This window comes from Furipterus horrens, unplaced genomic scaffold (assembly GCF_987537825.1).
Source record: "Furipterus horrens unplaced genomic scaffold, mFurHor1.1.pri manual_scaffold_11, whole genome shotgun sequence".
Classification (NCBI taxonomy): Eukaryota; Metazoa; Chordata; class Mammalia; order Chiroptera; family Furipteridae; genus Furipterus; species Furipterus horrens.
In genome coordinates, this window is record NW_028327181.1 from 66,791,717 (window position 1) to 66,995,594 (window position 203,878).

General features: G+C 41.7%; 2 protein-coding genes and 1 long non-coding RNA gene across 4 annotated transcripts; 2 read left to right on the plus strand and 1 right to left on the minus strand.

The window, feature by feature from the left end:
- Nucleotides 1–204: 204 nt before the first annotated feature.
- Nucleotides 205–4,872, plus strand: LOC149998106 (sperm acrosome membrane-associated protein 3-like). The gene is made up of 4 exons (XM_090291414.1): nt 205–1,071; nt 1,889–2,047; nt 2,485–2,563; nt 4,706–4,872. Exons 1-4 carry the CDS (start codon nt 885–887, stop codon nt 4,770–4,772), a joined length of 492 nt encoding a protein of 163 aa, XP_090147540.1. The 5' UTR covers nt 205–884; the 3' UTR covers nt 4,773–4,872.
- A 14,888-nt stretch (nt 4,873–19,760) lies between these two features.
- LOC149998107 (uncharacterized) lies at nt 19,761–32,131 on the minus strand. 2 transcript variants are annotated; one of them, XR_016513941.1, is made up of 4 exons: nt 31,852–32,131; nt 30,340–30,550; nt 20,338–20,423; nt 19,761–19,883 (listed from the first exon to the last, which is right to left on the minus strand). It is a non-coding gene; the product is annotated as an uncharacterized LOC149998107 (long non-coding RNA). The 2 variants fall into 2 exon arrangements; XR_016513940.1 differs by lacking the exon at nt 20,338–20,423.
- LOC149998108 (unconventional myosin-Id-like) lies at nt 31,791–199,521 on the plus strand. Its single transcript, XM_090290753.1, has 17 exons — nt 31,791–31,967; nt 110,614–110,822; nt 112,568–112,661; nt 114,768–114,933; nt 117,168–117,221; nt 118,450–118,545; nt 122,112–122,228; nt 123,872–124,075; nt 126,708–126,853; nt 126,930–127,044; nt 131,781–131,951; nt 135,444–135,514; nt 138,713–138,787; nt 144,902–145,034; nt 158,460–158,626; nt 165,704–165,911; nt 199,294–199,521. Exons 1-17 carry the CDS (start codon nt 31,873–31,875, stop codon nt 199,519–199,521), a joined length of 2,349 nt encoding a protein of 782 aa, XP_090146879.1. The 5' UTR covers nt 31,791–31,872.
- The last annotated feature ends 4,357 nt before the right edge of the window (nt 199,522–203,878 follow it).

Consider the following 203,878-nt stretch of genomic DNA (forward strand, 5'->3'; position numbering starts at 1 on the left):
AGGGTCCATGGACCCAGCAGAACAGTTTCCAGAGAGTGGTAGAGAGAAGCTAAACTTCACTGAGTTGAAAAAACAAATGGGAGATGAGAAAATGGTAGAGGTCATACATTTGCAGGGACACCTGTTCTTAAGGCTGTGCCACTTTTTTTTTTTGACTCCATGAAGGTGGAGGGCGAGTGTGCTGGAGTGGAGGCCATGAGAGACGTGAAAACATTTGGCAGAGGTGGTGGTCAGGGAGAGAATGGAAGGTCACCACGTCGGATATATGTGGGATGATGATGAATGCAGGGGTGACAAGGCCACAGGAGTCGTGGCTGAGTCAGAGTGCAGGTGGACATCATAAGTAGATGCGATGTCCTTTGTGACATCAGGGACTGACCTCCAGAGCCAGTGAGCAGACATGTGGAGGGCAAGCCAAATGGGCTGAGCTTCAAAGGAGAAAGGACTCTTGCAAGATAATGGTATAGAAGGGGCGGTGGGCGTGACTTGGCCCCTTCTTAGTTATGAAGACTGGGTCTCAGGATGCAATACTGCCTGGCATGTAGTATGGCGCTGGCATGTAGCATGGTGCTGGCATGTAGTATGGAGCTCCAAGTGTGTTTGTCTTCTCCCCCATGTCCCCACCTCTTCCCTCAGCTTCTGGGACAAGGTGGAATGAAGCAGTGTGGTGGAAGGGAGAGGTGCTGGCCCCAGGACCCCTTGGATGTGGCTGAGGCTCCATCAGGGGGCAGGATGGCAGGGTTGGAGCCTCCCCCCATTTTTCAGGTACACTCAGGCCTGGTGTCTCTCCTTCTCCTAAGGGGTGGACTGCATGAGGTGACGGCTGTGGCTGTTGAGCTGCCTGCCATCCCAGAGCCCAGCTCTGAGCCAGTGTGGTTGCCAGCATGGGAGCTGGGGGCCAGGCTCCCAGAAGGCAGCTGTGCCCACCCGGGATCCTGTGGTTGGCCTTGACCTCTCTGCTAAGCTGTCTGCTCACCCCAGGCCAAGCCAAGGTCTACAGTCGCTGTGAGCTGTTTAGAGTGCTACAGGATTTTGGCCTGAATGGATACCGGGGCTACAGCCTGGCTGACTGTGAGTACCCCTCTTCCTGGCTGGCCCATTCCCACAGGCACCGTCCCCTTCCTCCTTTCCCTCCTCCCCGTCTCTCAAGGCGTGTGGCCTCAGAAGCTTTCTGATCCTGGGTTCTCAATAGTAAAACAAGGTTTATATGGGATCACAGGTAGAGAACACCCAGCACCAAGTGAAATATATAGCAGGCAGGCAACAGGCAGCCGGAAGAGAATCCCCTTTCATTTCCTAAACAGCTAAAGTTGGGATTCAAAGGAAAAGAACAGTTTATACCCCAGTCCTAATCTTCGCCTTATGATCAGGCCTTCCCATTGATGTTCGGGGCAAACTGTGTAAACCACACTACCAAACTTTTCCACGGTGGCAGTTTGGGGAAGCCATGAGGTACAGCCACTCAGGGACTCTGTTTCCTCTAGTTCTAGCCCCCTCGCAGGTCCCACCTGCATACTCCTAGTCTCGCCTCCGAAGACTGAGTTCTCACTCGCTCGCTCATTCATTCCACAGTCAGCTCTTGGGCCTCGAACTGTGCAGGGCAGTGAGACAAGGGGAAGATCACTGGCGTAGGGGCAGGAGGCCTGAGGTCCGGGCTTGAGGCTTGCCATTTGGTAGCTTCATGTAACCTTGAGAAGTCAGTTTGTCCCTCTGGGCCTCGGTGGATTAGTCTGTCAAGTAGGAGGGAGGGCACCTGCCCTGATCACCTGCCAGCAGGAGTTGGAGCCCAAAGGCACTAATGTGTGGGACCCGCACCATGAACACTCTGCTCTGGGTTGGCCTTGACCATCATGTGTGACCCACAGGTCTGTGTCTCCACCCTATGCAGGGATCTGTCTAGCTTACTTTGCAAGTGGCTTCAACGCAGATGCTGTGGACTATGAACCTGATGGAAGCACCAACAATGGCATCTTCCAGATCAATAGCCGGAAGTGGTGCAAAAGTCTCACTGAAAATGCCACCAACATGTGCCGGATGTACTGCATTGGTAGGCTGGCCTGAGCCTGGGGCTGGCCAGGCCAGGCCTCTGCACCGACCTTTGCTTCTTTCCCGTTTTGTTTGCTCCTCTTGCCTTTTTCTCTGGGTGGGGATTTCCTTACATCCTGCTGGTCCTACCAAGGAGAGAGGGAAAGGACAATGATCAGGGTGGGCCCTCCATCAATCAGTTTGGAGTCCCAGAGGGGAAGCTATTCTGAGAGCTAAAGGAATGGACTGGGAATTGCTTCTGATAAGAGATGAAAGTGGTAAGAGCAAGACCTGTGCTTCCAGAGAGGTCAAGAGACAGAGCTGGGCTTAGAATGGAAGTGTGTGTGTGTCTGTGTGTGTGTGGGGTGGGGGGGTGCGCATCACAGAGAGAAATACACACACACATATTCTTCATGTATGACCTGCTCCCTCACGGTGTTCCTCTGCCTCACACCCTAGACTTACTGGATCCTAACCTCAAGGATTCTGTTATCTGTGCCATGAAGATAAGTCAGGGGAACCAGGGCCTGAGCAGCTGGTGAGTAACTGGGCTGGAGCCCCGCAGGGGAGGTGGCCAGGACTGATGGGCAGCAGAGGGACTCACCTTTTCTGAGAGCCCGCTGTGTCCCTGCCACCCTCTCATGGCTTCAGTCTCATCCTCACACCTTCCGGGGGCAGAGGTGTCTACCACTGAAGAGCTTACTGACCACACACGAGTGTCAGGGAGGATAAGCCACTCACAAGGGGGCGTGGGGCCCGGCCGGGCTCTCCCAGGCTTTGATCTGTTGGGAAGCCTGCCTCCAGGTCCATGAGGTCTGGGTCCAGCAAACCTTTTGTTAGCGTTTGAACGGTGGCACCTTTGTCCACCTACCTTTTATATAATGCCCACGGTGTGCACAGACGAAACAGTAAATCCCCTGCTGGAGCAGGGTGGGCTTGCCAGAGCCTCCCCCGCCAGCCCTCGCCTTTCCCTCATCTTCCCACATGATGGGAAGCCCTGCTCCCAGGCAGGGCGTTGGGGTGAGCATCGATGGGCATCAGACTGGACCTGTGGTCCACAGAGGGTCCCCTAGGCAGAGGCCCAACAGCTCCCCAGCCTCTTCTGGTGGGAATTTCAGAGTCTCCAGCCTCCTTTACTCTCATTTCTGGATGCGAGACCAGCAGGGGGCAGCCTGTGGGGAAGGTAAGATGCTCCAGGTGGTTGGTGTGACAGGGACAGGCTGCTGGAGTGACTGGAAGGCAGGAAATGTCTAGGGAAGAAGAGAGGCAGGAGACCCGTGGAGGAGCCTTTACAGGAGCCCGGCTGAGAGCTGTGGGTCCGGACCAGGACAGTTCCCCAGGTGGCAGGCGGCAGAAGGGTTGGGAATGAGGGGCTGTGAGGAGGACCAGGGACGGGAGCTCTGTGGTCAGGGAGGGGGAGGGGGAGGTGACCAGGGCTGTGAATAGAGAGCAGGCCTGAGGTGGGCCTTGACAGTGGCTATGGCTTTGGAGACCTGCTGGTCTGAGAGCAGATGAAGCCCCGGGAACGGGATGTGGGGTGAGGCAGCTCAGCAGGACATAGTGCACGTGTGTCAGGAAGTGTGACCCTGGCTCAGGGGGAGTCCAAGGGCTCGAGGCCTCGGGGTACCACCCTGGGATGGACGACACTGGTCCCTTTGGGTTCAATCAATGAACAGCTCTCTTTTGTACACTGGTGTGGACTCGACTGTAGACCCCCTCAGAGGCGGCCAAGGCGATAGGAGCTGGTCCCAGAATGTGGAAAGCATGCAGCTTACTCCTTCCACATGCTCACATGGAGGACAGCCCTGTGCTGGGCGCTGGGCTCCTGAGATGGCTGAGACCCCTGTGCTTGCCCTCAGGGGCCCACAGTCTAACGGAACAGACAATGACCCCCGTGGACCACCCTCGTTGATAGGGCGGTAGAGGTCCCTTACAGACGCTCAGGTCATTGGGCCCTTTGACATTGCCAGCAGGGTGGATACTAGTTATCAAATTTGGGACCCCTGGGAACAGGGACCATGCGACCCCAGGACCCCAGGATCTTTCTTGTCTTCCTCACAATGCCAGTGGGACGCTAAACGAGGCAGTGGTCTTGGGTCTGTAAGCTCCGGTCACCGGCAGTTGGAAGACTCAGGAGAGCTGGGTGTGGGCGCAGTTCTGTGGTTCACCAGGTGTGGCCCTTGGGCAAGTCAGTGTGTGTCGGTCTCAGTTTTCCATCAGAATGCAGGGAACATAGTATCTGCCCCATCTACCTCACGGGGCTGCTGGGGGACAGGCTGTGACCGTGCTGTGTGGAGCGTAAAGGGCCATGCGCACGTAAAGTGGCATTGTTGTCTGCAGAAGCAGCAGGCTGTAGGAAAAGAGCTTTGGACTGGACCCCAGGACTCCAGGCCTTTGCCACTGACCTCTGAGTGAACTTGAGCAAATTACTCTGTAACCCCATTGGGAAAATGAGCAGGCTATGTAGAGCACTATTGTTAAGGACCATTCTGTTCCGTTTTAAGTTCTCCTAGGGGGTTCTTTGCTGGGGAACACAGTTCCTTTTTCTCTCTTTTCCTTGCTAACCCCTTTCCTCTGCTCGCTTGTGGTTTAGAGCGCCTGTCTCCTTCCTGTTCTCCTCTGAGCAGGGCCTGAAGGCTGCCGCTGATTGGGTCTCCTCTTCCCCTCTCTGCATCCTCAGGGAGGCCTGGAGGCATCACTGCCAGGGCCGGGACCTCAGCGACTGGGTGGATGGCTGTGACTTCTAGGATCCCATGTGGATGGGCCAGGCCGTGCCCTGCAGGCTGGGAGATGTGGTCTGGGTCCTGGCCCAGGAGGATGACAAGCCAATAAATAAAGAATAGTTTATGTAAGTGTGTTTCTCAGCTCTTACTGTGTTTAGCTTGTTGAGTCCAGAGCATCTCAGAGTTGCTTCCCTGTCCACCTGGGCTGGGTCTCATGGAGGCTCCTAAACGCCTACCATGGAAGGTGGGCCTCCCTTCCTGGGGGCGAGAGGTGGGGGTTCAGTGCCTCCCTTGAGCACACTGGCAGTTTCCTAGATTCTTTACCTGAATGCAAGTTTGCCAGATTTAGCAAAAGAAGCAAACAACAGAAAATAATGATAACAAAAACAGGATGCCCAAGTTATAGGTGAATTTTGGATACACTACACAGTTTACTATGCGTGCGTCCCATACTTCCATTAAATAATGATTGGCTGTGTACCTGAAATTCACACTTAGCTAAGTGTCCTACATTTTATCTGGCACTCCTTCCTGGGTCTGGAGTTTGCACCTCTGGCTTGTTTGAGAGGGCTCTTACTCTCTGTGGCTCTGGCCACCGTGCCTTGGGCCTCAGGCTGGTGATTCTCACACACTGGTGGCTGCCAAGGGGTGGTGCGCGGTGACTGGGGAGGCCACTGGGGACGTCAGCTAGGGAGCTCCCCTGGCTGCTCCATGTCATCCAGCAGCAGGACATTCATGTGCCACTGATAGTGACGGTGGCTGTCACATTCTGGGTAAGAGCCGCCATATGTATTGTGACCCACTGCTGGGAGGGCGGCGTGTGGGGGGGAGGGCACGGGTGGCTTTCAGGCAGCCACCCGAAGTTCTCCGCCTTCCTCAGTGCGGGGGACGCTCAGAAGCAGCAGCGCTGGCTCCCGTTAACCTGGGGCTCAGCGTCCTGGGCCCTAGGGATGGACTCAGTGTGAAGAAGAAAGGTGGCAGGAGACTCAGGATCATTGTAGATTCTTCTGGAAAGGCCTCAGAGAACCCTGCAAGTACTGAACTGCTGACCGAGGCATGGCTGGTGACCCCCAGGGAGAAGAGGGGCTCTGAGGTGGACCACCCCTCCCCGTTAACCTGCCATCTCCTCATACCCTGGTCCTACCTGAGGGGTGGCTGAGCATCCACAGCGTCCTTCCACTGCTGGTCCACTGTCAGGCCACTCCCGTCCCCACCTGTGTCCCACCCTGGCGTTTGGCTCTGCATTTAGCGGAGTTCTTGCCTCCCAGGCAGGGGGATGATAGCCCTTGAGGGCTGCTCACACAAGGGGACAGTGATGGGGGACCAGCTCCTCGCTGGAGTTGGGGATGGGTTGATCAATGACTCATTAGGTCATAGGTAGGGGGATACTCGTCTCTTTTCCATATTAAGGCAGACTTGTGTGCCTGCCGTGTGCTATGCCTTATCTAAGTTCGACCCTGAAACAATAACCTTGATGGAGGTGCGTCATTATCCCCACTTTACAGGTAATGAAACAGAGACTCAGAGGAGATAAGTGTGCGCTCAGGTCAAAATAACCCCATGTGTGCTCTTAGTCACTGGGACGTGGCTGTTTGGGCCACACACAGTCTTCTCTCTATCTCGCTTGGTGAGATCCTCAGGGCCCACCATCGCTGTATGATTTGTACCCTCTGTTTCAACTTCATGTTGGACTTCTGTTTTCTGCAACCTCCTGATCGCTCCACTGGGTCCCACTGGCCCAGGAACAGGTGAAATGAGGTCTTTGGAATCACAAGGAGAGTTGTCAGAAGGACTTGGAGGCTCTGGGCTGGCATGATTGCCTCAGGGTCCCTAAGTGGGGCTGGGCAGGGTTCAGGCCTGGACCTGGGCTGTGTGGGTGACCAGGAGCAGGTGTCAATGGAAGAGGTGTATGCAGGGGAGTGCGCCCAGGCCAAAGCCAGGGAGCCCTACCTTGTGCACGAGGGTTGAAGGGTCTGAAGCCCACCTGGAAGTCCAGCTCCTAAGTGACGTGCTCAGGCTGGGGAGAGTAACCAGGAGTGTCCTGAAGAACCTGCTCCCTTGTCATTCTCTCACCCCACCTTTCATCGGTCACTATGTCCTGTCTAGTTTACCTTTTTAATATCTCCGGGAACTGTCCCTTCTTTCCATCCCATATACCTTAACTCTAGAGCAAGCCCCCATCACCGTTTCCCCAGGACCATTGCTGTGGCCTCATAATGCACCCTTGCCATCGACCCCCCACCTCAGAGTGAGCTCCCCCCCCCCCCCCCGTTACTCCCTTGCATCCTGGCCCCAGTGGCTTTCCTCACTCTCGGATCAAAGGCCAAGCTTCGCAGCTTGGTACCCAAGTTCTTTCACGACCCAAGGTCCTGCACATTCCTTACTCAACTGTTCAGAAACGTTTGCTCGAGCTGGTTTTTGTCCCTGCATCTGGCTCAGAGTGCAGCATGCTGCTTCACACGTGCCTACCGCCTCCCATCCCCACTCCCTGCCCCTCAGGTAACAGACCCTCCCCTTGCAGGCCACCAGCTGGTCCTCAGCACAGGGCCTTCCCCTGCTGCTCTGTCTTCCTGGGGCACCATTCTCTGCTCTTTGAGTGGAGATTCCTTTCTTTCAGCCAGTCTTGTCTCGCTTTGACCTCCTCACGGTGACTTCTCCAACCCCTCCAAGTTCTCCTCTGCCTCCAAGCTTTTGCTCAGGAGTCTCTTCTGCAAACCTGGCTGCCAGTCACCTTCCACCTGCCTCTCAGGGCTTCAGCCCAAACCTGCGGGCCCGGCCTGGCAGACAGACGCTCTTCTCTAATGGGCGAGCTGTGCCTCATGCCCTTCACTGTAGCTTCTACTGCCCAGGGTCTGGTGTGTGTGCCTGTTGCCCACCTCTGCCTGACTAGACTCCGAGGCCCCCTGAGAGCGTGTCTTCTTGATATATGAACCCCCAGTGCCTAGCACAGTGCCTGCTACACAGTGAGCACATGGAAAATGCTGGTGGAGTGAGGGAGTCTTGCCAGATACTCCCGCCTGGTGCTGGGAAGCCTTCTTACAGCTACTTCTTGACCCTCCTCCCTCTAAGGTGGGTTGAGCTGGGTATTGTTTGGCCCACCAATCACTTTGTGTTGGGCCTCTTTTACTGGATGTAGTTCCTTTTGAGAGGACACCATAAAGTCTGAATGACACTAAAGACAAATCACTCATAATGGTGACATTAGCCTAGTGAGCCGCTTCCTTTTCAGTTAAGGAGTGCAGAGCAGGTTCAAGGAGGCTGGACGTCCAATTCCCCACCCCAAGGTGTCACTCAGAGCCATTATCAGGAGGGGGTTTTCTTTTTTAAACAAAAAGCATCATGCAGTTCTGTTCTGGTCAGAAATGAGTGAGATTCAGCAGTGGTGCTAGCTGGGGCCCAGAGGCAGCAAGAGGCCATTGTGCATGCATTTCCCAGTGCAGGGAACTCAGGGGTCTCTCATTCCTTCAGAGCCAGGCCACGGGGACGTTTGCAAAATGAGGCTACAGTTGCTTCTGTATCTGCAGGTCTCCTCAGCCCCCCGAATTGCCACAGGCATAGAATAATTTTGTGAAATCCAGCTCCAGGGGTCTCTGCTCACGTCCATTTTCTGCTCATTCCTTCTTTGTGCCAGCTGTGAAAGCCCACCTGTGCACAGCTGCAGCAGGTGCCAAAGTTCTGAAAAAGTTATGCTAGAAAAAATGTGGAATTGGTCAAATCCTGTCTGTCCTTTCCCTGACTCCTGTAAATGAGTTTGGTTGGAAAGGTTTGGCTTGTCCAAATGCTAAGTGAAGTGGCCAGTTTTGGAGAGACAGCCACACGTTCATGCTAGGTGAACATGCTGACTCACTTCTCCTTAGTTCAGTGACAGAGTCAGAGGTAGCTCAGGATTTTGGGGGGCTTAATGAACATTCTTAAACTCTTAAGGTCTTTGTTGAGAGGGAGACCAGCTGAAGCTTGAAAGACACAGGGCAGAGCAGGCCCGGTAAAGAGGTTGCAAGATGGAGTGGGGAGTGAGGTCTTATCTGCTGAGAGGTGGGGGTTGAGAGGGGAAGTTAGGTTGCCCCAAATCACGTGCAGAGACTTGAAGACCTAAACGGAATTAACATGCATTTATGTCCTGCCCCAAATTTGCTTTTCTTTTATTAAAAGAGTTTGCTCCCCAGTTGGACCAGGATGGACGTTTGTCCTGGAAGAAAAGGGAACATTTTCACCAGCACTGCCCTCTTCACATTTACAAGGGTACGAAAGAATACCCACCTCCTAGGGAGGAGGGCAGGATTGTATTTACTGAGGGTCTCCTCCGTGCCAGGCTCTTGCTTGTTAACCCTTGTAATGATCCTACGAGCCAGGTTTTAGAATCCCCATCTTGTAGTTGAAAAACCTGAGGCTCAGGGTGGTTGAGAAACTTGTCCAAGTTCATGTCGTCAGGAAGCAAAATGCAAGCCCTTAGCCTGAGGTGAACATTCACTGCCTTTTTCCTTTCTCTGAGGTACAGATGGTTCTAAATATTCTAGGAAAACTTCTGGTTGTCAGTTTCAGTGTTGGAAACTTACAAGTGGTGTTAAACTGCTACCTATTTGTTGTTTTCATTCAGGAGGCTCTTTCACGCCTGTTTTAATCTCATAGGCTGGAGGGACAAGGGCACGTCAGAGAAGTACGTAGTCACAGCGTTCTTTCGTTGCAGGCCTCCTGCTCATCTCCCTTTAAGTAAGTTTCCTCCCCTCTGGGTTTTAACTTCTCCACCTGCCAAAAGGATGCTTTGACAGAGGAGTCTCCCTGACCCCTCTATTTGGATTTCATTCTATATCCCGTGTCGTAGAGGGTCCAAGTACTCCTGGTTGTCCTTCAGTAAATATTTATTGACCATCTACTATGCACCAAGCACTGGGCTGGATTCTGGAGGCTGGAGATAAGTAAGACACAGACCTCAAACCTTGAGGATCCAGGGGAAGAGGCACACAGGCAGACAAACCATTTCCACTCCACGTGCCTCTGCCACATGCAGAACTACACAGCAAACAGAGTAACGGTGCTTGCATGGCATTTTCTGGGAAAGCCTTCTTCGCAGAGCAGGTGAGGCCTGAGCTGGGTTTTGAAGGATGAGTAGGAGTGCGCCGGGTGGGCCAGGAGGCAACTCGGCTGGCTCCTAGTGCCAAGGACACCTTTCTCCGAGTCCTCACGTTGCTGTTCTCCCACCTGGAATCACTTGCCCACAAGGGCAAGAAGGCTGGGCTCTCTTCCATCTCTGTATCTCCGATCGATGGTGTATGTCGGGAGCAGTGGGGCTAATTCTCAGGGTCTGCCTCAGTTTCTCTAGATGTGTGTTTATACTGTGCCTTTTAAAGCACTACCTCCTTTAGCCCTTTTCCTTTCCTCCTCTCGTTTCTCTCTCTCCATTTTCCAGTTTTCCTCTGTACTCCGGAGACACCCCCCCCCCCACACCCCGTGTCTTCCCCTTCTCAGAATATCCTTTTCCTCCCACTGCCCATGGCCCCCTAGAGCACCCCCTTTGTTTCCTCTCCCTGCCTGTGCGCTTGAGTGTTTCCCTGTGTGTACGAGCTTCCTGAGTTTTCCATCTTTCTCAGTGATTTGTGTGTATGCGTGTTTCCTTTTTATTTTTCGTGTGTTTCAGGATAAGTTTTTCTCGCTTCCCTCTGCCCTGCCACGCAGAACAAAGGGAGGGACCCCCACCACCTGGGCGTGCGCAGCGCGGGGGCTACCGGGCCACCGGCTCCAACTTTCTCCAATTTGTGAGAGCTTGCGCTTTCCTTGCGCGGGCACTGTGGCCGCAACAAAGGCGACCAGCGCCCCAAGCCCCCTGCCGGCCCGGCGCTCCGCCCAAGGGCCCGGGCTGCTAGCCGGAGCCCCTCTCCCGCAGCCCTGGGTCAGTGGGGCTCATCCACCTCCGGCTGCGACTGCAGGAAGACTGCAGGTCGGTGCGCTACCAAGGTCAGCCCCCTGCTGATTTCGAGGCACTCAGAGGCAGGCCCTCCTCCAGGCTGGGTCTAGCTGGTGGCTCCTGGGAACGGGGCATGCGGGGAAGGGGTTGGGCTGTTCCAAAGAATCAAGGTAAGTCCTCTGGAGCGTCCAAGTCCCATGCGGTGGAGCGGGAGGGGGAGCCTGAGCCAGGAAAACCACGTAAGGTCTGCCTCGTCCACAAATGGGCACGGCAGTAAAACCTATGGCCAGCCTACAGGTGTTCTGGAAGTTAAATTAGGTGATGCATTTAAAGTGCTCATCACACAGAAAGTACAATGAGGGTGGCCAGGGCCTAGAGGAAGAGAGGAACGGGGAGTTATTGTTTAATGGGTACGGAGTTTCAGTCTGCGGATAAAGTGCTGAAGATAGATGGTGGTCATGTTCGCACATATACTTAAAGCGGGTGAACTATGGAGTTTAAAATGGTTAAAATGGCAAAGTTTATGTTATATTATTTTATCACAATTAAAATTAAAAAGTACTCATTACAGTATGACACGGGAAAGAAATACGGGGCCTCCTCGACATTTCTCACACATGGCCAGCTCACCCTCCTCAGGGCAATGCCGCGCCCTCTGTCTGGGACGCTTACCACCATTATTCCCGGGGCTCACTCTCTCCCTTTGCTGAGGTGTCTGCTTAAGAGTCACTTTCACCGAGTCACTTCCCTGGTCACCGATCTAAAGTAGCATCTCCCATGATCCTTGCTCCCCTGGCCCTGGCGTGTTTTTTTTTTAATGGCACTTATCACTCCCTGAATATGCACTAAATGTTTGTTTATTCCTTCTCCCCTCCCTGAGGCCAGGGACTTCACTGTCTTCTTTTCTGCCAGCCCCCAGTATCCAGAACAGTGCCTGGTACTTCGTAGGTGCTCAGCAAACACTTGTGAAAGAAGTGACAATAAAGCTTAGTTTTGTCACTGTCATTCTACTCTAGACCCTTTCCCAGGACCCAGGAGCCTGCTGGGTGTGGCACCCATGGGAGGTTTAAGGCAGAAGGGTTAAGCTGCTGGAAAGACACAGAGGGCAAGGCACCTGCACTGGAAAGCAAGGAAGGCTGACCTGAATGAAGGAGCCACAATATTAAATCCCTGGCTTGACAGTGAGTCCATGCTTGTTTTAAGTGTTCGGGCCCTTTTACTTTATGAGCTAGTGAATGGCTTTCCAAGGAGAAGGGCCCACCAGGAGGGTTGTGTGAGGCAGGCCAGGCCTTCCCTGAGCTGTGGGTGTGGACAGAGACCCTGGTGAAGCCGATCCCCCTTGCAGGAGCGAAAGCCAGCACACTCAAAACTGCTGCGGCTGACCGGAGCAAGCGAGCGAGGGGCAGGACCAGGGAGCGGGGAGAAAGAAGGTTGGAGAAGGGCTGCAGCTAGCAGCTCAGGGTGGGCCAGGATCCCCACTGGGGATGAAGGTCAGTTTTGCATTTCCCCAAAGTGAAGGCAACTGGACCAGTGGACAGAGACCATAAACAGGGATTCCCCCAGGGGACAGAGGGTGTGTACGCCTGGGCAATCAGAGGCAGCAAGGGAATATACTTTTGGCAAAAGTCCTTAAAATCTTCAAAAGACTTCTGAAAGGGATCTCAAAACAGACTTCACAGCCTCCTGCTCTTGCCCCTTCTAGTATTTCACCCCCCTCTTCAGAGTCAATGGAACTCTCTTGCTTTAAGTTCTTTGGGAGTAACGGACAGGTATGTATAAAGGAAAGTATCATCCCTTACTTTATGTAATGCAGATAAGGCTGGTTTAAGAACAGCTTTAATGTTCTCCATAAGGAAAAGTCATGTGGGTCTCCAGCTTTAACTCTGACCCACCAGCAACGCTCCTTTTAGAAGTTTCCACAGGATTCTATCAATCACAAGTGCTGCCACTTTTTAGACTTTTTTTATGTGCCAGTACCATGCTAAGTACTTTACATGGAGTCCATGATTATTATGATGATCCCTTAATAAAGGCATTATTCTCCCTCACTTCACATATGAGGAAACTGGGACATAAAGCAGTTAAATACATTTCTACAGCGGGGAAGTGGTAAAGCTGGGATGTGAACTAGAATCGTCTGTCTGAAAGGTGTGCAATGTCACCCAGCACCTGGCACGGTGCCTAGGCCCTAATATATTGGATTTTGACCTGAATGAATGGGTTTTCAAGATTCATTCACTGAGTGCCTACTCTGTTCTAGGTGCTTTACAAGTGGCACCTCATCTAATTGCCTCACTAGCCTGGGGGGTACCAATTACCTGTGCTTCATGCAGGTACATGGAGAATTCTGGGAGGTTTAATGACCTGTCAGAGGAGCCACAGCTAGTAACTGGCAGAGCTGGATGTGATCCTAAGTCTCTCTAACTCCAAGCCCTGTCTGTGTGCTTCTTATACCTTCCTCCCTCTGGGCGTTCTCAGCCTTGGAAGGGACATCAGCCATCACCTTGTCTCTGATGGATCCACCAGTGACTGGGACTCCCTGCCTCTAATGGAATTTCATTGCCATTAAAGTTTTCTTTTTCTTTTAAAGTGTATTTTATTGATTATGTTGTTATAGTACTCCCAATTTTTTCCCCTTTGCTCCCCTCTGCCCAGTACTTCCCTTCCTTCCAGCAATCCCACCCCCCTTAGTTCATGTCCATGGGTTGTGCATGTAAGTTCTTTGGCTTCATCCTTTCCTATATTGTTCTTAACTTCCCTCTATCTATTTTGTACCAGCCAATTATGCTTCTTAATCCCTGCACCATTTCTCCATTGCTCCCCCTTCCCCCTCCCAGCTGATAACCCTCCAAATGATCCCCGTACCTATGATTCTGTTCCTATTCTAGTTTGCTTAGTTGAATTTTTTTTTATTTTTTAGATTCAGTTGTTGATAGTTGTGAGTTTGTTGTTATTTTAATGTTCATAGTTTTGATCTTCTTTTTCTTAAATAAGTCCCTTTGACATTTCATATAATAATGGCTTGGTGATGATGAACTCCTTTAGCTTTACCTTGTCTGGGAAGCACTTTATCTGCCCTCCCATTCTATACGATAGCTTTGCTGGATAGAGTAATCTTGGTTGTAGGTCCTTGCTTTTCATCACATTGAATACTTCTTGCCAATCCCTTCTTGCCTGCAAAGTTTCTTTTGAGAAATCAGCTGATAGTTTTATCGGCACTCCTTTGCAGATAACTCTGCTTTTCTCTTGCTGCTTTTAAGATTCTCTCTTTATCTTTAACCTTTAGCATTTTAATTATGATGTATCTTGGTGTGGTCCTCTGTGGGTTTAGCTTGTTTGGGATGCTCTGTGCTTCCTGGACTTGTATGTCTATTTCCTTCACCAAATTTAGGAAGTTTTCCTTATTTTTTCACATAAGCTTTCAATTTCTTGCTTTTCCTTTTCTCCTTCTGGCATTCTATGATTTGGATGTTGACACATTTAAAGTTGTCCCAGAGGTTCCTAAGCCTCTCCTCGTTTTTTCCAATTGTTGTTTCCTCATTCTGCACTGGTTGACTCTTTTTCTCTTCCTTATGTTCTAAATCATTGATTTGAACCCTGGTTTCCTTCCCTTCACCACTGATTTTGTGTGGATTTTTCTTAGTTTCATTTAGCATAGCCTCTACTTCTTCCCTTCTGCATTTGTCGTACTTAAGCATATCTGTCAAGCCTGTGAGCATCTTTATCACCAGTATTTTGAACTCTACATCTGTTTGATTGGCTATCTCCTCAACACTTAATTCTCCCACTGCAACCTTGATTCATTCCCTCTTTTGGGCCTTACTTCTTTGTCTCCTCATCTTGACAGGCTTCTGTGTTTGTTTGCCTCTGTGTCTTAGGTAGAGCTGTTGCACCTTTTATGTTGTAAGAGATGGAGCCTTAGGTTTTCATCAGTAAAGGGCGACCCGCTTCACCACGTTGTGGCACTGTATGTGAGGGAGCAGTCTGAGAGGGAACAATGCTGCTTGCTTAGCACTTGCCCCTTTTCCAAGCACTTCTCCCACTTCCATATGGGACTGGTGCCTCTATAGCTGTTGCGCTGGCCGTCATTCTCAGAGTGGGTGGGTCTGCAGATGTTCTAGGACCGTGGGGGCTCTTTAAACAAGAGGACTCTGCTGAGATTGGCAGTTTCTTCCTCCACCCCAACCCCCACTTGTTTGCACAGTCAGAAGCAATGAGGCTTGATTTTCCCCAGTGCTGGAACTGTGCAGTCTGGTTTGGTGCTGGGAGCACTCCCTAGGTGTCCCTCCTGACTTTTAAAAATGTGTGACTGCTCTTTCCGCCAGCCTGCCACTGCCACCACTGCTGCCGCCACCACACCGCATCTTCTCCGCCCCACCTCCGTCCCTCCTACCTGCCTGGATGAGTATTTCTTCTTTATATATTTGTTGGACTTCCATGCAGCTCGATTTTCTGGAACTTCTGGTTGTCTCTAGTTTTGAGGTAGTTGTATTGCTTCTTAGTTGTGGAGGGAGACACAACGTGTCTGTCTAGGCCTCCATCTTGGTTGGAAGTCACCATTAAAGTTTTTGTCTTTCTCCTTAAAACTAACAAAATCTACCTTGGTGTAAATATCTAATAATAATAATACCTGAAACCAAAGCCCCATGTCAGAGTAAGAAACACTCTTGTGTACATTATTAATTTTCATGTACATCAATTTGACTTTCACCTCAACCTTGTGCCCTGCATGTTACCAGCACCATTTTGCAAAGGAGGAAACAGATGTGGTCAAGTGATTACCTGACCACAATTTCAGTATGGCCACTATACCAGGCTCCGCCTAAGTTCAAAGTCAAATTCAAACTGGGGATTTTAAGATAAGAAAGGGAAAGAGGGTTAGAGGTGAGTCGAGGGTCTCCTTCCATTTCTTGACCACCTTAAAAACTATCTTCCTCACCTCTCCCACTCCAGGGCTCCTGCATCTGCGACACACCCTCATTTCTCCCTCTTCTGCTTAGACTTAAAATCTTATTTGCTAACCACTTAAAGTGAAAGATAAACAGCAGGTCGATAAAAGGTTATTAGTCAGAACAATAAACGTACCTTTGGTCATTGCTAAGGGATTAGGTATCCTATTTTGGTCCTCTTTGTAGTTCCCTGTGGAGGGGACAGGCCCTAACTAAGGGACACCCAAATCCTTGGCCCAGAAGTCAAGTTCAGTACCTAGGATGGGCGACAGGACTTGGGGAGAAGCCCAGGTTTTCCTCTAGCCAGATCCCAGTGCTTGAGTCAGGAGGCACCTAGACAGAGCCAGAGACATCAGGACCCTCTCAGATCCCAGAGGACCATGACTCTAGGGAGCAGGTGGAGAGAGAGGAGTCCTCACTCAGCTCTTGAGTCAACCTGGATGACAATTCCCAAGGATAATTGTGGGCTGGAAGAGGCTATTGTCTACACCTCAGCAGGGCCTTGGAATCCCAAAGCCATCCCAGGATGCTTGTCCTTGGTCCCCAGGATAGCAGGAACATAGCAGAGAAGCCCAATCTGGGCTAACAGCCCTGCAGATTGCCTTCAGTGCCCGACTGCCTGCTGCCAGTCACCCACCTGAGCAGCAGCCCCTCCATCCCCACAGGAGGTCCAGGGCCAGTGGGACAGAATCCTGCGAGAAACAACTATGGGGAGAATCGGGGAGGGCTGAGTGCCTCCTAAGTGGAGCAGAACACGCCCTGCTTATCATACAAGGCTGCTTCCAGGTCTCCTAACAGCTTACAACACCAAGAGGTTACACTTCAAGGAGCAGTCACTGGGTGTCACCACTGCTGCTTCAGCAAGCGCCCTCACAGCTCAGCTCACACCAAAGGGTGCTGGAGGGAGAAAACCCCTTCTTCCCCACATCTTCTGTGTCTCCTGTGGACATCAAGACATGCAGCGTCCCTCACGGAGCTGCTCCCTTGCGCCCCTCTCCTTCCTAGCTCACTCAGCACAGCTCCAGCCCTGCATTCTCCACAGCAGAGGCATGCGGCTGGAGAAGGTCACACGGCAAAGCTGGCTTTGCTCTCAATTCACGATCACAGACCTTAAACAAGCACTCATCACATGTCCCTAAGGATCCCCGTCTTACTCTCTCACTCCCTTAGACTTCATCTCTTATCTTTGCACCTTTCCCGCCCCTTTTCCACTTTCACAGGAAACTTGTTTCATTCAAAAAGAAATAGAAAACAATGGGTACTAACTTCTTCATCTTTTCATCTGCATATGTCTAGACTCATCCACATTTATACATATCTTTCACTTCTGCTCTGAATCCATTCCCCCTTCACACTCTCAAGGTCATGGATTCTTCGCCTTTGTCTGCCCTCTTCTGAATTCATGTCTCTACCTTGGAGAATTGCCATCAGCAAACAATTAAGCTCTAATATCTCTCATCTTAAAAAATCTCTCTACCAAATGAGTCTCTGGCTTCTAGCCTGTGTCTGTTCTCTTTCAGTGCTAAATTGCTCCTTCAATGCCATCAAAAATGCTGTCCACTAATTTCTATTCACTCTTCAACCTGTTTAAATCAAGCTGATACCCCCCTGCTCCAGTGCGTTGACTCCTCAAGGTCACGATGATCTCCACGCCATCTAATGCAATGGACACAACATCTCCTTGTAACACTCTCCCCAGGACTGTGCACAGCGGATCAGACCACTGTCTCCCTTCGTGGCTTCCCCAGAATCATACCCTCCTGTTTCTCAGATTTCTCCTTTTTAGATTTCTTTGTCAGTTCTCTACTATCAGATTCTAAATATTAGAATGTCTTTGGTGTTGGGTTTGGAACACCTCTTCCTAATTGTACCCATTCCTGCTGATTTGTGAATCACCTTCCTATGCTGATGACGCCCAGATTTGTATCATTGGTCCAGTCCCATCTATTCGACATCGCCATTTGCATGTTTCACAGGTATTTACAACTTTACGTGACCAGAATGGAATTCTCTTCCAAAACACCTGCCCTCCTCTTTTATCTTCTCCATCTCTGTAACTGACACCAGTGTTTATCACACTGCTCAAGCCCCACACCTGGGAATCATCACCTTTTCCTTCACTCCACATATCCATTCCATTAGCAAATCCCTTTTGATTCTATCCCAAATTCATTTCAGATCTCTTCACTTCTTTCCACCTCGGCTGCCGCCCACCACACTCAGGCCATGACCGTCTCTTACTAAACTCATGCAAACATTTCTAACTAATCTTCCCATTTCCACACTCTCTTCAATCTGTTCCTGACAGGGCAAATGTGATTAAAATACTCTGTATCCTCATCAGAGTATATACATCAAGCTTTGAGGTGCCCTTAAGAATTATGCACTTTATTATAGGTTATACCTCAACAAAAACCAACCAACCAGAACAAGATGTCAATTCCTTAGGTAAACTCCTTCAGGGGCTTCACGCTGACCCTAGAATTGACACCACAGCCTGCCTACCTTGGCCTCAGCCTTCTTTTCCAACCTCATCTTCTACTGTACCTCTCCCTTGCTTGGCAGAACCAAGCTGCCTGGACCTTTATCTAGTTTCTCCAACAAGCGAAAAACTTTCCACCTGCCTCAGGACCTTTCCTCAGGACCTTGGCCCCGAATCATTCCTCATGCTGAGCACCTTCTCTTCCTTCCTGTCACCTACCCAGGCTTTCCCAGATCCCCACACCTAACTCATATCATCCTGTTTATTCTTTCTGCTCCTATTGTATCTTTATCGTCGTCGGCAGCCGTCCGTCTCGAGAGACGATGGTGTAGCTTCTTAAGAGTCTATCTGCACCGCCGAGAATGGCTGTGCAGTCCGACTCGGGAGTGACACAGTATCTGTCTCCTCCCGTGTTGAATCGACATCTTGCGATGACACTGAAGTGTCCTCTCCAGTGAAGCTGAAGCTACAGAGCCTGGGCAGGGTGGTATGGAGGGTCTGCTGTTGCCCATGCAGCAGACCCACCCTCTCTTCGCAGCTGAAGGGTCCAAGGGAAAGACGGAGTCAATACAGCTTGGCTTCAGGTGTGCCGCAGGAGTTGCCGGTGTTGACTACAACGTCAAACCGCCTTAGGGACTCCGGCTCCGGATTTTCTGTCGGGGTTTACTCCCTTAGCCTTTCCCCTGAAGAGGTATGCCGCAAGGCAGCGGAGGTTTTTTGGAGTCAGAGTTTTCCTTCTCTGTGTATCTTTATACTATTATTATAATTGCTTTGTTTTTTCCACTGTTGGGGCGAGCAGATACATTTGACAGTACATGCTAATTTATTAAGTCCTACATAGCTAACCAACCCCACAAGTCTTATAGTCCAAGAGCAAGTAGATTCCTTTGCATTTTATTTTTTAGTTCCCATCAATCAGGGTAGGGGTGCTTACATTAAAAGATGAATAAATAAACAGTTTATTCCAGTTCAGCGGCCTCTACCCTTGAGCTGGAGCGGGGAGACAGTTGGCAGGTTTATAGTGTTACTCATTCCATTGTGCCCTCCAAGGATAGGTAAGCTCAAAACAGGGGAGAAGGATGCCTGAGAAAATTTTTAAAAACTATAGACAACAAGAATAACGCATATACAACAAGAGAAAATGTTTTTCCTTTATTTTTTCACAAATTAAATCAGAGGCTAAAAATACAGGCCCCAGGGTCCAGGTGTGTGGCGCCCACACTCGCGCCACAGCAGGGCCCTCTGGGGAGCGTGTCTCCCAACACGGCTCCCTGGCATCACTGATTTGTACTGACAGCTGCAATCATTTGGACAACAGGGCCATTCGGAACCACTTCTTGATTCAAAAGCTCTTCTGAGAAGGATCTCTGCTTGCCTGCACCAAGGATCTCTCTGCTCGTGGCTGTAGAAGGACAAGCTCACCACCTCCTGGCTAACCCACTCCTGTTGCCAATCCTCCAGAGAGCGCAGGAGCACCTATTGAAGTCTGGGTGCACCTGGGGGAGAAACAGCACAAGGGTGAGCCCAAGAAGCGAAGGCTTCCCATAGTGAACGATTTTTGGTCTAACCCAGCACCCATGCTTCCGTGGATTTGTTCATATGTGGAACCACATGAACAACCCAAAGGGACAATGGCTGGAATGTGGCAAAAGAAATCTGGCATCATACCTATCAACTAAGCAGGGCGAGGAATTTGTCGCTGGTGACAGTTTACCCTTGTATGGATAGTATAGGCTAATTCTGGTCACTTCAGCTTCTGTGCCTCGGCTTCTCCTACTGGAAGGAGAGTTCACATTTAACACCTTCTGAGGATGAAAAATATATATTTTAGTTAAGAGTGTACTTTCATACTCTCTATTTCATATTTGTAAGCACTTTACTGGAACACTTCTCAATTTCCAGCCTTCCTTCCCTGTGCCAACATGCTCTCCAGCCAAGCGGGGAATACTTGGCTCTGCCTCGGATGGATGTGTCCCTCCCTGTGCTTTCCGGTCTCCACACCCTGCTGTTTGCCTGTCACCCCTACCTACCATGCCCACACCCAACTCCAACTTTCAACCTATCTTGCCTTTAAGGCTCCTCCCCAAGTGCCACCTCCTGCTTATCTACATTCCACACGTTACTGTGTCCCTCCTCCCGCTGAGGGCCAGAGCACTTTGTGTTCTGACAGCCCTTGTCACAGGCTGCTGTCATTGGATTTCTCGTCTGAAGGGAGAGAGGTGGCAGTCATAGTCAAAAGAATGCTGCCCTGAGACTCACCCACCCAGGACCTTCATCTTAACCGAGGAGACATAAGATGTTATTGTAAGCAAGTCATCTTCTCACATTGGGCCTCAGTTTCCGTTCTGTGAAAGGAAAGGCCTGCAGCAGGATTCAGAAAGTTTCTTCTATTTCTAATGATGTGCTGTTCTTCAATGCCCCTCCCCCCCTTTCCCGCTGCAGGCTGGTGAGCCTGTTTAGAACAGAGACCGCGTCTCCTTTGCCCTGAGCCCCTGCAGCAGTCCCACCTGGCACTTGGACACTGCCCGTTTATCCAACAATGTCTTGTTTTATCCTCACAGCCCCCTGAGAGGCTGACCCAAGGCAGAGGCCTGACCCTTTGGAGGCTTGAAGAAGCAGAGCCACATGGTTCAAGGCAGGCCAAAGAAAGACTCAAGATTGGAAAACTGTGTAGTCCAAGCACTCCTATGTGTTAGGTTTGTGTCCGGAAGAACGGAGGAGTCACATGGACCAGTTCAAAGCATTTACTAAAGGATGTTCAAGCAGGTGGGCTGGGTCCGAACAGACTATAGCACCAAGGGAAGGGGTGGGGGGCTTTTTACGGGCACGGAGCAGACCCCCAGGGAGGTGAGTCACTCTGCTGGTCAGCTCCAGAGTCCAGGATGGAGGTGAAACAACAATGCCCTCTGGTTAGGGACGGTTGCTGTGGGAACAGGAAGCCCAGGAGATTTATGGCCCTTGCTCCTGGGAACTGCTCAAGGGGAGAGAAACCAGGTCTCAGCAGGACACTGGCAGCTGTGCCTCAGTCGCCTCTCACAGTGGGGAACCTCGTGATCAGGTACGCAGACCCTCTTTGTTTCAGCACAGGTGGCGGCTCAGGTCCTGCGAGACCGCAGGCCACGGTTCCCAGCAGCACAGTGACCACTGGCCATGGCCTGTTTTGCAAGCCCTGACACAGGTGGCAGGTTTCGGGGTGGGCAACGTGGGGTCTCTGGCCCTAAAGCTACGGAGGGCCCTTCTAGCCAAACGCAGGATCTCCTGCGGTAGTTCTCAACAGGGGGATATTTTGCCCTCCAGGGGATATTGGCAATGTCTGTGGATATTCATGGTTGTCACAAGTGGGAGGGAGGGTGCTACTGGCATTTAGTGGGTAGAGGCCAGGGAAGCTGAGCAATATTCTACAATACACAGGACAGCCCCCCCCCCCCCGCAAACAAAGAATTACCCAGCCCCACAATGTCAGTTGTGCCGTGGCTGAGAAACCCTGCTCTGTGTCATACGCCTTCTCCTCCTGTCTCTCCTTAGTCCTACTTTCCCTTTAAGCAACAGATTCCAAATGATGTTGCTGGAACTCAGGGGGCTTTGGTACAATGACACACATGAACATGCAGCCTTGCTTCATTATCATGAAGAAGTAAACTCTAACATCAAGCCTCAGCACATCTTTCATAGGACCCCCTTACTGTCTTCCCCACAGCTTCTTTTGAAGGGGAAGAATTTCCCAATTTTGTTTTCTACAATTTGTCTGCTATGGGGGGAGGTTGGTGGGCAGGAAAAAAGAATAAGGGTGTCTTCCTACTTTAGGTACATTCTACGCAGGGAGTACAATAGAATGAAAACTTTATTCGGTATACGCAACTCTCCAAAGTGTAGGACAGAGTAGGTGGTGAATCCCTCCCCCCCTACAAGAAAAGAGGGCATTTAAGAATCAATTTACAGATTGCCTGTCAACAGATACAAGAAAGGGAGGCACTAAGAGCTCAGGTGTTCAGCGTGGTTGCCAACAGAAAGCAAGCCAAGGGGAGAAGATAGCAGCCGTCAGCAGATCCAGTTCACAGAAGCTGTCTGCACACTACTCTTCAGGAACTCAGTGTGTGAAGAAGGACTCCTGTGTCAGAGTAAGCTGAAGTCAAGAACACACCCAGGGCCACGAACACGATACCCGTCTTGGCCATTCAAAAGTTCCACAAAGACAGTCCCAACTCATTTGCTTTAGGATTTTCCTCATGTAACCAAAAATAGACCTCCTTTTTCCTTCTCCTCCTCTTCCCAAAGGCTGAACTGGCCCACTCATACTTCCTGTTGGCTGGAATATATTTTAATCTTTTTAGGGAACCTTTGGCCACGTAAGCAAATGAAGTAAATGTGGGAGGCGTCATCCTTACACGTCTAGCCCACAGCACTGGCTACAGGCAAGTGTACGCTCCGAAGGGGTTTTACAGGGAGAGCTGCAAAGCACACTTTCATAATAAGTGATTAGTGATTGCACCTGCAAGGGATGAATGTCCTCAGGGGATATTGGGCGAAGCTTCGAAAGCAGGCTTGTGCTCCATTCCCAAAAGGAGGAGCACGAGGCAGGGAACCCAAAATCTTAAGCTTCCTTCTGCTCTCCCCCATGTGAAAGAGAAAGCAGCCACTTTGATGTAATGGCCCTCAGTTTTCCAGGCAACACTCATCTCAGAAGTTCTTCTTATGTCTAACTCCAGGTGGTCTTAATTACAGTAGTTCTTAGCCACAAAGAACTGAAAAGGACTGGGAGTGGAATCCTGGAAGCTGTATTTTTCTAAAGCATCCCAGGTGAATCCACTGACCAGGCAGATTTGGGACTCACTGGTCAAACCTTCCCAAAGCAACTACCCAAGATTTGGGGGTTGGGGTGGCAGGAGCAGCTCTTCATGGACATCATGCTTGTGTGCTGTGTGTCTGTATTTGCAGTGGGAAAGAAATGGATCCTGAAAGGCAAGCATACACCTGGTTGTGCAACAGCAATCAGGGACTTGGGTAACAAAACCTGAATAGGAAAGCCAGGAATTCACTGAACCTTCCAGAATGAATGTTGAGAAATTATAGGTACAGAGGACATGAACTCCCTGCAATCACTATATCAGCTCAGCCTGAAGGAAGTGACCAGTCTGACATGAACTAACAGGTAAGAGGACACCAGAGAACCAGGGTGTTGAAGGAAGAGAAGAACCAGACCAGAACAGACACCCTTTCCTGCTCCCTCTAACTATGAGCCCATCAAAGCCTGGGTGCGGGGACTGCTGGGTCACAGTAGTATCATCAGCTTACATGGGTTGAACTCTATGTCCCAGACCGCATGCTAAATGCTTAACATACTTCACCTCATTTAATTACCATAGCAACATTACGAGGGAGGATGTCAGTATTACTCTCACTTTATAGAAGAGGAAACTGAGTCTCAGAGGGCTTAAGCAACTTGCCCAGGCCACATACAGTGCAAGTGGGTCAGAACCGGCCCCCAAACCTTCACTTCCAACTCCACACTTTACCACCTTCTGGACCCGAATACCAGAGCCCCGCCAACCCTGTGGTCATGCACGTATGCTCTGCACAGTTGCTACATGCATTTACTCATGGATGGAGAACTTTGACTATAACTTATGCGTAGTGTAGGCGCAATTCTTCTGAATTAATCCTTTGAGAACAACAGTGGAAGCTAAACTAAATGCTTCTGTGAAAGAAAACCTGGTTGCCAAAGCCATGACCCCCACCCCACTCCTACTCTCACGTCACCAGCTCCATCTTTCGTTATTTCTGTATTTAAAAATGTAATATGTGCACAAGGCATATGATGATGTGAATTGGAAGTTTTCATGCAAAAGTAAATATCAACTGGCAGGCATCTTCAAGGCTCGGTGGGACGGCACACGTCACGGGGCTGGGGCAACAGGAAGGGTCAGGCCAAGGGGCAGCTGATGTTAAGAGGATGCTGGAGCGCATTTGGGGGAGGGGACGAAGAGCAGATGTGGTGTGGCAGTGGGAGTGTAGCACAAGAGGCCTGGCCAGGTGGCATTCACTCATTCAAAAATAATCAATGTTGATCCACTGCTAAGTGCAAAGCCCATGGTATGCAGAGAAATGGTAATAGATTCTGAACAGGAATCACAAGTCACACAGAGAGAAATCATAGGGTGATCAGAAGACCCACAGGAGATATTAGAAATCGTAGTCTGCTAAAAAGGACAGGCAATAAATTATCACCTGCTAATAATTTCCCAGTCCTGGAGAAAAGAAAGCAATTTCATCAATAGCAATGCTGGTGAGTGTTTACTAGGTGTTTGTTAACGGTCTTGAATTATATGAAGCACTTTGTAGTCATCATCTCATAGGTTTACTATGCGGAGATGGGTTTTATCTTCTCTTTAATAAAGATAAGGAAACTGAGGCTTATTATACAGATGAACAAATGTGTTCAAGGTCACACAGGTAGTAAGTTGCAGAGCTGGGAATTAAACTCTGATGTGTGTGACACCAAAATTCTCATCGATATCCCTTCAGGTTAGGCCCCCTGCCCACTTGCAGTAGAATCTCCTTGTCTGCTTATTAAAATGAAGATCCTCAAGCCCCTCCTAAGCCTCTGGTACAGGTGCCTAAGGTTTGGGCACCACTGTGCCGCCACTGCCTCCCAAGTATGGGAAAATGCTACTCTGAATGGAATCCTATTCAGAAGAGCTCATTAGAGACTTGGAAAGAATGTGAGCACCAGGAGAAAGCTACTGTCACATGGCTAAGAGATAAGCACAGTTAGACACAGAGCTTAGAAACGGAGAAGCAGGCTTCAAAGAGATCAGAGACAACAGAGGATTCTGTGGATAGCAACTCGAAAAGGCAGGTCAACACAAGAAAAGCAGGAGGCTCCTCCTTAACTATGACCTTGGCCCGGTCCTGGATTACAGTGAACTTGAATCTGGTCCTATCTTGGTGGAATATCAAACTCAAAGGCCACACTAAGCTCCTAAATAGGGATAATGAGTAACAAGAGCAGAAGATGGGAGAGTTTCGAGCTGTGGGCATACAGGGCGTGGAGTGAGTCTGGGCAGTGATTTGGGAGTCAAACTGAGTGAAAAGGTGTTGGAATCTGCTTTTATGTGGAGACATCTGCAAGGTACAGGGTGGCCTAAAGTGTCAAATGGCCCAGGCCGGTCCAGGCATCGTAGCACATTGCAGAAAGGATTCAGGCCTGGGGTGGAATGTTGCCTTACAGGGCCTCTGAGCTCTTCTAGATTCTGTGGACTCTACTTTTAAGTAATTGAAATGTTCCCCCTGTATCATTTCTTTAGGGTTAGGTTGTTAGGATTTGGAGAGAAATACTACTCATATTATTTCTACCTCTAGACAGAAGAATTAATCCAGTTGATTGGAAACAGTCAGAGGGTCACACTGTGCATTTCAATGTCATCTTATTTCATGATCTTAACTCCAGAAGATGGGTGCTGCTCATCAGCTGAGAAACTCTGGCTGAATGACACAGGGAGAGCGGGCGTGGGAGGCAGATAGATGACGCCACCTTGAGAATGATGTCACATCCTTCCTGGAATGTCAGTTCTGTAGACACTAACCCAATATTAATGTTGGACGGTATTAGTATTAAATACTTGCTGCTTTGTCAGGTGAAGGGAAGAAAGGAATTGAAATTTTTCTCAACCCCAGCAGTATCTTCTTTAACCTTTACTCCAAGCTTTGAAAAGTGGAGAAAAAGGGCAGGAGGGAAAGGAGGCCATGAGCGCCCTACTTAGGAATGAGACAGAGAAGTCCTGGGGTTACCCAGGGAAGATCTAGGGTGCTGTCCTCCCTACTTCTCTTTACTCTCCCGCTCCCCGTCCCCCCACATTGTCTCACAAATAGGTGTCCATGTTGGGTAGTGGACACTATCCGCTACCCAAATCAGAAGTTTTCAGTTTTGGTCTCAGCTCTACCAGCACCTCACTCTGACCTAGTCAAAGTCAGCTGCTCTTCGTGGGACTCAGTTTCCCCACCTGTAAACCAAGGACCCAAAGCTCCTTTTCACATAATCAAACTAAGTACAGAGAAAGTTTGGAGGGATCTACTGAAGGGGGGGAGGAGAGGAAGGAAGAAGAAGAGGAGGAAGCAGCTGCCACCGCCAGAACCTCCGGGCAGCAGGCAGCAGTAACGTAGCAGAAGATTCCTTAGGATCTTGCTACTCAAACTGTGGTATGCAAACCAGCAGCAGCCGCATCACGTAGGGATCTTGTCAAAATGCACGTTTTGATTCCCTAGGTCTGGGGCAGGGCCTGAGACCCCATATTTCTAACACATTTCCAAGTGATCCTCATACACTTTAAACTTGGAAACGTCCTGCTCTAAGACATCATCAATCCATGAATCAACTGTGGATGTGCCTTTTTGTTTCCCCTTTCAGGGGTTCCTATCACACTCCCAAATTTTCTAGCTCTAGGACTACTTCCAGTGGCTAGAAGAGCTTGAAATGTAGTGGTTTTCTGGCTTGGGGCTTAGAGAAATGCCCCATGTTCCTCAAAATATTACACTTATACACATACATTTACTAATAAATTAACCCACTAATGAATTCACTGATTCTATTTGAGAAATACCTAAGGGGCAGCAGGCACAGCCTGAGGGCTCAAAATAAATGGAGGAGTAGGGCCTGGCCCCTGTTCTAGAGAGTTTAGGGACACGCCTAGACAGCCAACTCCAACTCAGTGTGGTAAGTACTTACGTAATTAGCAAAGAGGATACATTCCAGTGACATGTTTATTGTCAGAAACTATGTTGTCCCAGGCAGAAAAAATTCTGGAAGCTGTCCCAGGTTGTGTCTGCCTCCAGCATCCGATTCTGTCTTTCCTGTGGCCTTAACTCTATGGCTCCTCTGCCCACAGAGGAGGATGTGTTCTTGGGACAGTCCCTGTCTGGTGACTCACAGGATACTGACAGTGATGACTTGCTTAAATTCTTCTCCATTCCCCAGTGATAAGGACTTGTGGTGTGACCCTTCCCTTGGCCCAGGGGTTCTTACGTTGAGATCCACAGACAGGTTATTTTGGGCCAGGGTATCGGGGAGGAGTCCATGTGCAAAACGTTGTGTGTGTGTGCTTAATCCATTTGTCTTAGGAAAGGCAAGGGGTGGGCGTGGGCAGCAGTCTACAGGTGGGCAACACATTGACCACAGGGAGACAACTGTTGGGTCTGTTTTTTTTCAAATTTAGGCTTCTGAAACCACAGAGAGCCTATCTTTGATGTATCATTCTTAGTTCAAATCCAGCCATAGACATGAAAGAGGAGAAAATGTGTTTTGAGTAACATCTAAGGCAGAGAGTTCCATGTCATTGCTATGTGGCTGACTGCATCATGAAGTTGTTTTGCAACATAAATTTACCTTTCTACTTCTGCTTTAGAATAATTGGGGCTTACTGGCTATGCTGTGTGACCACTCTTCTCAGCCTTCCTGTCTGTGTCTGGCAGGACTCATAATGCTGAAATGAGTTGTCTTCCCGGATGCAGAGCACCTGAAGAAGAGAGGGAGCATGGGGCGGCCCAGGAGCAAGTCCTTATTGTGGGAGAGTCAGAGCTGACTTTCATGGATAACCCAGAACAGATCCTCCACAGCAGCTGTCAACTGCAGAAGGGTTTTCCAGACAAGAGCTATTGTTCAGTGTGAACAGAGAACTGGCAGGCCTGGCTGGCCCCAGGGGAGAAGGGAACCCAGCCCTGAGATCTGCTTCCAGGGGCATGAGACGAGAATGAGATAAATGCTGCACGAGGACTGATTTTAATGCAGAAAGTTGACCAAGGGGGTGGATTTACAACTTCACATTACATAAGCCATAGATTCAGAGAACTAGTCCATATACATTTATCAAGTGGGCATTGGTTAAGAGCTTCACAGCCTAGCAGGCACTGCTACTAGGTGCTAGAGTGACATCCAAGAACAGAACAGACACAGCTTCCAGCTCTCACGGCCCTTACAGTCTAATGAGAGATGGCAACAGGCTCAAGTGTATTCAGTGTTATAATAGGGGTGACACCTCCAGGGTGCTATGGGGGCACAGAGGAGGGACAGCAAATCCTGTCTTAGGAGATCATGGAAGCCTTCTTGGAGGAAGTGATATTGAGGTTGAGAGCTAAGAAGTTAGGTAGGCCACAGGGTGAAGGGTGACCACAGGAAAGAATTTCAGGCAGAAAACAGGATGTACCCTCTCTGGGGTATATGGCCATATCTGACAACTAAGGCAAATGTTACATTATTTTTGTTTCTAGAGTTGTCTGTTCAGGGTTTATAATCTCCTAGCAGAGTACTGGCAACCAGAGCTAACAGATATTCTCTATCAGAGTTTGCAAAGTGTGTCTTGGTTTTTCAGTTCTGGAAGGTCCAGAAACTTCTAATGTGACTTTCATTTTTAAGTAGTATTTGATTTCTTAAAAATAAACTTTTGTATTTTTGAACAGTTTCAGATTCTTATTTGATTTTTAACTTTATATTTTGAAATAATTTCATATTTAAAGAAGTTAGAAAAATAGTGTAAAAAAGCTGCCTTACATTAACTATATTCACCTATTGTTTACATTTTGCTATATTTGCTTTATTTACTATGTCTATCTACCTATGCATACCAACACATTATCTTTGCCAAACAATTTGAGACATCACACCCTTTACACCTAAATACTTGAGAGGTTATCTCCTAAGACCAAAGACATTCTCCTACAGAACTGCAGTGCAGCATGATGATCACATTCAGGAAAACTAACAGTGATACTAACTAAGCTATTATCTAATACAGTCTGTATCAAATTTCACCCACTGTCCTAATAATGTCCTTTACATTCTTCTAGCTTGAGATCTAGTCAGGTCACACACTGTCTTTAGTTGTGGTGTCTCTTTGGGGCCCTCTAACCTAGAACAGTGCCTCAGCCTTTCTTTGTCATTCATACCATTGATGTTTTTGAAGAATCCAGATACGTTATTTTGTAGAACGGCCCTTAATGAGGGTTTATTTGATGTTCGTTCATCATCAGATTCAGCAGATGCACTTCTAGCAGGTGAGTGATGTTATGTCTGTTTCAGGAGAGCACATCACTCATGATATCAGTGTATCTCATTACTGATGATATTAACTTTTATTTTGGTTTTTGATAACTTTTTAAAAAAAGATATTGTTTATTTATTTTTAGAGAGGGTAAGGGAGGGAGAAAGAGAGGAAGAAAGAGAAGGAGAGAAACATCAATGTGTGGTTGCCTCTCACACACCCTCAAATAGGGACCTGGCCCACAACACAGGTATGTGCCCTGACTGGGAATTGAACCAGTGACCCTTTGGTCCGCAGGCCAGGGCTCTATCCACTGAGCCACACCAGCCAGGGCTGGTTTTTGGTAAATTTTAAGCTTTAACGCAAACATACATATCCATATGTGTTTATATTCAAATTGGATCACAGGGAGATGAATGAGCTGACCTGCTCTACATTACCTTGTTTGAATGCAGACTTCAGTGTTGAGTTTCTCCTGCCATCTCTGCAGGTATTGGAACTTCTTGTAAATGAGTCAATGATTAATAAGATTGTAGCCTTGTTTCGGCCTTTAGAAAGGCTGGATGTAAAATTGTAGGAGTAACAAATGACTGCTTACCCATGTAGATCAAAATTTTCTTGATATTGTACAATCAAAACAACATACAAAATAAAACTGGAATCCTAAGGCTGACATAAGGTGACAATGAGCCCCCATTGGACTGATTTGGGTTCATCAAAAGAGCCTCATTTGTCTCAATGCCTGATTTTATACTAATTTGGGCTTATAAGATATCCTTTGCCTATGCTCTATATATGTACTATTCATTGGGCTCCTGTATAGGATATTGAGTGAAACAAGAGTTCCCTTACTTTGGACATTTGAAAATCACAGCTGTATACCACTATAAGTCATACCCACTATACGACCTCTTTTGTTCTAACAATCCAGGGCTCAGTAAATACACGCATGTCCATTTACTAATGGGTCATTGAGTGTGGTCCCTAGTTGCTCCCAATTGAACAAAATTTGAGATTTCTTGCTTTTCTTTTTGAAATTCAGTTCTCCTGATGTTAAAGCATACCAACACAAACATTTTATGAATATACCATACTCTATGCAAATGACCCAAATAAGGACACTCCTACCATGGACAGTGTCTAGCCCAGGGGTCCTATTCCACGAACAAGGACAATGAGATCCAGAGAGGTGGTCAGACTGCAGCTCTGCCTGTGCAAGGGGTTGAGGTACCTTTTCGATAGTAGAGGTGCTCTCTCAGGAGCTTATCAAGCTGCCTTCCCCCTCTCTCTTGGCCAGGGTGGGTTGCTGGCAGCCGAACCAGGCCTTGAGTAGGGTTCTTCAGGCTGGTTTACTCTTCTCAAATTGAGCCATAGAGTTGGAGCCCATCCAGGTCTTTGGGGGCTTCTAGATTTTCTAGTAGATTTTGGAATAGAAGATGGTCCTAACAGAAGCACAAGACAGGAGAGGAGCTGCCTTAGAAAGCTATTCATAATATATTTTCATTGGGAAAAAGCAGTCTAAGTTCCAAAATGTTTTTCCAAACTCAACCAATGTATCTACAAATTGGAGACCACTGAAACGTATTCCATTCCATCTAACCATTGTGGATTTCATATCTACATATGCCAGGCAGTACAATAGCTACTTGGTGGGTGCCAAGGGGGTATCAGGAAGTTTAGGGCATGGCCCCATGCTCAGGAAGCCTACAATAATACCAGGGAGATTATCCATACATATATTAAAAACATAATAACAATATTAGAGGATGTTTGACGACATGTTCAGATGAGTGGAGAGAAAAATGGATCACGGAACACTGGGAGTGGAAAGTAGTCTGTCACGTGGTTAAACGCTGGGGCTCATAAGTCGAACGACCTGGACAAAAATGCAGCTTCTCCACTTCCTAGCCATGTGGCAAGTTACTTAAGCTCTCTAAGGCGCTTAGAAGTTTTGGTCATTTCTATTGTCACCAACGTGTTAGCTATTATTATTCTCTCGATCTGAGCGTGAAGCATCATTTCAAGGATGGAGAGGATGTGAGCAGAGGAGCAGGAGTGGGCTTTGAGACTGGGTGACGATCATAATGAGTCATCCTCAAATAAAAGCACCGCAAGCTATTTTCGTAACTTTGTTGGCATTTACAAGCAAGAGCGGGAGGCGGCAACGCTGGAAACCTGATCCCACCCACCCTCTACGTCCACTCTTCTCGGCACCGCCCTTCCGAGATCCCAGCACTGGACCCCAGAGGGCGCTGCCGCCCCGCCGCCAAGCCCGGCTGGCGCGCGTCCCCGCCGCCCCCCACGCGCGAGCGCGCCGCCCAGGTGAGGAGGCGGAGGCCTGCGCCGCCGCGGGGCGGTCTCCTCCGCCGGCGGGGCGGGGTGGGGCGGAGCCCGAGAGGCCGGGGCCTGACGGGGCGGGCGGCGGCGGGGCCGTGGCCAGACCAAGGCCAGAGGCGGGACCAGCCGCCGCCGTCTCCGTCTCGGTGTCCCGTCTCCCACAGCGCCAGGCAGCTGCCGCGGGAGAAGCGGAAACTGCCGGGTGCGTCGCGCCGACCGAGAGCGCGCCGAAGAGCAGCGGGGCGGCCTCTGTCTGGCCCAGACCCGCCAAACGGAGCCCAGCGCCCCCTCCCCCGCAGCCCCCCAGCCTCGCGGCCCCGCCCCAGCCCCGCCCGAGCTCCCCGCGCCCCCCCGCGGACCGGCCCCCGCGGCCCCAACGCGCCCACCTGAGCCAGTCGGCGCCCACCTGAGCCTGTAAGCCGGCGCCATGGCGGAGCAGGAGAGCCTGGAGTTCGGCAAGGCGGACTTCGTGCTGATGGACACCGTCTCCATGCCTGAGTTCATGGCCAACCTCCGACTCAGGTGAGGGCGGAGCGGCCGCACGCAGTGGCGCTAGCCTGCGCTTTCCCGAGAGGGGGCGCCCCTGCGGTGCGGCTGGATTGGGGGTGCGGGGGCGCGCCGAGCTCGAGGACTGGAGTGCAACCGGAGTGGAGTATCCCGGGCTCCTTCCCGAGAAAGGGCGCCCCGGGGCGCGGCCGCATTGGCGTGTAAGGGGCGTGCCGAGTTCGAGGGGTGCGCCTTCCTGAGAGGGGGTGTCCCTGGGTGCTGTCGGGACTCGGGGATGGTGCGGGGGAGGTGTAAGGGGTGTGCGGAGCTGGGGGCAGCGCTTGGGGCAGAGCGGGCTGGTGCGCTACCCCAGGTAAATGATGTGGGCGGGCCGGGTGACCTAATGGAAACAAAATTTAAGGAAAAGAACTTGAGGAAGAGTCGTGGCGGCCCCGAAGTTCTGGGAAGACTAGAGGGTTGTTTAGGGGAGAAACTAAGGGCTCATCCCTGTTTCGAACTTGCTTCTTCTTTTTTTCCTCTTCCTTCTTCCCCACCCCTCCCCCCACCCCGCCCCCACCTGGCGTGTCTCCATCACGTCATTCAGGATGCTTTGGAGCGATCCCTGAGCTGTCTGTTCCAGGACACTGGCTATTTTTTAGTTACTCTCTAAACGTAATTAGACACGTTTCCAGACATCGAAGAGACTGCTCGGCTTGCCAGTGCCAAGATAAACTGTCTGCTTTTGACAAGGCGTTCATGGTTTCAGTTTTTTCAAGGAGTTATGGATGGAGCCCTTGTGTTATTGACATCCTTGAACACACAGTCACCGCTCAGCGCCCCCAAATGGACTTCTAAAGACGTATTTCAGAACGTGTTGTACATGGGATTATTTCTCTTTTGATAGAGTACTATGTAAGCAAAGCTTTAAGGTAGTTAAAAACAACAACAACATTGTAGTAAATAGAGTTTCAAAATAACTGAGTTTTAAGGTGTTTCCTGAAAGTTCTAGCCCTATTTCTGGTAAGGTTTATAGCTAAATATCACACCATAAACTTATCAAATAAAAATCATAATCTAGGTTTGGGTGCTTAACTAACCCCACTTCTCAGTATTAATAACCCCTGCTAGCCTCAATTTAAATTTTTAAAAACTATCTGGCCTTTTTTTTTTTTTAAGATTCCATTTATTTACTTTTAGAGGGAGGGTAAGGGAGGAAGAGAAACATCAATGTGCAAGCGATCAGTTGCACGCCCCTAACTGGGGACCCCATCCACAACCCAGGCATGTACCCTGACTGAGAATTGAATCAGCGACCTTTTGGTGTGCCGCTCCATCTACTGAACCACACCAACCAGGGCTCACTTTAAATTTTAAAAACTTTTTTAATCTTTGCAATTGCATACCCCATTGAGTCTTCAGTTGCTCTTGGCCCGATTCCCTTGTACCCCAGAGGATGGAGCAGGGGCACAGACCTGATTTTCTACACCTGCCTATTATAAAGACACCTCAGTCAGCACTTGTGAGTTTCCTCATTTGTAAAATAACAAGGATCTTCAAGATTTTTCAGCGCTTATTTATAGTCCCTTTTGCTTTCATATGTCACTGGTTACAGAGTTTCTTAGTGTGAGGTTTGACTCTTAAGAAAGATTATTAACATGAGCCAAACTTAACTCCTGTGAACACAGAAGAGAGCTTTGCAATTTATAATAATTCTATGTTGTGTAAGGTACTCCGGTGGGAAGATTCAAAGAACTGTAAGATGGGCTTCTTACCTCTCAGAGAGGGGTCATGTTAGTGAAGATAGGGAGAAAGGTGAAGATTTCTGTTGACTTAAATAATAGTCCAAGAAAACAATAGAAGAGTGAATTAAGCCTTGTAGAGCTTAGGTGATTCTTTGCCAAGTAGTAGTACAAGCTCCTTGTTCTGGAGTTCAGAAGAGGGAGAAATGCTTTAAACACATTGTTGAGGAAAAGAGAAGATGTGTTACAAAGGGTGGGTAGGACCCTGGGACACTTGGTTTACTTCGCAGAGGGTGACCAGAAACCCACTGCAGTTACAGGTGCGCTTATGAGATGTAGTGTTTTCATCTCCTAGAACATGGGTGGTTGGGCCATCCCATGTGTATATGGTTGCATCTAAGCGAAATTGGAGTATATTTTGTCTCTCAGTTATAGGTGTGCCTGTAGCTGATCATTCCTGCCTTCCCCAAGCTGAGACGTCTCCTCTGTCTCCATCTGGAATGTCCTGTCCTTTGCTCTCTACCTGGCTCTTCTCCAAGGCCCACTTTTGCATTTATGGTCTGTAACATACAATTAGGCACTTAAGGCTACAATTGCTTCAGGGGTCTGCGTCATTCAATCTTAATTTTAATTTTTCTGACAGCAGCCCCCAGCCTAATGGGGGTCACATAGTACATTACTATGACATTTATTTATTTTTTTGCAGAGAAAAAAAGGAATGTTTCACTTCTTGTTTTGAAGCTTTTATGATTGTCCATTTAGACTTATCTTCTTATTTTGCTGCTATGCTGGCCTTCTTATTCCCTGTTGGAGCTAAAGCTTGATTTTTAGACATCTGCTACAATTGATGCAACTTTTCTGTTACTGTTATTATTTTTAAACATTGACTTAGCTGTGTGTCTGTGCTTGTGAGTCTGGATAAGGCAAGGTTAAAGGGGGGATGTGGATTAGTGTGAGTTAGTACCTATATCTGAGGAGTTTCAATTCTGATTTTTACCCTAATGTTCATAACTGCTAGTCTCTTGAGGGCTGCTGCCTTTCCCTTCTAGAAGTTCCTTACTAGAGGAGATTCGTTCTGTTTCTTTGTTTTTACTTTTGGTGGAGGTGGAGGTACTGGTGGTTTTGGCTGTGGCTGAAAGCTGCTCGCTCACTTTCAAGGGCCTGTGCCCAGGAGTAAGATTCCTGCACAGGCACCTCATGCCTTCACCATCAGGCCCGGGTCCTGCCAACAACCCGAAGGACCCTTGAAGCCCTGACCGTGGCCTCCCCAGCATGTTCTGTTTTCCCTGTAGCCATGCCCCTTTTGGACCTGGAACCCCTGTGTCTTTTTGTCCTTGCTCGGGCCATTCCTGTACTTGAGCTTTTCCAACATTCACGGCAGCTTTGCACCGTGTCTCTCGAAGTGAGCGTTCTGCCAGGACAAGCCACACGGAACATCTGGTTCTCCCTGTGCTCCTCACTCCTCATTTAGCCGACCACGTGGAAGGGGACATGCAGGCCGCTGCTCTGGAAGGGACTTGAGCTGAGGACAGTGGCCCTGGGAGCTTTGCTTTTCATTTTGTAGAACAAAGAAACACACCATGGGCTTCCAGGAGTCCAGTTTTCGAACTTGGTTGTTGGTGTGTCTGTTTTAAGAATAAGGGATCAGCTCAGCCTTATAGCTTGGCCCCTTGGAAATGTAATTTTTTCCTCCCCTCTTTTCTTACTGGCTTTTGTCTTCTACAGAAGCAGTTGTTAGAAGCACTTTGTTTGCCAAAGCTGCAGGCAACTTCTCACTTTTAGAGCGCAATTATGTCTTTTAGACCTTTGCTAAGACCAGGGTTTCTCAACCTTGGCACTATTTACCTTTTGGGCTGGATAATGCTTTTGTTGTGGGGGCTGTCCTGTGCATTGTAGGGTATTTGGCAGCATTTTGGGCCTCTACCCCCCAGGTGCCAGTAGCACCACCCCTCTCCCATTTATTCAACCAGAATGTCCCCAGGTATTGCTGAAGAGCCCTGGGGAAAGGGGGAAATGGTCCCATTTGAGAACCACAAGTCGAGGCTGTTCTCCCTCTCTTGGAATGTTCTTCCTTCCTCATCTCTACCCTCACTCCCTGCCTGTCATGCTCTTACTCATTTTTGAGACTGGTTCTGAGAAGTCTTCCCAATCCTACAAGTCTGGGTGATTATACTCCTAGGATACACAGACCCTTGCTCATACTACTACTGTTAGAGAGAATTTGTCACGTTGTACTGTTATTACCTGCATGTCTGCCTCCCCACCCAGTGTCTTCAAAGGCAGAGAGCCTGTCCAGAGGCGGATTCAGGTTTGGTGGTCCTTTGAAAATCATTACAGTTGAGGAGGTGGGGGACCATCTTTAAGAAAAATACATAAATTGTGAATGCAATTAGACACAGGGCTTTGCAAGAGGACGTGCAAGTGAGTGGCTGTGAGGCACACGCACCTCAGGTCCTTCTGTGTTTTCCTCGTGCTGCAGAATTTGGCACCTGTGGGGTTCCTGCCTAAGCAGTCATGTAGTGCCTGATTGTTCCTCCACCAGAGGTATCCTTCATTTTAAAAAACATACAGTCCTCTAAAATGTATTATACTTATTTTGACACAGCTAAACTTGGGGTGGAGGCAGGAACAGTGAGTGGTAGGATTAGCAGAAAGACGGTGAACAGGCACACACACGCTCACCAACACTTCTGTCCTCTTTCTCTGCAGCTCTTTGGTCATTTGGAAGAATTTGGTGGGATGAAGGTTCCTTTCTGCTTGCCAGGGGCAAAAACTTAGGTGCTCTGGGTGGTCTTCAAGCAAGTAGACAGCTGCGATTGGTTCAGAGTCCTGGTTAGAAGTAACTCTAGTTAGATTTATAGGAGAGGTGAATGGCACACTAAATCTTTTTGGCTTCCACATGAAATTCTTTGGCAACCACTTTTAGAGGCCTTCGGAAAAGGACAGTTTGCTCTTGTGCCTGTTTTGCACATTGGCTTCATATTGGGACAGAAATGAGAATTTGGGTTTTGGAGTGAATCACCCTGCCGTCTTGTCTCCTTTCCTACCCCGGGACGGATTTCCAAGGCTATTTTTATTCAGGGTCATTTGTTGACCCTGGAGACTTCTGCTGAATTTAGCTCTCAAAGAGAGCCAGATGTGGGTGGAATCAGGCGCTCAGAGGCTGCTACTGGTGTGTTTCGTGGCCTATTGCTGACAGGTTCTATTTCTACATGAAAGAGATGAGCTTTGGGGTTTTGCTTCACTTGAGACAAATGTGGTGACTCTGGTAGAGACAGCAGTGTGTTTACGTAACAACCCATGTGTACATTGTCTGCATTGTCAATTATCTGAATGTGGAGAACTGTTTGTTGACATTTTCACCTAAGTCTGAGCCATCTCAGCAACAAAGGACCCTCTCTCAAGGACTGGCCCCATTTTATGATAATTCTCTGGCATCCCTCGCTGTGTTGCTGTTGGGACCGGATCGGGTCATTGCGTCATTGGCCAACCGCTGCTGAGCAGTCTAGTGGGAAACTGCTGTCAGGGCAGCTGAGCTGCTGACGAGCCTCACTGACATGCCTATAAAAATGTCAGCTCCAGCCGTAAATGGGTTCACGGGGCAACAGTGTTTTAAAACATACATCATATACATCATAAGTCTCTCTCTCTTTTTGTCTATTACATTCCTTGGTTGAGATGACAGTTTTATTTCCTGTGGGAAGCAGGCTCATTTCAGTTCAACTGCTATATAATTACTGGTTAGATCTCTTAATAGAACAGTTTTCCCAAATGTTCGTTTTTGGCATATAGGGGAAGAAGAGAAGGGAGCAGTGGAAAGAGCTTGATCTTGGAGACTTGATGGATCAAGTTTAAATTGCAGCTTCACTTTTACTCTTTTTAGGATCAAGAGTTAGGGTAAATTAACTTGCCTAAGCCTCAGTGTCCTAACAATATATAAAATGATAGCTTTTCAGGGTTATTGGGATGAAGTCACATGATGTGTAAAAGGTGCCTGGTCAGTGTTCAGTACGTAATTCCCACCCAGCGAATGTAAGTATCTTCCTGAGTCCTTCCCAAATGGTCTCACCTCCCTGGCCTGAACCCGGAGCTGCTGAAGATCTATTTTCTCTTCCTTCTCCCTCATGAAGACAGAGTTGTTTGTTTTTGGTTTGTTTTGGAGGCAGGTATGGAAAATGTCCTGGAAGGGATTGGGCTTACCTTGTGGAAAGAGCAAGATCGGGAGGTAGACAGATCGGGACCTCATCCTATTTCTGTCCACTTACTGCCACCTACATGGTGCTGCACGAGTGAGTTGTCTCCTTGAGCCTCTGTTTCTCCATCTGTAAAGGCGACGTGTTACTGTGACGATTAAACTGTAGCACCCATAAACAACCCAGCACGGTACCCATAGCAGAGCAGATACTCCGTTGGTGGTTTTCTGCCTCTCTCCTAAATCCCCTGCCCCGCCCTATGGACCAAGTATCTTTGCTGTTCCAGATTGTCCCCATAATTGTCCCCTAAACATAGTGATAACCCTGCTGCCCCCCAGGGGGTCCCAGTTTAATTTCTGAAAATTCTTTCCAACTCTTTGGAAAAGTATATCTGCAATTCATATTAAAAATTTCCAAAATATTTTATTCTGCATGTCACTCTTCTCTGCTTTCATGAAGGTTAGCAACATTAGTGCCTGAAAACGCCAGGCACTATAGCTGGGTGATGAACTTAAAGTATAAAGTCTTTTTGTTTGTTTGTTTTAATATGTAACTTGTTTCCATTTTAAACTATAGACCTTATATGTTTTTAATATGATCTCCTGGCTTTAAAGCTAGCAACTATGTACTTTAATTCTTGCCGTGTGCTTATCATTGTGTTGGGTACTTTGGGGAGGGTTACTTTTTATGAAGCCCCTCTTTGGGGTATAGCTTAATTGGGAGTAACAGATGCCTTCCTAAATGAGTCAATGTAAAATAGAATATTACTGAGCCAAAATGAATAGTGGAGACAATCAGTTATCTTAAGGGGTTCCTAGAGAGAAGGAATCAACATATATTTTTAAAGAAGAGAACTGGTGACAGTATAATTAAGAGCTGTATGTATGTTATATACTCAAGTCGTGAAGGAATTCAGAAAAAGAGAAAATGGGATCGGGAGTAGGTAGAAGATGCTCTGTGAAGAGGGTAAACTGAGCAGACCCTTGTTGGAGGTGGTCTCTCATCTGGAAACAGCCCTTTCTCGTGGCCCCCACTGCTCAGGTGCCCCCAACCTCCTCATCTTCTCTTCTGCTCTTAGCATGAGTCGGCTGCCCGTGCTGCTGGCCAGCTCCCATTGCTCAAAAATGTGGCCCTCCACATAGTCTGCACTTTTTTCCATTCTTGTCTTATGCTGCCCCAAAGTCTCCCAACTAGAGTTTGACTTAGGTTGATAAGAATCCTCCTAAAAAGTCACATATTCTAATGCAGCACAGACACATTAATGTAAATTAGCTCGATCCATTTTTTCTTATGCCTAGGTGAGATGGATTAGAAATAATTTTGTAGCGTATACCTACCTATTCAGGGATAAGGTAGACCTGGGATGGAGAATTGAACACAGGTGGGCAGGGGGCGTGGGCACGGTATATGAACAGTGTGAGCTCAGTTCTTCCTTGGGGAGGCAGGCCCTGGTGACAGAGAGGGGAGTGCCAGAGAAAAAGTTGGGTCAATTAAAATAAAAAACTATTTTATCTTTGGGCCTAGGAAAGAAAATAGAAATTTTCATATGCCTAACTGGTGAAATAGGAATGGTCTACTTTTTGGAAATAGACCATTTTTAAGTAAAGGGTTCTGATAAGTGACTTCATTAGATAGAGAAGGGATTTGAGAGCACAAGCTTGTCCTTCTTGCTACTTTGCCCACCTTCCAGTCTCCTATTGTCCCAGGCTCACCCTCGAATATGCGCCACCTGCTCATGTGGGAGAAGTTACTCTTGTGGCTGAGTAAGGTCGCCTTCATTTCCCCCACATTTTGTCTCCTTGATACACAGTATAGAAATAAATTTCACCTTAATAAGATTAAAGCGTTAACTCTAGTAAAGTAATTGGGTTGGCCAAAAAGTGCATTTAGTTCTTTCCATAAAATAAAAGACACATTTTTTATTTTCACCAATAACTATTGATTTGGATATTTTGAGTATGTCTGCTATCTCCCTCTATTGGCTTCTAGTGGGTAGAGGCCAGGGGTGCTGCTAAACATCTTCCAATGCATAAGACAGCCCCACAGCAAGGAATTATTTGGCCAAAATGTCAGTAATACCAAGAAACTTCACAAACCACTTTTGACATGTTTGATCAGTCACAGCACCGTCTCCATACACTGCAGGAATCTTCTTTTTGTATGTTTCAGTTGCGTTTTTACCTTTCTTGAAATAATAAAGCATAATATGCTGAAAATGTTACATATTCTCTTCCATCTTCAATATTAAAATGGCTGCACAAAAGTTCACCAAGTTTGATAAGTTTCTTTTTAATGCATGCTGGTATGACAGCTGTCACAATACAATCTAACAAAATTGTTTTGAATGAAGTTAAAGATAACTAAGTACTACTAGAGCCACCGTATGGAAAAAAACTAAATGAACTTTTTGGCCAACCCAGTATTTTGCTTTAATAAGATTGTTTACTGCTGACCATAGCTTTTTTCCAAAAGAGTCACAAGCCAATTCAGTGTTCTAAAAAAAACTAATGGGATAAGTGGAAAAAGATACATCAAGGAGCAAGCACAACTTAATTTTTGTTCTGCCTCTCCTTATAGCTCCCACATTCATATAACTAAGACTTGAAGGGAAATTACCACTTTTATGTATATTCAAGGGTCACATAAGTGCTGGAAGCAAATGAATTAATCAAAAAATGGCTTCATTCTAAAACAATGAAGCAAACAATTTTTCCCCCTCTGACCACAAAGTCTGCTTTGAGTAATTTGTACAATAGAGGATCATCTGTAGCGGGGTTGGGGTGATCCTGAATGGCTCTATCTCAAACCACTGCTTTGTGTTCAATATAAAGTCGAGAAAAAATTTATAGTCAATTAAAAAAAATGGTTAAACTCCATTAAAAACTTTACATTTATTTTGGGTAACCCTAAATTGGTTGTTTTGGTTTTGGCTTTTATAGACGTGTTGGTGATTTTAAGTTTATTATAAGAATAGTCCTCAATAATGAGATTGCATTAGTGTGATCTGCTATTTTAGCCTGTGTTCCTGTATTAAAAAGAAGACTTTATAATAATAATAAAAAACCTCAAAACCAGCAGCTCTCTAGAGTAGATTAAATGTCAGTAAGTAAACTGTGAGGAGTTTCTCATTGTATTCAACCTGTCCTGTCAAGTTCATATTTGTGTCCTGCCTCTAGTCCCCAGGTCCCAAGGGCAGGACCAAGTCATCTTTATCTCTGAAGGCCTATTTCCAGGCATTAAGGAGAAAATGTTTTCACTTCTACCAATGAATGAATAAATAAATGTATGATGTTTCTGCCTCTCTGATTCCTGGCTGAACTCTGTACTTACTGTATTTTATGTATGTGTTTTATATCATTATATAATCTGATTTTTCTGTTGTAACTCCAGTCTTTGGGAAGATAGGAAAGTAAAACTACTATTACTCTTAAAAACAAAAACAAAAAACTAAAATATATTTGGGATCTTTGTGATATGGTGGATCTTTTTCTTTTTTCCTCTTAAAGACTTGTAGAACTCAGACACGTGGTGCCTAATACATATACAAGGGGGAGACCACACTTTAGTGGTACTGTAATTCTTTCTGTCTTCTATTGTTGTTTACCTTAACAAGTTCACTTCATTTTTACCAGCATCATGATGCTTTTGTATAGCTTTGTACACTTTGTTGAATATGTCTGCCTTCATACAGCAAATCCAGTGACTAAGCTTGTTTAGATGGGTGCTATCGTTTTTTAAATCTGCATTTATTCTGTGGTATCCCAGGCCACGGAGATACCCAACCAGCACTCTTGGATTCAGTCTAGGGGTGTAGCAGGGTTCAGGGCCCCTGCTGTTGATGGGACACTGAGCAGCTTTGCTTCTCCACGTTGGGGTTCCAAGGACTTTTTGTTTCAGAAAAAAATGCTATCACATTGAAAAAATGGTTTGAAAACCACTGGTTTAGGTGATTGTTTTCCAGATGGCTTTTACCCTTGTAAACACACACACAGAGATTCGTTCCCAACTAAAGTGATTTGAACTCTGGCAGTGCAGTCTGAAATAATGAGCGAAGGAATTATCTCAGTTATCCAAACTTCCACTTGGCTATATACCACATAGTGTGCGACTTAAACAATTTATTTCAGTTTTCTGAGCCTCTGTTGACCCATCTTAAAATGGGATTGGTCCCAACATTACAAGGTTATTTCATTAAATGAGATGATAGGTGGGTTGTTTATGGTTCTTAACACATCAAGGGCATTCAAATGTTAATGCACCCTCATTTTTGCTCCTTAAAGAGAATATGAAAAATATGATCTAATTTATTTTCTTAATGACTTAGATCATCATGACTATAGTTTTCAATGATTTTTTCATGCCCTTGGGATTTATGAGATATATGTAATGTTTTGTCTGAATCAAGTTTAATGATTTACTGTTTTAGAGCATATGGGTACCTTTCTGTGGTCTCGTGAGTGTACCTTCCTGTGAAGTCTCTCTCCCTTCTTAATTTACAAATCTGACCTGCTCCGGATGAGCCCACAGAAGGGAGCGTGAAGAAGTAGTTAATGTGTTCTGATGAAGACCGAGGGGTTGTCTGGTTGTCTTGGTTGTCTGCCAGTGATAGGACAGGAGTTTTGAGAGGTCTGGTTTTTATCTTTCCTGCTCAGAGGTATGTTTCAATGGCTTTGGCGTGTTTGACTGAAAAGGCATGTAGGCCAAGGCTGAGTTCTAAGCAGGTAAAGTGCTACTCTAAAACCTATTGCTCTCCTTGGTATTTGAATTATTTGTGTAGTTGGAACAGATCAAAGCATGCTAAGTGGGTTTTTCCACACTGTGTGCCCTTTATGATTATTTGTTGATTTGTAGTGGGCAGCTGCTGTTGGCAGAAGCTGTAACTGTTTGCATCCCTGCCTCTTAGGTTCCGCTTTTATCTGAAACCTTTACTGAAATGGAACCTCCTCTTTAACTTCTTGATTTATCCTAGGCAGAGGGTTCTCAGATTTGGCTCTGTATCAGCATTCCCCAGCTTTAAAATTCTACGGAGTCCCTGGACTCTACCACTGGGTGTCCTGATGGATTAAGGCTCATCATGCCCAAGTGATTCTTGTGCGCATCTGGGTGGGAGCCACCATCACTCGACAGCTGTGTTCTCTTAAAGCTAAGCGGGGTGTGGCTACCGTGTGAGCTGACTGATATATTAACGAATGTAGCATAACTTACCCAGATAATCAGTGTTCTTAGTTCTGTGATGATTATTGAATCTAATTACTTAATAGTCCCACTTTCTTCTTTCAACACATTTTCTGTTCTTTCACCCTTTGGTTCGAGTTGTGCACTTTTGGCATACTCTACATTATTTCTTTCACCAGATTTCTCCATGCAAAAAAGTACCATCATCTTTGTTAATGCTTTAATGTATTTCCTTATCTTTTGTACATACATAACTATATATTTTAAAATTTAGAATCATCCTGCGTATCAAGGTATAATTTTGTAAACAGTTTTCTTATATAATGTAGTGTGTCTGAAGCATTCTTCCATGTCACTAAGTCACCTTTGAAAGCATGATGGCAGCCATGCCTTCATTCTTCCCTGGGAATGCAGGGACAACCCAGACAGACCTGGTTTCTTCTCCCACGGAGCTGAGAAACGAGCTGGGGAGACACATAAAACTGGTCAGCAGCAGGAGAACGAGTGTGGGCAGTGACGTGTAGAGAGGGAAAGAGCAGGGCTCCTCGTCAGGGAAGCGGCAGCGGCGTGTGTGCGGCGTGTGGGCACGCCACAGAGCAGGCATCTTGTGAGGAAGTGGCTTCGAGATTAGAAGGGTAAGGCATCTGGGGGAGGGGGAGGAGACAGGTGTGTGGGGGAATCAGATAGGGAAGGGTGGTGCAGGCCAGGCAGAATCACGAGAGAGGGAGAGAGGAGGGACAGACAGTTGGATGGATGCCTGGTGTGTTTCAGAAACTAAGTCTCCAGGCAGAGTGGGGCAGGTGATGATGGAGCACTAGTCAGGGACAGCTTTGAAAGGGTCTTGGAGAAAGAAGGGTTCAGACTTCAAGTCCACAGGGAAGTGATTGAAGAACCTGACACAGCACCTGTCTTGCCACCACTTCAGAGCCGTAGCATGCTTTTACTTATCTGGGCTTCCTTTCACTTAGCCGCCAGAACTCCCCAGGTCTGCTGGCTGTTGGAAGTGTTTGTTTTTGTCAAATTGGTGAGTGGAGTGTGGACTTGGCAATTGGTTTCTACACTTTTCCTTTAGTGATAGTAAATGCAAATAGTCCTGTCTCGGTCTATAGCATAGCAAAGCAGTTTTTGGAGTAGGCAGCCCAAGAGCAGGGTTTTGTTGATTTGAAATAATCTCTATAATGACTAAGTAGACTACCACCGATTTTCAGTGGCTTTTCCTCCCCGATTTTATGCATCAAGCAGTAAAAGAAGTAAGTCTCTGAGTCATAGAATGTGTATGCCAGGAAGGAACATTGAAGTTCTCTCACTGGTGTACAGATGCATGAAGTTAGGAACACAGTAAGCATGTGGTTTGTCCAGGATTCTTCACTAGTTCAGTAGCACAGTTATTACTGGAGCAAAAATCTCCCGTATGTTAGCTCCGTATTTATACTACTTTTCCTCTCTTCTTAGTTGTATTCCTTTGCAATCAAGTAGCAATTCTCTAACTTCCTTTCTTATTCCCCACTGGAAACAAACTTACTTAAAACGATCTGAACAGGTTGAAACAATGGAAAAGCTAACAATGTAAACAATGAATAAATCTCGCGTTCCCTACTGAAGGGCAACAATGTAAGATCAAAGTAACATTGTAAGAGCGCCAAAGAGGAGGGCTTTCGTCGTCTCTATCGTATGTCCACCTGGCCTCTATCAGGAACTAAAGAGACTTGGGAGTTCCCCTCAGGCCCATCCCACCTCTGCCAGAGGGGTGAACAGCTGCCATATCACCCTGTGTCAGTTAAAATGCTGTTACAGGCTGCCACTGAACAAAAACCTGACCAGAAGGAAACATAACTCACACAACCAGAAATCTAGTGGTTATAGAGGCTCTGGCTCCACTAGTCTGTGATGATTATCTCAGCCCTGCCCTTCCTGCACTAATATCAACCTCGGGCTGGTGGAAGGTAGTTCTAGGCATGTCATCCAAACACAGTGACCTCCCTGGGAAGGAGAAGGAGCCAGCTGCTTGTCTTGTGCTTCTTGCTTAGGAAGCCCTTAGAAGACTTCCTTTCATTTCATTGGTCAGCATCTGGTCACATGCAAATTACTAAACCATGGCCCCCAGGAATGTGGTTAAATGTGGTTATCGTGATTGATTTAGAATAGTCACAGGCTGAAGATAGAGTTCACTTTTTCTGAAGCACATGATTATATGGAAGGGAGTAGCTAGCTACCTCAACAAAACCTGATTCTTTTGAATTTTAGGGGCAGAATATTAGAGTGATTTTTAAACAAGCTTTGTAGACAGAATGGGGTTCATTCAGAAAACAATGGTCAGTGTGATGAGGGCATTTGAAACTATGTCACTATAAATGACCAAAGGGACAAGACTTAGGATGCAGTGACTCTGGTGTGTTTTCCAGTGCCACCAAGCAACTCTCTAGTAAGAAACAGACACCAGCTGTTTTTTACACATTTAATGTGCACAGTTTGGTATTATCTACATGGAGATAGTAGGTCAAGGGCTCAGTCCTGCAATACTGCCCCTTCTTCAGGCACCAGTCGCAAATCCAGGTTGTCACCTGTGCTTCTGACCAACCAGCCATAAATTGGAGGTTCCCATGACCCCCTCCTCAGGTTTGATTCATTTACTAGAGTGGCACACAGATAGCAACATCGACTTATGTTTACCAGTTTGTTAGAAAGGATCCAGACAAACAGCCAGATGAAGAGAGACATAGGTCCAGGTCGGGACATCCTGAGCACAGGAGCTTCTGCCCATCCGCACTGTGGACTATTATAAATCAAACTGAAAGAAAAAGGTTCTGTATGTACGCCATGATAATATGAGATATTTAATGAAATAGGTTACAATAGGTATAATTCCATGTTAATAGAGAGGTGAATGACATTCCTTCTGCTTTAAAACAAAAAAAAGGGGGGGTGCAAGATGATCCAGGGGGATCTTGCTGTGCCAGAAAGCAAGCAAGTCCTCCAAGAAAGGAAGGAAATGTGAAGATACAGAAACCAGCTTGAAGGAGCTCCCACTAGCTACCTCTGGGTCAGTTTGAGCATCAGATTGAAATAGGGAACCACGAATCCAAACTTACATGAACTAATAAATGAATACCTTGAAATCTGGTGAGGAGTGAGAAAGTTACTTAGTATCTGCCCACAACATGCTCATTAATTAATATCAATGAAAAAAAGGAATATTGTCACAGTGGAGGAGACAGGCAGACGCTACCTTAGTAAGTGACAACAAGGAACAGAATCAGTAATGGGACAGATCAGCATGCATACCACATGAACAGATGCAGTGAGAACACAGCATCCCTGTGACAGTCATGCTAAAGATGCATAAGCTAGACCAAACCATAGGAAACATCTGGCAAATTCAATTGAAGCACATTCTACAAAATAATTTTCAAAAATGCTGAGTTTGTGAAAATCAAGGCAATATTCTAGAATGAAGGAGATTAAAGAGACATAACTAAAGGGTGAAACATGGTTCTGACCTGGATTCTTTTGCTGTAAAGGACATTATTGAGGGATTTGGTGGAATTTGAGGTTTGTAAATTCACTGTTAGTAAATGGATCAGCTGTTAATTTCTTGGTTTGGTCATTATGTTGTGGTTCTGTAGGAGAATGTCACTGTGTGCAGGGAATACTCACAAATGGGTGGTAGGTCAGCAAGTTACTACTCTCAAATAGTTCAGGAAGAAAGGGGGCACTTGCAACTTTTTTGTAAGTTTGAGGTTGCTTAAACGCAAAGCAACTGCTCCCTAGACATCAGATGGGTTCCCAAAGGATGTAGTAAGTCTCTGGTCATGAGATATATTGCAATAGAAGTGGAAAGTTCACTCACTGAACTTGGGTCTTTCTTAGGGAGACCCTGAAAGGCTTCTTGCGCTGTAAAGGGTTGCTGTGCATCTGGAAGATGCATCTACGTGGCCTCCAAGTCCCAGATTCTAAGATTCTGGGTACCTGTGCACATATTTTAAAGTAACAGTTGAATTTATTAAATTATGGTTATGCCGTTAGTTATTACAAATCAGAGGAGATTGATCTCTGATATCAATCAACAGGTGTTATTTAAAACTGTTTCCTAGATACTGTATATACTAAGGACTGTATGCAACTCCCTATAAGAAGTTAATGATGTAATTGGGTAAAGGGGGCATTGAAACAGTATATGACCCCCCATAAAGAAGTATATAATAAGTACCAAATTGTCGGTACCAGTGCTCTACAGTTCAGACCAGAAGGTTGTTTCCGTAGCTTTGGTGATGAAGGGAGGGCCTTTATAGAGGTGTAGTATTGGGCTGGGTGTTTGGAATGAGTAAGACTTAGGTATGCATGAAGTAAGAATGGCCGGGAGAACATTCCATGTACAAGTGCCTCTGTAAATGGCAGGATGTGTCAGGGACAATGGAAGACTAGTCTGACAGGTTTGGAGGTTTCATCTAGGAGAGCTCTGCTTCAAATGCCGTATTGCTAGAGAGATAGGACTAGTTTCCATAAAAGGAAAATGAGATGGAAACTGCAAATCATTAGTTAGATTTTTTTTTTTTTTTAATCCTCACTCGAGGACATGTTTTTATTGATCTTAGAGAGAGAGGAAAGGGGAAGGAGAGAGAGAAACATCTATGTGAGAGAGAACAATCAGTCGCCTCCAGAGCAATCAGTTGCCTCCTGTATGCACCCCAAGAGGGGATAGAACCTGCAAGCTAGGTATGTGCCCTAATCAGGGACCAAACCCACAGCCTCCTGGTGTATGGGATGATGCTCCGACCAACTGGCCCGCACTATGTGGTTTTTAATCAGATCCATTCATTCATCTCTTTGAATCTATTCACTCTTAGAAGATAGGTGTTGTACTCATATGGATGCGAAACATGTATTCAGAGAGAGAAAATAACTTTCTTGAAGTTACATAGCTAATTGAGACAGTTTGAATTTAAAACCAGATTGGTATGAGTTCAAAGCCCATTTCTACTACCCCAGCTGCCTTTTACACTTGGAAGGGGACAAAGGGCAGTGATACAGACTGGAGTACTGACTACATGTGTAGACTGTAGGAAAAAGGAGAACGTCTCTCAATACATTCTGTCACGTTGAGATTGAGGGGCACATGGGATGTGCCTGTGTGATGCAGATGATCAGAAAAGAGCATGAAGTCTGAGAAAAGGGCCAAGGACTGAGCCCTGAGGGCCGCCTCCATTTAAGCGACAGCCAGAAGAAGCATGTTAATGGGATCATGAAGAGGAGCATCCAGAGAGGTTGGGAAAAAACAGGAGAGCGATAAAACAGAAGTCAGGAGAAGGCGGGGTGGGCGACAATGTTGGACACTTCAGAGACATCAAGATGAGGATGGAGAAGTGTCCTTTAGGTGCAGCGTCGAGGGCACAGGTGACATCAGTGGGAGCGATTGCAGCGGACGGGTAGAGGTGGGAAACAGCTGTCATGGCTGGGCAGGGGTGGGGTGGGGTGAGGCACTGGAGACAGCGGGGGGCAAGGCTTCCCGAAGTTTGCTCTGAAGGAAAGGAGAGAAGGCTGTAGCTACGGGAGGTTGTAGGTGGGTATTTGTTCTGTTACTTCTAAGTCTGGGGCGCTGAGGTGAGTCAGGGGTGATGGGGAGGAGGCAGGACAGAGACATGTGAGGGGAGAGGGTCTGATGCAAAAGGTGAGACCCCTCGGGGAGAGGGGGTGCCCTGGCACCAGAGCCGCAGTGCAGAGCAGGCTGGGGAGGAATGGAGGTGCCCGTGCTGTTGTCTAAATTGCCCCCCCCCCAACTCCCTGAAAGTCCTGTGTGCCTGTGTGAGGCGGTCTCACTCACCACCGCTTCGCGGCATGGCCCACACCATTTCCGAAAACATCCCCCATGAATAGCATGGGTAAGCACTTCTGAATGATGGCAACTAAAACATTCTGTTTAAAGTTGTTCAGTTCAGTGCTGTGTCTATAATGCTGTTTGTTCTGAAGGACCCTCCGTAACCAGGGGTGTGAAAGGAGGAAGGGGGCTGAGAATGAACACGCTCGCAGGCGAGGAAGGCTGGCCCCGCAGACCGCCGTGGCGTGGAGCCAAGGTGTGCCAGCGCCTCGGTCGCACGCAGAGCGGTCCGCGCCGCACTTTCCTGCGCCGCCTGTGCTTGCAACACGTGTTGCTTACGCTGTCACGGCCTCTTTTTCAGTTATTTAGCTTGGGCTCTGCAGGACTGTTTTGATCTGTAAGAGTTGACAGAATGTCTTTGAATGAATGATAGGACGTATGCGGTGTAGAAATAAAGGCAGGGCACTGTATTAGCTGTTAAGGTGCGATGAGGAGGAAGAGCCGAAACTCAGGAAGAGCACACGCCGCCTCCAGTAGTGGGATGGAAAAGTAAATTGTGGTATTCATTCGATACAATAACCAGATAACAAAAATGAATGCATTCCAGCTACATGTGTCAGCATGAATTAATATCACAATCATAACATTGAGCCCAAGAAGGGAGACACAAAACAATACCTACCCTGTGCTTCCATCTATATAAAGGGAAGAACAAGCAGCACTAATCTGTGGTGTCAGAAGTCAGGACAAGGGTTATTTCTGGAGAGGAGGGAGGGGGCAGGGATAGGAGGGGGCTAAAGGAGGGGGCTTCCGGGGCTGCGGGTGTAACCTTCTTACACAGAGTGTCACAGGTGTGCTCACTCGGGTCACTCATCAAGTTGTGCGCTTCCGATGTGCGCACTTCCTTATGTGCGTCTGTCATACTAAAGTAAGAATGTGTTTTTAAAAAGACAACGAGGAGCCTTCAAAGAAATGGTTGAGGAAGCAAGTGTAAAAGTCAGCAAGCAAGGAAGAGTTGCTGGAAGCCCTTGGACCCTCTGAATGCCATCATAAACCTCATGGTGGCCAATGAGGATTAACCAACAGTTCTGTTAACATCAGCTGAAGGTATGTCATTACCTCAGTGGATCCACAGAGACTGGAAGAGCAGCTGCCAAATATGGGAGGTATGGATGTGTGTGAGGCAACATTCACGCACATGCACATGCATTGGTCCATCATGCTATTCAGTGGATTCAGCCAGTGCACTCATACCCAGCAAAGTGCTGCAACTCCCTGCCCCCGATTCACGTGTCCTGTAGCTGTGGTTAGAGGCTTTATTGTGCCTTTATTGTGCCTCTTCGACCTTTACCCTGTATTTATGACTTTTCTTCAGATTAGTTTCTGATTTCATTTTGAGTTTCAGATGCCTTCAAGACTTGTACATTTATGGGATTTTTTTTTTTTTTTTTTGAGGGGGATGGGCAGGGAGGGAGAAAGAGGGAGAGAAACATCAATGTGTGCTTGCCTCTCAAACGCCCCCGACCAGGGACCTGGCCCTCAACCCAGGCGTGTGCCCTGACCAGGCATCAAACCTGCGACCCTTTCATTCGCAGGCCGGCGCTCGGTCCACTGAGCCACACCAGCCAGAGCTTTGGGATGTTTTTAATCCCAGGGTCTGCTTAACTAGCTCAGCTGGTCTGCTTGCAGGAAGTGCAAACTAATTCTGATATTAGTTTGTCAAATAAAATTAAATCTTTCAACCACTGCATAAAGTATATAGTGTATTCCAAGGTGAAGTAAGAATTATTTTTGGATAATTCGTTGTTTGCAGTTGACTTCATCAAGGATTTCCTCCTTTAGTCCAGAAGAAACTGAAATCGATTTCCTTAGATGGTCAGGTTCTTCACATTCAGGTTTATTTCAGGTGGAACTTTGCTTTTTTTGGAGGAAGGTAACTCACTTGTGAGGAATTTTAAATAGTTAAGCAAGGAAGAAATCTGTTTTTCAAAGTTTTGTAAATTTTCAGTAGTCTTAACTCTGTCAGGATTCATTTTTTATCTCTTTGTAACCCCCTGTAGGTTAGATCTTTATGATAATTCTCATTAATAAACTAAAATTCCCATGCATTTGGAAGGGACAGAAAAGAAACTCTGCATTAGGTGAAAATGAGATTTATTTTTCTTTTGTTTGGACTGATTCCAGTAGTTGGCATTGCTAGTAAAAAGAGTATTTGACTTTTTTTCTTTTTAAAGAACTAAGCTAATTTTTGCTTGTATTTGAAATCAGTAGCTATGAAAGGTGATTTTCAAACATATGCCTCACAAAGAACAAAAAAAGAAAAAAAAAAGGCTGAGAGAAAACTTAATAATTAAGCTAAAAACTTGCATACTTTAAACATCACTGCAAGATAACTGTGTAAACTAAGGCAGATAGCACACTTCATAATGTTGAACTTCTTGTTCATTTCAATAATTTATTGAGTAAATTTACCATCTTGTATATATATTAATTCTTAGAGCATTTGTTCAGTTATGTGAAAAAAAATCAATAACTTGTTCATCTATTCTGTACATTTTGTTTGTGAATTAAACCATTTTAAGCATTTAGCGCATTTAATTATTCACCAACTACATGAGGGGGGACCCCAAAAACAAAATTTATGTATAAAAATTATGTATTCTTACATGTCTAAACTTCAGTCACCTTCAAAGTACTCTCCATTTGGGGTAATACACCTGTTGAGATGTTTTTTCCACTGCTTCAAACATTTTAGAACCCGTCGATTTTGGTACTTTTTAGTGCTTCTACCAGTTTCACCTCTTCCACATCAGCAAAACATTTCCCTTCGAGGACTTTTTTTATTCAGGGAACCAACAAAAAAAAGTCACTCGGGGTGAGATTGGGTGAATAGGGAGAGTGGGACACAGGGGTCATGCCATTTTTGGTCAAAAGTTGCTGAACACTCAGCTGTGGTGTGAGCAGATGCCCTCGTAAATCATCCATCGTGAAATGGGCAAACGCGTTAAGTCTTCAAAAAAAATTCACTAAAGCTGAACGCAGCCTCTCACAACACTACCCTCTGGTACACTGATACACATGGGTTCCTAGAACACTCACCTAGTGGGGGAAGCCGGTACTACAAGGGGCCCATCCCCCAGAAGATAATTCCATTTCTTTGGGTCCCCCTTGTATGCTATGTTTAAAAGATACAAAGAGGAAGAGAACCCAATCCATGCCCACATTTAACCTACCTCTGGAGGGAAAGACAGATATGGACATATTTACAGCAGTGGGATCCATGCCGTGACAGAGGTCTGGCTGGCATGCTACAGGCACTAGAAGAGGACACATCTCACTGTTGGGGCGTGGAAGCAAGGGAACCTTTCCAGGGGAAACGTTGGAATAAGGATGAATAGGAAGTTGACAAGTAGACATGGTGAAAATAAGTTCATGAAGTCCCATGCTCAGGATTTTTTCTTTTATTTTGTGGTGATAGGGACCCATTGAAGGATTTTAAGTGGGGAAATGATCAGATTTACATGTTAGAAAAATGACTGGTATTATGAAAGTGTTATACAGGATGTGACGAAAGTAGGTTTATAGTTGTGAATCTGTGAATCATGGAGTTTATTCTTGCGTTACTGTTTTTTAATTATTGGATTATTTTCCATAGGAACACTTCTAAACCTACTTTTGCCCCACCCAGTATCATCACGTGGCGGAGGCTAGAGGTCGGAGGAGCAGTTAGGAAGTTACTGAAAGCATACAAGTGGGAGTCTAGTGAGGAAGTGGAAAGAGAGAAGGAGGCATGGTTTTTATGCCTATTGAAGAGCTAGAGCTGACTGGCCTTAGTATTTGTCAAATAAAATTTGATTCGATATCAATGGAGCAAGAGTCTAGGCTGACTCACCTACTTACCCAAAGTAGGAATTTGGGTGGGGTCATTGGTGCTATTTACCAAGATTAAAGTACAGGAGACTTGGAGTGTAGGATGGAAAGTAAGACAACAGACCAACCATAGCCTTGAGGCTGTGCTTCTTAGGAGCCGTCACACAGAGCTATCTAGAGGCCACATGGAGGCACAGTCCGAAAGCTTAGAGGGGTGATGTGCACTGGGGACCCAGGGTCAGAGTCAGCTGTGTGTGATGGGATTTGATGCTTCTTGGGCATAGGAGATTCTTTACCTATTGGAAAATGTGTAAAGTGAGAAGGGAAGGCAAACACCCCCTTCCAAAAGAGTTTGGGACCCACATTGAATTTGTTTCTTATACTTATGTTTTCTTCCCTCTCCACATGTCCATGATCCTTGTGCAAAACTTGGAAAGTACAGAAATATATCAAGACAGTAAGGTTCACCCCTAATTCAATTCTCATTTCCTAAGAAAATCACTGTTAACATTTGGAATATTTCCTTTTAGATTTTTTCTTAGGCATATACTTTTTACACAATTTAGATACCACTGTATTGACAATTTTGCATCATATTTTTTCCATTTAACATTAGTTCAAGCATAATATCTTATTAAAAATATAAATAGCATTGCATTTAACATTTCTGTGCAAGGATTATTTCTCCTTTTATGATTACAGTGTTTTCTTAGCATGGATTCCTAGAGGTAGAATAACTTTGTTAAAAGATATGAACCAATGTAAAGCTTTACATTTTATTAAGTGTTTTTCAAAATGATTGTTTTGAAATACAGTATTCCCTCACTTATTGTGGGTATTATGTTGTAGACCCTATCGCGATAGGTGAAAATCCGTGAAGTAGGAACCTTACATTTATTTTAGTATTTATATATATTTTAAGGCTTTATAAACCCTTCCCACACACTTATAAACCATTCCCAGTCCCTTATTAACCATTCCCACCCCCTTATTAACCTTTTCCACACTTTTATAAACACTACTTATGTTCTTAAACATATTCTACACTCTTAAACCTACGTAACTTTAACAACATATGTATACAGTACCGCAAAATCCCGCGATATAGCAAAAAATCCGCGATAAGTAATTAAATATAACATTTTTAAAAATCCCGTGATACAGTGAGGCCGCGATAAGTGAACCGCAATAGAGAGAGGGACGACTGTATCTACTCCCATTGACAGACGGCTCTAACATCTAAGTGTTTTCTTGGAGGAAGAGTCAATAAAAGAAACAGATGAACCAGAAAGTAACGATATAAGAGAAAACAGAGGAGAGCGTTTCTAGAAGGATGCCTCAGGTCCCATCAGCAGAGGGTGGATGGATCCATTGGGTTGGTGACTGGAGGAATTGGGATAAGCTAGGGTGTTACCAGGTTACAGTGAGCGGAGAAATGGATGAAGTGGGTGTGACTTATTCCAGACTCATGGCTGCGAAGAGCAGGAAAGAGCGGGTTATTAGGTAGAGGAGCTGCAGATCTGATAGAAGGTGTTTGTGTGGTGATTGCAGGTGTTTGTGTGGTGATTGCAGGGGCGGAGGGAGGTATAAGGGGGTTAAATGGTAATAGGAAAAATACAATAAAAAAATTTTTAAAGGTGTTATATTGTTTATTTTTAAAGATGGGTGAGGTGTACATAGGTGTATTTGTGGGACTTGGAGATGCTGGAAGAAGTGAGAGAGGATGGGGTCCCGAGCTCCGGGGCCACCTCTTTTTCTGGGACAGAAGGAAGGGTGCTCAGGATGGGAGTGCATGTAGGTAAGCTGGTAGGAAATTGGAGTAGCTTCTGTCTAATAGATTTTATTTTTCTCTGTGAAATAGAAAGCAAGACATTGATTTAGAGAGAAGGGAGTGGTAAAACCAGCTTGAGGGGTAGGTGAACAGGTTTACCTTCTGATGCCATCATGGTCAAGGCAGCAGTTTAAGGACAACTGTGAAGATCACCAAGCAATGTGAAAAGGTCTTCTGAGGTTGAAAACCACCAATTTGTAGAGTTTTCCATCTGTCAATCTGGAAGAGTTCTCTGGCGATGCTTAGCAGCCCAGGTGCAGGGCAAAAGCAAAGTAATCAGTTGGTCATCTGAAAAACAAAAGTTCCTTACAAGTATATTTCAGTAACTTTAAAGTTAGCACAGGGAGATTTATTCTCTCGTGAATGAACAAAAAAAAACAGAGATTGACTCCCATGTAATCTGTGGATCTGACCTTGATGCTACTCTGTTCCCTTTGAATTCATTAATGCTTGTAGTTAAGATTTAGAAAAGTTGGTAATAAAAAAAATGAGAAAAAAGTTGGTAAAAGAAAAGTTGGAATAGATAGGATCTTAAATAAGAAACAGGGTACATAAGATTGAGTTGGGGGAAGCAAAATGAAAAAGACAGCTTTGCTATGTTATTGGAGGTGTGGTAATGATTTGGTCAGGGAAAGTTGAGAGAAACAGTGAAAGAGAAGACAATAGGGCATGTCCAAAAGCCATTTAGTTATTGTACTGCTATACAATAGCAGTGGATAATTAAAAGTATGGGAAGAATACTTCTTAAAAATTAACATTAATAAAATTGTTTTAAAGAAAATGCTTGCGTCCTTTGATAGTATTGCTATACAAATGGAAGAAGAGTAATAATTGTGTGTTGGGTTAGGGATGGACAATTGTCCATTTAAACATCAGTGGATAATTACTTTTATGAGAAAAGTTCATGTAGTTTGATTCTCTCTTAAAATATTATAAAGAATTTATACCCGACTTACTATTATTTTTTTCCTCTTTCGTGGTTTTGAGTGACATCAGTTTTTGGTGGATTTGTAAACAACCATTCTCAGGAACAGTAGCTATTAAATTGGTTTGAAAGCTGCTCGACAATGATGAAAAATAAATTTTTTCCCAAAAGACTGCAGTAAGACCAATGATTTTTAATGCCAGTAGAAGGCCAGTTTTTACCACAAAAATTTCCCGGTAACCTTTTATGATTGAAAACATATTACTTGCTATTCAAAAACACAGGCAAATTAGTGAGGAGAGGTTCTAAAATAAGCTCAAGGGTTAGACATGTAATTTGCGGATGACATGTCATGATAGTAAAGTATATTTCCTTCTGTGTTTTGTCTTAAACTGTAGAAAGTACATGAAACTCCGCAATTCAGGCTTTAAAGATGTTTTTACAGTGAGAAGATGAGCACACTTGATTTTTCAGGGACTGTTTATTCCAAGTACATACGTCTTACTACCTAATGTTTACTTCTAACAATGTATTTCTTCTCTTACCTTGTAATATATGTTTACATAACTTTGGTACAAAGGAATGTTAGGGAACTTGGCATTGTCTTTGAAATGGTCGTCTAAGAGCCTCTCTGTTACAGGGCTCTTCCCTTAAAGCATGCATTTTAAGGAATAAATATGACACTTGGGACTGCTGTGTTGAATGAGCCTGGCGGCACTTCTTTACAGGAAGGGTTAGGTAGCAACTGCATCAATAGTTCTGGCTGCAAGTAGTCAGTCACTGGTTGATACCACACTGAACAAGAGTGTGTCCTGTTGGGAGCGAGTGAGTCCTGGGGCCAGCACGACTGTCAGAGAGCTCGCGACGGAACATGGTGACTCTTCAAGCAAACCAAAGACCTCTGCCATGTCCAGTGTGTCCCGTTGCCTTGATCACTCTGAGATTGACTACCACAGAACTACATGTTTTCTTAAAGAAGCATAAAGAGAGACGAATTAACTTTTTTGGTAACTTCTTACTTTGACATAATTTAAAGTTTCTGAAAAGTTCCAGGAATTTCCATATACTTTTCACTCGGATTCACCAGTAGTCTGACATTTGCTTTATCACCCCTCCACCACTAACATTTGAGAGGACATTGTGGACATCAAGTCCCTGTCCCTGTTATATATCAATGTGTCTTCTGAGAACAAGCAGAGCCTCTTACATAGCCACAATAAAGATATCAGAAGCAGGAAATTTTATATTGGCTTAGACTATAGTCTTGTACCAAAGTCCTTACTTAGATATTGCCAATTGCCTCCAATAATGTCTTTTATAGCAGTGTTTTTCCTGGTCCAGGATTCATATTATATCTCTTTAATCTCATTTAATCTTAAACACATTAACTGTTTTAAGTGAAATGGAGACACCCTTTTTCTTGCATGCTTTTGTTGCACTCACATCAATTTCAGCATCTTCTCTGAAGCAGAATGACAGGTTTTATACAGCATGTATCATGTAGGAAATACTTGACCTCCATGGCTTATTGGTTGCTACCTGTTTCAGCAGATGAGCTGCTTTCTGTAGAGGCAACCGCTGGTCCTCATTAAGTCTTACTGTATAGGGACGGTTGGGTGCTGAGTACAGTATTAAGCTCAGTACAGTATTAGGCCTGTTTTAGCTGCTATTTCATTGCATTGAAACATTTTGTGTAAGTTCTGATGAGACATTTCCAAAATATGTCCTGCAGCTTATCTTTAGCTGAGGGAAGATGACAAGTTGGCCACCGTCTTTTGCTTAAGCCCAGCAATTCTCTTTCCTCCCACTGGGCTATAATTGTTCTCTGGAGTATGTGAACAAAGCAGCATATGATTGTGATTTCAAAAGCACTTATAACCTTCATCATGTTTGTTCTATTGAAAATTGCACGACAGTTTTCTGTACTGATATTTCATTATTCTGTAAAAGTGTAGCAGTGATGAAATTCTGCTTCCAATTCATACCCACAAGATAGGAAGAATTCCCAAATTGAGGTTTCTCTTTATAGAATCAAGGCCTAAACGGAATCAAATAACTAAGATATTCAGTACAGTTTTTAAAGGGTTATTTTGTTCAATGCTATGATTCTACAAAGATGAGTATTATACTGTCATCTAACCTCTGTATTCTCTCTTGATCATTGAAATTTGTATAAATATTTGGTTGCAAAAGGGTATACAATCTTCTTCCCAAAGTTACCTAGGAATGTACTTTCTTAATATTTATATTATCAGTCTGTTTCCCTTTTTATATAATGATTTGAAATTTTTGATAGTTTTTATAATATAGTTAGTAGTTTTCTTAACTATCACAATTTTAATTTACTTTTGCAAGAATATAGTTTGAGAGAATTTCAGCACATAAAGCAGAAAATTAGATTTTTTGCTTTGTCTGTATTTGCTGATCTGCTGTGCTAATGAGATATAACTGTAATAGTGGTGTGTGTAATCACATTATATACATGCTCTTCTGGGGCAGTGCCTGAGATGATGTTGAACTAGGTATCCTATTCAGCTTTTCAGAGGTGAAGACCAAAGTCCCATGAGGGTGTCACCCTGTCACTGAACTTCTCACCTAGTTTCATTGCAGGCCAGTTTCTGAACCATGAGGCAGGGGCAGAACTAAAATCTTAGTTCTGCTGCAGGAGAAGAGGGTGACTAGGTGCTAGGTGGGCAGTCCCCGGAGTTTGCCATACAACCTGTGTCCCTGTCTGCTGCTCAGTATCTTCTGCACAAACCACCTTTCAGTTACCCTAATTCAGCAGTTTTTTCCCCTATAATTTTTCAGAGATTCATGTCTTCTTAGAGTAAGATCATCAAATAATATTTTCCTTTCTTTCAAGAGGGCACAGCAATGATGCAGAAAGCCACCACATGAGTGGAAAATGTTATTAGAGTAGAAATCATATCATTTCTGTGGTGATGGAAATATTCTATATCTGCTACTGTTCAATACAGAGCCACTAACCACATGTGACTGTTGAGGTCTTAAAATGTGACAAGTGCAACTGAGGAACTGAATTTTAAATTTTATATCATTTTAATTTACTTAAATCGAGATAGCCAGATGTGGTTAGAATCTACCATGTAGAACTGTACAGGCTAGCGCTAACACTCACCAATCTGAGACCCCGGGCACATCACCCACCTCTCCTAACTCAGGCTACTTTTCTTAAAAGTGAGGATTACATTCTCCTGTCCTTTACATAGACTTGAGAACCAGTTAACAGTGTGGATATGAAAGCTCTTTGAAAACCATAAGTTGAAATATAAAATAGCATTATCAGTCTTATGGTACTCCTGTCTCTTTTCATAGCAAAGCTAGAAGCAGCCACATTTTGTTGGTGATCTCAGTCCTATTAATTCTCTTGTTCTACTGCTGATCACTTCTTTTAGAGGGGATAAATCTAGGGTCTGTTACATAAATGGGGAGAGAAAGCAAAATTAAAATAATAGGGTAAATAGAAAAAGGAAGTAAGGTTAAAACAAGTTATTATTGAACTATTGTTGAAGTTTATATTAGCTCCTAGAAAAGGTTTGAAAGTGAAAATTGAAGACAGGTTTTTTAAATGAGAACTTTATCTTTAAAAATAGTATACAGTCCTTATTTTTAAAATGGAATCAAAACAGAAAGTTACAAAAAAGAAAGTAAAAAAACCACAAAAATCTCACCCCCTAGAACAGCCATGTTCAGTGTTTTGCTGTATTCTTCCAGGTTTCCTTTTCTTGTACGTATGTATGTAACTTTAAAAAAACACAAATATGGGAACTTGCTGCTTTAGCCTGCATTTTTCACTTAAAAGTGTATTATTGAAATTTTTACATGTCAATAGATGTACAAGTACTTTAAAATATCTGTAGGTTGCTATTTATACACATAATACAAAATTATACAAAATTAAAAGTTCAAGCATTGCGTGAATATTAAATGCACAAAGAGAAATTCCAAGAATTCACATCCTCCATGACATTATTGTCTGGTGTATATTTCTTCTATCTTTGTACACACAAATATGTATATATGTGTATTAATGCTACTTTAAATTTTATTTTTATAAGAACTAGATCACGCTGTATATACTCATTTTAAACTGGCTTTTTTCACTTAGCATCATGTTTTATACATTTATTTTTATATACTGTTTACTAGGTTATTTAATCAATGTAATGTTGAGCTGATTTTAGTTTTCTGCTAATAAATGTATTATGCTAATGAATCTCTTTGTGTGTATATATATATAATATATATATTATAGGTATATAACTATAATGTGTGTGTGTGTGTTTCTTAGTGCAGATTCCTAGAAGTAAAAGAGGGGGTCAAAGTGTGTAGACATTTAACTTTTTTATAGTCACTGCTAGATTGCTCTGTGGCAAAGGAAGTGGCATTAATTCAACAGAGCATGAAAGTGTCTTCAAAATGGGTATTGCGATATTCATTTAAGGACAAGAAGTTTTATCATTGCTAATGGATTTTTTTCGTATTAATCCTAGTTTTAAATTTAAATAGATGAGTTTAAGTATACTTGTCCTTACGGAATTGTAGATCTCACATTTTGCCTGTAGTGCCTTGATGAAACCCACTGCCTTTTCTTCAGTCTTGATTCCTCTATCTGTAAACTATTGGGTTGGCCAAAAAGTCCTTATGGTTTTTTCCGTAAAATAAAAGACACATTTTTTTATTTTCACCAGTAACTTTATTGACTTGGATATTTTGAGTATGTTGACTATCTCATGCATGGTATAACACTAATTGTTCTCAAATAATAATAATGTCTTGATTTGATTGCTGTTAACTTCAACTGGTCTACCCAATTGTGGAGCATCATCCAGCGAGACATCTCCAGCACGAAACTTTGCAAACACTTTGACATGCTTGATCAGTCACAGCACCCTCTCCATATGCTGCACAAATCCTTTTTTGCATTTCAGTTGCATTTTTACCTTTCTTGAAATGATAAAGCATAATATGCCGAAAATATTGCGTATTTTCTTCCATCTTCAATATTAAAATAGCTACACAAAAATTCACCAATTTTGATGAAGTTTCTTTTTAAATGTATGCTGATATGACAGCAGTCAAACTACAATTTAACAAAATTGTTGTGAATGAAGTTAAAGACACTAAGCGCTACTAGAGCCATCTTATGGGAAAAAACCCAAACAAACTTTTGGACCAACCCAAAACTTCTTTCTCCCTTATTTTTATATTTTCTATTCCTCTAAAAGGTGGGGGAATAGAAAAGTTGGTGACTTGGGATTTCCTTGGCATACCAAAAACATGACTTAGTGACTAAGAAACAGAAGGCTAGTAGTCAGTGCTGAACATTCCATTTGATTCATTCAGCATTCCATTACTAATTTGGCAGGTTATCATGCCACTTTGAATACATTTTATATAAACATACTTCTCCATTTTCTGCTTAGTCATAGGAGTTTGTTCTGTGTAGATACTCAGTGTGGTGTGTGAACTTTAGAATAAGAAGATGATTATCTACTTTTTGGTTGCCTGCGTACTTTAAATCAAGAATATTTCTGCCCTGGCCAGGTAACTCAGTTGATTAGAGTGTTGTCTAGATAGCACCAGGGTTGCAGATTTGATTCCCGATCAGGGCATGTACAAGAATCAACCAATGAAGGCATAAATAAGTGGGCCAATAAACCAATGTTTCTCCCTCTCTTTCCCTTCCTCTCTTTCTAAAATCTATTTTTTTTTAAGTGTTTAACAAGGCAGAGACCTATTTGTTTTTTTAAGTATTTTTTAGGCTCTAACTATTCACATACACACATTTTTTTAATTGTATTTTTCACACATTTTGGGTTAAACATTGAATTTAGGAAGAATTTCTGTCCTTAAAGAGAATTAGAAATAAAACAAATGATAGTATAAGCATGTGGAATTTTTAAAAGCCGGGGTATTGAAAGAAACAGTGATTTGGGTTAGGTAGAACCTTGGAGAGCTTCCTAGTAGAAATTGGACACTTATCAAAATTTTGAAGGTGGTGAGATTTTGCAGTCTGGGCACAGGAAGTGCATTCTAAGTGAGAGTAGGAAGAGGGCATGTGATATACCATGGCTGGAAGGTCGAGTGCCAGCAACATCTTAGAAATGGCATGCAGCTTTCTCTGGTTGGAGTAGATCACCTAACCTGAGCAAGAATGCAGGTAGTTTAGACAGGAGGGAAAAAAGAGAGGTATATTCAGAGTATACAAATATAAAGACTTTGAGGAATAATGAATATTTCTGACCATAAATAGTTAAGAAACACAAGGAAGGAAAACTCTGACTCCAAAAAACCTCCGCTGCCTTGCAGCATACCTCTTCAGGGGAAAGGCTAAGGGAGTAAACCCCGACAGAAAATCCAGAGCCGGAGTCCCTAAGGCGGTTCGACGTTGTAGTCAACACCGGCAACTCCTGTGGCGCACCTGAAGCCAAGCTGTATTGACTCCGTCTTTCCCTTGGACCCTTCAGCTGCAAAGAGAGGGGGGGTCTGCTGCATGGGCAACAGCAGACCCTCCATATCACCCTGCCCAGGCTCTGTAGCTTCAGCTTCACTGGAGAGGACACTCCAGCGTCATCACAAGATGTCGATTCAACACGGGAGGAGACAGATACCGTGTCACTCCCGAGTCGGACTGCACAGCCATTCTCGGCGGTGCAGATAGACTCTTAAGAAGCTACACCATCGTCTCTCGAGACGGACGGCTGCCGACGACAATCAGTTTAGTGTCCTGTCCACTGAGACACTATTGGGGTTAACTGTCCCAGACACCTTTCAGCCAGCTAAACTGATTGTGATTCAGCCCCTGTACTTCTTTCTGATCGTCTCCCAAAACGTCACCTGTATTCTTGTTTTCATGCTGCTTCTTGCTTCTCCCTGTGACCCAGGATTATTAACCCAAGCTCCATTGCCTCTCTGTCTTTCTCAGCCTTTAGCTGCATTGTCCCACTGTCCTTCAGGGACCTCACCTGGCAAAAGCCCAGTCATGGACCTAGCAAACTGTTCTCCTTTATTTGCCTCTACCCATTCAATATTGGAGCTGCCGAGACTTGCTGGAGAAAAGTACTGTACATGTAGGTATCCACAGGGCATTTCTTCTGTGCTTGCCTAGGCTGCTCTCTCTTAACTTTGCATAACATCTACGGTATTTCATCTTCTTTCCACTAATCTCTTATTTCTATGTTGCCCCCTCTCTCCTGCATCACCTTCCTGCTCCTCAGAGAAACACTTCTGTAGACCTGATCTCCCGTGCCTGCAGCCCATCTAAACCCTGTGTCTTCACCCAGGCTCCCCTCCTTCCGCCCCTTCACTGTAGACACGCTTGTCCTCTGTTAGGCCAGTTCCCCCTTCCTGCCGAGGGATCCCATCTCGTCTGCCCCCACAGAAACACTGCCCTCCCAATGATTGTTTTGTTCTTTTGAATCTCCATCCTCGCCCTCTGACCTAGATCCTTCCCTGCAGCGTTCAGATCTTATTGTGAACACCTACTGTTTTATCTGACTGGCCTCCCTCCCTCCAATCTAGTCAAATGGTAGCTCTGGGAGCCACAATTTAAATGCAATAAACTTCTCCTATTTGGCCACTGTTGATTGGTCCAGGAGTGGACGCCTGACTCAAGCTAGAGCAATCACAGTTCTTCACTAGGGTTTTGTATTTGAAAGGCAATCATTTTTCTGCTTTGGTGGCTGAAATTTAGAATATGTATATTTTGGAACTGTTGGAAGTCCAGTTCTGCATGAGAATTAAGGAGTAGAAAAAATAATAGTAAGAGAAGAATGAGATGAATGAGAGAACAAGAAAGAGAAAATATGAAAGAATGAACATGAACAAATTATACAATAGCAGAGAGACAAAAACAACATTGCCTGAGTTCTTCACAAGCACTGATTCCCATTCCTTTTCATGTCATGACCCACTTAGGAAATGGTAACACCAGCTGTCGTCGTCGGCAGCCGTCCGTCTCGAGAGACGATGGTGTAGCTTCTTAAGAGTCTATCTGCACCGCCGAGAATGGCTGTGCAGTCCGACTCGGGAGTGACACGGTATCTGTCTCCTCCCGTGTTGAATCGACATCTTGCGATGACGCTGGAGTGTCCTCTCCAGTGAAGCTGAAGCTACAGAGCCTGGGCAGGGTGATATGGAGGGTCTGCTGTTGCCCATGCAGCAGACCCCCCCCCCCCCCTCTTCGCAGCTGAAGGGTCCAAGGGAAAGACGGAGTCAATACAGCTTGGCTTCAGGTGCGCCGCAGGAGTTGCCGGTGTTGACTACAACGTCAAACCGCCTTAGGGACTCCGGCTCCGGATTTTCTGTCGGGGTTTACTCCCTTAGCCTTTCCCCTGAAGAGGTATGCCGCAAGGCAGTGGAGGTTTTTTGGAGTCAGAGTTTTCCTTCTCTGATGTGCCCTGACTGGAAGATCGAACCAGCGACACTTAGCTCGCAGGCCGACGCTCAATCCACTGAGCCAAACCAGCCAGGGTACATACTGGCTTATGGCTAGTGGGCACATGTGTAATATGAGCATGGGTCAGGAAGCTGTGTTCTGCAGCTGGGAGAGCATGCCTGTAGTTCACACCCAGGTGGAGTTGTCTGGTTCCATTTTCTGGTTCCAGTTCTTAGCTTGGGTCCTGTGAGATACCCACATAAACTTATGGTAGAAGTCAGTTCCTCCAAGCTACTTCCTGAACTCCGAAATGGCTCTCCCATGTGCTCCAGGAACATCCTGTGCCCTGTACTCTAATTATCTAATGATTTATCTGTATACCCTGTTGTACTGTAAGTCCTGGGGGGAGGGGAGCACATCTGCCTTTCCATCATCATAGTCCCAGTCGTTGGAGTGTGGTAACCACCTTCTGAAAGAAGGAATTATGCTCTGCCCAGATGAAAAAATTAGGAAGATTGTAACTGGGACACAGGCTATGTATAAATACTCTCTTTTTGTAACGGAGACAACTTTGAATGGGAGCCCTGGAAAGGAAAGTACACAAGAACTGTGTCCTTTTGGCAGTATCTATCTGGTTGTTTTGTCAGGCCATGAGATCTTTCAGCTTATTTTGACTGGAAGTGCATACCTCAGTATTCATACTGGAAAATAAGAGTCAAACCATTTTCAGAATAACAGATCCCTTGATGAAAAAATGCCTTTTAAAAACCCTGAGAATAAATATGGGCATAACAATATGGGCAGTTTCTCTGTGTTGTCCACGGGCAAAATTATGTGTCCATTCTTATTTATCGGTACTGAGAATGCAAGGAGGATCACATTCTTTCTTATAGGGTGAGCCTCCTTCCCCGGGTTTTCCTTCATTTTGCTTTCTCTGGAGGTAGTCCTTCACCCCCAGTCTGCTGTCTGTCACGGAATTTCCAGCTTCACTGCCTCCTTCTGCTTTGGTGTAAGAGAATCCAAACTGTGACTAAGTGAAGCCACGTAGTTGCTAGTCACTTAGCGTAGCCCAGTTTTAAAGCCTTTCGAGGCTCTTCTAGGTCTTTTGCACTCCTTTGGTTCTTAGATCCGGCTACGACGGCTTATAATTATTTTGGTAAGACTCCATTTAATTTGAATTCCGGTTGAAGATTTTTGTTTATTCACTTCTTGGCTTTTGGAAAAATAAGATTCTTTCTTCACTGGGACCTACGCGTGCCCCTGTTTAACACTGAATTTACAAACCGTCCATCTGACTCCCTCCAGCAGCTTGGTCAGCCTTCTTGGCTTAGACCTTAGTCTTTCTTGCTTTTGCTTCTCCTCGGTTTTTTACATTTCCTGTACTTTTGGTCAAGATTAAGACCCTCCTGTTCTGCCCTTTTCCCTTCTATTTTTGTTTTGGTCACAGCCATGCCTTATCTTTGCAAAAATATGTGTTAAAAGGAGATACGGCTTAGCAGCAATTATTTAATAACCTTAGGGAATAGAATCAATAGAATTGTAATTCTTCATAAGTTTTAAGCATTTAAATCATTTCAAATAAAGTCACAATTGGGTTGAAGTCTGGTCTATAAGAGGCAGTTTAAATCATTTCAAATAAAGTCACAATTGGGTTGAAGTCTGGTCTATAAGAGGCAGTTTGGCTAAGTAATTTCAAGATTAATCTGGAAAAATAAAGATTGGAGAGTAGCATAGAAAAGTTTGATAAAGAAGGGTTCTGAGTCAGGATGTAATCTTACTCCTGGTACCAAAGTTAGCTCCTGGGTTGTGCTCTTGACTTTCTCCATTAAATTATTTTTCATCTTCCTATAGCCAGTGGTCTTTCTAAAACACGTATCTGAACACTTAGCTCCATGATTAAACTACGCAGTGGCTGACCTGGCCCCCAGGATAAGGACAGACTCACTTTTAAGGCACTCCATGATCCCACCCATGATACTTCTCCAGCCTCAGCTCTTGCCACGCTCCACTTCCCACTCTGTGTCCAGTCAGAGTATAACACTCCCAGGCTCTTCTAGGGTGCGCTTTCCTCTTTCACTTCCACCTCTTTCAGCATGCTTTTTGCTCAGTCATAAGACATCACATCCTCCAGAAACTGTTTCCTCATTTCCAAGGCCAGGTTAGAGGGCCCTTAGCTCCCTGTCCGTTTCCTGTCGTACGCACCACACCGTTTTGTCACCGCCTGGTGACTTAATCTCTGTCCTCCAACCAGCCTGTCAGTGCCATAAGGACTGGGACCAAGGTGTATCTGGTTCACACTTTTTACCCTTGGATCTAACACAATGCAGGTGCCCAGAGAACATTGGTCAAATGAAATGATTATAAGGCTAAAAGAATAGAAAAATATGATGGTGTTGTAAGAATAGACAAATTGATGGAATGGAAAAGACAGCCCAGAAGGAGACTATTATCTGTATAAAAATTTAATAACTAATGAAGTATGCATCATAAATCCAAAGAGTAAAGGAATATTTATTTGATAAATGGTATCATTTTTTTAAAGCTTATCAGTGAGGACACGGTTAGTGTGCATTCTCATGCATTGCTGAGCACCTATATCAGTTGTTAGAATTCTTTCTGGAACAGTTTGGCTCTGTCTATATCAACTCCAATTGGTCATGTAATTTTACTTAAGTGAATCTCGGTTAAGGAAACTTTTTAGATACAGATAAAGCTTTAAAAGTTGGTCATCAGAATGTTCAATTACAGCAAAAATTAGTAATAGTTTAAATACCCAGCAGTAGAAAAATAATTAGATGATGACATATCTGACAGAATAATACATAGCTATTAAAAATGAATATCAGCCACATCTAGAAAAAGACTTTCACAGTATTTATATCTAACAAAAGACTCATGGCCAGAATATATAAAGAACTTCTGCCTATCCCACCTACCCCCTAAAAGACAGCCCAGTTGAAAAAAAAAATAGGCATTTAAGAAAAAAAAGATAAGCAAATGATCAACGAACATTTAAAAAGTGCACAATATCATTGCACATCAGGAAAATGTAAGCTATAAACCAGAAGACAGCATTATACATTCATCAGAGCGGCTAAAATTAAAAAGGCTGACAAAAGTCAAATGTTGGTGAGGATATAAAGCAACTGGACCAGTTACCTATTGCTAGGTAGAAGATAAATTAATTCAATCACTTTGAAAAACTCTTTGACAGTATTTTTTAAGGCTAATATATACCTATCCTATGACCCAGCACTTCTACTCCTAGGTATATACTGAGGAGAAATGAGTTCATATGTCTATCAAAAGACATAAATGAAGTTGTTCAAAGCAGCTTTCTTCAAACTAGCCCAAAACTGGAAACAACCCAAATGTCCATGAACAGGAGAATGGATTGATAAATTGTGATATATTCTGTTTGGAATACTGTACAGCAATAACAAAAGGACAACCTAATCATACAACAACATGAATGAATCTCACTGACACTGTGTTTAACGAAAGAAGACAGACCAAAGGAGTACACACTAAATGATCCTATTCATATGATAGGAGAAGAGGCAACTTAAATGATAGTGATAGAAATCAGAATAATGGTTACCCCTGGGTAGGAGAATTGACTGGGAATGGGCACAAGAGAATCCTCTGGTGGGATGAAAATTCTCTATATGTTAGCCTGTATCAGGGTTACATAGGTCTCTACATATGTCCAAATTCAACAAATTATACTTCATATGTAAGTACTCATTTACATTTCTCACTGATTTAAAAAGGGGGGGGTGACATGTGGCCTTGGACAAGTCACTTCATTTTCCTAAACTTCATTGTTCTCAACTGTAAATCATAATAATACTTAACGTGCAGGTTTGTTGTTAGAGTAGTACAGGGTCAGTGTGCAATAAATGGTGGTTTATTATCAACTAGAAATATTTTTAAATGCTTGTGATATGTGAAATATTTATATATTGAATATATATAGTTGGAGAACTATAAAACAAACTAAACTCCTTTATACATTAAGAAAGTTAATTCACAAAATATAATCAATGGATTAGATGGCTTTAGTTGGTGGGATTTATTTTTTCTTCTATTTTTAGTTTACAGGAGTGTTTGATGAGCATCGCTTTCAGAATGGAAACATATTAATCTTACTTTAAACATTAAAAAAATTTTAGCCAATAGTAAGCCCAGTATGAACCACCAGTCAGTGTGAAACCCCAAATATTAATTCTCTTTTAGGTTAGATTAATTGAAGAGTAGTAACGACAGGAAAGGCAGGGATGCCCATTTGGTTTTAGGTGCCACCCTTCTAAAGGGAAATGAATAATCTAGAACATGGTCGGAAGAAGCATGGCCAGGATGGTAGGTAGACTTGGTTGTGGTACATGGAAGAAGGCTGAAAGACTGGTCGTGGTTCTCCCAGAGGGTAAGTATGCAGAAGGATCTGATGGCTCCTTTCAAGTTAGAAGGGCATTCATTCACGTGACACGGAGTTTGTTGTGTCCTCTGCGGTCTCAAGCAGAACTAGGATCGGAAGGTAGAAGACATGCCAGGAAACCAGTTGCAAGGTTGTGTAAGAAATCTGTGGCAATGCTGTTCATTCGTTTACTCAAGAGATTGATGAAGTACTTTTCTGTCACAGGCACTCTGAAAGCATAGAGCTCATTGAACAAGTAAGACATGAGCTTATAGAGTGAGAAAGGGAGCTACAAAAACCATGACAACGTTTCAGTGCTGTGATACAAGTGTGGACATAACGTTATGAGAGCCCAGAAGAGGAAACATTCTCTTTGCAGGAAATTGGAGGCGGTACATTTTTGTTGAATATTGAGTGATGGATTAATCAGTGTTTGCCAAGCAGCCGGGCAGGAGGTGGTATCGGGGCAGGGTTGGGGGCTGGCAACAGAGCTGTGTTTAGTGAACCTGTCAAGGTATGTTTGGGACATGAGTGTTCAGGACTTTGTATGTCCTTCTGTAGGCAAAAGGAAGAAATTTAGGAAAGGAAATTGTGTTGTTTTCCTTTAAGGAGTGGGGGTCGGTGGTAATTGCAGCCACAGTGCATAAAACAGACTGGATGGGAAGAGGCGCGTAGCAAGGTACTAGTTAGGGGAGACCCATCGTTCTCTGGCGGCAGATGATGAAGGCTGGGGAATCGAGTGATGGTGGAGTTAGGATGTGCTTGTGACACATTCCTGAGGTCCACTCAGGACATCTTGATGACCGATTGGTTCATTGTTTGAAAGTAAGTGAGAAGAGTTGAGGGTGATTCCCAGGTTGCCAGCTTGGTAAGTGAGGGCCTGCTGACCCTGACCTTGCCCGCAGGTACCTTTTTTTTGATCATGGCTGTGGGGACAGGGGAATGGACCCCATCCCTTGACTGTCAGCCCACGAGGGCAGGTACCGTGTCGGCTTGCTCACTGCCATTTTCCTGGTGACTGGGACAATAGATGAATGAACAATTTGCCATCCCCCCTGAAGTGTCCTACTGATTTGATGGCAATTCTTGGACTTCTCTTTTTTATACTTAATATGAATCAGGTTAAGCCTTACATTAAATATTATTAAATTTTGGAGTTGACTCATTTGTTCATTCCAGAAACACTTTACCAAGTGCCTACTATATGCCAGGCAGCATTCTTGGCTCTGGAGAAAACAAACAAAAAAGACAAAAAGCAAGCAAAAAAGATAATCCATTCCTTTGCGGAGGTTTTATTCTAGTGAGGAGAGACAGACAGTAAAACTAATAATAAGGAAGCCAGTAACAGCGTATTGAATGGAGGTAAGTGCTGTGGAAGTAGAGCACAGAGTGGGGGAGGGGTGTGGTTTGCACTTTTGCATAGGACCTTGAGGGAGAGCCTTACCAAGAATGTCGCCCTTGAAGGAAGTGAGGAAGTGAGCCATGCAGTTGTATTAAGCTGCTGATGAATCTAGGAAGAGAGAATCCCAAGTGGAAGGGGATGCAGACACAGGCCTGTCGGGTGGGAACTTGGCTGGCTGTGTTTAGAAGAACAATAAAGCCAGTGAGGCTGGAGCCAGGTGAGTGAGGAGGAGTAGAAAGAGATGCTGTCAGAGATGTGGGTGGATTGGAGGAAGGCTGATGGAAAGATCTGGCATTTTTCTGAGTTGGAAAGCCTTGCAGGGTTTGAGCAGAGGAATGACGTGATCTGACTTACATAGTAACCGAATCACTCTGGCTGCTAGAGATTAAGCTGAAGAGTAAGCGGGGGCAGAGGCAGGGAAACTATATGGAAGCTGTACAGTAATCCAGGTGAGAGAGATGGCGGTAGCTTGGACCAGGATGCAGCAGCAGAGGTGGTGAGAAGCCAGGTTCTGGAAATAGTGTGGGGACAGGGACTGCTGACAGGTGAGGTAAAGGGTGTAGGGAGCAGGTGGAGCGGGTTTGGGGACAATATCCAGAGCTCCGTTTGAACATGACCCGTTTGAAATGCCCAACAGACATCCAAGTGGAGATGTTAAGTGGGCAATTGGGTATATTTTTCCAAGGTTCAGGGAAGGAGTCCAGGCTGGAGACAGATGTTCAGTTCAGAGGGAACTTGTTATTGTGTCTGTAGTTTATGATTTGAATACCCAAGACTCAGGGGAGTGCTGTACGTAACTCTACTTTAGAATCACGTAAAGGTCCCTTGGGAAGGTTTCAGATTATGTTTCGTAGGTGCAAAAACATTTTATAGATGGGGTAAGTTAAGCTGCTAACTTGTAACTAAGTTAAAAGTTATTTGCATTTTAAAGGACAGTGGATTCTTAAATAATATATAATAACTTCTGTTTTCTTAGATTCACTTTTAGTTTTACTTACTACTCTATCAGCATGGGTTCTCCTAAGTAGTGTTCACAAACTAGTTAGAACAAAAGTGAAAGAAATTCCTTCTGTGAGGATTTATCTGGCTACCATTAATAGAGGGTATTTTTCATAGGTTTCCTGCAGTTAAATCTCAGCATGATCTAACACAGCAAAAAATATCAAAAAGCTATTTCTTTTTTCTCCAAGTGTATCTGCTTTGAAGAAAATATCATTGTCTTTCTCAGCAGAATTTTGAAAGCATTTTTTGATTAGATTAGCACACTATCAAAATTGCTTACTACTGTTCTGAATTCTTTTTTCTTTTTGATCTGAGACACTATTGTGTCTATTGATCACAAATTAGTAATATATTTATAAAAAACTGATCTTTCCCTTTTATTTGCATTCATGTATCTCATGTATCTTTTAAAACCTCTTAATTTTGTTGTAGAAAAATTAGAAAGTGAGTGTTAGGAAAAGGAAAAAAACTGTTGCTATACCATTTAGTGATAATCATTCTTAATATTTTGTATTTATCTGTCCAGACTGTTTTTCTACATATAGATATAGATATACAGGTAAGATAAATGTCTACATGATTTTTAAAAATAAAAATGGATTCATACCATAGTAGGTACAAAGATGTCTTTCATTTATTGTTCTTTAAAACATTTTTAAATCAGTTGCTAATGTCTCCGTAGCATTATTTTTATCAGGTTCATGCTCCACTGTATTTCAAAGTCATGCTTTCAGTCACCCCCTCTTTAATCCAGTGACAGCAGCTCCAGGGGGTCCTACTCTGGTATAAATTTTTAGTATTATATTTAGTGATAATGATATTGTGATAATGCTGTTTTCAATGGATGGGGGAACTTGCTTTGATTCAAACTTTAATACTTTCTCTATTCACCCCACTTATTCAGAACAGTTGAGGCAAAAAGTAAAACTGATTTCATATGAAGCTCAAATAGATATTGTAAGTGATTCACTTCAGTCATAGGAGACCATCTCAGGCCTTTACCTGGAGATCTTTTTCCCTCTTAACTTTAGAAAGGACAGTAGTCTAAGCTTCAATTACATGGAAAAAAAATGATGCTATTTTAATTAAGATGACTAAACCTATTAGGTCAACTCTTTTATTCTTGGAAGAAATGTTTATTTGATGAATGGTAAGGGAGGTGGAGAGACCTTTTATGATAGGTCCCGTGGCCGACACTTTCATGACAGCCTCATAAACACTCTACAAGGCACGTATGCCATTGTGTCTCTGCCTCTCTTTCCTTATTTCCCGATTTGTTTAAGAAACAGTATGAGACTCAAGTTCCCACTCCAAGCAAGTGAGAGAACTGGGGTCCTACCTCAGGAATGAGGGCAAAGTTTCTGTTTCTAGGATTCATGCAGAGGTGTATATGTAATTCAGAGCGGAAAAAATTACTTTGGATATGGGCACATGATTTTATCCATTCATTTGAAAATGGGTATTCTGATGATTTGATGACTACCTGCCCCCTAAAATGGAATAAAAGTGCCCTGAGAAGACCTCACTCAAAAATGCCAACTATATCTACTTTCCCTATTCCAGCGTCCACTCCGCTTCTCCCTGTTAGTCAGCTCTTGTTTGCTGCTATTTCAAGATCTCATCTTAACAGTGAATGTTTTGCAGTTTATTTTGGCATCTGCCATAGCACTTTTTTTTCCCCTATCATTTCCATTTTTATTCCTAACTTATTTTCTCCTGCCTGTGTGGGACTGAGGAGGTGTAGCTCCAGGGGTCCTGAGCTCTGGAAGCAGACCCCCAGGGTGCATCCTGACCTCATCATTTACTAAAAGTTTACCCAACTGGTATGCACCTCAGTTTCCACAGCATTAAAACAGGAACTAATAATGCAGAATCAACAGGACCAATAATACAAATACAACCTTATAGGATTGTTGTGAAATTTACACAAGAAAAATGCATAGAAAGTGGTACCTTACCTCTTAGTGTAAGGCAAAAACTCAAAATTTAGCTCTTATACCCTTTCTATTATTTTAAATATGAACTAATTGATTTTTTCCAGTGGCTTACACCACATATTCTCTGCCCCCCATCCCCACCCCCACCCCCACCCCGTACTTGAATGCAGAATTAAAGAGAACATTGGAGCATGGCACATCACTGTCACGAGCCTTGTCGCCCTCTGATCTGCTCTTCCACATACACACCTGTTTCCTGTGTTTTCCTTCTAGTAACAAAGAAGAATAAAACAACCTGACTTACGTAGTAAAGCAATTAGCTCTTACACAGAGCCTTTCTGAAAATGGTTCCTGCCATTTGTATCACTGGCTTCCACGTCAGCTTGATCCACGGAGGCCTTAACTTGGAGTGTTTTTCCGTGTGTTTTTAGTCTCTCCCATGTTCTGAGTTTAGTTCTTTGCCTGGTATTTAGGGGTTAGTGATCTTGTGCTTTTCGCCAGTGGTGTGGTTGTGACTTGGGAAGAGTTAGTTCTTGATGCTATGCTAAGTGATCCCTTTTTCCTTAGTGAGAACATAGTTAATAAGATAGACATTGTATTTTACCTGCAAACCAGATTTCTGAAAATATTTTGAAAATATTTGTCTGCTTAAGTGAGAGTTGTTTTTCTTTTAAGCTCACTCTTCCCTCATTATTTTGGCATAAAGGACAATTCCTTGTGTATATAGTCACTGGCCATCTGTTTTGTGGGTTCTAGATTCTAGAGTTAGTCTTTAAACTTAATGATGCCTTTTTTCCTACTTTCTGGGGGTATGTGTTAGTTGACTAGATTGAGGTTGGAAATACAAGTAAGTAAAAACTTTGTTTTTTTTTAAATATAATGAAGTACTTCCTACTAAATTTTTATTGTGGTAAAATTAACATAACATAAACTATGCCATTTTAACTCTGTTGGAATGTACATTTTAGTCCACTGTCACCACCGTCCATCTCTGGAACTTCTTTATCATCCCAAACTGGAGCTCTGCATCCATTAAACACTAACCCCACCCCACTCCACCCCCACCGCCTCCCACCATCCCTGGTAGCCATTATGCCACTTTCTGTTTCTATGAACTTGACTATTCTAGATAACTCATGTAAGTGTGATCATATAATATTTGTTCTTTTGTTATTGGCTTACTTCACTCAACATAATGTTTTCAAGGTTTATGCATGTCATAGCATGTGTCAGAATATCACTTCTTTTTGAGGTTGTATAATACTCCACCTTAGGTGTACACCACATTTTGCTTATCCATTCATCATCCATCAATGGACATTTGGGTTGTTTCTACTTTGGGCTATTGCGACTAATGTTGCTATGAACACTGGTATGCAAATTTCCATTTGAGTCCCTGCTTTCAATTCCTTTGGGTGTATACCTGGAGGTGGAATTGCTGGATCACATGGTAATTCTGTGTTTAATTTTTTGAGGAACAGCCATACATCTTCCACAATGGGCTATATCATTTTACATTCCCATGCTTCCTAATAAATGTATATAGAAATTTTTTCAAAAGATTTTATTTATTTTTAGAGAGGGAGAAAGAGGGAGAAAGAAACATCTGCTGGTTGCCTCGTGCATGCTTCCACCTGAGGACCTGGTCTGCAACCCAGGCATGTGCCCTGCCTGGGAATTGAACCAGTGACCTTTCAGTTTACAGGACAATGCCCAATCCACTGAGCCACACCAGTCAGGGCTAGAAATTTTTTTCAAAAAACATTTAAAAATATATACATTTTAAACTATGATTGTATCAGAATTGAGCAGGGAAACATGAAACAGCATGAGAAATGCATAAGTAAATGTTATACTTTTTCATGTTTTCTCAAGATAATTTTATGTCTATCAGATTAGTTTCCTATTAGTATGAATTGTCTTCTGTTCAGATAGAAACTTTCTCCTCTCCCAAGAGTGTGGAAGACATAGTGTCCACTGGGTTCTAATTCAGGACAGGGTTTTTGGTGTGTGATGTCACCTATATAGCTTACATTATGTTTAGTTTTGTTAGATTTCAGATTTTAATAACAAATAGAAATTACTGAAGGGATGTACTTTTTCTACAGTTAATGTTTCAAGCCATAAATTTACTCCCTTGCCACCAAATATTTAAGTTCCCTGTTCTTCAAAGGTGATTAGCTGGTGCTAAAGAAAAAATATTTAATGACACATGTTCAGGCTTGATAAGGACAACTATTCAAGGTTGGGGGCTCTCTTGAAAGGTATGGGGATCACTCTCATGGGATTGCCCAGTGAGGGGGAGAGATTGGGCTCAACTCCAAATACAAGTGGGAATTTATCACCAAGGAGCAAGGTGGTGGGCAGAAGACAGAAAATTACTAAAAGGAAACATCAGGGGTAATGGGGATTGTGGCCAAACCAACCTAACAGTATTCTTGCTGAAGACAGGCCAGGATGATCACACATCACCTGGGGGTTGGGGGTGGGGTAGGGTGGAGGGTGAAGAAACTGATAAGATATGAAAGATGATTCAATATTGTGGGTTGGGGGTTCTGGTTAAACTGACTCAGAAGGGTTCTGGCTAAAACTAGATTTTATAAGGAAGTACATCATTGGGCTTAGGAGAAGGTTCAGGAGCCTGGCTGAAGTTTGGTCAAGCAAAGAATCTTTGTCATTGGCTGCTGTAAGTAATGTATCCCTATACAGTTTTTCCACATATGTCTAAAAGCATTTACTCATTCATGTCAACAAACTTATTGACTTCCTGTGTGCCAGGCTCTAAAGTATATATCATAATAATTTAATATATGTATGTATTGCAAAATGATTACCACAATACATTTAGTTAACATCCATCAGCTCACATAGTTACAAATTATTTTTTTCTTGTTACAACAACTTTTAATATATACTCTTAGTAACTTTCAAAAATATAATACTTTATTGTTAGCTATAGTCACCAAACTGTACATTACATCCCCAGAACTTATAACTGGGACTTTGTACCTTTTGACCTCTTTCCCCCGTTTCACCCTCCCTCACCGAGCCCCCGTCTCTGGCAGCCACCAATGTGTTCTCTGTTTCTACGACTTCAGTTTTTTAAGACTTTACATCTAAGTGAGATGTAAATACGTAGAGTATTTGCCTCTCCATCTGATTTATTTCAGTAGTACAGTGCTCTCAGAATCCACCCATGGTGTCACAGTGGCAAGATTTCCATCTTTTTCGTGGTTGAATAACATTCTACACACACACACACACACACACTTGTATATACATAATCAATCATGTTTTCTTTATCCAGTCACTCATTAAGAGACACCTTGGATGTTTTCATGTCTTGACTCTTATAAATAATGCAGTGAACATGAGAGTGCAGATATTGCTTCAAGATTCTGATTTCATGTCCTTTGGATATAAACACAAGCAAAATTACTAGGTCCTATGGTCATTCTGTTTTTAATTCTTTGAGGAACCTCCTTGCTTTTTTCCATAGTGGCTGCACCAATCTACATTTTCACGACCAGTGCACAAGGGTTCTCCTTTTTACACATCTTCCCCTACACTTACCTCTTGTCTTTTTGACAGCCTTTCTAACAGGTGGGAGGTAATATCTCATTGTGGTTTTGATTTGTATCTCCCTGATGATTAGTGATGTTGAGCGCCTTTTCATGTACCTGTTGGCTATTTGTGTTTTGGGGGAAATGTCTGTTCGTGTCCTCTCCCCATTTTAAAATCAGATTTTTTTCTGTTGAGTTATATGAGTTCTTTATATATTTTGGGTAGTAACCACTTAAGAGGTATATGATTTGCAAGTGTTTTCTCCCAGTCCATAGGTTGCCTTTTCATTTTGATGATGTTTTCCTTTGCTGTGTGGAAGCTTTTTAATTTGATGTAGTCCCGTTTGTTTATTTTTGCTTTAACAAATTTTTGTTTTGGTGTCAAATTTAAAAAATTATTGCCAAGACCCGTGCCAAAGAACTTCTGCCTGTATTTTCTTCTAGGAGTTTTATGGTTTCAAGTTTTACATTAAAATTTTTAATCCATTTTGAGTTGATTTGTATATGGTGTAAGATAGTGGTCCAGTTTTGTTCTTTTGCATGTTGCTGTCCTTTTTTCCCAGCACCACTCCCTGCAGAGACTATTTATCTCTTCCCATTGTATATTCTTGGCTGCTTTGTTTTAAATTAATTGGCATGGGTTTATTTCTGGGCTCCGTATTCTGTACCATTGATCTATGTATCTGTTTTTATGCCAGTGTCATACTGTTTTGTTTACTATACCTTTGTAATATAGAAGTATTCTGTTAAGTAGTAGTATTCTGTTAAGGAAACAGCAACCAACTTCCATCATGCCCAGGCAATTAAAAATACCAAAAGCATTTCAAAACTCTGAATATGAGCATGTTACTTCACTTAAAGAAAATTCATCCTGAAATAAAAAATAATCTGTGTTATAAAGTAATATAGTGTGGACATTTTTGTTTTAACAGTACTTGGGTATGAAAATGTTCCACACAAAGCTGAATAAGCTTAACAAGTACTTCTAATGTCACGGTTTTCAAATAAGCTTTCAGCTGTGATAACAATGATATGCTAGTCTTTGGAAAAACCTATTTTAATTAATCTTAATTACTTTTAATTTTATTTACTTTTTTATCTTTTTAATATTTTTTTAAATAATTTATTTATTTTTATTTATTTATTTATTTACTTATTTTTAGAGAGAGGGGAAAGGAGAAAGAGAGGGACAGAAACATCACTGTGTGGTTGCCTCTCACTCATGCCCCCAACTGGGGACCTGACGTGCAACCTAGTCATGTGCCCTGACTGGGAATCGAACCAGCAACACTTGGCTCGCAGGCCGACACTCAATCCACTGAGCCACAGCAGCCAGGGCTTATCTTTTTTTTTAATTACCAAAGAAAAACATGTTAGTAACAGTCAAACAATCCAAAGTAAATCAAGTACAATGTGACATTTATTCCCTCCCCTCCCCTGTACTGTCCTACTCCCCAAAAGTAATTACTAAAAGTTTAGTGTATCTCTTTCCAGAGCATGTAATCATTTGTGCAGCCACCTAGTTACATATATATGAGGAGGGAGAGAGTAAAGGAGGAAGAAGAGGAGAGGGAGAGGGATCACATTGAGTGTGTCTGTGTGTATGCACACATGTATATACACATATAGCTTCAAATTAAAAAATAAAGGGAACCATGCCTTAATAATGTTTCGTAGTATGGTTTCTTTTCCATTTACTACAATATGACCTTAACCTCTTTCTATGTCAGTATATTTAAAGCTGTCTCAGTCTTTCCAATGGTTGCATAATGTCATTGTTTGGATGTAATCATTTTCCTATTCACAAGTATTGCTGTTGTTTGTAATGCTTTGAATATTACTATACCTGTGTTTTTGCACACTTGGGCTAGTGTTTCTGCAGGGTAGATGCCTAGAGATGTGCTGCTGAGCCATTTGCCACTGCACATGCACATGCAATTAGTCCTCCTTATCTGAGGGTCTCAACCAACTGCAGATCAGAAATAGTATTTTCAGTCCCCCTTGGGATTCTGATGCAGATGGCCAATTGTATGCATTATTTGATGCCATTTTTATGGAAAGGACTTGGGTTTTGGTATCCAAGGCAGTCCCAGAACCAATTCCCATAAGGATACCTGAGGAAAAACTATTCTTATTATTTTAAAGCCCGTGGATACATTTTACAAAATTAATCTCTCAAATGCTTGTACCTCTTGACCAAAAATTTACATTTTGCAATTATAAGCAGCTTCTCCTAATCTAATGGGTGAAAAATGGTATGTCATTATTTTATTGTACATTCCTGGATTGTTAGTGAGGTTGAATGTCTTTTCCTAGATGTATTAAATATGCTCCAAAGTGCCTATTTTTATGAGTGTTTGTCAGATTCTTATTGATCTTCATAACTTTATAAATATCATGCCTCTCTACTATGTAAGTTGTAAATATTTTTTATTTTGTTCTTTTAACTTTATAGTAACTTTTGCCAAATAAAAGTTTTTAAATTTTCATATAGTCAGATCTGTCAACTTTTTCCTTTATGGCCTCTGGGTTCAGTATCATGATGGTGAAGACCCTCCAAAGCCAAGATTATTAAAATACGTACCTACTTCTGTATGTTTATTATATTAAATTGTGAGTGCATTTGGAATTTATTTTTCTGTTTGATGGGTACTGATCTAATTTTATTTGTCTCAGCATAGAGGTTCACTTGTCCCAAAGTAATACTCTGTCCTTTTCATATGAATGGGAATCCCTTATATTCTGTTCCATTAAACTATCATCTGTGTTGCTGAGAAGCAGTTTTGTGTAGTGAGTTAGACCAGACACCAGCTCTGAAGGAAGAAGCCCTGGGTAAAACTGAGCCATCACTTCCCTGCTACGTGACCTCAGGCAATGATGCCGTCTTCTGAAATCCCAGTTTTGTCATCTGTAAAATAGGGTGGCACACTGGCTGCCTTGCAGGGTTGTGAGGATTGAAGTAAGATGATAGGCAGAAAGCACTAGGGCAGTGGCGGGCACATGCCAAGCACTGGACAAACAGTAAACTGTTAGTATTGCTGTGACTGCTATTCCTGTAACTGTGATAACTGACCTTTTATGTTGTATTTTGTGGTATAAAAGGACAAAAATATCTTCATTGTTCTTTGCTAAAGTTGAACTTAACACCAGTGTCCCAGTTTCCAAAACGACGGTTCCTTAAGGTTTTGGGTGTGACCGCATTAAGTTTCATAAGTTCAGTTTTGGGAGAACTGGTATCAGCATTCCGAGTTGCTTTGTTCCAAATGCATCTCTTGTATTCAGCATACAGTTTACTTTGTGGCTGTTCCAAGTCTTGCTTTAAATGATTTTAAATAACAATTTATTGATATGACAGATATGTTTAGTCTTAGTTCTGTCTTATTTTGTGGGGTGTTTGGGGAGAGGCCTTTAATACTCCTTGATTTTTACTTTATGGTCAGGTTTTGAATTGCTTTGTTTTATGTATATTTTCCTTCTGATAATTTAAACACTTATATTTAGTTTTTTGATTTTTTCCCCCTAGCAGTTACCTTTATAACTAAAACTTTTACATACCCCCTTTCCTTTCCATCACCCGATTTTTGATTAGTTATGTTACAATTTTAATTTTTCTAGTGATATTTCAGTTAGGATTTTTTTTTAATGGAATAGAACTCCACTCTAATGGCCGAACCAAAGAGGGGATAGTTTCCTCATACAATGAAAAGGGCAGAGGTCAGCAGATGGACTGGTTTCCTTGCCACATGAGGTCATCTGTGCCCCTGGCCCTTGGTGCCCTTCCCCTCAGCCATCCTGGGCTTGTGACCTTGGAGCTCATGCTTGTCTTGTGGTCATATGATGGTTGCTTCACCTCCAACCACTCATCTACGTTCTAGACAGGAAGAAAAAGAAAAAGGACAGAGCAACACTTGGCTACAAACCTTTGACTTACACCTTATTGGCCAGAGCTGTGTCACACCATCACCCCTGGCTATCACCCCTGGAGGGAAAGTATTTTTGACCAGACACATCGCCTCCCTGGGCCAAATTAGGGCTCCGTTAGTAAAGAAAAAGGTAAAAGGCTATCCTTGTGTCTGTATTTTTGGGTACACAGTTAACTATGTTGGGTGCAAATTTACTTTTATACCCTTACATAACATAGATTCATTTGTAACTTAGAGTGTAAACTGTAAACAGTATCTCCTGACCCTCATTATGGAAGATAAGGAAGTCAGAACATTTTGATGAACTTCTGTCTTTTTCCTCCTCCATCTCCTGAATTTTGTTAATTATGCTAGTATTTCTAATATCCATTGTTGCTTTTTAATAACATTTTTATTCTTTCCTTCAATGAGAGCAAGTGTTCTCCAGCATTTGCCCCCAATTCTCATTTTGCTACAACTTCTCCCTTCATCCCTTGGTTGATGTTATTCATCCATAAGTTTCTTCAGAATGGACTCACGTGAGCTAGGTCATTTCCATTCTTGCACATTTTCAAATCACTGCCTGATGCCTTTATATTAAAGTGATAATTTGGGTATAAAATTCTCCAGTGGTACTTTCTTTTCCTTGTCATCATTGCTGAGCTGCTTTCTGAGGTTGAATGTCCCTGAAAGTCTCTCATAGGTGGCCGTGGCTTTATTTTTTTCTTTTTCGTAATGGTATTAATGGGGGGTATTGTTGTTGTTTATTTTTGAAGCACAGTCACTTCACTAGGATATGTTTGGATATTCATGTCTGTTAGCTTATCTCAGAACATTATGACCTTCATTATGACCATTTAAAATGACTTCTTGACATATCTTGGGGTATCTTCATCACTGTGTTCTTCAGAGATATCAATCAGGGATATGTTGATTCTCCATTGTCTCGACTGTATATCTCTTATTCTTTCTCAAATCCTTTTGTTTTCCATTTTATTTTCTCACTTTTCTCTACTTACTTTCAGCAGGGTTTTTGCTCCTTTTGTTGCTTTCAATGTGAACTTTTTTAATGTGATGACTTAATTTTATTCCTTTCTGAGCTCCACTTGTTAACTTTTTTTTCACCTTTAGTTATATCATTTCTTCCCTTTTTGGAGAGTGTTTTAATCTTTTATTTCATAAGGTCTTAAAAAAATACCTGTAACAAGTTACCATACATTAAATGGCTGAAACAACACGAATGTATTATCTTATATTTCTGGAGGTCAGAAGTCTGACTGGGTCTCACTGAGCTGAAATCAAGGTGTTGGCAGGGCTGCGTTCCTTTCTGGGGGCTCTAGGGGAGACTTCCCAATTTCTCACTTTTCCAGCTTCTAGAGGCTGCTTACACTCCTTGGCTCAGAGCCCCCTTCCTCCCCCTTCAAAGTCAGCGATGGCAGGTCAAGTTGTCACATCGCATAGCACTGATCATCTGTCCTAGTCGCAATTCCATCTAACTCTTGACTTCTCTTCTGTCTCCCTCTTTCATTGTTAAGGATGCTGTGACTACATTGAACCCACCTGGGATAATTTTCCATTTTTAAGTTAGCTGATTAGCAAACTTAATTCTTTCTTTTTTAAATTGATTTTAGAACGAAGAAGGGAGAGAGGGAGAGAAACATCTATTTATTTTTTTCATTTATTAGTTGATTCTTGTATGTGCCCTGACCAGGGATCGAACCTGTAACCTTAGCATATCAGGACAGCGCTCTAATCAACTGAGCTACCTGCTAGGGCCACCAACCTTAATTCCCCTTTGCTGTGTAAGGTGACAGATTCACAGGGATTAGAACTGGGACACCTTTGAGAGCAAAAGTGAGGCATAATTCTGCCTACCACAAAGTTCACTAAGATTAATGCTTTGGGCATGATTTTTATCTGGTCTGGCAAAATTATTTTGATATGTATTCTTTTCTTCATTCTCCCTTCCTTCCTTGCTCCCTCTCCCACCCCCACACAGTTTTTTTTTTGTTGTTGTTTTTTAAAAAATAATCCTGTGTTTGTTTATAAGTAAGAGGAGTTTTCCCCTAACAGGCTATTAGTGTGGGGGAATAAGCTAACATAGCTGGTGGTTGGAGTTTAGATCTGTCTGTGGAAGTTCAGTTCTAAGCCAGGACTTGAGCTCCCTGGATCCACAGGTAAGCCCCATGTCAATCAGGGGTGTCTGTGTGTATATATGTGTATGTGGGGGATTTACTTTTATTTCTCCTCAGCTGACAGGCTCCTGGCCACCCCTTATTTGGCCACCGCACTATTTCTCTTGCCTTGCTTGTATTTCTTAAACCTAAGTTTTAGTTAATTATTAGTTAGCTTCTTGATTCTGAAATATACCTAGAAGATAAACAATGAAAGTGTTGGTTATACTACACATATTAATTATTAAGTATGCCTGCCCACCACCTACACCCTTTTTAAGAGAAACCACCCTGCTGTGGCCTTGCTGGGAAGTGGCTGTGTTTTGAGCCATCTGATCCCCCTGCCCGCTCCACCCTCACCGTGCTGCCACCACTGGGCTAGGACCCGATCCAAGGAGACCAGCCTACAGTCTTACCAGTACCCTGTAGCTTGATTCAGAAAGTTTAACTAAACCTGTTTAAACCACTGTGTATGTTGTCTGGGTTTAATTTGAGCTCAGCCAGTTGCTAGTTGTGTTACCTTAAGCAAGTTCTTCAAGGCTCACTGTGCCTCGTTTCCTTTCTGTAAAATATTAGATCCTATTTAATGTTGTTTTGAGAATTCATTCACATAGTCTTTACAGCAGTGTCTGACTCACACTCAGAGCTGTGTAAATGGTAGCCATTGTTATCGTTATTCTATTAGGAATTGGAATTAGGAAACTGAATGACTAAGAGAGTTACCGCTAGAAACTAGAGCTGGAGTGTGCCAAGATGGAATAGTAATAGTTCTTACTTCTTTTGGGGGTCATTGCTTCCTTGAGGAATCTGATGAGAGAGAGAGAGAGAAAGAGAAGCATCTTTTCGTTGTTCCACTTATTTATGCATTCATTAGTTGACTCTTGTATGTGCCCTGACCAGGGACTGAACCCCACAACCTTGACATATTAGGATAATGCTCTAAACCAACTGTGCTATCCAGCCAGGGCCCCTTGAGGAATCTGATGAAAGTATGGACAGTTCCCTGTAGAAAAGTACATATACATATGTAAACATACATAAAATCAAGGTTGAAAGCCCCTCATATAGAAAAAGAGGGGCAGGGGCTATGAAAGCCAGATTTATGAAAGAACAGAAACTCATCAAAGCAGAGGGAACTCTTTCATAAAGGGAGGAGAACGGACTAAGAAGAGAGAAGCAGAAGCCTTGAGCCAGCCCCTTAGTTCCAGGTCCAGCAGTTTCTACCCCAGGATTCCTCTCAGATCCCTGCTTGTCTCCCCGCTTCCCTGGACAGAATCAGGCGTAGCCCTCACATCTTGCGACCAAATCAGCCAGACAAAATCAGTGACTTTTACACGATGAGGAATTATTGATGTGTCATTTCAGATTTCTCTGAGCCAACATTATGAAGTTTTCCTGCGGTGTGATTATATCAACAGCCAGTGCTTTCAGAATAAAGTGAATAACCAGCTGCAGTGGCTTTTCCATGGCTGCTAACTTCCTTTTGAGTTGGTCGAACACTTCCCAGGCCTATCCTATTTTTTTAAATATTCCAGTTTAAAGATAAAAACAACCTCTCTAGTAGACTTCCTTTAAAATTTTGGTTAATCTTTTAAGTTTTGAACTGAAAATGAGGCAGAACTTTGCAAGATTTTATAGCTGGAAAGAATTTAAATTTTTTTCTTGTCCCCTGAGTTTTTATAGAAATAAAGGAAACTGAACCCCCTTCACCCCCCATATCAGTTTTGCGTAGTCTATCTCATTTAGTACTCACAACCACCTTATGTGGCATAATATGACTTTACAGATGAGAAAATAGGCTTAAAGAGATTTACTCCTTACCCAAGATCAAAGATACCACACATGCTGGAACTAGGATTTGAACCCAGGTCTTTCTGACTACAAAGTATATGTTATAATCCCTCCATGGCCTCTAAAATTCAGGCTAGAAAAGAGTGGGGCTTTTATTTTATATCTCTTTCCCTCAACATGGCCTTTTTTTAAACATGTTTTCTTGAGAAGAAGGCCAGAAGCATACTAACTTCACTTTTCGGTCCACGAGCTAGAAAGGTTTTGAATGCGTCCATTTAGCATCTGCCCTCACAACCGCCTAAGGTCCACCAATCAGAAACCTTCCCACTGAGTTGGAAGTACTGTTGGATATTCAGCCAGCCGCCCTTCCATACAGAGGCTTTCCCGTGGAGCCCAGCCTGGTGCTGCTGGGGAGGATGGTCAGACTGCAGGCGCAGCAGGGATCCAGTTTCATCTTCAGCATAAGTAATGTGTTTCAGAGTTTTTGCAGGATGAGGGCGTGGTTACTGGCTCTAGAAGTAGACAGTTTGGGTGGACCTCAGCTGTTCTGTTTAGTGCTTGAGTGACCTTGGGCAAGAGCATACTACTTCTTCAAGTCTTGGTTTCTTTATCTGGAATATAAGAAGTATGTGATGCTTGGGATTGTGTAAGGATTAAATGCCATCACTGCCTGACATAGATAGTAATGCTCCGTAAGGCTATTATTATACTCCTTGTAAATGATTTAGAGCAACAGCAAGGAAGAAATAATATCAGTTTCTTACAAGAATTCTCTTTTACTTTGGTTAATTTTTTTTAAGTTCTCAAACTTAAAAGATAAGTTTAACTTTATAGGCTTTTATAGCTGAGAAGGCTTACTTTCCTTGAAAATAGCAACTCCTGTGTTTAAATGAGAAGATCAATTTTTAAATCTTCAGTCATTTTATGAGCAAAATATTAGCTTCAAAGTGCCTAATATGTATATACATGTTATGACTAAAATGAAGAGAGGTAGAAATATGTCTTTTTTCCAGTTCATTTAGTTGCTAAACAGTTAAATAATGGCTGTTTTCCTGTTCCTCAGCAGACTGAAGAAGCTTCAGTCCGATATCTTTTAGGACTGCAAAAGGTTTATAGTTTTTTTATGCATTCTTAGAACATTACTGTGAAGTAGTTAGCAGATAAATATGATTTTTATTTTATTTATAACAGTATTTCAACATTTAACTTCAAAATCTTCTGCTTCACAATGTAGATGAATAATTTTCAAATATTTTTGTTCTTAGAGACTGTATGATATGTTGCAGGACCATACTGAGTTTTTCAAGTTTCCTAGACATTTCCATGCACCATGAAAGTCTTAGTTTGCAGTGTATTACTGATTATTATGTAAATTGTGCCAGTGTACTCATATTATATATATGCATATATGTATACATATTGAATAAACTTACAAATACAGTAATGTACAATTTATTAGTAGGTGATTATTTTGGACAGAATTATGCATAAGTTTGACAGGCTGGCATTTAGAAGTACAAAAAATACCACATGCATTTAGAATCCTAAAAGGTTGGCTTGGAAGAGAATTTAGAGGTTATTCTAGACTAGCACCTCATTAAATAGAAAACTGAGGAACAAATAGTTACTTGCATAAGTTTCATAAATGAATTATGATAATTTTTTCTAACCAAAACGTTTTTATGATCTGGCTTCTCTTGTCATTTGTCTTCTCTCTTTTTGACTAAAAATAATAGTTTTAAAAATTATTTTTAAACATCTCCCCAAATAGGAGCATATTGTCTTTAAAGAAGAAAGACTGAATTTTTTTTTAATAATAAAGATGGATTAGGGTTTTGAAATTGAATTTTAAACTTAATGTTACATACAGGAATTTTATATAATATCTACTGTTGCATTGAGCATCCATCTATTCAGTTAAGAACACTTTTTAAATTTAAAAAGTATATATAAAACAATTAACTAGCTCATGGTTCACGAATTGCAAATCAGTATTTTTCAAAGAAAAGTTGTATTCAATTTTTTTTCCTTTCCTAATATTTGAAGATATTGTTAAAGAATTATAATCTGTTGCAAACTTGGTTAGGATCAAAATGAATTCTTTAAAATTCATGGTTTTTTCCTCTTTTTAAAAAAGATTTATTTACTTGTTTATTTTTAGAGAGAGGAAAAGGAGGGAGAGAGAGTGGGAAAGAAACATTTATGTGTGAAAGAAGCATTGATCAGTTTGCCTCTCGCACGCCCCCAACTGGGGACCTGGCCCGCAACCCAGGTATGTGCCCTGACTGGGAATTGAACCTGCGACCTTAAGTCTGCAGGCTGGTGCTCAGTCCACAGAGCCACACCAGTCAGGGCCAAATTTCAGTTTCAATAGCGTTATAGCAGTCAAGTGGAGAGAAACCAAAGGAATTATTAGAAGTGTTTCAAAACTCAAAGCCAGAAGTAATAATTAATACTGGACTAAGTTTCCCATCCTTGTCACCCACCACAGCCTGTCCTGTCCCCTTGGTCTAAAACATTCTTAACCGCCCTCTTCACCTGTCTAACCCTTTCTTATCCTTCAAGGCCCTGCTTTTGTGTCAGTGAAACCTTCCCTAGACCGGTTAGGTCTCATAGTGCTATGTTAGCATTCTGCTGTTCTTCATGCCTCCAGTTTATCTGGACTGTAAGAATATGGTTATTGGTAATTTTTAAAAAACCATGTCCCTCACTTGACTATTAAGTTCCATCAGGGCGTGAACCACATTTGTCTTTTTCACTGCTATATCCTTAGTGTCAATCATCATGCTAGACACATAGATACCCTCAGTAAATATTTATGGACTAATAGATGAACGGATTCCTTGTTTAGGATGTTGTAGCTAAGAGATGTTGAGAGGAATGAACCGGCTACTTCACATACAGCTTCAGACCACGGATAAAGGATTCGTTTAGGTTTGCAAGCCCAGAAATGTATCATTTTGATTTTCAGATTCATTGGTTACTAGTAAACAGATTACAGGAAGTGAATTTGTATGCCAGAATACAATTTTTAAATTTAGAGTAGGGAATGTACCTAAAAACGGAGATTTATGGTCTATACAAGTTAGGCCAAGACAATAATCACTGAATAAGCTTGTACTTCTCTACATTTCCTAGCCTAGCTTGTCATCAGGTTGGGACCACATGACTAGTACTGGCCAATGAACTGTGAGCAAAAGTGATATGTGTCACGTTGTGGCTGTGGTAGTTAAGAGCTGATGTGATCTCTTCATTTCTTTCTCCTTTGTTGTGGCACCTTGTAGGCCATTGTTTCAGTTGACAAATTACAGGATGGGGGAGGACTGCCCAACCAAGGTTGAACTTCAACAAGCAAGAAATAAACCTTTGTGTGTTAGCCATTGAGTTTTCAGTGGCTTATTTGTTACAACAGCATAACCTAGCATTATTCTGATTAATAAATTGGGAACTTTCTCTTGGCTTATAGATTTTCATTCAGAGACACAAATTACAAATATGGAGGTTGGTTCTTGGGAGAAACCCTCATATTTGGGTCTTATTTGTTTCCCTAAGCTTGAACTACCTAAATAATAACTATGTTATATAGAAAAATTATGAGAGTAAGAGCTAACAAATGAAAATTTAGAACATTTGAGTAATTAACATCCACTAACTGGTATTTTGTAGTACTTTAGAAATAGTATTCATGGTTCTTATTGAAGCACAAGTTTGGAATGGTTTCTTCCTCCATGATATTTTTGGTATCCTCGTAAGTAAGGAACATCCAGGTTGAAATGAACAACTTCTATAAATCCAGATTTTAAAAATCCCCTATTTTTCTACATTCCTTTGGTTTATGTATTCTACAAATAATCTTTTAACAGTAGTTTACCCATAAAATGGAACTCTTACAAGGTATTTTTTCATAAGGTATTTTTTTCAACAGAATTATATTTGGGTATTTTAATTCCTGCTTTTTTTGAGAATGCAAGGATGAATAACTATATATGTTGTCCTTAGAATTTCCCATCTATACCAGAGACTGCTCACTATTCACCAAAACTTATTTCCTCTCCTTTGCGGGCACACGCTCCCTTGAAGTTATATGCGTTATGTGACTGAGTACTTGCCAGTGGAAATTTTGAGGTCTAGCCACTTCCAGGTCTAGCTCATAAAAGCCTCCCACGTGTGATTCTCCATTCTTAGCCCCCTTTTGCTGGCTGGTTATCAATGGCCAAGGTAACCAGGAAGCCATGTGCTGAAGATGGAAAAGTTTGTTAAAGTGGTCATTAAATGACTGCCTGGAACAAAGGCCTGCTCCCTCCCCCAGAAACATTTGTCTTGGACACATGTGTGGGTAACAAACAACACTACTGTGTTCAGCTATTGAAATTTTGGAGTTTGTTATTGCAATGAGCAATAATAGCTATTTTAGCAATTCCAGAGCAGATATTTAAATTTTCAAGAATGATTAACTTACATCTTAATTTGTAATGTGTCCCACTTTGAAGAAACAGTGATTTCATTTAAAATAGTCCGTTAATTCTTCATCCTGCTTTCATTATTCCCAGTTACTTGGCTCTTCCCAAAACAGCCAGCTAATGGCTACTCTGATTAAGTAGGCCCTTTGTTTGTCCTTCTTCCTCCCACACCATTTTATAAGGTCACATTCTGTGTTTACAAATCCAGAGAGCATTTACTCTTATTTATAAGTGCAGTAGGAAAAAGAGAAGGAATAAATTTAAAATGTCAACACAAAGGTATTTTTTATGTGGCTGACTGAAACTCTGCCAGGTCACTTTTCTAAAAAGTGTTGCTGCCTTGAGACATTTACCAACATGTAAAAGCCGCTCTGTGCTCAGCCTTCCACCCAGTGCCCAAGCCAGAAATTGAGTTGTTCTTGATTCAGCTTTCACTTCATCTCCAGCCCCAGCGAGTCAGTCACCCAATGAAGTTAGTTCAGTCTCCTAAATAGCTCGGGAATCTGGCACCATTTTCTAGTTTAGGTGTCAGCTAAGGGTCCCGTGAATGCAACTGTCTCCTAACTGGTCTCCCTAGGCCAGTCCTAATACTTCCATGTAACCAGAATTTGCTTTATAAAACGCAAAACCTGCGCTTGCCAGGTGGCTTAGTTGCTTGGAGCATCGTCCCATACCCCAGTGTGGGTTCAATTCTCAGTCAGGGTGCATATGGGAGGCAACCCGTCAATGTTGCTCACATTGGTATCTGTCTGTCTGTCTCCTCCCACACACACACTTCTTTTCTCTGTAAAATCAATAAACATATCCTCAGGTGGGGACTAAAAATAAAATAAATAATTAAAAAAAAAGAAAATGCCGAACTCAACACCTCATGCCTTTGCTTTGATGCCCTTCCATGACTCTTCCTTGCTTTTGACACGAAGCCTAAATTTCCTCAAGTGACTTGCAAGGCCGTGCATCATCGAGGAGGAATTCTGCTATTTTCTATCTTTTCTTCCCTTTCCCTGCACTGTCTTTCCATGCTCAGTGCTGCATAAATCCGCATTGTTCCTGCTGTGACCTCAGGGTGGAACTATCGCTACTCTCCCGCCTTGTCACACCCTGAGGTCTGGGTCAGCTGCCCTTAATTTGTACCCCAACATAACCCTGCATTTCCTCTGTTACAGAGGCTCTGGTGCCGTGTTTTCCCGATTACCCGTTTCTTCTCCTGCTGGACAGTCTGAAGGATCTCAGACCGTGATTATATTGATTACCATTATATCTAAGCCCTTAGCACGGCGATTTTCAACTACTGTGCCACAAGAATTTTTAAACATGCAGTACCTAGCTATTTAGTCAGGGGCACTGACCTCTTTTCCCTTAGGCTGTCAAATTTAAAAAATGATAACAGCCAACATCACAATAACTATATGGTGTGAATAAATCAAAATTATACCTATATTTTTGTCAGGTCGGCAAAAAAATTTTTTTTTTCTGTGCTGCAGAATTTTAGTAATTAGTTTATGTGTGCCAGGAGATGAAAAAGGTTGAAAACAGCTGCCTTAGCACATTGTCTAGAACAATAAACACTTCTTGGATAAATGAGTAGTGTAGTGGTAGGATGTGTAAGAACCCAGTCTTTTAAAATTTGTCTATGAAGTAATATTCGAGGATGTACTAAAAAAGACTAAAGTGAGTGCCAGGATGTCTTTCCAAATGTTGGGAAATCATCAGTGCTGAAGACCGTTTACAGGAGAAATGATTAAATTCTGGATGTATTTTAAAGATTGAACTAATAGGATTTGCCGATGGACATGAATGACTCCATGCTTATAAATTACATTTTCTTGGTGAACATGAAAAGATAATGTCACAGTGGTGGTTAAGGTCACTGTGAAGATTAAATGACATAATATACATAGGAAGTTCCCACCGAGCCTGGTGCTCGGCATTTTCTCCGTGCTCAATAATATTACTTTTCTATCTGTTGGTGACTTAGTATCTAGTGAAGACAAGAAAGCTCCATGCACTAGAACATGCTGCTCCTAACCAAAACCGTGCAGCAGGCAAAGCTGGTGTCCCGCCTCTGCCTGCGGTGGGCGGCCCCTCCCGTGTCCCATACGGAATCTGCAGGCTGTTTTGGGGTCAGGGCCTCTCGCCTGACCCAGAAAACCCTCTGCTTGTCTCTCCAGCTCCCTGAGTTTCCCAGTTTGTTACTGTTATGTCTCATTCATTTCCTCCAGTTGAAATTGCTTCTTATTTATTTCCCTTTAGAGATTTTGTGATCTGTCTCCACTTCTCTGAATATTGCTATTTATGACCCCACCCTTTTCTCTACCTGTCATGAAGGCATTAGGAAACAGAACATACAGTGTTTATTCCGTTGTCAGCCTGCTGGGGTTTAAACCGTGGCACTACCACCCCAGCCAACCTTGGGAACACTTGGCACGTTACTAAACCTCCCTAGTCCTCACTTCTGCCGTATGTAACATGGGAATGGAAACTGTTGACGCTGTGAGGATAAGAGAGAGAGTTCCTTCAGTGCGTTTGGAATGGTGCGCAGCACAGGAAAGTCACGGAGTAATCTTTAGCCACCATTAGTCATAAGCATACCTGGTGACTTCAGCTCCTCTGTGACTCTAGATAGCATCACCTCCCTACTGATTCTTCCATCTGTGCTCCTCTCCTCTCACCTGTTCTCTGATCCTGTTTTTACTTGGATGTCTCACAGTAAACTCTTAACTCAGTGCTCAAAATAAGCCTATCAGCCTCTCTCTGTAGCAGTGTGCTTTGACTACACGTCACAGGAAACCCAAATAAAAGTGGCTTAAACAAAGGAAGTTATCTCTCTGATAAGAACTCTTGAGGCAGGATGGATCTGAGGTTCCACTTGCTCGATCATGTCCTCAAGGACCCAGTTCCATCCCGTCTCTCAGCATTTTGACTTGTCCTTTTAGGCTGCCTCCCCTCACCTCAAGACAGAAAATTAAGGCACCATGTGCATATGACAGCAATCCTAAAGAGTTTCCCCCTCGCCTTCATGCAGATCACGGGCACTCCAAATCTGATCAAGGGGGCCAGACCTCCCAATTTTAGCTTAGTCTAGCCCAGCTACATTCCTGAGCCGGTGAGTGTGTGTGTCTGGGGGGGCGGGGGGGGGGGGCGGGCAGTGAACACTCACCCGGAATCAGAGTTACACTGGCGCAGAGGAGGGTGGGGGATGACTTTGGGTAGGACGCTTACAGTGTCTGCTGCAGTGTCTGCAGTATTTCACAATTAGAAGTAAGAAACAAGTGAAGAGCGGGGAATCACAGAGAAGTCACAAAAACTAGGTGGCGGGTATCGTACAGACCAAGGAGGAAGGCCGAAGCAGAGGGGGTGGGTTTGAGAGCTGCCACTGTGGCATCCTCGGGGACCGGGCATGGGAACCAGGAAGAGGGGCCTCATTTGGTGTCCAGTTTTCTTCCTGGTTAAGTGTGTGGCCATTCATGGAGGTGGGGAAGACAACAGGATGAGTCGGTTTAATTGAGTTAAATATTACACAGATCGAGTCTGAGGTGCCTGCGAGACATCCTAGTGGAAATATTCGATAGGCAGTTGGAAGAAATGTCTGAATTGGAAATGCAGTCCTCAGAATGCCGCTCTTTCCCAAGTTCTGGCCCTCCCCATTTCTCCATTCTGATGCTGTTGCCCGGTCTCCTGTGAGCCCTTCTCTTCCTTTATGTCCTGTCCCAGGTTAATAGCCTTCTCCCTTTCTTCTTAAGGAACCCACTCTTTGGCGAAGCCATCGCTGTGCACCAAGGTGACAGTGTAATGGTGTGAGGCAAGTAACCATCACCTGTTAAAATTAATTCAGAATTTACAGAGCCAAATCATTTATTTGATCTACTTTTATAAAGGCCCATAAAATTATTCAATTACAAAAGTAATTTAATTACAAAATTCTCAAACCAAAATACTTCTACCTCCAAGCCCAGGTAATTGCTGTAAGTGGACAGAGTTGTGTAAAGGCATATTAAAGACATATTTAGAGCCGTATTAAAAGTTACAGACTTACCTTATAGTTCTGCAGAATTATAAACATGAACAATAGCGATCATAAATATTCATTTGCAATTTGCAATTTAGACCTAGATTACCCGGGAAAATCACTCAGCACGTGCTGACACAGGACACCCAGCCATCTGTGTACCTTTACTAAATCGGTGAACGCTGAACTTCCTTCAGGGTTGCCCTTACCAGCGCTTGGTATCCCAACAGCTCCCAGCCCTCCCTTCCTGGGCACCATGCCTGCTCTCTGGGCACCCTTCCCTCCGCTTCCTGCATGCACAACCCAGTGTCACACTGGCCCCTGGTTCCGCTCACCGCTTTCACCCTTCCGCTGCTCTGCAGCCTTTGCAGACACCTTGCAGCCACATCAGTCTCCTCGTTTCCTGGTCATGCTCTCTGCTCGCCCGCACAGCACTGCTCCTGCCTTGTCCTGCCCGGCCTTCAGACCCTCACCGGTTACTTAGCCGGTTTCCACTGCCGTTAGGTGGAGAGGAAGCACTGACAAGTTTTGGCCTGCCTTTGGGGCAGCTTGATCACTGTGAATTTGTTTGCAAATACGGCATAGATCACTAGTTCCCCTACAATTACAGTTGGACCTCTTCTAGTAAGATAATGCAAAAGGCCTGCCCAAGTATTAGCATTTGTTATTACTGCCGAGCACAGAAACAGAGCATGAATGCCTCTTATTTTAAAAATAGCTCTAGGAGGGTGTGGGGAAGGAGGCAATCTAACTGAGAGGCAATTTAGAAATATCTCTCACCCTAAATATAATACTTATGTGCATAGGCATATATATATGGATATACATACCCATATTTACATATACACAAAAGAGGTATAAAATTTGCATGTATATGTTTAAATCTCTCAGGACATAGTAAATAGGTTAAGGTCAGAGGAAAACACTGTAAGGTCAGTGGAAAATGCTGGAAGTTGTGGGATAGGGTATAAGGGAGACTTTCATTGCATTCTTTTGTGTACCTTTTGAATTTCGATCATTGATATATTACTTACTCTAATGTACTATTCTATACCCAACAATACTAGTTCAGTAATTTATCCCACAGAAATGTTTGTTTGTATATGCATTAACAATATTGCATGTAAAATTATGTTAATGATAGCATTATAGTAACAATGATAGCAACCTAAAAATTCATTGGTAGAGGCCGGTGCATCAATTATACCTTATCTGTGTTGTGGTTTAGAGAAATGAAATATGCAAATATGCTCCTACGGGAAGATTGCTGAATTAAGATAGTGTAGGCTCTGTTGCAGCCACAGGCAACCACCAGGTCTCAGCAGCTTAATGTAATAAAGGTTTATTTATTCTCACGTGGAATCTGTGGATCAGTGGCCCCTGAGCCCTTAGACCGCCTTAATTGTGTAGTTCTGCCGTCTCAGACACAGAGCTCCCTCTGTCACCAATACAGCTTGCACGCCGGCTTTTCTGTGCTTTGGCGTGGAGTGTGTGTGTCCCACAGTTCATTATAACGTGGCCCTAATAACTAATAGTATGGCCCTGCCTAACTGCAAGAAGGGGACGAAATGTGGGGGAATAGATGGAATATTTGGGGTACAAACCCTCATTGCCATAGAGGATAAGGTATTGAAAAAAAGCATAATGTGTAGATCGGATTTACATGGTGTAGGTATGTGTGTACGTATGTATGCACGTTATGTATATATAATTTACTATTTAAAACAACTATGCATGGAGCATAGGCACGAGAAATTTTCAGAAAGGATATATAAGAAGTTATTAACAATAGGGACCCCTGGAGAGTGGGGCTAAGGCTCCGCTGTTTGAATTTTTTACCATTATTTTTTATATTTTTGACATAGCAATAAATTGTTTACCTTAAACACTATGGTTTACGATCTACCTTCTATTAATATATATTAAAACAATAGAATTGATGTATATTAATTTTTGTGTTTTTTTAAAATCTGGTTTATATTGACTCCATGAAATCCTTCCTGAAAAAATTCAATTTTGAGAAACTGAATTGTACAACTGATAATTTTTCTTAAATGAAATTAATTTATAGCTCTGCTATGTATATGCATATGTAATAATGTATATGTAATATATACAGAGTAGAGAGACTAGGAAAATCCACTGGCATTTATACTTCCCTGTGTTATGTAGTTAAGCTTTACCTGTTGCCGGTGCTGTAACCTGGGAAAGGCCGGTCCCCACTTACTCCGGACCTCTCCTTTCCTGCATGTGCCTGAACTGAAGGGCCGGTGAAGAAATCAGCCATTCATTCACAGTGAGCAAGCAAGGGACTGACCAGAATCGCCTTGGAAAGCCAAACACCCAAGAGCTATGAAAATATAGTAACAGATGACATAATTCTTACTCCTAAGAGAAATATCTAAAACTATATTAATCTCTTTAGGCATTCAAATACGAAGGCTCACTTTTATAAGTTAATGCACTCTTTTTACAAAGTCAGACATTTTCATTTACAAACTGGGTATATATTAAATATACATTAAAATACATTTAAACTCTTAATTGAAAAACAAAGGGCATTACCCTTGGGTGTGGTGGTATAAGGTTTCTTTTATAATCACACTCTTCTGTCTTTCATCCTCCCCTCAGAGGATAAATCTAATCCCTGAAGTTGTCTAGAACCTGAAAAGAAGGATGTGGTTTGAGCTCTTATGTGTCTCTGGGTCCCCAGGAGAGAGCACGCGGCCTCAGAAATAGCTCTTCCAGGACCAGGTCCAAGGCCAAGGGCTCTTTGGAGCAGCCCAGCTCCAACCTTGATGTCTTTATGGGCTGCCTTGACCAGGGTTCAAGTATCCTGTAAATGTCAGCTTTTTAAGTTAGTCCTTTTTCTCTGAAAGAATTGTTTTGGTTTTGAGGTTATTTCTTTATATTTGGTGTATAGATGCTATCTCATTTTGATGGTTTTATTGTTTTATTAGTCGTCTCTGCCAATAACACACTTCATCATCAGTCTTAGCTATAAAACCAGACTCAGTGTATGAGGGAATCACACCCTCAAATGAAACCTACTACAGACTCTTTGGGTCTTTTATTTCTCTGAACCTGCTTCCATCATCAGGATTTGGTTCGTGACAAGTGCTGTATTCAAAAGATGTGTCTTTTCTGGACAAAAATGTCTGTTAAGCTTGTTTTGGGAAGGATTAGGTATTAAGTTAAATTATATTAAAAATAAATAATACAAATTTTACTTTCCAGTATAGCTAGGAGTTCTAAACTATAAATTTAAAAACAAGCCTTATTGAAATATAAATGACCGTAAGCCTAAGTAATAAACATAAATAAATGCTTATGTTTCCTGTGATTTTCATATACTTTTGAGTTTGAGTTGATAAACTATTCTTGAGTATTACGTATTGTAACATGGTCCTACTGTGTGTGACTGATACCCAGTGTGTACCACACAGAACCTCACCGTGAGAGTTTAACAGTATCCTGAATGGTTTATACTTGGTTGAACAAAATGAGTTCACTGATCTCGCTCTTGCCTGTCACTGTCATGTCCAATTGACATAGAAGTTTCTAAGTTTCTAAGTGCTCTCTGTTTCCATACTCATCGCGGCCAAAACAAAGAATTTGTAGACTGGAACACTTGGAGTAACACTGTTCTAGGAACTATTGGAGAATATAAAGTACCGTGGAAACCCTTGAAATATTAAATAGCAATAAAAAATGCAATTGCTTAAAGGGCAATAGAAGGGATACCCCAGTGCAACATCCGATTAATTGACGAATAAGCTACAGAGAGGTTAACATCCTCAACACCCAGCTGAGTGAGAAATCCTTTAGGCTAGAGAGAGAGGTGCCAAGGAGAGCTGCGTGGAGAAGACAGAGCAGCACTTGAATGATCTCTTAAAGGATGATAGCTGTTTAAAAATATAAAATGGATCCATTTGATTTTATTAATAATTTTAGTATCTTGATTAACTAATTAATGAATTGTCCTGTGAACCGAAGGTAAACAAACATTGGTCATATTAATTAATTATACATAAATACTGATTTTACTATATTAATCTTAAGGTCAGCCTTTGACTACAAAGGGAACTTCCTTGCTTGCCTTTCTTTCATCTTATTTTTCAATTACAGTTTACATTCAGTATTATTTTGTATTAGTTTCAGGTGTACAGCATAGTGGTTAGACAATCGCATACTTTACAAAGTGTTCCCCTGACATTTCCAGTACGCACCTGGCACCATTTGTGCACTTTAAAAAAAAAAAAGTTAAATTGAAAAAAGTAAAAAGAAAGTCTTTGTTCTTTTGAATCGTTACCAGTTTGTGATTACTGTGTTTCCAGATTCTTTATAAGTGGGAATACTCAGTAAGGTTCCTTTAAAAAGCTCTGTTTCCCAGATGTTGCTCTGTAATACGGGACCAGTCCTTGCCAGCTCCATCTTCCTTTTTCATGCGTACTGTGGCGTTAGATCGCTTCACTTCCTTTGCGAAAGAATGACTGCAGAATCCTAGGGTCTGGTCACTGTTTTACACGGTGTCTATTGCCTGCCGAGGGTATTAGAACTTTCTATTGGTCATCACCAGATAGTAAGTTGGAATTACTATTACACCAGATATTAAATGGGAATTCCTATTACTAATGTTTGGTGAGCTAGCTGTGTACAAGTTACAGATGAATATATATATATATATATTTTGCTTAGTTTTATTATTTTTAAACAGTCCCATTTTAAAATAGAATAATATCTTTTAAAAATCCACTAATTCTAGCTTCTCTTGGAAAATCAGAAGTGCTGGCACAACTTGGTCCACAATTCAATATAAGAATTATCTATTAGATATTTTCAACAAGCTCCTCCCTTTTTATACGGCACGTGTTGTCCAGTCCCCACCATGACCTAGGGACTTACTTCCTTTCTGTTTATCTCCTCTGTCTTGCCAGCCTGACTTCCATAGATAGCTTAGTTTGATTACTGGACTTGTATGTAATAGCATGTTTGACCCTCCAAATCTAAAACCACACCCAACCAAAACTTTCAACTTTACCAGCACTATCAGCTTCCTAACTTGAATTATGTGTCATTTGAAGAACAAAATGATATATAATTCTGTGGCTGAAATAAGTTGGTTGATCTCAGATTACTATAATCTGCATAAATAAAATATTGTGTGTATATATCTGTGTGAATATGCATGTATATATATGTGAGATGTGAGAATAAGACAAATATATTCAATTATCTGAGTGAAGGAAACGTGGTAGTTTTTTAATGATCTTGAATTTTATGTTTGTAATTATTTCAATATAAAAATATTTTTAAAAGTCAAAGCTAAATATCAACCACAGGTTGTCAACAGTAAGAAAGTTTTTTCTTCCCTAAGTGATTAATCTTTTAGTCAGAATTTGAGGAAAGGGAACATTTAAAGCCAACCTAATTGGTACCATGTCTTAAAAATTGTTTTTCAGAGAAAAAGAAATGTTTTCTTCTAGCAGATATTAAGAATAAGACTTAGAAAATATTTTTGTATGTATTTGCAACCAAAACCATTTGTCTCTGCATCTGAATTTTAGTGCCCTGACGTAAGAAAACACTCAAAGCATAAATGAATGCGTTGCCTCCCTGCATCCAAAGAAGGATCTTATTAGCAGTGTATACGTGGTTGATGAGGTGTAGGCATCCACGTATTAGATATTTTTTAAAAGCAGCCATATTGTCAACAGAGCACAGATCTGACCTGTTTGTTCATCTGTGATGATGAATTTATGTCAGTTTAGTCCCACACTTGGGTCTAGTGCGTGGTACGCGTCTCCTAGCAGGCTGGGCAATAAAAGCTGTAGTCCACACACCCACAAAGGACAAAGATAAATACTAGTCAACAACAATATTCATTCTGTTTATTTCCCATAGAAGCAAACCTACTTGCCCCAGTTTTGGAGAGTGGAAGCCCCTTTCATCTAGATGCAGTATCCTTTTGACATGTCCCTCTGTTTCTTGGAGAACTTTCTTACTTTCTGGCTCAGTACACTTTCAGGCTTATCTTATGCTTTCCCTGCCCCAGTGATGAAATCAGCCATTTCTCCGAAAAGCCTTTTGCACCCTTGGTGTGGGATGTAGAAATCAAGATCTGGGGAATAGGTGTGGTTGTTGCTACTTGTATGTCACTGTTTTTCGACTTTGTCAGCAGAGTTGGGGGGAATGGAGGAAATGCACACACACATACATGTGGATATTTCTATTTCTTTGTCTATTTATAGTAAATATCATGAGTTCATACTGATATCCCTCATTTCAATCCCACACCACGGGGTTTCTTGTAGCCTTCTCCCTTCCGCATTTGTCATTTGTCATTTCTGCAGTAGTGTGAAACCTGGCTCCCATCATCCTCAACATATTTACTTATTTTCTCAGCCCTCTTGTCTGTAATGAATTCCCCCACTCCGTGGGCCACCTCCTCAACCCCTACTCTCCTGGACACCCCGGCCGCACCAGTGGCACCCTTACCCTGGCCCCGCCACACCAACAGACTGAGCCAGCGGGACCCTCGGCCCTGGCTCTGCCAGAGACACTGGCCCTGCTGGCCAAATCCTTGGCGTTTTAAACATAGACGAATTATAAGCAAAAATTTGAGACAAAGTATTTCCTGAAATTATAAAATAAGAATATTAATAGTTTTAGCTATTTAATTACATAGTTTAGGTTCAGTTCTTATTTCACCGAGGACAATGGAACCTATTAAGTGAAGATTTGGAAATACTGGTATTTATAAGTAGGCTTACATTTACTTTTTGAAATGTAATTTTATCAGAAATGTAGCATGTAGAGAAGCAGTTCAGTGCTTAAGTGAACAAGGCTGACCTAGAGGACAGCTACTTTCTGAGAGCAACTAAAGCTTTTCTTAATGGTCTATGAAGTTCAGAATTCATAATCATAGTTGGGGCAACACCTAAACAAAAAAATAAATATTATAGTATTTTTTTAAATTGGCAACCCATCTACTTACATAAATTCCTTTCTCAGTTTGACCTAGCCATAAAAATGATTTAATTTCTGCTTTAGGAACTTAAAAAAAAAAAAAAAAAAAAAAAAAAAAACACAGGGAAAATTATTTGTTTTTTCCATTTCCTGGTGTATTTGATCTGTTTTTAGTTTTTGACTCTTTTCTTTGCCACCACATTCTTACTCTCTTAGTTCACTTCCTGATGTCTGGTATCCCTGAGCATAGACAGCACTTAGTTGTTTGCACAAGTGGAGAAGGACTGACTGCATGAAGCCGAGTAGTGGATTATCATGTTTGTCTTTGGAATGTGTTGATTTTTGAAATTGAATATGGGCCCATTTAATACTTTGAGATTTGTTTTTTAATGAATCTCTTAATGGTTCCAGGTCCCTTCTCCCTTAGTAAAAAATTCCCTTGGATCCCACAGCAGTGTACTAGGAATAAGTAATAATAAATAGAAAAAGAAATCTGGCTCACAGTTTCTTAGGAAACTTGATTACAACATAATAGGAATAAGCTGTAAAATACAGCATCTCAGGTATCATGTAGAGATGAAAACCCTCTTCAGAGTGGTCATAGCTGATGTCTTTCACCTTCCACGTCCTCTTTAAATCCCTCCAAATTCAGCTGCCTTCTTTTCACCATAAAAACTTATCCCACAGTGAACAGTCACTGAGCACAGAAGAGTTTAGAGGCTTTGCTCAAGTTAAAAACATCAAAGTTTTATTCAAGGATCCTAGGTTTGCAAATCAGAAACACTACCGGGTGTTCTGAAGAAAAAAGTTGGAAGTTCTTATAGTAAAAAGTACATTTTGGAAAAGAATCAGCCCTACACTCTTAGCCACTGCATCGGTCTGAGATGATCTTCCAGATGACCAGTGGTCTGGATAATGCCATTCAGTGGTCTGTGTGTGGAAACATTCTCTCCCAAGTTCTTAATATGAACATTCTTTCCTAAAATCTTCAGAGTCATCCACAGGATTCACATATGTCATCAGGCATTGATACACTGAGAAGTCCATAAATTGAAGTTTCCAGGCTAAAGTGAGAATAGAATCATTCCGTCATGCCTCAGCCTACTTGGTTTTATTAATTTAGCAGCTTGACTAAAGTGACTCCATTTTGTTTCCTCACCCTTTCCCCAGCAGCCTTTGGTATGTCACTTGTGACTGCCTTCTGACGTTCTTCATTTCCTTGGAGGGGTTGCTGGCATCAGAGGCATGGCAGTGTTACTGGATTGGCACGGTAGAAGTTCTCTACACCAGCAGAAACTCCCAGCACTGGCCTAGGAAGTATCCCAATACAATCTTTCTCCTTCCCCCAAGGCTACTGCCCACAGTCCAAAAGCAAGGCCACCTAAAGGACATGAATTCTACCCTGCTGACAGGGGGAAAAGTTAACCCCTCACTTTACCTAAGACTCAAGGGAGGTTATTTTTTTTTAAAGGAGCTTTACATGAGGAAATGTGGCCTTCCTGGGTGTTACGGACATCTGACAAGGAAAACCAAGGAGAGCCAGCTGACAAAGTTTCTGGCCATTCAGTTGTTCATTCAATAAATACTTTTGCTGCTCAGTTCTATAGTGGCCCAGCAGAAACAACAGCCAAACACATAACTTAGGAGCATCTGGACGCTTTCCAGTTTTCCCTCCTCTTACACAACCCATTCTGTAGTAGACAGATCTCCCTCTCAAGGCCAATGAAAGCTTTGCTTTATAATTCAGATGTCTCCAGGCAGAGATGATAATTAGGTGATTGGTACTATGGTGGGTTTCTTCTTACCTATAACCGCGTGTGTGATGTCCACAAAAGAAGGTTTTGGAAGATTTTCTATTAATATTTAATAACTATAATTAGCAACGTACATGAAAAACATGTGAGGTAGTTCTTGGCATAGTAGGTACACAATAAATATCAGTTCAGTGTGACTTTGTTTATTGGACTTAAAACAGATGTTGTCACAGTAACTGAAATGGAAATAATTCATTCACTTGACTGCGTAACCATTTACTTCTCTTTAGTGTCTCCTGCTGCAACTACAACTCAGCTTGTACCCAAAACTGCCTGTCTGGTTGCCCCAAGACTCAGTAACACCTGAGAAAACCTTGCTTTAAATATATCAAAGGCTTTACGTGTTATGAAAATTGGGATAAGGAACTATAGTTTTCAAAAAGTGATATAGTGCACTGATTAGACTTTCTATCATTTACTAAGTTAGGCGTAGTTGTTTTTTTAAAAAAAAGTGACAGCTGTCACCCAGGGAGCCCTGGGGAGTGGAATACCTAAGCACAGTGTAAGGTAAAGAGGCTTCCTGCCAGTATAAATGGGAGGGGGGGTGGGATAAGAACACTAAATTTATCCTATTGAGTTCAGTCCTCAGACAACTGTGTGATTATTTGTTTTTTGTTTAAAGTGTTTAGTACAGTAGTATAAGTGACTTATAGTATTATTTAAAAAGCATAATTGTTATAAATTCACATAATTGTGCATTTCTATCAAAGGGTTTTCTGACTCTAGGATCCTGCATATTCCTGAGCAGTACTGACTTATAAATAGGCTAAGTCCTTGGTTAAGGCAAAATGCAGTTAACTACTTCCCTAGACATGCCCAGTAGCCAAATGGTTACTGGAATAGGAAATCGTCTTTTAAGTGAAATGGACAGAAAGGAATAAATGTATGAGTTGAGCCCTGTGTTTGAGAAAGTATAGATATTACTTGTTCATCAGAAGAGAAAATACAGTGTCATGTTATTAATGGGAAAATTTCATTCTTACGTTTGAGTCTAACTCTTTGTGCCTGTCAGTATTAGGCACTCGGCATTTCAGCAACCAATAATGCTATTGTGATTGACATTGTAAAATATAAAACATCTTCATTGTGGTTTTTTCGTTACTAGTTTTTAAATGCATATGAATATTTAAAGATCCATCTATTGGCCTGAGGATCTGTCATTTCTAAGAACTCCTACGGTCCCTTAAAGTGGTTTAACTGTGGTCCAGTTCATCAGCCTCTGTATTTCCTCCACTAGAATTTTAGTAAAACCATTCAGTCAGTTAAGGGCTCTAGGATGGCAAACGAAGACCAAGACAATTTGCGTTCCATGTATGGTTTTGGTAAGCTCTAAACCTTGTATAATCTCAAGAAAAGGAGAGCTTTTCTTACAAGATCAAAGCAGAACCATTTCAGGATTCATTTGTTGAAGTTGCAGGTGCTCTAACCTAATGATGGTTCTCTACCCAGTGTGGACTGTCCTGACCCCAGCCGTGTAGACTCATTGCTGAAAGGGACTGGGGGAGCCAGTGCCCAATATCCTTCTCATAATGACTGACTTGAAATTTGAACCCTTTTCAGACACCCCAGCAGACAAAACAACAAAAACAGGAAAGCAGTCTATTTACAGGTGTCAACCCAGCCTGCTGTGTCTGTGGGCATGATTTGCTATGCTGTATTTGACAGATTATTTTCTATATGTTGAGACTTTTCCTGTTTTCATCAACATATATTATGAAACATCGATTCCCTTTTACCAGGTGAATGAGTTGTGGTAATTGTTAAAAGTAGTTTTCATAATCAAGAGATTTATTTAGACAGTGTTTTAAGAGCCAGCCTTTTTAAATTTTTAAATTGCCTGGGAGCCTTCATGGAGGGAGTGTTGTCACTGATTAACTCATTGATGTGATCAAATTTAGCTACTAAAAATTTTTAAAATAGAACCCAGATGTTTGTCCTATCTCTTTAAAATCTTTTTCTTGCTTTTCAATTCCATGTGGTCTCTGCAGCATTTGCCCACCTTGACAGGTAAGGATGTCTGGTTGCCTTCTGTGTGTTCGCTGTCCTCTGTGTTTTTCCCTTTGTGTCCAAGGGATCAGGTTTAATTAAATGACAAGAAAAGGGAAAGACACCTTGCCTTGGATGGCCCTCAGGTAATCCAGACTCAGCACAGCCTGTCTAAGTCACGGCCTCCTCCTAGACATTTGCTTTTCTTCTGCTGTCCGTGTTCTCATCAGTGAATGGCTTCGTGGTCTGCTCCGTGGCTCATGGGAGAAGCCCCGACACCTCCTGCTTTCTCACCTCCCACACCCTATAACCTACCCTGTCTCATCAGTGGAGCTCCATCTCCGAAAGCCTGTCTGCTGCTCCATCTCCACTGCTCTGGCACGAGGCACTCAGTCCTTCCCACCTGCGATCAGAGGAGGCTTGCCAAAAGGCTAATGGGATCGGTGCTTAAAACTCCGCCTTGAAATGAAGTCCAAAACCGCAGCAAGGCCCCTTGCCCATGCTCGCCTTCCCCCTCGCACCCCTGGCTGCCTGTGCTGTAGTGAGGTCACAGTGTCCTGCTCTGGGTCCTCAGGCCCTTGCGCCTGCCCCCACTGTGCTATGCACGTTCTGGCGCCCCTTCCTGGAGCCCCCACTGAGTGTCTGTCCTGCTCGCCCTGCGTTATGGTGGAGACGGCTCTCTGCCGTCCATTCCTCCACCCGTGGCTCTAGCACAGGGCTCGGAAGATGAGCCCTGATAACTGTTTATTGAATGAATGAACAAGTAAACACACGACAAAGTTAAAGATAGCAGCAGGAACACTTAAACTTAATGTGTTTCTACAAGGCATGCCTTACGAATAGAAATGTGTTTTGAGAAAGCAATCATTATCTTAAAATGTATTTATCAAAAATAAATTATTTTCCATTACAAAAATAAATTTTAAAAGAAAGTAAGTTCAGCCCAGCCTCTCCTGACCACACTTGGTGGTTCAGTACCTGCGTGCTGCTCGCATGAGATGTTGCTGTAGGGAAGAAAACCGAGCCCCGAGCTCAGGAAGTCAGTGAAGCCGCTGCCGGCACCCCTCACCAGTTTCTGACACCCATGGAAAGCCCAGACATGGCTGGGGAGGGATCACTGGCTTTAGAGGATCCTTGTGAACTACTAGAAGAGACTTGCCGGACTCATGCCAAGCTGGGTCGTGATTCAGTCCACACACAGCAGCGACCCTTGCTGTGAGGACAGACAGCACAGCACAGATGCGACGTGCAGGGCCCGGGGACCTGGGTGGGGGACAGGCGCTTCCTGCCCCTCGGACAGCTTGCAGGTCGCTCCTAATGAAAGCAGGGCTGTGTGTCACGGCACTCTCAGCACGCCCCAGTGCGTGCCGGATGCTCCAGTGAGTGGGGCGGCTCGTTTCTTAGAACGACCCTGTGAGGTAGATCCTCGTGCAGATGGAGAGAGTGGGGCACAGAAGGTTGTTCACCTGAAACTAATATAATATTGTATGTCAACTGTAACTGAAAAATAGATTTAAAAAAGAAAGTGGGGCACAGAAAGGTTTCAGTAGCTTACATATAATCATAGAGCTAGTTAGTGCTAACTGCAGTCCTTTCAGAAGACACCCTTTTCTGTGCTGCAGAGGGGCCAGGGACACCCGTGTGTGCCCTGGTGGGCTGTGGTGGTGCTTCCCCAGCATTCTCTTCCAAGGGTTCGTGCGTTAATAAAAAGTCAAACTAAAGCAGCCTCTTCCTGGTGCTGCTAAGGCAGAGTAAGCCTAGACGCGCCTAGAGCTGTCTATGTGGAGGTGGTATAATCACATAAACGTTCAGATGTCAAGTAACTCAGTTTTTAGGATGTTGCCTTTGAACCCTCCCACTTCTGAAGCTGGGTTAGGCATTCTTTCTCTAAGCTTCCTTCGCATCCTTTTTCTCTTTGTTACTGTCTTAAATCTTTTCTGAAACTGTGTGATGGGGGTGTGTGTGTGTGTGTGTGTGTGTGTGTGTATAAGAGGAGAGAGGGAGGGAGATATGAGGAAAAGGGAGAGAAAATGGGAGCAAGAGGGGAATAATAAAAAAACATGTAAATTTTAAACCATCTATTATAAGTGATATGAAATTTAAACTACATGGCACTGTCTGTTTATGAAGACCTTTGAGCACAATAACACTGTGCCTTATTCTTCTCTTGGCCTAGTGCCTGGCTCTCACTAGTTACTCAGATGTTTATGAATGCACACAATCAGCAGCTAGCAGCACCAGGATTCAAACCCAGTGCTGCAGGGCTGTGGGATTCTGCAGCACATACTCTTTCTGGCACATAGTCCCTGCCCCTCTCGGGAACGCAGTCTAACAGAGGGGCTAAAGCAGATTGAGTGCCTCACAGGGACACCGTGATTTTGCCAGAAGCAGCAGAAACAAGATGCCTTCCCCCTTGGGAGAGATTCTCATCTGAGAACTGGGGAAGGTGAACTGAACCTTACTGAACGTTGGCAGCAAGCTGAGGAGCATTGCAAAAGTTCGGTGCATCAGTAAAACAGGGGTCAAAGTTCTGTGTACTTGGAAAATAAAACTGCAATATAGGGTGTTCTTTCGAAAGGCACGAGCATTGTTGGTTGAAAACCTGCACCCAGGAAGCAGAAACCCACACATCTCGTAGGTGAAAGAGTAAATTGCTGCAACCTCTTTGGAGAATAATTTGACAGTAACTCATGAGTTTAAATTACACATGTCCTTTGAACCAGCAACTTTAATTCTAGAAATGTATTTTACAGGTGTACATGCACATGGTCACAAAGAAATACATACCATTACATTTATAGTTGCATTGTTATAGTAACAAAATATTGGTTGTAGCCTAAATGTCCATCTAATAAGGATTTGATTATATTATTGTATGTTCACCTATGAAACTGAATACTATGCAGGCATTAAAAAATGAGGCTATTCTCTTACTTACATGAAACTATCTCAAGGTATCTGTTTTAATTAGAGAAAAAGTCATTCATGTAAAAAACCGTATGTATGCATATGCGTGTGGATGAGTAAACTATTTCTATAAGAATTCACAGGAAACTGTTGAGGGACGCTGTGAGAAAAGTGGGAGAAATACTTGCCACTATCTATCATTTATACCTTTTGAATCTGTTAGTGTTGCCTATTCAAAATGAAGAAAAAATTAAATGTACTATATGAGGAAGCTTGGAGATTGGATTTTTATTAATAACTTTTGATTTCAAATGTGCAGAAGCGCTGCAAGAAGACTGCAAGACTCTTCCTCAGAGCACAGCTCGCATTTAGTTGTTGTCTCTGATGTCTTATCATCTGGGATAACATGCAGCCTTCCTCTGTTTCCTTGACCGCGGAATTTTCCAGCTCTTTTGCCACCTGTGCTTTAATTTAGGTGTGTGGTTGTCTCCTCCCGATCGGATTCGGGTTGTGAGTTCCTGGCAGACACCACAGAAGTGACTGTGTGTCCTCTCTGCATCCCCCCTGGAGGCCCTATGCTTCTCAGGTTCTCGGCCCTGGGCTCTGGTGAGCTCTCCTTCAGGGACCCACGCAGAAGATTTCAGGGAATTCTGTGGCACCTGAGCTGGGCGTTGGAATCCCTAAGCTCATCCTTACATTCACCACTTTGCCCAGCAGCATTATTAGGAGCCACCAGTCAGCCTCATTATTTGTTAGTTTTCCAAAATTGTTCTCAAGTGTCACCGACACGGTCTCCCAGCTCTTTGCTGCCAACAAGGGGTGGACGAGGAGTATCCCGTGCAGACATTTCACGTTTCTCTGTGTTGCCAGATCACACCAGGAGCTCTGACTGCTCTCTTTACTACTGGAAATAGAGTCCTTAGTTGTTGTTCTTTTTAAGTAAATGTTTCAGAATTCCTGTACAAAACACTGTTGTCCTCCAAAGGCATTTTTACATTTTCTCCAATGCTACTCATTAAACGAAAAAAGTTTAGGACCACTTTCATTCAGACACCAGTGGAAAACATCTGTCTCATTTAATAAATATTTTTGAACTTCTTAAAATTAAGAAGTTAATTAAGAAATTAAATTTTTAAAATCCATTGCTGCTGAGCTATTTTAACTATTTGCAGAGTTTGAAAGGAGACACCTGAACAGAGCAAATACCCTGCACTGGCGTTCAAGGCGGGGTATCAAGAACAGTTTCCTAAGGGGCTGATGCTTGGGCTTTTGAAGGAGTGAGAACCTGGCAAGCAGATGGGGGAAGAAGAGGCCAGGTGGAGAACGGGTATTGTGTGCTGGGGAACTGTAAATCGCTCACTGCTGTGGCGGTATGAGCGGCATATGAAGAGGCAGGCATGGGAGGTGTGGGTGGGTAATCGGGAGTCAAGTGAAGGGAACCTCAAAGCCAGGACACAGAAGACCTGTGCTCTGCTGTGGAGTCCGTCTACTACTCTTTAGTGTTCCTCATTGAAAGAGGTGTGTTGTGATAATCCTTGCCACCCCAGGACATGCTTTTATGATATTTCTTATCATACTATATGGTTACTATTTCTTTACAGTACTTCCCTATTCTTTTTCTTTCTAATTCCCAGAGTCAGGCCCAGTGTCTGGCACAAAGTAGGTATTGAACAAATATTTGAGCAATACATCATAAAAGTTTATTACAAAAAAAGGTCTGCACACTGAGGTGGAGGTTGTAAAAATTCCTTCTTTGGTTTCTTCTTGTAAGAGATGGTATCGTCCAGTTTGTTTTCACGGATAATTAGAGCCATTTCTCCTGGAGGCAAACCAAGCAGGTGACCTGACCGCATTACCTCAGTGCTGGCTTCGTACCCTGAGGTTTCCCGAAGCAAAGGAAGTCTTGGGTCGGTGTTGCTGTGTATATGGCACCATCTAGCGGCGCTTTTAAGCTAACCAAATTAAAATGTCATCTTTGATAACCAAACGGTTTCAAACAAGCTTCTAACATTTTGTAAATTGCTGAAGCACTGTATTTACTCTGTATTTTTTGAACCTTTGCCACTCTCTCAAAGTTAATTATGCATTTGATAATTCATGTATTTTAATTGTGTCGTAACAACCATGATGCCTAGAACTTGTGGTGAACAAAATAATTCTATTTGAAATAAAATGGCATTTCAGAGAACGTACTTGGTTAGACAGACCTGAAGTCTTAGAACAACATTCTAATCTCCTATGTCATTTGCTGTTCCTCTTAGTCACCAAGTTCCAGACTTAGGAGGTAACTGACTTTCTAATATCCATCTCCTTTTCTCCGCACCACCTCCCAACCCCCTGCCCCCATTTCAACAGTGTTTTTAAAACTAAAGAATATTGTTAATTCTTATCCTTGAAGACAGCTGTGGAGCATGTCATGCAAATTTGAAGGTTAAGCCAGAAAGGCTTGAGTAGTGAACCTTAGCTTTTTATTGCTTTTGTGTGCCTTAGAACGTGAGTTATGTAGACATTTCGCTTGTGACTAACTGCTGGTTGATTGACAGCTGAGGCAGGGAAGCAGGTTATAATCATTAAATGAATTTGTCGTATGTAGGGATTGCTGTGATTTTAAGTAGCAATGTTAATAAAATAAAAGCATTTATTAAAAATATCCTTCCTGCAGAACATAATTGGAAACATAAAATTAATTGCCTTTTTAAAACAGTACTTACACAATGCCAGAGGGAGAGAAGGGTATAATTATCGCCATCTTACAGTTGAAGAAGCCCGAGCGCGTGGAGGTTAAGTAGCTTTCACAAGGTCTCACTGCCGTGAAGTTTGCAACGTGAGCATTCAGAGCCAGATGCAGAGGACTCCAGAGTCAGTGCTCTTAGCTACCGTATAAACTTGCTGTATAGCAATAAGAGGATGCATAGGAAAACCACCGCAGGAAAACATGCACAGAAAACCTTAAAGAGGTTAATAACTCCTATTTAAATATACACTAACTACTTGATGAAAATCTTGATTTTAATTTATTGTTGACATTATCAACATCTGTTTGTTTCCACTCCTACTTACAGCTACAGCCTTCATTCCAGTGTGGAATGAAGGAACTTGAAGGAGTTGTTTGTTTGTTTTGGTTTTTGGCCTTAGGGTTCCAAATGCTTAGTTATTGCTGCCCCAGGGGCCCCACAACAAGAGTGCTTGGGGTCACAGCTGCTGTCCCTGTCGGCATGGCGTCCACCCCGGCATTCCCTTCCCTCGGCTCTCGGAAGTGACCCGTGTGCCTGTGGCTCTCGGCAGGCACAGTGTGATGGTGGCAACCACTTGTCCATTTGGGTGTTGGCCTAGCTCTGGTTCATATATGTTTACATATGTGGGTTATTGTGTAAATAGTGAATATATATGGGCTTTCTAAATTTAAAATTTTTTCTTTGTAAATATAGACACATAATTTTGTGCAATCACAGTCGTATCACATATGCTGGGAATTTTTTTCCCTCTTTTTTTTTCTTTGTTGCTGTGGCTTCCAACTACCCACATGACCTTCCTCCTCCTCACTCTATTGTATGTGTGAAAGGATACATAAAACAGCATGTAGTCTTCCATATTCTCCCATGCTTATGTAACCATTTATAAAATACTTCTATGTACAGTTGTATGTACTAACTCTATATGGGGTGGCCTTTTAGCCTTTTGTCATGAAAAAGGTGGAATCATATTATAAATACTTTTAAAAATACCCCTACCTTACAACCGGCTATCGCATTCCTGGCAGCGTTCCCCACAGAGATGAAAGCACTGATTTGTAAACTTGTATGTCAATATACTGTTAGTCAACATAGCAGGAAGGAAAGGAGTGTTTCAATAAATAATGGTGTATCTACACCATGAAATTTAAAAAGTGAATTGGACTTATGCCAGAAGTGTCTCCTCTGCCATTCTTTCTGCTGTGGGTTTTACTGTTACTTTATTACTTTACTGACATTCTAGTCTTGTTTCAGGAGGGAACAGAAATAAATTTATCTGGACTGTTTTCTATAAAACTGAAAGTCCAGCTAAGTGGATTCAAGACCTGTTTTGACTTCTATTTCTTTTCTTTGTAGAGCTCTTAGGTTGTCTTCAGCTATTTTCCCCACTTCTTAACCTTCTATATTTTGAAATAGGAAATCTCCAGCCTCCCAAAAATTAAGTTCTTATTTCTTTCTTGACTTTTAACCCCTTCTGGCCTTTTCCAGCAGCAGCAGCTCAGCTCAGCCTCAAACATTGTCGCTAAGAATACACTCAGAACCAGTGAAATGTCAATTCAGAAATTGTTCCTATGACGTTTGGATTTTCTGGGAGATAAGAGACTCACAGAAAAGAAATAGCATTTCTGTATAACCCCAGCTACTTCTTCCCTTTCTTTTGCTTCTGTACAGATTTGAAAAGGGGCGCATCTACACGTTCATCGGAGAAGTGGTCGTTTCCGTGAATCCATACAGGTTGCTGAACATTTATGGGAGAGAGACAATTGAGCAGTATAAGGGACGTGAGCTGTACGAGAGGCCGCCTCATCTTTTTGCTGTTGCCGATGCTGCCTACAAGGCCATGAAGAGGCGGTCAAAAGACACTTGTATTATGATATCAGGTATTTAGAGGAGGGGGTCCCCTGTACTTCCAAGTTCAGAGTGTATTGAACTTCTTAGGTACTCAAGGATCCAAATGTTTGATTAGATCTCTTTTGAAGTTAGAAACCTTGAATAATTTTTAGAAGAAAAAATGTGATGAACATTAAATTCTAAATTATTTCTATCATCCCTGACGGCCCTCTAGCCTTGGTTCATTTTTATAAGTACATTTTACATTTAGATGGACTTTAGTCACTTTTGTAGACTGAGCTGACATAGACATGCCTTCCTTCCATCTCAAGCCCATAAAAGTACTGGATAGATTGTAACAAAAGTTATTTTATATAATGACAGAATGAAACTGAGAGATGAAATCCTGAGGAACCAAAAATGAAGAATGCACTCAAAGTCAGATTGGTGACTGGGAGCTAAGGTTGAGGGGCGTCCTCGCATGAGGGCTGGTCCAGCTTGTAGACCTGGGGGCACCCAGCCAGGAGGGAGACGGGTCCTGTTTACCGAAGAAAACACTGAACTGTCTCTGTAAAGCTGAGCTTTTCAGGGAAAATGGGGGCAGGAAAAATGTCTGTCCACTGACCCTGGATGGCCTCCCCCAAACTGTGGAGACTTCTTTTGGTGCTAATAACACCTCACATTTTGCATTAGTGGCTTTATACTTTTAAAAACACTTTTATGATTTTTATTCCATGTTGGTTATCAGACAGCTGAAAAATGATAAGTAAAGCAGTTGTGTTTCTGCTTTATAGATAAGAATATTAAGGGTCAGAAAAGTTAAGTCACTAAGTGATAAGAGCTAGAGAATTATAGCCTAGGACTATTATTTTGTGAAAACAAATTATATTAAGCAATATTGCCTGATTGTACAAATAGTAGTCACATGTGCATGTATAGTTATATAATAAATGCATAATTATATTATAGAATTATGTTCATTTAGCAATATATAGTGGGCACCTTTTCATTAGAGTACTATGGAAGTAGTGCGTTCTCTAACAATTGTGTAGTATTCTATTGAATCATAATTTATTTACCTAACCCTCTACTGGTGGGCATATTATTTTCAGATTTTAGCTATGACACATAGTTTGCAGAAAGGCTTTTAAAACCTTTGATGGTTATTATTTTATTAGCATTTTGTTCTTTCCATAGTATAAATTTCTACAGGTAGAGTTTTTGGGTCAGAGACATAAACATTTAAAAATCGAAGCAGATAATTCTAAATTGATCTCCTCTTCTCTAAGTTGTCATACTTTTTTGGTGACACCAAGTGTCTCAAGCTTGCTGCTTGATTTTTTTTTTTTTCCCAAAATCTCTTTAATTTTAATTTTCTGAAAGAAAGATGAAAAGAAATACCCTATAGAAAATAAGTTTATGTTAATTTAGCTATGGCTGCTGTTTGAATCACTAACTTGCTTTTTTCCTACTAGACTTAAGCATCACTGCAAAGTGCTAAGACTTTAGTTAGTCCAAGAAGTTAGTTTATCACATTTTATCTCTTGATATTTTTACTAAGTAAATCTTGATTTGTAATCTATTTGTTATTTTACTTCTACAATAATTTAATTTTTTTCAACATGTTCAGAAGCAATACCACATCAAGACAGGGTGAAATAACTCAAAAACAGCAAACATTGAAACTTAGGGATTTTAAGTAAATAATTAACATCATAAGTTTAAATCGTTCCATTAAAAATTAGCGTACTCTTGGTTTAAGTTGTAATGTTAAGCCTTGCGCAATTTCCCCCAGGGGAAAGCGGAGCTGGTAAAACCGAAGCCAGCAAGTACATCATGCAGTACATCGCGGCCATCACCAACCCCAGCCAGAGGGCTGAGATCGAAAGGTAATGGGGCAAATTCTGATAGCGCTTTACTTTCCATATAGAATTGACCTAAACTCTGATATGTGTCCACCGTTTATTGATGATAAATCACTTTGACTCTCTTACCGCGTGCTGTCTCTACTTTTATTCATATCAGTCTATTTCTATATTTGTTTTTAATAGGAAAAAAGATGACTGTTATGGTAAGCTTTACATAAAGAGAAAACAGAAAATAAAATTATTCTGAAACAGATGAAAGTGTCCCCTTTCTACCTTATAGTTGCTTCTTTAAATGTATGTGGTCCGCAAAGATGTTACAACCCACATGGGTAGGTTTTATGGTGCAAACACTCATAGGTTGCTTGCTCTTTCTGTTTGTCTTTCAAAAACTAGCGTTCTGAGGAGCCCTCGGTTTCCGTGTAAAGGGGCTCTGGGAGGCAGATCCATGCCATCCTTATTACAGCTAGACTCCTGGTAGTGGAAGTGCTAAGCATGATTCATTTTCCAAAAGGGTTTCAGCCACACCAGGCTGCCACTCACAGCAAGATGAGTAGAAAGCTCGTGTGCACTGCCCGGGCCCAGCGTTTAGCACAGTGTCTGGCACACAGTGTTCGCTTAATAAATGTGTAAGGGATGAACAGATGGGGTTTTTAAAGAGAAAGAAAAAACGTGGCCATAAAGCAACATGACTCAACGTTCTTATGTGGTATGGACATTTTGAAGAGGAAAATGAATTCTCAGAGCTGCTGCTTGGAAGCTCAATATTCATTCACTAAGGAGTCACGCTCTGTATACACTTCTCAGCCTTCAGTGTTATGCACAGAAAGAAAGGGTGCTGGGGTGAGCTGAGAGACGAGAACTTAGACTACCCTACCCAGTGTGGGCTTTCTTCTTTTCATCCTGATTGGCCTGGGTAGTCAGGTCAAGAGAGGGATTTTTGTTAATTGTGACACATTTCCCACTTCTCATTCTGACTTTGCAATCTAATAAGACAAAAATATGACTAGTTTTTAAAATTTCCTTAAGAGGTCAGGAGAGTAACTGGCTAAGAACTAAATTAATTTTATTTCGAAAACCAGTTGGTGTAGTGGGTGGAGCAGGGCATCTGAGCATTAGCCAGTCTTTCACAAACATACTTTACCATAGTTTTATAGACCATTTTCTTTGTTTACCGTAAGCAAGCAGCTTTTCCCCACATTTTAAAAATACACTTTCATTTAAGAGGAGGTAAGGTTGTAGGGCCACTTACAGTAATAGTAGAAGAAACTGTTGATCTGCTACAGCAGGTTAGTTCCGTGGCCAAAGTTACTTCTCCAGGTATGTACATGGAAGAGGAATTCTGTTCCTCCTGGTAAAACAAAGACGTAAGGAGGAGGACGAAGTTAAGATATATCCATTGGGAGAGATGGCTCTATGGAAGATTAGCAGTCATTAAATAAAGAGTGAATTAACTGATACAAAAGAGAGATTCTGTACAGCTTCAAACAAAAATGATGAGCAATATCTAAAATAATAAAGACCACATTGATGATACGTAACTAAGTGCAATCAGTTTCACAGTTCTAGGCTTTATAAGCAAGTACTTTTAAAAATTGTATAATTTTCTGTTTCACCCATTCTTTCTTTTCAGAACATATTGTTCAGATTTTTCTCTATGTAAAAAAAAAGTTCATTTAAAAGAAAAACTAAAAATTACAGCATTATGTTGAAGGTAAATGTTCCCTGAAATCCCACCCTACTACCCCGTCAGCTTAGGTAACCATAGTGAAGTGTGCTGTTCACTCCAGGTTTTTAAGCATTTACTAACACATGTGCATAAGCACACACCCTCACATGTGTGCATGCACACACATGAAAGACCCTGCAATATGCATTATTTTGCAACTTAATTTCTCATTCATTAATATAGTCTGAACATCTTTCTATATCAGTACATGTACTGAGAAACAAAAATTTATTTTTATTCATCCCTCTTTATGTTGTGTGTGTGTGTGCATGTGTGTGTAGTGTAGCAAACAATGCTGCAGTGAGCATCTCTGTAAAAATATTTGCATGTCTTTTAATGATTTTTCTAAAGGCCCAGCCTTTAAAACTTTTTCTAGTGACTTTAATTTGTCTCTGTTCAAGAGTGAAGAATATGTTGCTTAAGTCCAACTGTGTCTTGGAAGCTTTTGGAAATGCCAAAACCAACCGTAATGACAACTCAAGCAGGTTTGGAAAATACATGGACATCAACTTTGACTTCAAGGGGGACCCTATTGGTGGACATATCAATAACTACTTATTGGAGAAGGTAAAATGTGCTTAATTTCTCAGGGTAATGTTTACAAGTCTTGAATTTTTTTTTAACCTAATTATAGAATTTCCTTAATTGCTTCAAAGTTGCTTTTAATACTACTCTCCCTCCCTTCCAGCTCTTTAGTTAGCTTTCTGTGACAAGATATTCTCCTTTTATGTTCTTTTATTAGCACTTACAATATCAACTTGAAAAAGGTTGTAGACTTTGTAGATGAAGATATAGGTATGTGGGTGGGAGGGGTGGCAATGGTCTGCAGCTGTGTGCCAGCTTCTGGGTAACTTTGAACCAAACACCAATCTAGGACCGATCCTTTCTACCCTTTTTATACATCACCACCTCCCATATGTCTTGGAGTTTTTTGGTTTGTTTGTTTTTAATGCTTTATAGAAGATCTATCATGTTCATTACCTGAGACAACACTCTTTTCAAACAATCATGCCCATACAACTTTTTTTTAATCAAGATATAATTAACATATAACATTGTATAAGTTTAAGGTATACAGTGTATTGATTCAATACTCCCATGTGTTTTTATTCTAATTAACTTGAAATCTCATTTTCTTCTAGTTTCTATTTGTGTGTGGCCTCCTTTATGGCAGTATAAAGGATGTTTGCTAAATTGAAGTCAGACTACCAAGGAAATTGTTTCTATCAGAGTCAGTTAAAAAGGGACAGGAAATGCCAGGTGTTATCAGTGTTTTTTCCAGATGTTGCATCGCTTCACTTTATGTGCATATTCCCTGTGAATAAACATACATTTTCATAATAGCAGCCTCGTAATAACAGTCTTTTGGGAACCACCTACGGGCGGAGTCTCCATAGACAAGTCTTGCTCAACTGATTTTATTACAGGATATAAGGCTTTGCTCTTAGAAATGCCAGCAGACCCAGGGGACAGGAGTGTTGAGACTATTTGTCCCTAAATAGTTCTTCCTATTCTCTCCACTTCCAATTTTTTCCTCCCTAAAAAAAAATTCCATCTTCAGGGTCAAGGTTTAAAATATCAAAATAGCCTTATTTTTAACAAGTTTTGGGAACTCTGTTTTGTTTTGTTTTTTATTTTATTTTATTTTATTTTTGGTTTTTCAATTACAGTTGTCCCCTTTTCTCCCCATTTCTCTCCCCCACCCAACCCACCCCCTCTCCCGCAATCATATCCCTCCCCGTTGTCCATGTCCATGAGTCATTTATACACGTTCCTTGACTAAACCCTTCCCTTACTTATCCCCCTTCTCTCCCTCCCCCCTCCCCCCTATTGACTGTTATTCTGCTCCTTGTCCTATTTAGTTCGTTTGTTTATGTTGTTCTTTAGTTTCCTGTATTAGGTGATATCATATGGTATTTTTCTTTCTTTGCCTGGCTTATATCACTAAGCAAAATTCTTTCTAGTTCCATCCATGTTGTTGCAAATGGCAGGACTTCCTTCTTTCTTTCTGCTGCATAGTATTCCATTGTGTAAATGTACCACAGTTTTTTGATCCACTCATCTACAGATGGGCACTTAGGTTGTTTCTAGGACTTAGCTATTGTAAACAGTGCTGCAATGAACATAGGGGTGCATAAATTCTTTTGAATTGGTGTTTTAAGATTCTTCGGAATTCTAAGACTCTACTGTTTAGAAATAACTGCTATTAACTTTTTTGTATTTCCCTTCATGTATTTTTTTATTGGATATACATATATAGTAAGTTTATTATATCTGTGTAGGTGTGTTTATATATTTATACATACATTACCTGCCTATATAGAAATATATACAAATGTGATTATACTATAAAATTGAGCCTACTTTTGTTCACTTAGTGACATATTGTGGACCTCTTTTCCTATCAATAAATGTAACACTAATATCGTCATCTTTAAAAAGAAAAAAAAAAAAAAAGAAAAGATTCTTCGGGTATAATCCTAGTAGTGGAATCGCTGGTTCAAAAGGCAGTTCCATTTTTAATCTTTTGAGGTAATTCCATACTGTTTTCCATAGTGGCTGCACCAGTCTGCATTCCCACCAACGGGAACTCTGTTTTAAGCAGAAAAAGAATTATTAAAAATTTGCACAGAAAACCATGTAAGGGAGATCTCGTTTTAGACAGGTACTATCTATCCATGGGGTCTTAGGACATTTAAAAGCACTGTTAATAAAGGACGCTGAGAACAAGTGGCTTCTGTGTTTTTTAAGGGTCCCTTCTCAGATTAACAATTTTAATTCGGTTTTTTTTTTTTTCTTAGTCTCGAGTGATTGTGCAACAGCCAGGAGAAAGAAGCTTTCATTCTTTCTATCAGGTTAGTAATCTGCTGTAATGCAGATAATTGATCATTTGCTCAGTTGTGCAGGAAATGAATGTATTTATTTTGGGATTTTTCCCTGCCCTGTGCCTCCCTTGCCTCCGCTGGCCCATGACACATTATACACATGTGCATGCACACACACACCCTACCATGTGCTTCTTCAGAGATTTGATTAGCATGACTGTTGGGAAGAGCTGGCAGGACACTGACCAGCCACATGACTGCCTTGGTTGAGCATCACTTGCATTTCTTTGCAGTGTAGATAACAGTTAAATGACTTTGAAAAGCTTTTGAAATAGGAAATCCTGGATATGTTAAATTCATTTTGTTTTATTTTGAATTGTGAAGCTGTTGTTTCCTCATTTGGGAGCTCCAGAGATAGGAACACAAACTTGGTTTATTTTACTCATGGAGACTATAAAGTGATATGATTACTTAAAAAAAAACACAACAGATTTATGCTTCAAGAGAATTGTCTTCTTTACCCCATCAAAGCTGCGACTGCTTTGAAAAAAATCTTTTTAGAAAAAAAATTTGAATACATCTTTTGGGAATGCTTTTAGAAACTAAGGCAAAATCTTTGACAATAGCCCTCCTGCTGACAAGTCTTTTTACTTAGAAAACAAGTTTTTTACATTATTATAATTTTTTAAAGCCCAACATAATATAAACCAATACTAATAAAATTATAAAATCAATAAGATTTATTCCCATGTCTAAACTATCATGGTTATCCTATTGTCCTTTCCTGGGAGATAGACGTTGATGAGGAAAAGCTATTTTTTCCCAGTGTGATTCAGCATTTGACTGTCTGCTGATATCTCTTACTTCTGGCAATATTGACTTTCTCCAAATTCCAAAACACAACTCTATCCTGTCTGCGTAATGAGGCTGCAAGCAAGTGACTGGCACAGAGCCTAGGCTTCTGTTTTACAAACAACCATAGTAAAAGCAAGACCCTTTTGTATGACAGTTATGCAGTGAAAGAGCTAACACTTCTAAAGTGATTTTCTTCATGATTGTATAACATTCTCCATGACTGATAACTACTGAAGCCATTTAACTTCAAGGTAAAAAATATATATATCTTCAAAGCTATCAACAGGAGGACCTAAGTAAATTAAGCCTAGAAAATGAATAAAAGCTATATTGCCATTGTTAGACCATCTGCTATATTTTGGGTTAGTATGTATTTTGCCAATTTATTCTAAATTATTTTTAGCTACTCCAGGGAGGTTCTGAACAGATACTACGCTCTCTACATCTGCAGAAATCCCTTTCAGCCTACAACTATATCCATGTAGGAGCTCAATTAAAGGTGAGTGTTTCCTCTTTGAAATAGAGAATCAGACAGAACATCAGAGGGGACATTAAATAATCATCTGGTCCAGCCTGCTGCCTTTAGGCAAGTGAATACTCTTCCATTATTAAAATACTCAGCGGCAGAGATTCAATACATCATTGACTCAACAACTTTGCTTAATAACCCATTACTATATATTATCATCATCTGACGGGAAAGAAGTTTCTCTCTTGTGATCTTGTGTTTTCTTTTCATTTTAAATCCTGTTCTCTTACTTTGACACTAATAAATATTGATATGACTAGCAAATCTACCTCAAAAGAAAATACCATATGATTTGGCCAAAGGCAAGTTGTTAAGACGTAAGAAAATTTAAAAGCATTTTGGTTGAAATGACTATCAGAGTTCTCCGCTCACTATTTTTTTCCAGCTATGGAAGTATCCTATAAATAGGTTTGTGACCCTTGGAGCATTTCTGTTTAACTTCAGAATTTTACCTTTTCTTTTTTTCCCTTGCATGTGAGTCCCGCACACATATGCAGGTAATTTTTGCTCTCTTCTTTCTAATTAGCTTTCTGCTAGTCATTTTTCAGCTAACCCTAATAATAGTTTGTAGATGGTAGGCTGTAAAACAATATTTACAGTATTATCCTTGTTTGTTGGGGAAAGCTATTGTATCAAAATACATAAAATAAGATATAGAGGGAAATAGACCAACATTTTAATTGTTTATTCTGTATTGATGAGATTACAGATATGTATTTGTGTTCTGCTTATTTTAAATGTCCTCTATAATTAAAAGTGCATTGCTTTTGTAGTTGGGGGAAAAATAAAAGAATTTATAAAAGGAAAGGATCTAAGATATGGGTGGTGTTCTTTTTATTTTTAAATTTTTATTATTCACCTTACGCTAATTATACCTGCATTACTGGTTTACCTGTATTTTTATTGCCATGCGTAGAAATAAATTATACCTAGGGTTTTGCATTTTAATTTTCCATTGTTTGACATTTATGTTGAGTTTACTAATTTATTTTTACTTTTATAATCATCTGAGAGCAGGATATTTGGCCAAAAGTTAATTGAGAACAAACAAAACATCAGAGGGCAGCACTGCAGCCTCTGAGATGGGCCAGAGGGGCTCAGGATGGGTGCCGTATAACGGGTCCTAAAAGCCAGTGACTGGAAATACTCCTTTTTATCAAATTGTCTTATTGACCAAATTACTTTTGGCCAGGTCACCTGGAGCCTCTCGATAGAAAGCAAGAATTAAATGACCGTTTAGCCTTCTAAGCTAAACTTAGATTGGATTCCCTTTTCATCAGTTTTCCACTCCTATTCCTCTCTTTCTTTTTTTCTTCCTCTCTAATAAAAACAAAGAAGTATTCAATAATCATAGTCTATACTTAAAATAAAGATTAACCTAAGGGACACAAAAATAGCCAAAGCTTCCTGTCCAGAAATAATTACTAATAACAGTTTATGTGTATATGTTTATAACAATAAACATTGTTGTATTGTTATTACAATACAACTGTTAATATCTTTCCATGTTAACAAAAATAAATTATTCAAATTATCTTAACTATAAAGTATCACACTCTATGTATTATAATTTTAACTATCTTAAAATATAGACATCATGTAAAATTTAGATATTTGGGATTGAAGGTAAGAAGAGACTCAAAAGTCTCCAAAAACAATTAGGAACTTAATTATGTCACAGAACAAGAAGCCCTGAAATGGGGCCGTTTCAGAGCTGGTTAATTCAAGGCCTTAACAATATTTTTAGGGACTAGATGTTGTTTCACCAGCTCGCAACTCTGCCATCCTCACTGGAGGTGGCTTGTCTGCTTAGGCTGATTTTCCTCATGGTTCCAAAAGAGCAGCAGCAGTTCCAAGAGTCACAGGCCGAGGACATGTTACTGGCTTGTCTCCCCCTTCATAAGCTAGCGGAACTGCATGTCTTATTGGCCAGAATGGCATCACAGAGCCATGGCTGACCAGTCACTTGGTGACAGGAATAAGATCACTAAGATTAGGGTAGACTAACGAAGATTTTCCTCCTGAAGCTGGGGGAGACCCATCCTGAAAGACACATGTAATTGGAGAGGGGTGAGCAATAAGGATTCTATGAGAAGAAAAACATGGGGGTGGAGAACGGCTGGTAGGTAAGCAGCCAGTAAGTTCCCAACGGTAGGACATTTAGATTTTTTGTCTAGTTTCTTTGCAACTTCAGTATGGTTGCAGCTTATAATAATAGTAATATCTCATACTTGTCAAGTGCCTTTTCTGTGCTAAAAACTAAGGATGTGCTTTATATGATTTCTCATTCAGTTCTCACAACAGTCCTGTAAGATATGTGTTATTATGCCCGTTCTCCCCACGAGGGAATGGAGACTCGGTGAGGTTAATTACGTATCTTGCCCAAGGTCGGAGAACGGGTAGGTGGAGGAGCTTGCGTGTTGTGTACAGGACACTAGAGGGCCCCTTCCGGTGCACTTCCTCAACCGCTGAGAAACTGGCCAAGGAAAGAATCGGTCAGGGCCTCCAGGGCTGCTGCTTTGGGAGAACTTCTAAGATAGGCAATTCCCATTGCTTCACTGTGAATTTCTGTCAGTATGCTGATATTTCCAACCTTGGGACTTTAGCTCCTCAAGGCAGATTATTATCTTTGGACCCTTAGTCCAGTCAGCTGCTGCAACACAAATAGCATGCGCTGGTGGCTTACTGTACACAACAGACATTTATGCCTCACAGTTTGGAGGCTGGGAAGTTCCAAGGTCAAGACGCCTTGGTGAGGTGTCTGGTGAGGGCCTGCTTCCTGATTTATAGATGTGCCTTCTCCCTGTGTCCTCACAGGGCAAGAGGGACAGAGAATCTCTGCGGCCTCTTCTGTAAGGGCCCCAATCACATCCTACGGACTCCACCCTCATGGCCCCATCACCTCCCAAAGGCCCCGTGCCTCCTAATACCTTCATGTCTGGGGTTAGGTTTTCAACTGATGAATTTTGGGGATGCAAACATTTAACCTATAGCAGACCTCCGAACCAGTGAGAGGGCACTGAGTTGTGAAAAAGTGAAATTAAGAGTCCCAACTATTTACTAGTTTGCTGAATGGTTGAAGCAGGTTGCTTTGCTTTGAGGGTCTTCTTTCCTCACCTGTGAAACAAAAAGCCTGATGATACAAGACTAATTGTGGAACAGAAGGCCATAGGCTGACACCCAGGCATGGGTCCTGGAGGCTCCCGCAGCCCGTCCTTCCCTTTTTGAGCGTACATCCCATGCTGTCTCCTTCATGCTGCACAGGGCAGCCATCGGCTTCTCTGCGTCGGCTCAGGACTTCATACGGGAAAGTATGGGGTACTCATTTTGGGTGACAGTGGCTCTCACACACAAGTGAGCATTGTATGTGCTGAAAGATGTTTCTACCCTGGAAATCATTTTTACTTTCTCTGGATGCTCAATGACTTACTATGAAAGCATCAAGACCCTGACTAAACTTGAATTTAGTCTCCTAATTATTGGATTTTAATGCTCATATGAAATGTCTGGACTTAATGTTTCCATTTCATTCCTAGCCTTCTATCAATGATGCCGCAGAATTCAAAGTCGTAGCTGATGCCATGAAAGTAATTGGCTTCAAACCGGAGGAGATTCAGACAGTGTATAAAATTCTGGCTGCTATTCTTCACTTGGTAAGTAGGGATGCCTCTCAGCATCTGCTGCCTCCCTGTGGAGACAGGGTGCTCTTTCAGATTTGGGGTTTTCCCTTGTAGATTTAAAAAGTAATTCACGTAAAAAGAATTTCTCTCATGTTTTGAAGAAATTACTATATCAGTAGTTCTCTCCATAATAGTATCATATTAGGAGGGATTTTCCAAGCCACGATGGTTTTTGAGACTGTGGCTTGACTTAATGATCTTACCAGTATGTTCAACTTTGAACTGGTTTATTTCAAGAAGAGAATTCAGCATTCAGCAAGGATGTGACTACCAACAGTATAAACTAAAATCCTCTGAACAGAGTAAGTTTCTAACAGCATTTGAAACATTGGAGTCATAGGTTATTGGAACTGGAATTTTGATCATCTCATTGTACAGGCTGGGAAACACGCCCTACAGGGTGGCCTGGCTGGCTCACAGGCAGAGCTCACAGTGGCCCGCGCCAGGGGCTGGGATGGCCGAAGGACAGTCCAGTGGTTTTCCACTGCACCACACACCCCCTCAGAGGAAGGGGAGAGCCGTGTGTCAGACTTCTCTCGTGACTGTTCACATTATTGCAGGTGTTTAAAATACAACGAATGTGTAACCTTATAGCAAATGAGAGACAACATGAATTCAAGTATGGAGTAAAGATTACCTTTCACTGTAGCAAGGTTTAACTCTGAATGAGTCAGCACCTATGTAAAAATAGTATATAGCAATGTAAATGATATCTAACATAAATAAATGTTCCTGACTGGAAGACTTTAATGTTATAAATTGTCTCATTCTTGGAACTAGTTTATATAGTATAACAATATCCTTCAGAATCCAAATAGAAATTCTATTTTTCAGTTGACATAATGATTCTCAAATTTACCTGGAACAGTAAACATGCAGGAATAGCAAATAAAAATGTGTTAAAGAAGAATAGTAGGGTAAGGGAAAGGGAGGAGAGGAGATATGACTAATTTTTACCAGATTTTACACAATACCTTAAAACTTGTTGCAAAATTCAGCACTAGATGAATCAACAGATTAGCAGATGAGCTGGACACTTGGTTAATGGTTAGTGTTTATTGAATAAATAGAATATAAATAGACTCAGAAACTCGGGGGATTTAATATATAATAGAGGTAACATTTCAGATCAGGATGAAAAGCTAAACTATTCACTTAATAGAGTTGGAGCAACTAACTAACCATCAGAAAAAAATAAGGTTAGATTCTTTACACCACATACAAACAAACTCTAGGTGGATTAAAAGCTTGCAGGTAAGAAAAACTGTACAACTATTAGAAGAAAATATTAAATGTTTATAAAACTGTTGGAGTGCAGGTGGTCTAAGTGTGACACCAAAGGATGATTCATAAGCAAAAGAGTCATAGATGTAACTCGTTAAAAATATAAAGTACGTACCCATCAAGAACATTTACTAAAAATTAAAAGAGGTAGGTGTCTTCAGAAGAGGAAAAAGTGGGTGAAGTGCTAGGTTTTTATACGTAATAGATTTAGGAAAATAGATGCTACAAACAGTCACTTTGAATTACGTCTCAAGTTGGCAAAGGTATCCCTGACATAATGCTACCGAATCTCACCGGCAATGCCCTGTTCTGTTTCTTCCCTTTTGGTGCAGGGAAATTTAAAATTTGTAGTGGATGGTGACACGCCTTTTATTGAAAATGGCAAGGTTGTGTCCATCATAGCAGAATTGCTGTCTACCAAGACGGACATGGTTGAAAAAGCCCTTCTTTACCGGACTGTGGCGACTGGACGCGACATCATTGACAAGCAGCACACGGAACAGGAAGCCAGCTACGGCAGGGACGCCTTCGCCAAGGTGGGACTTGACCTCACACCCTCTGGGCCTGCTGTCGATCTCAGTTGCAATTCTAGTGAATTTCTGGGGGGATCTGTTCAGATGTTCCTTGGAAGTAGGTTGAGGCTGTTAGACACTGTAATGATACTTTTGGGGCATCACAGGCTCAATAAAAACCCCAACCATGAGCATCACTGCTGGAAGACGTTCTAAGAACAACAAAGCTGGATGACGCTTACTTTGCGGGCCCCTCGCTTGCACGGGCCCCTCCCATGGCTCTCTGTTTTGCTTCTCTCAGTAACGCTTCTTGGAAGTCCCCTTCAGGTGTCCCAGTGGAGTTCAGATCCATTCTGTTAGTCTGTGTGCCAGTGTATGGTCATGGTTCCATAATGCATTAACTAACCATCCTCCTTCTAAGTCATTCACCTCATGTCCCTTTCTGCCACTGCAAACAATGCTGCAGGCTGGCCCAGTGCCTCTCTCCACACAGACGCCTTTCCTTCAGCTGGAGGGACTCCCAGGAATGAGCTTGCCAGGTCAAAGGACACACTTGTTTCAAACTTTACCTTTGTCTATTTTCTGTGTGGCAGATGTTTTATTTTTTTCAAGTCTAAGATTTTTCTCTTTCGTTGGTTGATTAGGTTGCTTTCTATTCCATGTTTTATTCTTGTAAGTCCCAGCCTTGGTTTTTAGACTTCGGAAGAATTTGGATTTATCTAAGTGCAGTGGAGAGTGGAGGATTTGAAGGTGGGACAAGCACATGGTTTGAATTTTTTAAATGATTACTCTGGCCTCAGTATGGAGAATCTTATGGGGGGAAGGAGAGCTGGGTAGGCAAACCTGGAAGCAAAGAGACCAATTAAGGAGATATTTTAGAACTCCAGGAGACTATGGCAGCTTGGGCTAGGAAAGTAGCAGAGGCAATGGGGAGAAGAGGGTGAGTTGAGACCAGCTGTGTTTGGAAAATAAAATCCACAGGACCTGTTTGGGGAATGATGAAGTCAAGGAGATTCCTTAACATGGTCTGGCTCCAACCTACCTCTCCTGCCTCTTGCCCTATCATATTTCAGCCTCCTTTTTTTGCTCCAGCACATCAGGCCCTACAAGTTTTCTTAATCCCCTCCTCCTTCCAGCCGCAGGGCCTCTGCACATGCTGTTTCCTCTGCTTGGGTTGCTCTTCGCTCCCCTCTCACCTGGTAACTCTTACTCACCCTGCTCTCAGCCCACTTTCTCAGAAAGGCCTCCCCTGGCCTCTCTGGACACTAAGCAGGTTGAATTCTCCTCAGAGCCCATGCACCAATCCGTGTGTGTGTGTGTGTGTGTGTGTGTGAACACGTGTGTGATTTTTCCTTCACCTTACTCCCTAAGCTCCTTGGAGAGAGGCCACGTTTATGTTTGCCTAGCTCTGTATCGCCTGCGAACTAAACATAGCAAGTACTCGGCAAATATTCGTTGAATGAAGGAATAAATTCCTAAGTTTCTCTTGCCATTATTCATGGTTAAAAGTAGGGTAGGAACAGTTTTTCAGGTGGGAAGACCAGAGTCCTGACAGGAGCTAAGTTTGAGGTGGCTGGGAGCCATCCAGAGTGTCGCCCGGGCAGCGGGAGCTGGGGGGAGAGGTCTGCCCCGGCTGATACATCTGGGAGTAGCACTGTGTTCCTGCGGTTTAATACTGGGTGATGCAGCTTGGAGAGAGGTGTCGGTGACGATAGCGGACTAGGAGGAATTCCCGCCCCCAGAGGTCGTGTAGGGAGGACCCACCACAGGTCACCTAGGAGGAGCAGCCAATGAAATAAACAGAAAATTAGGGAAGTGTGGTATCCTGACTCCCAGAGAGGAGAAGCTTTCAGGAAGTGAGTGGGACACTCAGTTGAGGAGTGCTGAGTGTCCGAATAAGATGTCCTTACAGCAGGACAAGAAAGCGTCTGTCTCACAGAGATGCTCGGGGTCCGTGATGAGCCACTTCAGTGGAGCAGGGGGCACTAAGTGAAGACTGGAGGGGGTTGCAGAGCCCGGGGAGGTGAGGACACAGGTGGCTGGAGGGGGGCGCCACGGAAAGGTTTTCAAAAGATGTGACGTTGCAGAGCATGTTTGTGCCAGGGTGTGAATGTGTGTTTCTGTGAGGCCTTTGTCTGTGTGTGACTTGGCGTGTGTATCCTTGTGTACTGGATGCATGTTTGATCCTCAGAAAATTTCAGACTCTGGCCTTTGGCCCAGATCTTTATTTAGCATTATAAATCAATATGTTTTTCAAATTTATAGAGCTTTAGTGGAACACAGTTATTAACTCACTTGTTTCCCGCTTTTTATAGTTGATGAGATGACTAACAAAGCAACGAAGTGACTTATAAGGGGAGAGTAGGCAAATTATTGAAATAGCTGGACACAGATTCATACCTGGGGAACGTTGTTGGAATGCAGTATGTGTAGTAACTGATAATAATCTTAAAAATCCAAACTATTTTGTTTTGCATCTACTGTGTTGGGTTTTTTATCAGACAGTCTGCATTTTTATTATTCTGCTTCGGGTAGTAACCTAGGAACCGCTATGCTCACTGGTAAGAAGGACGATAGGAATTTAAAACTCACCACAAACCTAAACATAGACTCATTCCCGAACAGGCAAGAATTTGCAATGTTGTTTTCCTCACAGGCAATATATGAGCGCCTTTTCTGTTGGATTGTGACTCGCATCAATGACATTATTGAGGTCAAGAACTATGACACCACAGTCCATGGGAAAAACACCGTTATCGGCGTCTTGGACATCTATGGCTTTGAGATCTTTGACAACAACAGGTAAACTGGATTAGAAACTTAAACACTGTCGTTTACTTTTTACTTGTTTGAATTTAATGTATTCCTTTTCTCGCAGCTTTGAGCAGTTCTGCATCAATTACTGCAACGAGAAACTGCAGCAGCTGTTCATTCAGCTGGTTCTGAAGCAAGAGCAGGAGGAATACCAGAGGGAGGGGATCCCCTGGAAGCACGTGAGTGGGCCTCCGTGGAAAATGTCTTCATGCCTTTCACAGACTCTTGATACTGTCAAATCTTATCCTTTTTAAAGGTATTTTTAAAAAATCTTTTGGGTATGTGAAACACCAACATTTTAGCCTTTCTCTTTGGGACTCGTAAATACAATTCATTTTCAGGGTTGGTACGTGGGATTTCTCTTAATTTAAAAGAGTCCGTTGGCCCTGGCTGGTGAGACTCAGTTGGTTGGAGCGTCGTCCCATAGACCGAAATGTTGCAGGTTTGATTCCTGGTCAGGGCAGATACCCAGGTTGTGGGTTCTGTCCCTGGTCGGGGCACATACAGGAGGGCGACCAGTTGGTGTTGCCCTCCCTCCCCCTCTGCCTCCCCAGCCTCCCTCCCTCTCTCTAAAAAGCAATGAAAAAATTGTCCTTGAGTGATGATTTTTTTTAAAAAGACTGTTGTTGGAGCCCAGAAAATGCTGTTATAATCAGTAAACTTAACATTTCCACTCCATGGCTGATGCCACGTGGGTTTTGTGGTTCACGCCTGTCTGTTAAGCATTTAGCATCATTTATAAGTTATTCAGAGCAACCACTTTTGCCTTAAACTAGTTAAGCTTTGCTTCCAGATTTAGTTTCTTCTCCTTCCTCCTTTTCTTTTTCTCCTCTTACTCCCCTTTTCTCCTTCTCTACTTTGTAAACTAAATGACATTGTATTGTCTTTAGTTGATGTTATTGCTGCTCTCTGAAATCCTTGCATGAAAACACATTAATTTGATTTCCATTTATTTGCTGTGTGTCACATTTCAGTCACCACTGCTCTTTTCATGGCTCTTCCTAAACTTTAATGTTTGTCAGAGTCACATATCTGGTAATATGTAGCCAGAACGCATATGAACCCAGATATCAGCTAAAAAGCATGACAGACCTCCTGCTCATGATAGAAATGAGACCTAGTAATTTTTCCTTTAAATTTGTATTTTAAACAATTTCAAGAACAGACTTGAAAAATGCAAAAACTTCTGAGTCTCCATAAGTTTCTGTTTTTATAAAACTGTGTTTGTCCTCTTGTCAAATAGTATAGACAATAAAAATAAAGTCAGTGTTTGTTTTGTGATATTCAACATTATAGCAGTGAAAAAACTATTTGAAAGACTGTGTTTAAGTTACTTTTATATTCCTTTCCACCTTCCTATTTTCTGTCTCCTCTCATTCAGAAAAAAGGAGGCCATGGTAGCTTTCCTGCCTCAAATTGCATCTTTGCCTTTCATCATGTGTTAAGCATTAGAATACCATAAAAATTTTGTTCAAGTATATTAGTATAAATTTTACCTATTTACAAATAAACCAAAGTGTGCTATTACTTTATAATAGGACTACCTACAATTCAGTTTAAGGAATAAACTCTTATAGCATATTTAAGATGTAATTTGATTCAATAAAGTTTATAAGGTCTGTCCAGAAGGTAGCCAGCCATGTAATATGAAAGATAGAAACATAAGATACAAGAGACATTTTACATAGGACAATGACACCGCAGTCCCCTTCAAAGTAGGCACCTTGAGACCTCACACAGTTCTCCCAGTCACCATCAGTTGTCCCCATAGTATTTTCCTGAATCTCATCAACGGTCTGAAATCTCTTCCCTGTCAGAGGCAATTTTAGTTTTGGGAAAAGGCAGGAGTCGCAGGGTACCAAATCTGGACTGTAGTGGGGCAGAGCGACCTGGGTGATTTGATGTTTTGCCAAAAAGCTCTGCAAGAGACGTGATGCATGTGTGGGCACATTGTTGTGATGAAGCTGCCAGTCACCAGTTGCCCACAGCTCCGGCCTTCTGAACCATCCATAGTTTCCACAGAGATGTTCAAGCTTAACACAGAATTTGATGCATATTCATTGCTCTACTCACTCATTTTGAATGCAGTGGCCACACAGTGCAATGCTTACCCAATGGCATCTACAGCCCCCACTGACTAGTACAGTGAAGTCGTCATTGTTCATGAATGCGTATTCCAGGCCGCTTTCTGTGGCTGTCAGTTTGCATCGATGTCACCCAAACCATTATTGTTATGTTAACAATGGCTGGACTTTTTCCAGACAGATCTTGTTGTATATGCAGTTTTCTTGGAATGAATATGTTGTATAATATAATACACAATTATAACTGAGGCATAGATTTTTCTAGCAAATTTAATCATAAAACTTGTTATTCAGATGTGATTCAGAGATACTGGTCAGAAATATCCTTTAATAATCAGAGTATCAAATTCCACAGACATAGTTGATAAATGGAAAAGTCAACAATTGCAATAGGCTGTTTCAGACATCTGAAAAAAGAATAAAAGCACTAAACATGCAAAAATTTTAGCAAAACAAACCAAGATGTATGTGTCCTAGAGGGAACGGAAGGCTAACTCCAAGGTAACAGTTACTGCTCCCCCCAAATTAGAATCACTGTTCTGAGCAAGTATTTCTTTGAAAACTTTAGTATTCTGAACACAGTAATTAATTCTTTTTCTTAATGGAAATTTTGAATATATAAGAGCAGAGATCATAATGTAATAAACTCAGTCTACCCATCACAGCTATCAGTGGATTGCCAGTCTTGTGTCATCTGTACCCACCCCCACCCCCAGATCGTTTTGACCCAGATCTCCAACTGTGACGTGACAGTAATGTGATGTATTTCATCTGTAAATATTTCAGTGTGTTTCTCTAGAAGTTAAACACTTTTACAAGAACCATAACCACAATACCATTATCACACCTAAAAAGTTAACAGTAATTCCTTAATAAAATATCCAGTCAGTTTTCACACTTTACATTTCTTATTTATCTTAGAGGGTTTTTGTTTTGTTTTGTTTTGTTTTTACAGTGTGTTTGAATTTGGATCCACATGAGGTTCCTGTGCTATGAATGGTTGATAGGTCTCTCACGTATCTATAGATTTTCTCCTCTGTGTCTGTCTTGTCTGTCTGTCTGTCTGTCTTTCCTTATAATCTTTTGTTAAAAAGAATGGGTCATTTGTTCTGTGGTGTTTCCCATAGTCTGTATTTTCCTAATCAGATTCCTGAGGTGTCATCAAATATGTTTCTCTGGTTTGTTTGTTTGTCCTTGGTTGTTAGATATAGAGTATTGGCTGGTTTCAGGACCAGTGTTTTTCTGCCAGTGGTGTGTGAACTTTGACCAGAAGGCTCATATGCCTGGTTGTCTAATTGATTCAGTTTCAGAAGCTTTGGTGCTGTGGTTTGCAGGACATTTTTAGCTGTTGAGAACTTGACTGTCAGACACAAAGCTGCTTGATTTGGAGTAGGCCAGGGAGGTCCAAAGCCCATCCCATCACATCTCAGCTTGCCCCCTGGATCCCCTCAGAAACGTCCTGGAGATGCCATGAGTGCTGAAAGAAACTGGTGTGGAAACCACTACTTTTAGCAACATAAAAGTTATGAACTAAGTGAATCCCTTTTGGTTTATATAACTGGAATTTTAGGGAACTTACTTCCTTTGTCCCTGGGACGAAAGACTTAGTCTCTAATATCCATGGTCCCGAAGTCTAAAATTTCAGCTATTAATTTATATAGAGTTCTAGCTTTTTGAGTATTTTAAGGATATTTTTCCAAAGATGGAAATAACTTTTCTCCCTAATTAGAAATGTAATAAATGCCACAGTGAAGGTAAATATGTAGACCAGGACTTCTCTATCTCTGTACTACTGACATTTCAGACCAGGTAAATCTTTGCTGTGAACCTGTTCTGTGCTTCGCAGGATATTGAGCAACATCCCACTGGATGCCAGGAAGAATTTGCTAGTCATGACCATTAAAAATGTCAGCAGACATTGCCAAATGTCCCCTGGGGGTGTAAGGCACCCTCTGTTGAGAACAAACCAAGAAAGTTAAAAAAGAAAGTAAAAGCCGACCAGTTTGAGATTTTCAGTCCATAGAATACAGAAGAGAACTTGGAAGACTAGGAACGGAACTGAAAACCCCAGACAAATAACTAGCATGAGTCCTTGATTTTAAATAGCACAGAGCAGGAATGCATGAGATACTTTGTCTATTATGAGTTTATAGATCTTATGAAGGTAATAGGGACAACTCTCAGCTTAGGGGCCTCCTAAATGAGATGGGACACATTAACACACAAGATGAAAATGTACAATAAGAAGCTGCCCATCTTCAAATGAACTGCAGCTCTCCTGAGCCAGGCTCGTGTGTGTTCTGCGTCTGGCAGTGTCCCGCAGGACATCAGAATAAACAGGCGTCGGAGCGCATTTTTGTATAGACCTTGTGTATATTGAAGTTGCCAGAAAGCCAGAGGTTATTCATAACTTTATTCACCTCATGGAAGTAAATGAAAAATGTATTCTTATCTCTTATCAATTCTTACATCTCATAATTAAAATTTTTATGATATACCCTGGGAAAGCATCAAAACTCTATTACACCCTTATATCCTTGTTAACTTTGGGAAACTGGAGGAGATTTGGATTTTAGTCTAGGCCTGTAAAACTGAACATGCAAGTTCTGCATCATACCTTCACTTCACATTATATATCAATTATACCTTGAAGGGTACTGGTAGGTATTTAGTAGAATCTGGGTCTTGTGGTTACTGGCGAACAGGCTGGGGACTGAGACAGAAGGAGGCGGGCAGGTGCAGGCTGAAGCCCGATGCGTGCCGAGGCACTGTCATTTCGTGGGCCCGGGTCTCTGCTCCCTTGGGCATTGCTTCTTTGCTGTGGCCTGCAGATTGACTACTTCAACAACCAGATCATCGTGGACCTCGTGGAGCAGCAGCACAAAGGGATCATCGCAATCCTCGACGACGCCTGCATGAATGTCGGCAAGGTCACCGACGAAATGTTCCTTGAAGCGCTTAACAGTAAACTGGGCAAACACGGGCATTTTTCCAGCCGGAAGGTAACATATGTAATGAGATCTTCCTCTCATTTTCATCCATAAGCTTCTCCTCATCATTTGACAGATCTTGGTGACTTTATATGTTAAGTTACAGGAGGGTCCACTCAACTGAGAAAGAAAGGCCATGAACATTCATTCAGTGAGTTACTGCCGTGGGTAAATTCTGCCTTCTCTGGTTTATAGGATGACAAAATCGACAAAACTCATAATATCCAGGAGAGGGAGCTCCAGGCTGCTCAACTGACTGTAAATAGGAAAAATGAACAAGATTCTTTAAAAAGCATGATGTCATTTATAACCAATAGGTACACAGTCCTTGTTCACATGCTAGAATTTTGCTCCTGCATCTGATAATTCTGGCACTGAAAATAGCTTTCGTCCTTGACTTTTTACTGTAGTCCTCAGTTATAAAATGTAGTACATGTGCTTTGCCAGACAGTGTGACTTTCTTAAAAACAGAGAAATTCTAGCTGTAATTCTAGTTGTGACAATGAGTTTCCTTCAAATACCTGGGTATTCTCTAACTTCCCTATTTTTCGCATTCTAAACACGTTGTCAACAGATCACATTTCTGAATAGCTGATGGCACTTGTGGTTATCAGAACCTTTGTGCCGTGCCTCGCATGTAGTATGCTATTAACATTTGTCCTAGGAGGGGTACGCCATTGTCCCCAAGTGTTTCTTACAAATACAGGCTGGTCCAGCAACCATAAGCTGAAGGTAGAACAGTTCCCATACTTCTTCACTTCCATGAAAAAGGGACAGACATTTTTGCTCCTCCATAATTCCATGCAAATCTGTGATGCCCTGCCATTTTCAGCACAAATAAATCTATTCTCTAACTTTGTCCCCTTTGAAATTATGTAATCATAATGGGAAGATTCCACAATTAATTAGATAAAGCACAACCACCAGATATAAATCACTTGCTAATATTTATTTTAGGACAGTTTGTTTCTAAAATATTCTCCTTCGTCTGTTGCTGAGAGTTGACTTGTAGCTCTGCTACAAGTTGGCTTTCAGATACTGCAGTCTAATCTTGGACCTTAGGGTTCTGGTGAGTTATTTCCTTTCATTATTCCCCATTTTAATGCAAATACTTCCTAAGTGCCTCACATTCTTCAAGTACAATCCTGGATGCTGGAGACAGCAGTAGAAGTTAGAAGCAACCTAAATAATTTAGAATGATGCTTTTAGAGATGGCATGATTACATGGGCAGATGTCCTGTTTTTGAGGGATAGGTTAAAAATGTCCTTTGTAATCACAGTTCAGGTTTTGGAGACTCGCCTAGAATTGTGCCTGCCAGATGATAGACAATCAGTGTTTGTCACATTTGGATTGAATTGGTCACCATCGTACCAAATAAATCTTACAGAATATTGAATTTTAAATTATAACATGCAAGGCTCATTTAAATAAATAAATGCAACTCTCACATGAGAAATCACCTCATTTTGATATGTTTCACCTTGGCCATTTATATACCTGAATTAAATTTGTCAACCAAGTATTTTGAAATACAATCTCATTCTCAAGGTAGCAACTGTGCATAATACATTTAAGTAGTTGCTGCTGATTTTATAGGAGATATTGAACAGTAATTAATCTGTAGAAATGGGGTTTTCTTTCTTCTTTTTTTTTTTTTTTTTTTTTAATATGGGAGCCCAAATTTTGCTGACTCTCAGAGCAGGCGGCTGCTTCCTCCAGCATCACCCCCGAGACAAGCACTCAGATGGGAGATTTTAAAGTGTTTTCTTTCCTGGGAGTTTTGCCTAATGAAGGAAAGACATGAAATAACCAAGCTGTCAGGATATTTTCAGCGCTATGAATCTTTCTGTTAAGTTATGCTATTATTCTGTATTTTAAGCCAGGTCTTACCATTTGCTACTGGTAATTGATTAGCTAGAGTATTGGCATGTTAAATAAGAGGTTTCTGGCTTGTAACATTTATTTAGGCACTAAATTGTTTCTATGCTTTAAGCTATGAAGAGGCAGGAAAATGATCTAATGAACCATAAAATTACTATTTAAAGAATTATTAACATACAAAATTAAATGATAAATGCATAACTATTATTATCTTTTAAAATATAGAGCTTACCACCTTCTGTGTTCAGAGCAGTTAAGACTTTGCAGTATCCAAATGTAAGACTATTTAATTAGTATAGACATCTCTTGGGTCCTTCTCCTTTGAGGGTTTTATAAATAAATAGGTTTTATAAAAATGGTTAATAAGAGAAGAAAAGAGAATTCAAATATTTTGGAGAACGCTCTGTATGTTATTTGATCTCCGTAGTTTGTTTAACCTCAAAACAATTCTCTGAGATGTGATTATTAAAGGGGACAGAGCAAGTAGATGGCAGAGCCAAGAGCTGAACCTTGGAAGTCTGACTTCTAATTTCCTGTCTGACTCTATTCACTTGTTGGGTAAATAGACTAATTATTCCTCCAACGATCTAGATACTGGCATAGATCCCACCGTCCTGGTTAGGATTATTTGTTATCGAACACTACAGCCTAGGTGGTTTTTGTGCAGAACTGCACTCCATGTTTTATGGAGTCTTAGGCATCTGCCTTAGATCCTACAGGCTCTCAAGGGGTCCTTCTCAGGGCAGACAAGGTTTAGATGCTACTGTGACAAGGAAAATTGCAGAAAGTTTGGAGACCACCAGGGCTGTATAAAAACTGTCTTCCTCCTCAGTGAGAAAGAGCTTCAGAAGGTTGACCTCTATGAAATGACAGACCTGAACTGGAGTCCCAGCTTAGCGAAAGGCAGGTGAGCCAGGCTATTGTGTGCACAGGAAGCACAGGCATTGCATTCAGACCCAATAATCCCCCCCAGAGCTACCACTCACTAGTTACGTGACCTTCTGCCAATTGCCTAACCTCTTCGAGCCTTAGTTTCCCTGTGTGAACAAGAGAGCTCGTAATATTTACTTCAACTATCCATTGTGAGGATTGACTGAGATGTATGTTCCCCAGGCAGCAAGCCTGAGCTCGGTGTGGCCCTCCGTAGGTGGACATGGAGAAAGAAACCGGTAGGCAGCAGCCAAGGGGAAGGTGTCACAGACGCTGGAGGTCCGTTCCCTCGCAGGGACCCAGACTGCTTTCTCCTTCTGGCTCTCCCACCCCCTACACACTGCCCTTCTCTCCATCCAGCTAGAGCGAGGGGAAAGGAGAGTGCAGAGGAGGCTCACCCCTTCTGACCAGCTTTGCCCTGGAACAGCCCCCTCTCTCTTCCACTCTCCTTCCGTGGCCAGAACTTGGTCGCTTGGCCACACTCAGCTGCAGGGCTGCTGTGTGAGTTTCTGGTGAACGCTCACAGTCTTTACCACGCAAGCAAAATATTTAAATCAAGCCCCCGACAGTGTGATTTCAGTCATGACGACAGCATGATTTGTAACATTTTTTCATCTTATATGGAATTGGAATGTATTTTTAGGAAAGTGAAAATGGCTGTTTCCAAAATAATCTCCTTCTTGATTTCTCAGCTCTGTGCCTCAGACAAAATCCTGGAATTTGATCGAGATTTCCGAATTCGACATTACGCGGGGGATGTAGTGTGAGTATCTTACTTTGGTACCTCATGTGACAGTTTGCATGCAACCTCACTTCAGAAAGTATAACCAGAGAAGAATATAAGTTCTTTCCTATTCATTTTATATACCTCTTTTAATCTTTCACTTTTAAAAAGAAGTTGGCATCATTTCATTCATTCCTTGCTTTTCAAGCATTTGTTGAGCACATACTACGTGGCCATGCACGGTTCCTGGCATAGTCGGCAGTCAGTCAAAGTCAACTAAGGGATAAACACATCAGGGAACCATGTTAAGAGCTGGAATGGAACAGTAAATGAGAGGGGCCTTTCCCTGAAGAAGCTAACAGTTTAGTAGAGGATATAAGCAGATACATGATAAGTCACTATAAAGAAGAATGAATGGAAGGGTTAAACTAGAGGTGAAAACACTGAGGAGTAATAATTAACCGAGATGGGCAGTATAGAGAAGTCTTGCTGGAGGAACTGATACCCAAGTTGAGTCCTAAAAGTAGAAGAGGAGGGAGAAGAGAAGGTGTTCCAAGCAGGAGGGATGGCAGACACACAGGCCTGAGATGAGAGTCATCGCTGTATGGGAAGAACTGCAAATAATTGGGTAACTATAAGCAAAAACCAGATTTGCCATATTATTTTTCAAATATGACTTGAAAAGTGAAATTTGCATGAGCCATATTTTCTGATTATAATAAAAGTAGAAATTGATAAGAAAATATAACTAAAAATTATAACTATCGTAGTGTTTTAGTCTCCTAGAGCTGCTGTAAGAAATTACCTTAAATTGATGGCTTAAAGCAAGAAAAATTGATGCTTTCACAGCTTAGGTGGCCAGAAGTTTTAAATCTAGGTGACAGCAAGACCACACTCTGAAGGCTCTGGAGAAGAGCCTTTTCTAGCTTTTCTGGCAGCTGCAGCCACTCCTTGGCTTGTGGCCCCATCACTCCAGTCTCTGCCTCTGCGGTCACATTGCCTCCTCCTCCTCTTGGGAGTGTTAAATCTCCTCTTCCTTTATCCCAAAACTACACTTGTGATGGCATTTAGAGCCTACCTGGGTAATGCAGTACAAGCTTCTCCTCTCATGACCCTTCATACAATCACATCTTTCACCAGATAAGGTTAACATTCATAGGTAATGGGAATTTTATGTGGATGCTTTTCAAGAGGGCGTTTTTCAGCCTGCTATACTTAGTATGCTTTGACTGTCCACCGGACACTGCTCCTTGTCTTATTGTTTAAAGAGCCCTCTTATTCCTTCTTCCTATTTTTTCTACATTAGGAATTCTGTTCATATTCATAAAACCCATTATAAGAAGAGATGAAACATAACAAAAAAGCAAATGATGATCTCTAAATGCTGAAAAGACATTTGGAGAGATTTTAATAGCTGTTCCTGATTTAAATTAAAACTCTAATATCATAAAATAATATGGCTCAAAATTATCACCCCGTCTGTCCAACGAGCCATTAGTGCTGGTATGGCACCATTTCCCACTTTTGCTGGTCGTGCTCCCAGGTTCCAGAATACTGGTGAGGGAAGACCCAGCATTGCAAAGATACCTCCCACTAAAAACCCAGGCCTCACTTACAGGGTCCTTTCATCCAGCTCAAAATGGCAGAGCCGGACAGAGGCCACCTAGGCCAGCCCTTTTGCTTTACAGTTGCTGAAACTTACACGGAGTGTATGAAACTCATGCCCAAGGCCACACAGCATGTTTATGAAGAGCTGAGACAACAACTAGGTTCCCAACTCCCAGAATTCTAGCCGACCTCTTTGAGTGTATTCAGTGCCTCAGACTTCCCCTTCTCTCCTTAAGCCCTCCAATCCTTTTCTAGATTTCTATTGGGCATCTTCTATGTGCACAGTACTTTATAAAGTATGGTCCCTGCCCACAGAGAGCCGTCCATGTCAGATGCATACATGCTTCCATGGCTGTGTGTGTGTTTGTCTCTGCACATAAATCTGTAGATCATCTGTATAAATAATTACACACATACATATACACACATTTGCATACATACATTGATACAATAAAAGGTGGTTTAAATAATTGCCGTATGAATTGTTGTCAGAATTCAGAATAAGGAAATGACTTAAGACTTCTAGCTGTATGATAAACCCAGAAAGGCTGATGCTGCCTTGAGTCCTTGGATGCTAGGAATTATTTTTATAGGAACAAGTGAGAAGAGTGCTAAAAATAGCAACTAGCCCCTTTTGACAGGAGAGAATCCTTTTTTGTAGCATAGACAAGTAGAAATGCCTGGAAAAAATAGATTGGAATCAAATCATAATGAATCTTAACGGCCAAAAATAAGGACTTTGAAGTTTGAATTTTATGGATTAGACAATAGATTGAGTCAGGTGACTTCAAGGGTTTGCTCAAAAATGACTCGAAGGTATTAAGAAGAAGACCTAGGGTAAGGGAGGCAAGGACATAATTTTAGACTAGTGACCTTAAAGTGCCCGTGGGCAGCACAGCCTGAAGGACTGCCTTGTAGAATTAAATATGTAAGGCTGAGGCATCGGCCAGGGGTCGGAGTGAGACCCCATGCTGGTCACTGCAGCAGAGCAGCTCCCACTCGTTCCCTCCCTTCTCACCAACCGCTGGGTTTCAAGACCTTACTCATCTCCCTCCCTCCAAACCGTGAACGCTGGCCTTGTTTTCTCTCAAGAATGCTGTGCATGGCCCTGCTTCATTCCTTCCTCATTCCCTTCCCATGTGTGATCTGCCCTCCTGTCTCTCCTCTGCTTACCCAGCTCTTACCGTCCTCTGCAGTTCTCCTTGGGTTCTTTTACCCGACCCCGAGCACCTGAGCAAACCTTAGGCAAGCCACTTGACCTCCCTGCAGATGAGACTGTTAGTTCCTGTATGTCGCTGTTTTGCTTTTATCTTAGGAATGCTGGATGGTAAATACAGCTGTCTGTATTTTAGAAGTCATCTTCTTGAGGTAAGCAGTTAAACGAGTAGAAAATGATCTTACCCATAATAATGGTAATGATGTTTGCTCTCCTTTTAAGGAATAGAAATAATATCCCCTCTATTTCAAAGGTAAATTTGAGATTCCTTAACACAGAACATGAAGAACAGAATCAGCCTTATAGATTGATTGCATAATTAATAGTGGAAGGGCATGTAGATTTCTAGAAAAGCTTAAATGTGGTTCTTGCTTGTTAAGTAATGCACATTTTTCTGTTTTTTCTTCTATTAGCTATTCTGTCGTTGGTTTTATTGACAAAAATAAAGACACTTTATTTCAAGATTTCAAGCGCCTCATGTATAACAGGTAGGATTAAATTTTATTATCTTTATAGTAAACTCTGACCATATTGCACAGTATAGATGCACATGATTATCCTTATGTGACAATATTAAGATTTTCTGGTAAATTTTCTAGTTCTGCTTGATCACCCTTAATGAATAAGATTTACTTTATGATTATAAGAACTATAAATATAGGACAGGGACCTGCTATTAATATGATTTTCCTTGATCTCCCTTGGGTTGCCTCGGTTTCTGTTTACTGTTGCCGTCTTTCTGGCACCCCCTACCAGTGTGCTCAGGAGTCGCCAGCTAGGCCACTGGCGAAGGGAGGGTGTCCGATAACCTCTGGCCCAGCTGGAACCTTTACTCACTCAGGCTCGCACTGCAGTGTCTTTGCCTCCGACTGAGAGAACCCTCTAACATCAGAGTGGCATCTCTCATCAATGATGATAGATCCTGAGTGGACAGAATCTTCTCACAGTCCAAGAAAATGTGAAAAAGCTATGGCAAAATAAAACAAAGCAAAGCATTGAAAGTTCAAACTCAGCATGATACTTTGGAGAGAAGGCCCATGAAGAAAAAAGGATTCTTAGCCAGCTGCTTCTTTTGAATTAGAGAACTGTCGTCACTCATTCTCAGGTCTTCTCAGTCAGCTGGTCAGTAGATCATCAAAAAATATTGCGCGCCTCTGGGCCACGCGTCCTTCCATGCTGTGGGCTACAGCTGTGGAAAAATCGGAGACGAAGTCCCTGCCTTCCTGCGTGTTATAGTCTAGTGGCGGTGAGAGCCCATAAACAAGAAAACAACGAACTTTCAGTTCGTGACAAGTGCGGTGGGGAAAAAGAAAGTAGATAGAAGATTAAAGGGTGCGGGCAAGGAAGGGCAGGGTGGTCAGAAAGGGCTTCTTAAAAGAGGTGGCATTGGAGCAGAGACCTGAATGAGGGGAGGTAGCGGGCCATGAGCAGCGAGGGGACGAGCGCTTCAGGGAGAGAGAGCTGCTGGTGCCCGGGCGCTGTACTGAGCATGAGTCTGCGAGTGCTGAAGACAGCAAGGTCATTGTGGCTTTAAAGGAGAGAGGTGGAGAGAGTGATAAGGAAGAATTTAGAGAGGTCAGCAGGGCCTGGGTTGTGAAGAGTCTGTGAGGCAAAGTAAGGAGGAAGTGTGGAGGAAGCCGTTGGAATTAATGATACAGTGTGGTTTATATGTTGGAGAAATCGCTAGGGCCACTTTGTGAAGTACGTGGTGTTAAGGGCACGAGTAGACGGGGGAGGCCAGTAGGAGGCCGGCCGAGTCATCCCCGCCAAGCCCTGGATGGTCGTGGCAGAGACGATGAAAAGCAGGCACAGTGGATGGTGTCCGGTAAAAAGAGCCAACAGGATTTGCTGATGGATAGGACGTGTGATGTGAGAGAAAACAGAAATCAAAGACAGGGTCTGAGCAGTGGGCAAGGGATGCTTGTGGGGAAGACAACGGGGGGAGCTAACTTGGGGGGCAAGGAAACCAAGAGTTTTGTTTTGGGTCGTTTATGCCAGAGGTACATATTGGACGTCCAGTTGAAAATGTCAAACAGGCAGTTGCATGTATGCATCTGGAGCTCGGAGTAAAGGTGGGAGTAGAAAGATAAATTCATTGATGGTATGTAATGCTGTAAGACTGGGTGAGATTTGGAGTGAATATAGATTTCAAAATAAAAGAGAGAAGAGGTCAAAAGAAGAATCCCTGACACACTCCAACATTTAGAGTAAAGAAAGAAAGGAGGAAGTAGCAAAGGAAATTGAAAGCGCGCCAGTGAGGTAGGAAGAAAACCTGGAATCTGGTGTCACAGAGGCCAAGCCAAGAAAAAATGCTTCAAGAAGAAAAAATGATAAACTGTCAAAAATTCATCCAAAGCAGAGTGATGTGAGGACCAAGATTAACCATTGGATTTGCTAACATGAAGGTCAGTGGGACTCTGGAGCACCCTGGTCTCAGTAGAGTTGTGAAGACTAATGTGTGGTTGAAGTGGGCTCAAGGGACCCCAGGAAATTAGAATGTGGGGACATTGTGTTTAAACAATTCTTTCAAGAAGTTTTGCCATAAATTGGTTCATCTGTGTGGATGCCACCAAGAATGATGATGGAGCTGTCATCACTAGAAAGTAGTTAGAGAGAGCCCTGGCCAGGTGGCTCAGCTTGGTTGGAGCATCGTCCTATACACCAGAAGGTTGTGGGTTCGATTCCCAGTCAGGGCACATATCTAGGTTACAGGTTCAATCCTTGGTCAGGGCTTGTAAGATAGACCACCGATCAATGTTTCTCTCTGTCTGTCTCACTCTCCCTGCCTCTTTCTCTCTCTCTCTAAAATAAGTAAACATATCCTTAGGTGAGGATTAAAAGAAAACAGAGAGAAAGTTACAGAGACATTGAATGGGAGAAGGAATCCACATAAGAGCTGGTTGTGGTGGAAAGGGACTTCCAGAAGGGAGTTTCAGAGGGACAAATGACAGAGTCTGGCATTGCTCTGTGTTGAAATGTCAAAAACCCAAGTTGGAAAAATGGCCTTTGTTGGCCAGTGGCAATGTCAGGGTTTGTTGCTAGGGGAAGAAGACAGACACGCCATGTACCAAGAGACTGCGCCTGGTGACATTTGTTACCTTTGTGAATGTGTCATGGCCCAGAGGGTCAGCTCACTGAGAACAGCCTCACCTTCCAGTGGTGGATTCATGTGACCCCAAGCTCACAGGACAAATGGAGATGCAAAGCAGCCTGTGGACTGATTTCCAGAGAAAAATCTAACAGTCATATGGAGCGGAACACTTGCATTGGTATGACAAGCTATGCACTCCTATGGGAAACTAGGAAAGTCAAGTAGCAGTGAGAATTCTAGTTTATTAATTGACAGTGAAAAATATTACCCATAAAATCCAAAATGCTTAATTGCTTGGTAAGCATGGAATCAGAACTAAGGAACCTAGATAAATCCAATAATTAAATGCATCAAGCTAAGATGAATTCACTTCAAAAACAGGGATGATCTTGCCAAAGGTGTAAAAAGATTAGAACTCCGCTGACTCTAATGTACTGTATTTATCTCCATAATGGGAAAGGCCTTGCCAGTGGGGTAGGAAGACTTACAATTGTTTGGGCTAAAACCATCCTCCTAGATGGTGTTTGGTTGGGCTCCCTTTACCTTTGGACACTTCAATGTCTTCATGGCTAAATACCCTCCCACATTTCTTTAAAATTTTATTTATTTATTTTTAGAGAGAGGGGAAGGGAGGGAGAAAGAGAGGGAGAGAAACATCAATGTGTGGTTGCCTCTTGCACACCCCCAACTGGGGACCTGGACTGCCACCCAGGCAGGGGCCCTAACCAGGAACCGGACTGGTGACTATTTGGTTCACAGTGCAGTGCTCATTCCACTGAACCACACTAGTCCCAGGACACCTCCCAAATTTCAGTCCTTTCTTTCTTTGTATGTATTTAAAGAGTAATCCTTGGCTCTCTAGTTCTGTAAACCTTCAGAGTATACATACATGTTGGTGTGAGTGTGTGTGTATGTCAATGAAAGGAGGAAGAAAGCAAGCAGGTGGCAGGCCAGGTACACAGACTTCATTCACCAACATTGCCTTGTTAGGCAGCTAAGTCCTGCCGTATCTGTTATACATCCTGGGTTTTGGGATAACTGAGTTTCCCTTTCAAGGAAAGGGTTCCTTTATTTTATCTATCTATTTTTTGAGCTATCAGTAGCAGTGCTTTTATTTTATTTTTTAATTTTATTTTTCAATTACAGTTTACACTCAATATTATTTTTTATTGTTTCATGTGTACAGCATAGTGGTTAGATAATCATATACTTTACCAAGTGTTTCCCTGATATTTCCAGTACCCACCTAGCACCATGCATAGTGATTATGCTATTGACTGTATTCCCTATACTGTACTTTATAGCCCTGCGACTGTTTCATAACTAGGAATCTGTACTTCTTGATCTGCGAATCTTTTTCACCCAGCCCTCCAATGCTCCTCCCCTCTGGCAACCATCAGCCTATTCTCCGTGTCTGTGAGCCTGTTTCAGTTTTGTTTGTTCTTTTGTATTGCTCTTTAGATTCTACATATAAGTGAAATCATGTGATATTTGTCTTTCTCTGACTTATTTCACTTAGCATAGTACCCTCTGGGTCCATCCATGCAAGTGGTAAGATTTCGTTCTTTTTTATGGCTGAGTAATATTCCATTTTATGTATGTACCACAGTTCTTTAATCAGCTCATTTATTGATGGACACGAGTTGCTTTCATATCTTGGCTATTATAAATAATACTACAGTGAACATAGGGGTACATATATTTTTTTTGAATTAGTGTTTGGAGTTTCTTTGGATATAAACCTGGAAGTGGAATCACAGGGTTATAAAGCAGTTCCATTTTCAATTTTTTGAGGACCCTCCATCGTATTTTCTACAGCTGTTGCACCCGTCTACATTCCCAGCAGCAGTGCACAAGGGTTTCCAGAAATGGCTTCCTTTAAATGTTTGAAAACTATTTTGTTAATATCACATTCATGACTTAGTGACTTAAAAGTTATTTCTCCTTAAAATGATTGTATGTGCCTATTTTGATTCGTTATGTATCAATTCTGCTGTTTAATAATATAATAATAAACATTGTATTTCCTTCATTTTCAACACCCCTCCCCAAACCATTTACAAGGTAGTACAGGAATAGTCTCTAAAAATGGACAACAGGGAGTCAGGTGGTATTTGGGGTAGGAATTGTATAGACCAAAAGCCAGTGATTTTGCGTCAGAATTTTCAAAGTACTCGTGCTCTGCTTTCAGGAAATTGTCTTCAGTCGGTGCCAGGGAGGCATCCCAGCACCGTGTGCCCTAAATGTTGAGAACCACTACCTTCAATTCTCTCTCTGCTAAAGATGAGAGTGGAAAAGTTAAGGAAAAACAGTGTGCATTTATATGGTTATTTTTATTGATATGTGTGTCATTAGGAAACTATGGAATAAAACTGGAAAGTAAAACAGCTGGGTCCATAAGCCACAGAGCATTGCATACTTTATCGCCACTTTCGATGGCGGTTGGCACGGCTTGCTGGCGATGGTGAGGGTTAGAATGTGACTCTGTCTTCATTCAGAGACCCCGTAAATCTTCACCTCACCGTTTATCTTCTTGGCTCTTTTGTCATGCATTCTGGCATTTTGCAGCAATTATTTTGAGCCTCTATATACAGAAATTTACTAGGTGTTTGGGAAACCAATTCAGTTTTCTCAATGTTATACTAGGGGAAGAAAAGTGAGCAAAATGATGGCAGTAGTAAACACAATTAGCAAAAAGTGTCCATGTTAATTGTTTTCCCAATAAAAAAAATATATATATACAGGAGAGAAGGTTCTAGCAAGCCAGCAGCATTTCAAGTTTCAATTTCTTTAAAATCAAAAGCTCCCAAAATGAAACAGGAAGAATATCAGAGTTGAGACCACCACACATGTTTTAAAAAATACCCCCGCAGAGCCAGATAATGACTATCTAATTTGTAACCTGAACACTGGCCTGAAGTGCACTTTGGGAACTGGATTGCGCCAGCCTTAGTGTCACATCAATAACATGCGGTGACGGCCAGCACTACCTAGAAATGTGCTCATAAATCAGCTGCAGTCGAGGGAATCACCAGAAGACAATGCGAACGTGATTGTTTTATATTCCTATCTGTATCTCAAGAAAGGCCTGGCTTTCTGTACAGTTACCTATTCTGTATGAATTTTTGTTTCAGTCAGAACATGCTTTCACGTCGATGTTTCCTACCATAGCATTGAGAATCATTTTCCTACTAGCCATTTTCCCTCGTTCTTTTAACTACCACCAAAACCATTTCACTGTATGTATGTGTTGTAACACCCCATGTTCGTTATTTGAGGGTCCTAGGTCATAGTAATACAGATGTCGCTCTAAAGAAGTTTAAAGAGTTTTTTTAATATAGTGTAGTTTGGACACATCTGTCAGCATAATTTTCTGGGTGGAATTGTTTTATCAGTTAGGCCTTATGAGCTCAGTCTGCAGTCCAATCGTGCCTCCCAGGATAACAGTTCAGCAAGACTGCTTAGCAGTTCTTTTTCAGTCTACTTGAATTGCTCTTTCTGTGCTTCTCAGTTCAAATCCTGTGCTGAAGAATATGTGGCCCGAAGGCAAACTGAGCATTACAGAGGTGACCAAGCGACCTCTGACCGCCGCCACCTTATTTAAGAATTCTATGATTGCTTTAGTAGACAACCTTACATCAAAGGTAATTATTTTCTTTTCTAAATGTCCATGTTAATTCTTAGATTACCTCTTGATATATGATGTAGAGAATGTCTGTATAATTTGTTTTTTAGGTAATCATAGTAAATTAAATTGACAAATATGTATTTAAAGTGAATGTTATGATAGAATTTTTGTTCTGTTTTTTAGGTAATTATAGTAAATCAGATTGAAGAATATATATTTTAAAGTGAATGTTACAATAGAATTTTTATTCCTTTTTGTTGTTAACATGGCTGAGTGAAACAGTTGTTTGTGTCCCAGAATAAAAAAAAAAAAAAAAAAACCTTTTAATTTGGACTTTTTATCCTACTGTTGTTGTCAAGGAAAAAGTCCTAGTAACAATGTGTGTGTGTGTGTGTGTGTGTGTGTGTGTGTGGCATATGCTTGACAAAAATGAACTTTAGCCCTGTGCTGATGACAAGGGCTGGCTTGAAAAATAACCTTGGAGATAATGCACCATCTGTGTATCAGCTGAATACAAAATGATCTACTAGAGTTTTAAGATTAAGTTTGGTACTTAAGTATTGTCCTTAGGCTGTTTTATTTTTTGTTTTTGTTTTTTGGTTTTTCATTAGGCTGTTTTAAATAGTTGAAATCAAAAGATGTAGTATTGACAGTCACTTCTGCGTTTTATTGTTCCTTTGAGGTCTAACATAGTTTGATAACTTTAGTCTCTTGTTTTTTTCCTCAAAGAACAAATTTTTACTCCTAACTGCTGCTGCTAACAAGTTTGATAAATTAGCAGTCTCGTTCTTTTTAGTTCTTTCATTTTTATCTTTCTCTTCTGGTGCTTTTCCTGTGTATTTTCTTCTTCATTATTATCTTTTTTAAAAAAAATATCAACTTCCTCTCTAAGAATTTAAATCTATACCATTTCTGGTTACTTCACTGTGGATAAATTAGTCAAATGCCACAAGAACGTGTGTGTTCAGTAGCTTTCTTTTTCCTTTTCATCAAAATTCTTTGGCCTCAAGTAACAACAAATAAGCACAATTTATTGGTTTGTGTAACCAAACCTCCAGAAAGGGGGTGCAGGGAAGGGCCCTGGCACCAAAGACTAGAATTCATTAGGGCTCTTCCTCTTGTCTCTCCGCTTCTGTCTGCACATCAGCTTCACCCGCTCACCCAGCGAGGGGAAGGTGAGCCTAACAAGAAGGCACGTGACACAAGAAATACTGTAGAGTGGAACACAGAAGTTTATAAAATATATACTTACAAAATATGTTATTTGTAAAGATAGTGTTTATAAAACGTATCATTTATAAGTATATTGTTTATAACTTAGATTTATTTAATTAACTAGAAAAGAATCACTTTTCTAAAATGTGTATTTTTTTTAAATACTAGAACCCCCTATAGTTATGTATCAGAGGTTGCTTTTGCTGCTAATAAAAGAGACCTCCAAGTTAGCAGCTTAAACTTGAGAGGCATTTATTTCTCTGTCCTGTAAATGCAGCATAGAAGAACAATCTCAGGACTGGTGTAGCAGCTCTAAGGTGATTAGGGACCCAGGTCCCATCTGTCTTTCTGCTCTACCATCCTAGTGCTTGTCAGGCGTCCTCCTGGTCCGAGGCAGCACCTGGAGCTTCTTCCCTTCTAAGGAGACTTCCGGGCAGCCTCCCACAGCACCGCAGCCACACCTCGAGGGCTGTACCTCGTCGCCCGGGAAGCTGGGAAGTGCCCTGTCATTCTAGTCAGCAGTACACCCAGCTGGGAATAAATATTCTGTTTCAAAATAGGAAAAAGGTACTGGATATGAGATAGGCAGCTAGCCTAACAGCCTTTGGTCCAGCTTCCAGTCTGTACGTTCACAGCGGTGGGGGAAGGAGGGCGGGAGCAGGGGCAGCAGGAGAATATGGACAGCAGACAGCCGGAAGATGCGTGGGGCAGAAACAAAGGGAAAATATTGATGACATTTAGAAAATACAAAATAAAGTGATGGAAATGTAAATAATTGCTACTCCCGGTAACTGTAATCAAACTAAACAGATTAGATAGGTGGAAAATCCACCTAAGGAGAGACCTAATTAATCCTATGCAGAAAGGTTATAAACAGAGAGGTAGATAACAACACAACAAACCCCCACTCCGCCCCCCACAAAAAAAAATTTGATTAAAAGCAAAATTAATGTGAGGGAACATAGAACTTAAGAAAAAAAGTGTTAACACAGATTAAGAGACTAATAATAAAATGAAAATACTCAGGACAAGAAAGCTACAGTAATCCCTCTCTATATCGCGGTTCACTTATCGCGGACTCACTATAAAGCGGGATTTTAAAAAATATTATATTTAGTTATTTATCGCGGATTTTTCACTATATCGCGGGATTTTGCGGTACTGCACACGAATGTTGTTAAAGTTACGTACGTTTAAGAATGTAGAATAAATGTAAGGTTCCTACTTTGCGGAGGGATCTAGAACGTAATACCTACGATAGGTGAGGGAATACTGTATTTTGAACTAGGTACTTAATAACATAGCCATGATTATACATGAACTCTATAAAGCAAAAAAAGCTGAAATTTTTTCAAGGAAAAATTGACAAGTACACAATCCTAGTGGGAGATTTTAAACCAAAGCTATCAGAAACTTATAGATCAAGCAGACAAAAACCTTAGTAACAATGCAGGTGCTTTGAAAAACAGATTTAAACTTTTATCTAATAGATCAAAAAAACTCTGTACCCAGAGCATAGGAAATATACATTCCTTTCAAGTCGTCGTCGTCGTCGGCAGCCGTCCGTCTCGAGAGACGATGGTGTAGCTTCTTAAGAGTCTATCTGCACCGCCGAGAATGGCTGTGCAGTCCGACTCGGGAGTGACACGGTATCTGTCTCCTCCCGTGTTGAATCGACATCTTGCGATGACGCTGGAGTGTCCTCTCCAGTGAAGCTGAAGCTACAGAGCCTGGGCAGGGTGATATGGAGGGTCTGCTGTTGCCCATGCAGCAGACCCCCCCTCTCTTCGCAGCTGAAGGGTCCAAGGGAAAGACGGAGTCAATACAGCTTGGCTTCAGGTGCGCCGCAGGAGTTGCCGGTGTTGACTACAACGTCAAACCGCCTTAGGGACTCCGGCTCCGGATTTTCTGTCGGGCTTTACTCCCTTAGCCTTTCCCCTGAAGAGGTATGCCGCAAGGCAGCGGAGGTTTTTTGGAGTCAGAGTTTTCCTTCTCTGATGTGCCCTGACTGGAAGATCGAACCAGCGACACTTAGCTCGCAGGCCGACGCTCAATCCACTGAGCCAAACCAGCCAGGGCTTCCTTTCAAGTATACATGGAACATTTACAAGATTGACCACAGGCTAGACCACAAAGGAGGTCGTAACCATTTTAAGAAATGTATATGCAAATACACTCTCCATCCTCATTGCAAGTAAAATAAAAATAAAGATTTAAAAATTTTAATCTGTTTAAGAACTTTAAAAATACTCTCTTCAATAACTTAGGGTGAAGAGGAACTCACAATGGAAATTACAAAATATTTGGAACTGCATGACAAAGAATTTGTCAAAATTTGTAGGAAACAGCCCTAGTGCTCCACTTGTTATGCCTGTATGAAAAACAAGGAACACGGAAAGCAAATGAGTTAATTTCCTGAGAAGCCAGAAAAGGAACTCCAAAGAAAATCTAAAGAAAATAATTTTTAATAGCAAAAAATTTAAAGTAATCAAAAATTTGATCAAATAGACAAACCTTGAATAAAACTGACTTTAAAAAGAGAAAACAATATTATGAATTAGAAAAGGATACAGCTTCATATATTAGAGATTTTACAAAGCATCAGAATATTATGAACAGTTGTATGCCACTACCTGACTAATTTTATGAGATTAATATTGCCTTAGTCCAGATTAATATTAGAAAATAAAATTAGAGATCAGTTTCACGTACGTAGACATAAAGATCTTAAAAATACATGCGAGTATTGCATTTTCTGGCAGCACAGTGAACAGAGTGCCCACTAAAACCAACTGAAAACAGCTGAAGTGTTAGGTCGGTTATAAAAGCCAACTTCTTGAACGCAGCCATGAACTAACAAGAGCAAGGAACATGCAGCCCAGGGGCTGTGAGGGCAGGAGCTAACTGAGTGGGAGGAAAAATAATCGGCACTAAAGCTGCCTTGCAGCCTGTGGGGATTTGTTGAAGTCGATAATGTTGAGTATAGTAATTCAAAGCCAGGACCTGGAAGTTAAGCCCAGAGCCTGCCCAAACTAGGGTGTCTAATGAGAGATGACACACACACCACACACACATGCGCCCACACACAGTGGGTCTCCAGGGGGCTGCCTCCTCAAAGGGTTACATCCAGAGTGAATTAGAAGTAATCCCTTATTATCTTAAAGGAAAACTGCTTCTCTTGGTCCTTGGCAGTGAGCCAAGAGGGCTACATGAACATCCCTTGACATTTTATAATTCTAAGTTAACTGGGGAGCCTGAAAAAGTTCAAGCCAACAATTTAAAGTGGTCTGGGTCTGGTGTTGCCCCTAGGCATCTGATAGAAACTGCGGAACTCACCTTCATAACAGACCTTAAAGAATTTCCAAAGATAAAGTTATAAGGAAAATAAGATGTTCACAGTGAAGAATCGCTGTACACACGAAACGAGATAACATGTGAGAATCAGACTAAGCCACAGATTTATACTCATGAAAACTACTTATACTGGAATTATCAGGAACAGAATATAGAAATGCTTAATGTTATTTCAAGAAATCAAAGGTCTAAAAATAAGAGAAAAAGCAAGTAACTAGGCAATTGATAGAAATAAAAGCTAAATAAAGTTAAAAACTCAATGGATAGGTTCAACATCATATTGTGTCGCGAAAAGTCTGTTAGGTTTTTCCGTAAAATAAAACACACATTTTTCATTGTCACCAATAACTGTATTGATTTGGATATTTCAAGTATGTCAGCTATCTCCCGCTATTGGCTTCCAGTGGGTAGAGGCCAGAGGTGCTGCTAAACATCTTCCAATGCATAAGGCAGCCCCACAGCAAAGAATTATTCGGCCAAAATGTCAGTAGTACCAAGAAACTTCGCAAACTACTTTTGACACGTTTGATCAGTCACAACACATTCTCTATACACTGCACAAATCGTTTTTTGTGTATCAGTTGTGTTTGTGCCTTTCCTTGAAATAATAAAGCCCAATATGCCGAAAATGTTGCATATTTTCTTCAATCTTCAATATTTAAGTGGCAGCACAAAAATTCACCAGTTTTAATAGGTTTTTAAAAAATGCACACTGATATGACAGCTGTCACTATACAATCTAACAAATTGTTTTGAATGAAGTTAAAGACAACTAAGTGCTACTAGAGCCATAGTACAGAAAAAACTAAACAAACTTTTTGGCCAACCCAATATTAGACAAAGCTGAAGAGAAAATAGTGAAATTAAAGAATTGAAGAAATTATCCAGAATTCTACTTAGAAAGACCAAGAAATGAAACACGAAGAGACATGGAAGATAACATGAAAAGATCTAATATGCTTCTAATCAGAGTTATACAAGGAGAGGAGAAAATAGACAGAATAATATTTGAAGAAGTATTGCTGAGAATTTCAAGAATGATGAAAGACACCTCCCTACAGAGTCAGGAAGTACACTGTATCCCAAACTGAAAGGATTAAAAGAAATCTTATCTAGACACTTCGTGAAACCCCAAAACATCAAAGACAAAGAAAATACCTTCAAAGCAGATTAACTTCAAAGCAATACAGGCTGAGAGAATATAACTGTGAACCAAAATTCTATATCGAGAATATATATTTTTAAGAACAAAGATACAATAAAGAGTCTTTGTGAAAAATAGAAACAGCATTAAAACCACACTGAAGGAAATTCTAAGGGATATACATCAGGCAGGAGTGAGTGTATATTACATGAAAGTCTGAAATGCAAAATAAAAAGCAAAGAAATAGGTAAATATGTGAGTATATATAAATAAACTGATTCTATAAAGTAACATTTTATTGGACTAAAAATACAGGGTAGAATTAAAAATACCACATAAATAAGAAGAATGAATGACTATAATTCAAGTGTTTAATATCCTTGGTTGTTCAGGAAAAGGATAAAAGTATTTCTTGTGTTATAACTCTAATATTATAAATGCATTTTAAATTTTCTAGTGTAATCGTTAAAAGTATAGTAATGAGATTATAACTTCCAAACTTGGGGCGGGGGGGATGGGGCACCAGATTGAGAAAAAATCATTAGTCCTAAAAAACATAGGAGAGAGGAGATAAAAGAATATAAGAAAGCTAGGTCAAGTAAAATGATAGAAATAAATCTAAATATATTAGTAATTACATCGAATGTAAATGTAAAAAATTGTCAAATCAAAGAAAAATATAGATTGCCATTTATTAATGATACCTTAACATAACAGAAAAGTGAAAGCTCACGTTTAAAAATATATATCAGACAAATTCTGACAACCTGGGATCACTGTCACCCAAGTCCAAGGCCTGGAGTGGTTCAGCGATGATGGGCTGCCACCCCTGAAAGGGCCAGGTTGTTTTCCATTCACTTCTCACTGCCAGGTTTCACTCTTCGGGACTCTAGGCTGTGGCTCAGGGTCGCACGCAGGGTCTCGTGTCCCAGCTTTCATTGCCTGGCCCCCACAGCCTGGCAGCGGTTCTGCTCGGCCTCCTGGCTGCCTCGTCCACATCCACAGCAGCTCAGAGATTAGAGCAGCGCTGTGGGCTGGCGTCACCCCTCTGGGTTTCAGTCCTACCCTCCTCTTAGCTGTCGAATTAGCTCTTTCTTGCATTTACGGAGATTTCCCTCCATCCTTTGTCTATCGCTTTTTTGCAGTGACTTCATCGGGTTCACATGAATTGCCTTGTCCTCCGTCACCATAAGTACAAGCCCCTGATTCCTCGCTTTTTCCATCCACACCCTGTTTTCAAATGCCTGCCTCATCTCCCCATTTCGACTGTACGTCTTTTGAACATAGGGAAGGAGTTATACTAATTTTATCTACCTGTTGTTAGCTGATACAGCACTCTGAACAGATGGTCAGGAAATTATTAAATAAACTCAAATTTGCCTTAGACTCAATTTGACAGTATTCCAAGCAGGTTAAATAGATGAATATCTAAATACAGTGTCTTTATGCTTTGCCAATTGATATTTTTCACACAAAATATAGGGAGAAGCAGGTTCAAAAGTGCAAGAAAGTAGGATCACTATTAATTTTTGTGATTTAACCTTTATAAGATACAGAATTTGTCAAACAGGAGTTATTAGGCTAAATTAGTCTGAATATTTATAAATGAGAGAGGAGGTGGCACTTACAAATTAAGACAGAATGCTGATTAAATAGAAAGTATCTCCACTGAATTCCTTATCTGAAGATTTTTATATTACTAAACAGGATGGAAGGTCCTTAAATGACCCTTAGTTGGTCATTTATGTCTAATTCAGTCTTACCACTTCCTTTGCGTAATCAGCCAATACCAGTAAAATTCCATTCAACTGGTTTCCTTTTAGTAAAGTTACTTTCACTACTCAAATGATACCTTATATTAGATTGCTTTGCCCACATGATTGTATAAATTATTGAGTTCAGATGTTTTCTGTTTCACACTGTAATTTTCTTTTCAACCCAAGAGTCATTTAGGAGTACGTATATTTCTTAATTCCCAAACATACAAGATTTTCTGGTTATCTCTTTGCTCTTTCTTTCCTGCTTAATCTCATTTAGAGAAATATACTCTGTGACTTGAATCCCTAAAAAATGTTTGTTTTCTTTATATGTTTTGTTTAAATATAAAAATTTGCATTTAATATTCTATACATGTTCATTAAGTCAAATTTGCTAAGCATTATTTAAGTTTTTTGCACTCTTACTGATGTCTTTGTTTTGTCAAAGAAATGATGAAATCTGTAACTAAATTTGTGTCTTCTCCTTGTACCTTCAGTTTTTGCTCTAAATATTTTGAGAATTTATTAGGCTTGTTCAATTTAGAACGGTTATTTCTTCCCAGTGTTTGAGTCATTTGTCATTATGAAATGTCTCTATTTCTGTATTGCTTTTTTTGTCTTAAAGTCAGCTTTGCATGAATGAAATAGGTTTGCATGGTATATATTCTCCACGCTTTTACTTCAACCTTTCTGTATCCTTATGTTTCCAGTATGTCTCTCACAAGTGGCACGTAGTTTTGGATTTTTAATTCTAACAGTCTTTGTCTTTGGAATAAACTAAACCATTTAGCTCACTTACTCTTAATGTAGTTCCTGTATGTTGCATTTAAATCAATCATCACATTAGTGCTTTGTATTCGATTGTTCTATATTTCTTTTCTTTCCTTTATAACCCTTTTGATTGATTATTGTAGGCAAAAGGTAAACAAAATTTTGTTCTTTTTGCTTGACAGTTAAACCTCTGTTAAATTTCTAGCTCTGTTCCCCTGTTAATCTACTAAGATATATATCAACTATATGGTTGGACAACATCACTTATGGCAAAAATTACCCCTGTTGGCTGCATTGGGAGAACTAGAAATGTGTGGTGGGCTTCCCAAGTGCAATGACTCATGTAGTAGGCATTGTCCCTTTCTGGGACCCTGGAAGCTCTGCCTTCATAGTTTTTTTTATAAGAGATACCAGATCCTACGAGGCATAAGGCTTTTAAGCCAAGAGCACTTCCTTCACCTGCCTGCTGTGGATCTCGTCCCCTTGCACCCAGGCTCTCACCTGACGGCTGTGTGCACCACTGCAAGGACCCTGGCACTGCCTCCTTGCAGGCCATGTTCTTGTCCAGAGTAGACTTGTGCCAAGTGTAACTGGTGAGTCTTTCACGTCAGAATGTTTAGTTAAGCCTACGAAAGCACCCTCTCCCCTGCCAGTCAGTGTTGGAATTATTTTCATTATTCCCTTTATTGAATATAAAAGTCTAGTTTTATTTAATACTTTTACTCCTGTCCTGGACAATGCAAGTTCCATAAAAACATTTTAATTCTACCTGCCTTCCTCCCACCAAACTATTTGGGTCCTGGATTTTAATTATGTATATTTTAAGCTAGTGAGATAATATCATCATTATTACTACCACATATAGTCAATATCTGTTTTGATTTACTCAGTTATCATCTCTTTTTTCCTCTTTCTGTATCACTAATATTCTTCTGGGACCATTTTTCTTCTGCCTGAACTTCATCCTGTTTTATTTGAAGTCTGATGTTGTCGAATTTTGTTTTGTTTGTTTACCTGAAAATATTTTATACTATTTTCATTCTTGAAGAATATTCTTGCTGGGTGTAAAATGTAGGTTGGCAGTTCCTTTTAGCACTTAAAGGTAATACTCTCTTGTCGTCTGGATTCCATTGTTTCTTTGGAGAGGTCGGCTCTCGGTCTGTATGTTGCTCCTCACAATAGTCTCTCTTCCTCCAGCTGCTTTTCACTATGATGCACATAGGTGTAGATCTTTATTTTATCCTGCTTGGAGTTTGTAGGACTTCTTCAGTTTGTAACAACTTGATTATTTTTCTATCAGTTTTGGAAAGTTCTTGGCTATTAGCTCTTCAAATATTGCTTCTATCCTGCCTCTCCTTCAGGACTCCAGTTGCTGAAACCATCGCAACGTATCCTCTGTGCCTCTTACCTTCTTTTCCCTGTTTTCCATATTTTTCCTTTTCATGCTTCACTCCAGGAAATTTTTTCTCACCTACCTTCTAGTTTAGCTATTTCTTATGTACTCTCCTGCTGGTCCACTAAGTTCTTAATTTCCATCATTTTTCAGTCCTAGGTTCTTCATTTGCTTTGGTTCTTTTTTATAGTTTCTTGTCCTCTAAAAAATTCTCAATCTTGTCTTCTGTCATCTTGAACATGGTAAGCATCGTTATTTTAATATCTTTATCTGGTAAATCCAGTATCTAGACCTTGTAGGTCTGTTTACTTTGTGTTTTGTTTTACTGTTTCTAATTCATGCTAGCTTGGTTCCCTATATGTCTGGTTAATTTTTATTTGGTTCCAAACATTATATTTGCAAAATTGTTTTTAGAGATAATTATTGGAGACCCAAGTTTACGTCATCTTTCTCCAGGGAAGATTTACCTTTGCTACTTTCAGGCACCTAAGAGAACTAGTATTTCAAATAAGCTATTCTGATTTTACAGAGTGAAGTGATTCAAAGCTGAACTGTGGTCCTCATGATGGCCTGCCTACTTCTGAGTCACCTTCATTGCTAGTGACAGCCTTTTTGGATCCCAACCCAAAGGCAGGGGTTAACCCATGACCTCCTCCTTTTCGGGCCCTGGTCTCTAAACTCTGTCTCACTTGCCCCATGAGGCTGTTGGAACCACCAACTCAGGTCCCATCCACCTGCTCTGCAGTTGGCAGACTCCCCAGGAAAACGGAGGTCTCAAACCAGGGCCCTTCTCCATGACTTCCGTTGCATAATTCTCCACTATCTTGCTAGCTCTCCAGTGTCTTTAAGCAAAGGTTTTGCATATTTTATTTGCCTATCCTGAATGTTACCAGCATGGATGTTGGTTTATATTACCTAGTCTGTGGTTACTAAAGAAAAAAACCTAATGTCCTCATTTCATAAATGAAATAATTAGGTCCAGAGAGATTAGCATAGCTAGTTAAGAGCAGAGATCTAAGACCCAAGTATCCTGATTCTGTGTAATGCTTATTCTGTTATTCCAGTACCAAAGTATATGGGTAGATTTAGTAACATTTTGATACTTACTAGGCTTAGTGCTACTTCTCTTAGTTTGTTCACCAAGCAGTAAAGACCCAGTATCCCAAAATACAGAAAATCCTCAAGTAAGCAGGATTCCCTCCCTCACTTCCACATCCTCTTAAGTTTGCTTTAAAATATTATAAGCCCTTTTTTAGAGCAATCTCCAACCTCCCCATGTAAATGCTCCATTTGTAAACTATTACAGATTTAGTGAAGATTTTGATCATCCATCACTGTTTTTTAACGTTTCTGTTTGTGCTTTATAATATCAATCCTCTGTTTAATATCTAAGCCAAGGGTTGGTGTTTCAGAATGGGGAAGAATGATCAGTTATCTAAAATATAGTGCTTAAAACAACAACAATGTATTATTTCTCATGATTCAGCTGATTGGCCGGTTCTTCTGCTCATCTCACCTGGGCTCACCAAGTGGCTGTAGTCAGCTGGAGCCGGATGGTCCACAATGGCTTGCTCACATGGCATGGCTGGACTGCTGGGTGGCTGGGTGGCTGGGATAACTTGGCCTCTCTGCACACAGTCTTTAGTCCTGGGCTTCTTCACATATAGAAGTGTTCCAATGCAACAAAGCTTCCCAAAGCTGAGCCTCCACAAGTTACCCAGTGTCTCTTCTGCCACATTCACTTGCAAGTCACAAGACCAGCTCATTCAAGAACTGGGATGGAAAGTCCACCTCTTGATGGGAGGTGCTGCCAAATATTGCGGTCCTGTTTTTCAGTCTGCCACAGATAGATGAAGAAAGGCAGGTGTGCTAGGCAGAATAATGGCCCCTGCATTCCAACCCCAGTTCTCTGACACCAGCTATGCAGAACAGCCAGATGAGCAGATACAGAGTGACAAGGTCTGGATGTTGCTGTGGAGCCAGGGTGCATCACCCTCCTAGGACATTGATATGTTCCCATCCAGGAAGTTCCATGGAGCCTTAGTATCCAGAGTTTTTTGATTTTTTTAATCAGGATTTCACTGTATAAGGATGACTGATTAAATCATTGCCCCCTGAATGAACTCAATCTTCAGACCCCTTTTCCTCTCCAGAGGTCAGGCAGCCAAAAGTTCCAGCCATCCCATCAAGTGGAGGGTTTTCTGGTGACCAGCCTCCATCCTGAAGCTAGCTAGGGACCTGGCAGGAGTCCTCTCATTAACATAACAGATATTCCTATCACAGGAAATTCCAAAGGTTTTTGAAGTTCTATTCCAGGAACCAGGGACAAAGGTCAGAGAGATATGCGTATATATTTTTTTAATTATACCACAGCCCCCCAGGGATTTCTGCATCCTAACCCCCAGGAATATGTTGTTACAAAGCAGGAGAAATTAAGGTTGCCAGTGGAGGTAAGGTTGCCAATCCGCTGATCTTAAAATAAATCCTGCATTATTTAGGTAGGCCCAGTGTAAGTACAAGAGTCCTTTGAAGAGAAGGAGGGAGGTTGGGGGGTGGGGGGGGAATCATGAGAAAGACTCAGGTGCCCATGGCTGGTTTTAAGGATGAATGAGCACAGCCTCTAGAAGCTGGAAAAGACAAGACAGGGGGTTCCAGAAAATATCGTAATAGCCCTGCTGACACCATGACTTTTAGCCCTGTGAGACCCATTTCAGATTGCTGGCCCCCGGAACTGTAGGAGCATAAATTTGTGTTGTTTTAAGTCACTAAGTTTGTGATAATCTGCTACTGCAGCAACAGGGAACTAACACAGCCGGGCTTAGGGAAAGGAACAGAACGCCATGACTTTTCACCATGGAAGGGCAGCATCAGTCTGTATGTGGAGCTTCTGTCTGTTTAGATGTTGAAAACTTGCTCTGTTCAAAACGCAATTCACACTCTTCAATCTCTCCTACTTTTTAAGTTATTTACTACCCTCCTCAGCTCCAGCCCTCAGTGCCGCTCAGAATTACCCAGTTTAACTATAGAGGACTCGTCACTTAAATGTCTGTCTGGCAGATAATGGAGTCAGAGAAGGAAAAGTAACTCTTTACACCAATAAGTAGGATACATTTGACCTCATTGATTCATCCAGTGAAAATTTGTTATCTTCAGTGTACCAGGATCTGTGCCAAACACAGTTTTATATTTAAAAGGAGTTATTATATAATGCAGGGTACAAAATGGAATTGGCACAGAAGGACTTTTTGCTAAGCTTTCTTAGAGTCACTGATGCCTACAGGTGGTTTTATAACTTCTCTACTTATATATACTCATAAATTTTGAATGTCAAATATGGTCATAAATTTTAATCTTTTTTTCAAAAGCACAAACTAATGTAATAATAATAATAATAGTGGCTGACACTTACGGAGCACTTACTATGTACCAGGGCTCTGCTTAATATTTTACATCTTCGCTGCAGTTAATCTTACCACAGCTCCTGCCCCCTTCTATTATCCCTCTTGTTACTTTTAACCATGTTTCCATAAATACGCAAAAACTCAATGTTTACATATCTCAGTTATTTACTCCCTAGTTTTATTCCTAGTCCTGATTAACCCTAAAATATAATAAAATTTTAGCTAAACGCATGAACATTTCCAACCTTAAATTGAAGGGAAAGGAAGAATAACCACTTTATTCACAGTTATATGCCTGAGAAGTTAGAAGCAGAACTTAATTTGACACAATTAACACTAAATGCATGGTAGCGTCCTTAGTCTGCAATTTTTCTGAAACTTACCATTTGCTGATTTATTTCTTTAGGAACCGTATTACGTACGTTGCATCAAACCCAATGACAAGAAATCCCCGCAGATATTTGATGATGAACGCTGCCGGCATCAAGTTGAGTACCTTGGACTACTGGAAAACGTGAGGGTGCGACGGGCAGGATTTGCCTTCCGCCAGACGTACGAGAAGTTTCTTCACAGGTGAGAACAGACTCAAAGAAACCTGATAGCATACTGAGAATTATGGAGTCTTTCCCATGAATATTTGGTGAATGAACAAAAACAAAAGAATTGATGAAACAGGAGATAAGAAAAACTTTTCCAGAATCAGCAGAAGGAGTCCTTGAGTTCGTGGTTTGTGAGCCGTGGGAAAAGGTGTGTTCTTCGTGAGGAAATGTGGCCATCACAGTCTAGTAGGAAAACAGTGATTTGGAATCACATCTAGATTGGAATGCTGGCCATGCCACTCACGTGCTGTGTAACCTGGGGCCAGAAATATAATTTCTTTTATTCTGTTTCTGCATCTGTAAAATGAGTGTAGTAACACCTGATTCTTAAGGCCATTGTTATGAAGACTAAATACCCTAAATAAAAGGCCCAGCTACCTGGTACATTACAGATGTTCAGTTAATGCTGGTTATTACTGACATTAATTACAATTAACCCTTGAACAACACAGGAATTAGGGATGCCAGGCCCCATGCAGTTGAAAATTCATGTATAACATTTGACTCACCCAAACTTAACTACTAATAGCCTGCTGTTAACCAGAGGCCTTCCCAGTAACATGGACAGTTGATTAACACGTATTGTGTATGTTATATGTATTATATACTTCATTCTTACAATAAAGTAAGCTAAAGGAAAGAATGTTTTAAAAAATCATAAGGAAGAGAAAATACATTTATAGTATTTATTGAAAAAACCTGCATGTATGTGGACTCACACAATCCAAACCCATGTCATTCAAGGGTCAACTGGATCATAATAACAAAATATTGAATAGTTAATTATGGAGGCCCTGAAATTAGCCTACCTGGTTTGAATGCTGACTTTACCATTTTGTAGCTTTGTGACCTTGGGCAAATCACATCACCTTTTTATGCCTCAGTTTTCTCATGTGTAGAATGGGGGTAATAATAACTACTTTGTGAGGTTGCTAAAGAATTAAGTGAAATAATATATAAAAAAGCACTTAGATTAGTACTTAGTATATATCAATCATTCAATGTAAGATATGATTGTTCTTGCTATTTATTGTTAATAATGATAATTGACAACTGGGACTCATAAAAATAATGCTTTAAATTCTATCCATGCATTTATTTTAAAATATTTATTGAACATTCCCTGTTCTACATTATAGATTCCACAAAAATATGATTAAATAAATACCTAAGATAGTAGATGGTCAGAAGAGTCTCTAAGGAGATACTAAGGACAGTAATCAGCCACACAAAGATCAGAGAAAAGAGCAGGTGGGGCAGAGGGTACAGCAGGGAAAGGCTCTATTGCAGTGGTAATGTGGTGTGTTAGGTACCAAACGGAGTCCATGTGGTTGGAGGATGCTGAGTGACAGGGCAACGGTGTGAGATGAGATCAGGGAGATGAACAAGGACCACATCATGTTGAACTTTGTAATCCAGACTAAACAGTTTCGATTTTGGCTAAGGTGATAGAAGACCATTGGTGGATTTTAAGCAGGGAGTGACACAGTCTCACAGATGCTTTAAGAGATCACTACAGTTGCTCTGTGACTAGACAGCAAGGAGACATTCAGGGATACTATTGCAGGAGTCCAGGAGAGATGGCTGCATGATACAGCTTTGAAAAGGGACCATTGTAGACCCGAGAGTAGTGCACAGCTTCAGGATGTGTTTTGGAGGAAAGGTGACAAGACTTGTTCATGGGTTGGCTAGATGAGAGAGGAATGACAAGTAGATTTTGGCTCGAGCATCTGGCTAAGCATTGGACCATTTGCTGAGATGAGGAGGACTGGGCAAGAGAAGTTGGAGGAGGAGGGCGTGGAGCAGGGGGCAAAACTGGAATCAAGATTTGTCACTAGACTGTGTTAGGTCTGAAATGCCTACTAAACATCTGGGTAGCTATTAGGTATATGAGTACATATCTGGAGTAGGCTAGAGATAGAGATTTTTGTAACAAGTATGTAGATTATGTGTAAAGTCTTAGAACTGGCTAAGGAAGAGGAGGACACCCATGCCCACATTTAGGTTTGTGGTCTGACATGAAGGAACTGGTGAAGAGAAGGAACAACCAGCGAAGCAGATTACCAGGAAAGGGTTATGTCACAGAAGCCAAGAGAAGGAAACATTTCAAGAGAAAAGTACAGTTACCATATCAAGTGTTGCTGTGCAGTCAAGTAAGGTAAAAGCAGCTTAACCGTGGCTTTTGGCGACAGAGAGGTCAAAGGAGAAAGGGCTGGACGGAACCCAATTTGAGCAAGATGGGAAAGTGAAATGAGGAGCTGGTTGCCTGTAGAAAACCCAAGAATCCATGCTGTGAATAAGAGCTGAGGAAAACGGTAGCAGCAGCGGAGTGGGAGGTGAGGTCAGGAGCTACTAGAAAGTGCTCATGTGCGGGTGGGGATGATGCAGAACGGAGGGAGAAACCAGTGACATATGAGGGAGGGAGATTATTGTAATAATAACAGCTTTGAGAAGTAAGACCAGAAACAAGCTTGCTTTGGGGGGGACGAGGAATTTTGCAAATGCATATCTTTACCGACTTTTAACCTCTTTTTTGGACTTACTTTACTTTCAACTCAAAATGTTGTGTTGTGCTTTTTTGGCACAGAAGACATGCTATAAGGACTGGGCTGTGTTTTCTAATACTCATTGTAAAAATAATTAAAAAGAACCTGTGAGTTTTAAATATGGTGGTCTCAGTAGTACAAGCTTAAATTTCCCATTTCACTCCAAATAATATAAAATATTATTCCCATTCCCCAAATAATAAAAAAATGTATAATTAAAACCAAGTAAATGCACAGCCCAACTATAGAATCAAACATGGATTGTCAGTGAACCTTGAAAATGTGAGTCATTCCTAACTGAGATGAAGCAGATGGGAAACCCCAGCAGTACATCAAGGTTGCAGTTTGAGGGAAAGGCTGCCTGTGAGACTTGAGCTGCCGTTCAGGAAGCCACCCAGCTGCTGTGCTGGGAGGTTGCCAGAATGGCCAGGGCAAGTCACCAGCTCAGCAGCTGCAAGGGAAACATCGTAGGCACAATGGCCAGACCCAGGAAGCAAAGGGAGCCATCTTGCAAGAATCCAGCAAGGGCCCAGATATGCCCAAAGCTGGATGTACACTTGCTCCAAGCCATGTCTCCAAGTAGTGGGGGAGCCGTATATGAACTCAGTTGGCTTCTGAGCCTACAGTCCTTAACAATGCATTGCCTCACCATTGAATGTAGGGCTTTCTAATCAAAGGAGGAAATAAACTGGAATAAAGAAAACTTAGTCTGTCCTGGCCAAGTGGGTCAATTGGTTGGAGCGTCATCCCATACACCAAAAAGTTATAGGTTCTCTCTCTGGTCAGGGCACATACCTAGGATGTGCCTTCGATCCCTGGTCAAGTCTCATACAGGAGGCAACCGGTTTCACATCAGTGTTTCTCTCCATCTCCCCCCTCTCTAAAATCAATAAACATATCCTTGAGTGAGGATTAAAAAAGAAAGAAAGAAAGCTTAGTCTATCCAAGAGAACACAGGGTAGGAAGCAGCAGTGGGAAAGCACACCTAACAGAAAATATAAAATAAGAAGGTGAGGACATTGAAACAGGTTAATAATCAGAAATCATTTAAACTACCCTTTAAAAGACAGAATAGTGAAAGACTGAAGTCTGTCTAATTACTGATTATTTAAGTTGAGATTAGCTCCTCTCTAGAACCATCTTGGGAGATCAGAGGTAGGAGGTGCATCTGGAAACCCTGCCTATTCCTACTCTGGGGGTGGTCTCTGTCTTCTGCTTTACATAAATTTGTTTGTTCAAATCGAGAAACTGACATTGTATTTTATTGTCACATGGACTTACCAGTGGGATATGGAGTGGAATAGAAGGTGTGTAGGACCTTGGACTTAGTTTCCAGTGATGGAGGAGGAGAAGTAATATTTCCACACTGAATTTTTGCTTTGAGATTCTGCAGATTTTTCTATATAAGCTAGCTTTGAACCTAAAATTTTACTTGTCACATCTCTTTATTTTCATTCTTTTATTACAGAAGAGAAGGATTTTAAATTGTATTAAGAAGCTTAAATGCTTCTAAAGTCTTTGGGGACGTAAAACTAGTTGTCAGAAAGTAGATGAGTTTGGCTTTTTAATTTGCAAGTTCAGGATGCTGGTTTGCTGGAGAACTGGGGTCATGCCCCTCACCATCGGGAAGAAAGGACGACGCCTTGACCCCGACACACTCGCTGAGCAGGGTGACTGCGGGCTGCCCCGGTTCCTGCCACGTGCCTGAGCTTCAGACACACGCCATTCCTGCTCATGGTACAGCCCAAGCGTTGGCTCCTATTCTTGTTTCATAATGAATTTGGAAGGCTTCTGATTCTGTTTCCTTTTTCACATGATTTTGTGTAATATTACCTCTCTCTTTCATCTGGTTTCTATTTCTGTTCCTATACGGCAAGTGAATAGGCTTTTAAATGTATTTCCTTCCATTTTTTTCTTTCACTCAACAAATATCTATTTTCTTGTCACATGGCAGACAATGTGATACATAGTGGGGAACTGAACAAAGTCCCTGCCTGCATGGCACCCACAACCTAGTGAGCAGGACTGGCATTAAACAGATAAACCCACAAATCAGTACGAGGAGCGGCGTAAGGAAAAAACGCAGCCGGAGGCCTTAGGAATAATGGGTGTGAGGGTTGGTGGCCAATGAAGGAAGATTACGGTAAAAAACTAAAGGAGGACGAGGAGGCAGTTTTTCAATGAGTAGATTTAATAGCATTCCTGCAGTGGGAACAGGATATGCAAAGTCTCTAATGCAAGAAAGAGGCACCACGCATTACAGGACGCTGAAGAAGGCTAGTGTGATTGGACCAGCGGGATGGAGAAGGGGATTGAAAGGTGAAAAGGAAGCGAGGCTTTTTAGAAAACTTCCCAGGCTGCTGAGTAGGCAGAACGGATTGGAAAGGAAATGGAAGATAATTTCAGGATTTTATTTTAGTAAACTGGTTGGTGGCTTGGATTAGGATTGTGGCAGTAAAGATGAGAAAAGTTGAATTATTGAATATGTTTTGGAGGTAGAACCTATAGGACTTACTGATGGATGAGAAGGAATGATGGAGAAGAGAAGGGGTCGGTGTGAGTGCCAGGATTCTGGCTTTCTTAACTGAGGGCATCGAGGTGGGAAGGAGTGAGAGAGACATTTACGATGTCTTCAGAATCCACGTGGGCAGTGGATATATGAGTCTGAAGCTCAGAACTGAGAGCTGGGCCAGGGGTAATAAATTCACAAATTGAAAAATAAAGCAGAGAGAAGAGATGAGGTGATGTGGGAGAGTGCACACAGAGAGAAGAGGAGCTGATGCGAGCCCTGGGAAGCTCCAGCATTTGGGCCCAGTAGTAGAGAAGTCGTAACCAGAGAATGAGATTGAGGGGAAATATCCAGGGAGACTGAAGGAAGCAGGGACAGCGTGCTGTCACAGGAGCTAAGATGGGAGGTAGGAAAAGAGAGAGATGCTAAGAAGGGATCAGATGCCATTTGGATATATATCTTCTTAACCAGAAATGTATAAAACTTAGTCTCCTGAAAGGCACAGAAATAGCCTTGAAAAAAATAGAAAGACAGCTTTTGTTCTTGGATAGAACAACTCAACGTCATAGATACATTTAATTAATTTAACACAGGAACCCAACAGAAATACCAGAAGGATTTGTTTGTTTTGTGATTGTTTTTTCCTGGAACTATGTAAATTGATTATGAAAAGTTTATGTGGAAAAATAAACATGCAGAAATAGCTAGAAAGAACTATAAAAAAGAAAAGATACTAAAATATGTTTGTAACATCTATAATTAAAACCATGTGGTACTGATGCACAGAGGGACAGACGGTGCAGTGAAAGAGACCAGGAAGCCTAGAAGTGAACTGAGTACATAGGAAATTTATTATATGATAAAAATGACATAATAAATCACAGGGAGAAAAACGGACTTTTTAGTAAGCAGTGTTGGGAATAGCCTTTTATCAAAAGGTAAAATGGGATCCATACTTCATTCCATATACCAAAATAAACTCCAAAGGGATCAGAGATAAAAGTAAAAAATAAAAACATATATGTACTGGAAGAACACACAGGTAAATTACTCTTTAACCTGAGTGTGAACAAGGTTTTTCTCACTGACTGAAACTCAGATGCAATATGTAAGTAATGGTACTAAATTTGACTACATGTATTGAACGCGTTTGCCCCTGGGAGAAGGGGGGGGAATCACTGTGATAGGTAACCTTCCAAGCTAGTCCCGAGATACCCACCTCCTGGTATTCAGCCTGTGTACTTCCCTGCCCCAAGCGCGGCCTGGGCCTGGTGATTTACTTCTAGCAAAATGGAATCTGGCCAAAGTGATAGGATGTCAGTTGTGAGATTAGGCTGCAAAAGGCTGTGATGCTGTGACTTCATCTTGCTCGCATTCACTCTCTGTGAGGCTGGTGTGTGGCAAGTGCCCCGTGTGAGGCCCACATGGCAGGGGACTGTTGGCTGCTTGTGCATAGAAACACAGTTGGGTTTTGTGTATTCTCCTTACAGGCAGAATACTGCTTAGTTTTGTTTTAGTGATAATCACTTATCGGCTTGATTTCCCTTGAAGTGAGTCTGTTGTTTGTAAGTAACGTTAGTTTTGTTCTTTCCCCAATCACTTACCAGTTTGTTTATTGATCTCGCTGTGCTGGCTACAGAACCCATAACAGGCATCCTTGTCTTGTTCCTGTTTGTAAAGAGAACAGTTCCAAAGTTGCCCCTTTACAAATGATATTTGCTGTAAGTTTTTGGTAAATAGCCTTCATTAGATTAAGAAAGTACTCTTCTAGCCCTAGGTTAGTAAGGCTTGTTATCATGAAGGAATGTTGTATGTTATTGAAGGTTTTTTCCATGTCTCTTATCAGGCTATTAAATTTATTTCTGTTCATAGTTTGCTAAGAGGTTCTTTTTTCTTTTTATGAAGCATCTTGAATTTTATGGAATGGTTTTTCTGCATCTATTGAGATCATCTGATTTTTCTCCCTTAATCTGTGCCTTGTTTTTTCTTCACCCAGGTACAAGATGATCTCTGAATTCACCTGGCCCAACCATGACCTCCCTTCAGACAAAGAGGCTGTCAAGAAATTGATTGAACAATGTGGTTTTCAGGACGATGTAGCTTATGGAAGGACCAAAATTTTCATTCGCACACCGCGAACATTGTTTACCTTGGAAGAACTCCGTGCCCAGATGCTCGTAAGGATTGTCCTCTTTCTGCAAAAGGTAATTTTATATTTTACAGATATGGAGAAGGCCTTGTTTTAATGTTCTTAAATATCTGTGGAACATTTTCTTCAATTCAAGAAATGTTCGTGATGGTGTTTTCTTTTGTGTCTGCGTGTATCTCGGTATGTTCTCTGCTGCCGTCGCCCATGGAAAACTTACTTGGCTGTCAGAGCTCACACTCATTTTATCCTCCAAACTTGGAAGACCTTTGTCTTCTAGTATCTAAAGGTGGAGCAATGTCTGAAACAGCCTGTTTTTTGTCTCTTGTAGTTCATTGAGTTTCCCTCAGCTTAACTGTGTAAAGGACTTTTTTTTTTTATCTTGTAATTCGAAAGCTTTGCCAACGTGTTTGAAAAACCTCCCTCACCCACCATCACCCGCCGCCCACGCTCGGCTGCGGTGTGGAGTGCGGACTCGGCGATGCTCGTTAGATCACGGTTCCCGTGATCGTTGGTCTGTGCGGGGCCCCTTCTCATTTCACTCTCTCGCTCACACATTGCTTGTTATTCCCCATACCCATTCCATACGTTCCTTACGAAGCGTTTCATGTAAAATACTAGATGCGTAAATGAAAGGAAATCATGAGCCTCTGCGAGAAGGTCCTTGGGACATATACCGGGAGAAGGGTGGCTGGGCCATTAGGTGCGTGCAGACCTGATTGGTAAAAGTGTTGCCAGGTTCCTCTCCAAGACGACCCTGCCAGTCTGCTCCACCGCCGGTCCTGTACGGGTTGCCATGTGCCTACATCCCTGTGGTACCATCCAGCCGCCCCTACATTTTGCCAGACTAATAGGTGTGATACCTCGTTGTTTTACTTTTTATTTCTCTGATTACCATTGAATTTGAACATCTCATTAAATACTTGTTTGCTTTTGGGGTTTTCCTGTAAACTGCTTGTTCATATCCTTTGTGTTTCTTCTGGAGTTGGTATCATTTTCTTGTTGATCATCAGGAGTTACTTGACTATTTGATACATAAATCTCATATTCATGTTAGGTGTTACAAATATATTCTTCTGTATGGATTCTAATGAATTTTATAATATGCATTGTTGAAGAGAATCCTTAATTTTGACATATTCAGATTCTTCAGTATTTCACCTGTGTTTTGTGCTTTGGAATTTTGTCTAAGAGGGCTTTCTTTGTCTCTTGGTCACAAAGATACTGTCCTGTATTTTCTTCATGAACCGCATATCTCTACCTTTTACATTTAGGTCTTTAATCCATTTATAATCCACCTGTGTATGTGGTTTTAGATAGAAACCTAGTTTCATTTTCTTCTATGTGGTGAACAGGTTTTCTCAATACCATCTACTAAGCAATCTATCCTTTACCCATTGATATTTTATTGTATATTAAATGTATATATTCTGAGTGCACACAGTTTTTATTGTAGTACGCCTTAGTATATGGTAAAAGAAGTCCATCTTCTCTACTCTTTTTTATTAAGGTTGATTAACCTATACATAGACTTTTATTCTGCAATATAAATTTTAATGTGTGTTTATTGTGTTCATTAAATTCAACAATTCTTTTTTATTAGGACTGCATTGAATTTATAGATTAATTGGAAAGGATTGACATTTTTACAATATTGAGTCATCTTAAGACTATAGAATAGGCTTATATAATTCATTTCTCTATTTGACCTTTAGACTTAGAGATGCCTTATGAATTCATAGTTAATTCCTGGATATATTGTTGTTTTTGTTACTGCTGTGAATTTTTTATGATATTTTGTACATGGCATTATTGATATAAAGAAATAATATTGGCTTGTATTGGTGTACCTGTACCTAGATGAAACCTTTGATTCTGTCATATGCAAATAATGGACATTTTCCCAGTTGCCGAGGTGTTTTTAAGAGTTGGTCTCTTTGATTTATTTTGCCTAGAATTCAGAAAAACTCCTGGAGTGAAATACTAAATTCTGTTGCATCTTGAAACTGTTTCCTTCTGTTACTTTTTTTTTTTTAATTGCTTTTACCGAGTTATGTTTTCTTTCTCAAGTTACTGCTAGTAAAATGGCAGGTTTGGTTCTCTGCTTTCTGTCACCAAAGTACATTATTTTTATGCACCTGTTGTTCAGTGCTTACCCAGGGATGCTTTTGTTGTTGTTCTGCAGATCTGATACTTTTTCTTCTTCATACCTACCCAGGAGATGAACTTGGGCTTAGGAGTTGGCCCTGAACTAGTGTGACTGCACCTCTCAGAGTGCTTGGGACAGCCCTGTCCTGTGACTGTTTCGTGTTGTAACCATCAGTAGTACCCCTTTCACTCTCAATGCTGTGCCAGTATGGATGACAAACCGCTCACTTTCTGTCTACTTCATGGCTGGTAGAACCCTCTTCTTAAATCTGTGGGGACAGTTCGTCATTTCACAGTTGTTAGCATCCCACAGACTTGAGTCTCTGCAGCTCTGCGAGCCCTCAACAGGCCCCGCTCCGCTCCCTCCCAGCCCCACAGGCAGCTCTTACGTCCAGTGGTAATTCCTAGTGTACATGCCTGTTAGGGCTCATCCTCTCTCGGTCCTCTCTACAGCACCCTGCTTGCTTTCTGGTGAGAAAAGGAATTCTAACGGCAAGGGGATGACTACTTCAAAAACCCTCACCCGTGCCCTTGCGTGAAGCTGTCCAGGTTTCTCTGGATGCAGGTCATGCATTTCTTAACCACAGGCAGTGGGTGCATTAAGGACCAGGGACCTTCCTCCCAACTCTCAGACAGACCATTCTGGGGATTGACATGCGATCTGACTGTGCTCTTTAGACCCTTCCACGGGCCATAAGATTAGTGGAAGTTTCTTTCAGCTCCTGGGAATGGTCATCAGTCACCTAACTTTCCACATGATGTTTTCACATTTTCTGTATCTTTATAGGAATCTAATGGAAAGTTAGGAGAGACAACATCAAGGATGCTATTTTAGCCCTGGCCAGTGTGGCTTGGTTGGGCATCATCCCAAACCCAAAGGTTGTGGGTTCGATTCCAGGTCAGGGCACATGCCTAGGTTGCGGGTTCGATCCTTGGTCTAGACACGTGCAGAAGGCAGCCAATCGATGTTTCTCACGTTGATGTTTCTCCCCCTCTCTCTTTCCCTCCCTCCTCCTCTATCTCACAAAAAAATATATTTTTAAGGATGCTATTTTAAATTAGAGTCTCCAACAATTGGTTTTTATTTCCTTTTTCAACTAAAAATAGGTTTTATTTTTTCTCTGATTATGTAAATAAAGTATGTGTATTGTAAAAACAAATTCAAACCATACAGAAAAGTATAAGGAAAACTAGAAAATCACCTAAACCCTTATGATATCTTTCTGTGTATATATCTAAGCATGTATGCTATGATATAAATGAGATCATAGCTCAGGTGATGTTTTTTATACTCACCTTTATCTTTTTCTACACTATTTTATTACTTTCTTCCCCACATTCACCCTCTCTGCCCACACCTCTTATCTCCTGTGTCAAGGGTCCCCAGGACCACTCCCAATTACATCAATTCACTAGAAGCATTCACAGGATTCAGCATATAGTTATACTCTCGAGTCAACTTGATTACACACAAGGATGCAAAGCAGAATCAGCAAAGGGGGAAGGCACATGGGGGAAGGTCCAGAGGAAGCCGGAGACAGGCTCCCAAGAGTCCTCTCCCAGGGAAGTTGCACAGGACATGCTGAATTCCTCCGGCAGTCGGTGTGGCAGCACATGTGCCAAGTGTGATCTACTGGGAATCTCCCTGGAGCCTCAGTGCCCAAAGTTTTATTGGGGACTGGTCACGGAGGTGCCTCTGCCTAGCCTGTACCAAAATTCCAGACTCCCAGAAGGAATTCAGGTATTCAGCATAAACCACATTGTTTGTACAAGCAGTTTAAGCACATTAAACCACCATTATTTAGAGAAAGTTTTCTATCAGTGTGGGAAACTGCTTACCAGCCAATTCCCAGACACCAGTCAAGGGCCAGCCGACCTTGAGAGCCGGCCTGAGGATCGCAGGCTCAGGCCTGCTGTGTTAGCTCTTTCCTGGGCACCCCACGCAGCCTTCCCATCATGTCAGTAGACTGCCTTCTACCCAGAGCCTTCCATGTGCACCCTCACTTCTGTGCCCTGCATTCCTAGGAGCAACATCATTGGTTAAAAGGTATATATGTTTGTAATCATAATAGATATTAACGATTCACATTTCTGCCCACAATGTAAGTGAACTCTTTTCCCTACATTTTATTTGTCACAATGCAATTCATTCCTCTAAGAATAATCAGTTTTGGAGGTTCTGGTTTTAGTAAACATCCCTGATTCTGCCTCTTCCAACTTTTCATTGAATCTTTAATAGGGCACAGAAAATGAATGACTAGACACTGAAGCCCACGTTCTCCCATGTTAAAACCTATTATGATGTAATAAACACAGTATGATACTGGCATAGGATTGACTGTGGAATGGAACAGTGAGTACTGAAACAGATTCAAGTATATGTGGGAATTTAATGGTAGACAAAGGCAGAATTTCAATTTGGTGAGGAAAAAAACAAGGATTTTTTGTTAAACAGCATTAGAACAGCTGGTTATTTACCTAGATTGAAGCATTTATTTTAAAATACTTTGTTGGACCCCTATATCATACCATGTACAAAAATGAGTCCCAGAGCTATAAATTTTTTGAAGAAGCCCAAAAGCTGTAAAGAAAAAAGATACAACACATTTCATTATATTAAGTGAAAAACTTCACATTGAAGAGTGTATCACGAACAGAGTCAAGTGACAAATGATAGCCTGGGAAAATAATTGCAATCCATAAAGTTAATACATATTATATGTAGGTAGCTCCTACAGAGTCGTAAGAAAAAGACAAACAATCCAACAGAAAAAAAATGGGCCAACGATATGAAAAAAAAGTAACAGAAGAGGCGATCCGAAAGACCAATACACACACCCTCACTGGTAGTCACAGATGCGCACTTAAAAGACTTAATAAATAGGCACATCTAAGATTTTCTATATGCATCATCAAATGGCTCCCAGAAAGGTTATACCAATTTATGCTCCCCCCAACTAATGCAGGAAAGATCTTATCTCACTGGAGCGCCAGATATTGTCATTCTTATAAACACCCTTTCTGAATGACCTAAAGCCTGAATGTTTTGCCTGGACATTGAAAAAGCATGTTACAAAAAGCCGAGTTGAGTTCTATAAACCTTTGCATCATCAGAAGAAAGGAATCGATGTCGCTAAGTTCGCCCATCTCTTCCTTCTGTCATGTACCATTGCCTCACTTACCCACATACCCTCTACATTTGAGTTCGTGTGTGTGTTCTTTACATCACACTTGAATGGAGATCAAATGAGATGGTCTTTCTAGACAGCACTAAATAAACTGTTTGAAGTTTTTAGAATTACAGTTGAAGCTGAGCGCTCAGTCAAGTGAGTTCAGCAGCAAACCCATGGGGCTGAGTTGAAGTACGATGATTGCTGTGTTGTACGGCCAGTCTGTCCTGGGTAATTCTGTTGCTTTAGCTTATTTTCTTCTTCAACCTGGAGCTTTCTGGTTTTGGATTTATCGTCATTCATCTTCTATGTGTCATTATCATTAAGTCCCAGAAAATAGGATACTTTTTTATTGTGTGTCTGGGGAAATCCTGGAAGAAGTCCATAGTTCTGACCGTTAATGAAAACACTGCACCAAATGCATTAGAAAGAGTCAGGATTCTGTGATATTTTGTACCTATTTAGTTTAAAGTATTTTGTTGTCTTGGAAGAGGAATGGGGTATGGGACCCCTCTAAAAGCTCCTTTATTTTCCTGGTGCATGTGTAGTTCTAAATTTATGCTCTCATTCTAGGAAATCATAGGTCAAGATCAAAATTGTTATATAAGGTGAATTGAAGATGAATTTTCAAAGAAAGATGGAAAAGTGTTGGGGAAGTTTATCTTTTTTTGTTCCTATTAACAACAAATTTGGAATAATTTGATGGATTTGAAGAGTGGCTTTCTTGACTCACCTGTAAAACAAATACATGCTTTTGTGAACTGTGTCTTTATTTGCGGGGGAATTAGTTCTTTCCGATGTCATCTTGTAGTTGATTATGTACAGAAATCTTAATTGGTCACCATGTCATATACAAGGGGGGGACCCAGAAAACAGAATTTATTTATAAAAAATTGTGTATTTGTTCTTACATGTTTAAATTTCAATCACCTTTAAAGTACTCTTTATTTGATACAATACACCTATCAAGACATTTTCAAAACAGTGTTTGAACTTATTGATTTTGATGCCTTTTAGTGCTTCTTCCTTTTTTTTTTTTTTTAATTTGTTTCACCTCTTCCACATCAGCAAAATGTGTTCCTTTAAGGACTCTTTTTCATCCAGGGAAACAAAGAAAAAGTCATTTGGAGTGCAATCAAGTAGATAGGGAGGGTGGGACATGGGGGCCATGCTGTTTTTGGTCAGAAACTGCTGAACCTTCAGCACAGTGTGGGCAGGTGTGCTGGTAAATGGGCAAACTCATTGAAAGAGTCTTCAAAAGAAATTCACTGAAACCAAACTCAGCCTCTCACAACAATGCCAGCTGGTACACTGATCCAGATGGGTTCCTCAAATACCTAGCTGTGAAATCTGTACTACAAAGGGCCCACCCTCCAGAAGATAATTCCAGGGCTTTTTGGGTCCCCTCTGTATTTGGATCATGTAAGACTGCACAACTTGGATCCCAGCTCTAGGGATGGAATTATCCTTTATTCTGTGCCCAATGTAGATATGAGGTCAAGGCCCTTTCTGTGCTCAGACCAGAGACTACTAAGCATAAGACATTCTTTCTCCTCAAAAGGCTCTAATCATCTTCCTCCAGGCAACTTGTGGGCACTCTGAGGTCACAGTTATAGCACATGTATGCCACAGCAGCAAGAGCTGCCAGACCTTTGGAAATTTAAATCATGCTCCACACCATGCCATGAGTTTTCTGGTTTTTCTTTCAGTCCTCAACGTGACTCACAGCTTATAAGACCCCTGACAACACAGTGAGCTATGGGTCCCATACTCAGGCATGAATTTAAAGTCAGTTGGCCATCTTCTATTGCATTATGTGACACTACAGATATTTACATAGGAACTAATAGAAGCCTCGTGCTGGAACTGTTCTGATCCACGGGCCTCCTAGGGTCAGTTGGCTCCCGGAATTATATTTTTGCTTGTCTGATGGCTTCCTGGTTAGAGGGCAGTAGTGGCTTGGCTATTCGGTTCTAGCAAACTTAGAGCAGTCTCCAAAGCAGGCTGGGGAGAACAGAGGAGCAAGCGGACACGAGCAGGGGGAGAGCTGTGAACGGGAGAAGAGGCGATGTAAAGCTGAGCAGGCAGGAAGAGACCGCAAGCTTGTGAAGTAAAACCCACAGAATATGGGCTGAATTTGTATGCGATTGTTGTTTCTAATTTTATGTGGATTCAAGATTGGATCGTAGGGTAGTTAATGATCTTTTCTCTTTTAATTCAAAATAATAAACTGTAAGCATTCCACTAGCAAGCTGATTTTGTGAGAATATTATTCAAAAAATAGGGCTGCCCGATTTTATCAGTAAGTCAGCAGTGATTTTTAAAGTCACCACGTGTAATGTTGGATAAAAAAAATTAATGGAAGCATGTAAGATCCAGTGTCCTGAGATGGCTCAGGGGAGATTTTGTTTCTGCTCCTGTACCAGGATTAGCTATATTTCCGGGCCACTGGCCCCAAGCTGGCAGTCCCGTTATAGAGGGGTCACAGTACTGCAAAGCCTGCTGGTGAAATTTCCTGGCGTGGTGATACGTTCCTGAATTTAATGGGAATGCTTCCTGTGGTGTCTGTTTGTGCATGATACTGGCTGAGATAGATACATTTCCTCATGTTAAGGAGATACCCATCTATTCCAGTTAACAGTACTTTTAAAATCAGGAGTAGATGTTGAGCTAAATTGAATTACTTCTTAGCAGGTGTCAAGATGTGCAGGTAATTTCTTTTTTCTCTTTTGAGCTATCAATACAGAGATTTCTAATCAATTTAGTATCAATCTTATGTTTGCCTCAGCAAAATAGCATGGACCCTTTTCCTTCCATTTACATATTTTGGAATAATCTCACTAGCATGGGAGTTGATCTGTTCAGGTTGAATTCCTCTGTGAAAACATCTGAGAGGAGGCGTTTGCTAGAGCATTCGTCTTCAGAAACTTTCTCTAGTTCTTTATAATAATTGGTCTGTTTTTATTTTGTACCTTTTGTAGGACTAGGTTTGGTAATTTATATACTTGTAGAAAGTCATCCAAGTTCTCAATTTTAATTGAATAGAATTGAACAGAGTAATCACATATGTTTCTTTTCATTTCCTTTGTATCTTTAGTCTTTCCTTCTTATCATTTTTTATTTTGTATATTTGATTTGTCCTCACTCTTTTTTATCAACTTTACTTAGATGCACACTTTTTACTGTTTTTCTCAAAGAACCAGCTCTCTAATGTGTTTATCAATTCCACCGTTTTTATTTCTAATTTATTAATTTTGCTTTTTACCTTCAGCAATTTCTTCTTTTTGGAATACAAAGAGCAGAAGCAAGCAGGAGATAATCTTTCTCCAACTTCTGGAGTAGGGCACTTTATGTATTTTTTTTCTTTTAAATTTATTAGTAATGGACTATAAAATTTGTCCTGAGAATTACTTTTGCTGTATCTATAAGATCTAATGCATTTAATTATTTTTTTATGCTTAAATTTTTTTTCCCAAAATGTTGTTTAAACGTTTTTAAAAAATCATTTCCAGGTGATCTATGTTTTGTGTGTATGTTTTATTTTATTTTTTAATTTTGTTATTAATTTTTAGTTTATTGCATTATGATCATTACTTCTGCTTTCTGGAATTTATAAAATTTTGAGATTATGGTATAAGTCATTTTTTAGTATATCTTGAAACAAGGTGTATTATCTTTTTCTTTGTCTTGATTTTTTTATTATACAAAGCTTTAAATATTTACAAAAGTGGCAAGAGTCCCCACGTCCTCATGTTTCAGCTTCAAAAATTATCAACATTTTGCCAAGTCTTTATCTACTTCTCACTTCATGCTTTTATGTGTTTGTTCTGTTCAGTTTGTTCTGTTTTAAAAAGGAATCCCAGATATATTATCATTTTACCCTCACCTACCAGCATACTCTCTACAGATAAGGGCTTTAATATTTTATTTACATACCATAAGAAGTAAATAATAATGCCTTACCGTTACCTGATATGTAGTTTGTGTTCCTTATTCCCGGTTGACTTAGAAATGTCATCCCACAGATCGCCAGGGGTGGCGCTCCTATCACCTATGGAGCCAAGGCACCTTGGAGAACGGACACGCTAGTCTTTGCCATATTAATTACAATTCTCAATGACATACCATTTTATCATTAAAAAATGTATTTTAAAGGTGGCTTTTGTATCACAGGGACTGCCCTGGTTGGTTTGCTTAATTAAGTTAATGTTATTTGTATGTTCTTGTATTTATTCATTAAATTTTCATTTTATGTTCTTATTGTTGGGTGATATTATAGTCCCAATCACAAGGAGGATTAAAAGTGGCTCCTTAAGACATAAATATATTGTGAAACAGTAAATTCTAAACCTGAGAATAATATTATAACTATTAATTATAAGATATCTCAAAGGTTAATATCGACCTGAGTATAGTAATTTTATAAACCAGCCAAAGAAAACATGTGAATAGAATCATTATCGGAAAATTTGATTTTATTGGTTCGGTTATGCCTTGGCCTCTACTTCCTGATGTACTGTTGATTGTGAAACTTTGTCAAGTAGAATCATGAAACCAGGGGCTGTCGCCTCATTTTCAAACAAAGCTCACTGACTTCTTCGTGAAACCAATCAAGTGTTCTATTTCTTAGACTAAAAGCAAAATAATTAACTTTCGTATAAATAACTTACTTTTGCCCTTAAAATAAAACAAACAAATACTTCTTTTTACCGAATGAGAGGCACTACTCTGGGCACTTTATGCATATTAACTAACCCTGTACAAGAGCCTAGAGAATGAGTGTCTGTTACTACATCCATTTAATAGGGAAGGAAGTGGCCGAGTAATTTGCCAGAGGCCACATAGGCGTCAGCAGTCCAGACTTTTGCACACACTCTTTTAACCGCTACTCACTTATACCACAGTAACATCCCTCCGAGTCCACTCCTTATAGGAAAAACAGCTACGACTCACATTATTGAAGAAAAGTTTATAAAACCAGCTGCCGAGGTAATGGTGGCATCATGCTCAGAGCGAAAAAAGAATGAGATTTGGCAAAATTCCTTTATTAAATGACCTTGGTAGACATCTCATGATGTCTGAATCATTTACTATTGACTATGTAAACTAATATATTTTTACTAAATTGAAAGGAAACTCATGTTGAAAATATGAATCAGCTCTTCTCATGTGTATAGAAGTGAAAAGTGATCAATGGCTTTTTTGCTGCAAATACATGCATCAGGGGGAGAGATGGTTAGTTGTTTTGGTCCGAGTGGGAAGGTGTGTTGGGATGACTACTGGCAAAGCAGAAGCTGGATCCCAGGAAGGGCTGGCAGCGTGGCTGTGTGATAAGGGAGGTGCCCCCAGTGCTACTCGTTGCTTTATTCATGAGTAGTATTTATGGTCAAACGTATGCTGCTTGACCTCTACTACATGTTGAAAGAGATCAAGAAAAATGTGCCCATGATCAAATGGTGGCCATTGACTGTACATCTTCCCAGTGTGCTGTGAGGAGGAACCAGGAGCAAGTGCACTAGGCGCCGTGCAGGAGAAGGGGGCTCCTGCGCATGCGTCAATGAGTCATAACCTCAGTACTGACTGCATGGGGACATAAAAATGAACAGGACAAGATCCACCCAGAAGCTGGCAGCCCAGTCTGCGGGGAGGTGTGTGAGCACTCAGGCTGTGAGACACAGTAGGTGCGGTGGTCTCAGGTAATGACAGCCAGGAGGGCTCAGGGAAGAGGCACCTGTTCCTCACTGGGGAGAGAAGGCTTTCTGGAAGGAGAGGTGCCAGAACATTTGAGAACCACTCTGTTAGATTCACGTTTTACTTGAAAATACTATTCCAGGGAGGGTCGATGTTAATCAGTGTTTCATAAACCGTTTACACAGGTTGAGTTCATTAGAGCCTAATCACTGGTGTCATAGAGGGTTAATTGTCACTACAGTTAGTGGGTAAAATAAACTTCCTAGACAGATACAGGAAACAGCCATTGTCCACAATAAACACAGACCAATTCTAGCCCATGGAATTACGAAATAGCCCTTTCGGTGTTACAGGCAAGTTCTTTGTCCTTCTTTGAAAACAGCCATATGGATAATTAGGAAGCAAACGTACATGGTGGCAGAGTAACATGACGACAGCATTAAATGTAGATTTAACTTGAATTTTATAGCAAGTACATAAATATTTACTCACCTTTCCATTATTTACCTAACAAGACGAAATGAGCTAGCTTAGGACTTGTCTCCTTACAGCACCCGAGTCCACCAGCTCCTGTCCTGTCCTGGTTCTGCCCAGAACTGCCCTTCAGGGCTGTCGACCTCTGATTTGATGATATATTTTTTTTTGTCATGACTCATAATACTGTTTCCACACTGTACTGTGCAAAGGCCTCTGCAGCTTGATTTTTTCACTCAGCGTGGTTCTAAATGTCCTCAGCACGTTTTTCACTTGGCCTGTTTTTAAATGTCCCTCAGTGTAGCTCTAGTTTATTTACTTTTACTTCTTTTTGCTCTTTCATTGTTAAAAAGTTACTACTTATTTTCCTGATAACAGTCACTTAGTTTTTCAATTCCTTTGTCATTTCATGTAATGCTACAATGGACATTTTCATATATGTTTCTTTGTCTACAAGTGTCTGTGGAGCAGCTATTCTCAGATCTTGAGGACCCCGAAGAGCTCACCTTTGAAAACTACAAAATTTAAGAATATAGAGAAAAATTATACACACACACAAGCACACATTCCATTACCTGCCAAAGTAATATCACCACCACATGTGAACACACAAGTGCGCACACACAAGCACACATTCTGTTAGCTGTCAAAATAATGAGGTCATCACATGTGAACACACAGACACAAGCACACATTCCATTAGTGGTCAGAGTAATGATGTGATACAGTCTCTGGGAAACTCCACTGGAGACTCGTCATAGGATGAGAATTACAAAGGCAAATAGCCCACGGGTATTATTACGAAATTGGTTTTAATCTCAGGGGTCCCTGCGGCACTCAGGGTTCCCCAGGCCACGCCTTGAGAGCTGCTGCACCAGGGACTATTCCACAGATTGCAAGTGCCAGGTTTCGAGTCTGCACATTTTTCGGTTTACTAAAGATTGCCCATTTGTTTTCCAATGTAAGTACATCCACTTATCCTGAGATGAAGGAGAGTTTTTATCATTCCACATCCTTGTAAACTATTTGAATTGTCAGAATTTTAAATGTTGACCAATCTTATGTGACGTCTGAATAAGTCCTTTACCTCCATGAGGGTTCGGCTGTGCACAGGAATGTCTGTTACATTTCTCTCCACCAGGCCCATCAGGTTATCGGTTCCGCCACATTCCTACCAGACGAAGTGGAAGTCCCACCGAAAGATTTAAGAGAAAAGTGACATGGTCAGTTTTCAATATTTGAATAGAGCTGTGTCAAGGGAAGATTAGACGTCAACAAGACTGGAGACAAGATGGGCAATTATGAGCCTCTTGCTAGAATCTGGGGAAAGCTAGCGGGGGCCTACATAAGGGCAGTGGTCGCTGAGAGAGGGAGAAGCTTGAGAAATGTTCAGGAGGTAAAATGAGCAGACCATGGTAGTTGGGTGGGAGACTAAGGAAAGGCAGATTCCGTGATGCCCGGGTTTGCGGCCTCGGTTCCTGGGTGGGTGGTGTCACTAACAGAGAGAGAAATCGAGGGTATGAAAGCAGGGACACGTTTGGAGAAATTAATCTCCTGGGCATGACGTATCCAAGGAGTCTATGAGACGTTCGCGTCAACATGGATACATCAACTAGCAGTCAGATACATGAGTCATGGAAGCAAAGGAAGTAGCACGTTTCAAATGAGAAGGAATGAGCAGTAGTATCAAACGTGGAAACGTCCAACAGAGCAAGGGCTGAAGGTGCCGCTTCATGCGGCAGTGAGGGCGCCAGTGGTTTATTACCAGCCAGTACGTTAAAGCTGATCGAGATGAAAGCTGAGTACAGGAGAAGAACAAACCAGGTCCCAGATGCTCCAGTGAGGAAGCACAGTTATGCTGGCTGTTTATCTGTAAATCATGGTAATGAAAATAGAATATATGTTCTTAATGAAGGAACCACAGCAAATGATTATTGAACATTGAAACCTCCACTCCTTCATGTTACTAAGCAGTGCTAACACACTAACATTAATAACATGACTATGTACTAGTCACTGGTTTTGCTTTAGTGAAAAACGTTTCTGTTGATTTATAACATAAGCCAATAGCTGTGATGCCATTTAGATTTACATATTGACAAATAAATGAACAGCCCTTTCAGAACAATAAAAATGCCTCAGCAAAAATTTAACATAGGAACAATAGACCATCCCCCCTCTTTCCCTCTCTCCCCCTATCTTTCCCTCCCTTTCTCCCCCTCTCCCTCTCTCTCTCCCTCTCTGCCTCCCCTTTCCTTCCTCCCATCCAACTGATGAATAAAAAAGGATAAAAGCATATTTGGAAAATAATGGTGTCATGTCAAAAATCATGTTTCCTATTTATCTTCTCTCAGATACCGCTAATAAGAAACTCCTGCCACCCCTTCCCCAGCCAACTTCCCTGTAAGTTGGAAACAGATCATCTGTTCGGAAAGAGCAGCAAATCCGTTGCCCGGGTGATATCTCATTACTAAGGCAACCAATTTGGTGCATCAGTGTGAATCCCAATTTTAAATGTAATTATGCCAGGATATGTACATATGCTTCAGATGTGCTTAAAAGAAATCTGTTCCTGTTTGGAAAGAAAACATTTCCTACATTAGGTGGAAGAAAAGGGGAAATCGTGCTTTTATTTGCTAAAGTACACCTTTCAGCTGAGCTCCCCATGGTGCTTGGTAAGACAGCTTGCATTGGTTCTTCCCTCACCACTTTTTTTTTTTACTTGAGTTGTTCCAGTTCCAGACACTTCTCTCTTGAGACCTGTCACTCATAACCCAGCAGCTGTTGTCTCCATGACAACGCTTTCTGGCCCCTATAGGGGGGTGGTAGGAAAAAAAGGAAGGAAAAGAAACCTATGGCTACATTTTCATTGCACTTTTCTTTTTTAATTACTGGAAGCTCAAGAGATTATAAGGAATTAATTAGTGAAGGGGAAGTGATTTGGAGAATAAATATTTGCATTAAAATAGAGACTTCTGAACAATTCAGTGAAGACTGCTATCCCAGGTGCCAGTGAAGGATCTTACAAGAGGGTGTGCAGCCCCAAGCGGAAGATGTGCACAGCCAAGTCAAACAAAATACCTTTGAATCACTGCTGAGCAATAAATTTGTCTTTCTCAGCAAAAATTATGTTTAAAAATAAAAAGAGCATTTTAGATGCAGGGAGTATTTCATCACCAGACTTGTTAAATAATGGAATCCATGTAACTCATTAAGTTTCCCAGTTGCTATAGCTGCCAAATAGCTCAGGGCCCCGATTTGCACTCCAAGCCAGGAAGCACCCTTGTTTGGGATTTCCAGTGTGACTGTCTCCCTCCCCACCTACAGCCCTGCCCCCAGTGCCTGGCTGTCCTGTTACCCTGCTCGGGGGACCACATTGTGCAGGTAACTTCTGTGTAGATTCCCTCTGATCTTTTTAGAAAAAATTAGGTAATAAATATTAAAGGCAGTGATGGAAATATTTCATTGTAATGGCCATTCACTATAGTGGCAGTACTGACATTTAATGTGACATATCACTCAAAAGAGATTATCTTTAAAACTGACTTTTTAAAAAGGGTTTTCTAAAGTACATGATTTTGCCACAGATTTCATTAAGCTAATACACTTCTAGATGACAGAATATATCATGTTTACCAAATTAGATCTATAATAGAACATATATGGTTTTAAATGTGAGGGCTAAAGTACTAGGGTTTATTTTATTCTTTTTTTTACTATAGTAAATGTATAAGCCAAGAAATGTACTACCAAGAAATATAAGTATATCAAGAAATTGCTCATATTCTTTACCATGGCAAATTTAAACACATTCTGCTCGCCCAAAAGAAAAGAAAAAGCTAATGAAATATTTAACATGTTCTGAGAAACATATCATTATTACATATATATATACTGAACATTCAATTTCTCTTAGTGGGCAGACATTAACAACTTTAAGCCCTATTTTTTTATTTCAACAAGTATGGAATATAACTACCTTTAATATACAAAAGGCCCTTCCAAAGATATGAAATAATACCTCACTGGAGAATTGAGTAAAAATATGAACTAATAGTCCACCAAAAAAATGACCAACAGTCATATTTTCACCTATCAAATACTCAGTTGTTTTTTTAATTACAGTGTTCCTGAGTATATATATGCCACTGGTGAAAAGGAAATGGGTGAGAACTTTCTGGAGAGTAATTTAGGAATCTGTTTCCAAGAAATTTAAAATTGGGTTTGCCTCTAATCTAGCAATTATACTTCTAGAAACTTATACGAAGGAAATTCTTAACAATTTATGTTAAAGTTAAGTGGTAAGAATTTTCTTTTTAGCATTTCTCATGAAAGTAGAAAATAATGGGGAAAATATTAAGAAATTAGCTATTTAAATTATGGTACATGCATACAATAGAGAACTAAGCAGTCATTAACAATGACAATGTAAAAAATTTTAATACATCAAAAGTGTTCATGATAAGTGTTAAGCAAAATATATATGTCACAAAACAGTATGTTTAGTATGATTCCTGTTTAACCACATTGTTAATTCTTAGAAGCACATATGCACATGCATGCATATACGCACACCCATTATACAGACTGAGGAGGAACCACTGAGGTCCTGAGGGACCAATGAGTTTGGGGGACTCGATTCATAACTAAAGAAAATCTAGGACTGTTTTTATTTAATGGTTTTTGTACATTTAATGTTGCCAGACATTGCTATCTATTCAAATTTACCACTACAGAGTGAGTCTGCCTTTTTAAGAAAATTTTATTTCAAAATAAGATATTTACTAGTGAGCTGTCCTGAGTTGGTTTTATCGTATTTGTATGGATTCAAACACTCTAAGAAACCAGAAACTCAGAGAAACTATGTTGGTGACTATTAATTTGGGGAAACTAAAAATAAATCAAACATTTATAATTTAAATGCAGGTTTACAAAGTACTTTATGTACAAGCATATGGTACCTTCTTGGATTATAAATAGGAACAAAATATAGCTATAGTCATGTTATTTCCATCTAAAATTTTTCAGTAGTAGTTTTTACTATGAAGTAATACATGTTCATTATGAAATACAAAAACTAAAATAACATCACCCCTGATCTCACCACCAAAAGGTAACTACTATTAACATTTTGAAATGCATCATCCCATCCAGTCTTTGTCATCCTCTCTCTTATACACACACACACTTTAAAACTGGAGTCATGCCATATGCACTGTAAAGAGGTGTCCAGAATGACAGCCAGCAGAACCGGGTAATCTGCCCAAGCCATTTCTCTGAGATCTGCCAGGTTCCGTCCTTGACCCTTATCTGTACATGACAATCTTAGTTTTAATGACGTTCCTCTGTTCAAAAACTCTTCAGTCCCTTGCAAAACGGAGATCAGACTCTTCCACAGTCTGGCGCCAGCCAGCTGCATCTCCCACTAAACCACTGCGCAAGGGTGGTGTGTTTCACCCCACCCGGACCCGTGTGCCGGTGCGCGCGCTGCTCGCCTGGAGGTGGGTGTTCTTCACATTGGCCATCTGTACCAGCGTGAATAAAGTTGTCTTGACTTCCTTCACCAGAACCCACTTGTCAGTGGGACGTGGCCCTCTGAGTCGGTAACTTCAGTGGGATGCAGGAGCTGACAGCTTTCAGTTTTGGGTTTGTGTGAGGTTTTAGGTCACCACTTCTTAGATCTGTAAAAAAAAAAAAAAAAAAAATGGTAGGTTTGGCTATGGGCACATCTATCCCAATCAGGTATGAGGTGTATTCTGAGTAATTTGTTACTCATAATAAGTTATTGAACGTAATGAATTATTCTATAAGTAGGAGGTAATTCAAGGTTATTTCTGTAAAATGTATACTTGCTTCCTTGAGGCAGTGAGGAAGGCACACCTCAGCGACTGTACAACCCCCAGGAGTGTGTTGTGCAGGTGTGTGTCCCTCACAAGGTATATCGTGCAAGGATCCAGGGCAGAGAGCCTCTCAGCCAGGTGATTTATACAAACTGGAGTATAAATTGTGGAGGGAAGTAGTGCCTTATTCTTGTTTATATTCCCCCCAAGGGCCCCCTGCACACAGAGCGCTGGGTGACATTTTGTCAATAGTATGATTATATTATCATGACTTAATACTTCGAGATTTATAAAGATATTAGTTATATATGAAAGCAAAGATATTAATAAGAACTAAAAAGAAATAAAAAGTATACTACCCTCGTCACATTAAAAAAAAAAAAAAAAAAGAACTCTGTATATGCATTTGAATGAGGTACTTTTCATGAGACCAAACAAATGGAGTAATTAGTTGGCACAGGAATTATCCAACTGGGAAAGACATCTTAAAGTTCTAACGCTGCTGCCACAGTTGAAGAATCACTAACTTCTCTATAATTTCTAGACGCTATTACTGCCTAGCCAACATAGTGCTTGGCATCAGCCAACCGTGTGTACTTAGGTTCCAGTCTCAGCTCCGACACGGGCCTTCGGGCTCTCTGTGCTTCAGTTTCCTCGTCCGTAAAAGAGAAGTAAAACAGTACGGTCCTACAGTGTGGTTGTAGTAAATGAGTTAACATATTCAACATACTTTGAACAGTGACTAATACATGGTAAGTACCATGTGTTGGCTGTTATTATTAACATTGATATTATTAATACTAACATTTGGGTTGGATCTGTATCAGTTAACCATTGCCACAGTTATGCCACAGACCACCCATATTAGTTCCCTGTGGCTGCTGTACAAAATGATCACCCACTTGGTGGCTTGAAACACCCGACATTTATTCTCTTACAGTTCTGGAGGCCTGCGGACGGATCAGGTTCTCTGGACCACAGTCAAGGTGTTGTCACGGGGCCACACTCCCTCTGGTGGTTATAGAGGAGAATCCATTCCTTGCTCTCCCAGCTTCTGGAAGCTGCCAGCACTCCATGGCTTGTGGCTGCAGTCTCTGCCCCTGCAGTCACAATGCCTTCTCTTCTACCTTCAGATCTCCCCCTGCCTCCCTCTTATAAGGGTGCATGTGATTGTGTTTAGGGTCCAACCAGATAATCCAGGATAGTCTCCCCATCTCAAGATCCTTAACCTAATCACATCTGCAAAGTCCTTTTTTGCCATATGAGGTAACACTTAGAGGTTCCAGGGGTTAAGAGGTACTTACCTTTCAGGAGACCATTATTTAGCCTACCACCCTAACTTGACCATCCTAAAACTTAATGGATGTCGCAGAGTTTATTTCTTCTTCATGCATCTGGGGTTTGCTCATTCTTGGCTAATCCCATCCAGGCCATGGGTTGAATATAGGTTGACTTCACATGTTGCTTATTTTTCTGAAGTCAGTGGAGCCCTGGACATGTTCTTCTCGTATTACTAGCAAAAGCCTAAGAGGGCAAGGCTAACCACACAAGCAGGTTCCAAGCCTTTATATCCTATTGACCAGAGTAGATCCCGTGAATGCGGTGACCCATGCAGGTCAAGAGGGAAGGAATGAATATTTGCTGTAGTGCTGTGACCTGGCCTAGGGTTCTCTGAGGGGACAACTTAAAGCTGAGTAAGTGATATTTGTACTTAACTGGTGGAGAAAGAAAATCCAGAGGGTAAAGCAGTTATAATGACAATTTTCTGTAGTTGTTATCTGATGATTAAATCAAGGGGCTGTGTCTACAGTGGTCTTAGTCTGGTCAAATAAATACATTCCTGAGTGTGATATCCTAGGAAACCTGTTCCAGGGGTTTTATTTAGGGAACAGACTTCTGCAGACATGGAAGCTCTGAGGCTCTTTGGGGCTACCCAGCTCCTTTTGCCGTAATGTCGTGACTCGGTGGATTCCACGAAGGTATGAAAAAGCAGCATGGGTTTCCTGCCCCTTTAGAAAAACAGTGTATGCTGGATGGCCTCTCAAGAGGAGATGTGAACTGGAGCAGACCCATCAGCTGCTGAGTTAAAGCCAAAGGTCCATAAATTAATGCATCTTATCATGTTATCTTTGGCCTATGAGTTTGAATAGCTAGTTCATCTACGTAATTTCACCAAGAGTGGGTTTCTTGTACATTCATTGGAATCTGGTTTTTGCTAATTTGAGAACCAGTATACAATATTTGTTTATTTGAATTTGATAGAATTGCCCAATCTAGTGCTTTTCTTCTTTCTTCTCATTCCAGTAATAGAGGAATTACGTGGTTTTCACAGGCCCACTGGAAAAAGCAATAATACACAGTAGAGTGTGTGGGCTCTTCCTTAGTCTTACTGACTTTGAAAGAGAGAATAAGGATTTGCCATGTCATGTTTTCCTTGATCACGTGATAAGGTGCAGTGACATTGAGATATTGCCTTTTCTCAAAAGGAAAAAAAAAAGTCAAAGGGGCAATTTTTTCATGAAAAATCCTGTAACTGGGATGAGCAAGAAAGTAAGAACTTGATTTAGGATATCTACATTTTTATAGCTGTGACAGACCAGCTTACTTAAGATGAAGATTTTATAGTTTTAGTAAAATTATTTTAATGTAAACGGAACATTCACTAAAAACCAGACATTTTCATGCATCATGTGACTTATTGGCAACCTTTTTTCAAGACGATGCTTATTCATGCTAGACTACTCTAGAGTGATCAACTTGGTCTTGAAATTCTATGAAGACTTGAGCTGTGCGGCGGCTGCCATGTGTTTCTTCTTGGACATTTCATCACTTGGCTCGTCTTCGTGGTAGTGTGACAGGATGAGCCATCTACTTCTTTTAAGCGAGCTCCTAAAAACCCTACGATTACTGAGCCTTCTTGAACATAAAACAGTCCAAGGGGCCTTTTTTTGTGGAAAAGTGAGTCTTCTTCTAAACTTTTAATAAAGATACTTAGTTTACTCAAGCCAAGAAGTATCCATTTTTTTAATGTGTTTTTTGCTAGGAACTCTTTGGAACTACAGGGATGAATATAATAGAAATAGTTTCTGTCCTCATGGAGCATACACCATAGCTGACTAGGCCAAAAACAAGTCAACAATTACAGATTGTGTAACAGTTATGAAGAGAAGGAAGGGCTGATTGGGACAGTCATTCAGAGGACAAAGGAGATGTATTTTAGATAGGCTGGTCAGGTGGTACTGTATATGTATGTTAAAGTTACGTAGGTTTAAGAGTATAGAACATGTTTAAGAATATAAGTAGTGTTTATAAAAGTGTGGGAAAGGTTAATAAGCCCTGGGAACAGTTTATAAGTGTGTGGGAAGGGTTTATAAAGCCTTAAAATATATATAAATACTAAAGTAAATGTAAGGTTCCTACTTCGCAGATTTTTACCTGTTGCGGGGGGAGGGGGGGTGTCTAGAATGTAATACCCGCGCTGAGAGAATACTGTATCACTACAGTGTCTGTGCTCCTGTCGCTTTTTGTCACTGGTGCACATCCATTTCTTCAAGGTTCCATGCAGCAGGGTTTATGTCTGTGCAAATATTCAGCTGGAATCTGGGTTTTGGTTTTCTAGAAGGACACCTGGAGGGCAGCTAAGCTATAGAAGTGTTCCATGAAATATAGATCACAAGCCAGTTGAAATGAATGAAAAGATCCAAAAGAAGGGGAGATTTTGATGATCCTAAAATATTTCCAAATTTCACATACAGAAAGAACTATTTAGCCCTGGCTGGTGTGGCTCAGTGGACTGAGTGCCAGCCTGAAAACTGAAAGTTCACTGGTTTGATTTTCAGTCAGGACACATGCCTGGATTGCAGGCCAGGTCCCCAGCTGGGGGTTTTTGAGAGGCAGCCAGTCAATGTTTCTGTCGCGCATTGATGTTTCTCTCCCTTTTGTTCTCTCTCCCTTGCCCTCTCTCTAAAGATAAATAAATAAAATCTTTTTTAAAAAAGAAGAAGAAAAAGAAAGAACTTATTGGGCATCCTAATGCTGGTGTTCATTTGAAAACCAGTCCGACTTAATTTTCTGAATTCAAGATATGATTGCTCTGACTTTGCATAAAGTTGTGATTTATTAAGACCAATATATTAAAACCTATAGTATATACCCTTTTTACTATAGCTTATGCCTTTTGCAATCAAGTAATTGTGTGTGCGTGTGTGTGTGTGTGTGTGTGTATTTTTTCCCTGATTACTTCCCAGTGGCTTTCTACACCACTGTCTGAGAGGGGACACCCTCGTAAAGGTTTCCAGTGTTAACTCTTCTTAATGCCTTGACCAGGAACAAACTGACTTAGACTCAGTCATTTCTCTTGTCTTACTCATTGGCTGTATCTGATAACTCATTCGTAGTTCAAAAAATTCAGAGTTTTGGTGGTCATTTCACACATCTTTAAATATGGGTAATCTACTGAAATAAGCACAAATCTCCTGCCATTCATGAAGTGATTGTAAAATAAAGACTTTCTCCTACTCGTGATTGAGTCCCACCCCTGGAGAACCTATATTTTAACAACAACAACAAAATTATTTTACAGGCACATACTTGATTAATTTAAAGTAGAGAAGCCCTTTCTCAAAACAGCAGCAGAAAAAGAATTCATAAAGGCAAAGATTGAGAGCTGTCCCTGCATAAACATTTAATACTTCTGTTTCTCAAAAAATACCATTCTATCACAATGTGTTCAGTTGCCCCCAAAAGGAAGAAATTTTAAAAATGCAACTCAAACTGGCATAGCATGCAGGAGGGTTTCTTTCTTAGAATCTGTTCATCCTTCTTTTGGGTCTTCTTCCTTCTCAGTGCGGCTCCCCCTTGTGGTCGCACAGTGGCTGCTAAGGATTCCAGCAGCTGCGGGTTTTCCTCTGGGTTCCAGGAGTCACTTCCAGAAGCCCTTGGACATTCGCTCAGAAAAGCGAGAACATTTTCTTCCTCAGAAACACTTAGCAAAACTCTTCTCGTGCCTTACTGACCTGAACCAAATAATCATGGCAAAATGCTAGATAGACATCTTTGTCAATGTAGTAAAAGGTTAGCTTATTTCATGTATGAAAAGCCCTTACAAATCATTATGTAAAATTAAGAATATGTAAAGGACAAAAAGGAATTAAGAGAAAATTCACAGAAGAACATATTAAATGAGCTAATGAATTTTTTAAAGTTAGATAACAATAATCAAAGCAATTTAATCATAGCAGCAATGTATTATCCTATCAATTGAGTTTATTCTTTTTTAACTATTCACATGGTAGGTAGAGTTTAGAAATGTGTACTTTAATTAACGTGGCAGCTGAAAACACAAATGGGTCACAACAGTGGTCCTGTTCCTAGTACTTCGCCATAAATAATTTGTGAGCAGGAATGTATATACAACAATACTGCTAGAAAATAGGAAACACTAAAAATACCTCACAGTAGGCCGTCGGTTAACTGAATTCCGTGCATCTATCTGAGCACTTGGAGGGTATCTGATCACATGGGAAAATGCGCCTGATATATCAAATAGGAAGCATTGCACTCGACCACATGAATTTTTTAAACAACTTCTGTGTGCCAGTGTGTACCACAAACAGTAGCAAAAGGTCACTGACATACTGGAAAACGTGTAAAACACCAGTGACAAGAGAGTGGTTTTCCTCGTTTGTACAGAGCCCATCCAAACCCATAAAAAAGCAATCCAAAGAAAATGGATTTCTACAAGTTTACAGGAAAGGATTACAAATGACTGGTAAAATATAAACTTATTTTCAGAATAGATTCTAGGGAAGTTAGTTGAAAAATTAATCATATTGCTGTTGACATCCATTAAATCTGTTCTGGCTTGATTGGTATATGATGAAATCTCAATTTTTAAATATTGTGTTATAAAATATTTCTTGGGGAAGAAATAGATTAGGTAGTAGGATCTTAAAGATTTACAAGTACAAGGTTATGTTTCTGAAAGGTTAGTAATAAAGATAGTTATAACTATATGTGTATATATAAAACCTAAACATCACTGAGAAAATACAGCATGTTATTGTATCTAGATTTTTCTGTTAATAGTAACATTTTTTTCTGTATCACCACAACATTATTCTAGCATATGCTATTACTACTATGATCACATGCACTGCCCATTATTATGATAAACCATGCACCCAAACAATATACTTGTATTTTTTCTTTTTTTAATTGAGCTATGACCAATAATGATCTTCATGGTAATTTAATCATATTATATTCACCTTGTGCTCTGTGAACTTGAACTGCTAAAAAAGTATCATTCCTTATTTAATAAGTGTACATTTTCTTATCCTACCATTTCTTCATCAATTGCAGTCTAAGACAGGAAAATGAAAAGAGAAAGCATATTTGATGTTTACCCTAAGAAATACAAGGGGCATCTTCGAGATTATTCTCTTCCCCCAGGCTCCAGGAAGCATCTTCACCCAGTATCACCATCACAGTGAACACTGATAACTGGCGGCGTGCTGGGATGCAGGGAGATGCTGAGGAGCGCTGGTCTAAGCCGCCTGCTAACAGCACCTCCCATTGCCTGGAACCAGGGCCAGGCCACCAGCGAGGGCTGTGCATGTTAATTGCATTCCTCTGTAGAAGCAGGTTCCTGCTCTAAAAATGATTGTTTCCCAAAGCCAAGCATTTGCCAGGAAAAGATATTCATGTATGACTTAAAGAAACTTGTCAACTGTATTCCCTGCTTTCTCTATGGTGAGTTATTAGTAAGAGAAACATAACAGCACTATTCAAATAATATGTCAAGATTAAGTGCTTTTAAAATACCTATTTTTACTGTATGTCATGTGTCTAGCACAAGACCTGGAACACAATAGTGAAATAAGGTTTTCTCTCCCTTCCTCTAGGGGTAATAATAGTAGTCAGAAGAAAATCAAAGACAGTGGTCGTTGTGGGTTTTTGGATCAAAAAGAACCTTTGAAATAACATTTTTTAATTTTTTCTCATTATCAGTAGTTGCTGTGATAGAATATACTAGTGAGTGCTCTAATAAATCACCTAATGCACACCTTTGCTTTACTGGGAAAAGACCTGAAGCCTGCAGAGTTTGCCTGCTTCCCCCAGTCGTGCGTGGGGAAAGCTGGCCTCTCCTTCCAGGGCATCCCCACCCGGTGGCAGCCGGGGAGCTGTCCGCTAAGCAGTGCTGGACAGCCTGGCTTGTGCGGAGCGTTCAAGCTTCCTTAACGCCGGGGTCTGCGTTGTGGCTTTTGACTATATCTTTCTTACTTTGTAGTCATTAACTGTATATAGTTCTCTCCCAGTTTTCTCAGAGACTTTGTGGGTTTTGCTAGGACATTGTAGGTATTTCCTGTTTTCCTTCATATTCCCTAGAGAAACCGCACATACAAGTAGGAATTTGGAAAATTCTTGTAGAATGAACAAACACTCAAAATAACGTGTACGCCTAAGTGGCGTATTTTGGGATGGCATATCTTGACTCCCTTCAAAATGAGTGAGTAATCTGTGTACAAAGGATTCTACAGTCAAATATGTTTTCACAATTCTGTTGAACAACGTTAAATCCATTTTATTTACATAGAACTTCTCAGGACTTTTTTTTTTTTTTTTTTTTTAGCTACTCTTCTCAGGACTTTTAATATGCTCATGTGCCTCATGAATCTCCGAAGAGGAATCACAGTATACATCTTTCCCAAACTTACTGAAAATGGAACCCCTTTTTTACGGAGCATTTCAAAGGCCCTATGTCCAGAATTCACTTTGGAACTTTATAGAAACTAATGTTAGGATGGATGCGCCTTTGTCTGGTCTTCTCAAATATCAGTTATTATCTGAGTTTTTTTGAGTGACCTAAGGAAATACTCAAAACTGAGATTATTTGTAATCATCTGAAGCAAAGGTGTACTGGGTTACTTTTTAAGGAGTTCTGCATTTTTTAGATGCTAGGCATAAAGGAAGAAAAGTCAATACAGTTGTTACACAGAATAAAAGCCCAGCTGTCCCCTGACCAGATGGCAAACCACCTTGACATTAGAGGGAGGTGGGTCTGGGGGTTGACAAGGTGTATATGCCTTCAGACAAGGTAGAAACCTCCCCACATGCCTCATCAGATCCGCTCAAATGCCCAAGCACTTGACCAGAACCCTGTAGTTCTGTGTCAAAAAGCAATTTTGAGAAAGCCTTAACCTGAGGGATTTTGACAATGAATTATCAATTTTGTGCCTCCTTTCCTAAGAAAACCAAACAGAAAGCCATGACTTTAATACAGCCCTGCAGTTTGCTGTTGAATAAGACTGAATCCTGAAAGGCTCATCCCATTGACCTAACCTCTTGGCTGGGGTGATTTTATTTTCATTTGTCTTCAAAACAGTTGTATCTGGGTGTTGGCAAAGTTGATGTTGAGCTAGTTTTCTGACAGTAATTGGCCATGAGGTTCAATTGCTTCTTGTACTTACAGGTACAAGGGGGCTGTCAGATATGACATCATCATAGTAAAGAAATCATTAATAGGCAGCAAATGTATGCACTAAAGAATTGCTAGGATCTGGACAGGCCATACATAAAATGTATGAGTCCTAAATGAAGGTTCACAAGTCAACTAATGTAGCAAGTTAGTCTACGAAACCACCATAAGGCAGCCCAGGGGTGGTCATTTCTAACTCACACGAGGCAACACTACCTCTCACACACATAGTTAATCCCCAGCACAGCAGATAAGGATCAGGCTCATATGTGCTTTGGGGTGGGGGTGTCTGTTTTTATTTTATTTTTAAAATTTGGTTATTTTCTTTTCCTCTAGGTCATCTCAAAATGCTATTAATTTATCTGTAAAACTAAGGAACTTTATGTCAAAAATTATGCTAAGAACCTATAAATTATATCCACTAGGTCTTATTTTCTTCTTAGTACATATTAAACTGCTGTTCTTGTTAAAGAAAAAAAAAAAATGAACACCAGCAGTTTAAAAATAGTACCTCAGGTTTTTATTCATTTTGTCCCTCGCAGTGATATTTGAGTTGAAGAGGAATAACTCAGGAAGATTTTGTTGTTGTTGTTGTTCTATTACAGTTGTCCCATTTTCCCCCGTTTCTCTCCCCCTTCTCAGGAAGATTTTTCTGTCTTTGAGTCTTCCTTTAAAATAACTCCTAGAAAGGACCAAGCCTTCATTAATCAATCATGAAATATCCCAAATAGGATGCAGTTGTCATATTCTAACTTGATGGGTATGTGGATACCAAAAATAGGTTTTGTGTATTTTACAGTTTATTCAGAGTGCAGCCTAGTACCTAAATAACTTTTCTTCTACCACAACTCTTTTAACAACCATAAAGTATGAAAACTCAGCCAGAATATCTATTTAGGGAACTTAAGTTTAGAAATAAAAGGAAGATGCCTCTCCCAAAAGTTGTCTCTAAGCATGGAGGACCTTGGAAGTGGAAATTTTTTAGGCTTCTCATTGTAGAAACCAAGAGAATATCCAGTTCAAAGCACCAGTGAGCTTTTCGAGAACAGGACAGAAAGGGCCTAACACCCATGGTAACTAGAAGACAGAAACAAAATATGGAGAAACGGGGCGGGGAGCTGGTCTGTGTTTAATTCCGAGACTAAACTGAAGATATGTAATTGACCTACTTCTCGATCGAGTGTAGCCTAGAATTCTACATCTCTTGCAAAGTATAACTTGTACTTTAATGACTGCCAGATGTTGCTCTGACGTGCCTGACCACTAAGGAAGTATGCACCAGAGGAAAACATGACAGAACGAAGATGGCAAAGTAAAACCTCTGGTTAAACATGACAGCTTGTTTATATCCACTCCCTCTCAAAACCCCCAAATGAGCAGTAAGGGGTAAAAATTGGAGAAACCCACAAGGACAAACAGAACCATGGTGGAAACAACAGCAGACAAGAGACATCTACATGATTGTGGAAATAAGTGGACATGTAGTTACTCCCCCAAGTAGGTGGAGAAAGCTCACATCGAAGTGCCTGCAGAGAAGGCAGACGGGCAAGCCAGATGAGCCAACCACAGGGCTCTGGAAAGATTCAGGCGTGGGAGGGACCAGGTGCCTCTGCAGGCAGGGGTGAGGAGTATACCTGAAGACGCAGCTTGGTTGGAAATCTGTATAAAGACCAATGAGATGCCCAGGTCTCCTCCCAGGCCTCGCAGATCCCAGCGACTACCTCAGTCTTGTTCTGATATAAGACAAGAAGTTTACTCTGAAGAAATTGAATTGGAGAAACTCTGGGCTTGGGGGACACAGAGGAGAAGAGGGGTCAGGTACCATATTGAAACCGAGGAAATAAATTGAAAGTCAAGATACTATAGAGTCCTCCCATCCTCCTTCACTGAGCATTTGGGCAGCAAATGGACATTCTGGGATTCCGCACAGATGGTGGGTCCCCACCTAAGCACCCCACAGCAAAGTTCACTGTTCATAAAACAGATACACAGAGCTTCCAGGTTGCATTTCCTGCTTCAGTGCATGGATGGCCAAGGACCCCCAAGGGCCAAGATCAAGACAGATGGAAGAAGAGGGGATTCAGAGGTAACATACAGTGCAGGGAGCAGCATGTAAGTTAAAATCATGGTTCCTGCACTCAGAGAGGAGAGGTGTTGCTTTTGCAAAATAAGAGCAATGTATTTTTTAAAAGAACATGTGGAGAATAAGAATGAGCTCTTAAACATGGAAAACATAACAGCCAAAATTAAAGATTGAGACTTGGGAGATGGAGCTGAAAGCATTCATTTATTCAACAAAGAGTATTGACTGGTTCCTCTCTCCTTGGCGTTGTTCTAGGCAGTGGAGATTTATCAGTGAGCAAAAGAGATGGAGAACCCCAGCCTCGTAGAGCTGAAATTCCAGTGAGGGGAGAGCGTAAACAATATCATAATATGTAAATTACACAACATTTTGGAAGGTGTTGCGTGCTGGAGGCCAGAAAAAGTAGAGCATGATAAGGAGAATGGAGAGTACCAGGGGGAGAGGGTAGAGATAAGGTGAAGTTTTAAGTAGGATGGTCAGGTCTCATTGGGAAGGTGACCACTGAGCAAAGACTCAGAGAGGGGAAGGAGTTCACCAGGTGATACCTGGGGGAAGCTCATTCCAGAAGGAAAACTAGCACCAGGCCGTGAGACGAGAGGGTGCCCAGGCTGTGCAGCGTGTGGCTGGAGTGAAGGGAGAGAACGGGGGAGGTGAGGGACACCGCAGTACCAGACCGCGCAGGCCTGGGAGGCCGGGCAGGGCCTTTGACCTTCACTCTGAGGGAAATGGAGAGCCGTGGCAGAGCTTTACGCAGAGAAGTGACGTGATCTGACTTGGGTCCTAAAGGGATCACTCTGGCTGCTGTGTTGAGAATTGACTACGGGGGGGGGGGGGGGGGGTCAAGGTATTGAAGAGAGGAATTGGATCCAAAACTCAGCAGCAAGGATGCGTGCCTTGTGGCCCTAGTGCGCTCTCTTTAGATCTCAGGTGTTCCCGCTGAGTCAGCCTGTTGGCCTCTACTGTATTTTTCCCTAAGAAACGTCTCACTCGCCCTGTCCTCTGTCCCTCTGCTCTGCCTTACCTCTTCTGCTGAACTTCCCCTCCCAGGTCCCATTGCGCCTCTTTCAGCTTCCAGCTTCCACTCCCTGACCTTATATCCTAGAGCATGTAGTGTCTGGTTGGTTACACTCTTAGTGTGAGTATTGTTTCATGTGGGTCCCTTTGGCTCCCTTGTTTTTGCTGAATCTCTTCAGGCAAATGCAAACAAACATTAAGCATTTGCTTATTGACTATAACCTGCTTTCTGACGCTCCACCATCAGGCCAAGTCCTCTACAGAGGTAACGTTTGTAGGACTCCTGAAAAACACAGCGGTTTAAGGTGCTTTAAACAAGAGGGAAATGGAAAAATCTGTCTTTCACCTTAAATTCCAACCTGCATACCCTTGGTGGAAAAATCAACAGCAACCTTCCCACACATACTGATACAACTTTTTATGGGAGCGTATCTGTTTATACCAAAAAGATTAGATTATAAGGAAAAATACATGAATTACTTTTTGCATAAATCATTCTCCTCTGTAGTTTCCCAGTGCTTTTTTTTCTGATGTTAAAAAAAAAAAGCCTAAGGGACTTCAGGTAAAGTTGATAATAAAACTGCAGGTTCACAAAATTCCTTTCCCCAAAATTTGCTGAAATTTAACAAAAATGTAAAAATAACAAAGAACATATCATCAACCCTGAAACCAAAAAGAGATTCCAACTTCATACCATAAACTTTGAGAAATGTCATCCAGACAAAGAAAAACTGGGCCAACTTGAAAGAAGGTAAAAAAAAAAAAAAATCACTATGTTCTTCAAAGAGCAGATTGGAACGCGCAGAAGTACAGGAGGGAATTCTGAGAAGTCACACTGCTTTTCAAGGTTCTGACTTTTAAGTGTAAAAATGACCCAGAGGGAAAGCTTGGAATAAACCACACCTTCCCTGGGACCCTTTCTTCCATCAAGAAGACATCTTCCTGCAGGCAAGAAGAGTCGAGAAGTTTACCATCTTTCCTGCCTCTGATACATCAGTCAATACGTGGGCAAGGAATATGGGAAGCATCTCATAGGAATAATTATTACAGCCAAACCAAATAAAAGCTCCACAAGACATGGAAAAAAATATCTACCCAACCTAGTCAAAAGCCTATGGAACACCCCAGGCAGTGAAGCAAACCTCTGATGCATTTATTTTATTTGTATTAAGGAAGGAACTCAATGACCAAGAGCTGCCCACAGCCCCAGCTGTGCCTCCACTCTGCTTCAGCAGCCGAAAGACTGGGTGAGGCATATCAATCAGTCCACTTGAGCAGTAGAAGAATAAAATAATACCCAAACACTATTTGGGATAAATGGAATCCTGAGAAGGAATGGCTCATACTCATTAAGAGTTTCCAGGTCACACTGACATATGACTTAAGGCAAAAAATCTGCACGTCGGAAAGAAAAGAAAAAGGAGCACAGACTCCTAAAGACAAAGGTTTCAGATAGTCTTAACGACCAATGTGTACTGAACTCCCCCTACCCACCAGGCACTATTTCAAGTGTTTCATGTGTATCAACTCCATTAATCCCCCCAACACTACAAGGTAAGTATCATTACCATCCCCGTGGTTGCAGACAAGAAAACTAAGGCCCAGCGGGGTTAAGAAGCCTGCCCACGCTGACCCAGCTGGTAAAGGTGGGGCTAGGACTGGAGCGCCGGCCGTCTGTGCCCAGAGCCTGTTCTCATCCACTCTGCTCTCCCACCCCACACCAGGCCGTGTTTCAGGCAACTGCTCTGTACTCACATTAAAGAGAAGAGACGTTTCCTGGCCATGCACCCTTCCTTGGAAGCTACTGGAGGGAGAAGAACCAAGAAAAAGGAAAACATAAGTTCAGGAATCAGGGATCCAACATGGAAGAGTTGTGTTAAAAGTCCCAGGACAGGAACGTGCCGTGGGCCAAAAGAGCATAAGGACACAAGGAACATCACAGAAGATGCAGTTGATGGGCTTGACCATTGGAAAAATTATTCCTAGTCATTTGATGTGTCTGTTAGCGCATTTGGCAAAAATTAACAGTAGGTATATAGAAAATAAACAGACATTTAACATGAGACAGCTGTTAACTATAAGTAAAAGCAAATTTACCTGAAAAAGTGATGGGAAGCTAGTCATACTCCTTAGCACATCAGTGAATCAAATGAATATGTAATATGAAATATACTATGTAAATTATGCAATGTATAACAGTTAATATAACATGTAATAATGTAAACACTGTAGACTTGAAATTTTTAATGTAATTATTATTGGGATGATGAAGGAGAGGTTAGAGCAGTGGCGAGAGAGCTAAGTCACCAGATTCTGTAATTAAGAAGTAACAGCCTGTGTATTGTTGGTAAATACCAGGAGAGGCAGTTAAAATGGTCTGTGTGGGATGGGGCTGTGAGGTGGGGAGGTGGGACTGGGTAGGCCAGCAGAAGAACTGTCTTTTCATAGCATTTTTGTACTATCTGATTTTTCAACGAGACAAAACCTAAATAAACCAAGAACACAGACGAAATTTTAAAGGTTGTAAAAAAAAAAAAAAAAAAAAAAACCCTACACCTTAAAAAGCACTTACTTATAAAATGTTTTTTTCCAAATTACTAAAGAATCTAACCAAAAACATTTTAATAAAAAGTTCTGCAAAACACTTGTTGAAAATTAAAGATTGGTTTCCTATATAGATGTAGCTCCAGGGAGTCTTAATTTCCTTCCTCTTAAAAAAAGGCAACAAACAGCATGAAACATTAAAAATGTGTTTTCTTCGGGAAACTGAATCAAACTGCCACCCTGTAATTGTATTCTTTCAGTTTTTTCAAGGTGCTAAAGAAGGGACCTTTATTTTAGCACTTGGGTGGAGGCGTAACAAAGCCATCTGCAGGATGGGTTTGGCTACAAAGAAGAGAGCCATTTTGATTAAAAAGGATTTCCATACTGATGCCACCTGCAATGATGAGTTAGTTTTCACTGCCCCGTTGTCTATATATTCTGTTTATATGTGAACTCTAAGTTCCCATCACAGATTTCTTCCGTGTCATGTTTCCCTTCTATAACATGGCTTTTCTTGGCCCATTAGTTCCTCTTTGGGGTCCCCTGATGACCTCCTCACATGTGATATGCAAACAAATCTATCTTTATTGTGCGGCAGGCTGAAAAAGGAGAACATGGCAAATACACGGTGCCAACTGGAGGAGTCTGCATTAGGACATCTAAGATGACTGAATAAAAGAGGCATTGTATGAGTTTTTCTGAGAGAAACTGGTGGGCACAGTTGGGGACTTAAGAAGAAATAAAAGAAACCTGAAGGAGTCTGGAGAACCCGTATGGTAGACATTGAGCTAAAGGTTGTAAATCTTGGTCTTAGGAGGCCAGAGACAGGGAGGGAAGTAAAACCATCAGTCTTAAGAACTGGAATGGTCATTGAAGAAGCAGCAGAGAATAACAGGACCATGATGGCAGCATGGACAAAGAGTTTATTATCAAAGAAAGCAGAGTAGTTTGGGATGTTGTAGTTTCTGCTACATTCCCAAGTAGCAGAAAGGAAAGGAAGGGCCCTGGCTGGGTAGCTCACTTGGCTAGAGTGTCGTCCCCCTATGCCACGATTGCTGGTTCAGTCCCTGGTCAGGGCACATGCAAGAGCAACCTGTGAATGCATAGCTAAGGGGAACAACAAATCAATGTTTCTCTCTCTCCCTCTTTCTCTCTCTCTCAAATCAATAAATTTTTAAAAATTTAAAAGAAAGAAAGGGGGAAAGGGTTAATACTGGAAATAGTGTGGAATTGGTGGGAATTGGTAGTGGAAAGCATGTATAGAGGAAGAGCCGGTGATGAAGATTACACCAGATTTCTTTTTACTTGGAAGATTGAGAAGTATGGGAACCTGGACAGGGGATCCTGAAAAATATATGTTTCTCCAACTACCCCTATGCTTGGATAAAGCTGGCATTGAGACATTTATGTATTGTCTGATTGATTTCTGAGTACTGAAAAGATTTAACAAAGATTCATATGGTATTCGTCATCTGTTTTACCCTTTCCCGAGGAATACATCTAAATTCTTGGGAGTTTACATAGCACCTAGGGGAGCGGCTGCCTAGGCTGTGTATGAATCACTTTGTAAATCCAATGTGACATTACCCTAGTGGCCAATGTATATAATCTGTGTAAAGCTAGGTTTCGTAAGAGAACTACAGATGTTGATGGGTTTTGGTTCTGACTCAACTTGTTTCCTTTCAACATTCTTAAAATATTTATCCCAAGATATTTGAAATTTGGCTTTCTTTTCATGATCATAAAGTGAAAACCAGGACTCTGCTTCAAACTCAGCCCACACTCCAGTGTAGACCGTTGAACCAAAATGACGGCCCTGGCTTCCAGCGCCATCTGTTGGTGGCAGGCAGAATTGACATGTCTTGGCTCTGGCTGATTTTAGTGGCACGTGCGAGTTCCCCAGTTGAATGTATAAGTAAAGGAGCCTCGATGATTTCAAAGTCACCTGCGACCCGGACAGCCAGCAACGTTTCCTTTTCCTTTCCTCTGCTGTGCAGGTGTGGCGGGGCACGCTGGCCCGCATGCGGTACAAGAGGACCAAGGCAGCTCTGACAATTATCAGATACTACCGGCACTACAAAGTAAAGTCATACATCCGTGAGGTGGCCCGACGTTTCCATGGTGCCAAGACCATGAAAGACCACGGGAAGCACGTGAAGTGGCCAACCCCTCCTAAAGTTCTCCGCCGTTTCGAGGAGCTCCTACAAGCCATTTTTAATAGGTAAGAAACTGTTAGCATGTGTTGCATCCATCCCTGGCAGCACACTTAAATATGTAATATAAAATCACAACTCTCAGGCCAGGATACTGGCTCAGTTGTTTGCTCTTAGAACATTTTCTTTTACCTCATGTCTTCAGTTTTGCAGATCTGGCTTTCAAAGGGTATCTCTTTCCCTCTCAAAATAATGAACTGTACGCATATTTTTCCTGTAGCAAGAGGCAGCAGCATGCCGCCGCCCCCGCATCAAGCCACGCTACTTTCTTCTCAGAGCAAAAAATAACTTAAAATCACCACACACAACTCAAACTAGAATTCCTGCTAATCCTTTCAGAGTATGGCTCTCTGGCCTGCTCTCCCTTAAATTCATGAAGAATTTATAATTCATGCCACTGCCCAAGTGGCCCCTCCAGAAAGTCCTGTCTAGTGAGGCTGGGATTGGGGCCCAAGCTGGGGCCCTTTTTCAACTCTCCCAGGTGATATGAAAATGCAGGGAGAAAACAACTGTTTTAGACCACACTGTTCTTTAAAATAAATAAGCGCCCATGTAAAATTTAATACCTTTTCATCGATCTTCATTTTTTTATAAACTGCCCTGGATCTGAGTGTTAGTTATTTATGTAGTTACTTTTTCCTCATTTTTTGAGCTTATTTGTTGCCAGTGTGCACCCAGATATGTTTAGCTGTGTCTTAGATGCAGCTGATGGTCCTCAGATGTGTCATTTGGTATCATGGTGTTCCACATAGAACACTGTGAAATCACTGAGGTACTGAATGTAAATTGGTGGCAGATATCAGAAGATAAAGAAAAGATAAAGAGAAAACTCTTTAATATTGAATATATACCTCATTTGCTATTGTTTTGAAAAAAGAAATGATTGCTTATGGAAAAAAAACAGTACAGAATTATTGAAAGCAAAAATACCTTGATTCTCAAGTATAATACTACAAATGTTAGTTGTAAGTCTTGGCAGCCTTTTTAATGCACAGATAAGATTTTTTTCATGAATTGTATTCTCTGCAACCTGCATTTTTTATACCATCTAAAAAGTAGTTGTTTACATGAATACATCCTCATTTTTTCAGTGGAATAATGTAAAAATATATAGGATATAAAGTTGAAACCTTTTGCACATACACTTGTTTCTGCCCATTTTATTTCTTTCCCCTGAAATAACCACTCATTAACAGTTAGTTTGTATCCTTCTAAATCTTTGTCCTTGCATTTACAGACACACACACAATAAGAGATATAATAGTTAAGAACACAAATCCTGGAACCTGGGTTCATATTTTAGCTCTGCCACTGACTAGCTGTGTAACCTTGGGCAAAATAGTTAACCTCTCTGTGCCTCAATTTCCTTATCTGTAAAAGGGCTAATAGTAGTAGTACCTGCTCATAGGGTTGTTGAAAGGATTACAAGAAAATATGTATATAAAGCATTTCAAATCGTACCTGACACATAATAAGCATTTTTGAAATCTTTGCTTTTACTATGAGTGTGTATGCATACAAAGTCACATATTCTTTGGGCTTTTTTCCTGCTGTTTTGTTACACAAGATTATACATAAGGGTATATAACTTGACTTAAAAATAAGTCTTGAAGTTCTGGCCAGTGTGGCTTGGTTGGTTGGAGCATCGTCCTGTATACTGGAAGATTGCAAGTTTGACCCCCCAGTTGGGGCACATCCAAGAGGCAGCTGACGGATGTTTCTGTCTCTCTCTCCTCTTTTTTTTCTCCCTTCTCTCTAAAAAGCAATGAAAAAAAATGTCCTGGAATGAGGATAAAAATAAATAAGTCTTGGAGACCTATCTATGACAGTAAAGATCTGTATAATATTTTTAATGGATGCAAAGAATTATTGATTTTGATAATGTTGCACTGTGGCCTGTATGATTTTCTTTAGATTTGGAGGTCTTATGTATGGCCGAGATTGATTAATTTTTATAAAATATAGTTTATTCATTCAGGCGATATATGTTCAACACCTGCTGTGCCGCAGGCACTGCCTAGGTTCCAGGTGTATGGAGATAAAGTCAAGATGCAAAAGACAGTTCCAGCGTCTTAGGGCTGATTCAGTGACCATCTTGAAAAGAATGCATCTGCTCTGTTTGTTGACCATGCACACACACACTCTGAATGAATCTAGATAGTTGTGTTGGTCTAGTCGAAAAGCTAACGTTTCCTCTAAAGAGCCAGATAGTAAATTGTTTAGGCTTCATGGGCTACATGTGGTCTTTATCATATATTTTATGTTGTTTTGGTTTGGTTCGGTTAAACACGTAAAAACTATTCTTAGCTTGAGAACACAAAACCAGGCCATGGGCCAAATTTGACACAGGCTTTAGTTTTCCAACCCCTAATCTAGTCCCTATATTCTCTTTAATGTATTCCTGGATGTTTTGGTCTGTAGACTGCTGAGAGACCCGTGTTAAAGATTCCACTCTGATGTGGGTCTGGTTTTTTCCTGTGATCTCAGGGTGTGTCTGATCGCGTTTAAGCTCACTCCTGTTCCTCATAGTAACTCTTCTTCCTGGGACGGCTGGGAGCCTGGTTCGGGCCCAGCCTCGTCCCCTTTATCACGTTGCTGAGACTGGTCATTTTTGTGGCTGCAGCTGCTGTTGTCAGTTACGCACTTCTTTTGATGCGGTTGCTCGGTGGGATAAGCAGCCCATGTGGCTCTCTCCGTGACTGAGTAGGTCAGGTTCCGGATTCCCCGGCATACCTCTGGGGTCAGTTAGGTGTGGACCGTGTCCTGGGCCACTGTGGGCAGTGAAGAAGGCACAGGCTGACCCGGCACACAGGCTGAAAACAGACCAATAGGCAGAGCAAGGACCTCTCCCCACTGAGAATGAAACTTGGGGCTCAAGGGCAACTTGGGGCAATTGCTTAATGTGCTTCATAGTATTGTAGGGCCTGCCTGCCCCTAGTGTCCTTGACTCAGACCACAGACTGCTCCCCACCTGTCACCCTTCCAGCTTCTTTGGGAATGGTCTTAGGACTGTCCGTCCCAGTGGAGAGTTGGCCATAGAGAGCAGAGAAGAGGATACTATGGTTAATGTTGAGCCTTCACTTTTCCCGTGGCTGTTGCTTTGGCAACCGGCTGTCTCTGAGCCTCTCTGCCACGGCTGCTGTCCCCCGTCTCACCACAGCCAGCCGTTCTGTGTTCAGGGAACTGGCACAGCTCCCACCTTAAAATCCTTTACCTCCTGCCGTTGCTACAAGCCCCTGCTGCCTCAGGCTCAAGGACTCCTGGGGCCACCAGCCCTGCTGCTTCAGGGTCAAGGACTACTGGGGCCACCTTGGAGGAGGGTCCATCTCCTTCTGCTGAGTGGATTGCTCAGCACGGAGCCACTTCTCCATGAGCTCAATCCCATCTGCCTCAACTCTTCCAGAAAGTCTTCACACCCTCCAGTCTATTGACAGCACCCCCATGTTCTGGTGGTGCTTTAGATTTTTTTTTTTATTCTATTATTTCAATGGAAATTCGAGAGAGAGAGAGAGAACGTGTAGGCTCAAGCCACCATCTTGAAACAGGAATACACCTCAGGAAAATCTTCGGTGAAACCAACCTCTCTAACTTTTTGTGTATGTAAATGGGAAAAGATCACCACTTTTCTGGTGTTCCATGGAAGCCTAGTTTGAGAACCACTGGCCTTGATTATTTCAACTGATGTGAGGAAAGTCTCAGTTTGCTTCCAGCCTCCCTGCATCAAGCTCCTGTGGCGGAAAAGGGGGCTTTCAGTATCACGTAGGGCTAGGGTGCTGCTGAGGGCATAAGAGACCTTGTACTTGGTTTTCTCAATCAGTAAGCTTAGTTTTAGCCTAGGCTTTTAATTGCTTAGACAAAAAACTGTGGAGCCAACTTTCAATGCTCTTGTTCTCTTGCTCTCTTGTCCCCACATCTAATCCATCAGTAAGTCCTACGGGCACTTCCAGAACATATCCAGAACGAGTACCAATCCTTGTCTCAACCTCCCAGATCCAAGCCACCATCCTCAACCACATGCGTTACAGAAGTGGCCTCCGAATTGGTCAGCCTTTCCCCATACAGTAGTCAGAATGATCTTATGAAGCTGGACTCAGGTTTTATCCCTTTTTTGTTCAGAACCTTCCAGTGGCTTCTCACCCTAATCAGAGTAGAGGCCAGAGTCCTGGTAATGGCCTGCCTGGCTCTGCCTCTGCTTGCCTCTCCTGTTCCGCACCTTCCCGTCCCCATCCCGCTTGTCCTGCACCAGCATCACAGGACTCCTGGCTGGTGCTCTGTCTAACACACCAAGCAAGCTCACACTTCACCTCCTTTGCACTCACTGCTTTCTCTTCCTGGGAGACTCTTGCTCAAATAGCTGTATACCTGGCCC

Bases quoted from the DNA above. Each gene is read 5' to 3' on its own strand.
- LOC149998108 (XM_090290753.1), top strand. From the start codon at position 31,873: ATGGCGGAGCAGGAGAGCCTGGAGTTCGGCAAGGCGGACTTCGTGCTG. The intron at 112,662-114,767 runs GTAATGGGGCAA...TCTCTGTTCAAG, and splicing joins CAGAGGGCTGAGATCGAAAG to AGTGAAGAATATGTTGCTTA. The intron at 114,934-117,167 runs GTAAAATGTGCT...TTTTTTTCTTAG, and splicing joins ATAACTACTTATTGGAGAAG to TCTCGAGTGATTGTGCAACA.
- LOC149998106 (XM_090291414.1), top strand. From the start codon at position 885: ATGGGAGCTGGGGGCCAGGCTCCCAGAAGGCAGCTGTGCCCACCCGGG. The intron at 2,048-2,484 runs GTAGGCTGGCCT...CTCACACCCTAG, and splicing joins GTGCCGGATGTACTGCATTG to ACTTACTGGATCCTAACCTC. The intron at 2,564-4,705 runs GTGAGTAACTGG...CTGCATCCTCAG, and splicing joins AACCAGGGCCTGAGCAGCTG to GGAGGCCTGGAGGCATCACT.